The sequence below is a fragment of the Somniosus microcephalus genome, unplaced genomic scaffold (assembly GCF_052327205.1).
Source record: "Somniosus microcephalus isolate GS21.2 unplaced genomic scaffold, FLI_Smic_1.0 unresolved_chr2, whole genome shotgun sequence".
In the NCBI taxonomy this organism is placed as follows: Eukaryota; Metazoa; Chordata; class Chondrichthyes; order Squaliformes; family Somniosidae; genus Somniosus; species Somniosus microcephalus.
The window spans coordinates 44117050-44341817 of record NW_028225180.1 but is presented as its reverse complement, the minus strand read 5'-3'; the positions used below and the strand labels follow the sequence as shown (position 1 = coordinate 44341817).

The 224768-nt window shown below is 45.9% G+C and overlaps 1 protein-coding gene across 4 annotated transcripts; it reads left to right on the top strand.

Moving 5' to 3' along the window:
* The first annotated feature begins 53241 nt into the window (after nt 1-53241).
* Nucleotides 53242-217495, top strand: LOC147092586 (NACHT, LRR and PYD domains-containing protein 3-like). 4 transcript variants are annotated; one of them, XM_085975953.1, is made up of 11 exons: nt 178102-178165; nt 185379-185545; nt 193757-193928; nt 194040-194105; nt 203408-205181; nt 206868-206954; nt 207306-207476; nt 207620-207730; nt 208047-208106; nt 217068-217235; nt 217408-217495. In XM_085975953.1, exons 1-11 carry the CDS (start codon nt 178102-178104, stop codon nt 217493-217495), a joined length of 2928 nt encoding a protein of 975 aa, XP_085832079.1. The 4 variants fall into 4 exon arrangements, 3 of the variants coding, with proteins under 3 accessions (XP_085832079.1, XP_085832081.1, XP_085832082.1); XM_085975955.1 differs by lacking the exons at nt 207620-207730; nt 208047-208106; XM_085975956.1 differs by lacking the exons at nt 207306-207476; nt 207620-207730; nt 208047-208106.
* The last annotated feature ends 7273 nt before the right edge of the window (nt 217496-224768 follow it).

Below are 224768 nucleotides of genomic sequence, written 5' to 3'. Positions count from 1 at the left end.
TTGAATGAGTTAAGCGATGAAATAGGAAAGGATTGATGCCGGTAGTACAGTTGATATTCTGTATGTGGTATTCAGAAGGCATTTGATAAAGTACCTCATAATAGACTGGTTACCAAAATTAAAGCCAATGATATTAAAGGAGCAGTGGCAGCGTGGATACTAAATTGGCGAATGGACAGAAAACAGACAGTAGTTGTGAACTGATATTTTTCACACTGGAGGGAAATATACAGTGGTGACTCCAGGGCTCGGTATTAGGAGCACTGCTCTTTTTCATATATATTATTGACCTGGACTTGTGTATACAGGGCATAATTTAAAATTCTGTCGATGACATGAATCTTGGAACAGTCGTAAACCATGAGGAGGGTAGCAGAATATTTCAGGAGGAAATAGACCGTCTGGTGAAATAGAGAGACACATGGCAGGTGAAATATAATAGAGAATTGTGAAGAGCTGCATTTTGGAAGGAAGAATGAGGCGATGAAATATAAACTAACTGGTACAATTTAAAGGGGTTGCAGGAATAGAAAAACTTGGGGGTATACATACAGAAATCTTTGAAAGTGGCAGGACAGGACGATAAGGCTTTTAGAAAAGAATAAGGGAGCATTGGCTTTATAGAGGCATAGGAACAGGAGTAGGCCATTCATTCGTTCGAGCTTGTTCCTCCCTTCAATTTGATCATGGCTGAGATGAATCTTAACTCCATCTCCCCGCCTTGGTTCCATAACCCTAAATATCATCGCCTAACAAAAGTCTATCAGTCACAATTTTGTAATTTTAAATCGACCGAGCCTCAACTGCTTTTTGAGAGTGAATGTTCCAGATTTCCACTACACTGTGTCTGAAGAAATGCTTTCTAACATCAGCCCTGAATGGCCCAGCTCTGCGGTTAAGGTTATGCCGCCTTTTTCTGGACTCGTCCACCAAAGGAAATAGTTTAAACCTTTATATCCTGGAAAATCGTTCGATCATCTTAAACACCTCAGTTAGATCACCCCTTAATCTTGTATAATCAAGGGAATAAAAGCTTCGACTATGCAATCGATCCTCAAAATTTAACATTTTAGCCCCAGTATCGTTCTGGTGAATCTGAGCTGCACCACCTCCAAAGCCGAGATATTGTTCCCGAGGTGCGGTGCCCAGAACTAAACACAGTTCTCTAAATGGGTCTAACCAGAGCTCTGAACAGCTGGAACAGAACTTCTACCCCTTTGTATTCCAGCCCTCGAGATAATGGCCAACATTCCATTAGAATTTTACTTATTTTTGGTACCCATCAACTAGCTTCTAGTGATTTCTGTACTTGGACCCCTAGTTCTCTCTGCTCATGCATGGCTCCTAACTTCTAACCATTTAGGAAATTCTCTGATCTATCCTTTTTAGGTCGAACGCGAATGAACTCATTTTTTCCTGAAGTGAGGGGAGTGCGGTAAACTCGCTCAATTCATTTCAGGAGCAATGAATCTCCAGCGTTCTGAATGTTATTTAACATTGGTGTCGCGAGTCTAACACCCTCGAACGTATATGTGGATACATTGTCAAGATGTAATTAGAGTGGGAGGCGATTCCCCTGGAGTATAAGCACAGCATAGACCACTTGGGCCGAATGGACTGTTTCTCTACTGCAGTTTCTATGCAACTCTAATATGCCCTGAACAGTCACAAACTACAACTGCTGTGACTGTGACCATGGTGTCTAACCATTCCTTGTCCATCATTACCTTCCCACTTCATTAGATATGGTCTCATCAAGCATCCTATTCCATGTCATGGCCTCCATTACCCATCCCATAAAACTTTTTTTTTTTAATTTGCTTATGGGATCTGGGCATCGCTGGCAAGGCCAGCATTTATTGCCTATTCCTAACTGCCCTTGAGAAGGTGGCTGTGAGTCGCCTTCTTGAACAGCTGCAGTCCGTGTGGTGAAGTTACACCCACAATGCTGTTAGGGAGGGAGTTCCAGGATTTTGACCCAGCGACGATGAAGGATTGGCGATATACTTCTAAGTCAGGATGGTGTGTGACTTGGAGGGGAATTGGAGCTGGTGGTTTTCCTATGCGACTGCTGCCTTTGTCCTTTGAGGTGGAAGAGATCGCAGGTTTGGGAGGTGCTGCCAAAGAAGTCTTGGCGAGTTGCTGCAGTGCATCTTGTAGATGGTACACACTGCAGCCACGGTCTACAGGAAGTGGTTGGCAGTGAATGTTTAAGGTGGTGGATGGGGTGCTAATCAAACAGGCTGCTTTGTCCTAGATTGTGTCGAGCTTCTTAAGTGTTGTTGGAAATGCACTTTCCCTGGCAAGTGGAGAGTATTCCATCACACTCCTTACTTGTGCCTTGTAGATGGTGGAATGGCTTTGGGGAGTCAGGAGGCGAGACACTCGCCACAGAATACCTAGCCTCTGTTGCCACAGTATTTATCTGGCTGGTCCAGTTAAGTTTCTGGTTAATGGTAACCCCCAGGATGTTGATGGTGGGGGATTTGGCGATGAAAATGCCGTTGAATGTAAAGGGGAAGCGGTTAGACTCTCGCTTGTTGAAGATAGCCATTGCCTAGCAATTCTGTGGCGTGAATGTTACCTGCCACTTATCAGCCCAAGCCTGAACGTCGTCCAGGTCTTGTTGCATGCGGGCTTGGACTGCTTCATTATCTGAGGAGTTGTGAATGGCACTGAACACTGCAGTCATCAGCGAATATCCCCATTTCTGACCATATGTTGGAGGCAAGATCATTGATGAAGCACCTGAAGATGGTTGGGTCTAGGACACTGCCCTGAGGATCTCCTGCAGCGATGTCCTGGGGCTGTGATGATTAACATTCAATCATCACAACCATCATCCTTTGTGCTAGGTATGACTCCAGCCAGTGGAGGTTTTCCCCCTGATTCCCATAGACTTCAGTTTTACCAGGGCTCCTTGATGCCACACTCAGTCAAATGCTGCCTTGAGGTCAAGGGCAGTCACTCTCACATCACCTCTGGAATTCAGCTCCTTTGTCCATGTTTGGACCAAGGCTGTAATGAGTTCGGGAGCCAAGTGGTCTTGGCGGAACCCAAACTTTGCATCAGTGAACAGGTTATTGGTGAGTAAGTGTCGCTTGATAGCACTGTCGATGACACCTTCCATCACTTTGCTGCTGATTGAGAGTAGACTGCTGGGGTGGTAATTGGCCAGATTGGATTTGTCCTGCTTTTTGTGGACAGGATATACCTGGGCAGTTTTTCAAATTGTCCGATAGATGCCAGTGTTGTAGCTGCACTGGAACAGATTGGCTAGGGGTGCAGCTAGTACTGGAGCACAAGTCTTCAGCACGATAGCTGGGACGTTGTCGGGGCCCATAGCCTTTGCCGTTTCCAGTGTGTTCAGCCATTTCTTGATATCACTTGGAGTGAATCGAATTGGCTGAAGACTGGCTTTTGTGATGGTGGGGACCTCAGGAGTAGGCCGATTCTCAGACTCAGTTTTGTAATTTTCAATTGACCTTTCCTCAACAGCTTTTTGAAGGCGAATGTTAGATTTCCAGTACACTGTGTTAAGTGCTTTCTAACATCACTACTGAATGGTGACTTTAAAGTTATGCCTCCTTGTTCCAGACTCGTCCACCAGAAGAAAGAGTTTATCTCTTGTAACCTTATCAATTCCTTAGATCACCTTAAATACCTCAGTTAGATCACCCCCTAATGGTTCATATTCAAGGCAATACAAGCTTTATCTATGCAATCAGTCCTTGTAATGTACCACCACAAAAGCCAAGATATCCTTCCTGAGGTGCAGTGCCCAGAACTTAGCACAATACTCTAAACTTGTTCTAACCAGAGCTCTGGACAGCTGTACCATAACTTTTGTATTCCAGCCCTCCTGAGATAAAGCCTAACATTCCATTAGCCGTTTTACTTATTTTTGTAGCTGTCCATTGGCTTCTAGTAATTTCTATACTTGGACCACCAATTCTCGCTGCTCATCCACAGTGCCTAGCTTCTCACTATTTAGAAAATACTCTCTCTTTTTTAAGGTTCAAAGTGAATTACCTCATACTTTCCCACATTGAACTCCATCTGCTACAGTTTTACCCAGACTACAAACGCAACAAAATTATGCTCAAACCTTATCACACACTGGCTAGGCCTCAGCCAGAGCATTGTGTCCAATACTGGGCACCACTCCTTGGGAAGGCTTCCAAGGCCTTGGAGAGGGTGGAGAGGAGATTTACTAGAATGGTAACAGAGATGACGGTCTTCAGCTTCATGGAGACACTAGAGAATCTTGTTCTCCTTAGAACAGAAAAGGTTAATGGGAGATTTAATAGAATTGTTCAAAATCATGAAGGTGTTTCAATAGAGTAAATAAGGAGCAACTGTATCCAGTGCCAGAAGGGTCAGTAAACAGAGGACACAGATTTATTTTAATTCACAAAAGAGCCAGAGGTGAGATGAGGAGATTGTTTTTAGGCATCATTTTATTATGATCTGGAATGCACTGTCTGAAAGATTGGTGGGAGCAGAGGCAATAGTAACTTTTAAAACTGAATTAGTTAAATAAACGAAGGGGGAACATTAGCAGTGCTCTGGGGAGAGAGCAGGGGAGTGGGACACATTGGATTGCTCTTTCAGAGAGCTGGTACAGGCAGGCTGTGCTGAATGACCTTCTTTGCTGTATGATTCCAAGTTTCTATGATATTGACCTCTGACTATTCCTAAGCGTGTAATAAGTGTTAAGTGGACTTCAATACTATTTACAGAAGCAGATCTTTAGCGTGTGAAATTGCATTTGGAAGCTTTATTTTGAATACCAGCAAAGGAAGACCAAAAATTGATAAAAAGGGAGAAGTTAGAATGTGAGAGTGTACGAGCAAGAAACATACAAATTGCAAGAGCTTCTAAAAGGAAGTAAAAAGGAAGAGTGTAGCAAAAGTAAGCATTGGTCCTATGGAGGCTGAGACAGCAGAAATTATAATGGGAAATAAGGAAATGGCAGATACTTTAAACACATATTTTGCATCTGTCTTCACAGTAGAAGACAAATAACATACCAAAAATAGCAGGGAACCAAGGGCCCGATGAGAGTGAGGAACTTAAAGTAATTATCAGTAGAGAAAAAAAGCACTTGAGAAACTAATGGGACTAAAAGCCGACAAATCCCCTGGACCTGATGGCCTACATCCTAGGGTTCTAAAAGAGGTGGCTGCAGAGATAGTGGATGCATTGGTTGTGATCTTGCAAAATTCTTCAGACTCTGGAACATTGGAAGGTAGAAAATGTAACCTCACTATTCAAGAAAGGGGAAAGAGAGAAAGCAGGGAACTACAGGCCAGTTAGCCTAACATCGGGAAATGGCTGGAATCGAGGTGGCAGGGCAAGTAGAAAATCATAATATGATCAGGCAGAGTCAACATGGTTTTATGAAAGAGAAATCATGCTTGACAAATTTACTAGTTTTTTTTGAGCATGCAACTAGCAGGGTAGATAAAGGGGAAACAGTGGATGTAATATATTTGGGATTCCAAAAGGCATTTGATAAGGTGCCACATAAAAGGTTGCTATGCAAGATAAGGGGTCATGGGGTTGGGGGTAATATATTAGCATAGATAGAGGGTTGGTTAATGCCCAGAAAACAGAGAGTAGGGATAAACAGGTCATTTTCAGATTGGTAGGCTTTAACTAGTGGGGTGCCATATGGATCAGTGTTTGGGCCTCAGCTATTTACAATCTATATTAATGATTTAGATGAAGGGACCGAGTGCAATGTATCCATGTTTGCTGACGATACAAAGCTAGGTGGGACATTAAGCTGTGAGGAGGAGACAAAGAGACTGCAAGGGGATATGGGCAGGTTAAGTGAGTGGGCAATAAGGTTAGAGATGGAACATAACGTGGGGAAATGTGAGGTTATTCACTCTGGTAGGAAGAATGGAAAAACAGAATCTTTTTTAAATCGTGAAAAATTATTACATGTTGGTGTTCAGGGGGATTTAGCTGCTCTCATACAGGAAGCAGAGTTAGCATGCAGGTACAGCAAGCAATTAGGAAGGCAAATGGCATGTTGGATTTTATTGCAAGCGGGTTGGAGTACAACAGTAAGGAAGTCTTGCTACAATTGCACTGGGCTCTGGTGAGCCCACACCCGGAGTACAGTGCACAGTTTTGGTCTCCTTTTCAATAAAGGATGTGATAAAGACAGTAGAGAGAAAGGATCTTGGCTCCGAAAATTAAGAAGTAAAATCAATTTGGGTGGAGCTAAGAAACAGCAAGGGGAAGAAAACATTTGTTGGAACTGTTTATATGCACCAAACAGCAGCTGTAATGTAGTGCAGAGTATAAATCAGGAAACTAGAGGTGCATGTAGCAAGGGCAATACAGTAATCATGGGGGACTTTAATCCACATATAGACTGGGTAAATCAATTTGCAGTAATAGTGTGGAGGACATTATCCGAGTCAATAGGACTCTCACTGACCTTTCTCCCCAGTCCATCGCCAGGACCGGTGTGTATCTGAGTCAATGGGGCTCTCTCGAACATTATACCCAGGCCATCTCCAAGACCACTGTGTACCCGAGTCTGAATTTTATATTGAACTTGAAGGTGACTTAGTTAAATCCGAAACTGGGGTAATAAATCCAAACAAAGCAAACTACGTAGGTATGAGGGGCGACTTGGCAAAGGTAAATTGGGAAACTACCTCCCAAACCCGCAACCTCTTCCACCTTGAAGGAAAAGGGCAGCAGGTGCATGGGAACACCAGCACCTCCAAGTTCCCCTCCAAGTCACACACCATCCTGACATAGAAGTATATCACCGATCCTTCATCGTTGCTGGGTTAAAATCCTGGAAATCCCTACCCAACAGAACTGTGGGAGTACCTTCACCACACGGACTACAGCGGTTAAAGAAGGAAGCTCACCATCACCTTCTCAAGGGCAATTAGGGATGGGTATTAAATGCTGGCCTTGCCAGCGACACCCACATCCCATAAAAATTAATAAACAAAAGGTATGATGGTAGACAAGTAATGTCTAGCATTTAAAGAATTAATACATAATTTACAACAAATATATATTCATTTAAAGCACAAAACCCCACAGAAAAGGTGATCCCACCATGGCTAACAAGAGAAGTTAAAGATTGTATTATATCAAAGGAAGAGGCTTAAAATGTTGCCAAAAAGAATAGTAAGCCAGAGGATTGGGAGAATTTTTAGAATTCAGCAAAGGAGGACCAATAAATTGATAAAGAAAGGGAAACAGAATATGAGACTGAACTAGCGAGAGACATAAAACAGACTGTAAAAGCTCCTATAGGTATGTAAAAAGACTCAGATTAGCAAAAGTAAATGTGAGACCCTTACAGGCTGAGACAGGAGAAATTATAATGGGGAATTAAGGAAAAGGCAGAGAAATTAAACAAATACTTTGTTTCTGTCATCACAGAAGGAGATGCAAATAACTTCCTGGAAATAGTGGAGAACCAAGGGTCTTGTGAGAATGAGGAACTAAAATTATTAGTACTGGAGAAATTAAAAGGGACTAAAAGCCAATAAATCCCCTGGACCTGATGGCCTACATCCTAGAGTTTTGAAAGAGGTGGCTATAGAGATAGTGAATGCACTGGTTGTCATTTTCCAAAATAGCATAGATTCCAGAACGGTTCCTGCGAATTGGAAGGTAGCAAATGTAACCGCACGATTTAAGGGAGGGAAGAGAGAAAATGGGGAATTACAGACCACTTAGCCTGACATCAGTAGTAGGGAAAATGCGAGAATCTATTATTTAGGACGTGGTAACAGGGCACTTAGAAAATAATAATAGGATTGGGCAGAGTCAGCATGGATTTATGAAAGTGAAACCGTGTTTGACAAATCCGTTAGAGGTTTTTGAGGTTGTAACTAGCAGAATAGATAAGGGGGAAACCAATGGATGTGGTGTATTTGGATTTTCAGAAGGCATTCGATAAGGTGCCACACAAGAGGTTATTAAACAAAATTAAGGCTCGAAACCGAGGATGACTTGCTTCCACATTAAAAATGAGTTCGCAGGTGACTGATGAGTCCAATGCGGGAGCTACAGTCTCTGTCACAGGTGGGGCAGAAGGTGGTTGAAGGGGCAGATGGGTGGGGTGCTTGGGTTGACATGCGCTCCTTCTGCAGTTTACGCTTGGCTTCTGCTTGCTCCCGGCGAAGAGACTCGAGGTGTTCGGTGCCTTCCCGGATGCTTCTCCTTCACTTTGTGCAGTCTTGGGCCAGGGATTCCCAGGTGTCGATGGGGATGCTACACTTTTTCCAAGGAGGCTTTGAGGGTTTGCTTGAAGCGTTTCCTCGGCCCACCTGGGGCTCTCGCCGTGCCAGAGCACCGAGTAGAGCGCATGTTTAGGGAGTCTCGTATCGGGCATGTGGACAATGTGACACGTCCATCGGCGCTGATTGATCATGGTCAAAGCTTCGATGCTGGGGATGTTGGCCTGAGCAAGAACCCGGACGTTGGTGCGCCTATCCTGCCAATGGATTTGCGGAGGCAGCGTTGGTGGTACATCTCCAGTGCTTTGAGGTGCCTGCTGTACATGGTCCATGTCTCTGAGGCATACAGCAGGGCGGGTAACACTGCTGCTCTGTAGACCATGAGCTTAGTGCCGGGTTTGAGGTCCTTCAAACACTCTCTTCCTCAGGCGACCGAAGGCTGCACTGGCACACTGAAGGCGGTGTTGGACTTCGTCGTCGACGTCTGCCCTTGTTGACAGTAAGTTCCCGAGGTATGGAAAGTGGCCCACGTTGTCAAAGGCCTTGTCGTGGATTTTGATAATCGGGGCCAGTACTGTGTGGTGGGGGCACGTTGGTAGAGGACCTTTGTCTTACGGATGTTTAGTGTAAGACCATGCTCTCGTATGCTTCAGTGAAGGTGTTGATGATGGTTTGGAGTTCGACCTCCGAGTGAGCACAGACACAAGCGTCGTCTGCATACTGTAATTCGACGACAGAGAATGGGATGACCTTGGATCTGGACTGGAGGCGACGGAAGTTGAACAGTTTCCCGTTTGTTCTGTAAATTAGCTCCACTCCAGTGTCTCATGGGATTGGGGTTAATATATTAGCATGGATTGAGGATTGGCTAACAGACAGAAAACAGAGTGAATGAACGGGTCATTTTCTGGTTCTCAGGTTGTAACTAATGGGGTACCACAAGGATCAGTGCTTAGGTCTCAGCTATTCACAATCTATATCAATGATTTGGATGAGGGGGCCTAATGTAACATATACAAGTTTGCTGATACAAAGCTCGGTGGGAATGTACGTTGTGAGGAGGATGCCAGGAGGCTTCAAGGGGATATAGACAGGCTAAGTGAGTGGGCAAGAACATGGCAAATGGAATAAAATAGAGAAATGTGAAGTTATCCACTTTGGTAGGAAAAATAGGAAAGCAGAGTATTTTTAAATGGTGAGAGATTGGAAAATGTTGGCGTTCAGAGGGACCTGGGTGTCTTTGTACATGAACCATTGAAAGTTAACATTCAGGTACAGCAATCAAATAGGAAAGCAAATGGAATGATGGCCTTTATTACAAGAGGATTTGAGTACATGAGTAAAGATGTCTTACTGCAAATAGGTTGGGCCCTGGTGAGACCACAACTCGCGCATTGTGTACAGTTTTGGTCTCGTTACGTAAGGAAGGGAGGTTATACTTGCCATAGAGCAAATGCAATGGAGGTTCACCAGACAGGTTCCTTGGATGGGGAGATTGTCCTATGAGCAGAGGTTGAGTCAACTAGGCATAAAGGCCTAGAAATTCAGTGGGCTGCGCCACCAGTTTGCGCCGAAAGAGGGCACTCAGTGGCTTTAGCGCCACACCTACCGCGATATTTAGCGGGGCGCTAATGGCGGCGTTAGCCTGTAGCGCTGCGCCGCCACCGATGACGTAATCGGTGTGCGCAGCGCCCCGCCCCGATGACCATATTTGGTCACGCCCGCCTCTTTAGCGCCGGTCGCAAATAGAGGCCGGTTCACAGGGGCCTACCTGTGGCGGTAGTGGCGCTAGTTAAGGTGGAGGTGCGGGTGGCCGCTTTTTCGGCGGCGGCCTGCCAGCACCTCTGTCCCCGGCCTCCGAAACCCCCCCCCCCCGCGGCATTGCCGGCTGTTTCCCCGAGAGCCAGGAACTTCTCCTTGGTGCCGGGCTCATTTGCCGGCACTCGCGAGCGGGGCTCGCGCTGTTGCAGGCACCTCCCCCTTAACAGTGGGAGGAAGGCCTGCAGTACCGCAGCGTGCCGTGCCGCAGCGTGTGGCGCTGCGGCCCTTAGCCCGCCGATATTCAGGGTGAGCGCCCCAAGCGGGGCGCGGGAAGCCTCGAGTAGCGGCCCGCTTCCATTTGGGGCGCAGAAACTGAATATCCGGATGGCGCAAGCGGCTCTGCTCGCAGCGGTAATTCCGGCGCCCAGGCGAGCTTGGTGCCCCAAACGGCGCCCAACTGAATTTTTAGCCCATATTCTCTAGCATGTCGAAGAATGAGAGGAGATCTCATTGAAGCATACAAAATTCTTAGAGGGCTTGATATGGTAGATGCAGGGAGGATATTTCACCTGACTGGAGAGTCTACAACCAGGATCACACTCTCAGAAGAATGGGTTGGCCATTTAGGACAGAGATGAAGAGACATTTCTTCACTCAGAGAGTGGTGAAACTTTGGAATTCTCTACCCCAGAGGGTTGTGGAGGATCAGTCGTTGAGTATATTCAAAACAGAGATCAATAGATTTTGAATATTAAGGGAATCAAGGGAGATGGGAACAGTGCTGGAAAGTGGAGATGAGATAGATCAGCCATGATCATATTGAATGGCGGCGCAGGCTCGAAGGGCCAAATGGCCTACACCTGCTCCTATTTCTTATGTTCTTAAAGAAGTGGGTTTTAGGCGGGTCTGACAGAGGGAGGCAGAGGGGTTTAGGTGCGGAATTGCAGAGCCGGGACAGCTGAAGGTACGGCCGCCACTTTTGGGATTAGAAGAGGGTGAAATGCACAAAAGACCAGAATCGGAGGAACAGAGGAATTTTGGAGGTGGGGGATTGTATAGCTGGAGGACGTTAGAGAGAGGGAGGGACATGACCATGAAGGGATTTAAACGAAGATGAGAGTTTTAATTTGGAGGTGATATGGGACCGGGAGCCAATGTAGCTTCGCAAGAACAAGGGGTGACCGCTGAGCAGGGATTTTGATGCATTAAATTTACGGAGGGAAAAATGATCAAAGTCTACCCGGAGAGCACTGGAAACTTCAAGACTCCAGGTGATAAAGGTATGGATGAGGGTTTTAGCAGCTGATGGGATGAAGCAGGGAAGAAGATGGATGATATTACAGAAGTGGACGGTCTTTGAGCTGGAGAGAATATCTGGTCAGAAGCTCAGCTTGGCATCAAATAGAACGCAGCAATTAAAATTTTTTTTTTTATGGGATTTGGGCGTCGCTGGCAAGGTCAGCATTTATTGCCCATCCCCAATTGCCCTCGAGAAGGTGTTGGTCAGCCATCTTCTTGAACCGCTGCAGTCCATTTGGTGAAAGTACTCCCAAAGTGCTGTTAGGGAGCAAGTTCAAAGATTGTGAGCCAGTGACTGTGAATGATCGGTGTTCCCATGCGCCTGCTGCCCTTCTCCTTCTAGGTGGAAGAGGTCACAGGTTTGGGAAGTGCTGCCGAAGAAGCCTTGGTGAGTTGCTGCAATGCATCTTGTAGATGGTACACACTGCAGCCACGGTACGCCGGTGGTGGAGGGAGTGAATGTTTAAGGTGGTTGATGGGGTACCAATCAAGCGGGCTGCTTTGTCCTGGATGGTGTCGAGCTTCTTGAGTGTATTGTTGGATCTGCACTCATCCAGGCAAGTGGAGAATATTCCATCATACTCCTTACTTGTGCCTTGTAGATGGTGGAAACGATTTGGGGAGTCAGGAGGTGAGACACTCGCCACAGAATACCTAGCCTCTGACCTGCTCTTGTTGCCACAGTATTTATGTGGCTGGTCCAGTTAACTTTCTGGTCAATAGTGACACCCAGGATGTTGATGGTAATGCCGTTGACTGTCAAGGGGAGATGGTTAGACTCTTGCGAGTTGGAGGTAGTCATTGCCTGGCATTTGCTTGGTGCAAATGTTACCTGCCACTTATCAGCGAAAAGCGTGAAAATCGTCTAGGTCTTGTTGCATGCGGGCATGGACTGCTTCATTATCTGAGGAGTTGTGAATGGCACTGAACACTGTGCAGTCATCAGCTAACATCCCCATTTCTGACCTTATGTTGGAGGGAAGGTCATTGATGAAACAGCTGAAGATGGTTGGGCCTAGGACACTGCCCTGAGGAACTCCTGCCACGATATACTGGGGCAGTGATGATTGACCTACAACCACCACAACCATCTTCCTTTGTGCTCGGTATGACTCCAGCCAGTGGAGTGTTTTCACCTCAATTCCCACTGACTTCAGTTTTACTATGGCTCCTTGATGCCACATCCGGTCAAATGCTGCCTTGATGTCAAAGGCAATCTCTCTCACCTCACCTCTGGAATTCAGCTCCTTTGTCACCAAGACTGCAATGAGTTCGGGAGCCGAGTGGTCTTGGCGGAACCCAATCTGTGCATCAGTGAGCAGGTTATTGGTGAGTAAGTGCTGCTTGATAGCACCTTCGATGACACCTTCCATCATTTGCTGATGATTGAGTGTAGACTGATGGGGTGTTTTTGGCCTGGTTGGATTTGTCCTGCTTTTTGTGGACAGGATATACCTGGGCAGTTTTTCACATTGTCGGATTGATGCCAGTGTTGTAGCTGTACAGGAACAGCTTGGCTAGAGGTGCGGCCAGTTCTCGAGCACAAGTCTTCAGCACGATAGGCGGGATGTTGTTGGGGCCCATAGCCTTTGCTGTATCCAGAGCAGTTAGCCATTTCTGGATATCATGTGCGAACAGTATGTTTAAATCTGAGACACCAATTGGGATGGGGAGGGAACAGAATTCCTGGCAGGGGTCGAAGACCATATGGGGGAGAAATTCAGTTGTTAGCACCACCTGTTAGCGCCTTAAGAGGTGCTAACCAACTAGCGCCCGGGCGCAGCGAGACCTGCGCCTCTCGCGAAATTGAGCAGACATTTTGCGGCGGCGCTAAACAATACCGCCACAATCTCCTGCACCGGCAGATCGTGACATCAGTCGAGTGCACAACGCCCTATTAGTGCCCCGGACCAGAAATTGAGTGTCGCCCCCTGCCTTACCGCCTTCCGCTAGCAACGACATGTTGAGGGGACCGTTATGCTGTCGGAAAGGGACTAGGGGAGTGCTATTTAAAGGCGACCACTTCCTGCCTTCTTTTGTCGGTGACATTTTTGCACCACACATTCTGAGAGAGAGAGAGAGAGAGACTGACTTCTGGAAAGATTCAATGCTGTGTGAAGGAGTTTTGCAGGTTGCTTTTGATTTGCCCTTCCTTGTATCGATTTAGAAGAGACTATGGGGTCTGCACTCTGAGCTCTTTCCGGGTTCGCTCCATTGTTCTTTCCAGCAGATTTGATGTACAGGACTCTCCAGGTTGAGATTCAGGCCGAGATTCAAGGCTGCAATGAGCAGGATGTGGATGGAGAGCAAGGCAAGATCAACCCTCCCCTTTAAGATAAAAACAGAAAATGCAGGAGAATCTCAGCAGGTCAAGCAGCATCTGTGAAGAGAGAAACAGAGTTAACGTTTCAGGTCGATGACCATTCGTCAGAACTCCCCTTTAAGAATTGGACGGTGGCAGTGTGTCTGTGTTCCATTGCTGAATGACATCACATCAGCTTCACCAGCGCTGTGAGGTAGCGCCCCGCTCCTGCGGCTTAATGCCTCGAGGAGGTGTGTAGCGGCAGATTTAGCTCTCCAATCACCTCCAGGGGCGATAGAGACAAATTTTACAGTAGGCGGCGATAATTTGCGCCAAGCGCTAATCTTTGCGCCTGGCCGATAATAGCACCTCAAAATGGGCGTTGCCGAATTTCTCCCCCCATGTCTTTGGTCTTCCCAAGTTTAATTGGAGAAATGTGTAGCTCAACACAGATGGATGTTGGATAGGCAGCATGAGAAAGCAGAGGCAGTGGAGGGTGCGAGAGAGGTGGTCGAGAGGTAGAGCAGAGTTATAGAGTGGTACAGCAATACAGCACAGAAAGGGGCCCTTCGGCCATCAAGCCCTGTCCATTCTAATCCCATTTTCCAGGACTTTATCCGTACCCTTGTAAGGTATGGCGTTTCAAGTGCTCATCTAAATGGTGTCAGGTTACATGTGCAAGCTGACCACTTGTCTTTGGATGTCTCCAAGGGGCAGCACAAATATAAGAAACAGGAGGGGGCGAGGGGAGATCCATGCTGGACTCCACAGGGAACATAGAAGATAGGAGAAGGAGCAGGCCATTCAGCCCATCGAGCCTGCTCCGCCATTTAATGAGATCATGGCTGATCATCCAAATTCAGTATCCCGTCCCTGCTTTCGGCCCATATCCCTTTTTCCTTAAGAAATATATCTGTAATGAAATCTGTTTGTCTTGATCCTGTATTCGCTTTGCACTCATGTATATTACCCTCCCCCACTGTGTATAGCTTAACTTCCTCTTTCCCGACTAACCTGGGAGGTTCCAGGTCTTGGCTCTTGGCTCCGCCCCTGACTTCTCTTACATAAAGATCCCAGGATCTGTATGACTCATTCCTGTGAACCAGTCGGCATGTTGAGATGCTGCTCTGATCTTAGTGATTAAAAGCCAACTTGTTTAAGTCTATAACTTCTAGTTTTGTGGTTATTGAAGGCCCATCAATATCTAACTCCTTCTTGAATATATTTAATTAGTTGGCCTCAACTGCCTTCTGTGGTAGAGAATTCCACAGGTTCGCCACTCTCTGGGTGAAGAAATTCCTCCTCATCTCTCTCCTAAATGGCCTACCCTTTATCCTTCGACTGTGACCCCTGGTTCTGGACTCCCCCGCCATTGGCAACATCCTTCCTGCATCGAATCTGTCTAGTCCTGTTAGAATTTAATAAGTTTCAATGAAATCCCCTCTCATTCGTCTAAACTCCAGCGAATATCAGCCCAAACGACCCAATCTCTCCTCATACATCATTCCTGCCATCCCAGGTATCAGTCTGGTGAATCTTCACGGCACTTCCTCCATGGCAAGAACATTCATTTTCAGATAAGGTGACCAAAACTGCACACAATATTCAAAGCTGTGGTCTCACCAAGGCCCTGTACAACTGCAGCAAGACATCCTTGCTCCTGTACTCGAATCCTCTCGCTATGAAGGCCAACATACCATTTGCCTTCTTAACTGCCTGCTGCACCTGCATGCTTACCTTCAGCGGCTGGTGCACAAGGACACTCAGGTCTCATTGCACTTCCCCTTCTCCCAATCTATTGCCTTTCAGATAATAGTCTGTCTTCCCGTTTTTACCACCAAAGTGGATAACCTTGCATTTATTCACATTATACTGCATCTGCCATGCATCTGCCCAATCACAAAACCTGTCCAATTCATACTGGAGTTTCTCGGCATCCTCCTCACCGCGCACATGCCCATCCAGCTTTGTGTCGTCTGCAAATTGGAGATAATACATCTAGTTCCCTCGCCTAGATCACTAATATATATTGTGAATAGCTGGGGTCCTAGCACCAAACCCTGCAGTACACCTCTAGTCACTGCTTGCCACTCTAAGACCCGTTTATTCCAACTCTTGGCTTCCCGTCTGCAAAACCAGTTCTCTATCCAAGTCAGTACCTTGCCCCCAATCCCATGTGCATTAACTTTACTCGCTAATCTCTAATGCGGGACCTTATCGAAAGCCTTCTCAAAGTCCAAATACACCACATCCACTAGTTGTCCCTTATCTATTCTACCAGTTACATCCTCAAAAATTCCAGTAGATTAGTCAAGCACAATTTACCTTTTGTAAATCCATGTTGATTTTGTCCGATCCGGTCACTGTTTTCCAAGTGCTCTGTTATTACATCTTTTATAATGTCAGGTTTACCGGTCTATAATTCCCCGTTTTCTCTACCACCTTTTTTGAATAGTGGGGTCACATTAGATGCGCTCCAATTCATGGGAACTGTTCCACATTCTATAGAATTTTGGAAGATGACCAGCAATGCATCTACTATTTCTAGGGCCACTTCCTTAAATACCCTAGGATGTAGATTATCAGGCCCTGGGGATTTATCGGCCTTCAATCCCGTCAATTTCCCTAATACCATTTCCCTCCAAATACTGATTTCATTCAGTTCCTCCCTCTCATTAGACCCTATTTTCCCCGACATCTCTGGGAGTTTGTGTCCTCCTTTGTGAAGACAGAACCAAAGTATGTATTTAATTGGTGTGCCATTTCATTGTTCCCATTATAAATTCCCCTGATTCTGACTGCAAGGGACCTACGCTTGACTTCACCAATCTTTTTCTCTTCACATATCTATAGAAGCTTTTACAGTCAGTTTTTATGTTCACAGCAAGCTTACTCTCATACTTTATTTCCCCCCTCTTAATTAATCCCTTTGGCCTCCTTTGCCGAATTCCAAACTGCTCCCAATCCTCAGGTTTGTTGCTTTTTCTGACCAATTTATATGTCTTCTACTTGGATCTTATGCAATCCCTAATTTCCCTTGTCAGCCACGGTTGAGTAACCTTTTTTGTTTTATTTTTATGCCAAACAGGGATGAACAAATTCTGTCGTTCATCCATGCGGTTTTTGAATGTTTGCCATTGCCTATCCACCGTCAGCCCTTTGAGTGACATTCCCCAATCCATCTTAGCCAACTCGCACCTCAGACCATCGTAGTTTCCTTTATTTAAATTCAGGACCCTAGTCTCTGAGTCAAATACTTCACTCTCCATGTTAATGAAGAATTCTATCATATCGATGGCCCAGAAATTCGGGTCTCCACAGGCGAGTACGCACGGGGTACTCACCTGTAGGCCAAATGGAAGGGCCGGTTTCATGCACATGCACGGGAAACCAGCACTTCCATTCCCCTGAAAGAAGGGGTTGAGAGGCGCAACGCGTGCTCCGGAGAGGCAGCGCGTGCACATCAAGCTTACCTTTTTTTTTTCCAGGTTTCTCCGGGAGGGTATGTCTCCAGCAGTTACACTTTTAAAAAGCAGGCGCAAGACCTGCTTTAAACAAGGTAAGTGGTGAATTAATTAAAATTAAAACATTTTTCCCACAGGTTTATTATTTTTAAATACTAAAGAAAGGAAAGTTTATTCTTAGCCCCGTTAGAAAATGTAATTAATTTTCTCAAAAATTTTAATTAGTGTTTAAAATAGTTATTTCATGTAATTTATAGTTATTTTAAAAATTTGATTTTTTAAAAATGTATTTGAAGTTTGAGATGTTTTGGGGCTTATAGTATTTTATAGATTTGACAGCTCTTCCTGTCAAACTTATGAATGATGCATTCCTTGCTACCATTGGCTCTCCCTGGCCCACGTGATCACAGGGGACGCATCGAACTAACTGCGCCCCTGGGATACGTAAGCACTGCGCGCCGGCAGTTGAAGGAGGCCCAGGATCGGAATCCATTGCAGGCCCACAGCTCAACGGCCGGCCCGCAAGGCGGGGCATGCACCCGCAGGAAGCCCCCGACCCGAATTTCTAGGCCATTATGATCGCTCCACCCCAAGGGGCCTCGCACAACAAGATTGCTAATTATATCCTCTCATTACATAATACCCAGTCTAAGATGACCCGGTCTCTAGTTGGTTCCTCGACATATTGGTGCAGGAAACCATCCCGTATACACTCCAGGAGTTCCTCCTTCACAGTATTGTTACTAATTTGGTTAGCCTAATCTATATGTAGATTAATGTCACCCATGATAACTGCTGTGCTCTTATTGCACACGTCTCTAATTTCACATTTAATGCCATCCCCAAACTCAGCATTACTGTTTGGGGGTCTGTAAACAACTCCCTCTAATGTTTTCTGCCCCTTGGTATTTCTCAGCTCTACCCATACAGATTCCACAGCATCAGAGCTAATATCCTTCCTTACTATTGCGTTAATCTCCTCTTTAACCAGCAATGCTACACCACCTCCTTTTCCTTTTTGCCTGTCTTTCCTCAATATTGAATACCCCTGGATATTGAATTCCCAGCCTTGGTCACCTTGGAGCCATGTCTCTGTACTCCCAATTATATCATATCCATTTACATCTATTTGCGCAGCTAACTCATCCACCTTATTACGAATGCTCCTCGCATTAAGACACAAAGCCTTCAGGCTTATTTATTTTTTTTAAAACATGCTTAGACCTCTCAGAATGATTATTTACTGTGGCCTTGTTTGACTTACACCCTTGACATCTCTGCCTGCCACTTTTGCTTTTCTCATTCCTGTCTTTGGCTTCTATCCTTGCCTCCCTGCACAGGTTCCCAACCCCCTGCCATTTTAGTTTAAACCCTCCACAACAGCACTAGCAAACACTCCCCCTAGGACATCGGTCCCAGTCCTGACCAGATGCAAACAATGCAGTTTGTACTGGTCCCACCTCCCCCAGAACCGGTTCCAATGTCCCAGGAATTTGAATCCCTCCCCCTTGCACCATTCCTCTAGCCACGTATTCATCTGAAATATCCTTCTATTTCTACTCTGACTAGCACGTGGCACTGGTAGCTATCCTGAGATTACTACCTTTGAGGGCCTATTATTTTAATTTACCTCCTAACTCCCTATATTCAGCTTTTAGGACCTCATCTCAGTTTTTACCTATAGCGTTGGTACCTCTATGCACCACGACAACTGGATGTTAACCCTCCCCCTTCAGAATGCCCTGCAGCTGCTCCAAGACATCCTTGACCCCTGCACCAGGGAAGCAACATATCACCCTGGAGTCTCGTTTGCGGCTGCAGAAAACCTATCTATTCCCCTTACAATAGAATCCACTATCACTATAGCTCTCCCACTTTTTCCTCCCGTCCTGTACAGCAGATCCACCCATGGTGCCAGGAAGTTGGCTGCTGCTGCCTTCCCCCAATAAGCCATCTCCCTCAACAATATCCAAATTGGTATATCTGTTTGAGAGGGGGATGGCCACAGGGGACCCCTGCACTACCTGCCTGCGCCTATTACTCTGCCTGGCGGTCACCCATTCCCTTCCTGCCTGTGCAACCTTTACCTGCGGTGTGACCAACTGATTAAACGCGATATCCACAATGTCCTCAGCATCACGAATGCTCCAGTATGTATCCATTCGCAGCTCCAGTGCCGCAATGTGGTCTGCCAGTAGCGACATCTGGATACACTTCCCGCACACATGGTCGGCAGGGACACAGGAAGTGTCCCTGATTTCCCACATCGTGCAGGAGGTGCATGCCACAGCGCTGAGCTGTGTTGTCATGACTTATCCTTCAATTAAATCAAAATCAATACCACCAATTACACTACAATTAAATGATGTCCTCTAGGGCCCTTGGTTACTAGCACTCCTCGATACACAGCAGAGACCTTAGAAACTATAACCACAAAAATTAAGATCATCTAAACTTTATAAGCTAGTAACCTTAACTGTCAAACTATAGAGTAGTATATAAATAATCACCTGACCGTACTCAACCAATCAGCTGCTTCCTCTTGCTCGCGTCACTTTTTGAGTCCTGGCGTAGCTCTGGAACACTGCCACCGGTCTGCGAGATTGACCGGCCTTTGAGAAATAGCCCGCGAAAGTGAGTTTAAATAGTCATTACTCTCCTGCTGCTCCAGACACTGGCTTCTTCCTACAGGGTGAAAAGTTAGGAAAAACAAAGGCGAAGCAAGGGAGCTCCTCCTTCCACTCCTCACCTAACTCCGACTCACCCAACTCCCAGCACTCTGTTGAAACTACACTCAGTGCAAAATCGCACTTCAAAGCCTGTTTTAAAGGCCCTGAGCAAGGGAGACTTGTTTAGACTTGCCGAGCCCAGCTACAGGAGAACTAATTTAATCAAGTTTCCCGAATTAACTGCCTTCAGCTGCTCTGAATTGTAGGCCTTGCATATCCCTTTATAACCCTGCTTAAAGCTGGGAAATTTAGATTTTAAACAGTAGACAGTAACAGTAAATGTGAAACAAACAAAAGTTTTATTTTAACAACCAGTTAAGCCTCCCTGACTCACCCAACTCGCAGCACTCTGTTGAAACTGCACTCGGTGCTGGAGCAGGAAGAGAAGCCATTGATGGAGATTCTCTGGCTACGACTGGATGGGTAAAAGTGGAGCCAAGCGAAGGCAGTCCCGCTGAGCTGGGCAATGCAGCAGAGGCTTTGGATGATGTTGTGCTCGACCGTGTCAAGACTGCAGAGGTTGAGAAGAATGAGGAGTGATAGTTTACCATGGTCACAGTCTTAGACTGTGTTGATTGGGACTTTGGTTATTGCCATTGCAGTACTGTGGCAGGTGCAGAAACCCGATTTAAGAGAGTCAAACATGAGGCTGTGACAAAGATGGGCAGAAATTCAGGAGCCAAAAAAACATTGAGGAAAGCGAGGCTGGAGATGCAACTGTCTAGCTCTTCACCCACGGGTCAAACGGGACAAGTCTCTTATCAAATCCTCTCCTCTGAAATACACAAGTCTCATTGAATGTTACAGGAACAGTTAAACGCATTTCACTTTTGCAGAATATGCCACGCGCTCTGGCTGGGCGACTGGAATCTCCCAGTTTCACCGGAGGAGTTTGCTTGTTGCAGGCTACAGAATTAGAGCAAACCTTCTGATATTCTCTTTACACCAAACTGTCTCAGAAAATGCGGCATCGTCACTTCCTTTTTTTTTACATAGAATTAACAGCAGAGAAACAGGCTATTCAGCCCAAGTGGTCTGTGCCGGTGTTTGCGGTCCACACGAGCCTGCTACCACCGCTCTTCATCAACCCAATCAGCATAGCCTTATATTTCATTCTCCCTCATGCATTTATCAAACATCCCATTCAATGCATATTTTATTTGCAGTGAGGCTCAGCAACATGGAACTTGCCTTCTGACCGGCCCTGTACAATTCAAGTGATGTTGTTCCTCCATCCCCACACTGGCCCAGCCCCCTGCATCATCATTGGCCCAGCCACCCGCCACCTCCACTGGCCCAGGCCCCCGGCGCCCCCGCTGTCCCAGCTTTCCACACCTCCCGCCCCCCCACCCTGGCCCAGCCCGAAAACCCCACCCACCACTCGCCCAACCCCCGTCACAAGGAGCCTTTATGCAACCAAATGTTTGGTCAAAGAAGTAGGTTTTAAAGAGCGTGTTAAAGGAGCAGAGAGAGGTAGAGACGTTTAAAGAAATCGGAGATGCGCCACAGGCCAGAATTGGCGAAGTGCAGGGATTTCGGTGGGATGTAGGACTGGAAAAGGTTACAGAGATAGGGAGGAGCAAGGCCATGGAGGGATTGGAAATCAAGGATGGGAATTATAAAGTCAATGTAATGCCAGACCCGGAGCCAATACAGGTCAGTGAGCACAGGGATGATGGGTGAATAGGACTTGTTGCGAGTTAGAATACACGGAGCAGATTTTTGGAGGAGTTCAAGTTTATGGAGAGTGGAAGGAGGAGGCCGGCCAGGAGAGCCTTGGAACAGTCACGTCTAGAGGTAACAAAGGAGTGGATGAGGGTATCAACAACAGATGAGCTGAGGCAGGGTCAGAGACCAGCTCTGAGGTGTATGTGCCTTTAAGAGCAATTATGGTGTATGTGCCGTTAAGAGCCTCAGGTGTGCGTAATGCCGGTAATTGTCACTTGGGCTATATCAGCCTGTGTATTGTGTATATCCTTTAGAAACCCCCCCCAGACTTGCTTAGTAAATACCTATGAACCAACTCCTGTCTTCAGTGTCTTTATCTACACACGGACACTACAGTGGCGACGAAGTGGAAACGGACTTACCTGCAATTCAGCAGCACCTCAGGGACATCGATTCCTCCAGCGTCCAGAAGACTCAAGGAAGTAAGAGAAACTGTGGTTTCACCAGCTGCCCAAGCTGGTGACAGGTACCGCGCTAATCCTTCCTGGGCGTCAGGCTGGAGCTCCAGCGGCGGGCTCTACAGCTGAGACAGGCAGCGAAATCGGAGGCAAGCAATAACGGACTGGGAGGGTGCACTCGAAAGACGGCCGGCGCGGCAAGCAGGTCAGCGTTTAGACCTCCGTCGGGAACGAGTCTCCAACAGTGAATAAACGGAAACCACAGTAAAACAGCGTTGTTATCGGTAGCAGCGGCGGGAAAGCGCGGGAAGCGCCATATCGTTGATACAGAGAGAGAAAAAAAAAGCGCGGGAAGCGCCATATCTTTTCTGAAATGCCTAAATCTGGTAATATTGAGGCTTTTGATGGCGAAATAGAAGATTGGACCACATACTTGGAAAGAGTAGAGGTTTATTGCACTGCAAATGGAATAGCAGATGAAAAAAAAGCTTCAGTACTTCTGAACTTAATGGGCGCGAAGACATACAGGCTGTTACGAAATTTAATCACTCCAGCCAAACCAAAGGACAAGACTTTTGAAGAAATTGTTGATACCCTGCAGGAGCATTTAAACCCAACACCGCTGCTGATAGCGGAACGATTCAAGTTCTTCAAGAGAAATCAACACAAGAATGAAAGTAACGCTGATTACCTAACCGAATTAAGAAAGCTATCAAAGTACTGCCAATTCGGAGCAGAACTATCGGATTATCTTCGAGACAAATTTGTTTGCGGTCACTTAAGTGAAGGAACACAAAAAAGACTGCTTTCTGAAAAAGATTTAACATTGGACAAAGCTTTCAGTATGGCTGTATCATACGAAGCAGCAGCAAAAGGAGCTGCAGAGATACAACAAGAGACACAGGACTTTGGCACCCATGAAATGACACAGGAGTTCGGAAGATGTTATCGCTGCGGCAGATCCACCCATAACCAGAGGGGCTGCTGGTTCAAGGGCAAAGCATGCAGGCAATGTGGTAAGATTGGACACATTGCACGGGTATGCCAATCTGGACAAAATAAATCCACTGACAGAAAACAAAAAAATCAATAAAGAAAAGTGCAGGAAGGTACAAATGATGACGGACAATAGCTCCGAAGACCAGAATAGTGATAGCGGCTCCGGAAACAAGAGACTAAGCTGTCTCAAATTACATAATGTACTTGCCAAAGAGAATTACCAAACCATTTGGGTTACCCTCAATAGCAGGGTCCCCAGTTAAAATGGAGCTAGATACAGGATCAGCTCTAACCGTAATAAATCGACGAGATTACGAGAGGCTATTTTCGCATATACCTCTAAAAGACACATCCATTATCTTAAAAACATATACGGGGCAGAAAGTCTACCCCAAAGGAAAAATAAGGGTGCCTGTGGAATACAACGGCAAAGAAATACAAAAGTTGTATTTATATATTCTACAAGATGGTGGTCCACCGTTGTTGGGACGTGAATGGATAAGGAAGATACGTTTAGACTGGCACTCCATTCAGGCACTGACGGTGACCAGTAAGGAAAAAGTAATGATGACATCATACCTGAACGATTAAAAGACATCTTGGCCAACGCCAATGAAGTGTTTCAAGAGAAACTAGGAACCTTGAAAGGTGGAAGATACAGCAATTCCAAAATGTTTTAAGGCAAGACCGGTGCCATACGCAATACGTCCGGCAGTCGAGGCATAGCTGAAGAATTTGGAAAAGGCAGGCGTATTATCCAAAATAGATTGGAGCGAATGGGCAACACCCATCGTTCCAGTCATGAAAAAAAACATTGAAAAATAACTCTGAGGAACAGAAAAAAATTCGCATCTGTGGGGACTTTAAGGTGACTGTAAACCCGGTCCTTCACACGGTACAGTATCCTCTTCCGAGGATAGAAGATATTTTCGCCTCACTATCCGGAGGGAAACGTTTCACAAAAATTGACTTGGCACAGGCATATCTACAGATGGAGGTTGAGGAGACCTCTTAAAAGTATCTCACAATAAACACACACAAAGGACTGTACCAGTACAATCGACTGGTTTTTGGAATAGCATCAGCTCCAGCTATCTGGCAAAGAGCTATGGAGCAAGTCCTGCAAGGGATTCCGGGGACTCAAAGCTACCAAGACGACATCCTTATAACAGGAGAAAACGACAACGAGCACCTTGCCAATTTGGAGCAGGTGCTCACTAGGCTAAAAGAACGGGGCCTACGAGCAAATCGCCCCAAGTGCGAATTTTTCCAAAATCAGATATCATATTGTGGCCACATATTTAATAAGGAAGGGTTGCATAAGTCACCTGAAAAAATTGAAGCAGTTATAAAAGCCCCAGCACCTGAAAATGTTTCACAATTAAGGTCATTCCTGGGATTAATAAATTACTATCATAAATTTATACCGAACTTATCAACTATTCTACACCCTCTTAATGATCTTCTACAGACAGGAGTGATTTGGAAATGGAACGAAGAATGTAAACGTGCCTTCCATAAATGTAAAGACTTAATAACATCCGAGAAAATTTTGGCTCATTACAACCCATCACTACCAATCAGACTGGCGTGCGATGCATCCCCTTACGGCATAGGAGCGGTATTGTCCCATAGATTCCCTGATGGCTCGGAACGGCCGATAGCTTTTGCGTCACGCTCAGTGAACTCAGCTGAGCGTAACTATGCCCAGATAGACAGGGAAGCACTCAGCCTGGTATGGGGAGTGAAGAAATTCAACCATTACCTACATGGACAAAAATTTACCTTGCTGACTGACCATCAACCCCTCATCTCCATATTCAACCCTAAAAAAGGTGTCCCCATTATGACGGCACAAAGACTACAGAGGTGGTCCCTTTTTCTAGGGGCACACCAATACAACATTGAATACAAAGGGTCAAATCAGCATGGGAATGCTGACTGTTTATCACCCCTACCGTTGCCAACGATAGAAGAGGCACCTACAGTAGACCCAGTAGAGATATTCCACTCTACCATAGTGGAATGTCTACCGGTGACAAATTCTGCCATTGAAAGGGAGACAAGAAATGACCCTACTCTCTCACGGGTCTACGATTTAACAGTGAAGGGATGGCGAGCACATGGCGAACCACTGTTGCCAGCATTCTCGCAAAGACGAGAATAGCTGTCAGTGTGCTGAGGAACCTTGATGTGTGGATCCAGAGTGGTGATTCCACCCAAACTCCAGGATAAAGTGCTAAAGGAGCTTCACGAGGGGCATCTGGGTGGAGTGAAAATGAAGAACCAAGCTAGGGCGTTTGTATGGTGGCCATGTATCGATGGAGACATCGAAGACATGACCAAGAGCTGCCTAGGATGCCAGAAGGTCCAAAATGCTCTGCCACAGGCCCCTCTACATCCATGGGAGTGGCCCTCATCTCCCTAGCAAAGGGTGCACATCGACTTTGCTGGTCCATTTATGGACTCAATGTTCTTAATCACAGTTGATGCACACTCCAAGTGGCCGGAGGTAATAAAGATGTCCTCCACCACCACGGAACAAACCATCACAGTATTAAGGACCATATTTGCCAGGAATGGGCTGCTGGAGCAGATATGTTCTGATAATGGACCGCAATTTGTGTCCGAAGAATTCAGGAAGTTCTTAAAGAACAATGGGGTAAAGCACTACACGTCCACCCCATACCATCCCGCCAACAATGGATTGGCTGAAAGGTTTGTCCAGACCTTCAAGAAGGCCATCAAGGCCATGGGTAATGAAGACATAAAACTTCAGCACAAGGTGGATAACTTCTTATTTGCATATAGGAATGCAACGCATATGGTTACTAAGCAAACTCCCACCATGATGTTCTACAATAGAAACCTAAGATGCCGGCTGGATTTGGTGAAGCCCAACATCCGAAGGGACGTGGAGAACCGGCAGTTTCAGGGCATGAATGAAAGGCCAACCGGTTTTGGCCCGGGACTACCGTACCGAGAAATGGCAGCCTGGAACTATCTGCACACGATTAGGACCACTGATGTATACCGTGGACATCGGAGACAGCATAATAAGGCGCCATGCTGACCAAATCATCAAGTCATCCGAAAAGGGACAACCTACACCACCACTCTATACATCTAATCTACCTCCGATCTGTTGATACTGGAGCCCGATGAACCCGACACTGGCCTTCAAGCCGAATCAGCCTTGCCAGAAGAACCTACTAGACCACCAGAAACTACTACACCCCCGAGGCGTTAAATGGACCGAGTCAGGAAGCCTCCTAAGAGACTAACTTATAATTAATTAATACAGCAATGTATATTATTTTGCATTAAACATGTAATTAATAATTACTTAAAATATGATGTACTAGTTAGCTAGGAGGGGAGCAATTATGGTGTATGTGCCTTTAAGAGCCCCAGGTGTGCGTAATGCCGGTAATTGCCACTTGGGCTATATAAGCCTGTGTATTGTGTATATCCTTTAGAAACCCCCCCCAGACTTGCTTAGTAAATACCTATGAACCAACTCCTGTCTTCAGTGTCTTTATCTACACACGGACACTACAAGCGCTGTTACAGAGTTGGAAGTAGACGGTGTTGGTCATGGAGTGGATATGTGGTCAGAAGCTCATCATACGGTCAAATACGACAGCAAGGTTGCGGATGCTCTGATTCAGCCTCAGACAGTGGGCAGGGAGAGGGATGGAGTCGATGCCTCGGGAACACAGCTCGTGGTCGGGACCAAAGACAATGGCTAATGTTACCTTTCTACCTGCCCCACAGGTGCTGCTCAACCAGGAGAATCCCTCCCACTGACAGAACTGGTTGATGCTTTTCATGCATCTCCACATCAGCAGGGTGCACGGTCTAGGAGACACTTACAATGGAAAGACTGGTCACAAACACAGGCCGACGGGTTGGGCGTCCAGCGGGCACAAGGGTTCGGTCAGTCCGGTGGGGGTAGAGGCAGAGGAAAGAGAGAGGGAGGCAGGGGGCAGGAATTTATTGTACTCTGGACAGCCTTACCCTGAATATAACAGACATTGTACAAGGGAGGAAACATACATCTCTTCTAATATCAAAAGCAACTTCTAATATTATTACTAACAGTAAAATACTGGAGATGCTGGAAATCTGTCATAAAAGCTGAAAATGCTGGAAACACTCAGCGGGTCAGGCAGTGTCTGTGGGGAGGGAACGGTGGGGTTAACGGTTCAGGTCAATGACCTTTCCTGAGAACAGTGTGTCAATGGGATTTAGTCTTACCTTTCTCCCCAATCTCTGGAAGCTCTTTGAATCAGAAGGGTTCTCTCTGGTTGGTGCTCTCAATCCTGTACTGGTTCACCTGCTGTTGTTCCTCAGTCTAAAAATTCCTGTTTATTTCCTGGTGTGGACCATCCTCGATCATTCCGTCATTCGCCGGGAGATCTAATTATGGCAGAATATAAAATGAGAATAATATTGAAAGTGTGAAATAATGTAATGTAGACTTTATTCTGCTTACTAAAAATTAAATTTCAAGGCCGAGTGTTTTTGTTTGATTTTGTCTCTTTCCTCAGATCCCCAGCCCGGTTTCCTAAATATCCGCAGAGTTTTGAGTGCAAATGTGCAATTTACTCTCTGTGCTTTAGATAAACTGTTGCAGTGTGATCTCACTGGGCCCATCCTCCCCGGGTTACACACTGTCTGATCTCACTGGGTCCATCCTCCCCGCGATAAACACTGTCTCAACTCACTGGGTCCATCCTCCCCGGGTTACACACTGTCTGATCTCACTGGGCCCATCCTCCCCAGGTTACACACTGTCTGATCTCACTAGGCCCATCCTCCCCAGGTTACATACTGTCTGATCTCACTGGGGCCCAGCACACAGCAAACCCTGCCCACTGCACATGCCCAGATCAGTAAGGGAGCGGCACTGCGCCTGCACGGGAGGGCAAATGAGCGAGACTGCATCACCACAGCGTCCCCAGTGGAAGGAGTACTACTCCGGAACATAGCAACAGGAGGAGGTCATTCTGCCTCTCCAAATTGTTCCAGCATTCAATTTAATCATGGCTAATCTGTCTAAACTCCATGGCCCTGCCTTGGTTTCATAACTATTAATGCCCAACAAACATCTATTAATGCTTTCCACCATCCAAACAGAACTAGACCAGTACCTGAAAAAAATAATGCTCGGTTATGGGGAAAGGGCGGGGGATTGCGCTGAAGCGCTCTTGGAGAGCCAGCATGGGTTCGACAGGCCGAATGGCCTCCTACTGTCCCGTAATGATGATTCTATGATTCTAGCACCCCTTAACGGCCAAACTCTAATTTGAAGTTTATGCCTCATTGTTCTGGACTCCCCCACCAGAGGAAAAATAGTTTTTCTCTATCTTATCAAATGCTTTAATCGTCTTGAACACCTCAATTAGATGACCGCTTGATCATTTATATTCAAGTGAATACAAGCCTGGTCTTTGCAACCTATGAGACCCAAAGGACCAGACCTTGGTGGAGCAGAGAGAGAGCGGAGTAGTCCCGAGAGGCAGGAGCCCAGGGCCGGAAGGAGCAGGACTGGTGGGAACACAGCGAGAGAGGAGCAGCTAAAAGGAGCAGTCCCGAGAGGCAGAAGCCCAGGACCAGAAGGATCAGGAGTGGTGGGAGCGCAACGAGAGAGGAGCAGCTAAAAGGAGCAGTCATCAGCGGCAGGAGCCCAGGACCAGACATTGGGAGAGCACAGAGAGAGTGGAGCACAGAGAGAGCGGAGCAGTCCCGAGAGGCAGGAGCCCAGGACCGGAAGGAGCAGGACTGGTGGGAGGCCTCGGAATGCATCGCGCTCTTCAACCAGTATTCTGTTCTGACTACTGGTGAGGGCGATGGTTCCTCTGGGGAGAGCAGCCAGAGTCAAGTCCATGGCACCACGGGTGGCTCAGCTGCACAGGGGAGGAGGAAAAAGAGTGGAGTCGAAATAGTCAGTGGATTCGATAGTTAGGTGAGCAGACATGTGTTTCTGCGTCTGTAGACATGACTCCAGGACGCTATGCCAGAATCAAGGATGTCACAGAGCGGCTGCAGGACACTGAGGGGGGAGGGTGAACAGCCAGAGGTCGTTGTCCATATCGGTACCAACATAGGCACAAAGAGGCATGAGGCCCTGCAGGCAGAGTTTAGGGAGCTGGAAGAGAGGTTAAGAAGCAGGACCTCAAAAGGCAGTAATCGCCACATGCTAATGAGTACAGGAATAGAAGTACAGATGAATGCGTAGCTGGAGAGATGGTGCAGGAGGGAGGGCTTTAGATTCCTGAGGCATTGGGACCGTTGCTGGGGAAGGTGGGACCTGTACCAGCCAGATGGTTTACACCTCAACAGAGCTGGGACCAATGCTCTCGCGGGGAGGTTTGTTAGTGCTGTTGGGGAGGACAACCTAGCTTGGCAGGGGGATGGGCACTAGCTTATAGGAGTAGAAAAGAGGAATAAGGTGCATAAAATAGTGATTTGTTGGATAGTACTATCGACGATAGTACTAGAGGCAGTAGTAGTACCATATTAGATAGGACCAATCTAAGAAAGATTACGAAAAATTCAAAAATGGGTTTAGAATGCATGTACGTTAGCACAAAGTGTGGTGAATAAGGTTGGTGAGCTAGAAGCACAATTAACTGTGTGGCAATATGATGTGGCGATAACGGAAATGTGGCTTAAAAACAGTGAGGACTGGGCACTTAATATTCAAGGATACAAGGTGTTCAGAAAAGACAGGGAAGGAAAAAAGGGAGGTGGGGTGGCAGTGCTGATTAAGTAAGACATTGTAGTGTTGGAAAGGGAGGAATTCTAGAGTGGAAAAGGGCAAAATCCATTTGGTTAGAGTTGAGGAGCGACAAAGGGAATGATCACGCTATTGGGGGTATTCTATAGGCCCCCAAATAGTGAGAGGGAAGTAGAGGAGTAAATCTGCAGTGAAGTCACAGAGATATGCAAGAGCTACAGTGTGTTGATATTGGGGGACTTTAAATAGCCAAATATCGATTGGGATAATGCTAGGGTAAAAGGAAAGGAGCGGGAGGAATTTCTGAAGTTTGTTTAGGAGAATTTCTTTGTCCAATATGTTCTTGGCCCAACTAGGAAGGAGGCGTTGCTGGATTTAGTGCTGGGGAATGAGATGGGCCAGGGCGACCAACTGTCTGTACGAGTGATCATTGTATCATATGTTTTAGATTAGCAATGGAGAGGAGCATAACAATCTAGTGTGGAACTTCTAAACTGGAATAGAGCTAACTTCATTGGGATGCAAAAGGATCTAGCCAGGATAAAATGGAACCAAAGACTGACAGGAAATCTGTAACAGAACAATGGGTGATCTTTCAGGAGCTGTTCCAAGTACAGGCTAGGTACATTCCAACAAGAGGGAAGGGTAAGGGAACCAAAGCAGGCTCCCTGGATGACGAGGGAGATAGAGAAGATGATGAAAAAAAAAGGGGATGTATGATGCATGTCAGGTGAATTCTTCAAGGGGGAATCAGATCAAATACAGTAAGTTGAGAGTGGATCTGAAGATGAAAATAAGATTGGCAAAGAGAGAATGATAGTAGAATGGTGGTTAACATAAAAGGGAACCCAAACATTTTACTGGCATGTAAACAGTAAGCGGGTAGTAAGAGGTGGGGTGGGGCTTATTAGAGACAAAAGGTGCTATATGCTTAGAGGCGTAGGGAAAGGCTAGAATACTGAGTACTTTTTAAATCTGTGTTTACTAAGGAGGTGGATGCTGTCAAAATATCGGTAGAAGCAATGGAAGGGGTGAAAATTGATAGATACGACGTACTAGAAAGGCTGGGTATGCTTAGAGTGGACAATCGCCTGACACAGATGGCTTGCATCCCAGGTTGCTAAGGGAATTGGGAGAGGAGATGGCGGAAGGGCTTACCATAATTTTCCAATCTTCCCTAGATGCAGGGGAGGTGCCGGAGGTTTGGAAAGTACCACATAGAAGGCTGGTTAACGAAATTGAGGCTCATGGAATAGGTGGGTCAGTGACAGCTTGGATAAGGAATTGGCATAAGGACAGAAAACAGAGAGTTGTGGTAAATGGCTGTTTTTCAGACTGGAGGATGGTAGACAGTGGTGTTACCCAAGGGTCAGTGCTGGGGCCACTGCTTTCTGATATAAATAAATGACCTGGATATTGGAATAGAGAGTAGAATTTCAAAATTTGCCAATGACACCAAATTTAGTGGTGTGGCAAACAGTGATGATGATAACAATCAACTGCAACAGGACATAGAAAGGCTAGCAGAATGGGTAGACAAGTGGCAGATGGAATTTAATACAGAGAAGTGTGAGGTGATGCATTTTGGCAGATGGAACAGGGAGAGGCAATATACACTTACTGGCACAGTTTTAAAGCGTGTGTAGGGACAGAGGGACCTGGGAGTTAATGTGCATAGGTTCCTGAAGGTGACAGGACCTATTGAGAGAGTGGTTAACAAAGGATATGGGATCTTGTGCTTCATAAATAAAGGTATTGACTATACAAGTAGAGAAGAAATGCTGAACCTTTATAAAGCACTGGTTAGGCAACAATTGCAGTACTGCGTCCAGTTCTGTTCACCACAATTTAGGAAGGATGTGAAGGCCCTTGATAGGGTGCAGAGGAGATTTCCCAGAATCTTTCCGGAGAAGGGGGATCTTAGCTACGAGGACAGGTTGGAGAAGCCGGATTTGTTTTCATTAGAGCAAAGGAGGTTGAGGGGTGATTTGATAGAGGTGTGATGGGTTTGGATAGGCTAGACGGGGAAAGGCTGTTCCCACTAGTTGATGGTACAAGGACTAGGGGACACAGATTTAAGGTTTTGGGCAAGAGATACAGGGGGAACGTGAGGACAAACTTTTTTACGCAGCGAGTGGTGATGACCTGGAATTCGCAGCTGACAGAAGAAATGGTGGAAGCGGTGACACTCAATGTCACCTTGATAGGCCCTTGAGGGAAATAAACTTGCAGGGCTACAGGGATAGAGTGGGGGAATGGGACTGACTGGATTGCTCTACAGAGAGCTGGCACAGACTTGACGGGCCGAATGACCTCCTTCTGTGCCGTTATGATTATGTTAGAAATAGACCGTGTCACCTCTGAAAACCTGATTGTCTTAAACCATCTAAATCTGTTACTGTTAACAAATTATATGTATTTATAAGCCTGGTTCATGTGACCAAATAGAAACTTCATTCTGATAGCACAAAATAATTAATTGGAAGTAATTTTACTAATATTTAGTAAAATATGAGATTTACGTATCATTTTATCTGTTTATAATCATTTAATTCAACTGCCATTGCGAAATTCAGAAATAGATTTACCGATAGAAAATAACTAAGTAAACCCCAGTGTCCAGTTCAGAATAGTGAGATTATTTATTGAGAGTTGGATATAAAACATATTGGAGTGTCTGGTACTATCTTAACATGCAGTGTAATATCGCTATTATGGGGAACATAAAGGTCAGTTCTTTTCAAGTTGCTGCTGGGGGTGGGGAAGACAGTTAATATCTGCTGGGCTCTTGGATCAAACCACTTCCAATCTTACAACACAGGAGGCCATTCGGCCCACAGTGCTTGTGCTGGCTCTTTGAAAAGATGTACAAACTAGTCCGACACCCCAGCTTTCCCAAAGGTCCCAATTCCGGCCCCTGGATGACCCAATGCATCCTTCTCTCCATGTCAGAAAAACATCCGTTCACCACTGCTCTCTGCCTCCTATCACTCAGACAATTACAAACCCAATTTACCACCGTCCCTTTAATAGCATATCCATCTCCAGGACCAGTGTGTATTGAGTCAATGGGAATCTCTTTGTCCTTTCTCCCCAGTCCATCTCCAGAACCATAGGCAATGGCTAACATTTAAGGAATGAATGCCTGAATTGCAACAGTTATACATTCCTTTCTGGCACAAAAACACAAAAGGAAACGTGGCCCAACGGTAGTTAAAAAAATAAATTAAGGATAGTATTATATTCCAAAAAGGCGTCATATAAAAGTTGCCAGAAAAAGTAGCAAGTCTGAGGATAGGAAGCAGTTTAGAGTTCAGCAAAAAAGGACCAAGAGCTGGATTAAGAGGGGAAAAATAGAGTAAACTGGCAAGGAACATAAAAGCAGATGGCGAAAGCTTCTACAAGTATGTACTGTAAACAGAAAAAGATTAGTGAAGACAAAAGGAGGTCCCTTACAGTCAGAGACAGGAGAAATTATAATAGGGAAAAGGAAATGGCAGAGCAATTAAAGTAGTACTTTGGTTCTGTCTTCATGGAAGAGGACACAAATAACTTCCCAGAAGTGCTAGGGGATGAAGGGTCTAGAGAGGAGGAGGAATTAAAGGCAGTTAGTAATAGTAAAAAAAGTGCTGCATAAATTAATGGGACTGAATGCCAATAAATCCCCAGGGCCTGATAATCTGCATCCCAGAGTACTAAAAGAGGTAGCCACTGAAATAGTGGATGCATTGGTTGTCATCTTCCAAAATTCTATAGATTATGGAGCAGTTCCTGCAGATTGGAGGGTTGCAAATGTAACCCCACTATTTAAAAAAGGAGAGAAAACAGGGAACTACAGACTGGATAGCCTAACAACAGTAGTAAGGAAAATGCTAGAGTCTGTTATAAAGAACACTTAGAAAATATCAACGGCATTAGACAAAGTCAACATGGATTTATAAAAGGGAAATCGTGTTTGACAAAACATATAAGAGTTTTTTTGAGGATGTAACTGTTAGAATAGATATGGGAGAACCAGTGGATATGGTGTATTTGGATTTTCAGAAGGCCTTTGATAAAGTCCCACATAAGAGGATAGTGTGGAAAATTAAAGCACATGGGATTGGGGGTAATATACTGGCATGCATTGTTTCCTGTCTGTTAACCAATTTTCAGAGAGCAAGAATAAATGGGTCTTTTTCAGGGTGGCAGGTGATGACTAGTGGGGTACCGCAGGGATCAGTGCTTGGGCCCCAGCTATTCAGAATATACATCAATGATTTGGATGAGGGAACCAAATGTAATATATCCAAGTTTGCCGACGACACGAAACTAGGTGGGATTGAGAGTGGTGAGGAGGATGCAAAGAGACTTCAAGGCGATTTAGACAAGTTGAGTCAGTGGGCAAATACATGGCAGATGCAGTATAACGTGGATAAATGTGAAGTTATCCACTTCGGTAGGAAAAACAGAAAGGCAGAGTATTATTTAAATGGTGATAGATTGGAAAATGTTGATGTACAAAGGGACCTTGTTCACCAGTCACTGAAAGCAAACATGCAGGTGCAGCAAGCAATTAGGAAGGCAAATGGTATGTTGGCCTTCATGGCAAGAGGATTTGAGTACAGGAGCAAGGATGTCTTACTACAGTTCTACAGGGCCTTGGTCAGACCACACCTGGAGCACTGTGTGCAGTTTTGGTCTCCTTACCTAAGAAAGGATATACTTGCCATAGAGGGAGTGCAGCGAAGGTTCACAAGACTGATTCCTGGGATTGCAGGACTGTCGTATGAGTAGAGATTGGGTCGACTAGGCCTGTATTCACTCGAGTTTAGAAGAATGAGAGGGGATCTCATTGAAACGTATAGAATTCTGACAGGTCTAGATAGGCTGGATGCAGGGAGGATGTTTCCCCTACCTGGAGGGTCTAGCACGAGCGGTCATAGTCTCAGGATACCGGGTAGTACATTTAGGACTGAGATGAGGAGAACTTTCTTCACTCAGAGGGTGGTGAACCTATGGCATTCCCTAACACAGAAGGCTGTGGAGGCCAAGTCACTGAATATATTTAAGGAGGTGGTAGATAGATTTCTAGACACAAAAGGCATCAAGGGGTATGGGGAGAGTGCGGGAATATGGTATTGAGATACAGGATCAGCCATGATCATACTGAATGGCGGAGCAGGCTTGAAGGGCCAAATGGCCAATTCCTGCTTCTATTTTTCTATGTTTCTATGTATCTGAATCAATGGGACTCTCTGACTTTTCTCCCCAGTCAATCTCCAGCACCAGTGTGTATCTGAGTCAATGGAACTACCTATGAAATGTCACCCCAGTCCATCTCCAGGACCAGTGTGTATCTGAGTCAATGGGACTCTCTCCCTCTCCCTGCCTCTCTCTCCCTGACTGAGAGGTGGGCTGTGTCTGCAGTTCGCTGCAAACTGTAAAGTTTGGCTGTGTGGGGCGGGGCAGGAAGGTTTCTAGCTACAAGTGAGGCATCTTAATCAGAATATTCAACAATCACAACTGGCATAAACTGTGGCTCAGTGCTGGAACTCAGAGGGAACTGTTCCTCTGTTGGAAGGCAAGAGACAACAAGAGGATTACACACATAGGATATACAGGCTCAGAAAAAGGCCAATCCGCCCAACCAATCCATGCTCCACTCGAGCCTCCTCCCGCCTTTCCTCATCGAAATCTATCAGCATAATCATCTATTCCCTTCTCCCTCATATTCTTGTCTAGCCTCCCCTTAAATGCATCTATACTATTCGCTTCAACCACTCCCTCTGGTAGTGAGTTCCACATTCTCACCACACTTTGGGTAAAGTTTCTTCTGAATTCCCTGTTAGATTGCTTGGTGAACATCTTTGATTGATGGCCTCTAGTTATACTCCTCCCAACAGAGTGGATACAGAGAGAATGTTTCCAATTATCAAAAGCTTTCATAATTTAAAAAACCTCTATCGGGTCAGCCCTTTTTTCAAGGGAAAAGAGACCCTGTTCATCCTTTCCTGATATGTATAGACTTACATTTCTGGTAGCATCCTTGGTGCCCACCTTCTGCCACTGTGAATAGCTACTTTTTACTTCTACTCTCTGCTTTCTGTCCTGAAGCCAGCCAGCAATCCATTCTGCTACTTGTCCCCTCACTCTGCATTCGCTGACCTGGTTCATCAGTCTATTATGGGTACATTATCGAAGGCCTTTTGAAAATCCAGATAAATTACAGCTACTGCATTACCATTATCTACTCTCAGTTACCTCTTCAAAAAATTCAATAAGGTTGGTCAAGCAAGATTTTCGCTTTTGAAATCCATGTTGAATATTCATTATTATTATTTTTGGTTTCTAGATGTTCTTGTATATTCTCCATTAGTAGGGATTCGATTATTTTTCCTACCTCTGATGTTAAGCTGACTGGTCTATAATTCCCTGGACATGTTCTATCCTCCTCCTTAAATATCGGTATTATGTCAGCTATCCGCCAGTCCTCTGGCTCTGTACCCTTTTCTAATGAATTATTAAATGTGTAATAATGCCTCTGCTATCTCTTCCCTAGATTCTTTTAAAATGCGTGGATGCAATCCATCCAGACCATGGATTTTATCCTCTTTGAGTTTGATTAATTTATTTAATATACAACCTTTATTATTTTTAATGCACTTATGTCATTACTAATCTTATCATCCAATGTCATGTCCACCTGTTCTATCTCCTTGGTAAATACTGAAGCAAAATAATTATTTAATATCTCTGCCATCTCTCTATCGTTACCTGTGGTTTTGTCCTGACTATCCCTTAATGGCCGTATTCCCATCTCAACCTTCCATTTTTTATTGCTCTGTCTATAAAATATTTTACTGTTTTGTTTTATGGTCCCTGATAATTTAATTTCATAGTTCCTATTTGCTTCCCAAATTGTTTTTTTGACTCCTCTCCTAATCTTTTCGTAATCTCTCTTATCATGCACTCCCCTGCTGTCTATGTATTTAATGAATGCCTCTTTCCTTACCCTCAAGTGTGCCCTTATGGCTTTATTCATCCACAGAGTCTCATTATTGTTTCGTTTGTTCTTTCCTTTTAGCTGAATATATTTTTCCTGCACTCTGTTGAAAACCATTTCAAATGTTTCACATTAATGTTCCCAATTGCTATTCCGCATCATTGCTTGCAAATATTGTTGCCCATTTTTGTTTCCCAAGTTATATTCTCAGCCCCTCAAAATCAGCTTTTCCCCAATCTATTAACCTGGTTTTCATCATACTTGTGTCCGTCTCAATTATCATCTTAAAGCGTATTATATTATGTTCACTATTGCCTACATGTTCCCCTACCTTTACTTCTCTTATCTGCTCCGGTTCATTCCCCATTACTAGATGCAATATCGAATCCTCCCTTGTTGGGCTTTTTACATATTGAGTTAGAAAAGAGTCCTGTAGACATTGTAGGAACTCTATTCCCTTATCCCCTTTACTTACCTCTTCTGTCCAATTAATACCACGGCAGTTGAAATCCCCCATGATTATTATTTTATGTTTTTTACTCATTTCCCTAATTTGTCAGCATATTTCTTCCTCCACCTCCCTTCCACTATTAGGTGGTCTGTAGACTATGCCTATTAGTGTGATTGGTCCTTTATTATGTTATCTCTATCCATATGTATTCTATTTTGTCTTGCTGATATCTGCGTCACCTTTTTACACTGCCATTATGTTATCACTAAGAAGTACAGATACTCCACACCCCTTTATCCCTCTCTATCTTTTCTAAACATGTTATACCGTGCAATGATTAATTCCTAGTCCTGATTTTTCTGCAACCATGTCTCAGTAATCACTACGTCTGGTTCCTCACAATGTATGATTGCCTCCAGCTCCCCTATTTTCTTACGGACACTGTGTGCATTGCTGGACAGTTTAACTCATTTTAAATAGGATTTCCTCTCACTTTATGTTTAACCATTTTACTAAAGTAAACCGAATCTCTCGTCATAGCTCAGTCCCTTCATCTCAGCTCTCACCTAGAGCAATTCCAGCTGGACTCCCTCCAGAGCCACTCTGTCCTTCCTGGGACAGGCGTCCCAAACTCAACACACCGAGTTCCAGCTCACTGAACAACTGCAGTGACCTCGAGTATTGTTTAGAGCTGGAATCCAAGGTTTAGTGATTTCTGTATCTAGAGTGAACTCCGTGTGACCTTCTCCCAGTCATTCCCTATTCACGCTGTATTCCAGTCTGTAACTCTTCAATCCAGAGTGTATTGTCCCAAATTGTGTTACATTAAACTACTTCCACAATCCCACCGCTGTCTGCCTGACCAGCTTAGGATTGGCGGACACTGTGGAGTCCGTGTTCCTGGTTACTCTCGCTTGACCCCTCTTAAAAATGAGAGGGATATTGGGGAACGAGAGCAGGTTGCTCCGAGGGTCCCAGTGTTGAACAGACTGTCCTCGGTCACTGTCCGAGCGGACACAGAGAGAATGGCGATAGCCGCCCGGGAATGTATTGGCCACAGCGGCCCGTGGAACAGAATCTCCCCGGGAGAGCCCGGCTTTAAACGGGAAGAGTAAAGAATCAATGCAGAGTGAGACAGAATACAGGTTCAGAGCTCCATTCACATTACCTTGGTCCCCGGGATTCTCTGTCTCTCTGCAAACTCCGTCTGTGGAAATGCACTGCAGCCAACGGCTGCTTTTCATGGAGCGAGTCACAGTTTGATCATTTGAGCTGATCCTTGTTGTTGAGATTTGTGCCCGAGTTTCACCCTCTGGTGAAAAGGTGGATTCTGCTCGGGGATTGTTTCGCATCTGAAGAATTTCTATGTTTAGAAAGAGGAGCGGAGTTTCTGGTAAAAACCAATCGAGCCGGGTTGACAAGTCCTCACCCCGTTCAACTGTGGATAAAGTGAGTTAGAAACATTTCTTTATCACTTCCTGTTCAGTCAGTGCAGCAAAACAGACCCAGCGTTAGACACCAATTAATCCATTAACACCTGGGGCATTGTGGAAAGTCCCACCGATCGCCAGATGTTTGGAGATTGAGCAAAACACCCGAGAGCACTTTCATGTGCTGAGGACCGAGTGAGGGGATGGGCGCAGCTCCACTGTGTGGGTGGCGAGCGTCAGAGTTCCTCAACCTGGTCCCCTTCAACTTCAAAACTGAGTGCGTCCACAAAAGAGGCAGTGTGTGAACACAGTGTGTGTGGTGGTGAAGATCCTCAGAGAGGAAGAGGGGTCCAGGGCCCACCGCAGTCTCAGCTGCCGAGGATGGGGTAACACTCTGATTCATCTCACTCCATCCCTCTGAAGATTGAGAAGGGCGGTGCAGAACAGGAGCTGGCTGGTCCCCGGGACCCTCGCTGTTAAACAGAGCCTCTGCCCTGGGTCACTGTCCGAGCTCACACTGAGAGAATGGCTGGAGCCGCGGGGAGAGGGCCCGTGGAACATCACCTCACCGGCAGACACCGCCTTTAAACAGGGAGATTAAAGTTAGACACAGGCTGCAAACTAAATGAACCTTACCTGGACCCGCAGATTCTCCCTTTCCGTATGCAGCCTGCCAGTTCTGTCTTTGTAAACACATTGCCACCAATCAGGAGGCTGTACCTGGTTTTCTTCCTGCCAATCACAGTTTGGTAATTGGAGCTGATCCTTGGTATTTGAGATTTGAGCCAATCTCCGCCCTCTGACTGGAAGCTGCTGTTTCAAAATACCAATCGAACCGGTTTCACAACTCGTTTAATTATAAACAAAGTTAGTTAGAAACAATTCTCCGTGAATTATTATCTCAATAAAAGACACACAGTTCTGGGAATGAATTGTAACGCCTCTATCTGAGACTTTATGAACTGTTCCACGGATTCCCTCATGTTTGAACTTTCAGACCAACACCTCAGAGCTAGTCCGATAGCAAAACACTGCAGATGCAGGAAACCTGAAATAACAGAAAATGCTGGAAAAACTCAGCAGGCCAGGCAACATCCGTGGAGAGAAATTAGAGTTGACTTTCGGGTCGAAAGCCTTTTTCAAAACTGGAAAGGAAATAAAATAGATCGAAGTCAGGGCTGCGATAGAACAAAAGAAGTAAAAGAGACATTAAGAGGTATTCAAAACCAGACGAGATGCTAATAGAACAGTGGAGACAAAAGACGGCTCAGATTAGGTGTGAAGTGTACTGGCAGGATCAGAGACAGCTGCCATGTGGGAGAGTGAAAAAAAAGGAAAAGGGGGGGGTGGAAAAAATAGAAGTAAAAATGTAATAGGGGCCGAGGATTTATTAGATCAGAAATTGTTGAACTCGATATTGAGTCCGGAAGGCTGCAAAGTGTCTAATTGGAAGATGAGGTGCTGTTCCTCGAGTTTACGTTGAGCTTCCGTGGAACAATACAAGAGGCCAAGGACGGCGAGGTCAGAGTGGGAATGGAGCGGGGTCACCTTTACGGACTGAACGGAGGTGTTCCGCAAAGCGGTCACCCAATCTGCCTTTGGTCTCCCCAACGTAGAGGAGACCACATCGTGAGCAGCGAATACAGTATACTAGATTGCAAGAAGTACAAGTAAATCGCTGTTTCACCTGGAAGGGGTGTTTGGGGCCCTGGACAGTGGGAAGGGGGGAGGTATAGGGGCAGGTGTTACATCTCCTGCGCTTGCACGGGAAGGTGCCAGGCGAAGGGGAAGGGCTGTTGGGGGTGATAAGAGGAGTGGACTATGGTGTCTCGGAGGGAGCGGTCCCTGCGGAATGCTGAAAGGGGAGGGGAAGATGCGTTTGTTGGTGGGATCACTTTGGAGGTAGCGGAAATGGCGGAGGATGATCCGTTGAATGTTGAGGCTGGTGGGGTGAAAGGTGAGGACAAGGGGAACCCTATCGTGGTTCCAGGAGGGAGGGGCAGGGGTGAGGGCAGAAGTGCAGGAGATAGAACGGACACGGTCAAGGGCCGTCTCAACCACGGTAGAGGGGAATCCTCGGTTGCGGAAAAAGGAAGACATGTCGGAAGCACTGGTGTGGAAGGTGGCGCCATCTGAGCAGATACGGCGGAGACAGAGAAACTGGGAGAATGGAATAGAGTCCTTACAGGAGGCGGGGTGGGAGGAAGTGTAGTCCAGGTAGCTGTGGGAGTCAGTAGCCTTGTAGTAAATATTGGTCGATAACCTATCCCCAGAGATGGAGATGGAGACGGAGAAGTCGAGGAAGGGAAGGGAAGAGTCAGAGATGGACCATGTGAAGGTGAGGGAAGAGTGGGAATTGGAGGCAAAGTGAATGAAATTGTCTAGTTTGGGGCGAGAGTAGGAAATGGCACTGATACAGTCATCAATGTATCAGAAAAAGAGGTGAGGGAGGGGACCTGAGTAGGACTGGAACAAAGAGTGTTCCACATATACCACAAAAAGGCAGGCATAGCTAGGACCCATGCGGGTACCCATAGCAACACCTTTGATTTGGAGGAAATGAGTGGAGTTAAAGGAGAAGTTGTTCAATTTGAGAACAAGTTCAGCCAGGCGGAGGAAGGTGGTGGTGGATGGGGACTGGACGGGCCTCTGTTCAAAGAAGAAGCGGAGCGCCCTCAGGCCATCCTGGTGGGGGATGGAGGTGTAGAGGGATTGTACGTCCATGGTGAAAAGGAAGCGGTTGGGGCCAGGAAACTGTTAAAAGTGGTGGAGGGCGTCCGAAGGGTCGCGGATGTAGGTGGGAAGAGACTGGACAAGGGGAGAAAAGATAGAGTCGAGATAGGAAGAGATAAGTTCTGTGGGGCAAGAACAGGCTGAAACGATGGGTCTACCAGGGCAGTCCTGTTTGTGGATCTTGGGAAGGAGGTAGAAGCGGGCTGTGCGGGGTTGTGGAACTATGAGGTTGGTGGCCGCGCGGGGAAGATCTCCAGAGGAGATGAGTTCAGTGACAGTCTTGGAAACGGTGGTTTGATGTTCGGTAGTGGGGTCATGGTCCAGGTGGAGGTAGGAGGAGGTGTCGGAGAGTTGGTGCTCAGCTTCCGCTAGGTAGAGGTCAGTTCGCCAAACAACAACAGCGCCACCCTTGTCAGCGGGTTTAATGACAATGTCAGGTTTGGATCTAAGGGAATGGAGTGCTGCAAGTTCAGAGGGAGGTAGGTTGGAGTGAGTGAGGTTGGAGTGAGTGAGGGGAGCAGAGAAATGGAGACGGCCGATGTCACGGCGGCAGTTAGCCTGCCCCTATACCTCCCCCCTTCCCACTGTCCAGGGCCCAAACACCCCTTCCAGGTGAAACAGCGATTTACTTGTACTTCTTGCAATCTAGTACACTGTATTCGCTGCTCACGATGCGGTCTCCTCTACATTGGGGAGACCAAATGCAGATTGGGTAACCGCTTTGCGGAACACCTCCATTCAGTCCAGAAGGGTGACCGCGAGCTTCCGATCGCCTGTCATTTTAATTCACCACTCCATTCCCACTCGGACCTCACCGTCCTTGGCCTCTTGCATTGTTCCATGGAAGCTCAACGTAAACTCGAGGAACAGCACCTCGTCTTCCGATTAGGCACTTTGCAGCCTTCCGGACTCAATATCGAGTTCAACAATTTCAGATCATAACCTCGGCCCCCATTACATTTTTACTTATATTTTTTTCCACCCCTTTGTTTTGGGTCTTCCCTCCCCTCCCCCGCCTTTCCTTTTTTTTTCTCCCTTCACTCTCCCACATGGCAGCTGTCTCTTATCCTGACAGTACATTTCACACCTAATCTGTGCCGTCTTTTGTCTCCACTGTCCTATTAGCATCTCGTCTGGTTTTGAATACCTCTTAATGTCTCTTTTACTTCTTTTGTTCTATCGCAGCCCTGACTTCGATCTATTTTATTTCCTTTCCAGTTTTGAAAAAGGGTTTTGATCCGAAACGTCAACTCTAATTTCTCTCCAGGGATGTTGCCTGGCCTGCTGAGTTTTTCCAGCATTTTCTGTTGTTACCTCAGAGCCAGTGTCTGGTGTTTCAGTGCTGGGAGGGCCAACAGATTAACCATTTAACTGCTGAATGAAGGTGTCCTTGAGTGGGGAGGAAATGATGTCTCCATGTTCACTTCTCTCATGTGACTGGATGGTATTCAGTGTCGCTCCCTGTTCACCCATCACCCCTGTGCTCACTGACCTACATTGACTCCCGGTCCAGCAACACCTCGATTTTAAAGTTCTCATCCATGGTCTCGCTCCTCCCTATCTCTGTAATCTCCTCCAGCCCTACACCCTCCGAGACCTCTGCACTCCTGCAATTCGGTCCTCCTGTACATTGATTTCCCTCATCCCTCCATTGGCCATCAGCTGCCGAGGTCATAAGCTCAGGAATACCCTGTCTCTCCTCCTCTAAGACGCTCTTTAAAACCGACATCTGCGACCAAGCTTTATGTCACCTGTCCGAATATCTCCTTAGGTGACTCGGTGTCTTAAGTCTTTTCAGATTACACACCTGTAAAGGCGCTTGGGACATTTTACTTTGATAAAGGAGCTGCAAAAATGTGTATTGTTGTTCAGAGTCAGTGAAGAGAGTGGGGGGGGGTTCAGTCGGAGAGAGGAGGGGGGATTCCGTCCGAGAGAGGGGGGGTTCCGTCCGAGAGAGGGGGGGGTTCCGTCCGAGAGAAGGGGGGGTTCTGTCCGAGAGATGGGGGTTCCGCCTGAGAGAGGGGGGAGTCCGTCCGAGAGGGGGGTGGTTCCGTCCGAGAGAGGGGGGGTTTCCGTCCGAGAGAGGGGGGGGTTCCGTCCGAGAGGCGGGGGGGGTTCCGTCTGAGAGAGGGGGGGTTCCGTCTGAGAGAGGGGGAGGGGTTCCGTCCGAGAGAGGGGGGAGTTCTGTCCGAGAGAGGGGGGTGGTGCCGTCCGAGAGAGGGGGGGTGCCGTCCAAGAGAGGGGGGGTGGGATTTCGTCCGAGAGAGGGGGGGTCTTCCGTCCGTAAGGGGGGGGTTCCGTCCGCGAGAGGAGGGGGGTTCCGTCCGAGAGAGGGTGGGTTCTGTCCGAGAGAGGGGGGTTGGGGTTCCGTCCGAGAGAGGGGGGGGGGCTCCGTCCGAGAAAGGGGGGGGTACCTTCCGAGAGGGGGGGGCTCCGTCCGAGACGGGGCGGTGTTCGGTCCGAGAGGGGGGGGGTTCCGTCCGAGAGGGGGGGGTTCCGTCCGAGAGGGGGGGTTCCGTCCGAGAGAGGGGGGGCTTCCCTCCGAGAGAGGGTGGGTTCCGTCCGAGAGAGGGGATTGGGGATCCGTCCGAGAGTTGGGGGGGGGTTCCTTCCGCGAGAGGAGGGGGTTGGCTCCGTCCGAGAGGGGGGGGGGTTTCCGTCCGAGAGAGGGGGGTTCCCTCCGACGGTGGTGGGTGGTGGGTGGTGGGTGGTTCCCACCGAGAGGGGGGGGGTTCCGTCCGAGAAAGTGGGGGTTCCCTCCGAGGGTGGGGGGGTTCCATCCGCGAGAGGGTGGGGGGGTTCCCTCCGAGGGAGGGGGTGTGGGTTTCCGTCCGAGAGAGTGGGGGGGGGGTCCTTCCGCGAGAGGAGGCGGGTGGGTTCCGTCCGAGAGAGGGGGGATTCCCTCCGAGAGAGGGGGTTCCCTCCGAGGGTGGGGGGGTTCCGTCCGAGAGAGGGGGGGTTCCCTCCGAGCGGGTGGTTCCCTCCGAGGGTGGGGGGGGAGGTTCCGTCTGAGAAAGGGGGGGTTCCCTCCGAGAGAGGGGGGGGGTTCCGTCCGAGGGGGGTTGTTTCCGTCCGAGAGAGGGGGGGTTCCCTCCAAGAGAGGGGTGTGGGTGATTCTGTCCGAGAGAGAGGGGGGGGCGTTCCGTCCGAGAGAGGGGGGTTTATTCCTACACTTGTTTAAAAACCTGTTCCATCTCCAACTTTTTCCAATTCTGACGAAGGGTCATCGAGCTGAAATTCTCACTCACAATCATTCTCATTCTCATTCTCTCTCTCTCTCTCTCACACACACACACACACACACACACTCTCTCGTGTGTGTATCACTCTCACCGCCCCCCCCCGGTGCTGTCTGACCTGCTGACTATTTCCAGCATGTCACAATCGATGTGGGCGGGGCTCTAACGTCACACTGAACCGCTGCCCAGCTCGCTAGGTGGTGTTTTAACTTCTCGTCGGTTCAAATCACAGTGGGCGGAGCTCTATGGTGCTTCGGACTCCTGTTGGTCGGCAGACATGTCAGTCTAGTGTGTGCAGCCAATAGAAGGGGCGTGCTCATGTGAGTCATTAATTTATGCAGCGAATGCACGCTCTAGCCGCAGTGCGCATGCTAGGTTCCGCCCCCAGCCCCAGAGCCCGGATGATGCGCATGAACCTGTAACATTCCATGGAAGAGAAAATGAAATGGCCGAGTGATGGATGGGAGTTGGAACTGGGTTGTGGAGATCAGCGGGATTTACTGGATTTCACTGGGCAGCTGCCTGTGTCACACCTGATGTGGAGAGTTGATCGTAACACTCGGGAAATGCTCGATTCCGGAGCTAACAGATGGTCTACTGATGGGGAGGAGGGACTTGATATCATGTTAAACATGGCAACGTTCTACTTCGCATTTTAATATTTCTGTCGAACCCTCCTATTAATATTATATTTATTACAGAGCATCAGAATCTGGGAACACCAGTCCCCACCAGGAATGAAGGTCCAACCAGGGGAGAAGATCCAATATCTTCAACAGGAATGAGAATGGACACAGGTAGGTTCACAGAATACTTTAAAATATAATTTCTGTTCTGACAAAGGTTCCAGATCTCGTGCAAGAACCTGCAGCTCTCTCAGGTCGAGGGGACAGGACAGGGGCTGATTAGAAAGAGGGGAGTGAGTGACCATTTAGAGGGGCATCAGTCACAGGTGGAGGGAGCTCCTGAGTACTGGAACTGTCCAATAGATGGAGACTGTTGAAAGGTGGATAGAGACAGTGACTCAGAGGAGGGTTTTCCTGAGCAACAGTTTGACTCCAGGGAGCCACCACGAGTGTGGTGGGGTGAGAGCAGGTGGGGCACAGGAATAGGAGACCGATAGTGGTGGTGGATTCTATAGTCAGTGTAATGGACAGAGTCGTCTGCAGCCCTGCGCAGGTCCTGAATGGTAAGAGGCATCCCTGGTGCCAGAGAGAACATCCAGGAACAGGTGGCATCATCTATGGGAAGGACAGGAGAGCAGAAAATCGCCATGGTCTGTACCAGCAACAGCGATTGAAACACGGAATATTACGACAAAGGCTCTAGACCAAAAAAACAAGGCCTCAATGTGGTGATCCCTGGATTGTTTTGCACTGAGCCACTTATGGAGGGAATTATGAGGCAGGTCAATGTGCGGCTGCAGGGCTGGAGCAGCAGGGAACGGTTCACGTACTTGGGTCAGTAGGTTTGAGTTCAGGGAGAAGGGAAGGGATGGCCGCGATCTGTACCGGCCAACAACAATGATTTTACATAAAAGGTGAATGGAGCAGTGGACGTGTATCAGTGGATATGAAAGGAGGGTGAGAAATATCAGGATCTGAGATGAGCGAGCATAATTAAAAACATTTATGAATTAGTGAAACGTTATTAGCAGAAAAAAAGAAAGCGATATTGCAGTAATGAGAGATGGTCACTTGGTTTAAGTGAACCATTTTGTTTTTCTATGTTCCAAAAAATTGGAGTTGGCATCGAGTGTTATTTAAGTAGCACAATTACCAGAGGCAGCATGAGGAAACATGTAATCTGGAATGCACTGCCTGAAAGAGTGGTGGAAGCAGATTCGATAATAACATTCAAAAGGTAATTGGGTAAATACTTAATGGAAAGAAATACAGGGCTATGGGGGAAGAGCAGGGGAGTGGGATTAATTATAGGGTTCTATGACAATGCTAGAAAAACAATAAACTTGCATTTATATCGTGCCTTTAACGTAGTAAAAAATCCCAGAGGGCCGTTCTCAAACAAAATTTGACACAAAGGCGATGTTAAGGCAGGTGACGAAAAGCTTGGTCATCGAGGTAGGTTTTAAGGCGTGTCTTAAAGGAGGAGAGAGGCAGAGAGGTTTAGAACACAATGATGTTACAGGGAGCTATGTTAAGATAGAATCCATTTGTACACACTTCAGCAATACGAAGGGTGAAGAAAGAGTTTCCAGTCTCTGGGCCTGCGGCAAGGCCGTAATAATCGGGGCCCAGTGTGACACTCTTTCAATGTCTTCAGTCTGAGTTAATAAAACAGCTGACGACGTTATCACCATTTTCCTCGTACATCAGACTCGGAGCGTTATAATCGTGGCTATGTGCTTCTCTGACTGAAAGATAGGCCTAGTCTGGGCACTCATGTCCTTTGAGATACCGTTGGCTACTTGTGAAAGTGTTGGGGAGGAGGAAAGAGGGGGGCTGGCTTTGTCACTAAAGGATTAATGGCGATGATGTCGGGTGGGTAAAGTCGCTCAGGGCCCTGTTTATTTCTCCATTTCTCTCGTGCCATCCGCCTCTGCCCTAATGCTGCTGTTAATTCAAGTCGCTGACTTTCATCGCCGTGTTGAAGTTTTCCCTCACTTAAGAATCATCCCTTACCTGCCATTTAAGTTTAGATTCGCGGCTGTGTTTATTTCTCTTTAAATCGAAGTGTGACAGCAGGAAATAAGTGTGAGAAACAAGTGTATCATATTGTCAATCAGGAATCTGATGTCATGTTGGACACTGAAGGACAGAGAAAACAAATTTCATTAAAACTACTGCAGATTGTCAGTGATTCCTCGCTCTCCCAGACAATATTTCTGATTTTCTATTTTAGTTTCATGTCATTTATTTGCCGTTAATGAGTGAATCAAGATGTTTACCGAATATTCAGCGCCTGTTCAGAATGGATCGTTACCCGGCCCAGTGATTGCTTTCTGTGCTCAAAACAACTGGGAAATCCCATCACTGAGCAGATCCTTTCCTTCTCATTCTCAGTGCTTGTCTTTCACTCCGCTCCTCAATATATTCATTATTGTTCTTGTCAGAAGGTCTCTGAGCTCGCGGAGAAGAGAAACTGGGCGGACATTTCCAAACTTCTCATAAATCTGGTGATGGAGAAAGGCTCTCGGGCCTGAAGGGTGATGTGGGAATCCTTTGTGAAAATGCGCCATGGGATACCAAAGCTGGACAAAATACTGAAAGAAATGCAGGAAGTTGGTACGGCAAAATCACACCGAATTCAAATTCAGATTTTATTATAATATTACACAGACCTGATTTCATGAAAGCTCATTAATTTAAACAGGTTCTGATCCATTTGATTATATGAACATCGCTCGAGGTTTATCCAAAATAGCCAGGCACCTGAAAGGTAAGGGATGACATGGAGATTTCAAACCGTTTATTTCACACTGAGAATCAGAATGTTTGACTGTAGCCGTTTGTTTAGAGATTGTCAGAATCTGGGAATCATAATTTCAAAGGCTGAGGGGACAGAATAAAAGCTTATTTGGATATGTCAATCTTCAAATGTTCTGCATAAATTGCAGTTACAATTTGCTCAGATTTCTGAATTATTTGTAAAGTTGCAGACTTTTGTTACTTCAGTTAATCCAGGTGCAGATCGCTATCAGTGCTGAAACCCCATACACACCTGGCAGGATCCCGATACACTGTGAAACCCCATACACACCTGGCAGGATCCCGATACATTGTGAAACCCCATACACACCTGGCAGGATCCTGATACACTGTGAAACCCCATACACACCTGGCAGGATCCCGATACACTGTGAAACCCCATACACACCAGGCAGGATCCTGATACACTGTGCAACCCCATACACACCTGGCAGGGTCCTGATACACGGTGAAATCCTATACACACTTGGCAGGGTCCTGATACACTGTAAAATCCCATACACACTTGGCAGGATCCCGATACACTGAAACCCCATATAGACCTGGCAGGATCCTGATGCACTGTGAAATCCCATACACACCTGGCACGATCCTGAAACACTGTAAAACCCCATATACACTTGGCAGGGTCCTGATACACTGTGAAACCCCATACACATACCTGGCAGGATTCTGACACACTGTGAAACCCCATACACACCTGGCAGGAACCTGATACATTGTGAAACCCCCATACACACCTGGCAGGATTCTGATACACTGTGAAACCCCATACACACATGATAGGATCCTGATACACTGCAAAATCCCGTACACACCGGGCAGGATCGCGAAACCGCATCAAAGGAACGTTGACGACTGCCCACAAAGATTGAACCGTCTTTTGAGCACAGACTGCAGCCATCGGGCGTCTTCCCCCAGCGCAGCGAGGCTATTCAACCAGTCACGTGGAAGGATCCTCAGACGCGCAGCTTCCAAACCTGGAATTATAAATATTCTCGGGATTCAGGAAGAGCGAGAAAGGAAATGGAGAGATTGATCAGCAGTAATTATCACTTATGCCATTTAAAACTCACTTAATCCTGAATGCACTAGCCCATACTCTTCAGCCATCTTTACCCCAAGTTTACGCCATTGCAGTGATTTGAATGCCGACTCTATCGGCGAGGACTGCAACAGCGCATCTTGTGGCAAAGCAGGGCATCTCTGACAGCAACTTCAGGATTTCCACCTTTAACTGTGCATGTACAGACACAAGAACCGCTGTCAATTTTACCCAGTAATAACAGCGCGCGCTGATGGTCTCCCCATTATTATTACAGCAAAATCCGGCCAATGTTCAGGCTGACTAGGAGGTTATTGTCCAGCTTCACAATTGCAGTGAAAGAGTGAACATTATTCTACATAAAAAATAGTCCTTTAATTCACAAGTCTTTTTAGACCCAATGTAATGACTAACGGAAACATATGTTGATTCCCAAACCTGCAGTATAGGAAAATAAAACTAAAGTTAAGCAATAGAGTATAATTAATGGTACAACATTTCAGATGCACTGTAAATGTTTTCTGCTCTAACATTGCACTGAGTGAAGCGGGCTTTAGATCTATTTCTGTTTCTAATCGGCGATATGAAAGAGCATTGTTATGAAACATATTCAATGGACCTATGTGTAAAACTGCTGAAAAATTGTTCGCAATTTTTGAAACACAATGGCCCTGAATTTCCAATCGGAGTCTTCCTGCGTGCGGATCTGATCGGTTAAAAATCTACGAACCTCCCTGCTGGTTTCATAGATCCTGAGACTTGCGATGCTTGGCCTCTCCGAGTCCGCGCGGGCAGGGGCCCACGTATCCCAGGGCGCATGCAGTTCGCAAGCACCCCTGGGATCACGTGGACCAGGCGAACCAATGAAAGAAGGGATTTTCCCTTCATACTTTTGACAGTTCTGTACGCACAGAACTGTCAAAAGTTTTAAGGGGGATCACATTTAAAAACGCACTAAAACATTAAATACAATTAAAAAAATCTTTACATAATTTAAATTAATTAAAATTACATTTAGTGAAAAAAGCGCAACTCTCCACCCGCAGAGGCACTTTTCCCGGGCAGGAGGATCTTGACAGATCGCAAGTGCCTGTTTTCAGCGCATTCGCTTCTATTGCCTGAAACCGGTACTTGCGAGGCGCCTACGGGTGCGTACACACCTCGTACGCGCGCCTGTGGGGGTCAGAAAATCCAGCCCATTATAACAGGAGAATGATTAGGTACAGAAAATGGGTATTTGGCCCAAAATAAGCATGTCCCTGTTATAGAGATGACCCACTTACCCCTCCTCTCTGTGTATCTACACAAACATGTTCAATTCTCCCTACTCCGTCTAACGCGGCCCCATTACCGTCCTACCCTGGTAACTGGTCCACCCGCACAAAAATACCCTGACTTACCTTCTTACTTCTGACTTTCAATTCACTCCATTATTAATTATATTGCTAATTGTGAGCCTGTGTCCTGCATTAAGTTTGTGAATTCGATTAAAACATTTCAATACTGAAGTCTCGTGACCAAACAATACTCATCAAACTCAGAAACCCTGCTCACAGCCTAAACTCTGAATACCTTAAATCATCTTTCTCAGTGTGCACAATACACCGGATAACCTGCACAAGTCATGAAACGATAGCAATTTACCTCCTGTCTATTCACAGTCGGTCCCTCTCTCAGTGCACATAATACCCCTGATAACATGCCCAAACCCTGAGACATTTGCAGTGAAACTTCTGTTAAGGGTGGGAAAGGTTTTGAGCTCAGCATCCTGGCAGCTGAAGCACGGCCGCCAATGATGGAGCGAAGTAAATCCAGTATGCGAAGGGGGCATGAATTGGAGGAGTGCAGTTATCTCGGAGGATTGTGTTGCTGGAGGAGGTTACAGAGATAACGAGGGGGCGAGGACATGGAGCGAGTTCGAAAATAAGAATGAGAATCTATAAATCGAGACGTTGCCTGACCGGGAGCCAATGTAGCACATGGGTAATGGGTAACCAGGACTGATGCGAATTTGGATATGGGCAGCAGAGTTTTAAATGAGCTTGTTTATGGAGGGTGTAAGGTTGGAGGCCAGCCAGGAGACCATTGGAATAGTCGAGTCCGGATGTAATGAGAAGCACGGATGAGAGTTGCAGCAGCAGATGAGCTGAGGCAAGCGTGGAGACGGATGATATGGCAGGGGTGGAAACAGGCAGACTTCGTGATGGAGAGGATATGTGGTCGGAAGATCAGTTAATGGTTAAATAGAACACCGAGTGGAACATCCGTCCATTCACAGACTGTCCCACTCGCAATTCACACAATGCCCCAGATAACCAGTCCACGGTCTGATACAGTAACAGTGGGACACCTGACTATTCACAGTCTGTCCATATCCCACTGATATCCTATGCCCTATTTCACAGTAAATATTGGAATCAAGTGAGAATTTGAAACAGTTCTCAGCCACTAACTGAGTTTGAATTTCGACACGCATCTCTATCGAAACTGCCAAATAAATCTTGCGTTATTTTACTGAATAGGGAAATGGTATTAAGAAATTGTTTTTATGTCAATACATCTAATATTGAGAACCACTTTCTGTCTGTTCTAATTGAAGATCTTCAACAGAAACACAAGGAAACACTCCGGGTACAAACTGAAACACTGAGAGTGAACACTATCCTAATAAAGGAGAAGGTTAAGATTTTCCAGCTGGTTGATCGATACGCTGAGCTAACGGTCATTTCTACTCTTCGAGATCGGACACTTGTAGAACATGAACTGCTGGCAAGAGGCCGAGACCATGAAGAGTGGAGAGAGAACAATCTCCGGAGAGAGCTGGAAAAAATCCAAACTGATCAATTGTTCAGCAACAGTTTTTCACCAGAGATAATCCAAATCTGGGAGTTCAGCAGCAGTGAGCAGAGTCCTGGGGATTGGATAAACAACAATGGTACAAAAGATTGTTCATGACTGGGCAACTGGGAAAATATACCCACATTTTCAATTTGTTTTCAGTTTTAAGTTCCGGTATTTGAACGCTATTAATTGTAGAATAAACCTGAGGAATCTGATACTGGATCTGTATCCTTACTTTGGGAATATTCTTATGGAGCTCTGGAAGAAGCCAGAGGGATTGCTGTTTATATTCGATGGTTTGGATGAATTCACGGACAGGATCGATTTTGCTGACAATCGGAGAAATACAGAACCTCAGCACATGTGCACAGATCCCGAAGACTGGTGTGAAGTGTCTGACATTGTGTACAGTTTAATACAGCACAAGCTGCTCCCAGGATGTTCAGTGCTAGTGACCAGTCGCCCCACTGCATTCCATTTATTGGAAAAGGCTGAGATCAGTGTCTGGGCTGAAATCCTGGGATTTGTTGGTGAGGAACGGATGGAATATTTTACCTAATGTTTTGAAGATCAGACAGTGGCAGCAGCTGTTTTCAAACACGTGGAGGAGAACGAGATCCTGTACACGATGTGCTACAACCCTTCCTACTGCTGGATCCTCGGTCTGGCACTGGGTCCCTTCTTTACACAAAGAGACAGTAAACAGCAGCGAGTTCCCAAGACCATCACCCAACTATATTCCGACTATATCTACAATATTCTGAAAAACCATGGCCGGGAGATTGAAAGCCCCCGTGATGTATTACTGAAGCTTGGTGAGATGGCCTTCACAGGAGTCTCCGAGAAGAAGATTGTGTTTAGAAATGGAGATTTGATCAAGTACAATCTGCAACCTTCCCAGTTCCTGTCTGGATTCATGATGGAACTTTTGGAGAGAGATGATTCTGCCCAGAGCGTGGTATACACATTCCCACACCTCACCATCCAAGAGTTTGCAGCCGCACTCGCACAATTCCTGACTCGAGATCCTGGGGACATCCAGAAACTCCTCAGAGAATCCCACCGCAAGGAAGATGGGTGTTTTGAGACATTTCTCCGTTTTGTTGCTGGTTTCTCCTCCCCACAGTCAGCTCGGCCCCTGGAGGAGTTTCTGGGTCCATTTCTTCATCAAACCACCTGCCGAGTGATTGATTGGGTGGGTGAAGGAGAAGATTAAAGGACAGATTGGGAGCACAGGGAGTGAAACTGATAAAAGGAACCTCCTGAACATATTCCATTACCTGTTTGAGTCTCAGAATAAAGCACTGGCTCGGAAAGCAGTGGGGTCTGTGGAAAAACTTACATTTAGTCGATTGACATTGACCCCGATTGACTGTGCGGTCCTGTCTCATGTCATTGGACTCTGATACAATAAAATAACTCAATCTAGGAGGCTGCTCCATTCAGTGTGAAGGACTCCAGCGGCTGAGACCCGTACTGCACAAATGCCGGGTGTTGAGGTAATTGTTAATTTATCTCTGACTGTAGAACAGTCACGGATTGTTGTTGCTCCGTAATGAAGGGAAACAGACAGTTCAGTTAAACCAGAGAAGCAGATTCAACACAAATATGACCAATAATAAGAGGCTCGGTCAGTAATTCCCAAAGGACTGGAGAATCTAAAATGGATCCTTGTGAACAAGTAGGGATTTTACATTCTTTATCAGATCAGCAAATACAGGTCACTGAGAGTCTGATAATTGAATTACAATAAATCGTATTTAATAAGGCTGGACAGCAGAATTTAAACATAAAATATAATCCGGCAATGAAGATAAAATTAATTTAAAATATTTTCCACATCCACCATTTCAATTAAACAGGAGAGAAACCCGAGTTTAAATCACTAACAGTTCGATATTTAATCCAATACCGTGCAGGGTGTGTCTTGTCCAGGGGGTAGTTTCCTGGTTTGGGAATATTGGGGAATCTGGAATTCGTTCAGCTGTAAATGTTTACAACTATACACAGTCCTGGACATTGAGCGAAGATTGATATTCAGGATAATAAATCTGACAGTAATAAGTTTACAATCAAACGTGTTGTGGGTTATGAACCCCGGAGTACAGACACACACCCCCAGCGGTGGGGCCTCACACACAGCGGACGGCTCCTGGGTAAACCGGGGGTAGTGAACCCGGGAATTCCCCATAATCCACCCCCTGTGTGTGTGAGGCCCCGCTTGGGGAGGGAACTTCCCCAAAAACTGCCAGGCCAGTTACACCTGAAATAAATGTAGAGCCAGTTTAATGGGAATAAAGTGAGAGACTCCCCTCCCCTATAAACTGGGAGTACAGAGACATTTAAAACTTTTTAATGTGACAGAACAAACTCTATTTGTGCTATTGACAAACATCCATTAAACATCCTCTGATTCCCAGAGCAATCTGGAATACATTTCCTCCCACCTCGCTTCCTGTAAGGATGCTGGTCCATTCTCCCAGTTTTTCCATCTCTGCCGCATCTGTTCTCACGAAGCCACGTTCCATATTAATGCTTCCAATATGTCTTCCTTTATCCTCAACCGAGGATTCCTCTCTATCGTGGTTGACACGGCTCTCGACTGTGTCCATTCTATTTCCCGCACTGCTGCTCTCACCTCTTCCCCTCCCTCCCGGAACCAGGATAGGGTTCCTCTTGTCTTCACCTTTCACCCCGCCAGCCTCCACATTCAACAGATCATCCTCCGCCACGTCTAGCGTGATCGCACCACCAAACACATCTTCTTCTCGCCTCCCCTTTCAGCATTCTGAAGGAATCGCTCCATTCACGACATCCTGGTCCACTCCCCAATCACCCCCAATACCCCTTCCCCATCCCACAGCACCTTCCCATGCAAGCACAGGAGATGCAACACTTGCCCTTTTACCTCTTCCGTTCCCAGTGTACAGGGCCTCAAACATTCCTTCCAGGTAAAGCAGCGATTTACTTGTTGTACTTGCAATTTAGTATAATGTATTCACTGCTCGCGATGCGGTCTCCTCTACATTGGGGAGACAAAACGCAGATTGGGTGACCGCTGTGTGGAACACCTCCGTCCAGTCCGTAAGGGTGACCCCGAGCTTCTGGTCACCTATCACTTTAATTCTCTGCTCCACTCTCACCCTGACCTCTCCATCCTTGGCCTCTTACACTCTTCCAACAAAGTACAACATAAGATCGAGGAACAGCACCTCATCTATCGATTAGGTACTTTACAGCCTTCTGGACTCAACATCGAGTTCAACAATTTCAGGTTATGAACTCGGCGCCTATTATTTTTTTCATTATTATTTTTCATTTTCCCTTTTTTTTTCCCCTCGCATGACAGTTGTTGATGATTCTGCCATTGCCATTCACGCCTCATCTCGATTCATCTTTAGTTTCTTAACTTGTCTCTTTACCATCTCCTTTTGCTTGCACCATCAACCCAATGGGCTAGATTTTCGTGGAGCCGTCAGGCGGGGTTTCAGGCATGTGGGGGGGGGAGATCCCGAATTTGGGGGTCCCGACACCATCCCACCCAAAACCCCGCCCCACGTAAGTTTAAGGGGCGGTGGTACCCGCTCCGCACTGGGACCTGCCGAAACCAGGCGGGAAGTGATTAGTGCCAATTAACTGCCTGTTAACAGGCAGTTTTTAGCCTAATCCCTATTTTGAGGGGTGTCGGCTCCAAACCACGCCAGGTTAGAGCAGGCGGGCCATCGGGTTGAAGGAGTTGGAATGGTCACGATGTTAGTGATCAGGTGAGTGATGGGTGCATGAGTGTAAAGGTAAGTGTGTTTGGTGTGTCTAAAGTGTGTAAAGAACTTTTACTTACTTGTACTTACCTTCACAGCCTTTCTTCCTGTAGCTGTCGGGAGCCCATCACTCAGCCGGAACTAAAAGCTGAATGGCTGCGATCTGTGAAAAGTGACAGCCTTCAGCTTTGAGTGCCGGTGAGAGTTCTAACTGAGTCTGTGCAGAATGACTCATGGCAGAACTCAGACTGTCAGTGTTTGACAGCTTCAAACAGCTGTGAAACCCTGAAATTTCAGTCTGTGACGTCACCTGTTGCCGGGTGGCCCTTAATTGGCCTGCTGAGCCCGCTGGGCGGGCTCAACAAGGTCAATCAAGGGAAAATCGGGTGGATTGGCCGGACGTCGAAGTAGGCGGGTCAATAACCCGAAAGGGGAAGTCCCGTCTTCTTCCCGACAGGTTCAGGAAAATCTACCCCAATGTCTTTTAATCTCTCCTGTCTTTCACCCTATTACAGACCTTCCCTTTTGTTCTTTCCTCCACTCTTTCCCCCCACCCCCCGCACCACCTTTCCCTGCCCCTACACTTGCTTAAAAAACTGTTACATCTGTAACTTTTTCCAGTTCTGACGAAGGGTCCTCGACCTGAAACATTAACTCTGTTTCTCTCTCTCTGTAGATGCTGCCTGACCTGCTGGGTATTTCCAGCATTTTCTGTTTTTGTGTCAGAACAAATTTTCCTTGTTATGTAAAATACTGGGGGACGGATTTTACAGCAGCAGTTAGCGTTTCACAATATAACTCACCTGAGATATTATACAGATTAATATAACACACAGAGTATAAAGTACAGCGAATCATCGCTTTATCATTTAATTCCGGGAAAATCATCCCATTCCCATAAAATCCGGGATTAAAGGAGCAGCAGAAATGAGACAAGTTTCTCCAAACATGACGGGGCCGGTCACTGAGCTCCAGGAGTGTAATTCTGATCATCAGGGCATGAGACCGGACTGAGGAACATTTAAAGATTTCACACAGACAGCACTTTATTTAATAAATACATTTACTGACAGTCCCTGAATGTATGGGCAGTTGGACAGAATGAGATTCATTCCCAGTGAGGGGGGGAGTTTCGCGGAGTTCAGTGGGCGCGATCATTGGCGGGTCGAGAGGGAAACTGGATTTTTCCCCAGTGGATCAGGACCCCGCTGTTAACCCGCCGCCTCGCACCTTTCCCAAATGTCAGGTCTGTCAGCGCTGAGCAGACCTGACACGCAGCAGCGGGGGAGGCAATTCTGGTCCTTATGACCCTGTTAAGAAAGGAATAACAACTATTTTCAGCTCACCTTCAGAGTTTACCAGGTCGCCCAGGCAGTCCACGCTGCTCAGGGATCACGTCCGGTAAACCGGGCGGGAGATGAATGGCCATGGAATCAACTCATTACTTGACAGCTGGAAATGTGCTATAAGCGCTCCCATCTCACAGCTGTTCACTTTCCAAGCTCAGAAGCTGTTGCTTACTGCATTTGGAAGTCAGATTGAGCTTTATGCAGGTTACAAGTGTTTGGAGCAAACTCTCTATCCAGTGTCCCCTCAATGGAACAACCTCTCTCACCACTGACAGATCGCTTCTGTCGTCTCAAGTTCACCTGCCATCTATTACATCAGCATGGGTACGGTTTGTACTGTCTCACCTTGAGCCTCAGAGTCCCACCACCATCAGCCCCAACACCTGCAGCACCAACAACAGCACCAACCTGTTCCGCAACTCCTGATGCTGCACAGCACAGAGGGCATCAACACCCGTCCACATTGCTGACCGGGACGCTAGGGATGGCCTGACCATGGGCAGATTTTCTTCACTTGACGCTGCACACCCTGGATGCCATATGATGCACCAGGTTGGCACCACCCCACACCAACAACATAAAGCATCCCTACAATGCCCAAGCCAATCCTGTCACACTCATCAACATTGCGGGGGGTTCCGTTATGTCTCACCATTCACTGCAACTCACTAAGCCACATTCAACGGTGCACACAAATCTGTCGAAGAACAGAAAGTGGTGAAAATAAAGATTTCAATGTTTGACACCAGATTAACAGAAACTTCACATGAACATTGGCTAAAACACACAATTGCCTACCCTTGTGTGTTGTTAGTTGGTATGATTGGACTAGAATGAGGGTGAGTGTGATTGGTGGTTAGTGAGATGGGGATGTGATAATATAGATAGGGATAGGTGGAGGTGCAAGGTAAGTTGGTGTGAGTAAGAATGTGCAGGAGTAGAGTAGGGAAGGGTGAAGGGGATGTGATGAGTGGCACAGCAGGATGAGGTTGAGGGTGGCTTTACAGGAACGTTTTGTGATCTACTGTGATCACTGAAAGAATGAGCCACTGCAGCCTGATCCTCCTGACGACATTCCTGCTTGAGCCCCACTGTGCAATGTGCAACCAGGCTGTGTTGGTCTCTTCCGCCCAATGGAAGTGAAGACAGCCTCCCTGTGTGCTGTGGCTCCCACCATAAGCATATGGAGGGAGTTGTGGGAGAGCCTGGGTGCAGCCGTGCTCCTCTGTGCAGAGGTTGTCAGTGTTTGCAGCACCTCAATACTGTAAAACACTGACATCACAATGCTCAAACTCAATGTGCGCATCATCAAATGACGTCATCAAGCCCGCTTCCTCGAACTCTGCAGAGCGAGGCCGCGACCCGCCACTGACCCCGGCCGCACCTGACCCACCACTGACCCCAGCCGCACCCGACCTGCCACCAACCCGACTTTCAGTGATTGCTGTAATATCCGAAAGAGAAAAATATATCAGATCCGGGGTTTGATTCAGTTTGTTTCTCACTCTCTGTGTTTAGACTGAGTAATAATAAATTGGGAGATTCAGGAGTGAAACTATTGTCTGCAGCTCTGAGGAACCCGGACTGTAAAATACAGAAACTGCAGTAAGTACCAGATTGTGTTAATAATAACTAGATGTCCAACACTGGGGATTTACTCTGATTCCTGATATTTCTCTCTCTGATCCCCAGGCTATGGATTGTTGATTTCACAGATTCTTGTGCCGAGGATCTCGCCTCCGCTCTCAGTACAAACCGATCACTTGCGGATCTGGACCTGAGTAATAATAAACTGGGAGATTCAGGAGTGAAACTACTGTCTGAAGCTCTGAGGAGCCCGGACTGTAAAATACAGAAACTGGAGTAAGTACCAGACTCTGAGATTGTGTTTATAATAACTGGATGTCCAACACTACATTGGCCCAGAAATTCGGGTTCCAACGCATGAGTAAGGACGGAGTACTCACGCGTGGACCTGATGGAAGTGCCGGTTTCTTGCATGCACTACGCGTGCGCGGGAAACCGGCATTTCCAAACCTCTGAACCAAGGGGTTCAGAGGTCGAACGCGTGCGCGTTGAACTTCCTTTTTTTTTTACAGGTTTTTCCGTGCGTGAAGGCCTCTACATTTTACACATTTAAAAACCAGGCGTAAGGACTTCATTTTAAAAGGTAAGTGGTCAATTAATTAAAATTAGAAATTATTTTCCACAGGTTTATTATTTTTAAATACTTCAAAGTAAGGTAAGTGTATTTTTAGCCCTGTTTTTTTATAAAATTATTGTTTAAAATAGTTATTTTAATTATTTATAGTTTATTTAAAAAGTGTGATTTTTAAAAAATATTTATTTGAAGGGTAAGTACTGTTTTGGGGCCCGGAGTTTTCATTAGTTTGACAGTTCTTTCTGTCAATCTCATGAATGGGCTTTTCCCTCCTCCGATTGGTTGCCCATGGCTCACATGATCCCAGCGGATGCATCGCACTAACTACGCCGCTGGATCACGCAAGCACAGTGCGCCGGGAGCTGGACCGGGCCACACAGTGGAAATCCATGCAGGCCCAGGCCTCAACTGCCGGCGCGCTAGGTAAGTGTAGGCCGGGGGTTTGCACCCGCGGGAAGCCCCCGACACGAATTTCTGGGCCATTATTATTAGTATCAGTAATAGTGTTATTAATAAACTCTGGGGATTTACTCTGATTCCTGTTATTTCTCTCTCTGATCCCCAGGCTGGATGGTATCGGTCTCATAGATTTTTGTGCCGAGAATCTCGCCTCCACTCTCAGTATAAACTGCTCACTGACGGGTCTGTCCCTGGAATCAAACCCCTTCACAGACCGATCTGTCCCCGCTCTCCACCACCTCATACGGACCTGCAGCAGTCTGGAGCTGATGGAGTGAGTGTTTGTGTTAATGTTTAATGTAATAAATAAAATATACATGGGATTCAGTCACTTTTATGGGTAATATTTGTCTGTAATTATTATTGAAATATTAACCCCAGTCTGTAATTTACACTGTTGTTCAATCTGTTTATTTCCTCTTTAATCTGTTTCAGGCTGAGGAGGAATCAGTTCAGTTCAACTGGAGAGAAACTCTTGAGGTCGCTGCAGGGAACAAGACCTGGACTGAGAGTGAATGTGTGAACAGTTCAATTGATGATGTCCCAGCTCTCATTATGTGACCATTTTTGGCCACTGATTTGATTTTAATTTAATTTAAGGGTTTCCAGCAGAAGCTGAGCGCACTTCATCTCCTATTGTGCGGTCAGAGGCCCAGCCACAGGGTTACGAATCTCAGCCGCCCGGCCCCACAGCGCTGCTTCTGCAGAATATCCGGGTATGAATTTTCCCCAATGAGGCACTGGGGAAATGCACAGACAGGAAGGGTCCAAGGTGGGGCTAAGTCTGGGCTGCAGTGGGACACTGACAATTGCACGCATTATTCCTGGGTGTCTCTCTCAGTGAGGAGTCGGTCTCTGTAACAAGTGCCCGTGTACAATGTGTTTCTCTCCCAGTGAGGAGTCTGACTCTGTAACAAGTGTCCCTGTGTACAGTGTGTGTCTCCCCCAGTGAGGAGCCGGACTCTGCAACAGTTGTCCCTGTGTATAGTGTGTGTCATAGAAACATAGAAGATAGGAACAGCGTAGGCCATTCAGCCCCTTGAACCTGCACTGCCATTTAATGAGATCATGGCTGATCATCCAAAATCAGTACCCTGTCCCTGCTTTCTCCCCATTTCCCTTGAGCCCTTTAGCCTTAGGAAATATATCTAAGTCCTTCTTGAATATATTTAATGAATTGGCCTCAACTGCCTTCTGTGGTAGAGAATTCCACAGATTCACCACTCTCTGGGTGAAGAAATTCCTCCTCATCTCTGTCCTAAATGGCTTACCCCTTATCTTTAGACTGTGACCCCTGGTCCTGGACTCCCCTGCCATCGGGAACATCCTGCCTGCATCTAGTCTGTGTAGTCCTGTTGGAATTTTATAAGTTTCAATGAGATTCCCCTCTCATTCTTCTAAACTCCAGCGAATATAAGCCCAATCGACCCAATCTCTCCTCATACGTCATTCCTGCCATCCCAGGTATCAGTCTGGTGAATCTTCGCTGCACTCGCTCCATGGCAAGAACATCCTTCCTCAGATAAGGCGACCAAAACTGCGCACAATACTCAAGGTGTGGTCTCACCAAAGCCCTGTAAAACTGCAGCAAGACATATTTGCTCCTGTACTCGAATCCTCTCGCTATGAAGGCCAACATACCATTTGCCGCCTTAACCGCCTGCTGCACCTGCATGCTTACCTTCAGCGACTGGTGCACAAGGACACCCAGGTCTCGTTTCACTTCCCCTTCTCCTAATCTATTGCCGTTTAGATAATAAACTGCCTTCCTGTTTTTGCCACCAAAGTGGATAACCTCGCATTTATCCACATTATACTGCATCTGCCCAATCACCCAACCTGTCCAAATCATACTGGAGTTTCTCGGCATCCTCACCGCACACAGGCCTACCCAGCTTTGTGTCGTCTGCAAACTTGGAGATATTACATCTAGTTCCCTCGTCTAGATCATTAATATATATTGTGAATAGCTGGGTCTTAGCACCGATCCCTGTGGTACCCCACTAGTTACTGCCTGCCACTTGGAACAATACCCGTTTATTCCAACTCTTTGCTTCCTGTCTGCCAACCAGTTCTCTATGCAAGTCAGTACCTTACCCTCAATCCCATGTGCTTTAACTTTACACGCTAAGCTCTTGTCCGGGACCTTATCGAAAGCCTTCTGAAAGTCCAAATTCACCACATCCACTGGTTCTCCCTTATCTATTCTACCAGTTACATCCTCAAAAAATTCCAATAGATTATTCAAGGACGATTTACCTTTTGTAAATCCATGTTGACTTTGTCTGATCCTGTCACTGTTTTCCAAGTGCTCTGCTGTTACATCTTTTATAATGGACTCTAGCATTTTCCCCCCTACTGATGTCAGGCATACCGGTCTATAATTCCCCATTTTCTCTCTACCACCTTTTTTGAATAGTGCGGTTACCTTAGCTACCCTCCAATCCATGGGAACTGTTCCAGAGTCTATAGAATTTTGGAAGATGACCAGCAATGCATCTATTATTTCTAGGGCCACTTCCTTAAGTACCCTAGGTTGTAGATTATCAGGCCCTGGGGATTTATCTGCCTTCAATCCAGTGAATTTCCCTAACATTTCCCAACAAATACTGATTTCATTCAATTCCTCCCTCTCATTAGACCCTATGTTCCCTGACATCTCTGGGAGGTTATTTGTGTCTCTTCCAGTGAGGAGTTGGATTATGTATCATGTTTCCATATGTACAGTGTGTGTCTGTCCCAGTGAGGATCAGACTCTGTAACAAGTGTCCCTACAACCCTCCGAGATCTCTCCACTCCTCTGACCTGTTGCACATCCTCGATTTTCGTTGCTCCACATTGGCGCCATGACTTCAGCTGCCAAGGCCTTAAGTCTGGTATTCCCTCCCTAAAACCCTTCGCAGCTCTACCTCTCCTCCTCCTTTAAACGTTGTTTAAAACCTACAAGCTTCACCGAGCTTTGGGCCATCTGTGCTAAAATCTCTTTATCTGGCTCAGTGTCAAATTTTGTCTGCTAATTGCCTGCTGTCGTTTCATTACATTAAAGTTGCAAAATAAATGCAAGTTATTGCTGTTGTCGCTGTGTTGTGTTAATAAACTCCACCACTTACTTCAGCTCACGCCTGTTCTCTACATTTTCAATAACTGGCTTCATTGTTTTAATATATTCAATACAGGTTCTTCTAAAGTACATCCCTCTGGCGGAGGACTCAGTCAGTCCCCTCTGGAGGAGGCCTCGGTCAGCCACCTCTGGACGAGTCCTCGGTTGGTCCCCACTGGAGGAGTTCTGACAGTAAAAGCTGCTGTGGGATCCTTGCATTTTTCTAATTCACCTCCACTCAAATCAAGACAAGACAGGCTGGCAGGCAGTGAGAGAGACACATGAAATCGAAGACAACATGCAGAATAGAAATAAAGACAGAAAATGCTGGAAGTACTCAGCAGGTTAGGCAGCATCAGCGGAGATACAGAGAAACTCTGTTTCTCTCTCTCCACAGATGCTGCCTGACCTGCTGAGTATTTCCAGCATTTTCTGTTTCTATTTCAGATTTCCCACATCCACAGCATTTGCTTTTGATGCAGAAAATAAAGCCTGTTTTTGTAGGTTGCAAAATGAAAAGATAAAATGCTGAAAACTGTCTGTTTGCTTTTAAACGGCCGAGCACAGCTTAGGAATAATAGAAATCAACTTTCTTTCATTGCTGACACTGTTTTGTGGCAATTTTGCAGTCTGGCCTGTGTGTGTGTGTGTGAGAGAGAGACAGACAGACAGCAAAAGCTGATGTGTATGCAGGGCTTGTCTGTTCAAGTTACCTGCCATGTGCATTGGTACTGCATCTCATGTCTGAAAAAAACCAGAAAGTATACACCATTAGAACATACTGATTTATTCCAGACTGCGCTTCTTTGGGATCTAGCTTTGCATTTCGTTCAAGAATTTTGTAAAAACAAAGCTACATACATACATCAAGCCATTTGATATTTTTCTGGACTAGACTTTATAGGGGAATGTTTGTGGAGTGTTTCATGGCATATCCTGCTATGGGATCTTACTCTCCCCTTCAGCCCAACCCAAACATGACAAGACTTTTGTAAAAAAAAGTATATTGTGGCAGAACCACTGAATGACTCTGGCGAACTGTATATAATTCCCTTTAACGATGTTCTAACACCAGCCTAAACCTGTACCATTGTGTTAGGCATTACTGTGTTTTGTATATAGAGTTTGCATGTACGGGGCGTGGCCCCTTTAAGAATGCGGGCAAACGCGATGACGTCATGTCGCAAACCACGGGGCTGCCCAGGCAGTCCTCATGGCATCTCCGTTGAGTAAAGACCTGTTTAATTGTTCTCCTGTGTTGATCTCAGTTATTCGTAGGAATTCGTCAATTCCTACTTTGGTGACCCCGTTTTTGTGAACGTTTTCACAAAAGAAGAGCACAGCATGGAAGCAAACGCCGTTTCACTAAAGCTACTGCAGTTCTGGGAGCAGCAAGCGCCTTCATAGTTTATTCAGGTCGAGGCCCAGTTCGCCCTGAGGAACATCGATGCGGATCAGACCAAATACCTTTATGTGGTCTCCACACTCGACACCTCTACCGCCTCTCTGATCGTCAGTCTCCTCGAAAACCCCCCCACGGAGCGCAAGTCTGAAACCCTCAAAGCGCGGTTACTGCAGGTTTTCGGTCTCACAATATCGGAGCGCGCCCGTCGATTACTCGCTATGCCCGGGATCGGGGACTCCAAGCCTTCAGAGTTGAAGAGCCAAATGCTCACACTCCTGGGCTCAGAACGGGAATGTTTCCTATTCCGCGAGATTTTCCTCAGCCAACTGCCTGAACAGGTACAAGCTGCCCTGGCCAGCTCTGAAATTGAAGAATGCGCAACACTCGCTGCGGAGGCTGACAAAATTTTCGCTGTAACTCGGCAGTACTGTGCCGCCACGAGGCACCCATCCCCCGCAGACGCCGTCCCAGCTCGTCAACCTGCTGGGCTGTGTTTCTACCACGTGCAGTTCGGCGCAAAGGCGAAGCATTGCCGCCCTCCCTGCAGTTTTCCCCCCAAAAAAAACAAACAACTTACACTGCGACCACCGAGGAACGGGTCTAACGGGCAGCCCGCGGCCGCGATGGTGATCGGCAACGCGGGAAAATTGCTGTTCATCACTGATAATCTCTCTGGTCGTCATTTTCTGTGCGACAGCGGAGCGCAGTGCAGCATTTTACCCGCGTCCGGCCTCGATGTGCAGACAGGGAACCATGGCCCCACCCTGGAAGCGGCCAATGGCGGAACAATTCGGACCTTCGGCACGCGGCGAGTGGAGGTGTGCCTCGGGCCAATGTTTTCACTGGGACTTTGTTACGGTCAAAGTTTCCCAGCTCTCCTCGGCGCGGATTTCCTGTGCGCCAGCAGCCTCCTGGTCGATGTTAGGAACCGGCGGCTGATCAACGCAGCGACTTTTAATTCTCTTCCGTGTTACCGCAGTAACACTACGTCTCGCACCGTCTCCTGTGCGTTCCCAACTCCTGATGAGTTTGCGCGCCTGTTCGGCTAATTCCCCGACCTGACAAGACCCACGTTCTCCTCCACAGCCACGAAACATGGTGCGGAACACCACATCACCACCAACGGCCCCCCGGCCTATGTGCGGGCCCGGCGCCTGGAACCTGGTAAGCTGGCGGTCGCTAAGGCATAGTTCGCAACCATGGAACGGTTAGGGATTATTCGCTGGTCGAATAGTCCCTGGTCTTCACCCCTACATATCGTCCCAAAGCCTGGTGGTGGATGGTGGCCATGCGGCGACAATCGACGCCTCAATGATGCCACCACTCCTGATCGGTACCCGATCCCCCACATTCAAGATTTCTCTGCCCATTTGGCAGGGAACACCGTGTTCTCAAAAGTCGACCTCGTCCGGGGCTACCACCAGGTCCCAGTTCATCCACAAGACATCCAGAAGACCGCAGTCATCACCCCATTCGGCCTCTTCAAGTTTTTACGAATGCCGTTTGGGTTAAAGCACGCCGCCCAGGCTTTCCAACGCCTGATGGACTCTGTGCTGCGGGACGTCAAGTTCCTCTTCGTCTACCTGGATGATATTTTAATTGCCAGTCCTACTAAGGAAGAACATACGTGTCACCTATGCACCCTTTTTCGACGCCCCAGTCAACACGGCCTGATTATCAACCTGGCCAAGTGTCAGTTTGGCCTGCACCAAATTGACTTCCTGGGGCATTGCATCACCTCAGGGGGAGCGGTTCGTTTACCTTCGAAAGTAGAGGCGGTGACATACTTTCCATGCCCGCAGAACATAAAGGCCCTGCAGGAATTCCTAGACATGGTAAACTTTTACCACCGTTTCGTGCCTAAGGCGCCACTACTCATGCAGCCCCTGTACGAGGCCCTCAAGGGCAAGACTGGCAAGAACCCGGTAGACTGGACGGATGACATGGCCCGAGCGTTCGCCAACACCAAAAGCGCCTCAGCCAACGCGACTATGCTAGCGAACCCGCTGCCAGGAGCCACTACCGCCCTCACCACCGACGCGTCGGACTACGCAGTCGGTGCAGTACAACAGCAGTGGGTGAACGGGACTTGACAGCCGTTGGCATTCTTCAGCCCTCAACTACGGCAGAACGAGAGAGCATACAGCATGTGCGACCGGGAGTTGCTCGGCCTTTTTCTGGCCATCCGCCATTTCCGCTTCCTGCTGGAAGGACGTCCTTTCACCGCCTTTGTAGACCATAAGCCGCTAACCTTTGCAATGGCCAAGACCGTCGAACCGTGGTCAGCCCGACAGCAGCGTCAACTGACCTACATACCCGAATTCACCACGGATATACGGCACGTGGCCGGTAAGGACAACCTGGTGGCAGATTGCCTCTCCCGCGCGATCGTCAATATGGTTCATTTGGGCATTGACTTTGCCCTCATGGCAGCGGACCAAGCTTACAGAACGGCCATCACTGGCCCCCAGCTGGACGATGCCAAGTTCCATTCGGCAGGTACCATGCTGTTGTGTGACGTCTCCGTACAGGATCCTCGCCCTGTCGTGCCGGTCGTCTGCCGCCGCAAAGTGTTCGACGCCATACATGGGTTGTCACACCCAGGAATGAAGGCCTCTCAGAAACTGATGTCAGCGAAATTTGTATGGCATGGCATGGCATGCATAAAGATGTCTGCGACTAGGCCAACACCTGCGTAGCCTGCCAAAAGGCCAAGGTACAGCGTCACATCAAAGCTCCGTTGGCCACATTCACAGTTCCGGAGCGATGTTTTGACCATGTCAACGTGGACCTGGTAGGAGCACTCCCACCCTCCCATGGTTTTTCACACATCCTGACCACGGTTGACCGCATCACCAGATGGCCGGAGGCGGTCCCCCTGTCATCCACTACCTCGGCGGACGTGGCCAGGGCGTTCTTTTGCTCCTGGATCGCCCGTTTCGGAGTGCCCGCAGATGTTTCGTCAGACAGGAGACTGCAGTTCTCCTCTGAACTCTGGAACGCAGTGGCCCAAGGACTCGGTGTCAAATTACGCTGCACCCCAGCCTACCACCCACAGGCGAATGGCCTCTGCGAACGTTTGCACCGGTCAATGAAAGCCACCCTGAGCGCCAGCCTCCAGGACGCTGGATGGGCAGACAAGCTACCGTGGGTCCTGTTGGGCCTTCGCACGGCCCCTAAAGAAGACCTTCACTCTTCATCAGCGAAGCTTGTGTATGGTCAGCCGCTGCGAGTCCCAGGGGCCTTCCTACCAACATCGACGGAGCCATGGTCCGTGTCTCCCCAGCTTGCTATTCACCAAGAGGCGGCCACATGTTTCGCACCGGTGCCCACTTCGCACCACGGGCCGCCGAGGTCTTAAATTCCCACGGAGCTTCACAAGGCTGAATATGTTTTTATTCGCCATGACGCACATAGGGATCCACTCAAGGCCCCATACACTGGTCCCTCCGCGTTTTGGAAGCAGGAGACAAAACCTTCACGGTAGACGTCGGTGGTAAGTCAGACCACATTTTGGTCGACCGCTTAAAGCTAGCGCATTTAGACCTCGACCACCCTGTCGACACAGCACAACTGCCGAGACGGGGTCGGCCACCCATCATCATTACAGCAGACCAAGTGCGACCGCCTGCCAGGCTGCCAGCCGCCCAGCAGCCTCCGCCTCGAGAGTACAGTAGTCGTTCTGACAGGCTCGTCAGACCCCCTCACCGTTTGACTTTGTCGGTTAAAGCGAATTCTGGGGTGGCGCATGTGGCAGAACCACTGAATGACTCTGGTGAACTGTATATAATTCCCTTTAACGATGTTCTAACACCAGCCTAAACCTGTACCATTGTGTTAGGCATTAAAGTGTTTTGTATATAGAGTTTGCATGTACAGGGCGTGGCCACTTTAAGAGCGCGGGAAAACGCGGGCAAACGTGATGACGTCACGTCGCAAACCACAGGGCTTCCCAGGCAGTCCTCTTGGCATCTCCGTTGAGTAAAGACTTGTTTAATTGTTCTCATGTGTCGATCTCAGTTACTCGTAGGAATTCGTCAATTCCTACAAGATATTATATTTTTAAAATTATTTTCAGAATAATCCATTTGATTTTTTTCTGGACTGGGCTTTATTGGGGAATGTGCTTGGGATATTTTCAGAGCAAAAGCTGCTGTGGGATCTTTCCATTCATTTTATTACACTCCAGGCGAACCACAGACAGGCAGACATGTAATTAATAAATGTGGAGCATATATATTATTATTTATTCCAGATTGTAATTACTACTTTTCACCCTCCCGGCTTTCATTTCCTCTCGGGGACCCGGATTTCTGGGGCCTCGGCTTCACTTCTTCCTGTTTGGTTGTCCTCATTAAACATGGCCGCACAGACAGGAAGGGACATCATCAAAAATTGACATTCCCAGGCTGCACCCCTTTCATAATAAATGTGTGAGTTCCTGCAAATTGCAGAGTCTGTGTGAGTTTGTCTGTATGTGAGTAGGTGTCTGTGTTTCTGCAAATTGCAGCGTCTGTTTGAGTGTGTGTGTCATGCTACTGTAACTTTTAGTTCACTATGGGTGCGAGGGAGACTGTGAGTGAGACAGATGGGCAGTCAATGAGAGACAGAGAGAGAGAGACATGAAATCAAAAGCCAAATTGCAGAATAGAAAGTCTTTTTTTCTGCCACAAAGTGGAAAGATAAGGTATTGAAAAGTGTCTTTTTGGTTTAAATCTTCCAACACCGCAGTCACCCCTCTGCAGCCTGGCCAGGGTGTGAGTGTGTGTGTGAGAGAGAGAGGGCAAAAGCAGGTGTTTGTGTGAGATGTGGTCTGGTGCCTTATTACCTGCTGTTTTATTAAACCCTATTGATTTCATTCTGGCCTGGTCCACATGTAATGCTGCTGTGTATCATTTTATTGCACTTTATTTCACTTCACTTCAAGACACAGTCAGTCAGTGAGATACTGAAAAATGTCTTTTTGGACTGTCTGACAGTAAAGGCTGTGGGATTTTTGCGTTCTTTTTTTATTCCACTCCACTCAAATCAAAACAAGACAGACAGGCAGTGAGAGAGAGAGATGAAATAAAGACAACATGCAGAATAGAAATAAAAGCAGAAAATGCTGGAAATACTCAGTAGGTCAGGCAGCTTCTGTGGAGAGAGGAAAAAGTGTTAATGTTTCACCTCGATGATCTTACGTCAGATTCTGGCAAGGTTCTGACGAAAGCTCATCGACCTGAAACGATAACTCTGTTTCTCTCTCCACAGTTGCTGCCTGACCTGCTGAGTATTTCCAGTATTTTCTGTTTTTATTTCAGATTTCCCACATTCACAGCATTTGCTTTTAATGCAGAACAGAAAGCCTGTTGCCGTAGGCCGCAAAATGATAAGATAACAGCCTAAAAAGGGTCTGTTTGCTTTTAAACGGCCGAGCACAGCAGAGGAATGATAGAAATCAACTTTCCTTCATTGGTGACAGATTTTTGGGCAAATTTGCAGGAAGGCCCGTGTGTGTGAGAGAGAGAGAGACAGAGAGCGAGAGGGGGACAGCAAAAGCTGGTGTGTATGCAGGGCTTGACTGAGTTCAAGTTACCTGCCGTGTGCTTTGGTACTGCATCTCTTGTCTGAAAAAACAGGAAGTATACACCATTCAATCATACTGATTTCATTCCAGACTGCACTGCGGTGGGATCTTACTTCGCCTTTCTTTCAAGAATTTCGTGAAATACAACGCTGCATATATACATCACGCCATTTGATATTTTTCTGGACAGGACTTTGTAGGGACATGTTTGTGGAGTGTTTCATGGCATGTCCTGTAGTGGGATCTTACTCTCACCTTCAGCCCAACCCAAACAAGACAAGACCTTTGTAAAAAAAAACAATGTATATACAGGAAACTCTTTGGTATCCGGCACCGACGGGACCGGGATGTTGCCAATTGATTAAAAATTCTGGATGATGGAGAGGGTTATCTAACGAGGCTATTTTTAACAAACAAAAATAAAAAAATCAAGAAATGTGCAGCATACAGTAACTGGGTGCTCACCTACGGAATGTTGTGTTAAATGGATGCTGGAAGATGCTCGATTAAGTACAGTACTGCCAGTTGAGGCTGATCCATAACGCTTTAATTACTTAACAGTAAAACAGAACTTATACAGTAAATGACTGAATACAGCGCGGGAGAGTCAGATTCCTGTTATTGAGGTGTTCGGACTTCTGACAGCGCCAAGAAGCCGAGTAGTGGCAGTTTGGAGAACTACCCCCACTGACAAACTCAGCCATCGCGGGAGACTCAGACTTGGACTCGGCAACATTTCCGGTTATTGAGGTGTTGTTTTCGGAGTATGAATTTTGCCGGTTAATTGATAATTTGCAGTTTAAACGAGTTTACTGTACATTACATTTTTAAAAATTATTTTCAGAATAGTCCACTTGATGTCTTATGGACTGGGCTTTGTTGGGGAATGTGCTTGGTGTGTTTTCAGAGCAAAAGTTGCTGTGGGATCTTTCCATTCATTTTATTCCACTCCACGCAAATCACAGCCAGACAGACATTTAGTTAACAAAAGAAATAAAAACAGAAAATGCTGGAAATACTCAGTAGGTCAGGCAGCTTCTGTGGAGAGAGAGAGAGAAACAGAGTTGATGTTTCAGCTCGATGATCTTACGTCAGATTCTGGCAAGGTTCTGACGAAAGCTCATCGACCTGAAACGATAACTCTCTTTCTCTCTCCACAGTTGCTGCCTGACCTGCTGAGTATTTCCAGCATTTTCTGTTTTTGTTTCAGATTTCCCACATCCACAGCATTTGCTTTTAATGCAGAATAGAAAGCCTGTTTCCGTAGGCCGCAAAATGAAAAGATAACATCCTGAAAAGGGTCTGTTTGCTTTTAAACTGCCGAACACAGCAGAGGAATGATAGAAATCAACTTTCCTTCATTGTTGACAGTGTTTTGGGGCAAATTTGCAGGAAGGCCCGTGTGTGTGTGTGTGAGAGACAGAGAGCAAGAGGGGGACAGCAAAAGCTGGTGTATATGCAGGGCTTGACTGAGTTCAAGTTATCTGCCGTGTGCTTTGGTACTGCATCTTTTGTCTGAAAAAACAGGAAGTATACACCATTAGATCATACTGATTTCATTCCAGACTCTGCTGCTGTGGGATATTACTTTGCCTTTCTTTCAAGAAGTTTGTGAAATACAAGGCTACATATATACATCACGCCATTTGATATTTTTCTGGACAGGACTTTATAGGGGAATGTTTGTGGAGTGTTTCATGGCATTTCCTCTAGCGGGATCTTACTCTCCCCTTCAGCCTAACCCAAACAAGAAATGTAAAAAATAAATGTATATACATTACATTTTTAAAAATTATTTTCAGAATAGTCCACTTGATGTCTTATGGACTGGGCTTCATTGGGGAATGTGCTTGGGGTGTTTTCAGAGCAAAAGTTGCTGTGGGATCTTTACATTCATTTTATTCCACTCCAAGCAAATCACAGACAGACAGACATTCAGTTAACAAAAGTAAAGTATATATATATTGATTCCTGATTGTATTTACTTCTTTTCACTCTCCTGGGCTTTCATTTCTTCGTGTGGACCCGGATTTCTGCGGCCTCGGCTTCACTTCTTCCTGTTGGATTGTCCTCATCAAACATGGCCGCACAGCCATGAAGGGACAGCATCAAAAATTGACACTCCCAGGCTGCACCCCTTTCAAAATAGATGTGTGTGTGTGAGTTTCTGCAAATTGCAGAGTCTGTGTGAGTGTGTCTGTATGTGCGGGGCTGTCTGTGTCTGTAAATTGCATGGTCTGTGTGAATGTGTCTCTGTGCGTGGGTGTCTGTGTTTCTGCAAATTGCAGGGTATGTGTGAGTGTTTGTGTCATGTCACTTAAGTTTTATTTCAATGTATGTGGGATGGAGACTGTGAGATAGACAGGCAGTCAGTGACAGAGAGACATGAAATCAAAAGGCAAGATGCAGAATAGAAGATCTGTTTCTGTAGGCCACAAAGTGAAACAATAAGGTACTAAAAAGTGTCTTTTTGGTTTTAATTTTCCAACACTGCAGTCATCCCTCTGCAGGCTGGCCAGGGTGTGTGTGTGTTTCAGAGAGAGAGACACAGAGAGAGCAAAAGCAGGTGCTTGTTTGAGATGTGGTCTGGTGTCTTATTACATGCTGGTGTATTAAACCCTATTGATTTCATTGTGACCTGGTCCACATGTAATGCTGCTGTGTATCACTTTATTGCACTTTATTTCCCTTCACTTCACTTCAAGACAGACAGTCAGTAAGTGAGATACAAAAAATTGAATTTTGGAATGTCTGACAGTAAAAGCTGCTCTGGGATCTTTGCATTCTTTTAATTCCACTCCACTCAAATCAAGACACGGCAGGCAGGCAGGGAGAGAGTCGCATGAAGTCAAGACAACATGCACAATAGAAATAAAATGCTGTAAATACTCGAAATACTCAGCAGGTCAGGCAGTGACTGTGGAGAGAGAGAAACAGAGTTAATGTTTCAGGTCGATGACCATTTGTCACAACCTTGCCAGAATCTGACGAAAGGTCATCGAGCTGAAACGTTAACTCTGTTTCTCTCTCCATAGAAGCTGCCTGACCTGCTGAATATTTCGAACATTTTCTGTTTTGATTTCAGATTTCCAGCATCCTCAGTATTTTGGTTTTGCTGCAGAATAGAAAGTCTGTTTCTGTCGGCATCAAAATGAACAGATAAGACACGAAAATGTGTCTGTTTTGCTTTTAATCAGCTAAACACAGCAGGGCCATAAGAGAAATCAAATTTCTTTCATTGCTGACAGTGTTGTGTGGCAATTTTGCAGGCTGGCCTGCGTGTGTCAGAGAGAGAGACAGACAGCAAAAGCTGATGTGTATGCAGGGCTTGTCTGTGTTCAAGTTACCTGCCGTGTGCATTGTTACTGCATCTCATACCTGAAAAAAACTGAAAATATACAACATTAGATCATAGTAATTTCATTCCAGACCGCAATGAGTGGGATCTTACTTCTACTTTATCATAAATCATAGAAAGCAACAGCACAGAAGGAGGCCATTTCGACCCATCGTGTCCACGCCAGCCAACAAAAAGCTATCTGGCCTAATCCCACTTCCCAGCTCTTGGTCCATAGCCCTGCAGGTTAGAACATCCCAAGTGAACATCCCAGTACTTTTTAATGTGGTTAGTGTTCCTGCCTCTACCACCCTTTCAGGCAGTGAGTTCCAGACCCCCACAACCCTCTGGGTGAAGAAATTTCCCCTCAAATCCTCTCTAAACCTTCCACCAATTACATTGGCCCAGAAATTCGGGCTGGGGGCTTCCCGCGAGTGTAAGCCCCCAGCCTGCACTTACCTTGCGTGCCGGCCATTGAGCTGTGGGCCCCCGTGGAATTCCGATCCGGGGCCTGCTCCAACTGCCGGCACGCAGTGCTTGTGTATCCCAGGGGCGCAGTTAGTTTGATGTGTCCCCTGGGATCACTTGGGCCATGGGGAGCCAATCGGAGCAGGGAATGCTTCATTCATATGTTTGACAGGAAGTGCTGTCAAACTTATAAATACTATAAGCCCAAAATCATCACTAAATCTTCAAATAAAATTTTAAAAAACATCATATTTTTTAAATAAACTATAAATTAAATGAAATAACTATTTTAAACAATAATTTAAATTTTTGAAAAAAGTATTTTTATTTTCTATCGGGGCTAAAAATAAACTTACCTTTCTTTAAAGTATTTAAAAATAAACCTGTGCAAAAAATGTTTTAATTTTAATTAATTCACCACTTACCTTGTAAAAAGGACGCCTTGCGACTGCTTTTCAAATGTCTAACTTCTGGAGACTTAACTTCCCGGGAAAACCTGCAAAAAAAACGTAAGTTCGGTGGGCAAGCGCTGCCTCTCCTGCGCACGTGTTCGACCTCTGAACCTTTTCTTTCAGGGGAATGGAAGTGCCGGTTTCCCGCGCATACGCAGTGCATACAGGAAACCGGCACGTCCATTGGGCTTAGAGGTGAGCACCCCATGCGTACTCACCCGTGGAGACTCGAATTTCTGGGCCATTAAATCTGTGCCACCTGGTTTTTGATCCCTCTGCTAAGGGAAATAGATCCTTTCTATCCACTTTATCTATGCCCTTCATAATTTTTTACACCTCAATAAGTTCTCCCCTCAGCCTCTTCTGTTCCAAGTGAAACAGTCCCAGCCTGTCCAGTCTTCCCTCATAGCTAACATTCTCTACTCCCGTCAACATCCTTGTAAACCTCCTCTGTACCCTCGCTAGTGCAATCACATCTTTCCTGTAATGTGGTGACCAGAAATGCATGCAGTACTCTAGCTGAGGCCTAACTAGTGTTTCATACAGTTGAAGCATAACCCCCTTGCTCTTGTATTCTATGCCACGGCTAATAAAGTCAAGCATTCCGTATGCCTTATTAACCACCTTATCTACTTGGCCTGCTAACTTCAGGGATCTGTGGACATGCACTCCAAGTTCCCTTTGTTCCTCTACACTACTTAGTGTCCTACCATTTAATGTGTGTTCCCTTTCCTTGTTAGCTCTTCCCAAATGCATTACCTCACATTTCAGCAGATTGAATTCCATTTGCCACTGTTCTGCCCACCTGACCAATTTATTGATATCTTCCTGCGGTCTACAGCTTCCTTCAACAGTATCAACCACACAGCCAATTTTAGTATCATCTGCAAACTTCTTAACCATCTCCCCTATATTCAAGTCAAGGTCGTTGGTATATACAACACAAAGCAAGGGACCTAGTACTGAACCATGCGGAACCCCACTGGAAACAACGTTCCAGTCACAAAAACACCCATCAACCATTACCCTCTGCTTCCTGTCTCTGAGCCAGTTTTGAATCCAACTTGACACTTTGCCCTGGATCCCATGGGCTTTTAACTTCATGACCAGTCTGCCATGTGGAACCTTATCAAAAGCCTTGTTAAATTCCATATACACTACAACAAAATCCTCTACCCTCATCTATCCTCCTTGTTATCTCCTCAAAAACTTCAATCAAATTTGTCAGACACGACCATCCCTTAAGAAATCCGTGCTGACTATCCTTGATTAATCCGTGTCTTTCTAAATGAGGATTTATCCTGTCCTTCAGAATTCTTTCCGATAATTTTCCCACCTCCGAGGATAGGCTGACTGGCCTGTAATTACCCGGTCTATGCATTTCTTCCTTTTTAAACAAGTGTACCACATTAGCAGTCCTTCAGTCCTTCGGCAACACACCTGAAGACAGAGAGGATTGAAAAATGATTGTCAGGGCCTTTGCTATTTCCTCTTTTGCTTTGCTTAACAGCCTGGGATACATTTCATCTGGGCCTTGGGATTTATCCACTTTTCAAGCTGCTAAACCACTTAATACTGCTTCTCTCACTATGTTCATTTCATCTAATATTTCACACTACTCCTCCCTGATAGCAATGTCTGCTTCGCCCCTCTCCTTTGTGAAAACAGACGCAAACTATTCATTAAGAAACGTACTGATGTCTCCTGCCTCCAAACACAGATTACCCTCATGATCTCTAATAGGCCCTACCCTTTCTTTAGTTATCCTCTTAGTCATAATATATTTATAAAACATCTTTTGGTTTTCCTTGATTTCACTTGCCAAGAATTGTTGATGCTCTCTCTTTGCTTTCCTGATATAATTTTTAATTGCACCCCTGCACTTTCTGTACTCCTCTAAAGATTCTGGCAGATTTAGCCCTCGGTATCTGTCATACGCCACCCTTTTTTTCTTTATCCAACCCTGTATGTCCCTAGACATCCAGGGGGCTCTAGATTTGTTAGTTCCACCTTTTTTCTTTAAGGGCACATGTTTGATCTGAACGCTCCAGATCTCCTCCTTGAATGCCTCCCACTGCTCTGACACTGATTTATCTTCAAGTAGCTGTTTCCAGTCCACTATGGCTAAATCCCCTCTGAGCTTAGCAAAATTTGCTTTTCCCCAATTTAAAATTATTATTCCTGATCTGTCCTTGTCCTTTTCCATAACTACCTTAAGTGTAATAGAATTATGGTCAATTGCACCGAAGTGATCCCCCACTGATACACCTTGTACCTGCCCAGCCTCATTCCCTAAAACGTAGTTCAGAACCACCCTCTCCCTTGTTGGGCTTGTTACATACTGGCAAAAAAAGTTCTCCTGGATGCATTTTAGGTATTCCGCACCTTCAATAACCTTCACACTAATTTTATCCCAGTTACTGTTGGGTAGTTGAAATCCCCTACTATTACTGCCCTATAGTTTTTGCACTTCACAGAAATGTGTCGACATATTTGTTCTTCTCTCGCCCTCTCACGGTTTGGGGGTCTGTAGTACACTCCCAGCAGTGTGATCGCCCCTTTTTTGTTTTTCAATTCGAATCATATGGCATCGTTTGTTTATCCCTCCAACATATCATCCCTCCTCACAGCTTTAATAGTTTCTTCAATCAATACCACGAGCCCTTCCCTTTAAACCTCCCTCTCTATACCGTCTGAAAATCCTGTAGCCAGGAATGTTGAGCTGACATAGCTGCCCCGCTTTCAGCCACGTCTCTGTATAATAGCTATAATATCATCGTCCCTAGTATCTACCTGTGCCCTCAGCTCATCTTCCTTATTGGCTGCACTCCTTGCATTGTAGTATATACCATTTAGTACAGGCCAACCTCCTTGTTGAGTAATATCTGGACCTTGATTCCTCTTTTCTTCCAATTTACTTTCTATGTTTTTGTTTTCCAATTCCAGTTGTTCTTCACTCCCTATTGACTCTATACTTTGTTTCCCATCTCCCTGCTAAGCTAGTTTAAGCCCTCACTAAAAGAACTAGCAAACCCTCCTGTGAGGATATTTGTCCCGTTCCCGCTGAGGTGCAACCCATCTGGCTTGAAGTGGTCCCACCTCCCCCAGAAGCGGTTCCAATTCCTCAGGAATCTAATGCCCTCCCTCCTACAGCATCTCTCCAGCCGCGAATTCATCTGCTCCATCTTCCTGTTTCTGAACTCACTAGCACGTGGCACTGGTAGTAATCCGGAGATTACCACCTTTGAGGTCCTGCTTCTAAACCTCTTTCCTAACTCCCTAAACTCTGCCTGCAGGACCTCATCCCTATTCTCATCGAGGTACCTGGCGACACATCCAGCACATGTGGTCGACAAGGCCACGGGAGGAGTCCAGGACTTCACACATGGCACAGGATGTGCATTCCACGGGTGTGAGCTGCCCTGCCATACCTCTAATTAACCTTTAATTTACTAACCTAGATGGTATATGTAATGTATATACCTTTAAGGGGGGAACTATGTTTTACAGCTCATGTATACTGCAGTACTGGCAGTGACCACACCTGTGTATAGGACTGAGTAGTAATCTGTACAGATCAGTTGCAGTGTGAGCCACGTTGAGTAAACACCTGTTGTACCGTTCTCCGCAGTCTGTGTCTTATTATACACGGACGCAACATTGGTGAAAAGGCAGGTTCGAACCTACCTGCAACTCTGCATCACCTCCCGGGGATTCATTCCTGGAGATCAGTGGATTGGAGGTCAAGGCCAGAGACTCTGTTTAAAAAGGCATATGGGATACTTGCCTTCATTAGCCGAGGCATAGAATATAAGAGCAGGGAGGTTATGATGGAGCTGTACAAAACGCTGGTGAGGCCACAGCTGGAGTACTGTGTGCAGGTCTTGTCGCCTCACTATAGGAAGGATGTGATTGCTTTGGAGAGGGTGCAGAGAAGATTCACCAGGATGTTACCTGGGATGGAGCGCCTCAGCTATGAAGAGAGGCTGGACAGGCTGGGGTTGTTTTCCTTGGAGCAAAGAAGGCTGAGGGGGGACCTGATTGAGGTGTACACAATGATGAGGGGCATAGATAGGGTAGATAAAGAGGAACTTTTCCCCTTAGTAGGGGGGTCAATAACAAGGGGGCATAGATTCAGGGTAAGGGGCAGGAGATTTAGAGGGGATTTGAGGAGGAACTTTTTCACCCAGAGGCTGGTTGGAATGTGGAACTCAATGCCTGAAAGGATGGTAGAGGCAGGAACCCTCACAACATTCAAGAAGCATTTGGATGAGCACATGAAATGCCATTGCATACAAGGCTATGGACCAAATGCTGGAAAATGGGATTAGACTGGACAGGGATGGATGGGCAGCACAGACACGATGGGCCGAAGGGCCTCTTTCTGTGCTGTAAAACTCTATGACTCAGGCATCGACCACGGGCAACCGCCCAGTCATCCAGCAGAGACTCGAGAATTGTGGGGGAGGCTGTCGAGAGCCAGGCTTGGCTTTCCAGTTGAGGTGGTCCAGCAAAATTGGCTGGCAACAGGTAGTGCACAGACCCTTCCCGGACAGCGGCGGGCTAGAGCCCGACCGAGCGGCAGAGCAAAAGGGCCGAGCAGCGTCGACGGGGGAGAGAGAGAGAGGGCAGAGCGCACAGGGCACAGCCGGTGTTCAGGGGCCGAGCAGCATCGGAGAGAGGGAGAGAGAGACACGCAGAAACCCGCGAGGCGCCGCCATTGCCACGAGAACCGCCGGGACCGGCGTTGGCAGCAGCGGGGGAGGAAGGAAAGCACGGGAGACGCCATTTTAAGCCATTGGGAGACGCCATTTTAAACCACACCCAAAATGCCGAAGATTGGCTGTTTCACCGCATTGGACAATGAAGTCGAAGACTGGACTACATATGTCGAACGAATAGAGGTGTACTGCAAGGCAAATGAGGTGTCAGATGACAACAAAGCGTCGGTATTTTTAAATTTAATGGGTGCAAAGACGTATGGTTTATTACGAAATCTAGTAACCCCAACAAAGCCAATGGAAAAGAGTTTTGAAGACATAGTAACGATACTAAAGGAACACTTAAACCCCACACCGCTGCTGAAAGCAGAAAGATTCAAGTTTCACAAACAGAACCAGCATAAGGATGAAAGCAATGCTGATTATTTAAAAGAACTGCGCAAACTATCAAAACACTGCCAGTTTGGGGCGGGACTGGCAGATACCTTAAGGGAGAAATTTGTGTGTGGGCTTCAAAGTGAAGGAACCCAGAAACAGCTTTTATCTGAAAAGGACCTTACGCTGGAATAGGCTTTCAGCATTGCGGTATCATATGAAGCAGCAGCACGGGGCACTGCAGAGATACAACAGAGACCGCAAGAATATGGCACAAACGAAATGTCATATGGAACAGAGAAGTGCTAGCGCTGCGGCAGAACAACACACGACCAGAATGCTGGTTCAAAGACAAAGTGTGCAGACAGTGTGGAAAAGTAGAACACATAGCACGAATCTGCAGGTCGGGAAAGAAAACCAGCAATAAGAAACCTACCAAAGGAAAGTACAAGAAGGTACATAAGATGACAGAGAAGAGCTCAGACGAACAAAAGAGTGATAACGACTCCGAAAGCAGGGAACTGAGTTGTCTGAAACTACGTAATGTGATCACAACGGAGGATCACCGAACCATTTGGGTCACTCTCAAGTTAGCAGGAGTCCAGGTAAAGATGGAATTGGACACAGGATCAGCCCTAACAGTCATAAACCTACGGGACTATGAGCGGCTATTCTCACACATACCCTTGAGAGACACAAAAATTATTTTGAAGACGTACACGGGGCAAAAAGTCTACCCCAAAGGAAAAATAAGGGTGACCGTTATATATAACGGTAAGGAAACACCAAAACTAGACCTGTATGTATTGCAAGATGGAGGACCACCATTACTGGGACGTGAATGGATCCAGAAAATACAACTGGATTGGCATTCCATACAGGCACTGACTGTGGCTGACAAAAAGGATGACGACGTCACACCTGGGCGACTGTCAAAGATCCTAACTGACACGAAAGAAGTGTTCCAGCAAGGACTCAGAACACTAAAAGGCATGACAGCGATGATTAAAATTGAAGAAAACAAAAGCCCAACATTTTTTAAGGCCAGACCGGTACCTTATGCGATCGGCACAGCCGCCGAAGCAGAGCTGGCGAGTCTGGAATGTTCACGTGTACTGTCCAAGGTAGACTGGAGCGAGTGAGCTACATGCATCGTCCCTGTGATGAAAAAGTCATTGAGCAGCACGTCTGGGGAACCAAGGAAGGTTCGCATCGGTGGGGACTTTAAAGTAACAGTGAACCCGACCCTTCACACCGTACAATATCCACTTCTGCAGATTGAAGATATTTTCGCCTCGCTATCTGGAGGGAAACGCTTCACTAAGATTGATCTGGTCCAGGCGTATCTGCAAATGGAGGTAGAAGAAGCATCAAAAAAATACCTCACAATCAACACCCATAAAGGGCTCTACCAATACAACTGGCTGGTATTCGGGGTAGCATCAGCTCCGGCTATTTGGCAGAGGGCAATGGAACAAGTCCTGCAAGGGATCTCAGGGACCCAGTGTTATTTGGACGACATCCTGGTCACGGGCGAAAATGACAGTAATCAGCTTGCCAACCTGGAGCAGGTGCTCACTAGATTGCAGGAATATGGGCTCCGAGCTAACTGCCCCAAATGCGAGTTTTTTAGAAAACAGATCTCGTATTGTGGCCATGTTATCGATAAAGAGTGGAGAAGATTGAGGCAGTAGTCAAGGCTCCAGCACCGGAAAATTTGTCACAAGTGAGGTCGTTCCTCGGGCTGGTAAACTACTACCATAAGTTCTTGTCAAATTTGTCTACAATACTACACCCATTGAACAATCTACTGCAAACTGGGGTGCCATGGAAGTGGAGTGACGAATGTAGACAAGCTTTCCAGAAGAGCAAAACACTAATCACATCGAAAGAGGTATTGGCCCATTACAACCCGGCATTACCAATTCGGTAGCATGTGATGTGTCACCCTACGGCATTGGAGCGGTGCTGTCGCACAAATTCTCGGTGCGCCACGATCACTAATCTCAGCTGAGCGTAACTGCGCCCAGATAGACAGGGAGGCCCACAGCCTAGTATGGGGAGTGAAAAAGTTCAATCACTATCTGCATGGGCAGAAATTTACCTTGCTGTCTGATCACCAGCCTCTTGTCTCCATTTTTAATCCGAAGAAGGGCGTTCCGGTGATGACTGCTCAACGACTACAAAGATGGTCATTTTTTCTAGGGGCGCACCACTATGAGATTGAATATAACGGCACAAAACAGCATGGAAATGCTGATGGGCTATCACGCCTGCCACTGCCTACTGTGGAGGAAGCACCAGCAGTGGATCCTGTCGAAATATTCCATTCCACTGTAGTTGAATACCTACCGGTAACTAACGCTTGTATCGAAAAGGAAACCCGAAATGACCTGACACTTTCTCAGGTATATGATTTGACGGTGAAGGGATGGCCAGCACATGGTGACTCTCTGTTGCCAGCATTCTTCACAAGGAGAGAACAGCTGTCAGTGTGTCGGGGGACCTTGATGTGTGGATCCCGAGTGGTAATTCCACCCAAGTTAAGGGATAGAGTGCTCAATGAGCTTCATGAGGGTCATCTGGGAGGGGTAAAAATGAAAAGCCTAGCCAGGGCTTATGTGTGGTGGCCGGGAATCGATAAACAAATCGAGGACCTGACCAAGAGCTGCTCAGGATGCCAGGAAGTCCAAAATTTCTACACCCATGAGAGTGGCCCTCATCTCCATGGCAACAGGTGCATACTGATTTTGCTGGTCCATTCATGGACTCAATGTTTTTAATAGCCATGGATGCGCACTCGAAATGGCCTGAGGTCATCAAAATGTCCTCCACCACCACGGAGAAAACTATTGCAGTCCTACAGACCATTCTTGTCAGGAATGGCTTGCCAGAACAGATTTGCTCCGACAACGGACCACAGTTTGTGTCCGAAGAGTTCCGGAGGTTCTTGAAAAAGAATGGGGTAAGGCATTACACATCCGCCCCGTATCATCCAGCCACAAATGGATTAGCTGAGAGGTTCGTACAAACCTTTAAGAAGGCAATAAAGGCTATGTACATTGACAACATTCTGCTGCAGCACAAGGTGGACAATTTCCTGTTCACCTGCCGGATTGCGACACATGCAGTCACCAACCAGGCCCCAGCCATGATGTTCTTTAACCGAAGGTTAAGATCTCGCCTGGATTTGCTCAGACCAAACGTACGAAGAGATGTTGAGAGTAAGCAATTCCAGCACATCCATGAGAAGCCAACAAGGAGCTTCAATGTAGCGCAACGAGTCTTGGCCCGCGACTATCGAACAGAAAAATGGCAGCCAGGAACGATATGCACACAGCAGGGCCCACTAATGTACACAGTGGTTGTTGGGGAGAGCATCGTGAGATGCCATGGTGACCAGATCCTAGAGTCACAGGAACAAGTCAACCCATTGCCTCGCCCATACGTACCTGGTGATGAACCCGACATACAGGTCGCATCTACCCCAGAAACAGTAGCATTGGAAGCTGATGAACCAACTGATGACAGGGGGCCAGAATGGCCTCCGCACCAAGAGCAAGACACTTGGGAAAGGCGCTATCCAGAAAGGATCAGGAAGCCTCCCCAAAGACTGAATATATAAAAAGACTATTTTCAGCTAATGTTGCATGTTAAAAGTGTTAATTGTAATTAGTTTGATATTTAATTGTTAAATGAGTGTTATGGTACTGTTCATGAGGTCCTAAAAGTGGAATATAGGGAGTAAGGAGATAAATGAAAAAAATCAAATCAAATCAAATCAAATCAACTTTTATTGTCATTGTTAGTGCACAAGTGCAGTACAACGAAATGTCGGTTTGCGGCTCCCGAGAGTGTACAATTTGGATTCGGACACTTAAACATTTCAACATACATTTGTACATATATATTAGCATAAATATGACGATAATAAAGTGCATAAACAGGACCTCAAAGGTAGTAATCTCAGGATTGCTACCATTGCCACGTGCTAGTCAGAGTAGAAATAGAAGGATACTTCAGATGAATACGTGGCTAAAGGAATGGTGCCAGGGGGAGGGACTCAAGTTCCTGGGACATTAGAACCAGTTCTGGGGGAGGTGGTACCAGTTCAAACCGGACGGTTTGCACCTGGGCAGGGCTGGGACCGATGTCCTAGGGGAAGTGTTTGCTAGTGCTGAACTAAAATGGCAGGGGGTTGGGAATCTGAGCAGGGAGACAGAGGAAAGGGAAACAAGGATAAAAGCAAAAGATAGGAAGGAGAAAAACAAAAGTGGCAGCCAGAGAAATCAACGGTTTAAATCAAACATGGCCACAGTAAATAATAATTCTAATAGATCTAAGTGCGTTAAAAAAACAAGCCTGAAGGCTTTGTGTCTTAATGCGAGGAGCATTTGTAATAAGGTGGATGAATTCGCTGTGCAAATAGAAGTAAACAAATACGATTTGGTTGGGATTATGGAAACGTGGCTCAAGGAAGGCCAGGACTGGGAAATCAACATCATGGGGTATTCGATATTCAGGAAAGATAGGTAAAAAGGAAAGGGAGGTGGGGTAGCATTACTGGTTAAAGAAGGGATTAAAACAATTGTACCTCTGATGAGGTGGAATCTGTATGGGTAGAATTGAGAAATACTAAGGGGAAAAAAACGTTAGTGGGAGTGGTTTACAGACCTCCAAACAGTAAGGCGGAGGTTGGGGACGGCATTAAAAGGGAAATTAAAGAAGCATGCAATAAGGGCACAGCAGTCATCATGGGTGACTTTAATCTACATATTGATTGGGCCAACCAAATTAGTAACAATACTGTGGAGGAGGAATTCCTGGAGTGTTTACAGGATGGTTTCCTGGACCAATAAGTCGAGGAACCAACCAGAGATCAGGCCATCTTAGACTGGGTATTATGTAACGCTAAAGGATTCATTAACAATCTTGTTTAACGAGGCCCCTTGGGTCGGAGCGATCATAATATGATCAAATTCTTCATTAAGATGGAGAATGAAGTAGTTGACTCGGAGACTAGGGTCCTCAATTTAAATAAAGGAAACTACGATGGTCTGAGGAGCGAGTTGGGTAGGATTGATTGGGGAATGGCACTCAAAGGGTTGACGTTGGATAGGCAATGGCAAACATTCAAAGACCGAATGGATGAACTACAACATTTTTTCATCCCAATTTGGCATAAAAATAAGACAAAAATGTGACCCAACCGTGGTTAGCAAGGGACATTAGGGATAGCATAAGCTCCAAGGAAAGGGCATATAAATTGGCCAGAAAAAGCAATAATCCTGAGGATTGGGAGCAGTTTAGGATTCAACAAAGGAGGACAAAGGGATTAATTAAGAAAGGGAAAATAGAATATGAGAGTAAGCTTTCAGGGAACATAAGAACTGACTGTAAAAGCTTTTATAGATCTGTGAAGAGAAAAAGATTGGTGATGTCAAGCATAGGTCCCTTGCAGTCAGAATCGGGGGAATTTATAATGGGTAACAAAGAAATGGCAGACCAACTAAATACATATTTTGGTTCTGTCTTCACAAAGGAGGACACAAATAACCTCCCAGAGATGCCAGGGAACATAGGGTCTGATGAAAGGGTGGAACTGAAAGAAATCAGTATTTGTAGGGAAATGGTGTTAGGAAAATTGATGAGACTGAAGGCCGATAAATCCCCAGGGCCTGATAATGTACATTCCAGGATACTTAAGGAGGTGGCCCTGGAAATAGTAGATGCATTGCTGGTCATCTTCCAGAACTCGATAGACTTGGAACGGTACCGATGGATTGGCGGGTAGCTAATGTTACCCCGCTATTCAAAAAAGGTGGTAGAGAAAAGGCGGAGAATTATAGACCGGTAAGCTTGACATCGGTAGTGGGGAAAATGCTAGAGTCCATTATAAATGATGTAATAGCAGAGCACTTGGAAAGCAGTGACTGGATCGGACAAAGTCAACATGTATTTACAAAAGGTAAATCATGCTTGACTAATCTACTGGAATTTTTTGAGGATGTAACTGGTAAAATAGATAAGGGAGAACCAGTGGATGTGGTGTATTTGGACTTTCAGAAGGCTTATGATAAGGTCCCGCAGAAGAGATTAGCGTGCAAAATTAAGGCACATGGGATTGGGGGAAAGGTATTGACTTGGATAGAGAACTCGTTGGCTGACAGAAAGCAAAGAGTTGAATTAAATGGGTCATTTTCCGAGTGGCAGGCAGTGACTAGTGGGGTACCGCAAAGATCGGTCCTAGGACCCCAGCTGTTCACAATATATATTAATGATCTGGACGAGGGAATTGGATGTAATATCTCCAAATTTGCAGACGACACAAAGCTGGGTGGGAGGATATGCTGTGAGGAGGATGTTGTGAAACTCCAGTATGATTTGGACAGGTTGGGTGATTGGGCAGAAACATGACAAATGCACTATGATGTGGATAAATATGAAGTTATCCATTTTGGTGGCCAAAACAGGAAGGCAGATTATTATTTGAATGGCAATAGATTGCGAGAAGGGGAAGTGCAAAGAGACCTGGGTGCGCTTGTGCACCAGTCGCTGAAGGTAAGCATGCAGGTGCAGCAGGCGGTAAAGAAGGCAAATGGTATGTTGGCCTTCGTAGCAAGAGGGTTCGAGTACAAGAACAAGGATGCCTTGCTGCAGTTGTACAGGGCCTTGGTGAGACCACACCTTGAGTATTGTGTGCAGTTTTGGTCGCCTTACCTGAGGAAGGACGTACTTGCCATGGAAGGAGTGCAGCGAAGATTCACCAGGCTGATACCTGGGATAGCAGGAATGACGTATGAGGAGAGATTGTGTCGATTGGGCTTATACTCACTGGAGTTTAGAAGATTGAGAGGAGATCTCATCGAAACCTATAAAATTCTGTCAGGCCTGGACAGACTAGATGCAGGAAGGATGTTTCTGATGGCCGGGGAGTCCAGAACCAGGGGCCATAGTCTAAGGATAAGGGGTAAGCCATTTAGGACTGAAATGAGGAGGAATTTCTTCACCCAGAGACTGGTGAACCTGTGGAATTCTCTGCCACAGAGGGCGGTGGAGGCCAGTTCATTAAGTATATTCAAGAAAGAGTTGGATATATTTCTTAAGGCTAAAGGGATCAAGGGATATGGGGAGAAAGCAGGGACAGGGTACTGAATTTAGATGATCAGCCGTAATCTCATTGAATGGTGGAGCAGGCTCGAAGGGCAGAATGGCCTACTCCTGCTCCTGTCTTCTATGTTTCTATGTTTCTATGTAATCTAAAAGGGGAGGAATTGTAATGTACCTTTAAGGGGGGAACTATGTTTTACAGCTCATGTATACTGCAGTACTGGCAGTGACCACACCTGTATATAGCACTGAGTAGTAATCTGTACAGATCTGTTGCAGTGTGAGCCATGTTGAGTAAACACCTGTTGTACCATTCTCCGCAGTCTGTGTCTTATTATACACGGATGCAACAGAATAAACTTAAGAAAGCCAAGTAAATACACTTACCAGATACTCACCAATCAGCTCGCTCCCCTTGTACCGACATCACTTTTTACTTCTGACGTCACTCTTTGAAAACTCAGCCAGTGCTGAGTTGGTGCCACCGCCTTCGCCTCGCCGCTCCTCCCAGGTCCGCACTGCCACCACTGCTGCTGCTGTGCTGCCTTTCTTTCAAAACTTTTGTAAATATCGAATCAACATATTTACATCAAGCCATTTGATTTTATACTGGACTGGACTTTATCGGGGAATGCTTGTGGTGCATATCAGAGCATATCCTGCTATGGGATCTTACTCTCCCTTTAATTCACAACCCAGCAAGACAAGTCAAGACGTTTGTAAAAACAAAGTGATGTAAAAAGACTACTAAGCACTTGGTTTGAGTATAAAACAAGGGCTAGATTTTCAGTTTAGGCAGTTTTGGGGCGCTAGCTTTAGCGCCCGCCCGAAGTTAGCGCCCGCCCCAAAGTAGCGCCCCGTTGCCGGGAATTCAGTGGCTTCGCCCTAAGAGGTTGGTGGAGCGCTAAAAGAGGCGTTCCACTACTCTCTTTAGGCGCTAAGCCGGCGGTCCAGAGGGATAGCGCCCAGGCGGGGCGCAGCACGGGTGCGGTCATTTTTGCACTGACAGCAGACCCCGTGGTGCCGACCAGCTCTTAAAGGGGGAAGGGACGAATTGGTCTGCTGCCACGCCCTGCACACTGCAGCCTTGCAAAGAGGCCTCAACACTACTGCTCAGCCCCAGGGAGTCATGGCAACGCCAGAGAAGGCCCGTCAGCGTGCCCTGCGCTTCTCAGAGGGTGATCTGGACATCATGCTCACAGCTCTGGAGGTGAGGCGCAAGATCTTGTTTCCAGACAGTGGGAGGAATCCAACCCACCACGACTACACCAAAGCCTGGAAGCAGATCCCCCAGAGGGTGACGTTCACCGGCGAGGCCCCCAGGACCCACACACAATGCCGTAAGAAGTACAACGATCTGACCAGGATTGTGAGGGTGAGTAGCCTTTCCAGTCTCCTCCTCATTCTTGCATGTACACCTGACATGATGGGCAAAGGGACCTGAAAGTCCTTTTGGCCAGCCCTCAGCCAGCAGCATTGGGACAGTCATGAGCATCAAATGGCCATTCGGCACTCTACACTTTGGCCAAGCTATTCCACCATGGGAGGCAGTGCACACTACATCAGGGCTTCACTCTGTCCAAGCTATTCCACCATGGGAGGCAGTGCACACTACATCAGGGCTTCACTCTGTCCAAGCTATTCCACCATGGGAGGCAGTGCACACTACATCAGGGCTTCACTCTGTCCAAGCTATTCCACCATGGGAGGCAGTGCACACTACATCAGGGCTTCACTCTGTCCAAGCTATTCCACCATGGGAGGCAGTGCACACTACATCAGGGCTTCACTCTGTCCAAGCTATTCCACCATGGGAGGCAGTGCACACTACATCAGGGCTTCACTCTGTCCAAGCTATTCCACCATGGGAGGCAGTGCACACTACATCAGGGCTTCACTGCGCACTTACAGCCCGTCCTTTCTCTTGCAGGCTAAAGTAGCGTTTAATCGCCAGGCCCGTGCCAGGGGTGGCCGCGCCAAGCTGCAGAAGCTCACTCGGCTGGAGGAGCGCGTGTGTGTGCTCATGAGAGCACGTGTGATTGTCCCCACAGCGTGCGGTGTATCCGACCCTCCACTGCCCGGCAATGGTAAGGACCTCGCCTTTTGGCCCTCTCGCGTCGCACTGGCCCATCCGAGCTACCTCCTTTGCCACTGTCCCACCAATGCGCTGAATCCCACCAGTCCTAACTCCCTCGCTGACGCTGTCTCCTCACTCTGAAGCTACTCTTGTGCATTCCTGCTTTCAGCTGGTGACGACCAGGACCCTGAGGCTGCCAGTGACAGCACCTCCAACCAGGAGGAGGAGGAGGAGCAAGCTGGACCTTCGGGGGAACAGTCACGTCCCGCAGGAGAGGAGGAAATGCTCGACACCTCCTCACTGGACGAGTGCCTGGAGGAACTGTCGCAGGGCAATGCAGCTTCTGGGACCAGTGGCGTCCAGCCACCCAGCAGCCGTGCGCGTGGCCCGCGGCCTTCCCCCCAAAGGGGGGAAGGATCAGAGGGGAGTGCTGCTGCTCGGCACACTCGCCGTCACCAACGCGGCAAGGGTCCCCTAGTTCGGCCCCCTCCTCCCCAGCGGGAGAGTCGCGACTCCAGTCCGGACACCTTCACTTCGGAGGAGGTGCGGAAGCTCGATCAGATGGCCGACGACTCGGACCGGCGCCACACGGAGCTCATGAGCGTGGTGGGGCGCATGCCTGAGGCCATCGAGTCGCTGGCGACCAGTGTGCGCGAGTTCGGGGCAGCAACTGCCGCGACTGGCCGCATGCTAACTGATGCCGTCAAGACCCTGGCGGATGTGATGCGCGCGCACACCAGGACCACAGGGCCACTCACTGCTGCCACACGCGCTGTCTCAGGCAGGCATCGCCAAGGCAGGCGCCGCGCTGGACCATCCCAGCAAGCCGGCCGTCGGCTGATTGCTGCGGATCCTGCAGTGCGGGCCCGGCCGAGTGCCACCGCGCCACAGCACCAGCCAGCGCATCCCAGACGCCAGCTGGCCCACATTGCACCATCCGTCGCCGCCATTCCCCCTCTGGGGCGTCAAGGGCAAGCGGCTGCAGCTGATGGTGGCCAGGCTCAGGCGCGCCACTCAGGAGACGGCCCCTCGAGGCCCAAACGCCGTGTAGGCCGCCCCCCAGCGGCATCTGGCGGAAGGGCATCTGAGCCTCAGGCGCCTTCCCCCAGCCTCGCAGCAGCCACTGGGCAGAGCTTGCGAAGGAGCAGCAGGCAGGGCAGGGGAGGCAAAATGCTGGCCAAGGTCTCGCCCTCGCGGGCCACTCAGTAGAGGGTGTGGCCAGCTTTCCTTTAATATGGCGGTGGCCATCTTTATTTTGCCCATGGTTGTGCTTTTGGAGGGCTTTTTTTTTGCGTTAGGCCGACGTTGAGGCCCGGTTTCAATAAAGGTGGAGTGGCTCCTCCCCAGTTTGTGGGAGTGAGTCGTTTGTTGGGCTTTTTGTGGGGCCCGTTTATTGTTTTTGGGGATTCATGTGGGAAGGGCTTTCCATTTTTGTTTAATAAAAAATTATCTTTATTCATGCAGTCTCCATGGTTGTTCTTCTTAGTGTTTGTTGGCTTCGCCGGCTGAGGGCTTGCGGAGCGGCTGCATTCATCTTCCCTCATGGCCCCTGGCCATTCCCTGACAGGGGGCTTAGAAGTACCGTGTAATAAGGTGGCGTCGTGCGGCCCTTGGCCCTGGTCGCTCCCTCCTGGGAATGTACTCCTGCTCCTCCTCCTCCTCCTCCTCCTCCTCCTCATGCTCCTCCTGCTCCTCCTCCTGAGGTGCTGGTCCAACGTCAGGTGGCAGTGCCTGAGTCCTGCGGATAGCCAGGTTGTGTAGCATGCAGCAAACCACCACAAATTGGGAGACCCGGTCCGGCGAATACTGGAGAGCTCCTCCGGAGCGATCAAGGCAGCGGAACCGCTGCTTGAGGACCCCAATAGTTAGCTCGATGATGTTGCGGGTGGTTTGATGGCTCTCGTTGTAGGCCTCTTCAGCAGCGGTCCTGGGCGCGCGGAGCGGGGTCATGAGCCAGGTGCACAAAGGATAGCCTTTGTCCCCGAGTAGCCATCCTCTTGGGGGAGGCTGTGCCTGGAACATGTCATGCACAGTACTCTGCCGCAGGATAAAGGCATCGTGGCTGCTGCCTGGGAAGCTGGCATTGACTGCCATGATGCGCTGCTTGTGGTCACAGACCAGCTGCACATTCAGAGAATGGTAGCCCTTCCTGTTGCGATACTGCTCGCCATGCTCCAGAGGGGCCCGCAAAGCCACATGCGTACAGTCAATGGCGCCCTGCACCAAGGGGAATTCCCCGAGTCTGGAAAATCCCAATGCGCGCTGATGCTGGCTCTCCAGGTCCATGGGGAAGGAGATGAATTGGCTTCTCCTTCTGAACAGTGCTTCTGTCACCTGGCGGATGCAGCGATGCGCGCCGTACTGGGAGATGTTTGCTATGTCCCCAGCAGCGTATTGGAAGGAGCCGGTGGCATAGAAGTTCAATGCCACTGTCACCTTCACTTCCACCGACAGAGACGTCCTGCACCTGAGCTTTGGCCGCAGATCTCGGCGAAGCAGGTGGCAGACCTCTGCAATCACCGAGGTCGAACCAGTGTTTTATACAGGTTCATCATAACTTCCTTGCTTTTGTACTCTATGCCTCTATTTATGAAGCGCAGGATCCCGTTTGCTTTTTTAATCACTTTCTCAACCTGCCGTGCCACCTTCCATGATTTGTGCACATATACCCCCATGTCTCTCTGTTCCTGCACCCCCTTTAGAATTGTACCCTGCAGTTAATATTGCCGCTCCTCATGCTTCCTACCAAAATGTAACACTTCGCAATTTTCTGCGTTAAATTTCATCTGCCACGTGTCCGCCCATTTCACCAGCCTGCATATGCCGTTCTGAAGTCTAATACTATCCTCATCACTGTTCACTATACTTTTAAGTTTTGTGTCATCTGCAAATATTGAAAATGTGCCCTGCACACCCAAGTCCAAGTCTTTAATATATGTCAAGTAAATCAATGATCCTGTTACTGACCCCTGTGGAACATCACTGTATGTCTTCCTCCAGTCCATAAAACAACCGTTCGCCACTACTCTCTGTGTCCTGTCACTTAGCCAATTTCGTGTCCATGCTACCACTGTCCCTGTTATTCCGTGGGCATTAACATTGCTGGCAATCCTATTTTGTGGCACATTATCAAATGCCTTTTTGAAGTCCATGCACACCACCTAAACTGCATTGCCCTCATCAACACACTGTTACCTCAGCAGAAACTCAAGCAAGTTATCTAAACACCATTTGCTCTTAACAAATCCGTGCTGGCTTTCCTTAATTAACTCGCACTTGTCCAAGTCATTGATAATTTTATCCTGGATTATCATTTCTAAAAGCTGCCCCTCTACTGACGTTGATCTGACTGGCCTGTCATTGCTGGGCTTAACCATACACCCTTTTCTGAACAAGGGTTTAACAATTGCAATTCTCCCGTCCTCTGGCACCACAGAGGATTGGAAGATTATGGCCAGTTTCTCCTCAATTTCCACCTTTACGTCCCTCAGAATCCTAGGATGCATCCCATCCGGTCCTGGTTAATTATCTACTTTAAGTACAACCAGTCTTTCTAGTACCTCCTCTTTATAAATTGTTAGCCCATCCTGCATCTCCTTTTTCACTATGACTTTGGCAGCATCTTCTTCCTTGGTAAAGGCTGATGCAAAGTATTCATTTAGTAACTCAGACATGCCCTCTGCCTCCATGCTTAGGTCACCTTTTTGGTCCCTCATTGGCCGCACCCCTCCTCTTACTACCCGTTTATTATTCATATGCCTATAGAAGATTTTTGGATTCCATTTTATGTTAGCTGCCAGTGTATCGTCATACTCTCTCTTTGCCCATCTTTCCTTTTTCACTTCTCCTATGAACTTTTTATATTCAAGCTGGTTCTCTAGTATACTCAACTGGACATCTGTCATACGCCCCCTTTTTCTGCTTCGTGCTCCTTTCTATCTCTTTCGTCATCCAGGGAACTCTGTCTTTTTTTGCCCTACCTTTTCCTCTCGTGGGATTGTACCTCGACTGTACCCAAACCATCTCTTCTTTAAAGGCAGCCCATTGTTCGATTATAGTTTTGCTTGCAAATCTTTGATTCGAATTCACCCAGGCCAGATCCGTCCTCAAACCGCTGAAAGTGGCCTTCCACCAATTAATTATTTCACTCTAGATTGCTCCTTGTCCTTTTCCATAGCTAATCTAAACCTTATGATTCTATGATCATTGTTCCCTAAATGTTCCCCTACTTGCTCCACTTGACCCAACTCATTCCTTAGAACCAGATCCAACCATGTCTCCTTCCTTGTTGGGCCAGAAACATATTAATCAAGAAAGTTCTCTTGAGCACACTTAAGAAATTCTTCCCCCTCTCTGCCCTTTAAACTATTATTATCCCAGTCTATATAAGGATATTTGAAGACCCGTATTTCTGCCTCCTATTTCTAATTTAATAACTACATTTTTCTCCTTTCTTCCCCTGTTCTGTGTTTCCAATTAAACAGTCACTGTTTTCTGCTTAATTTACTGGTCCGGTATTTCTACTTAAACAGTTGTTGTGTTCCCCTAAATCATCCTGTCCGCTATATCTAAGTAAACAGTTACCGTGTTCCCCATGCTTCACCGGTTCTATGTTTCTAATTGAACAATTATCGTGTTCCCCTTACTTCCCCTGTTCTCTGTTTCTAATTACACATTTACTGTGTTCCACTTACTTCCCCTGTTCTCTATTTCTATTTAAACAGGCACTGTATTCCCCTAAATTTCCCCATCTTCTATTTTTATTTAAGCAGTTGCTGTTTCAATTAAATTCCTCTGTACTATATTTCTAATTGAACAATTACTGTACTCTCCTCAATTTCCCATGTTGCACTCTATCCAGTAATGCCATCTCCGAGCTCATCTTGTCAATGAGACCCTGCTCCAACTCTCTTCCCACTGAATTGCTGAACATCCACTTCCCTCCCTAGCCCCCATTCTGGCTGATATTCTGAACGGTTCCCTCTGCTCCAGTACTGATCCACTCCCTTCGAAATCTGCCATCATCTACCCCTCCTAACAAATGCACGTTGACCCCTCTATCTCCGCAAACTACTGCCCCATCTCCAACCTCCTATTCCTCTCCAAAGTCCTTGAACATATTGCCCTCACCCAAATCCGTGCCCATCTTTCCCGCAACTCCATGTTTGAACCTCTCAAATCTGGTTCCCGCCTCTGCCACAGCACTGAAATGGCCCTGATCAAAGTCACAAATGATATCCATCTGTGTAAATGTGGTTCGATATCCCTCCTCATTCTTCCCCTTTTGATACGGTTGACCACACCATACTCCTCCAATCCATTCCTCCATTATTGAGCTCTGTGGGTTTGCTCTCGCTTGTTTCCAGCTTTATGTATGCAGTCGGAACCAGAGATTATGCTGCAATGCCTTCTCTTCCCGACCATGCATGTTACCTTTGGAGTCCCCCAGGGGACTATCATCGGCCCCCATGGCCCAGAAATTCGGGTCAGCGGCTTCCCACGGGTGTAAGCCTCCGATCTGCACTTACCTTGCACGCCGGCCGTTGTGCTGTGGGCCCGCGTGGGATTCCGATCCTGGGCCTCCTCCAACTGCCAGCATGCAGTGCTTGCATATGCCAGGGGCGCAGTTAGTTCGATGCGTCCCCTGGGATCACATGGGCCATGGAGAGCCAATCGGAGCAGGGAATGCTCCATTTATAAGTTTGACAGGAAGAGCTGTCAAAACTTATAAATACTACCGGCCCCAAAACATCACTAAAACTTCAAATACATTTTAAAAAATCACATATTTTAAATAATCTATAAATTACATGAAATAACTATTTTAAACAATAATTTAAATTTTTGAAAAAAATAATTTAATTTCTAACGGGGCTAAAAAATAAACTTACTTGCTTTAAAGTATTTAAAAATAATAAACCTGTGGAAAAAATGTTTAAATTTTAAATAATTCACCACTTACATTGTAAAAAGCAGGCCTTATGCCTGCTTTTTACGTATCTAACTTCTGGAGACTTACCCTCCCGGGAAAACCTGCAAAAAAAATGTAAGTTCGATGCACACGTGCAGCCTCTCTGGCGCACGCGTTCGACCACTGAACACCTTCTTTCAGAGGAACAGAAGTGCCGGTTTCCCACGCACGCACAGTGCATGCAGGAAACCGGCACTTCCATTGGGCTTACGGGTGAGTACCCCATGCGTACTCACCCATGGAGACCCGAATTTCTGGGCCAAAATTTGTCTATGGTCCCTGCACAAACTCCATTCACTAGCCACTGATTCCATTCACCACCCTGGCCAGTATCTCAGTTTGAAATGGACTATTTACCAGCTCACTGCCCTGCTGAAACCTGAGCTGAGCTTCTGACAACAGATCCTGACCTTCACAAAGGCTGTGTCACATCAATCAGCTCTGCAACATCTGGCACAAATTCCTCATCCATATTTTTGTCACCTCCAGACTTGTCTTAGCCAATGCTCTCCTGAACTGCCTCACGTCTTCCACTCTCCGTATATATGAACTCAGTCAAAATTCTGCTGCCTGTAACCTAACTCGCACTAACTCCGAATCACAAATCAACCCTCTGCTCGCTGATCTACACTGGCTCCCAGTCCAGAAAAATCTCGATTTGAAAATTCTCCAGCATTGACTCGCTTCTCCCTATCACTGTAAACTCCCCAAGCTCTAAAAGTCCTATAATGTGCACTTACCTACTTACAAGAGTAGAGATGGCGAGGTTTGCTTTTTACTGTTTCCAAAGAATCTGCCTTCCTCCAACTCCAACCTCTTGTACATCGTCCACATTTTTCAGCCCTCCTTTGGTGGCCGTGTCTTCAGCTTTCCAGTCCTTAAACTCTGGCAATACCTCCCTAAGGTTCTCCACATCTCGCCTCCTTTAAAATGCTCCTTAAAACCTATAGATCTGACCAGGGATTTGCTCATCTGCCCTAAATTGTGGCCTGGATTTTGCAGTCAGCAGCGAACTAATGGTGCATGCCGTTCATTACACTTCCTCTCGCCCACAGATATTCTCTGCGCATTTGCACTGGAACTTGCGGTGATTAGAAATTAAAAACAGCGCGGCACCCTCTAAAGGGGATATGGGACAAGGGTGAACAGGCAAAGCAACAGTGCATCTCCTCAACCAATCAGGGGAAAGAATCCTTACTGAGGCGCTCAGCGTCTGAACCAGGAAGTGTAAATTAGAATAGTTAATTAAGTGACAAATCATAGCCAGAGTGAGAAATAAAGAGAGAAAATAAAGGCAAAAAGGAAAAGGAGGTGCAGTAGCATTGCTGGTTAAAGAGGAGGTAAACACAATAGTAAGGAAGGATTTTAGCTCTGATGACGTAGAATCTGTATGGGTAGAGCTGAAAAATACCAAGGGGCAGAAAACGTTAGTGGGAGTTGTATACAGACCCCCAAACAGTAATGTTGAGGTTGGGGATGGCATTAAATGGGAAATTAGAGACACGTACAATAAGGGCACAGCAGCGGCCACTTGGGTCGGAGCGATCATAATATGATAGAATTCTTAATTAAGATGGAGAGTGAAGTAGTTGACTCAGAGACTAGGGTCCTGAATTTAAGTAAAGGAAGCTACGATGGTATGAGGCGCAAGTTGGGTAGGATTGTTTGGGGAATGTTGCTCAAAGGGTTGACGATGGATAGGCAATGGCAAACATTCAAGGATCGCATGGATGAACTATAGAATTTGTTCATCCCTGTATGGCATAAAAATAAAACAAAAAGGTGACTCAACCGTGGCTAACAGTGGAAATTAGGGATAGCATATGATCCAAGGAGAGGACATATAAATTGGCAAGAAATAGCAGTAAACCTAAGGATTGGGAGCAGTTTAGGATTCAGCAAAGGAGGAGAAAGGGATTAATTATGAGGGGGAAAATTGAGTATGAGAGTAAGCTTGCGAGGAACTTAAAAAATGACTGTCAAAACTTTTATAGATATGTGATGAGAAAAAAAATGGTGAAGTCAAGCGCAGGTCCCTTGCAGTCAGAATCAAGGGAATTTATAATGGGGAACAAATAATTAGTGTGATAAAAATAATAACTTCCGGGAAGTTATGTCATCACTTCCTGTGAACTGTGAACTGTGAACTATGAACTGTGTACATACCTCACTTCCTGTCATATGTCACTTCCTGTTGGACTGGTATAAATACTGGTCTGTTCAGTATTGTAAGAGGCTTCTACCAGAGGCATGGTAAAGACCTCTCTTGTATATAGTGTGTTCATAAGTTACTTAAAGCTTACTTTAAAGTTACTTGATGGTAAGTCTCCTTTTTCTTACATCAATTTAAGTAACTTAGTATTTACACTGACAAATACTAGACCTTCAGACAAACTCGGAAGTTAAGGATCCAGCGAACCACCCATCATGGAGAAAATCCTTAGACCTATTCGTCTGGACTTGGACCCGAATACACCAGCAGCTGGCAGGGTATGGAAGCATTGGTATCGTACTTTTGAGAATTTTCTGGATGAATGTAAAGCGGATGCTCCTGCTAAATTGAAGATACTTGTCAATAATGTGACCCCAAAAGTGTTCGAATATGTTGATGAACGGGATAATTACAAAGAGGTGATTCGGGCACTTAAGAAACTGTATGCGAAGACCCCAAATGAGCTCTATGCTAGACATCTACTGGCCACAGCCCGACAAGGGCCAGGGGAATCAATTGACGAATTCCTGCAAGAACTTCGCAGGCTCAGCGTAGATTGTAACTTTCAGGCAGCCTCAGCTGAGCTGTACCGCCAAGAAATGATTCGTGATGCTTTCATCTGCGGGATTGCCTCTCCATTTATACGCCAGCGTCTACTAGAAAGTAAAACACTTGAGCTACAAAAGGCTTTTGACCTAGCTTGTTCACTGGATTTGGCAAAGAGAAATGCAGACCTCTATCAGCTGCCCAGATCTCGATCTGCTGCTGTAGCTGCAACCAGACAATTCAAGCTGTCTCAGGTGAACCCTATCATGGGGGAATCTAATTCTGATAATTCTGATGAAGAAGAGGAGGACGACCCCACTTTAGCAGCCTCTTGGCAATCTAGGAAGGAATGCTTCTTTTGTGGAGATGCTTTTCACCCTAGGAAAACCTGCCCTGCTCGCAGTGCAATCTGCAGTTATTGCGGGAAAAAAGGACACTTTGCTAAAGTTTGCCTATCAAGGGCCTCTACGAGGGCCAATCCAGCTAAGGCCTACCGAACTGCCCCAATTAGGGCCTATCAAGATGCTCCAGCTAGGACCTATCAAGCTTCCTCTCGAGCTCTCTCCCGAAGAAGCACACCGAGAGTTTTAGCCACTCTCTGTGCAACGACACCAATTACAGCTGCTTGCCCACAGAACCTGTCTCATGCAGCCACAAAAATTTCAATTAAAGGGCATACCTTAGATGCCTTAATTGACTCAGGAAGTACTGATAGTTTCATTAAGGAACAGATTGTTGCGAAATTGAAACTACATGTCTTCCCATCGGACCAGGCAATTGCGATGGCCCAGTCATCACTTAATACCAGAATCTCCGGCTTTTGTGTTGTTGATATGACACTTCATGGTCGTATGTATCCCTCCACCCGACTTTCGGTGCTCAAGGACTTATGTAGTGATCTCCTCTTAGGGCTGGACTTCCAAAAACAGCATAAGAAACTCACCATTGAGTTTGGTGGATCCAAACCCGGACTTACTATTTCTAATATACCGTCTAAATTACCATTTTGTGCATTATCAGCAGCTTCACTTGATGAACCCTCATTATGTGCCAGTATTCCGCCTCAATGCAAACCGATAATAACGAAATCGCGGCGCTTTAATCAGGAAGACCAATCTTTTATTGCGGCTGAAATCTCTCGACTTCTAGCAGAGGATATCATTGAACCATGTTCGTCGCCCTGGCGGGCTCAAGTCGTCATTGTCAAGAACCCTCTAAAACCTCACAAACAGCGACTATGCATCGATTATTCGCAAACCATCAATCAATATACCGACTTGGACGCCTACTCATTGCCACGCATTGATGATATGGTTAATAAACTGGCCGAATACAAAGTGTTCTCAACTTACGATTTAAAAAGTGCCTATCATCAGTTACCCTTGAAGGTCTCAGATAAGCAGTACACAGCCTTTGAGGCTAATGGACGGCTGTACCAATTTCGTCGCCTCCCATTCGGGGTTACTAATGGAGTGGCTGTCTTTCAACGGGCAATGGATGGCCTGGTTAAGCAGGAAAACCTAAGGGACACTTTTTCCTATCTTGATAACATTACCATTGCAGGTCACGATCAACAGGAACACGACTCCAACCTCCAAAAATTTCGGGATGCCCTCCATCGCCGTAATTTGACCCTGAATGAATCCAAATCTGTTGAGTCGCAACCGACCATCAACATCCTTGGCTACTGCGTAGGCAATGGTATCATTAAGCCAGACCCAGAAAGACTTTGCACGCTCCAAGAGCTCCCGTCACCTAAGAATCCGGCTTCTTTACGTCGGGCTCTCGGTCTGTTTGCATACTACGCTAAACGGATTCCTCATTTTTCGGACAAAATCCAACCCTTGCTGCATGCTAGATCATTTCCACTGGGAACAGCGGCTGTTGCAGCCTTTAAACTTCTCAAAAAACAGTTGGAGAAAGCGGCTCTTCACTCCATTGATGAGAATCTCCCTTTCGTGGTTGAATGTGATGCCTCGGAGGTGGCGATCTCGGCTACTCTGAATCAGGAAGGCCGTCCTGTAGCATTTATGTCCAGGACCTTGCAAGGTGCCGAGCTGCATTATCCTCCCGTTGAGAAAGAAGCCACAGCCATCATAGAGGCAGTACGGAAGTGGAACCATTTTCTAGCTCGCCAGCACTTTACATTGATCACGGACCAACGATCAGTCGCCTTCATGCTCGATAATCGAAAACGAACCAAAATTAAGAATAATAAAATACAACTTTGGAGGATGGAACTGACCTCTTTTGGTTATACCATTCTCTATCGGCCTGGCAAGGAGAATGTGGCCCCGGACACCCTCACACGGGCATTCTGCTCCACTATGTCATCCTCCACTCTCATGGATGTCCACAATGGTTTGTGTCATTCTGGCGTTACGCGCATGCTACATTTCGTACGATCACGGAATCTCCCTTTTTCCACTGGAGATGTAAAGAAAATATGCTCAGAATGCCGGCTTTGTGCGGAATTAAAACCTCAGTTCTTCCGCCCCTCAGATGGTATACTCATACATGCAACCCAACCGATGCAATGACTTAGCATCGATTTTAAGGGCCCAGTGCCCTCTTCAACTCGGAACACATATTTGCTCACCATGATCGACGAATATTCACGTTTTCCGTTTGCCTTCCCATGCTCCAATATGCTGGCGTCCACAGTAATCTGCTGCCTTGAGCAGGTGTTTTCTCTCTGTGGCATGCCGGCTTATATTCACTCAGATCGGGGTCCATCCTTTATGTCAAGGGAACTCAAGGACTACCTCTCAGAACGGGGAATTGCGACAAGCAAAACAACACCATACCATCCCATCGGAAATGGGCAGGTAGAGAGGTATAATGGTATCATCTGGAATTCCGTACGTCTCGCTTTAAGATCGCGGGGCCTACCAGACCAGCAATGGGAAACAGTGCTTCTGGATGCATTGCACTCTATACGGTCCCTGCTTTCTACAGCCACAAATACTACACCTCATGAGCGGTTCTTTGGATTCCAGCTTCGCTCATCTCATGGGACATCACTCCCGTCATGGCTAACTACTCCTGGACCTGTATTACTCCGAAGATACGTTCGGACGTCTAAAAATGACCCTCTTGTAGACGAGATCGAACTAACCAATGCCAACCCCACCTATGCAAACATACGATATTCCGACGGCCGAGAATCTACCGTATCATTACGGGATCTGGCTCCCTGCCCACCAGGGCCTATTGGGACATCGGGTGATGGCATTTCTCCAGGAACTCTTGGGACCTATCGGGTACCCCTCTCCAGGATCCTGATCGGACACCAACTAGCTTGGTGCCGGTAGAACCCCATGCTCAAGGTTGCGAACCTCCCAGTACCGCGCATGAAAGTACTGATCCGCCACAGACCAGCTCTGCACCTCCCTCTGAACAGAGGCAGTCCGACTTTGAACTTATTGGGGCTCGTACTCGAAGCCATGATCTCCCCGACCCTTCACAGGGCAATCCAGGCCACACAGACTCTGACCAATGGCCAACCGCATGTAAGCGGACCAGCGACCCTCTACGACGGGAATCCAAACGGGTGCGATTCTTCCTTGTTCGGCGGCTCCGGACCAAAAGGTAGACCACAGCCTCCTAATCCTGCAGGAGGGAAGAATGTGATAAAAATAATAACTTCCGGGTAGTTATGTCATCACTTCCTGTGAACTGTGAACTATGAACTCTGTACATACCTCACTTCCTGTCATATGTCACTTCCTGTTGGACTGGTATAAATACTGGTCTGTTCAGTATTGTAAGAGGCTTCTACCAGAGGCATGGTAAAGACCTCTCTTGTATATAGTGTGTTTATAAGTTACTTAAAGCTTACTTTAAAGTTACTTGATGGTAAGTCTCCTTTTTCTTACATCAATTAGCAGACCAATTAAATACATACTTTGGTTCTGTCTTCACAAGGGAGGACACAAATAACCTGCCAGAGATGTCAGGGCACATAGGGTCTAATGAGAGGGAGGAACTGAAATAAATCAGTATTTGTAGGGAAATGGTGTTAGGGAAATTGACGGGATTGAAGGCCAATAAATCTCCAGGGCCTGATAATCTACATCCTAGGGTATTTTAGGAAGTGGCCCTAGAAATTGTAGATGCATTGCTGGTCATCTTCCAAAATTCGATAGACTCTGGGACTGTTCCCATGGATTGGGGGGTAGCAAATGTTACCCCACTATTCAAAAAAGGAGGTAGAGAGAAAACGGGGAAATATAGACCGGTAAGCCTGACATCAGCAGTGGGGAAAATGCTAGAGTCCATTATAAAAGAATTAATAGCAGAGCAGTTGGAAAACAGTGACAGGATCGGACAAAGTCCACATGGATTTACAATAGGTAAATCGTGCTTGACTAATCCACTGGAAGTTTTTGAGGATGTAACTGGTAGAATAGATAAGGGAGAACCAGTTGATGTGGTGTATTTGGCCTTTCAGAAGGCTTTCGATAAGGTCCCGCATAAGAGATTAGCGTGTTAATTTAAGGCACATGGGATTGTGGGCAAGGTACTGACTTGGATAGAGAACTGGTTGGCAGACAAGAAGCAAAGAGTTGGAATAAATGGGTCTTTTTCTGAGTGGCAGGAAGTGACTAGTGGGTACCGCAGGGATCGGTCCTAGGACCCCAGCAATTCCCAATATATATAAATGATCTAGATGAGGGAACTAGATGTAATATCTCCAAGTTTGCGGACGACACAAAGCTGTGTGGGCTTGTGCACTGCGAGGAGGATGCCGAGATACTCCAGTATGAATTGGACAGGTTGGGTGATTGGGCAGAAGCATGGCAGATGCAGTAACATGTGGATAAATGTGAGGTTATCCACTGTGGTGGCATAAACAGGAAGGCAGATTATTTTCTGAATGGCAATAGATTGGGAGAAGGGGAAGTGTAACGAGACCTGGGTGTCCTTGTGCACCAGTCGCTGAAGGTAAGCATGCAGGTGCAGCACGCAGTTTAAAAAGGCAAATGGTATGTTGGCCTTCATAGCAAGAGGGCTCGAGTACAGGAACAAGGATGTCGTGCTTCAGTTGTATAGTGCCTTGGTGAGAACACATCTTGAGTATCATGCAGTTTTGGTCGCCTTATCTGAGAAAGGATGTTCTTGCCATGGAGGGAGTGCAGCGAGGATTCACCAGACTTATACCTGGGATGGCAGGAATGAGGTATGAGGAGAGATTTGGTCGATTGGGCTTATACTCGCTGGAGTTTAGAAGCATGAGAGGCGCTCTCATCGAAACTTATAAAATTCTAACAGGCATAGACAGACTAGATGCAGGAAGGATGTTCCCGATGCCTGGGGAGTCCAGAACCATGGGTCACAGTCTAATGATAAGGGTTAAGCCACTTAGGACAGAGATCAGAAGGGATTACTTCACCAGAGAGTGGTGAACCTATGGAATTCTCTACCACAGAAGGCAGTTGAGGCCAAATCATTAAATATATTCAAGATGGAGTTAGATATATTTCTTAAGGCTAAAGGGATCAAGGGATATGGGGAGAAGGTGGGGAGAGGGTACTGAATTTGGATGATCAGCCATGATCTCATTGAATGGCGGAGCAGGCTCGAGGGGCCGAATGGCCTATTCCTGCTCCTATCTTATATGTTTCTATTTTATCATGGGTGACTTCAACCTACATATAAATATGGCTAACCAAGTTAGTAACACTACTGTGGAGGAGGAATTCCTAGGCTGTATACGGGGTGGATTCCTGGAGCAACATGTCGAGGAACCAACGAGAGTTCTAGCCATCTTAGACTTGGTATAATGTAAAGAGAAAGGATTAATTAGCAATCTTGTTTTGTGAGGCCCCTTGGGGAGGAGCGATCATAATATGATAGAATTCTTCATTAAGATGGAGAGTGAAGTAGTTGACTCAGAGACTAGGGTCCTGAATTTAAATAAAGGAAACTACGATGGAATGAGGTGCGAGTTGGCTTGGATGGATTGGGGAGCATTATTTAAAGGGTTTATGTTGGATAGGCAATTGCAAACATTTAAAGATTGCACGGGTGACCGACAGAATTTGTTCATCACTGTTTGGCATAAATATAAAACAAAAAAGGTGATTTAGACATGGCTAACAAGGGATAGCATAAGATCCAAGGAGAGGACATATAAATTGGCCAGTAAAAGCAGCAAACCTGACGATTGGGTGCAGCTTAGGATTCAGCAAATGAGGACAAAGGGATTAATTAAGAGGGGGATATAGAATACGAGAGTAAGTTTTCAGGGAACATAAAAACTGATGGTAAAAGCTTCTATAGATATGTGAAGAGAAAAAGATTGGTGAAGTCAGCATAGGTCCCTTGCAGTGAGAATCAGGGGAATTTATAATGGGGAACAAAGAAATGGCAGACCAATTAAATACATACTTTGGTTCAGTCTTCACAAAGGAGGACACAAATAACCTCCCAGAAATGTTGGGGACATAGGGTCTAATGAGAGGGAGGAATTGAATGAAATCAGTATTTGTAGGGAAATGGTATTAGGGAAATTGACAGGATTGAAGGCCGATAAATCCCCAGGGACTGATTATCTACATCCTAGGGTACTTAAGGAAGTGGCCCTCGAAATAGTAGATGCATTGCTGCTCATCTTCCAAAATTCTATAAATTCTGGTGCAGTTTCCATGGATTGGAGTGTAGCTAATGTAACCCCACTATTTAAAAAAGGTGGTAGAGAGATAACGGGGAATTATAGACCGGTAAGCCTGACATCGATAGTTTGGAAAATGCTAGCGTCCATTATAAAAGATGTAATAGCAGAGCACTTGGAAAACAGTGACAGGATCGGACAAAGTCAACATGGATTTTCAAAAGGTAAATCTTGCTTGACTAATCGACTGGAATTTTTTGAGGATGTATCTGGTAGAATAGATAAGGGAGACCCATTGGATGTGGTGTATTTGGACTTGCAGAATGCTTTTGGTAAGGCCCCGTTTAATAAATTGGCGTGCAAAGTTAAAACATATGGGATTGGATGTAATGTACTGACTTGGTTAGAGAACTTGCTGGCAGCAGGAAGCAAAGAGTTGGAATAAATGGGCCATTTTGCGAGTGGCAGGCAGTGACTACCGGGGCACCGCAGGAATCAGTGCTAGTACCCCAGCTATTCACAATATATATTGGCACAGAAATTCGGGTCCCCACGCGAGAGTACACACTGTGTACTCACATGTAGGCACAACAAAAGTGCCGGTTTCGTGCATGCACTGCGCATGCGTGGGAAACCAGAACTTCAGTTCCCTTGAAAGAAGGGATTGACAGGTGGAATGCGTGCGCTGGAGAGGCAGCGCTTGTGCATCAAACTTACATTTTCCTTGCAGGTTTCTCCGGGAGGGTAAGTCTCCAACAGTTACACTTTTAAAAAGCAGGCACAAGGCCTGTTTTTAACAAGGTAAGTGGTGAATTAATTAAAATTAAAACATTTTTATTGCACAGGTTTATTATTTTTAAATAATTAAAGAAATGAAAGTTTAGTTTTAGCCCCGTTAGAAAATGTAATTAACTTTTTTTGAATTTAAATTATTGTTTAAAATATTTATTTCATGTAATTTATAGTTATTTTTAAAATGTGATATTAAAATAAAATTATTTGAAGTTTTTAAGTTATGTTTTGGGGCTTATAGTATTTATAGGTTTGACAGCTCTTCCTGTCAAATTTATGACTGAAGCATTCCCTGCTACCATTGGCTCTCCATGGCCCACGTGATCCCAGTGGATGCTTCGAACTAACTGCGCCCCTGGGATATGCAAGCACCGGCAGTTGGAGAAGGCCCAGGATCAGAATCGCACGTGGGCCCACAGCTCAATGGCCGTCGCGTAAGGTAAACGCGTGAAGCCCCCGACCGAATTACTGGGCCATTAATGATCTACACGAGGGAACTAGATGTAATATTTCCAAGTTTGCAAACAAAAAAAAGCTGGCTGGGCTTGTGTGCTGTGAGGAGGATGCAGAGAAACTCCAGTATAATTTGGACAGGTTGGGTGATTGGGCAGCAGAATGGCAGATGCAGTATAATGAGGATAAAAGCGAGGTAATCCACTTTGGTGGCAAAAACAGGAATACAGATTATTATCTGAACAGCAATAGATTGGGAAAAGGGGAAGTGCAACGAGACCTGGGTCTCCTTGTGCACCAGTCGCTGAAGATAAGCATGCAGGTGCAGCAGGCGGTTAAGAGGGCAAATGTTATGTTGGCATTCATAGCGAGAGGATTCGAGTACAGGAGCAAGGATGTCTTGCTGCATTTGTACAGGGCCTTGGTGAGAAAACACCTTGAGTATTCTGTGTAGTTTTGGTCGCCTTATCTGAGGAAGGATGTTCTTGCAATGGAGGGAGTGCAGCGAAGAATCACCAGACTGATACCTGGGATGGCAGGAATGACGTATGAAGAGAGATTGGGCCGATTAGGCTTATATTCGCTAGAATTTAGCAGAACGAGAGGGGATCTCATTGAAACTTATAAAATTCAAACAGGACTAGACAGACTATATGCAGGCAGGATCTTCCCGATGGCGGGGGAGTCCAGAACCAGAGGTCACAGTTTACGGATTATGGTTAAGCCATTTTGGACTGAGATGAGGGGGAATTTCTTCACCCAGACAGTAGTGAACCTATGGAATTCTCTACCACAGGAGATAGTTGAGGCCAATTCGTTAAATGTATTCAAGAAGGAGTTAGATATATTTCTTAAGGCTAAAGGGATCAAGGGATATGGGGAGAAAGCAGGGACAGGGTACTGAATTTGGATGATCAGCCATGATCTCATTAAATGGCGGAACAGGCTCGAGGGGCCGAATGGCCTATTCCTGCTCCTATCTTCTATGTTTCTATGTAAGATGTGATTCGGAGAGTGAGAGATACAAGTGACAAAAGAAAAAGTTAAAAAGTAAATTATTATTTATTTTATCTTCACCAATATTTCTTCTTTTCTTCATTCTTGTGGTGTTGGCGTTGCTGGCAAGGCCAGCATTTAATTCCTTTTCCGAATGCCCCTTCAGAACGTGGTGGTTGCCACCTTCTTGAACCACTGCAGTCTGTGTGGTGAAGGTACTCCAGGCACCAACGTCCTGTAAAGTTGCATCGAAACTTATTTACTTTTATACTCCATGGCCCAGAAATTAGGTTTGCCTCCGCCACGGCTTTTGCGCCCGAAATTTTGTGCCCGCGATAATTGCCGCTGCGCCCGCCAAAAATTCAGCTGCCCCGCGCCCAGACGGCTGTGGGCGCTAATGGAGGGTTTCAGCGCCTCGCTATGGGTGCTGAATGCAGGTTTGCGGCGCTAATCCCCCGCTGCGGCACCTGATGCGGTGCGGCAGGCTGGGGTACTGCAGGCCTCCTCCTTCTGTTAAGGAGGAGCTGCCTGCAGCCGACCGCTGCCCGGTCGATTCGCCCGACAAATGAGCCCGGCATATCAGAGAAGTGCCGGGCTCGCGGGCCACACACATCAGTGCTGCGGGGGGGTGGTGGAGGAGTCCGGGGAGGGAGGTGCGGGCAGGCGGCCGCCGGGAAAGCGGCCGGCCGCCGCTCCACCTTAATGCGCCGGCGCTACGTGCTGCAACATCCTGTTGAACAATCGTTGGTTGCGGCTGCCACGGGCGAGGCGGCCGCAACTGAATTTGGGCGCCCGGCAGCGTTACCACGACAACCGGGACGCTGCGCACACCGATGACGTCATCGGTGCCGGCGCAGCGCTACCGGCTAACGCCGATGGTAGGGCCCAACGCAATTTCGATCGCGGCTATAATTCCGGCGCAAGGCCCTCTAATGCTTCTAATTGCGCGCTAACCCCACCGAATTTCTAGGCCCATATCTCTTGCAATAAAGGCCAACATTGCATTAGCGTTCCTAATTACTTGCTGTACCTGCATGCTAGCATTTTGTGTTTCATGTACTAGGACCCCCAGATCCCTTTGTGCTGCAGCATTTTGTAGTCTCACTCCATTTAAATAATAATTTGTTTTTTCATTCTTCCTTCCAATGTCGATAACCTTACATTTTCCCACATTATTCTCCATGTGCCAAATGTTTGCCCTCTCACTTAACCTATGTAAATTGCTTTGCAGACACATTGGCCTAGAAATTCGGTTTTGGCGCAGCGAGGGCTTTAGCGCCGGAAGTTAGTGCCGGCGCTAAGTCCCCCTGTGCGCGCCAAAAATTCAGCAGCGCCGTGCCCAAACGGATGCCGGCGCTACTGAGGGGTCTCAGCGCCTCAAAACTGGCGCCACGCGCCGCATTGCGGCGCTAGTCCGGCGCTGCAGCACCCGCTGCGGTGCGGCAGGCTCGGGAAGTGCAGGCCTCCTCCTTCCGTTAAGGAGGAGCTGCCTGCACCCGGCCGCGGCCCGCAATAATCTTTTTAAAAAAGAGCCCGGCACCTCGGACAAGTGCCGGGCTTGCTTCTGTTCTGGGGTGGGGGGAAGTCCGGGGAGGGAGCTGCGGCCAGGCGGCCGGCGGGAAAGCGGCCGCCCGCCGCGGGGCCTTTAATGCGCCGGCGCAAAGTTCTGTAAGGCACCTCTGCCAGAACGTTGCTTGCGGCTGCCACGGGCAAGGCGGCCGCAACTCAATTTCCGAGTTCGGGCGGGTTACCATGGCAACCGGGACGCTGCGCACACCGATGACGTCATCGGTGCCGGCGCAGCGCTACCGGCCTAACGCCGATTTAGGGCCCCTGTCAATTTCTAAACTGGCCATAACTTCGGCGTTGGCCCTCTAGCGCCTCAAAAGCGGCGCTAAGGCCAGTGAATTTCTAGGCCATTGTGTCCTCACAACTTGCAAACCAACCTATCTTTGTGTCATCTGCAAATTTGGCTGCAGTACACTTGGTCCCTTCATCCAAGTTATTAATATAGATTGTAAACAGCTGAGGCCCCAGCACTGATCCCTGTGGCACCCCAATAGTTACTGATTGCCAACCGGAAAAAGACCCATTAATCCCGACTCTGTTTTCTGTTAGTTAGCCAATCCCCTATCCATGCCAATATATTACCCCCAACCCAGTGCACTCTTATCTTGTGCAGTAACCTTTTATGTGGCACCTTATCAAATGCCTTCGTGAAATCCAAATACTCTACATCTACTGGTTCCCCTTTATCCAACCTGATTGTTACATCCTCAAAGAACTCTAGCAAATTAGTCAAACATAATTTCCCTTTCATAAAACCATGTTGACTCTGTTTGATTGTCTCATGATTTTCTAAATTTCCTGCTATTACCTCCTTATTAATGGAACCCTGTATTTACCCAATGACAGATGTTAGGCTAACTGGCCTATAGTTTCCTGCTTTTGGTCTCCCTTCTTTCTTGAATAGTGGCGTTAATTTTGCGGTTTCCAATCCGCTCGGAACTCTGTAGAAGCCAGGGAATTTTGGTAGATTACAAACAACACATCCACTATCTCTGCAGCCACTTCTTTTAAGACCCTACGATGCAGGCTATCACGTCCAGTGGACTTGTTGGCCTTTAGACCCATTAGTTTGCCTAATACTTTTTATCTAGTGATAGAGATTGTTTTAATTTCCATGCTCCCTATAGCCCCTTGATTATCTATTATTATTGGGATGTGTTTAGTGTCTTCTAACGTGAAGACCGCTTCAAAATAGTTGTTTACGTTCTCACCAGAGTAAAGCTCCCTCTACACTCTCCCATCAAACTCTCCCTGGGCAGGTACAGCACGGTTTAGATACAGAGTTAAACTCCTTCTACAATCTCCCATCAAACACTCCTAGGGCAGGTACAGGACGAGCCAGATACAGAGTAAAGCGCCATCTACACTGTCCTATCAAACACTCTCAGGGCAGGTACAGGACGAGCTAGATACAGGGTAATGCTCCCTCTACACTGCCCATCATATACTCTCAGAACAGGTGCAGCACGGGCTAGATATTGTATTAAGCTTCCTTTCTACTGTCCCGTCAAATACTACCAGGGCAGGTATGGCAGGGATAAAATACAGTGTAAATCTCGCTATATTTTTGTTGCACAAGAACTTTCAACTCAGATGCAGCATGTGGTCAATGCAGCATAAAGCTCCTCTGACACTATCCCATGAAGCAAACTAACGCAGCTACAGCACGGTACGGTTACAGGGTAACATTCCACGTGTATGCAATGTTCAAGCTCTCCCAGGTGAGTTATGGGCAAGATTCACACACGAGTGAATCCCCAGTCACATTACCACACCAGAGGCCGAGCCTTATGGCAAATCTTCACCCGCTGCCGATTCTGGGTTCGACTGTCACCTCGGTAAAATTCTGAACTGATTGGATTCTCAGGAAATATCCACATCCTTCCTGTCATTTCTGAAGCGTCCTGTTTTATCCTGTCTTTGAAACTGAGTGTCCTGGTACCCAATGACATTTCTCCGGTCCCAGTTAATGTGGTGATGATTCGACTTTTCTCTCTCTCCACCTTCCTGAGATACTGCTGACTCCATGAAACTGTTAATATAAAAATGATTTATATTAATTTCATAAACCATAGCGAATTGTTTGTGTTACGTGTTCACGTACAAACCGTTCACTAGCGGATGCTGAGTTGGTCTCTTGTCCCACTGACGCTCTCCCTCAATGGTCAGAAGCTGAGCTGGTGAATCACGTGGCAGTTGAACAGTTGGCTGATGCTTTTTTTAAAAACTATTTTATTGGCTGAAGAGATGGTGCAGGAGGGAGGGCTTTAGATTCCTGAAGCATTGTATCATTTCTGGGCGAGTTGGAACCTGTACAAGCCGGACGGGTTGCACCTCAACAGAGCCAGGACCAATATCCTCCTGGGAGGGGGAGGGGGTTGCTAATGCTGTTGGGAGGCTTTAAACTAGCTTGGCATGGGAATGGGAACCTGTTATGTTCATTAATAACTAGTCGTTTTTATTAAGAACAGCTAGCTTTTGCTAGACACTTTATTGAGCACATGTGGACTAGTTACAGTATCTGTAGAGGCATCCATCTTGATTGCTGCCTTGTGGGAAGCCTTGTGCCACGTGGGTAGCCCACTCTTATATACATACAGCACCACCTAGTGTACCATTCCAGAATGGCAGGTTACTGATCATTACTTCCCCCTTTCTTTGAGGTTAAACAAAATCAGTATCAATCAATATCAATCAATAACAGCATAAACATCTTCAACAGTCAATACATTTTCAATGAAGTTTTCTTTGTACTCAAAGATTAAGTCTATCAGGCTTTTTTACTTCACGTGTGGATCTTCTCAGCACAGGTAAGTCTGGTGTGTTTTCATGAGAGCCTGTATGTGTATTTGTGTTAGATTGTTCTGGTGGTGAGTGACAAGATTCAGTTGCGGCATTGTCATCGATTTGCTCTTCGATAGTCTCTTGTGTTTTTAGGAGGGAACGGCGTATCCTCCTGAGAATCTGTCCTTCCTCAGTTCTAACAGTGTATGACCGGCTACTGATCATTACAGAACCTGAAAGCATTTTCAGAAGGGAGAGAAGCAAAGCTGGAAATGGAAGGCAGTAAATTGGTAAGCGAGTTTGGAAGGCAGAGGAACAAGTGGTAGGAAATAGACAAATGCAGTTTGGCAATGCTAAATGCGGTATACTTTAATGCAAGGAGTCTGGGAAATAAGGGAGATGAACTAAGGGCACAGAGAAATACGTGGGAGTATAATATTTTGGTTATTACTGAGACATGGCTGAAAGAAGGTCAGGACTGGCAGTTCAATATTCCTGGTTACAGGGTCTTCAGGTGAGATAGAGAGGGGGTTAATAAAGAAGGGTGGATCGCAGTATTGTTTAAAGAAACAATTACAGCTGTGAGGAGGGATGACATGTTCGAAGAATCATCAAAAGAGGACATATTGTTTGAACTAATGAACAAAAAAGGGGCACTGACACTGCAGGGAGTGTACTATAGAACCCCAAGCAGACCGATGGAGATAGAAGAGCAAATTTGTAGGTACATTTCTGACAAGTGCAACAACAATAGGGCAGTAACAGTGGGGGGTTTCAATTACCCCAAAATTAACTTGGATACTACCAGTGTAAAATTTATAGAGGGCACAGAATTCATAAAAAAAGCATTCTGGAGAACATTCTTTTCACCATACGTCGCAAGCCCAACAATAGGGTGGGGGGAGAGAGCAGTTCAAGATTTAGTTTTAGGGAATGAAGCTGGGCAGGTGGAAGGAGCATCAGTGCGAGAACATTTTTGTGGCTGTGATCATAATTTAGATAGTTTTAGCATAATTATGGAAAAGGACAAATAAAAAACATGAGTATGGTTTCTAAATTGGGGGAGGACCAATTTTACTAGGTTGAGAAGTGATATGGTAAACGTGGACTGGAAACAGTTACTTGAAGGTAAACCAGTGTCAGAGCAGTGCAGGCATTCAAGAGAGAGATACATGTAGTTCCGGGTAAATACGATCCCACAAAGAAAAAGGGTAGAACTGTCAAACTTAGAGCCGCCTGGATGACAAGGTGCATACAGTGTAAGATAAGGCAAAAAAGGGAAGACTATACCAGATATTGTGAACACAATACTGCAGAAAGCCTAGAAGAGTATATAAAGTGCAGGGGTGAAATTGGGAAGGATATCAGGAAAGCAAAAATAGGGCATTAAATGTTGGCATGTAGATTCAAAGAAAACACAAAGGCATTTTATAATTATATAAATAGCAAGTGGATAAGTAAGGAAAAAATAGGGCCTGTCATGGAGCAAATATGTGTAGAGGTGGAGGGTGTGAGTAAGGTATTAATGAATACTTTGCAGCTGCGTTGACAAAAGAGGAGGACGATGCCAATGTTGAAGTTAAGGAGGAAATAGTAAACTATTGGACGGGATAAACACAGTAAGAGAAGAAGTATTATGGGGTTTGCATCATTGAAAGTAGATAAATCGCCAGGGCTGGATGAAAGATATCCGAGGCTATTAAAAGAAGCAAGGGAGGCTGTGACAATCATTTTCCAATCCACCCTGGCTACAGGAGTGGTGCCAGTGGATTGGATAACTGCTTACGTTGTAACATTGTTTAAAAATGAAGGAAGGGATAAACCGAGCAATTACTGACCAGTCAGTTTAATCTCGGTGGTGGGCAAATTACTGCAATCAATTCTGAGTGACAGTATAAACCTTCATTTACAAAGACACAGAATAATCAAGGACAGCCAGTATGGTTTTGTTAAGGAGAGTTCTTGTCGACTATTTTATTGAAATCTTTGAGCAGGTAAGAAGAAGGTTCGATGAGGACAGTTCGTTTTTGCAGTCTACATGGATTTTAGCAAGGCTTTTGACAAGTTCCCACATAGCAGGCTGATTAAAAATGTAAAAGCCCATGTGATCCAAGGGAGAGTGGCAAATTGAATCCAACATTGGCTCAGTGGCAGGTCGCAAAGCGTAATGTTTCAGGCGAGTTTTTGCGACTGGAAGGATGTTTCCAGTGGGATTCCATAGGGCTCAGTTCTCGGTCCCTTACTATTTGTAGTATATATTAATGATTTAGATTTTAATGAGGGGGCATGATAAAGAAATTTGCAGATGACACAAAAATTGGCGGTGTGGTTGACAGTGAGGATGAAAGCTTTAGACTGCAGGAAGATATCGATGAACTGAGCAGTTGGGCAGAAAAGTGGCAAATGGAATTCAATTCGGAAAAGTGTGAGGTAATGCATTTGGGGAGGGGCAACATGGCAAGGGAATGGACAATTAATGGGAGGATACTAAGATGCAACAAAGCTTCAGTAGATTGATTCCTGGGATCAGATGGTTGATCTATGAGGAGAGATTGAATAGAATGGGCTTACACTCTCTGGAATTTAGAGGTATGAGAGGTGATCCAATTGAAACATATGATGTTGAGATCCTTGAAAGGGTAGGTGCTGAGAGGCTGTTTTCCCTGGCTGGAGCATCTATGACTATGTGCCAGAGAAGTAAGATAATGGGTTGGCAATTTTAGACAGAGATGAGGAGCATTCTCTTCACTGAGGGTTGTGAATCTTTGGAATTCTCTACCCCGGATGGCTGTGGATGCTCAGTTTATTAAGTATATTCAAAGATGAGATAGATAGATTTTGGACTCTAAGGGAATCAAGGGATACGGGGATTGAGTGCGAATGTGGAGATGAGGCCGAAGATCATGCAAGATCTTATTCAATAATGGAGCAGTCTCAAGGGGCCGTATGGCCTACTTCTGCTCCTAATCCTTATGTTCTTATAATCAGAATAAAATGGACCCATTTTTGGTTTTATTTTTTATATCTAATTTGAATAAAGTTTCACTTAATTATATTTGGTTGAATTACTTACTTTAATATTACTTTTTTCTTTTATTTCCTTGCCCCTCACTCACAATATTTGCTGCCAACTCATGCCTGGCCCAAGGCACATAATAGCTTGTTAGACTCTCCCCTGGAAAAAATCCTGTACTGATGGGCTTCTCAGTGGAGCTCCTTGTCTTTATAAACTTTGCTGAAGCTTCTTGTTTTATCTCTTACAGCATGTGGTTAATACAACGTACAGCTCCTCTGACACTACCCAATGAAACATGCTATCTCACGTACAGCGTGGTATTGATACATTTTCAGGGAAATCGTCCTGTAAGCATCACACATGCCCTGGTGATATATGGGCTAGCTTTACATACCAGTAATTCCACAATCAAATAGCCACCTCAAATGCTGAGCCTTTTACCGGAAATTAAAAGGCACCTAATAGCTTGTTACAATCTAACCTTGAAGAAACCCGGTACTGATGTGTGCCAAAATTGGGAGAGCTGTCCCATAGAATAGTTAATCAACTGCCTGACATAGTGAAACTGACAGTGTCGTGCCTTTCAGCCAATGTCCCAGATTCCTCCATCACAATCACCTGGGTATGTCCTATCCCACCGGCAGAACAGACCCTCCAGATGTGCTATACAGTCGTAAGGGCATGCACCTGTGAGATCCCAACTGACTCCGGACCCCATGAATTTGGACACCACTTGGAAGAAACATTGAGTTTTGCAATGTCACAGAATGTGGGGAATTTTAATGTCAATCACCAAGAGTGGCTCGGTAGCACTACTGCTGAGCGAGCCGGCCGAGTCTAGAAGGATGTAGCTGAATGACTAGGACTGCAACAATTGGTGAGATAACAGCATGCAAGATACATTTACTTGAACTCATCCTCACCAACCTACCTGTCGCAGATGCATCTGTCCATGACAGCTTTGACCACAGTCCTTGTGGTGATGAAACCTGGTCTTCACACTGAGGAGACCGTCCATTATGTTGTGTGGCACTACCAGCGTGCTAAATGGAATAGATTGAGATCAGTGTCAACAGCTCAAAACTGGGCATCCATTAGGCACTGTGGCCTAGAAAATCAGTATAGCCACTTTTGGGGCGGTAAAGTCGGGCGGGCGCTAAAGTTAGCGCCCGTCGGAAAGTGGAGGCCACTTTGCCGAAATTCAGTAGCTTTGGCCAAGGAGTTTGGGCGAGCGCTGAAACTGGCGTTGCACTCCTATCTTTAGGCGCTAAGCTGGCGGTGCGGACTGATAACGCCGAGGCCGGATGCAGCGCAGGTGCAGTCATGTTTTGATTGACAGCAGACACCCTGACGCCGGCCAGCTCTTAAAGGGGGAAGGGTCGACTTTGTCTGCAGCCACGCCCTGGATAGTGGAGCCCTGCAGCTAGACCTGAACACTGCTGGTGGACCCAAATAGCGCCTGAAGCCATGCAGAAGGCCCGTGAACGAGCGCAGCGCTTCTCAGAGCATGCTTTGAGGGTGCTGCTTAGGGGTTGGAAAAGAACAGAGAGATCTTGTGTCTGGAGAGTGGCAAGAAGGCTCCCAGGAGGCAGTACAGGAGAGCCTGGAGGGAAATCGCCCTGAGGGTGTCAGCCAACAGCGATGTCCCCAGGACTGCTGACCAATGCCGCAAGAAATACAACGACCTCAATCGGTTGGTCAGGGTGAGTACCCTTTCCAGTGTCCTCCTCATCCTTGCATGTGCACCTCACATTATGGGCAAAGGGACCTCAAAGGCCTAATGGCCAGCCCTCCTCCCGCAGCTATGGCACTGGCATGATCATCAATAGCACTCTCTGCACTTAACACACTGGCCAAGCTATTCGACCATTGGAGGCAGTGCACACAACAACAGGGCACCACACTGGCCAAGCTATTCCACCATGGGAGGCAGTGCACACAACAACAGGGCACCACACTGGCCAAGCTATTCGACCATGGGAGGCAGTGCACACAACAACAGGGCACCACACTGGCCAAGCTATTCCACCATGGGAGGCTGTGCACACAACAACAGGGCACCACACTGTACTTAGAGGCCGTCCTTTCTCTTGCAGGCCAAGCTGGCGTGGAATTTGAAGAGCCAGACTGTCACTGGGGGAGGCCGTCCCCAGTTCCAGCAGCTCAGTCAGCTGGAGGAGAGCGAGGCTCGAATCATGCGTGGCCGGGTGACTGGCCCCGTTGCTATTGGAGATGCCGACCCTGTGCTGGGACCCAATGTTAAGGACATGACCGTTTGAACCTCTCTGGTTCCCCTTGTGCTTCAGATCTACATCCTTTGCCACTGTCCCACCAATGCGCATAATGGCACCACTCATGCCTCCCTCGCTGATGCCCTGTCCTCACTCTAAAGCTACTCTTGTGCCTTCCTGCTTTCAGCTGGTGAGGAGGAGGTCCCTGAAGCTGAGAGTGCCAGTCCCTCGGAAGAGGAGGACGACGAGGACAAAGAGGAAGGCGGCACATCGGGGGAACCCTCATCCGCGCCAGGGGATGGCAATGGAGGGGACACATCTTGCCTGGAGGAGAGCCAGGGGGAAGTGTTGCAGGGGGGTGTAGCTCCTGGGCACAGTGGCGTCCAGGCACGCGGGAAGGGTCGGGCAGCACGGCTGCCTTCACCCCAGAGGGGGGAAGTGTTGCAGGGGAGGGCAGTTCCTGGGCCCAGTGGCGTCCAGGCACGCGGGAAGGGTCGGGCAGCACGGCTGCCTTCTCCCCAGAGGGGGGAACTGTTGCAGGGGAGGTCAGTTGTTGGGCCCAGTGGCGTCCAGGCACGCGGGAAGGGTCGGGCAGCTCGGCGGCCTTCTCCCCAGAGGGAGAGTCCGCCCTCCAGTCCGGAGACGGTCCTCGCCCAGGAGGTGCGCCTCCTTGATGAAATGTCCGCGTCCTCGGAGCGGCGCCACAACGAGTTCATGGGGGTTGTGGGACAGTTGCCTCAGGCCATTGAGTCCCTGGCTCATAGTGTTGCCAATTTCGGGGACTCACAGGCTAGGGGTGTCGAGCAACTCGCGGCAGCACAGGCCAGGGGTGTCGACCAACTCGCGGCAGCACAGGACGCGAGTCACGAGTTCGTGAGTGGTGCTGTCCAGACACTGGCTGATCTGATGCGGGCACAGACCAGGGCAGTTTGCGCACTCACTTCTGCCACTCTCGCTGTGTCATGGAAGCATCGCCAAGGCACCCGCCACCCTGCTGCAGCACAGCGGTCTGGCCTTCACCAGATTGCTGCGCTTGCTGCAGTGCCAGACCGGCCGAGTGCCAGTGTCTCTGGCGACCAGCGAGCGCCTGGCATCAGCCAGCTTGCCCCCATTGCTGCAGCTGCCACTGCCACGCCCCCAGCAAAGGTGCGATGAGCTGCTGGAGAGCCTGATGCTGGCCAGCCGCAGCTGCAGCAGTCACCAGCCGGCCACTCCAGGGCCGGACCTCGTCTAGGCCGACCCCCAAGGGCATCTGCTGTCACGCATTGTGCCCCTCAGGAGCCTTCCCCCAGCCTTGCAACACCCACAGGGCCCAGGTTGAGGTGGAGCAACAGGTCAGGCAGGGGCCGGAGAAGCCTGCACAAGGACTCGCCCTCTCGGCACACCAAGTAGAGTGCGTTGCCAACTGTTTTTTTTATATGGGGGTGTTTGTGTTCTGGAGGGGGGGGGGCTTTTATTGGTAAGGCCGAGGATGAAGGCCAATTGGAAGGACAATTTTTGTTATTCCTCCCCAGGTTGTGGGAGTGAGATATGTTTTTGACTGTTTTTTGGGGGTGTTGTCTGTTTTTCTGTTTCATGTGGGAAGGGCCCTGAGTTTGTTAAATAAAGCTTTTTATTTATTCAGCTTGTCCAGGTGTCATGTTTCAAGTGGTTGTTGCGTTAACCGGCTGAGGGCTTGCGGAGTGGCTGCATTCAGGTGCGTTCATTGCCACATGCCATTCCCTGACAGTGGGCCTAGAAGTGTCATTCAATAAGCCGCCGGCGGACGGCCCTTGGACCTTGTGGCTCCCTCCTGGGCTGGTACTCCTCCTCCTCTTCCTCCTCCTCATGGTCCTCCTGCTCGTCCTCCTGAGGTGGTGGTCCAACGCGAGGTGGCAGTGCCTGAGTCCTGCGGATAGCCAGGTTGTGCAGCATGCAGCAAACGACGACGAACTGGGAGACTCTATCTGGCGAATACTGTAGAGATCCGCCGGAATGATCCAGGCAGTGGAACCGTTGCTTGAGGACGCCAATCGTTTGCTCTATGATGTTCCTTGTGGCTTGATGGCTTTCGTTGTATGCCTCTTCCGCAGGGGTCCTGGACGCGTGGAGCGGGGTCATGAGCCATGTACACAAAGGGTAGCCCTTGTCCCCAATAAGCCATCCCCTTGGTGGAGGCTGTGCCTCGAACATGTCAGCCACAGTAGTCTGGCGCAGGATAAATGCATCGTGGCTGCTTCCTGGAAAGCGGGCATTGACAGCTAGGATGCGCTGCCTGTGGTCACACACCAGCTGTACATTGAGGGAATGGTAGCCCTTCCGGTTGCGGTAATCCTCGGCATTGTCGATAGGTGCCCGCATAGCCACATGCGTGCAGTCAATGGCGCCCTGCACCATGGGGAAGTCGGCGATCTTGCAAATCCGACTGCACGCTGCTCCTGCCTCTCTAGGGTCATGGGGAAGGAGATGAATTGTTGTCTCCTTGCGAAAAGGGCATCGGTGACCTGCCAGATGCAGTGATGCACGGCGAACTGGGAGATGTTCGCTATGTCCCCAGCAGCGGCTTGGAAGGAGCCGCTTGCATAAAAGTTCAGAGCCACCGCGACCTTCACTTCCACCGACAGAGACGTCCTGCACATCAGCTGTGGACGCAGATCTCTGTGAAGCAGCTGGCAGATCTCTGCAACCGCCTCCCTTCTGAAGCGCAGCCTCTTCACACAATGCGCGGCAGTCATGGTGAGATAGGACACCTGCTGCCGGTATTCCCTGAGTGGGTAAGGCCTACGTTGCTGACGCCTGATGGCCCCTCTGCGTCTAGGCATGGCTGGCCCTCTCACACAGCGTCTGTGAGCCCTTCGCACATAATGCTGGAACTGAGGGTTGGAACCCCATGCAGCCCCCATAATAAACTTGCAAACAGTGAAATCACAATGAGTCTAATTTCCAAGCTCTGGCCAGAAGCCAAAAATACCTCTCCTATGTTGTCCCAAATCAGTAAGGTCTGTTCCTTGGTCTCTGTCCAGAAATCCAAAGCACTAAAGTCATTGCAGCAAAATGGCTGGCCTTTATAGTTCAGTCTAAGTGCCCTTTAATTAGCGCTCCCCGAGGCCCGCAGGGCCTCTGCTGCGTTCCAGTTCACAGTTCTTAACAGCACAACGCCCACATTGGGCGGGCGCCACTGAATTTCCGGTTTGGGGGGCACAAACAGCGTTGCACGACGAAATGACGTCATAAGCTGCGCGTGCAGCTGAGCGGGTGCAAACACTTTGCGCCGGCGCCAAGTGTCAACTGAAGTTGGGCGTAGGCGCAGATCGGACTGCGCCCAGGCGCTAAGTGCCTAGCACTGGAAATCTACCCCTCTTATGGCGTTAATGGCTGGCGAACGCTACTGAATTTCTAGGCCTGTAGGCCATCAGCAGCAGCAGAATTGCATTCCATCACAATCTCTAAACTCATGGCCCAGCATATCCCTACATACATGCTAAACAGCGCAAGCAGCATGCTATAGACAGAGCTAAGAGATCCAACAATTAAAGGCTCAGATCAAAGCTCTGCCATCTTAGTCGTGAATGGTGTGGACAATTAAACAACTAACGGGGGGAGGAGGCTGCATGAATATCCCCAACCTCAATGATGTTGGAGCCCAGCATACGAGTGCAAAAGACAAGGCTGGAGCGTTTGCAACAATCTTCAGCCAGATGTGCCAAGTGGATGATTCATATCGGCCTCCTGCTGAGGTCCCCACAATCACAGAAGCCTGTTTTCAGCCAATTCGATTCACTCCACGTGATATCCAGAAACGACTGAGCATACTGAACACAGCAAAGGCTATAAAGCCCGATAACATCCCAGCTGTTGTGCTGAAATATTGTGCTCCTGAACTGGCCGTCCCTCTTGACAACCTGCTCCAGTACAGCTACAACACTGGCATCTACCGACAATTTGGAAAACTGCCCAGGTATGTCCTGCCAGAAAAAGCAGGACAAATCCAATCCGACCAATTACCGCCCCACTAGTCTATTCTCATTCATTTGCAAAGTGATGGAAGGTTTCGTCGAAAGTGCTATCAAGCAACACTTACTCACCAATAACCTGCTAACCGATGCACAGTTTGGGTTCCGCCAGGACCACCCGGATCCATACCTCAATAGAACTTGGGCCAATCATGGGCAGGAGTGTGAAGGAATAATCTCCAATTGGCTGGAAGAGAGCAGCTCCAACAACATTCAAGAAGGTCTACATCATCCAGGACAAAGCAGCCGGCTTTTTTGGCACCTCATCCACCACCTTAAACATACACTCCATCCACTACCAGCACACCATTGCTGCAGTGTATACCATCTACAAGTTGCACTGCAGCAACTCGCCAAGTCTTCTTCGGCAGCACTTATCAACCCACGACCTCTACCACCTAGAAGGACAAGGGCAGCAGGCGCATGGGAACACCATTACCTGCAAGTTCCCTCCAAGTTACACACCATCCTAACTTGGAAATATATGGCCATTCCTTCATCGTTGCCGGGTCAACATGCTGGAACTCCCTCCCTAATAGCACTGTGTGAGTACCTTCAGCACACGGAATGCAGTGGTTCAACAGGGTGGCTCACTGCCACCTTCTGAAAAGCAATTAGGGATGGGCAATAAATGCTGGCCTTGCCAGCGACACCAACATCCCAGGAATGAATATTAAAAACATTACAATTAATGACATTTGGTTGAATTACTCAATTTATTATTAAATTGTTCGTTTCTTTTTCCCCCCTATTTATAGGGGCTATAGTCACTCACAATATTTGTATGCCAATTCCAGCTCCGCCCACAGTAACTCACTCCAGACGATGCATAACAAGTGGCAGAAACTGTCAACATGTGACATCTCAACGGAGTCAGGAGCCAGGAGCCAGTCACACAGCAGCCAGTAACAATGTCACAAAGCGGCCGGAGCTCCACCCAGTCGAAGTGTCTCTGCCCCTGGTGTGCAGTCTCACTGGGGATGAACACTTGTTGAACATTCAGTCCTGTTTCCAAACCTTTATACATGTACTCAGATACCAGGCAGGGAGCAGATCCGCGCATAATTGTGCCTTACGCATTCTCCTCCCATCCTTCAAATATGAATACCCACTATTCACTGGCTCTTGTGATCGTCATTTGACTTATGCATCCCAAAGACTCCCTCGCATAAATCTGGCAGTGTTTCTCGCTCCTGCCTTGGTAGTGAAATGCAGTTTGAAGCATTGGCGCTTGAATGAAAATATAACAGGCACCTCTGTGTTCTAAAACCAGTCTATTCCCCGTAACTGGATGAGGTATCAGATTCCCATTGTAGGGATCATTAGGGCTATGAGTGTGTGGGGCCATTGTAGCAATAATTGAAGGGGAAATCATGGGCGATAATAGATAAAGCTCCATCTACACTGCCTCATCAAACACTCGCAATTCAGATACAGCATGAGATAGATGCAGAGTAAAACTACATATACACTGTCCCATCAACCACTCCCAAATCATGTACGGCATGGGTTAGATACATTGTAGAGCACACTTTAAAATGTCCCATCAAACACTCCCATGTCAGGTCCAGTACGATCTAGATACTGAGTAAATCTCCCTCTACACTGCCCCACCAAACCCGCACAGGTCAGCGACAACACTGATTAGATACAGAGTAAATCTCTCTCTAAACTGTCCCATCAAATACATCAAGGTTTGGTACAGTATATATTAAATAGCGAGTAGGGGTAATTTTACAAATTCCCATAAAACACTCCCATATCAGGAAAAGCACGGGTCAGATACAGAATAATGCTCCCTCGACGCTGTTCCAAAAAACTCTCTCATGAAAGGTACAGCACGGATTAGATAAAAAGTAAAGCTCCCTGGACACTGTCCCATCAACACGCAGGTACAGCTTGGGTTAGTTACGGAGAACAGCTCCCTCTACACTGCCCATTACAAAGTCGAATTGCAAGTAGAGAGGTTTAGATACAATATAATTCTCACTGTATCGTCGTTCGCAAGTACAGACAACTCAGGTGCAGCTTGTGGCCAATGCAATGTACAGCTCACCTGACACGACCAATGAAGCACACCTTCTCACATGCAGCATAGTCGGTGATTTCAAACATTCACAGGTCAGGTATAGTACAGGTTAGGTAGAGACAAAATTTCAGTCAGCACTGTCCCATCAAACACACCCACGCTAGGCATATTCTGGGTTAAATACAGAGTAAAGGTCACACAAAAAAGCCCCATCATACACTCCCATGACAGTTGCACACGGGCTAGATACAGAATAATGCTCCCTTGACACTGTCCCAGAAATCACTCACAGGTGAGGAACAGCACCGCTCCTATGCAGAGTAAAGGAACTTCGACACTTTTCAATCAAACCCTCTGAGGTGAGATAAACAGGGGTTTAGATACTGTGTAAATCTCGCTATATATTCAGTCACCATGCAGAGTGATGCACACCATATCACGTACAGCATGGTGTGAATACAAGACCGAAATCCCTGTATATATAAGCATCATGCACTCCCAGGTAAGGTATGGACTAGCATTGTATACCAGTCAAATTGCCACATCAAATGTCAAGCCTTCTGCCAGAAATTAAGCGGCACCCAATAGCTACTTAGACTCTCACCTTGAACAACTCCTGTACTGATGGGATTCTCAGTGGATCACCTCGCCTTTCCAAGAGTTCCAAAAATCTATCGATCTCTGTCTTGAGTACAGTCAATGACTGAGCATCGACTGCCCTCTGGGGTAGAGAATTGCAAAGATTCACAACACTTTGAGTGAAGAAACGTCCCCTCATCTCAGTCCTATATGGCCGACCCCTTATTCTGAAACTGCGATCCCTAGTTTCAGACTCCACAGCTAGGGGAAAAATCCTCCCAGCATCTACCCTGTCAAGACCATTAAGAATTTTAAACGTTTCAGTGAAAAGATCTCTTATTCTTCTAAGCTGTCGTGAATATAGGCCTTTTCTACTCAATTTTGCCTCATAAGACAATCGCCACATCCCAGGAACCAGTCTAGTGAGCCTTCGTGACACTCCCTCTAAGGCAAGTATATCCTCCCTTACGTAGGGAGATCAAAACTATACACAGAACTCGAGGTGTGGTCTCACCAAGGCCCTATATAATTGCAGTAAGACGTCTTTACTCTTATACTCTAATTTATTTGCAATTAAGGCTAACATAACATTTCCTTTCCCAATCTATTGCTGTACCTGCATGTTAACTTTCTATGATTCGTGTAGAACTCACCTCGGAACACCAACTTTTCCCAATCTCTCACCATTTAAACAATATTCTGCTTTTCTATGTTTCCTTCCAAAGTGGATACATTTACAATTCTCCACGTTATATCCCATCAGCCATGTTCTTGCTCAGTCACTGAAACTGTCTATGTCTGTTTGCAGCCTCTTTGTGTCTTAACGACTTACTTTTCCACCTAGCTTTCAATCTTCAACAAGCTTGGATCCATTCCAATAGGTCCCTTCATTTAAGTCATTAATATAGATTGTAAGTAGCTGTGGCGCAAGCACTGATCCTTGCGGTAGCCCACTAGTTACAGCCTGCTAACCCACAATTACCTGTTTATTCATACTCACTGTTTTCTGTCCATTCACCAATCCTCAGCCGATGATAATATGTTACCACCAATCCAATGAGCCAGAATTTTGTGTAATAACCTTCATTGTGGCACCTTATCGAATGCTTTTTGAAAATCGGAATCTACTCTATTCATTGGTGATTATGTGGCTGAAAGGCAGCAAGATAGATGAGAAATTTGAGGGGACAAAGAACAAAGAAACATAGGAAATGCTAGTGGAAAAATGACCACAGTTCATTCACCTTCTACCATCCTGCTAGTCGCATGTTACATTAATATAGTTGTTTACTAATCATCGCAATTGATTTCCATCAACTAGTCTACAACAGGCCCAGTAAAGACAAGAGTAAAACCCCAGTGACGCAGCGCTGTGTGGACCACTGGTTCAAAGTCAACAGTTCATCCGAAGCTTGCACACTTAGGTCATGTCTCAAATTATTCATCTACCGTTTCCCAAGATGTTACTTTCTGAAAGCAATCTCTCTAATTTTCATTTGAGTTAGTTATTTCTAACTGCTTCCAGTGTCTTTCCAGGGAACCTGTTACAAAGATTGTTTATGATATTGTTTATATGGATTTATATAGAAAGTACATCACAGGAACAGACCATACGGCCCAACTGGTCCATGTCGGTGTTTATGCTCCACATGAGATTCCTCCCACATCACTCACCTGAACCTATCAGCTTCTCCCTCTATTCCTTTCTTTCTTATGTGCTTACCGAGCTTCCCCTTCAATGTATCGATGTCACTCGCCACAACTAATCCTTGTAGTAACGAATTCCACATTTTAACCAGTCTCTTGTTGAATAGGATTCTCCTGGACTCCCTGTTGGATGTATTAGTGCCTATCTTATACTCATGGCCGTTTCATTCTCCTCACAAGTGGGAATGTCTTAGCTTCGTTTACCCTGTCAAACCCATTCATAAATGTAAAGTCTTCTATCAGGTCACCCGTCAGCACTCTCGTGTCTAGAGAAAAGTGCCGCAGATTGTTGAATCTTTCCTGACAGGTATAATCTCTCACTTCTGGTATAAAACCTTTAAATATCTTCTTCACCTATTTAATTGCCTCTATTTCCTTTTTATAAGATGAAAATTAGAGTGTAGCCTCTGAACCAGAGTGTAAGTGGAGTGGTACTTCATAGAATCATAGAATCATAGAAAGCTACAGCACGGAAGAAGGTCATTGCGGCCCATCGTCTCTGCGCTGGCCAACAAAGAGCTATCCAGCATAATTCCACTTCCCACCTCTTAGTTCATAGCCCTGCAGGTTAGAGCATGCCAAGTGCACATCCAAGTACATTTTTAATAGCCCAGAAATTCGGGTCTCCATGGGTGAGTACGCATGGGGTACTCACCCGTAAGACCAAAGTAAGTGCCGGTTTCCAGCATGCACTGCGCATGCACGGGAAACAGGCACTTCTGTTCCCCTGAACGAAGGGGTTCAGAGTTGAAATGCGTGCGCAGGAGAGGCTGCGCGTGCGCATCGAACTTACGTTTTTTTTGCAGGTTTTCCCGGGTGGGTAAGTCTGCAGAAGTTACACATTTAAAAAGCAGGCATAAGGTCTGCATTTTACAAGGTAATTAGTGAATTAATTAAAATTAAATCATTTTTTCCACAGGTTTATTATTTTGAAATACTTTAAAGCAAGGTAAGTTTATTTTTAGCACCGTTAGAAAATAAAATTATTTATTTCAAAAGTTTAAATTAATGTTTAATATAGTTATTTCATGTAAATTATAGCTTATTTAAAAATGTGATGTTTTTCTTAAATTATTTGAAGATTTAGTGATGTTTTAGGGCCGTAGTATTTATGCATTTTGACAGCTCTTCCTGTCAATCTTATGAATGGAGCATTCCCTGCCCTGATTGGCTCTCCATGGCCCACGTGATCCCAGGGGAACGCATCGAACTAACTGCGCCGCTGGGATATGCAAGCACTGCATGCCGGCAGCTGGAGCAGGCCGAGGATCGCAATTCCATGGGGGCCAGAGCTCAACGGCCGGTGCGCTAGGTAAGTGCAGATCGGGGCCCTGCACCCGCGGGAAGCCCCCGACCTGAATTTCTGGGCCATTGTGGTTAGTGTTCCTGCCTCTACCACCCTTTCAAGCACTGAGTTTCAGACGCCCAAAACTTTCTGGGTGAAGACATATCCCCTCAAATGTCCTCTAAAGCTTCCACCAATTACATTAAATCTGTGTCCCCTGGTTTCTGACTCCTCTGATAAGGGAAATAGGTCCTTTCCTCCACTTTATCTATGCCCCTCATAATTTTGTACACCTCAATAATATCTCCCCTCAGCCTCCTCTGTTCCAAAGAAAACAGACCCAGCTGGTACTTCTACTTCCAGAGGAGGATATTTAACTCTAGTGTAAGTATAGGTTGCCACTAATATTTAGGAGAACGGTCAGGTCTATTGTAAGTGTAGGATACCAATAGTACCGGAGAAGCACTGACACTGCTAGCTTAACTGTAAAAGTACCACTAGTGGAGGAGGAGCATGGTCCACTCTTCTGTCTGATTAGCGACCCTCTAGTATGAAAGGAGTATGCTCACCTCTGGAGTAAATATAGGGTGTCACGAGTAACAGAGGAGCACAGTCATCTCTACTGTAGGTGTAGGATGTAAATAGTAAAAGAGGAGCACGGTCAACTCTAGAGTAAGTGTAGGTTATCACTAGTAGTGGCAGAGCCTGGTATCGTCTAATGTAAGTGTAAGAACTGACAGAGTGCTGACTCATAAATCTGAGTAGTATAAACAAGGGAGATTGTTGTGCAGTTTGTCATGGGGTACAGCTTGACACAAAGTGAACAATTTGGGAGTTTGGTAAGTGTGGGAGTTCGGTGAAGTGTGGGAAGAAGGTACTGCTTTGCCTTGCTTTTCCTAACTGCTCCTGCAGAGTGGCAGCAGACCTGAGTGCGAGTGGACCGAGGCCCGAGAGCGGGGATAAAAGCTCCAGCAGACCTGCAACAACAAGAGAAAAATGCAGTGTGATGTCACAGGTAAGGCAGGTAAGTGATTGTTAGTGACTGTGCTATTTTTAAGTTAACACATAGCATATTAGTAAATTTTAAAAACTAAATTTAATTGAATTAATGTAATAAACTAAACGAGGTAAAGACCTTGATTACCACTAAACTTATTAATTAATGCATCAATAAAATAATGGGAGAACATTAGATACGTTGCTGCTGCAATATGTGGGAGCTTGTGGATATTTTTGTCCAGGTCGACTACATCTGCATTATGTTTCTGCGGCTTGAGCAACTTCGGCTCCGAGTTGAGGAGTTGGAGTCCGTGCTGCAGATATTGCGAGACATCAGGGAGGGAGAAAGTTACCTGGACCTTTTGCTCCAGGAGGCAGCCACACCCCTTAAGCTAAAAACTTTAGAATTGATACGCGGTCAGGGACAGGAGGGTGTGACTGCGAGTGAGGCAAGTACGGGGATCCAGGAGGTAGTTTTGCAGGAGCCTCCGTCTCTACACTTCTCCAATAGGTTTGAGGTTCTTGCAACCCTTGTGGACGAGTGCGGGGACTGTGGAGAGGATGTGAAAACTGACCACAACTCCATGGTATAGGAAGCCATTCAAGTGGCTGAGTAAAAGGAAGTTGGTTGTTGTAGTCGACAGTATAGTTAGGGGGATAGACACTGTTCTCTGCAGCCAGGAGCGTGAGTCCCGAAGGCTATGTTGCCTACCTGGTGCCAGGGTGAAGGACACCTCCTCCGGGATGCAGAAGGACTTGGAGTGGGAGGGGGAGGATCCCGTTGATGTGGTCCATGTATGTACCAATGACATAGCTAGGACGAAAAATAAATTTGTGCTTAGAGAGTTTGAACAGCTAAGTATAAATTAAAAAGCAGAGCCACAAAATTAATAATCTCTGGATTATTACCTGGGCCACGAGCAAATTGGCATAGGGTCAATAGGGTCAGGGAGATGAATGTGTGGCTCAAAGAATGTGGCCTTGTGCATTGAGTGGTGCTGGAGTTTTGCTAAGTGGGAGAAAAATCATTTAAGTGTATTTTGTGAATTTTAGTGTGTTAAGAAGTCAATTATTTGAAGTAAGTTTAATTTTTTAAGGGTTTTTTTAACTCTTGGGCAGTTTAAACCGGAAGAAGAATCTGGGTATAAAAGGGGAGGGGCTAGTGCAGTGCACGGAGTGCCTTGTGCATTGACTGGTGCTGGAGTTTTGCTAAGTGGGAGAGTTCGGATAAGTGGGAGGTGAGGGTGTGTTTTTTGCTCTGTTCTGTTCCCCACTCCCAGGCTTGGACAACACTGCGGAGGTGGACCAGCGAGACGAGTCAACCAAACAGGCCCCACAGACAGTATTCAAGGAGGAGGTTGGTGATCAGCTGGTTGGTTGGTTTTCTTCCTTCTCTTCTCTTTTATACCTTTAAGTTGGTAAGTCCTTTGAATAGTGGTGTGACATTATCATCTATATCCGGGCAGTGTCTTCATAACTAATAAGAAATTTAATTATTTTTTTATAGAATGGAGCAGGTGATGTGTTACTGTTGCGAGATGTGGGAGCCGGTGGTCCCCATTGAGGCTCATGGTGATTACATCTGCGACAAGTGTTTGCTGCTAGAGGAACTCAAGTTCCATGTTATGGAGCTTGAGACTGAGCTTCAGACACTGCGACACATCAGGGAGGTGGAGAAGTTCCTGGACTCTATGTTTCAGGTGATGGTCACAACTATGAAGTTAATTACTGCAGATGTAGTCCGTGGTCAGGGACAGGACGGTGTGACTACGAGTGAGGAAGGTACAGGGATCCAGGATGGAGTGTTGAAGGAGACGCAGCCCTTGTTCTTGTCCAGCAGGATCGAGGTTCTTACTCCCTGTGAGGGCGGGAGCGGGGACTGCAGGGAGGATGAGGAACCTGGCCACAGCACCGTGGTACAGGGGGCCATTAAAGTGGAGGGAGTAAAAAGAAGTGTTGTAGTGGTAGGGGATAGTCTCATTAGGGTGATAGATAGGGTTCTCTGCAGTCACGAGCAGGAGTCCCAAAGGCTGTGTTGCCTGCCCGGTGCGAGGGTTAAGGACATCTCTTCTGGGCTGGAAAGAAACTTGGAGTGGGAGGGGGAGGATCCAGTTGTCTTGGTCCATGTTGGTACAAACGACGTAGATAGGACAAGGAAGATGGTTCTGTTAAAGGAGTATGAGCAGCTAGGGGTCAAATTAAAAAACAGAATTACAAGGGTAATAATCTCTGGGTTATCACCTGAGCCACGAGCGAATATGGCTAGGATAAATAAAACTAAAGAGTTAAATGCGTGGCTCAAAGACTGGTGTGGGAGAAATGGGTTTTGCTTCTTGGGACACTGGCACCAATACTGGGACAGGAGGGAGCTGTTCCGCTGGGTCGGACTCCACTTGGCCAGTGCTGGGACTAGAGTCCTGGCGAATCATATAACTAGGGATGCAGAGAGGGCTTTAAACTAATTAGTGGGGGGGAGGTTTCTAGAGAGCAAATAATAGAAATGACAACAGATAAGTTCATAGACTTAGGTAGCAGTGGGGGAATTATAATACAGAATATGTCAGGAAGGGACAGAAGGTATGGAGCAAAAAGTAAAGTACTAAAAAGGGAAAAAACAGGAACTAAGTGTTACAAAACATATTTGAAAGTTCTTTATCTGAATGCACATAGCATTCATAACAAAATGAATGATTTAACGGCACAAATAATGACATATGGGTATGGTCTTGTGGCCATTACAGAAACATGGCTGCAGGGCGACCATGACTGGGAATTAAACATACCAGGTTATTTAACAATCAGGAAGGACAGGCAGGAAGGGAGAGGAGGTGGGGTGGCTATGTTAATAAAGGAAGGAATCACTATAATACAGAGAAATGATATTGGGTCAAAGGAGCGGGATAGTGAAACAGTTTGGATGGAGATAAGGAATAATAAGGGGAAAAAAACACGAGTGGGTGTAGTCTATAGGCCTCTGAACAGTTACAACACTGTTGGACGGAGTATTAATCAGGAAATAGTTGAGGCTTGTAATAAGGGAACATCTATAATTATGGGGGATTTTAACTTTCATATTAACTGGACAAATCAAATTGGGCAGAGCAGCCTTGAGGATGAGTTCATTGAGTGTATTAGGGATGGGTTTCTTGAGCAGTATGTAACTGAACCGACCAGGGGGCAAGCAACCTCAGATTTGGTCCTGTTTAATGAGACAGGATTAATTAAAAATGTCCTTGTAAAGGATCCCCTTGGAATGCGTGACCATAACATGGTTGAGTTCCATATTCAATTAGAGGGTGAGAAGGTTGGATCTCAAACAAGCGTACTGAGCTTGAATAAAGGAGACTATGAAGGTATGATAGAGGAATTGATTAGAGTGGACTGGAAAAATAGATTAAAGGTAAGACGGTACATGATCAGTGGTGTACATTTAAGGAGTTATTTTACAACTTGCAAAAAAAATATATTCCACTGAGGAAAAGAGGGTGTAAAAGAAAATATAGCCATCCGTGGCTAATTAAAGTAATTAAGGATAGTATCCGACTAAAAACAAGGGCATATAAGGTAGCCAAATCTAGTGGGAGGAGGAAGATTGGGAAGTCTTTAAAAGACAGCAAAAAATAACGAAAAGATTGATTAAGAAAGGGAAGATAGATTATGAAAGTAAATTATCAAAAAATATAAAAACAGACAGTAAAAGTTTCTATAGTTATATAAAAAGAAAAAGGGTGGCTAAAGTAAATGTTGGTCCCTTAGAGGAGGAGACCGGGAAATTAATGGTGGGAAACATGGAGATGGCAAAAACACTGAACAATTATTTTGTATCAGTCTTTACAGTAGAGGACACTAAGAATATCCCAACACTGGACAAACAGGGGGCTCTAGGGGGGGAGGAACTAAATACGATTAAAATCACTAAGGAAGTGGTACTTGGTAAAATAATGGGACTCAAGGCAGATAAATCACCTGGACCTGATGGCTTGCAACCTAGGGTCTTGAGGGAAGTAGCGGTAGGGATTGTGGATGCATTGGTAATACATTTCCAAAACTCACTGGACTCAGCAAAGGTCCCAGCAGATTGGAAAACTGCTAATGTAACACCCTTATTTAAAAAGGGTAGTAGGCAGAAGGCTGGAAACTATAGACCTGTTAGCCTAACATCTGTGGTTGGTAAAATGTTAGAGTCCATTATTAAGGAGACAGTAACGGGACATTTGGATAAACATAATTTAATAGGATAAACTCAGCATGGTTTCATGAAGGGGAAGTCATGTTTGACAAATTTGCTGGAGTTTTTTGAGGAAGTAACATACAGGGTGGATAAAGGGGAACCAGTGGACGTAGTGTATTTAGACTTCCAAAAGGCATTTGACAAGGTGCCACACAAAAGATTATTGCTCAAGATAAACAATCACGGGATTGGGGGTAATATTCTGGCATGGGTGGAGGATTGGCTTTCTAACAGAAAGCAGAGAGTTGGGATAAATGGTTCGTTCTCAGATTGGAAACCTGTAACTAGTGGTGTTCCGCAGGGGTCAGTGCTGGGTCCCCAACTCTTTACAATCTACATTAACGATTTGGAGGAGGGGACCGAGTGTAACATATCAAAGTTTGCAGATGATACAAAGATGGGACGGAAAGTAGTGAGTGAGGAGGACATAAAAAACCTGCAAAGGGACATAGACAGGCTAAGTAAGTGGGCAGAGATTTGGCAGATGGAATACAATACTGGAAAGTGTGAGGTTATGCACTTTGGCAGGAAAAATCATAGAGCAAGTTATTATCATAATGGCAAGAAACTGGAAAGTACTGTAGTACAAAGGGATCTGGGGGTCCTGGTGCACGAAACTCACAAGGTTAGTATGCAGGTGCAGCAAGTGATCAAGAAGGCCAATGGAATGTTGGCTTTTATTGCTAGGGGGATGGAATATAAAAACAGGGAGGTATTGCTGCAGTTCTACAAGGTATTGATGAGACCGCACCTGGAATACTGCATACAGTTTTGGTGTCCATACTTAAGAAAGGACATACTTGCTCTCGAGTCAGTACAAAGAAGGTTCACTCGGTTAATCCCGGGGATGAGGGGGTGGTCATATGAGGAGAGGTTGAGTAGATTGGGACTCTAATCATTGGAGTTCAGAAGAATGAGAGGCGATCTTATTGAAACATATAAGATTGTGAAGGGGCTTGATCGGGTGGATGCGGTGAGGATGTTCCCAATGATGGGTGAAACTAGAACTAGGGGGCATAATCTTAAAATAAGGGGCTGCTGTTTCAAAACTGAGATGAGGAGAAACTTCTTCACTCAGAGGGTGGTAGGTTTGTGGAATTTGCTGCCCCAGAAAACTGTGGAAGCTACATCATTAAATAAATTTAAAACAGAAATAGATAGTTTCCTAGAAGTAAAGGGAATTAAGGGTTACGGGGAGCGGGCAGGAAATTGGACATGAGTCTAGGTTCAGAATGTTCATGGCCCTGTGGGTAGTGGAGTGGGCCCAGGGGCCGTGTAGCCTGGCTCTGCTCCTACTGTGTTCTAATTCTGTGTTAGATTTCAGGAGATGGTTTTATTCCTGTTCCTGGCTGGGGTGGAGATCGCCTTTACAGAAGGTAAGTACTGTCGTAAATAAAGGGACAGTGTGATCTCCTGGAAGAATTTCGATCGCCTAGATGGGTCGGAGAGGAATTTCCCAGATTTTTTTCTCCCAAATTGGCCATTGGGTCTTTATCTGGTTTTTTGCCTCTCCCGGGAGATCACATGGGTTCGGGTGGATGCACAGTGATAGAAGATTTGAGGTTAGGATCAGATCAGCCATTATCTTATTGAATGGTGGAGCAGGCTCGAGGGGCCGATTGGCCTACTCCTGCTCCTATTTCTTATGCTCTTATGTTAGATAGGTGTGGAAGAAGTGGGTTTCGATTCGAGGGGCACTGGCACCCGTACTGGGGAAAGAGACAGCTGTTCCATTTGGACAGACAACACCTGAAACTTGCTGCGACAAGATCTCTAGCGAAATGAATAATTAGGGAGGTGGTTAGGGCTTAAAACTAAATAAAGGAAGAAGGGGACACGGTGGAGAGAAATCTAAAATGTTAAAGAGAAAGGACAAGGAAACAGTGCAGGAAATGGATTCGGGTAAGGATAACCAAATTGTATCAGGAAGGGACAGAGCTTACAAACAAAAGAGTGCACTGGAAAATAGGATACGTGTAAGAAAAAAATGGTAATACACATAGTGCCATAGTACAAAAAAAGTGAAGAAGTCAAAAAATGTTAAAAGACAAATCTAAAGGCACTGTATCTGAATGCACAAAACATTCACAATAAGTTGGACGAAAAAACAGCACAAATAGATGAAAATGGATATGATATAGTTGCAATTATGGAGAAATGCCTGCAGGGTGACCAAGGCTGCGAGCTGAATATTGAAGAATATTCCATATTTAGGAAGGACAGGCAAAAACGAAAAGGAGGTGGGGTGTCATTGCTCGTAAAGGATGAAATCATAGCAATAGTGCGAAAGGACAATGGCTCAGAAACTCAAGATGTAGAGTCAGTCTGGGTGGAGCTAAGAAGCACCAAGGGGCAGAACATATTGGTGGGAGTTCCATATAGGCATCCAAACAGTAGTGGTAATGTAGGGGACAGCATCAAACAGGAAATTAGATATGCATGTAACAAGGGTACTACAGTAATCATGGGTGTGTTTATGCTATATATAGACTGGCCACACCAAATTAGCAATAATACTGTGGAGGATGAATTCCTGGAGTGTGTAGGAGATGGCTTTTTAGACCAGTACATTGAGGAACCAACTAGGGAAGAGACTACCAAAGATTGTGCATTCTGCAATGAGAAGTGGTTAATTAACAATCTTGTTTTGCGGGGTCCTTTAGGGAAGAGTGACCATAACATGATAGAATTCTTCATTAAGATGGAAAGTGAAGTAGTCCAATCCGAAATTGGGTCCGTAATCAAAACAAAGGAAACCACGAAGGTAAGTGGAGGGAGTTAGCTATGATAGATTGGGGAGCTTCATTAAAAGGCATGACGGTTGATTGAAAATGGCTAATATTTAAGGACCGAATGTTTGAATTGCAGCAGTTATACATTCCTTTCTGGTGCAAAAACACTAAAGGAATAGCGACCCAGCCATTGCTAAGAAAAAAAGTTAAGGATAGTATTAGATCCAAAGAGGAGTCATATAAAGTTGCCAAAAAAGTAGTAAGCCTGAGGATTGGGAGCAGTATAGAGTTCAGCAAATACAGGCCATGAGATTGATTAAGAGGGGAAAAATAGAGTATGATAGTAAACTGGCAAGGCACATAAAAGCGGAATGTAAAAGCTTCTGCAAGTATGTCAAATGAAAAATATTAGTAAAGACAAATGTAGGTCTCTTACAGTCAGAAATGGAAGAATTGATAATGGGTAACAAAGAAATGTCTGAGCAATTAAACAAATACTTTGGCTCAGTCTTCACGGTAGAGGGCACAAATAACTTGCCAGAAATGCTAAGGAACCAAGGGGCTAGTGAGAAAGAGGAATTAAAGGAAATTAGTATTAGTAAAAATAGTGCTGGAGAAATTAATGGGACAGAAAGCTGATAAATTTCCCGGGCCTGATAACCTGCATCACAGAGTACTAAAAGACATAGCCATGGGAACAGTGGATGCATTGGTTGTCATCTTCCAAAATTCTATAGATTATGGAACCGTTCCTGTAGATTGGAGAGTGACAAATGCAACGCCACTATTTAAAAAAGGAGGGAGAGAGAAAACAGGGAGGTACAGACTGGTTAACTTAACGTCAGCAGTAGGGAAATTGCTAGAGTCTATTGTAAAGAATGTGATAACAGGACACTTAGAAATTTTCAACGGGAGCTGACAAATTCAGCATGGATTTATGAAAAGGGAAATGGTGTTTGACAAACCAACTGGAGTTTTCTGAGTATGTAACTGGTAGAATAGTTAAGGGAGAACCAGTGGGTGTGGTGTATTTGGATTTTCAGAAGGCCTTTGAAAAAGTCCAGCGTAGGAGGTTAGTATGCAAAATTAAAGCACATGGGATTGGGGGCAATATATTGGCATGGATTGCAAATTGGTTAACAGACAGGAAATAGAGAGTAGGAATAAATGGGTCTTTTTTGGGGTGGCAGGTGGTGACTAGTGTGGTACCGCACTGATCAGTGAGTGGCAAATACTTGACAGATGCAGTATAAAGTGGATAAATGTGAAGTTATCCACTTCGGTAGGAAAAAACAGAAAGGCAGGGTATTATTTCAATGTTGATAGATTGGCAAATGTTGATATACAAAGGGACATGGTTGTCCTTGTACACCAGTCATTGAAAGCAAACATGCAGGTTCAGCAAACACTTAGGAAGGCAAATGGTATGTTGGCCTTCATTCAAGAGGATTTGAGACAGGAGCAAAGATTTTTTACTACAGTTATACAGGGCGTTGGCGTGACCACACCTGGAGTACTGCATGCAGTTTTGTTCTCCTTACGTAAGAGAGGATATACTTGCCATAGATGGAGTGCAGCGAACGTTCAGCAGATTGATTCCTCTGATAGACTGTCGTATGAGGAGAGATTGGATCGTCTAGGCATGTATTCACTAGAGTTTAGAATAATGAGAGGGGGATCGCATTGAAACATATAAAATTCTGACAGCACTAGACAAACTGGATGCAAGGTGGATGTTTCCTCTGGCTGGGAAGTTTAGAACGAGGGTTCATAGACTCAGGATATGGGGTAAGACAGCTAGGACTGAGATGAGGAGAAATTATTTCTGTCAGAGGGTGGTGAATCTGTGGAATTATCTATCACAGATGGCTGTGGAGGCCAAGTCACTGAATATATTTAAGAAGGAGATAGATAGATTTCTAGAAACAAAATGCATCAAGGGGTATGGGGAGAGAGCGGGCATATGGTATTGAGATAGAGGATCAGCCATGATCATATTGAATGGCGGAGCAGGCTCGAAGTGACGAATGGCCTTCTCCTGCTTCTATTTTTCTATGTTTCTATGTTGGTTATCACTAGTCGTGGAGGACCAGGGTCACGTCAAGTGTAAGTTTTATGAGCTATTATTACCAGAAGAACATGGTCATCTCTAATACTGCAGAGCTGTTTCATATATTGCATGATTTGTTTCAGCGCCTGTTCTGGAGGAGTTGGAGCACTTGGAGTCAATGAAGCGCAGGGCCAGGGCGATGGCTGCCAGTGTAGCTGCTTCCACCAGTCCTGCTGGAATAGGGTCAGCTCCAGTATTGGGTGATTCCAGTTTCCATTCGTAAAGAATGTTTGTATTGTGCGTGTTTTTGAAACTGTACAATAAAAATTTCACATTTTTCTATTAATCTGACGTGTCAGTCAAAAAAAACCCGTCTATTTGTTAAATGACTGTAACTAATGCCAATTATGAGTTAATTAGATTAAGTCCCTGGCGGATTGATGTGAGCATAAATATAGGTTCCACTCTATTGTCTGACCCGTGCGCCAGTCAGAGACTTCCATCTCCGACAGAAGTTATCCAATCTCACTGGAAATGGGGCGACCAGCTTTTCTGCTGTTAAAAGATATTTACTACCCGATTCTTGCAGCTTTCGGTATCCCCGGTGAGCCATTGTAACCTCTTTGTTGTTAATCGGTGTTAATCGTCTCATTGTTCATGTCGCATGTTGGATATGGTAAATTTTTTACAGATGTCAGCATGACACAGTGAACCGCGTGTCCGCACTTTCCCAGTTGCTCTTAATATCATAACATTACTAATGTTACAATCTTCTTTGTAGCTCCAACACAAGAATTTTAGCGGGTTTGCGGACCGTTTCTCGCCCGTCCGGGGTGAGTGCTGCATCAGGTCATTAAAATATGTGGGTGGGTTTCCCAGGTAATGATTCCAGTACTTATCCTGTTCTCACACTGCTCCGTGTTGATAATCACACTGAATGGAGTAAAATGCTCTCCACAGGTATCTCCATATATTTCAATCAGACACTGGAACATTATTTCTCTCCTCTCTCTTTCGTACAGCGAACTTGGTGACAATCGTGATTCTCTCCCGAGGAAACTGCGGCCTTTCCAAGTGTATCTCTGTCTACATGGTGGCCATGGCAACAGCAGATCTACTGGTCATGATTTTCAATGTAATGGCGTATCATATCTTCAGTTATCACTTTCTACTTTCGTTCCTGTCCCACACACCCGTGTGTGAGTTCAATCTATACATGAATGCTGTCACCTTCGATTTGTCTGTTTGGTTCACTGTCTCCTTCACATTTGACAGATGTGTTGTTATCTGCTGCCAGAAGTTTAAAGTAAATTATTGCACCGAGAGAACTGCGGTCGCGGTTATAACAGTGTTCACGTTCCTGAACTTTTTAAAGGGCATCCCCGTATTGTTTGCATTTGAATCTCAGCAAATAATTAGCAACGTGCAGTGGGGCTGTAGGCCAAGTGTAGCTTTGCTTTCCTCGCCTCCAGGTGTAGCCTATCTCTGGTTTCACATCATATGGCTCGTTTGGCTTCCTTTTACGTTAATGGCCTTGTTTAATTGTTTGACAGTCAGACGTATTTTAGTGGCAAGCAGAGCCCGCAGAGGACTCCGGTGTCAGAGCAGTGAGAATCAGAGCGATCCAGAGATGGAGATCCGAAGAAAATCCATCATTTTGCTCTTCGCTATATCGGGCAGTTTTATACTGCTGTGGCTGACAGCTGCCTTGAGTTTTTTAATTACCAGAATGACAAACATCAATTATTACGGAGGCGACCGCACAACCCCAACCTATATCGCCACTGAAACCGGAGCCATGCTGAGACATTTGAGTTCCTGTCCGAACACGTGTATTTATGCAGCGACCCAGAGGAGATTCAGAGAAGAGCTGAAGAAGGTGCTGAAATCTCCATGGACACTGATTCTGAGATTGGTTAAACAGGAAAGAAAGGTGAACTAGAGCTTCGGTTGGGACATTAGAATTCCATTCTAGCTCGTGTTCCAACTTAGACTGTGGTTCCCTCTGCTAACCGCCACATAAGGATTGTTCTTGTAAAATCTCACAGGGACGCGACTATATTTGGTGTCCTTTTAGCATTTAATGCCAACAAGGACTGTGGGTTTCCGCAGTTCTTTAGCCGAGTGTCTCCTCCCAAACAACGTCATTCCCCCTTAAGCATGAAATATGTCAGTGGTGAAGTGAAATTTAACAGTGGAATAAAATAGTTGATGAATGAGTTTAATATCTGATCCTGCGAGGACTGTAATAAATTCTATCATATATTGACCGGATCAGACACCAGTTTTAGGGAAAGATTTTGTCGTTTACAACTCCCGGTCCTTTACCTTTTCTAGCAGGTTTGCTGAAAATGTTGCTTGGACTGACTGCAGCTGCAAGGGCCGCTTCACCCCTTCTTCTGGGATGAAGCAGCGGTGCCGCTGTTCCCTTCTCAGTGTTGCGATGTTTTACTATTTCTTGAATGTTATCTGGCGTTGCCTCGTTTTACCTGTTGTTTTGCTGACTTCTCGAATAATGAGAATTATTTCAAGGCTGCCCTTCAACATTAAATAAAGTTTTAGTTGCTGTTACTAAATGTATTGTGGGAAATCTGAATGTTATTAATCTGAAACCGCGATCCTGTGACCTGGCAAAAACAGTGTAAGAAATAAGAATGTTTAATCGGGGCCTTTCAGTCATGGATCAGTAATCAGGACTCTAAGATATTTATATGGAATCATCCACAGTTTCTGTTGCTGCACAGAGAGTGCCGTGTAATACACCGTCCCCTTTTACCAACTGTTGTTGACTGGGTATCTCCAGTGCAAGGCGATGTATTCTGAACTCCGTCCGGCACCACTGGCGACCTGATTTTGAGAGTGCTGATCGGTGCAAAGGCTTCAAGTGAGGATTTGCACCAATTAACTGGAATTTCGTTCGCCCGCTAATCTCTGTGCCTCGGTAGAAGCGGCTTAGCAATTCATCCTGCAGTATATGGGTTGCAGATTGGAAGATAGATATATAGAAACTTAGAAAAATAGGAGTGGGAGTAGGTTATTCAGACCTTCAGTCTGCTCCGCCACTCAATATGAACATGGCTGATCCTCTATCTCAATACTATATTCCCGCTCTCTCCCCATAGCCCTTGATGCTTTTTTGTCTAGAAATCGATCTACCTCCTTCTTAAATATATTCAGTGACTTGGCCTCCACAGCCTTCTGTGGTAGAGAATTCCATACGTTCACCACCCACTGAGTGCAGATGTTTCTCCTCATCTCAGTCCTAAATGTCCTACCCCGCATCCTGAGACTGTGACCCCTCGTTCTAAACCCGCCAGCCAGGGGAAACATCCTCCCTGCATCCAGTCTGTCTAGCCCTTCCTGAATTTTGTACGTTTCAGTGAGATCACCTCTCATTCTTCTAAACTCTAGTGAATACAGGCCTAGCCCACGCAATCTCTCCTCATACGACAGTCCACCCCAGAATCAGTCTGGTGAACCTTCGCTGCACTCCCTCTATGGCAAGTATATCCTTTCGTAGGTAAGGAGACCAAAACTGCACACAGTACTCCAGGTATGGTTTCAAAAAGGGCCTGTATAACTATAGTAATACGTGCTTCTCCCTGTACTCAATTTCTCTTGCAATGAAGGCTACCATACCATTTGCCTTCCTAACTGCTTGCTGCACCTGCATGCTCGCTTTCAGTGACTGGTGTACATGGACACTCAGGTCCCTTTGTATATCAACATTTCCCAACCTATCAACATTTCAATAATATGCTGCCTTTCTGTTTTTCCTACCGAAGTGGATAACTTCACATTTATGCACGTTATACTGCATCTGCCATATACTTGTCTAAATCGCCTTGAAGCCTCTTTGAAACCTCCTCACAACTCCCAATCTCACCTAGCTTCCTGTCGTCAGCAAACTTGGAAAAACTACATTTGGTTCCCTCATCCACATCATTGATATATATTGTGAATAGCTGGGAACAAGCTCTGATCCCTGCAGCACCCCACTAGTCACCACATGCCACCCTGAAAAAGACCCATTTATTTCTACTCTCTGTTTCCTGTCTGTTAACCAATTTTCAATCAATGCCAGTATATTACCACCAATCCCATGTGCTTTAATTTTGCACACTAACCTCTTATTTGGGACTTTATCAAAGGCCGTCTGAAAATCTAAATACACCACCTCCACTGTTTCTCCCTTATCTATTCTACCAGTTACATCCTCAAAAAACTCCAGTAGGTTTGACAAACAGGATTTTTCTTTCATAAATCCATGTTGACTTTGTCTAATCCCGTTGATATTTTCTACGTGCCCTGTTATTACATCCTTTATAATAGACTCTAGCATTTTCCCTATGACTGATGTTAGGCTAACCGGTCTGTAGTTCCCTGTGTTTTCTCTCCCTCCTTTTTTAACTAGTGGAGTTACATTTGCCACCCTCCAATCTGCTGGAACTGTTCCATAATCTGTGCTATTTTGGAAGATGGCAACCAATGCATTCACTATTTCCATGGCTACCTCTTTTTGTAATCTGGGATGCAGATTTTCAGGCCCTAGTGATTTATCGGCTTTCAGTCCCATTAATTTCTCCAGCACGATTTTTTTCCAATACTAATTTCCTTTACTTCCTCCTTCTCCCTAGACCCTTTGGTTCCCTAGCATTTCTGGAAAGTTATTTGTGTCCTCTTCTGTGAAGACAGAACCAAAATATTTGTTTAATTTCTCTGCCATTTCCTTGTTTCCCTTTTATAATTTCTCCCGTTGCTGGCTGTAAGACACGTCCATTTCTTTTCACTAATCATTTTCTATTTACATACTTGTAGAACTTTTACAGTCCCCTTTTATGTCCCTTGCAAATTTAGTCTCATAATCTTTTCTCCATTCTTAATCAATCTCTTGGTAACTTTTTTGCTGAATTCGAATATGCTCCCAATCCTCAGGCTTGCTACTTTTTCTGGCAACTTTATATGACACATCTTTGGATCAAAATTTCTTTTGTTAGCCATGGTTGGGCCGTTTTTCCTTTACTGTTTTTGCGCCAGAAAGGAATGTATAACTTGCAATTCATGCATACATTCCTTAAATGTTAGCCATTACCTATCCACCGTCATGCCGTTTAATGAAGCTCCCCAATCTATCATAGCCAACTCACTCCTTACACCTTCGTGGTTTCCTTTGTTTAGACATAGGACCCTAGTTTCGGATTGGACTATTTCACTTTCCAACTTAATGAAGAATTTTACCATGTTTTGGTCACTTTTGCATAAAGGAACCCACCAACAACATTATAAATTAACCCCTTCTCATTACACAATACTCAATCTAGGATAGCCTGCTCCCTAGTTGGCTTCTCAACGTACTGCTCTAAAAAAAACATCTCGTACACACACCAGGAATTCATTTTCCACAGTACTATTGCTAGATGTTGTGGAGAGGCTGACCCTTCAACTGGTTAAATCCACTGTTCACACAGCAGGATGTGAAAGAATGTCAGAGGACTGTTTTAGTATTTGTCCTAGTGTCCTGGTCAGTATTTATCAATCAATGAGCAGAAATACAAGAAGATTGGGAGTTTACAAAAAATTATTGGGGTGAAATTTGACATGGGCGGGAATGCAAAACCTGCAGAATCTCATTTTCCGGCCGCCATGCCACTTTTCCAATATTCGCTTCTATTGAAGTTAGTGGAACTGAATATCGGGTGAGGCGTGTAACAGGCGACCACTGTAAGAGCACCAATTTTACCACACCCACCCCATGCCCAATTTCACTCTATCTGGTCATTTACCTCATTGTTGTGTGTGGGACCTTGCTGTGCACAAACTGACTTTTGCATTGCCTAAATTTACAAAATTGACGACAAGCCAAAAGCACTTGGTTGAAACGCACTATATAAATACGAAAGGCTGGAGAATCGTCTGGGAATTAGTGGAAAATCATATCGCCTCCTGTCAAAGGTACCACCCAATACTGCACTCAATGGAACTGAATATCTGGCCGAGTGTGTAACAGGTGACCGAAGCCACGCCGCCTGTTTAGCCGACCCGCACATGGACAATTTCACCTCAAATTCATTATTTCCAGTCAAATTTCCAGAACCAGTTGTAAAGAGCAATTCAGTTTCCCCAATTAAGCGGTTATATACATAAGTTGAAACGTTGGATTTAAGTCCATTTGGGTTCAGTGGAATCTGAACATTCTGAAACGATGATCATTTTCAATTTCAGCCTGTGCAGAAACCTGGCTGAAGCGGACTGTCCGCCAGTCACCACGCCAAATTTATCTCTTCAGTGACAATAATGAAAAGGAAATTGGAGCGGGTGTGAAATATGCAACTGTCAATCGGCAGAATTCACTAAAGCGGAGGAAAGTTTAGTCAAATCACCGAATCATTGACCTGTTTCCTATTTTCCGAATACTAATTGATAAAATACCGAAACTATTGAAGCAGCCGCCTATTGTTTCAAGACTCTGTACTATCAGAGTCAGTTGGGCAGTGGCACTACTTGGATTGTGGGTCAGCTTTTAGTTCTTTTAGATGAAAACTAGTCACTCATAAATTCATAGAGGCAGTAACAGATTTAAATGTTCAATAAAAATCTATTGCATAACCGTGTCGAAATAAAGACTGGAATATTTGGCGTGCAACTCATGCGATGCTCTCCATTGTGTACCTATAAGTCGGAACACGATGATCGTGTTCGGTGTGCTTGTATAACAGTGCAGATAATTATATGGTTGTAGACTGTTAGTGGAGGAGTACAGAGCTCTCTCCTGAGTCTTTCGGACGCCGTTAACATCGGAATCTGCCTCTTGTACCACTCAATGCTAGAAGAATGTAAAAGGATCTTTATCTCAGCTGGAATTTAATATATTTTGCTTTATAATAAAGGGAATTAAGTCAATGCCCAGCGCTCATGTCCACAAGTCTAAGCATCACAAAACATTAGGCATATATATTAGCGATTTATTTGTTATACTTGAACTACGAAAGTAAAGTAAAACTGCTGAAAAAACAAACTGCAAGCAGTGAAAGTTGCAGGAGCTCCTGTACTTAATTGGTGATACGTCACAGAATCGGCTGGGCGCTGCACCCATTGGATGTTAGTGTCAGAAGTGTGACGAATCAGATTTACCTTTGAAACGCACCCTCGTCAGTAGGAACACGGTACGACAGACGATGGCGCTCTTCATGATGGGCCGCAGGTAGTGAGATCACAGTCTGATTGTCTGAGAACAGGAAATGTTGCTGCCAATCATTGTCTTTGTCAGAATGTTTCGTCTTCCTCAGTGACCAGATGTCATTGTCCCCAGTCCTGGAATTCCTCCGGACCACCAAATTAGGGGAGTAAAACCAAACACCAAGCGGGTCAGCCCCACGATATCAGTTCATTGTACAAATTCACAAGCAAACAACACTAGAATTGGAACAAATGCCACTGGACAGGGCAAATCGGACAGTCATTCTGTTCCTGTCAACAACCATGTACAGTAATGCCTAACGTGCCACATAACACGCTAGATTTAATTTAAAAGTAATGTATGTAATTTAATTGAATTTCATTTATTTCAATTTAATTTAGTTTAATGTATTCCATTAAATTTAATGTTATTTTATTTTGAAACTCTCTTTAAGCTTCCATCGTGATTTCTGTCGCTATGGAACTAAAATGCTGCAAATTACATTGATAACAACAGTGGATATTCCTGTGACATGTTGGAACTCCGGGGCGCTTCACCTGGCCATGATATTCACGTGTCCATGAAGTGGCTCCATTTTCTCGAAATTAAGTTTGGAATTTCTGAGCATGAGGAGCGGCTGGAGTCACTGCAGGGCTGATAATTTGCTCCACCACATAGTCCAGGAGATGGACACCCCGCATCCACAGTGAGTTCAGGAGGATAGTAAGTTGGTGGCCATGGGCATGGTGCGAAGAGGCAGGGTGCAAGGATCCTCCGGGACTGGCACTCTCAAGGATGGGGCCGATTACAGACCAGAAAGGAGATTTTCTTGTGCAGGCAGGGGGCATGGTTTAGATATTAAATGAATATTTTGCATGTGTCTTCACTAAAGAAAAGGATGCTGTCAATGTCATGGTAAAGCAGGTGACAGTAGAGAAATTGGATGGAAAAACATAAATAAAGAGGAGGTACTTAAAAGTTTGGAAGTGTTGAAAGTAGAAATATCACCGGCCCAAATGGGCCGTATCCTAGGAAGCTGACGGAAGTAAGGGCTGAAATTGCAGAGACTCTGAGGCCGAAAAATCTTCCAAACATCCTTAAATACGGGAGAGCAGCCACAGTAGTGGTGGACTGGAAATATTACACCTCGTTCAAGAAAGGGGAGAGGGATTAACCTGGCAACTACAGGCCAGTCAGCCTAATGACGTGTGGAAACATTTAGAGACAATAAACCGACAGACATTTAATTGGCACTTGGAAAATGTGGGTTAATCAATTAAAGCCAGCACTGATTTTTCATTGCGGCATCATGTTTTACTAAGTTGATCGAGTCCTTTTATAAAGTAACTGAGCGGGTTGATGAGGGTAGTGCAGTTGATGCTGAGTATACGGACTTTCCAAAGGGATTCGACAAAGTACTACGTGATAGACCTGTTAGCAAAATTGAAGCCAACATTTTATTCATAATTGAAAACAGAAAAAAAGGAACTTTAAGATAAATGTTAAGTAAATAATTGAGTGGAACACCAAATTGAATACGAATTAGCAATGATTTTGATGAAGGAAATTCGACGAAATTGTTTCCAGGGGCAGGCAGCTCGGTAACTGGAGGACACAGACTTAATGTAATTGGCACAAAAAGCAGCGTGGACATGAGGATAAATAAATGTAAATACTATAAATAGCAGAGGAGTGGGACAAATTGATTATCTCTTTCAAAGAGTCGGAACAGACGCAATGGGCCAAGTGGCCTTCTTCTGTACTGTATAATTCTAGGACGACACAAAGCTGGGTGGGAGGGTAAGCTGTGAGGAAGATGTCGTGAAACTCCAGTACGATTTGGACAGGTTGGGTGATTGGGCAGAAAAATGGCAAATGCACTTTAATGTGGATAAATGTGAGGTTATCCACTTTGGTGGCAAAAACAGGAAGGCAGATTATTATTTGAATGGCAATAGATTGGGAGAAGGGGAAGTGCAAAGAGACCTGGGTGTTCTTGTTCACCAGTCGCTGAAGGTAAGCATGCAGGTGCAGCAGGCGGTTAAGAAGGCAAATGGTATGTTGGCCTTCGTAGCAAGAGGGTTCGAGTACAGGAACAAGGATGTCTTGCTACAGTTGCAAAGGGCCTTGGTGAGACGGCACCCTGAGTACTGTGTGCAGTTTTGGTTACCTTACCTGAGGAAGGACGTTCTTGCCATGGAAGGAGTGCAGCGAAGATTCACCAGGCTGATACCTGGGATGGCAGGAATGACGTCAGAGGAGAGATTGTGTCGATTGGGCTTATACTCACTGGAGTTTAGAAGATTGAGAGGGGATCTATAAAATTCTGTCAGGCCTGGCAGACTAGTTGCAGGAAGGATGTTTCTGATGGCCGGGGAGTCCAAAACCAGGGGTCATAGTCTAAAGATAAGGGGTAAGCCATTTAGGACCGAAATGAGCAGGAATTTCTTTACCCTGAGAGTGGTGAACCTGTGGAATTCTCTGCCACAGAGGGCGGTGGAGGCCAGTTCATGAAATATATTCAAGAAAGTGTTGGATATATTTCTTAAGGCTAAAGAGATCAAGGGATATGGGGAGAAGGCAGGGACAGGGTACTGAACTTCGATGATCAGCCATGATCTCATTGAATGGCGGAGCAGGCTTGAAGGGCCGAATGGCCTACTCCTGCTCCTATCTTCTATATTTCTATTTTTCTATGATTGTGACCTTCCGTGCCATTGTCCATAGTCAGACGCAGTGTAGGGTGTAAATTTAACAAATGCTGCACTAAGAGAGCGGAGATCCCGATTCTTGGGAGAAGATATGTAATTCTGAACTAACTTTGGGAGATGCGGTCTCAAAGTGGAGAACTCCGACTGCAGAGAAATACACAAATTCACGTGAACCCTCTGCGAGCCCTTTCTCACCAATTAGCACTAACAATTAAGTAAGGGTCATTTCCTTTAAAATAAATTTGAATCAATCAGAAAAGTATAGCAATTTTTACATTATTGCTAGTGGTTCAATTGAAGTGCACCGCTCACTATATCCAATCATTATAATACCTTATTAAAGGCATTAAATTCATAATTCATTTAAAATTGCAATTGAAACTAAACATTGGGAGTTTATCTCCAATTATCTGTGAGAAATGTCTCTTTTCATTTCACCCCAACCGTGCATCTCTTTCAGGAGCTGGGAATTTATGTTTTGCTAAATTTTCAAAATTAAGAAGCTCAGCCCAGAACCAGTCTTCAATAATGCACCAGTCCAGTTTGAATCTCTGTCACGGGTGGATGACAACTCTCAGAATCCAGCAGAGTCGCAGTGCACGTCAGTTGGTTTAACTCTCAATTCAGCAATGCAGTATAACCCCACTCCTCCTCCTCTTTAGTCCAATTCCTTAGTGATGAGTTAAAGGAGTGAATTAAAGATTCATCATCTTCCTCAGCATCTATCTTTCAGTATAATAAAATCCTGCTTTTCAACAATGGGATCTCCATGACTTGGGAACATATTTGGATTCGCAACACCGTAGATTCCGTGTATTTCTTGTTATGGGCCTCTTCAACAAAACAGAACCGAATCCCTCTGTTTGTACTTCAATGGATTGCATATAACTGGGTTGCCAGCTTTTGATTTGTTAAAGTAGGGACAGACACCACAGACTATCCCATTAATAACTGAGAGAATGATTAGGATAAATCAACAACTTAACAAAATAATGTTATGTAGTAGAGTTCCTAGTATTGCCTCCTAAACTGCAGTATATGTAGTGGCAGGGGTATGCCACTTAAAGTTGTACTTTTTAGTAATCTTTCCTTCTTTCAAGATAATTTTCTTGCTTTCTCCAGTGTGTATCTTGACTGTTAAACTCCTCAGACTGTGGTTCATCAGTTTACATTTGCCTGTTTTACGCAGCACATGGATATTGCAGTTTGTTTACAGAAGGTTATGTTTGGCATGGGATAAACTTTCGATAACATAGTTGTCAATTTAAAAGCTAAATAAATATTTTTGTGCCGAATGACCCTCCTGGTAATTCATTAAATAGCATAGAGAATACAGTTACACAGTCCTAGTAAAGGATCCCCTTGGAATCAGTGACTATAATATGGTTGAATTCCAAATTCAGTTTGAGAGTGAGAGAGTTGGATCTCAAACCAGCGTACTGAGCTTAAATAAAGGAGACTATGAAGGTATGAGAGTAGAATTGAATAAGGTGGGCTGGGAAAACAGATTAAAGTGTAAGACGGTACAAGAGCAGTGGTCTACATTCAAGGAGATATTTCACATCTTTCAAGAAAAATATATTCCACTGAGGAAAAAGGGGAGCAAAAGAAAAGACAGCCATCCGTGGCTTAGTAAAGTAATAAAGGATAGTATCCGACTGAAAACAAGGGCATATAAAATAGCCAAACCTAGTGGGAGGATAGAAGATTGGGAAGCATTTAAAAGCCAGCAAAGAATAACTAACAGGTTAATTAAGAAAGGGAAGATAGATTATGAAAGTAAACTAGCAAAGAATATAAAAACAGATAGCAAGAGTTTCTACAGCTATATAAAAAGAAAAAGGATGGCTAAAGTGAACGTTGGTCCCTTAGAGGATGAGACCGGGAAACTACTGGTGGGGAACATGGAGATGGCAAAGACGCTGAACAAATATTTTGTATCAGTCTTTGCAGTAGAGGAAACTAAAAATATCACAGCACTGGACAAACAGGGGGCAATGGGGGGGGGAGGAGCTAAAAACGATTAAAATCACTAAGGAGGTGGTACTCAGTAAATAATGGGACTTAAGGTGGATAAATCCCCCGGACCTGATGGCCTACATTCTTCGGTCTTGAGAGAAGTAGCGGTAGGGATTGTGGATGCATTGGTGATTATTTTCCAAAACTCCCTGGATTCAGGAAAGGTCCTGGCAGCTTGGAAAACTGCTAATGTAACACCCTTATTTAAGAAGGGAAGTAGAGAAGAAGCTGGAAACTATAGACCAGTTAGCCTAACATCTGTGGTTGGTAAAATGTTGGAGTCCATTATTAAGGAAACAGTGACAGAGCATTTGGATAAACATAATTTAATAGGACAGAGTCAGCATGGTTTTATGAAGGGGAAGTCATGTTTGACAAATTTGCTCGAATTCTTTGAGGACGTAGCATACAGGGTGGATAAAGCGGAACCAGTGGATGTAGTGTATTTGGACTTCCAAAAGGCATTTGACATGGTGCCACACAAAAGATTACTGATCAAGATAAAAATTCATGGGATTGGGGGCAATATACTGGCATGGGTGGAAGATTGGCTATCTAACAGAAAACAAAGAGTTGGGATAAATGGTTCGTTCTCGGGCTGGCAATCAGTAACTACTGGTTCTGCAGGGGTCAGTGCTGGGACCCCAACTCTTTACAATCTATATTAATGATTTGGAGGAAGGGACCGAGTGCAACATATCCAAGTTTGCCGATGATACAAAGATGGGAGGGAAAGCAGTGAGTGAGGAGGAAATAAAAAACCAGCAAAAGGACATAGACAGGCTAAGTGAGTGGGAAGAGATTTGGCAGATGGAATATAATATTGAAAAGTGTGAGGTTATGCACTTTGGCAGAAAAAATCAAAGAGCAAGTTATTATCTAAATGGAGAGAAACTGCAAAGTGCTACAGTACAAAGGGATTTGGGGGTCCTGGTGCAAGAAACACAACAAGTTAGTATGCAGGTGCAGCAGGTGATCAGAAAGGTCAATGGAATCTTGGCTTTTATTGCAAGGGGGATGGAGTATAAAAACAGGGAAGTCTTGCTGCAGTTATACAGGGTATTGGTGAGGCCACACCTGGAATACTGCGTGCAGTTTTGGTTTCCATATTTAAGAAAAGATATACTTGCTCTCGAGGCGGTTCAGAGAAGGTTCACGTGGTTGATTCCGCAGATGAGGGGGTTGATGTATGAGGAAAGGTTGAGTAGTTTGGACCTCTACTCATTGGAGTTCAGAAGAATGAGATGCAATCTTATCGAAACATATAAGATTGTGAGGGGGATTGGTCGGTTGGATGCTGTGAGGATGTTTCCACTGATGGGTGAGACTAGAACTAGGGTGCATAATCTTAGAATAAGGGGCTGCCCTTTCAAAACTGAGTTAAGGAGAAACTTCTTTACTCAGAGGGTAGTAAATCTATGGAATTTGCTACCCCAGAGAGCTGTGGAAGCTGCAACATTAAATAGATTTAAAACCGAGATAGACAGTTTTCCTAGCAGATAAGGGAATTAGGTGTTACGGGGAGAAGGCAGGGCATTGGACGTGATTCTAGGTTCGGATCAGCCATGATCCTATTGAATGGCGGAGCAGGCCCGAGGGGCCGTATGGCCTACTCCTCCTACTTATGTTCTTATGTTCTTTTGTCAGCTGAAATGGTCCGCCCAGCTTCCCGTCTAACACTTAATTTCACATTTTGTACTTGTAGATCTTTATGATTGAACACCTTGATGCAGTGAAGAATTTGAGAAATTTGTGCATTCTCCTCGTAACAAAATAACTGACTTTAGATCACCTGGCGGTTTCCACTTTTCTAAAGATAGAAAGCAGGATTTTCTATAATTACTTGAAAAATGGAATTTCTGATACTGCCCTGTGTGACCTATAAAGTGCAGAAATATCCTTTTTATGATTAGGTTGCCAGAATTGTCCACACAGTCCAAATTAGGTAAACCCAACTATCCTTGTGCCAACAATAATTGATTTCATTTGCACACTATCCGTCTGATATTCGAGGGTCATTCTTGAACAAAGGGGACATCGTGAAATGGCAGCGTGGAACCTGTGAGACTGGTAACTGGCAGAGTGAGGGAATCCTTGAGACTGGGAACCAGCAGAGTGCAGGAACCCTTGGGACTGAAATCTGGCAGAGTGAGGGGACCAGTGATACTGGGAACTGGCAGAGTGTGGGAACCCATGGGACTGGAATCTGGCAGAGTGCGGGATCCGACAGAAAGATGTGGAACCAGGAGAGCAGGGCTATGATGTGAAGGAGAGCGGGAAGAGTCGAAAAAATAGACGGAGAAGTCTCCAATTGAATTATTAAATTATCAATTGTAATTTGTTTTCAATTTTAAATACGGATCGGTGAAATGATATTAACAGCGATTCGATAAAATCGTTAACGGAAGAGATTGGATACTTTCAAAAAGGGCAATTTGTTAACGTACTTAAAATGTATTTTGCTGCTATTTAATGTTTAATTATATGAAAGAAAATTAAACAATAATCTAAACTGAGCAAGAAATAGATGAAGGTACGGCTGGTGTGCTCGGGATGTGAGGTTTCAGGCGGGCCCTTGTATACAGCAAATGAAAGACCTGGGTTCTGTAAAGAATATTCTTTGATAATCCTCTGCATCCCTGGGTAAAGGGCCTCCGCGGGCCGAGAGTAGCAGTATTTGCCCATCATCAGCCCACTGAAAGCCCATGAAATTCTTACACCTGGTATAAGCAGGCATTATGCTTTCTATACCTCCCGGGCCTCCAGGTAAATTCGGAGGCATCTGCCATAATGCTTTTACCAGCATAAGAGTTTTAAAATATAGAAACATTTTTTTTACTCATTTATATATTAAAAGCCATGTCTGATAAGGTAAGATTATTTTGAGCCCCGTTAATATTTTTCAAAAAATTGATTTTTGTTTAAAATATTTGATTACATGGTAATTCAATTATTTTTAAATATATAATTTATTTTTATTTTTTTCATGTTTTCGTGTATTTATTAAGTGATCCACATTCATGCTTATGGGGACTCTGTTTCGAACTCCCATTAGTATGTATGGGGATTCCGTTCATTTATTGGTTGGTGTGGCCCACGAGATCTAGTGGGTGAGCAGCTGGGAGAGGATCAATATAAAAGGAATTTATATTGGTTTGAGGGACGATGTTACATCTTTAACTAACCTGCTGGAGTTTCTGAAACACATCACTGGCCTGTAGGGCAGGGGAAATGCAGTTTGATTGACCCAGTCAGATTTTAACGAAGCAGCGGCCAAGGTCCCACATCCACAAACGGTGGGGAATGATGGGATGGGGTGGGAGATCTGGATTGCACAGAGAACTAATTACAAAATGAAAGAAGGTTATCGACAAATGGGAACCTGTAAGGGGCGGGTGATGATTGAACATCTGGAATCTTCCTTGTTACCAGTTAATTTATAATGTTTTGTTTAACAGAATCATAATGGGGATGAGGGTATCTTAGAAACCAAAAAAAATGAAAATCATACCAACGTACGCAACACTATAAAACCATAAAAATGTATTGGGTGGGAGTAGGTCATTTGACCCATTCTATTGATACTGGGTTCTTTGACACAGCAATCATAAACTATCTGCACTGTCCACCTTTCTCTCCAAGATATTTATTTTCTCTGCTTCAAATATTCATCTAATTTCACTTAAATATTATCTGACACAATACATACCATGCTCCAGCAACCCTTTAAATAAAAAAGTTACCGCTAAACTCTCTGCTCATTCCCTTTGTGGCCATTTTAAGTCGATCCACCTTTATTGCTCGCTCTTCAACTAGTTGGAATGATCTCTCCTCTTGACTGTGCCAAAACTGTTCATAATTTTTAAAACCTGCATTAAATCTCCTCTTTGCTTTCGCTACTCCAGTGCAAACAGTCTCAATATCTTGCCCCTCATCAGCAGTATAGTTGTGAACCAGGGCACCATCCTGCTGTATCTACACTGCCCGCTCTCAGTGGATTTAATCGCCTTTCCACAAAGAGGGGCCGAAGCTGTACCTGATGTTCTAATGGTGGCCTTTCAATGTTTTATAAAGATTCATCATCACTTGTTTTCTCTTGTGATCTATGCCTACGTCTATAAAACTCCAATTTCTTTTGGATTCTCATGGACTTATCCACATGAAAACACACTTTCTATGAATTGAGTATGTGGATCCCCATCGCTCGCTGTTCACCTGCACCCTTCATCTGCTTCCCATTGAGAATTTGCTCCCATTCTTTGGCATTTCTTTTACACTGTGGCGAGATAACCGGTGAACAATTTGTAACTGATTCAAACTGGCTGGTATTTTTCAATTATTATTTGGAACAATACGCAAACGCATAATAAAACGGTAAGCAGAGAGTAGCAACAGGAAACAGAAAGTAGGAATAACTGGGTCGTTTTTGGGGTGGCAGGTGGTGACTGGCGTGGTACTGCAGGGATCAGTGCTTGAGACCCAGCTATTCACAATATATATCAATGATTTGGATGAGGAACCAAATGTAATATTTCCAAGTTTGCTGATGACACAAAACTAGGTGGGATTGTGAGCAGTGAGGAGGATGCAAAAAGGCTTCCAGGCGATTGAGACAAGTTGAGTGAGTGGGCATATACATGGCAGATGCAGGATAATTGTGAAGTTATCTACTTCGTTTGGAAAAACAGAGAGACAGAGTATTATTTAACTGGTGATAGATTGGGAAATATTGATGTACAAAGGGATCTGGGTGTCCTTGTACACCAGTCACTGAAAGGAAACATGCAGGTGCAGCAAGCAGTTAGGAAGGCAAATGGCATGATGATGGTTCATTGCAAGAGGATTTGAGTGCTGGAGCAAGGATGTCTTAATACAGTTATGCAGGGCCTTGGTGAGACCACACCTGGAGTACTGTGTGCAGTTTTGGTCTCCTTAACTAAGAAATGATGCACTTGCCATAGAGGGAGTGCAGCGAAGATTCACCAGACTGATTCCTGGGATTGCAGGGCTGTCATATGAGGAGAGATTGGGTCGACTAGTCCTTTATTCACTAGAGTTTAGAAGAATGAGAGAGGATCTCGTGGAAACGTATTAAATTCTGACATGGCTAGTCAGAATGGATGCAGGCAGGATGTTTCCCTGGCTGGGCGGTCTACAACGAGAGGTCACAGGCTACCGATACGGGATAGGTCCTTTAGGACTGCGTTGAGGAGAAATTTCTTCACTCAGAGGGAGGTGAACCTGTGGAATGGTCGACCACAGACAGCTATGAATGCCAAGTCACTGAATATATTTAAGAAGGAGATAGACAGATTTCTAGACACAAAAGGCATCGAGAGGTATGGGGAGAAGGGGGAATATGTTATTGAGATAGATATTCAGCCATGATCATATTGAATGGCAGAGCAGGCTCGAAGGGCCGAATGGCCTTCTCCTGCTCCTATTTCTCAATGCTCTATGTTTCTATAATTACCAAAGATTCTTTCTGAACATCTGCAAATCTTCAGCCAACCACAGCATACTTAATATCTGTTTTGTTTTAACTGAATTTCTGGCAGTGCTTTTTAAAAGATAACTTGCAGCAAATGTAATAATTAATAACTTTATGAATAACCATTCTTTTTACATTTCTTTACTATTTAGTTTGGGAGACTAATTGAGACCGAATGCCAATAATATTACTCAGGAAACTTTTATCGACAGCACAAAACTAGTCCTTCTTTGTGCGTAGTGAGAGACACCAGTCAGTGCACAATCGAGATTTTAAGTCAGTATCTGGGACAAAAGGGATGAAAGGTCACATCGATGAGCCGAGTTCCGCCTGTTTCCTCCATGCGAACAACTGAGCACATGACAAGTGCCTGCTCTACTTTTCAATGGGGAATGGAATCCGATAGAGAGACCCGCGCCTGCAATATTCACACCAAACTTCCAGGAAAGTTACCAATATCGGCGATCGCAAGACCTTTGATAGTTTCAGCACCAAATGAAATGTTATTGATTAGAAAGTGGCGCACCTGATCCCAGTACCTGCAGTATAAGGTGGATTCCTCTGTTGTCCACATGTCCGAATGCACTGCTGGAGCTCATCATTGTTATCTTTGATCGCTGAACGTGAAATGTGCTAAATTTGCAGGAATAGGTTATGATAACCCAGCAAATAAAACATAGGAACATATGAACAAGAGTAGGCCATTTAGCCCCTCATGCCTGTTCCGACATTCAATAGATCGTGGTTGATCTACGATCTATCTCCATATAACCACTTTTACCCTATATCCATTAATATCTTTGGTTAAGAAAATCTATCAATCTCAGCTTTAAAGTTAGCTTTTGATCCAGCATCAACTCGTGCTTGCGGAAGAGAGTTCCAAACTTCTACTACCCAGAGGTGTGTCCTAAGTTAGCTCCTGAAAGGCCTGGCTCTAATTTTTTACAGTTGACCTATAATCGAGAGGCCTGGACTGATAATCCAGAGATGGGAGTACAAGTCCCACCATGGCAGCTGGGGAATTAAAATCAGTTAATTCAATAAATCTGGATTAAAAAGCTAGTGTCAGTAATTCTGACCATGGAACTGCCGCATTGTCCTAAAATCCATCTGGTTCACTAATGCCATTTAGGGAAGGAAATCTGCCGTCCTTACTTGGTCTGGCCTATATGAGATTCCCGAACCACAGCAATGTGGTTGACTCGTAACTGCCCTCTGAAATACTCTAGCAAGCAACTCAGTTGTAAAACAACCCGCTACAAGACACAATAATAAGAATAACAACAGATGGACCAGACGGCAACGACCTCGGCAAAGACTTCAGACACAACAACGGCATTCCCAGCTCAGTGGTCTAACCACGGCTTTGTCTAGTTGCAGCATAATTTCTACCCCCTTTTATGAAGTCCTCTAGATATAAGGGCCAGCATTCCGTTAGCCGTTGTGATTATTTTCTGTGCCTGTCCATGACATTTTAATGATCTATGCACCTAGACTCCCAAGTATCTTTGGACCCCACTGATTGTAGCTTTGCTCCAATTAGAACTGACTCTGTCCTATCCTTTTGAGGTCCAAAATGGAAGACCTCAATTTTGCTTACACTGAAATCCATTTGCCGCAGTTTTGCCCATTTGCTAAATCTATTAATATTCCTTGTAATTTTATGTTTGCATCTACACCACTTGCAATGCCGGCTAACTTTGTAACATCGGCAATCTTGATATTTTGCTTTCTATCCCATTATATAAGGCATTAATAAATATGCTGAATATTTGAGGCCCTAACACAGATCCTTGCACGATACCAATATTCACATCCTGACAGTCAAAATATCTGTCCATTTCCCTACGGCCTGTCTCCTGCTGCTCAGCCAATCTTCTAACCATATCGATAATTTGCCATCAATGCCCCTCATCCTGTCACATTTTGCTGTTTTTTGTACCTTTCCCAGTTGCCAGGATCCGCACTAGTTTATGCATTTTATACGTGTTTGCTTTTATCTAGGTTGTCCCTTATCTTTTTAGTCCCCCAAGATTCTTTGGTATAAAGAGGTATAAACTGGCCTGCATCACATTAAATTATTTTTTGAACATCTGCCACTGATCTTCTGTCATCTTAACCATTAACAGACTTGCGCAGTTTACTGAGGACAGTCTCTGCCTCAGAGCATTGAAGTCGGGCTTACCTAAATCCAGCATCTTAGCTGTTTTGCGATCATGTTACGATTGCTATTGGATAAATGTTCACGCACCGTTAGGCTGTTAAATAATCTGGCTCATTACTCATCATTCATTCTAATTTGGAATGCCCTCTTGTTGGTTATAGAACATATTGCTTCAGAAAATTATCCTGAACACTCTCAAGAAATTCACTAACTTTCTGACATGAGCGTGAAAACTAAAGCAATGCCAAAATCAAATGTATGCTACAAAATGGAAGAAATGTTTACACAAGAATTCTCCCAATTTTCACATTAACAGAACAAAAGGACGTTAAACAATAGGTAATGAGTTGAAATTGAGCTTCTGTTACGAAGAAGCTTTCGTTTGACTTGATTCTTTTCATCTGCATTTTCTAACTATTCTGAGAATCAGTGTCCAGGGAGATTTCACGACATTCTTCAGCTCTTCCCTGAATTTCCTCTGGGTCGCTGCATAAATACACGAGTTTTGAAAGCAACTCAAAATCTTCAGCAGAGCTCTGGTTTCAGTGGTGATACATCCATGATTTGTGCGGTCGCTTCGGTAATTAGTAGGGTTTGTCAGTCTGGTTGTTACAAAACTCACGGCAGCTGTCAGCCACAACAATATAAAACTGGCCGAAAAAGTGAAGAGTAAAATACAGCATTTCCTTCGGTTCTCCTTCTCTGCGTCGCACTGATTCTCACTACTGTGTTCTCGGAGTCTCCTGTGGGCTCGATTGTCCAGTAAAATACGTCGGATGGTTAAAAAATTAAACAAGACAATTAACGTAAAAGGAAACCAATCGACCCATGCGCTGTGAAGCCAGATGAAGGCTACACCTGGAGGTGAGGAAAAAAATGTCACACTTGACCCGCAGCCCCACTGCACATTGTTAATTATTTGCTGAGATTTATATGCAAATAAAAAAGGAATATCCTTGTAACAACTCAAAATAGAGAACGTTGTTAACACAACGGCCGCAGATCGCACAGTCCAATACCTTGATTTTAACTTCTGGTATCAGAGAGCTACAAATCGGTAAAATGTGAAGGAGACAGTGAACGAAACCGACAAATCGAAGGTGATAGTAGCCATGTATAGAATCATCCTACACACGGGAGTGTTTTCAGGAATGAAAGTGGAAAGCGATAACTGAAAACATGATAAACTATTACATTGATGATCATGACCAGTAGATCTGCTGATGCCATGGCCACCATGTCGACAGAGATACACTTGGAAAGGCCGCATTTTCCTCGGGAGAAAATGACCATTGTCACCACGTTCGCTGGAAGAAAGAGAGAGGAGAGAAATAATGTTCCAGTATCTGATTGAAATATATATGGAGATACATGGGGAGAGCATTTTACTACATTCAGTATGATCATCAACACGGAGCAGTGTGAGAACAGGATTAGTATTGGAGCCACTACCTGGGAAACCCACCCACACATTTTAATGAGCTGCTGCAGCGCTCACTCTGCACGGGGTGACAAGACGGTCCGGAAATCCGCTAAAATCCTTGTATTGCAGCTTCAAAGAGCATTGTAACATCATTGACATGATCAAATTTTGGGGAACACGGAAGTGCGGACAGGCTGTTCACTGAATGTGTAATGCTGACATCGGAGATCGCGTTACTTTAACCAACAGCTAGTAAGAGGAAGGACACAGATAAAGCCGATTAACAATAAATAGGTTACAATGGCTCACTGGGAATACCGATTGGGGCGAGAGTAGGGTGGTAAAAATCTTTGATCAGCAGAATAGTTGGTCGCCCCATTTTCTGTGAGAATTGATGAATTCTATCAAAGCTAAAGACTGACTGGCGCATGGCTGATACAATGGAAGGGAACCTATATTTATCCACATATCAATCCTACAGGGATTGAATCAGGTTAAGAAATAATTAGCATTTGTTACAGTCATTTAACAAATAGACGAAGGCAAGTTGTTTTTTTTGTTTGATACATCAGATTAAGAGAAATGTTTGAAATTGTTATTGGAAAATTTCAAATAACATTTTTTGCAAGTAAAAAGTGTAATCTCGCAGTTCTGGTGCTGACCCTCTTCACACTGGAGAAGTGAAGGCAGCTCCTCTTGCAATTCACACCCTGACCCAGCGCTTGACTCAATCCTAGTGCTCCAACTCATCCAGAACAGGCGGTGAACCGAATCTTGCAATGTTGGTGATGACCCCAATCCTGCAGAATTAAAAGTAACGGTGTTCCTCCTGTAGTTGTAGTGCACCTACGCGTAGATTAGAGTTGACCGTGCTACTCCTGTACTAGGGGAACCAATGCACTTACACTAGTGGAGAAAGTGCACCTTCAGTGCAGGTGGCAATCTACATTTACAAGAGAGGTGACCGTCCAACACTTAAACTAATGGTGAACGTGGTCGTCCGGTACTGGTGGTTCCATAAACTTACACCAGTGGTGATCTTGCACCTAATATACTAGTGGTACCCCTCCACATAACGAGATGTGACGCTGCTCCTCTGGTAATATGGTGCCTACGGTTATGCCAATGCTCTTCCACTGCTTTAGCTAATTTTATGCCTGTTCGAGGCCCCATTCTTGTTGCACTGACGGTGACCCAACTACTGCACTTATGGCGATGACTCTACTTTTACAGCATTGGTGGAACACCTACTGCTGGGACACAAGTACTGACCAGTTTTGCAGCAATGGTGGTAAAGGTACTGCTTGGACACAATTAATGATCAGTTTTGCAGTACTGGTGGTACATGCACTGGGAGACACAATTAAGAACATAAGCAATAGTAGCAGATGTAGGCCCATCGGCCCTTGGAGCCTGCTCCGCCATTCAGTAAGGTCATGACTGATCTTCTACCTCAGCTCCAGCTTCCCGCCTGATCCCCATATACCTTGATTCAATAGTATCCAAAAATCTAATGATTGCTGTCTTGAATACGCTCAACTACTGAACATCCACAGTCCTCTGGGGTGAAAAATTGCAAAGATTCACCACACTTTGAGTGAAGAAATGTTTCCTGCTCTCATTCCTATATGGGCGATCACTCATTCTGAGACAGTGACGCCTAATTCTAGAATTCCCAGACAGGGGACACATCCTCCCAGCATCTACCCTGTCAAGCACTTTAAGAATTAGATACGTTTCAATGAGATCACCTCTCATTCTTCTAAACTCTAGGGAATATAGGTCTTGGTCCACTCAATATCTCCTCATAGAACATCCCTGGATTCAGTCTATCTCTCGCACTTCTGCCCTCACCCCTGCCCCTCCCTCCCAGAACCACGATAGGGTTCCACTTGTCCTCACATTTCACCCCACCAGCCTTCACATTCAACGGATCATCGTCCGCCATTTCCCCCACCTCCAAAGTGATCCCATCACCAAACACATCTTCCCCTCCCCTCCCATTTCAGCATTCTGTAGGGGCCACTCCCTCTGAGACACCCTAGCCCACCCCCAGCACCCCTTCGCCTTCGCCCGGCACCTTCCCGTGCAAGCACAGGAGATGCAACACCTGCCCTTATACCTCCACCCTTCCCACTGTCCAGGGCCCCAAATACCCCTTCCAGGTGAAACAGCAATTTACTTGTACTTCTTGCAATCTAGTATACTGTATTCGCTGCTCACGATGTGGTCTCCTCTACACTGGGGAGATCAAACACAGATTGAATGAGTGCTTTGTGGATCACCTCCGTTCAGTCCATAAGGGTGACCCTCAGCTTCCGGTTGCCTGTCATTTTTATTCTCTGCCGCATTCCCATTCAGACCTCACTGTACTTGGGCTCTTGCATTGTTCCACGAAAGCTCAGCATAAACTCGAGGAACAGCACCTCATCTTCCGATTAGGCACTTTACAGCCTTCCGGACTCAATATCACATTCAACAATTTCAGCTCATAGCCTCGGCCCCCGTTACATTTTTACTTATTTTTTATCCCCACCTTTGTTTTGGCCCTTCCCCCCCTTTTTCTTCCCTCTCCCACATGGCAGCTGTCTCTCATTGTGCCAGCACATTTCACACCTAATCCAGAGCCGCCTTTTGTCTCCACTAATCCGATCACCATCTCGTCTCGTTTTGAATACCTCTTAATGTTTCTTCACTTCTCTTTTATTCTCTCCCAGCCTGGCCTCTCAATCTATTTCATTTCCTGTTCCTTTCCAATCTTGACAAAATGTTTGACTCGAAACGTTGACTCTATTTTCTCTCCACGGATGTTGCCTGGCCTGCTGATTTTTCCAGCATTATCTGTTGTCATTTCAGTCTATTAAACCTTAGTTGCACTCCCTCTACGTTAAGTATATAATTCTTTAGATAAGGAGACCAAAACTGTGCACAGTTCTCCAGGTGTGGTCTCACCAGGGCCCTAAATAATTGCAGTGAAACTTCTCTAATCTAATACTCCAAACCGTTTGTAATAAAGGCTAATATACCATTTGCTGGCATAATTGCTTGCTGTAACTGCATTTAAACTTTCAGTGATTTGTGTACAAGGACACTCGAATTTCTCTGAACACCAACATTTCCCAATCTCTTGCCATTTAAAAATATTCTGCTTCTCCATTTTTCCCACCAAATTGGTTAACTTCATATTTCTCCACGTTAAACTTCATCTGCCATGGTCTTGCCCACATGTCTATATCCCTTTGCAGCCTCTGTGCCTCATCCTCACAACTTACTTTCCAGCCTAACGTTGTAACGTCAGCAAACATGGATACATTACATTCTATCCCCTCATCTAAGTCCTTAATATAGATTGTAAAAATCTGAGGCCCAAAAACTGATCCTTGCGGTACCACACCAGTTACAGCCAGCCATCCCGAAAATGAACCATTTAAATTCATAATCTCTGCTTGCTGTCCTTTTACAAATCCTCAATACATGCTAACATATTACCCCCAACCCACAAGAACAAATCTTTTGTAATAACCTCTTGTGTGGCATCTTATCGAATGGTTTCTTAAAAGCCAAATAAAATGCAACCATTGGTTCCCCTTTATCTACCCTGTTAGGTACAACCTCAAAAAAACTCTACTAGATTTGTCAAACACGTTTTTCCCTTCAAATTAATCCATGTTGAGTCTGCCTAATCATATTATGATTTTATATGTTGCCACGCCCCTAATAATAGATTCTAGCATTTTCACAACGATTGATGTCAAGCTAACTGGCCTATAGTTTACTGTTTTCTCTCTGCACGCTTTCTTGAATGGCTGGGTTACTTGTGATACCTTCCAATCTGCGGGGTCCATTTTAGAATTAAGAGAATTTTGGACGATCACAACCAATGCATCCACTATATCTGCAGACACCACTTTGAACACCCTAGGACGCAGTCCTGCAGGTCCAGGGGCTTTTACGACTTTTATCCCATCAATATCTCAATTAATATTTAATTACGAACATTAATTTCTTTGAAATCCTCATGCTCATGAGACCCCTGGTTTCCCATTATTTCCAGAATGTCATATTGTCTTCTTCCATGAAGACAGATAGAAAATATTTGTTTAATGTCTCTGCCATATCCTTATTTCCCATGATAATTTCTCTTGTATCTGCCTGTCAGGAACGCACATTTACATTCACTAATCTCTGCCATTTACATACCTATATAATGTTAACAATCCGATTCATGTTTTTACCAGTTTAATTCGAGCAAGTGGGGAGTGAGGGGATGTTTTTGTCTTTGTTTTTAAAACCTTTTGAAGTTGATAAGTTCTTTTAAATAAAGGTGTGATCTTCACCTAAAATAGGGGCAGAGGGTCTTCTTAAATAATATTAATAAATTTAATTAATTACATAGAATGGAAGAGCAGGTGATGTGTTTCTACTGCGAAATGTATACGTCTTCAAGACAATGGATGTCTCTTTCAAGGGTATGTGTGAGAATAGCCGCTCGTAGTCTCATCGATTCATGATGGTCAGGGCTGATCATGTATCCAATTCCATTTTGACTTGGGACCCTGCTATCGTGAGGGTGACCCAAATGGTTTGGTGATTCTCTTTTGCGATTACGTTGTGAAGTTTGAGACAGCTTAGTCTCTTGTTCCCGGATTCACTATCGCTCATGTGGTCTTCGGAACTACTGTCCGTCATCTTTTGTAAGCGGGCCTTTCAGAAGAGTAAAGACCTAATCACTTCAAGAGAAGTATTGGCTCACTACAACCCATCACAACCGATAAGACATGCGTGTGATGCGTCTCCCTATGGCATTGGAGCGGTACTGTCACATAAAATGCTTGATAGTTCAGAGAGGCCAATAGCTTTTGCATCACGCTCGTTAACTTCAGCCGAGCGTAACTATGCCCAGATTGACAGAGAGGCCCTCAGCCTGGTGTGGGGGGTGAAGAAGTTCAATCACTACCTGCACGGTCAGAAATTTACTCTGCTAACTGATCATCAACCTCTTGCCTCCATTTTCAACCCTCAGAAGGGCGTCCCGATAATGACAGCACAACGGCTGCAGAGGTGGTCCCTTTTCCTCGGGGCACACCAATATGACATCGAGTACAAAGGAACTAAACAGCATGGCAATGCTGATGGATTGTCGCGCCTACCGTTGCCGACGGTGGAAAAAGCACCTGCAGTGGATCCAGTGGAGATATTCCACTTGACCATAGTCGAATGTCTACCTGTGACGAATGCAAACATAGAAAAGGAAACACGAAATGACCCAACACTCTCCTGGGTCTATGATTTAATGGTGAAGGGATGGCCAGCACATGGTGAGCCACTGTTGCCAGCATTCTCGCCGAGAAGAGAACAGCTGTCAGTGTGCAGAGGATCCTTGATGTGTGGATCCAGAGTAGTAATTCCACCCAAATTGAAGGATAGAGTGCTCAATGAGCTTCATGAGGGTCATCTGGGAGGGGTAAAAATGAAAAACTTAGCCAGAGCGTTTGTGTGGTGGCCGGGAATCGACAGAGAAATCAGAGAGATGACCAAGAGCTGTACAGGATGCCAGAAGTTCCAAAACGCTCCACCACAAATCCCTCTACATCCATGAGAGTGGCCCTCATCTCCATGGCAAAGGGTGCACATTGATTTTGCTGGTCCATTTATGGACTCGATGTTATTAATTGCTGTGGATGCACATTCAAAGTGGCCAGAGGTAATAAAAATGTCCTCAACCACCACAGAAAAAACTATCACAGTCTTACGAACCATATTCGCCAGGAATGGGCTGGCTGAACAGATTTGCTCCGACAATGGACCACAGTTTGTGTCTGAATTGTTCCAGAGGTTCTTATAAAACAATGGTGTTAAGCATTACACATCCGCCGCATATCATCCAGCCACCAATGGATTGGCTGAGAGTTTCGTTCAAACATTCAAGAAGGCTATCAAGGCAATGTGTAATGAAGGCATACCCCTACAACACAAGGTGGATAAATTCTTGTTTGCCTACATGCGACACATGCGGTTACCAACCAAACTCCAGCCATAATGTTCTTCAATCGAAGACTACGATGCCGCTTGGATTTGGTTAAGCCAAACATCAGAAGAGATGTGGAGAACAGGCAGTTTCAGAATATGAATGAAAGGCTGACCAGGAGTTTTAAGATAGGTCCACCAGTTTTGGCCCGGGACTACCGCACAGAGAAATGGCAGCCAGGAACGATCTGTACACGGCAAGGACCTCTAATGTATACCGTGGGCGTTGGAGAGACCATTGTAAGATGCCATGCTGACCAGATTCTAAAGTCACTGGAAAACGTCAATTCCACACCACGATCCGATACACCTGGTGATGAAACCGAAGTACCAATTGCATCTACCTCATATTCGGGAATATTGGAAGCAGACGAACCCAACAACGACGTTGATTCTGAATCAACTCTACCAGAAGAACCTGATACCCCAAAGAGGCGTTATCCAGACAGAATCAGGAAGCCTCCTCAAAGGCTGAACTTATAATTGCTTAACTTCAGCTAATGTATATGACAACTGTAATTGTAAATATGTTACTTAATTATTAATCGAATGTTATGTACTGTTTAGCTAAAAGGGGAGGAATTGTAGTGTATGTACTTTGCAGAAGGAACTACATTCTGCAGCCCCTGTATACTGCAGCACCAGTAGTGACCACCCCTGTATATAAGCCTGTGAAGTAACTTTGTATAGTAGTTCCAGTTTTGTCTCCATTCAGTAAAGACCTGTTATAACCAACTCCTGCAGTCCGTGTCTCAATTACACACGGACATAATACCTCCCTCTTAATAAATCCCTTTGTCCTCCTTTGTTGAATCCTGAACAGCTCCCAATCCTCAGGTTTGCTGCTTTTTCTGGCAAATTTATATGTCCTCTCCTTGGATCTTATGCTATCCCTAATTTCCCTGGTTAACCACGGTTGTGTCACCTTTTTTGTTTTATTTTTATGCCAAACAGGAATGAACAAATTCTGTAGTTCATCCGTGCAATCTTTAAATGTTTGCCATTGCTTATCCACCATCAACCCTTTGAGTGACGTTCCCCAATCCATCCTAGCCAACTCGTGCCTCATACCATCATAGTTTCCTTTATTAAACACAGGACCCTCCATATTATGATCACTCCTCCCCAAGGGGCCTCGCAAAACAACATTGCTAATTATTCCTTTGTCATTACATAATACCCACTCTAAGCTTGTCTGATCTCCAATTGGTTCCTCGACATATTGGTCCAGGGAATTATCCCGTATACACTCTAGGATTTCCTCCTCCACACTATTGTTACTAATTTGGCTAGCCCAACCTATATGTAGATTGAAGTCACCCATGATAACTGTTGTGCCCTTAGTGCACGCATCTCTAATTTTCCATTTAATGATGTCCCCAACCTCAGCATTACTGTTTGGGAGGCTGTATACAGATCCCACTAACGTTTACTGCCCTTTGGTATTTCTCAGCTCTACCCATACAGATTCCATATCATCAGAGCTAATATCCTTCCTTACTATTGTTTTAATCTCCTCTTTAACCAGCAATGCTACCTGACCTTGTTTTCATTTTTGCCTGTCCTTACTGAATATTCAATACTCCTGGATGTTAAATTCCCAGCCTTGGTCACCCTGATGCCATGCCTCCGTAATACCAATTAAATCATATCCGTTTACATCTATTTGCACAGCTAATTCATCCACCTTATTACGAATGCTCCTTGCATTAAGACACAAAGCTGTCAGGCTTGTTTTTTAGCACTCTTCGTCATTTCAGAATTATTATTTACTGTAGCCCTGTTTGATTAACACTCTTGATTTCTCTGCCTTCCACTTTTGCTTTTCTCCTTCCTGTCTTTTGTTTGTATCCTTGCTTCCCTTTCCTCTGTCTCCCTGCACAGGTTCCCAACACCCGGCCATTTTAGTTTAAACCCTCCCCAACAGTACTAGCAAACACTCCCCCTAGCATATCTGTCCTGGTCCCGCCCAGGAGCAAACCATCCAGTTTGTACTGGTCGCAAATCCCCCAGAACTTGTTCCAATGTCCCAGGAATTTGAATCCCTTCCCCTTGCACCATTCTTCTAGCCACGTATTCACCTGAAACATCCTTCTATTTCTACTCTGACTAGCACGTGGCACTGGTAGCAATCCTGAGGTTACTACCTTTGAGGTCCTATTTTTAAATTTACCTCCAAACCCCCTATATTCAGCTTTTAGGATCTCATCCCTTTTTTACCTTTATCGTTGGTACCTATATGCACCACGATAACTGGTTGTTCACCCTCCCCCTACAGAATGCCCTGCAGCCGCCCCAAGGCATCCTTGACGCTTGCAGCAGGGAGGCAGCATACCATCCTGGAGTCTCATTTGCGGCTGCAGAAACGCCTATCTATTCCCCTTGCAATAGAATCCCCTATCACTGTAGCTCTCCCACTCTTTTTCCTCCCGTCCGGTGCAGCAGAGCCACCCATGGTGCCAGGAAGTTGGTTGCTGCTGCTTTCCCCCGACAAGCCATCTCCATCAACAATATCCAAAGTGGTATATCTGTTTGAGAGCGGTGTGGCCACAGGAGATCCCTGCACTACATGGCTGTGCCTGCTACTCTGCCTGGTGGTCACCCATTCCCTTCCTGCCTGTGCAGCCTTTACCTGCGGTGTGGCCAACTCCAGTCTGTATCCATTCGCAGCTCCAGCGCCGCAATGCGGTCTTCCAGCAGCTGCAGCTGGATACACTTCCCGCACACATGTTCGTCAGGGACACAGGAAGCGTCTCTGATTTCCCACATAGCGCAGGAGGTGCATACCATGGGGCCGAGCTTTAATTATTTTCAATTAAATTAAATCAAATCAATACCACTAATTACACTACAATTAAATGATATACTCAAGGGCCTTTCGTTACGAGCACTCCCCGATACACAACAGAGACCGTAGAAACTATAACCACAAAAATGTAATACCTTCTAAATTTTATAAACGATTAATCTTAACTGTCAAACTATAGAGTAGTATACATACTCACCTGGCCCTACTCACCCAATCAGCTGCTTCCTCTATCATCATATCATAAGATTTAGATTAGTAATGGAGAGGAGCAAGGAACAATCTAAGTGGAACTTCTAAACTGGAATAAGGCTAACTTCAATGGGATGCAAAAGAATCTTGGCAGGTACAATTTAACCAAAGACTGACAGGAAAATACTTTAACGGAACAATGGTTGATCTTTAAGGAGGAGATGTTCCAAGTACAGCCTAGGTACATTCCAACAAGAGGGAAGGATAATGTAACCAAAGCAAGGGCTCCTTGGATGACGAGGGAGATAGAGAAGATGATGAAACAAAAAAAGAGTGTGTATGATGCATGTCAGGTGAATTATTCAAGGGTGAACCAGACCAAGTACAATAAGTTGAGAGTGGATGTGAAGATGAACATAAGATTGGCAAAGAGAGAATATGAGAGTAGAATGGTGGTTAACATGAAAGGGAACCCGAAAATCTTCTACTAGCATGTAAACAGTAAGTGCGAAGTAAGAGGCAGAGTGAGGCCTATTAGAGATATTGAAGGTGATATATGCTTAGAGGCGCAGGGCAAGGCTGGAATACTCAATGGGTACATTGTATCGGTGTTCACTAAGGAGGTGGATGCTGACTAAATATCGGTCGGAATAGAAAAGGTAGAAGTAATGGAACAGGTGAAAAATTGATAGACAGGATGTACTAGAATGTCTGGGTATGCTTAGAGTGGAAAAGCCGCCTGGTCCAGATGGCTTGCATTCCAGGTTGCTAATGGAATTGGGGGACGAGATAGTGGAAGGGTTTGCCATAAATTTCCAATCTTACATAAATGCAGGGGAAGTGCCTGAGGATTGGATAGTGGCATGTATGACTCCATTGTTCAAGAAAGTGTGTAACGAAAATCCTAGTAACAAAAGACTGGTCAGTTTAACATCAGTGGTGGGTAAATTTTGGAAACAATAATGAAGGAAAAAATAAACGGACACTTGGTGAGGTTTAAGCTAATTAAGGAGAACCAACACGGATTTGTAAAAGGCAGTTTGTGTTTGACAAATCTAATTCAATTTTTTGATGAAGTAAGAGTGAATTGATGAAGGGGATGCAATGGAAGTTGTCTACATGCATTTTCGGAAGGCTTTGACAAGTACCACATAGAAGACAGGTTAAAATTTGAGGTTCATGGAATAGGTTGGTTAGTGCTAGCTTGGATAAGGAATTGGTTTAAGGAGGTAAAACAGCGAGTTGTGGTAAATGGCTATTGTTCAGACTGGAGGATGGTAGACAATGGTGTTCCCCAAGGGTCAGTGCTCGGGCCATTGCTTTATTTGATACATATAAATGACCTGGATATTGGAATACGGAGAAGAATTTGTTATTTGCCGATGACTACAAACGTGGGGGTGTTGCAAACAGTGATGATGATACCAACTGACGGCAGCGGGATAAAGAAGGGCTAGCAGCATGGACAGGGAAGTGGCAGATGGAATTTAATACAGAGAAGTGTGAGGTGATGCATTTTGTCAGAAGGAACAGGGAAAGGCAATATGCACTTAATGACACAGTTTCAAAGAGTTTGCAGGGACAGAGGGACCTGGGAGTTAATGTGCATCGTTCCCTGAAGTTGGCAGGACATATTGAGAGAGTGGTTAGTAAAGCACATGGGATCTCGGGCTTCTTAAACAGAGCTATTGAGTACAAAATTAGAGAAGTTATGCAGAACTTTTACAAAGTGCTGGTTAGGTCACAACTGGAGTATTTCTCCCAGTTCTGGTGGTCACAGTTTCGGAAGAATGTGACGGCCCTTAAGAGGGTGCAGAGGAGATTTTACAGAATGGTTCAGGGGAGGGGGGAGCTTAGGTACAAGGACAGGTTGCAGAAGTTGGATTGTTCTCATTAGAGCAAAGGATGTTGAGTGGTGATTTGATAGAGGTGTACAAGTTTATGACAGGTTTGGACAGGATAGATGGGAAAAGGCTGTTCCCACTAGTTGATGGTACAATGACTAGGGGACACAGATTTAAGCTTTGGCCAAGAGATACAGGGGGGATGTGAGGAAAAACTTTTTTGTGCAGCGAGAGGTGATGACCTGGGATTCGCTGCTGATGGAAGTGGTGGAAGCGGAGACACTCAATGTTTTCAAGGGGAGACTGGATATACACTTGAGGGAAATAAAGTTACAGAGCTACGTGGATAGAGGGGGCATGGGACTGATTGCATTACTCTACGGAAAGCCGCCGCCGACTCTATGGGCCGAATGGCCTCCTACATTGCCATTATGAAACTATTAATCTATGACTATATGTCTCTATGTCACCACCCACAGTGATCCGAGGTAACATTCCCAACTATATATTGTGTTTGTGGATAGATATAATATTCATAAAATTCCGTAATTTAATGTTAACATTTAACTAAACAAAATTAAGAAACACAAATCTGTCAATAAAAAAATTTATAACGCTGCTGCACTGCAAAATCGAGAACAGAACCATTACATTCATCAATAATCACTGCCACTGCAAGATTCCCTGCAAAATATACTCTAACTCAGGAATAATGCTGGATTTGTCCTGCACTGTGTGAGGAAATTGGTGGTATTGACCCACACGCACCTGGCAGGATCCCAAAACAAAGTGAAAACCCCATACACACCTGGCAGGATCCTGATACACTGTGAAACACCAAACACACCTGACAGAATCCTTATGCTCTGTAAAATCCCATACACACCTGCCAGGATTCTGATACACTGAGGAACATCATACACTCCTGACAGGATCCTGATACACTGTGAAACCCCATAAACACCTGGCAGGATACTGATACACTGTGAATCCCATACACACCTGGCAGGATCCTGATTCACTGTGAAACCCCATACACACCTGGCAGAATCCTTATACTCTCTAAAAACCCATAGACACCTGGAAGGATCCTGATACACTGTGAAATCCCATACACACCTGGCAGCATCAAGATAAGCTGTGAAAACCTATAAACATCTGGCAGGATCCAGATACACTGTGAAATTACATACAAACCAGGCAGGATCCTGATACACTGTGAAAACCCTTACACACCAGGCAGGATCCTGATACACTGCGATACCCCATACACAGCAGGCAGGATAATGATACTCTGTGAAATCTCACACACAACTGTCAGGACCACGATACACTGGGAAAACCTATACGCACCTGGCAGGATCCTGATACACTGTGAAACCTCATACACAGCTGGCAGGATCCTGATACACTGAGAAACCCCATACACACCTGACAGAATCCGTATGCTCTGTAAAAACCCATACACACCTGGAAAGATTCTGAAACACTGAGAAACGTCATACACACCTGGCAGGATACTGATACACTGTGAAATCCCATACACACCTGGCAGGATCCTGATATTCTGTGAAAGCCCATACACACCAGGAAGGACGCTGATACACTGTGAAACCCCATACACACCAGGCATGATACTGATACACTGAGAAACCATATACACACCAGGCAGGGTACTGATACACTTGAAATCTCATACACACCTGGCAGGACCCTGATACACCGTGAAACCCCATACACACCAGGCAGAATATTGATACACTGTGAAATCTCATACACATCTGTCAGGATCATGATACACTGTGAAGTCCCATACACACGAGGCAGGATCCTGATACTCTGTGAAAGCCCATAAACACCAGGCAGGATCCTGATACACTGTGAAACCCCATACACACCAGGCAGGATACTGATACACTGTGAAATCTCATACACAACTGTCAGGATCATGATACACTGTGAAAACCTATACACACCTGGCAGGATCCAGATAAACTGTGAAACCTCATACACACCTGGCAGGATCTTGATACACTGTGAAACCCGATATACACCTGGCAGGTTCCTGATAAACTGTGAAACCCCATAGACAATTGGCAGGCTCCAGATACACTGTGAAAACCCATACACACCTGGAAGGATCCTGATGCATTGTGAAACCCCATAGACACCTGGCAGGATCCTGAAACACTGCGAAACCTCATACAAACCTGGCAGGATCCTGACACACTGAGAAACCTGATACACTCCTGGCAGGATACTGATACATTGTGAAATCCCATACACAACTGGCAGGATCGTGATACACTGTGAATCTGGAATCTCCCACCAGGGGCAATCACTCTCCGTACCTGCACTATCGGCCCTCCTATCATTTGAAATGCCGCAATTAACCGCACTGTTCATTTAAAAGTGAATTTACTGAGATGGACTTGTTCATATGAATGTTTCGTTATAATATAAAGCTTCCAGCTTAAACTACCGATAGAAATTAATAAGCAATTAAGGGAAAATGTGTGGTGGGTTTATTCACAGAAAGACAAATATTGGGGGATGTTTGGGGCCGCCTCTTCAGGCTGTGCATCTGGCCGGAGTGAATCCTTAATCCTGGCTAAAAACAGGAGAAATTAGAAAGATTAATATATCGCAATCCTCTCCATGGAATTATGACCAGAATGCGTCCTCAAACAGTTTCTCTCTTCAGTAACTTCCATCCCGGGGTGGGGACATCTTTTACTGTCTGAAAACCACCCTGAAAATGAGGAGAATCCAACCGTGATATCGACTGCAGCACAGGAATGGTCCTTTCTGTGTCTAACAATGTCACAGGTGTATCGGCTGCAGATTCACAATGATAAATGTAAATGTGGGAAGTCAGTGCTCATTCCCCCAGTAGCTGGGGAAATTGATGCTCAGGGATAGTTTAATTCGGCGGTTAAATGGTTAATGTGCTCACGTACAGAAACAGCCTCCTCTCAGCTCACTGACAAGACACTGGCTCTGGGACCCGAAGATCAAATCCGAAACATCAGGAAATCGATGGGAATTTTAGCAAACGATATCCCAGATGGAAATGTAACAATTTATTTCTAAACATGTATCGATTTTATTGAACTCCCCAGGAACAAGAAGAAATGCAATTTTATGACTAACTTTGTTCACGAAGTGGCAGCGAATTGTCAAAGGGCTTCGATTTGATTTGATTATACTGGCCGCTCCCTGTTCTGAAGCGAATGAGGAATGTTTGAGTTGAAATCCAACCTCATGGCGGGCAGCAGTTTTCACACAGAGGGCGGGGCTCTGAATCTCAGAACAAGGATCAGATCAAATTCACAATTTGTGACTTGCTCAAATCAATCAAGGAATTTCTACCTGATTGGTTGTAATGAAGTAACAAGGGTATAACTCGCAAAATCTGCACGGAAATAGAGACAAATAATTCTTGCGGGATCAAGGTAAGGTTAATGTAGCTTCTAAGCTTCATTTTTGTGTTTTATTCTTCGATTTCTCCCTTTACCTTCCTCTCTATAGCTTAGTTCACGCGGTCTGATATGTCCCCCAGCTCCGGGGTTGCAGCTATTCTGTGAGTGTGGCTCAGACTGTGACTGAGGGCAGTCCATTTTACATCAAGGATTTCAGGGTTAATCCCACTCCTGGTCTCCACCAGTCTCCCCACAGACACATTTTAAAGCAGTTGGGGGACAGAAAGCAGGAACACGAACTCTGGGGTTTTAATCCAGCCAAGTGCAGCGGCGCCTCCTTCCCATTAAAATTTGCAGTTCCGTATACAGGGCTGCGAACCTGGTCCTTGGAAGTCAGTGTGGACTTTTACTCACTGAACCGTTTGGTATCCTGCACAGTTTTATCTAACTGATCAAAGGCGGGACCAGCCTTTCAGACCCAACACGCAGTTCAGCTCAGTAAAGGGTTAACACATTCGCACTGGCCGATTATCGCTCACTGCGGAGCACCTGGAAAATCAGCCTCTGATTACCTGAGGCCGGACTGAAAACGATCCCGTCATTCGATCGGAACAGTTTCGGAGATAAAACTACTCCCCGATTAACTGTAATAATGAAATGCTGTTTTACCGAGAAATCATTGTTTAACTCAGTCAGCAACGCATGTGAATTAGGTGAGAGAATGGAGCAGGGACTTGTCTTTTTGCTGAAATAAGTTCATGTTAATGAGGCGGTCATTGTCAAACTGGAGGAAATATCAGACAGACTAATCCCTTTAGAGAGAAACAAACTTCGGGAATGTTTTAGATGCAAATCGGTTTCAGGCTGAAACCACCTTTCACAAAGACAGGAGGAAACCAATTTATGATCTTCATATTAAAATAATTACTCCAATTACCATAAGGTGGGAAGGCCCCGGGACTTTTAGCAAATCTTTGTTTTACTGAACTTCCCTGGAAGAAGATATGAAGTAAATTTTATAACCAACATTGTTCACAGGTGAGGTGGCAGAGAATTGTCAAACCGGTTGGATTTGATTTGACCAGAAAGGCCGCTCCCTGTTCCGAAGCGAATCAGGAATGTTTGAGTTGAAATCCACCCTGAGGGCTGGCAGCAGCTTTCACACAGAGGGCGGTACTCTGAATCTCACAGAACAAGGAGCAGATCAAATTCACAATTTGTGACTTGCTCAAATCAAACAAGGAACATTAACCTGATTGGTTGTAGAGAAATGACAAGATTAAAACTCGCAAAATCTACACGGAAATAGAGAGAAAGAAAATCATTGCGGGATCAAGGTAAGGTTAATGTAGCTTCTGAACTTCATTTGTGTTTTATTCTTCCATTTCTCCCTTTACTCTTCATCTCTAAAGCCTATTTCCAGCGGTATATGCTGAAACCCCTTAGAGACCTGGCAGGATTCTGATACACCGTGAAACTCCATACACACCTGGCAGGATCGCGATACACTGTGAAACCGCATACACACCTGGCAGGATCCTGATACACTGTGAAACCCCATACATACCTAGAAGGATCCTGATACACAGTGATATCCCATAAACACCTGGCAGGATCCTGGTACAGTGTGTAACCCCATACACACCTGGCAGTATCCTGATCAGTGGGGTGTGTGGCAGGGTAACTGGGTTGTGGGGCTGTGTCAGTGGGGTGCTGTGCTGGCTCAGTCGGGTGTGGGGCAGGGTAAGTAGGGTGTTGGGCTGTGTCAGTGGGGTGCGGGGCTGGCTAGGTGGGGTGGGGGGCTGGGTCAGTGGGTTGTTAGGCTGTATCAGTGGATTGTGTGGCTGGAACAGTGGTGTGTGTGGCTGTCAAAGTTGTGTGTGGGTCTGGGTCAGTGGGGTGCATGACTTGGTCAGTCGGGTGCGGGGCTGGGTCAGTGGGGAGCAGGGCTTTTTCAGTTGGGGTGGGGCTGTGTCTGTGGGTTGTGGGGCTTGATCAGTTGGGGTCGGGCTGGGTCTGTGGGTTGTGGGGCTTGGTCAGTGTAGTGTGAGGCTGGGTCAATGCGGTGTGGGGCTGGGCCAGTGGGGTGTGGGGCTGGGCCAGTACGGTGTGAGGCTGGGTCAGATAGGTGTGGGGTTGATCAGTGGGTTGCGTGACTGGGACAGTAGTGTGCCGGGCTGTGTCAGTGGGATTTGGGACTGTCAGTGGGGTGTGGGCCTGGGTCAGTGGAGTGTGTGGCTGGTTCAGTGGAGTGTGGAGTTGGGTCAGTTGTGAGTGAGGCTGTGACAGTGGGGTTTGGTATTGGGTCAGTGGGGTGTGGGGCTGGGTCAGTGTAGTGTGGAGATGGGTCAGTGGGTTGTGGGGCTGAGTCAGTGGGGTGCGGGCTTATTCAGTGGGGTGTGGTGCTGTGTCAGTGGTGTGTGGGGCTGTGTCAGTGGTGTGTGAGGCTTGATTAGTAGGATGGGGGACTGGGTCAGTGGAGTGTTGTGCTGGGTCAGTTGGGTGTGGGGCTGGATCAGTGGCATATGGGGCCTAGTCAGAGGGGTGTTGGACTGGGCTAGTGGGGTGTGGGTCTGGGTCAGTGAGGTGTGATACTGTGTCAGTGGTGTGTGGGGCTGAGTCAGTGGAGTGTGGGGCTGGGTCAGTACGATGTGAGTCTGGGTCAGTGGAGTGAGGAGCTGTGTCAGTGGGGTGTGTTGCTGGGTCAGTGCGGTGTGAGTCTGGGTCAGTGGGGTGTGGGGCTGGGTCAGTATGATTTGTGGCTTGGTCAGTGTGGTGTGGGGCTGTGTCAGTGGTGTGCAGTGCTGGGTCAGTGGGGTGTGGGGTGGGTCAGTTGGGAGTGGGAATGGGTCAGTGATTTGTGGGGCTCGGTCAGTGGGTTGTTGGGCTGGGTCAGTGGGGAGTGGTGCTGGGTCAGTGGGGTGCGGTTGTGGGGCTGGGTCAGTGGGGTGCGGTTGTGGGTCTGGGTCAGTGGGGTGCGGTTGTGGGACTCGGTCAGTGGTTTGCTGGGCTGGGTGAGTGGGTTGTGGGGCTGGGTCAGTGGGGTGTGTGGCTCGGTCAGTTGGGAGTGGGGATGGGTCAGTGGGTTTTGGGGCTGGATCAGTGGGGTGTGGGTCTGGTTCAGAGGGGTGCAGAACTGGGCTAGTCGGGTGTGGGTCTGGGTCAGTGGGGTGTGGGGCTGGCTAGTTGGGGTATGGGGCTGGGTCAGTTGGTGTGGGGCTGGTCAGTCTGGTGTCAGTGTCAGTCTGGGTCAGGGAGGTGTCGGAGTATGGCTGGATCAGTGGGGTTTCTGTGAGGGGTTGGTGCAAAGGTGTGTGACGCTTGGTCAGTGGGCAGGGGGTTGTGTCAGTAGGTTTGGGGCTGAGTCATTAGAGTTTGGGACTGGGTGAGTGGAGTGCAGGTGTGGTGCTGGTTAAGTCTGGAATCGGTGTGTGGCTGTTTCAGTGGGGTGTTGATGTGGGGCACGGTTAGAGGGGTCTGGGGCTGGGTCATTGGGCTGTGGAGCTGGCTCAATGGTGCATGAATTTGGGGCTGAATGAGTGGGGTGTGTGGTAGGGTCTGTGAGTTGTCAGTGCTGGGCTGGGTCAGTGGTGTGTGGGACAGGTAAGTGGGATCCGAGTGTACTGTTGGATGAGTGGGATCTTGGTCTGAGTCAGTGTCGTGTAAATGTGCGGCTGGGTCAGTTAGGTGTTGGGGCTTTTCAGTAGATTGTGGCGCTTGGTCAGTGGTGTTTGGGGATGGGTGAGTGGAATCTGGGGCTGGGATAGTGGGGTATGGGCCTTGGTCAATGGAGTGTGGGGCTGTGTCAGTGGGGTGCGGCTGTGGGGCTGGGGTATTTGGGTGTGGGGCTAGGTCAGTGGGTGTGGGTCTTTGTCATTTGTGTAAGGGAGTAGGTCTGAGATAGTGAGGTGTGGTGGTGGGTCAGTGGGGTGTGGGGCTGGGTCCGTGGGGTGTGGGGCTGGGTCCGTGGGGTGCGTGTCTGTGCCAGTGGGTTGGCAGGCTCGGTGATTGGAGTGCAAGGCTGCCTCCGTGGAGTGTCAAAGTGCATCAAAGTCCTGCTCAGCGATCATCCCTGTCCTTATATATGTAAATTGAATCCCGGTCCCCCAGCATATACAATTTATTATTGCTATCGTTGTTTAAATCCCTTCATGGTCATGTCCCTTCCTGTCTCTGCAAGCTCCTCCAAACCTACAATCCCCACCACCAAAATCTCTCTATTCCAGTGACTCTGGCCTCTTGTGGCATTTCACCCTCTCCTCCCCCCATCTATAGGTTGTGCTTTCTGCTGTCCCGGCTCAATGCTCATCAATTCCCCACCTAAACCTCCCCAGCTCGCTCCTCCTTTAGAACCCTCTGAAACTCACTGCTGTGACCAACATTCTGACCACGCCTCCTTCTACCCCCTTTAGCCTGAGCCCATCGCTTGTCGTATGTGGCTTCTGTGAAGCACCTTGCGATGTATTTCGATGGAAATGCAAGTTGTTGTTGCTGTGTATTTATTAAACCAGTGTCAGCGTGTGTGACACAGCAGATAACTGAAACTTACAAGATCTCAAACTTGGTTATAATTTAATGCCGGAGAATAACTTTAACTATAGTTTGTAGAAATTACTGATCCGAGACTGGATCACCTTTACATTTCCACAGTGGGGAAAGGAAAGGACGCTGACTGAGAGTTTCAGTGGATGGACGTGTGTGGACACACACACAGCAAGAAACGTGTAGAGTGGAGAATATTCACTGTAGAACAGCAGGCGAATCTACCACTTATATAATCATGGTCATTTCTGAGATTGAAAAGACCTGAGAAAATACTTCACACATTACCTTACTGAATAAAGTTACATAGAAACATAGAAGATAGGAGCAGGAGTAGGCCATTCTGCTCCTCGAACCTGCTCTGCCTTTCAATGAGATCATGGCTGATCATCCAATTTCAGTACCCTGTCCCGGCCATCGCCCCATATCCCTTGATCCCTTTGGCCTTAAGAAATATATCCAACTCCTTGAATATATTTAATGAATTGGCCTCCACTGCCTTCTGTGGTAGAGAATTCCACAGGTTCACCACTCTCTGGGTGAACAAATTCCTCCTCATCTCTGTCCTAAATGGCTTCCCCCTTATCTTTAGACTGTGATCCCTGGTTCGGGACTCCCCGGCCATCGGGAAAATCCTTCCTGCATTCAGTCTGTTCAGTCCTGTTAGAATTTTATATGTTTCAATGAGATCCCCTCTCATTCATCTAAACTCCAGCGAGTATAAGCCCAATCGACCCAATCTCTCCTCATACGTCATTCCTGCCATCCCAGGTATCAGCCTGGTACAGCTTCACTGCATGGCAAGAACATCCTTCCTCAGATAAGGCGACCAATACTGCACACAACACTCAAGGTGTGGTCTCACCAAGGCCCTGTACAACTGTAGCAAGACATCCTTGCTCCTCCACTCGAATCCTCTCGCTATGAAGGCCAACATACCATTTGCCGTCTTAACCGCCTGCTGCACCTGCATGCTTACCTTCAGCTACTGGTGCACAAGGACACCCAGGTCTCGTTGCACTTCCCCTTCTCCCAGTCTATTACCATTCAGATAACAATCTGCCTTCCTGTTTTTGCCACCAAAGTAGATAACCTCGCATTTATCCACATTATACTGCATCTGCCATGCTTCTGCCCAATCGCCCAACCTGTCTAAATCATACTGGAGATTCTCGGCATCCTCCTCACAGCACACACGCCCACCCAGCTTTGTGTCATCTGCAAACTTGGAGATATTACATCCACTTGCCTCGTCTAGATCATTTATACATATTGTGAATAGCTGGGATCCTAGGACCGATCACTGCGATACCCCACTAGTCACTGCCTGCCACTCAGAAAAAGAGCCGTTTATTACAACTCTTTGCTTCCTGTCTGCCAACCAGTGCTTTATCCAAGTCAGTATCTTGCCCCCAATCCCATGTGCCTTAAATTTACACGTTGATCTCTTATGCGGGACCTTAACGAAAGCCTTCTGAAAGTACAAATACACCATATCAACTGGTTCTCCCTTATCTATTCAACCAGTTACATCCTCAAAAAATTCCAGTAGATTAGTCAAGCACGATTTACCTTTTGTAAATCCATGTTGACTTTATCCAATCCTGTCACTGTTTTCCAAGTGCTCTGCTATTACATCTTTTATAATGGACTCTAGCATTTTCCCCACTACCGATGTCAGGCTTACCAGTCTATAATTCCCCTTTTCTCTCGACCACATTTTTTGAATAGTGGAGTAACATTAGCTACCCTCCAATCCATGCGAACTGTTCCAGAACCTATCGAAATTTGGAAGATGACTAGCAGTGAATCTACTGTTTCTGGGGCCACTTCCTTAAGTACCCTAGGATGTAGATTATCAGACCCTGGGGATTTATCGATCTTCAATCACGTCAATTTCCCTAACACCATTTCCCTACAAATACTGATTTATTTCAGTTCCTCCCTCTCATTAGACCCTACATGATTAACAACATTACACATTAGTGTTAATATTAGTGGAACAGCAGTAAATGTCCTCAGCTCCTACGGTGCTCATTAGTCAGGTGCTGCTACCATGAGAGATATGGGCCCAGAAATATGTAAGTGCCAAGTTCCTGCATGCACTGCGCATGCGCGGGAAATCGGCACTTCCGTTCCTCTGAACGAAGAGGTTCAGAGGTCGAATGCGTGCACGTAAGGCCTGCTTTTTAAAAGGTAAGTGGTGAATTAATTAAAATTACAACATTTTTTCCACAGGTTTATTATTTTTAAGTACTTTAAAGCAAGGTAAGTTTATTTTTAGCACCGTTAGATTATAAAATTATTTTTTTCAAAAATTTAAATCATTGTTTAAAATAGTTATTTCATGTTATTTATAGTTTAGTTAAAAATATGATATTTTTAAAAATTAATTTGAAAGTTTAATGCTATCTTGGGGCCGTAGTATTTATTAATTTTGGCAGCTCTTGCTGTCAGACTTATGAATGGAGCATCCCCTGCTACCATTGGCTCTCCATCGCCCACGTGATCCCAGGAGACACTTCGAACTAACTGCGCCCCTGGGCTACGCAAGCACTGCTTGCCGGCAGCTGGACCAGGCCCCGTTCAGAATTCCACGGGGCCCACAACTCAACACCCGGCATGCATGGTAAGTGCAGGTTGGGGGCTTGCACCCACGGGAAGCCCCCATCCCGAATTTCTGAGCCTGTGGAAATATTCAAATAGAAGCACCAACCTGGACACATCTCCATGAACACACGGAAAATGTCACTGCACGTAAAGACCAGTGGAAGCACACCTATTTCTATATTGTGTATGTGAATAGATCTCATATTGATAAAGTAGCAGCATTTAATATCAAAACTCAAATAAAAATTAATAAATCAAATATGCAAATAAAAAATAGAATACCAGCAGACTGTGTAAAACTGAGTGAAGGGTCATTTAATTCATCAATGAGCACCCCGCTCCATATTTCCCTGCAGAATATTCTCCACCTCAGGAATTAGGCTGGTTTGGCCTGCACTGTGTGAGTAAATCTCACCAATGGGCGCTCCAAGGGCAGAGTCTCGGCCGACGGGAGCCCGTCTGGAACTCGGTTCTGGAGATCACTGGATTTCACTGGCCAGCTGTTTGTGTCACACCTGATGTGGAGAGTTGATCATAACACTCGGGAAAAGCTCGGTCCCAGAGCTAACAGCTGTTATACTGATGGGGGAGGGGGCTTTTGGAATCATGTTTAAAAAGGCAACACTCTCCTTCTGTTTAATATTTCCAACAAACACTCCTATTAATAATATATTTATACAGATAATCATAATCTAGGAACGCCTGCCCCCACCATGGCTGACGGTCCAAACAGGGGAGAAGATCCTATAACTTCAACAAGAATGAAAATTGACACAGGTGAGAACACACTATATTATTTACAATATAATTTCTGACCTGACAAACGGTCCAGATCTCATGCAAAATCCTACAGTTCATACAAGAAGAGGGAACAGGGCAGCGACTGAGTAGAAAGAGGGAAGTTAGTGATCTTCTAGAGTGGAATCACAGTCAGAGGTGGAGGGAGCCTCTGAGTACTGGAATTGTCCAATAGATGGTCGGTATTGTGGGCTGTAAGGTGGATAGAGACAGTGACTCAGAGGTGGGTCTTCCTGAGCAGCAGTGTGACTCCAGCAGCAGGAGGCCACCTCGAGTGGGGCGAGGGTCAGCGGGAACGATAGAGATATCTGTTTCCAGATGGAAGAACATCTTTGAAAGGCTGGGAACGTTTCTGTGAAGGCAAGAAGAGCAGAAAATTGTCACGGTCAAAACCAAAAACACAACGAGAATATATTTTTTTGAAAATACTTTTTGGGATGTGTGTGTCGCTGGCAAGGCCACCATGTATTGCCCACACCAAGTTGCCATTCAATAGGTGATAGTGGGCCACCTTCTTGAATCGATGCAGTCCGTGTGGTGAAGGTGCTCCCACAGTGCTGTTAGGTAGGGAGTTCTTAGGTTTTGATCCAGCGACAATGAAGGAGCGGCGATATATGTCCAAATTAGGATTGTATGTGACTTTAAGGAGAACTTGGAGGCGAAAATGTTCCCACACACCTGGTGCCCTTGTCCTTCTAGTTGGTGGATGTCATGGGTATGGGAGGTGCTATCAAAGATGCCTTGCCGACTTACTGGAGGGCATCCTGTAGACAGCAATCTGCAACCACAGTAAGCCAATGGTGGAGGGAGTCAATGTTTAACCCAATGGATGGGGTGCTGATCAATCATAATGATTTGTCATCGATGGTATTGAGCATGGGGGAGAATTTGGGGAGTCACGAGTTGGGCCACTCGCCAAAGAATATCCAACCCCTGACTTGCTCTAGTAGACAAGGGGGATTGAATAGGTTGGTTCCAGTTCTATTTTGGTTGATGTGGGGGACTTCGTGTTGGCAATATAATTCACTCTCATGCCATATGGCAATGCTATATTTTGTTGGAGATGGCCATTGCCTGACACATGTTTGGCGTGAATATTATTTGCCACATATCAGGCCAAAACTGGATAATATCCACGTACTGCTGCATGCAGTCATGTAACACTTCATCATTGGAGGAATTGTGAATGGAGCCGAACAAACAGCAATCATCCGCGAGCAGCCCCACTTCTAACCTTATGATGGAGTGAAGGTCACTGATGAAGCAGATGGAAATAGTTGAGTCTAGGATGCTGGCCTGGTTTGAAGACTATTTTGAGGGAATTTGAAGCCAGGCAATGGAATGTAAAACATAGCATCAAGGTGGTGATCTCTGGCTGTAGGGTGGGGGCGGGTGGTTAAAAGGGAATTGAGTTCAAGGCCAGCGGATAATATAAAAAGTCAGGGTTTTTGAAAAGTAAAGCAATAAGTCAAGGTTCTATCACTGGAGATGAAGGGGCAATCTAGGTGTGGAGGATTTTGGTCTGAGGAGGTATCAAACATTTCCAATAGTTTCTAAAAAATTATGGTGTTAGTGTGAGAAGGTGGACTAGAGGAGGATGTGGGATCCTAGTTAGAGTTAAATGTAGAGACGTATTTGGAGCTGAAAAAATAGTCAAGGTGGGTAAGTGGCTGGGCCCAGAGATAACACACTACAGGATGTTAAATCAAATCACAAAAGAGGGAAGACAGATTCTCCACAATTGTTCAATCTGTTTTAGATAAAAACAATACACTGGAGCACTGAAGGAGCCCAAGTAACGTCTCCGTTCAACAGTGGAGGAGAGAGGATAAATCGGGTAACTAGAACAGTTAGTCTACGGCAGTTATGGGCAGAATGCTCGAGTCCGGCATTTTCGGTTGCATTAGTGAATGCTGAGATACAGGGTATGATCACAGGAGGCGGGAATGGGATAAGTGTAAGCAAGATGTATTTGACAAATTTGCACGCTAATATAAAGAATGGACTCTATCAATCGATGAGATGCAGCACCTGCAGTGTATATGGGTTTTCAGAAGTTGTTTCACGGAGATTTCAGCTGTTTGGTATAAGAGGCAATGTAGCAGCTTGGAAAAAAAGTGGATATTGGGCCAGTAATTCCGGTCGCAATGTGTGAGTACGGACGGTGTACTCATGCGTGGGCCCATTGGCAGTGCAAGATTTCAGCATGCACAGCGCATGCGCGGGAAAGCGACATTTCCTCCAAGGCGTTCAGAGGTCCAATGCGTGCGTGCAGGACTCTGCGCGCACGCGTTGAACTTCCTTCTTTTTGACAGGTTTGCACGTGTGCGAGGGTCTTTTTTAGACATATAAAAAGGAGGCGTAAGGACTTGATTCTTTAAGGTAAGTGGCCTATTATTTAAAATTAGAACATTTTTCCACAGCTTTATTGTTTTTAAGGACTTTACAGTAAGGTAAGTTTATATTCAGACCCGATTTCTTAAAAAATTATTTTTTTCAAAAATTTGATTAATTGATTAAAATAGTTTTTTAAAGTTATTTATAGTTTATTTAATTATTGGGATGTTTTTTTAAATTTTATTTGAAGTTAAACTAGTCTTTTGTGTGCCCGTACTTTTCATGAGTTTGACAGTTCTTACTATCAAACTCATGAATGAAGTTTCCCCTCCCCTGATTGGCTGCACAGTGCTCACCTGATCCCCGCCAGCACATCGCACTAACTACGCCGCTGGATCAGGCAAGCACAGCGAGCTGACACCTGAACCGGGCCAGTGACAGGAATTCCAAGCAGGCCCAGGCTTCAGATGTTGGCGCGCCAGGTGAGTGCACATGGGGGCTTGCACACGCGGCAAGCCCCCGATCCTAATTTCTGGGCCAATGTGTTTAGTTTTCACCATTTGTGTTCACAGACACGAACTCGACAATCATTGAGTTCTTGACAGAGTGCAACGATTATCAGCTGTTCCAGTTGACGCAATTCTACCAGGACAGACTGGAACAGGCGATTGAAGGAGGGGTGGACGGTGTCAGCTCGTTGTTAACATACAAGAGGCTTTTCAGTGGACAAGAGCATCGGGTGAGTGGGAGGGACACATAATGAGTTTGGATTATTTAAAAATCACAGAACAGAGAGGAAATCAGATTTTGAATCATAGAATGATTACAGAAGAAAAACAGAACAGGAAAGAAAGGGTTAAAGCTGTTCATGCTTTAAATCTGAAAAAAAACACAAATGTGAAAATACCCATCAGATCCATCTGTCTCTGAACAAAGGAGAGGGAAACGGGTACGATATAATGCTTTGTGTGCCGAAGTCAAAGGGAACCACGAATTTTAGCAGGTTCTGTCGAAGATAGAGAAGAGGCAACTAGCCGAAGTTTTTGGGAAGATAATGATTTCAGTGTCGTACAAACTATTTAAAGTAAATTTAGGAACTGTGAGATGATTTTTTTAAATCATCTGTGTGGTAAAGGTATGATATTTTTATAAAAAGCTAAACCAGTGAACAAGTATTGGACCCAAACAGCCGCAAAAAACCGTTGGGGAGTGTTGATTCAAACGAATAGAATAATCCCAATTATATTGATTGAGATACCAGAGATAAATCAAATTGTTGGTTCCATGAAGCTATAGTTAGTAGATTCACAGAAACTTACAGCGCAGGAGGAGGCCACGTCCTGCCTGTGCTGGCTCTTTGACAGAGCAGCCGAGCTCAGTCCCACATCCCCACGATTTGTCCGTAATCCTGCAAGTTCCTCATCCACAAGTGCCTGTCTAACTCCCTTTAAAACTATTTATGGCATCAGCTTACATCACCTTTTCAGGTCGAGCGTTCCAGATCCCGACATCAGTCTGAGTGAAAACAATTCTCCTCAACCTCCCTCTACATTTTTCGCCAATGATTTTAAATCTATGACCTCTGGTTATTGACCCACTCGCCAGACGGAATAGTTTTTCTCTATCTATATCAAAACTTCTTATCTTCTTGAAAACCTCTATTAGGTCACCTGTTAGCCTTCTCTGTTCCAAAGAAAACCGTCCTAACTTTGCCGATCTAGTAATAGTACATCTTTCAAGTCTGTGAATACTAACCAATCCAGGTATGTTCTTAGCATGGAATACCAAAGAAATACTGAAAGTCATCCTATTTATAGACCTTGATCAGCGGTGTCAAACAGACTGTCCGCAGAGCAGTTCAATCAGCCGATGTAACTAAAGTCCCTCATCCCTGGTAGTATTTTAGTGAATCTCCTCTGCACCCAGTTCAAGGCCTTGACAGTGTATAACGTGTGGTGCCCAGAATTAGACACAATACTCCAGCTGAGGACTAACCAGTGATTTATAAATGTTTAGCATAACATCCTCGATTTTGTACTCTATGTCTCTATTTATAAAAAGAAGAATCCCATCTGCTTTTGAACAGCCTTCTCAACTGATCCTGCCAACTTCAAATAATTATCTACATAAACCCTGAGGTCTCTGTTCCTTCACCCCCTTTAAAATTAAACATGCTTAGTTTGTATTGCCTCTCCTCATTCTTCCTTCCAACCAATATCATTTCACAATTCTCTGCGATACATTTCAACTGCCATGTGTCTGCTCATTTCACCAGTCTCTCTTTGCCCTCCTGAAGTCTGCTATTATCCTTCTCACTATTTATTACCTTTCTGAGTTTCGTGCAATTTGCAACTGAAAATTATGCTCTGTATACCCAAGTGCAGGTCATTAATATACATCAAAAAGAGCAATACTGTATCCTGTGGGACACCACTGCATTCCTTCCTCCAGTCTGATAAACTGTTCACTACTGCTCTGTTTCCTTTCCCTTAGACAATGTTCTATCAACGCTGCCACTGCCCATTTAATCCCATGGGATTCTAATTTGCTAACATGTCTATAACGTGGTTCATGGTCAAACGCCTTCTTAAAGTCCATATACACAACATCAACCGCACTACCCTTGTCAACCATTAATTCAATCAATTTAATCAACCACGATATGCCTTTAAATCCATGCTGGCTGTAATTTGTTAACCCATGTTTTTCCAAGTGAATATTTTGTCCTGGGTTATTGTCTAAAAGTTTCTCCACTGTCAACGTTAGGCTGACTGGCCTGTAGTTGCTGGGTTCATTCCACTCCCCTTTTTTGGACAGAGGTGTAACATTTGCAACCCTCCACTCTGCTGGCACCACTCAAGTCCAAGGAGTATTGGAAGAATTTGGCTCGAGCCGCCTCAGATTAGCTGTAATTCCTGAGAAGCAATAAAATACTTGTCTGCGAACATTAATGTCTGGTTCCGCAAATATTCTGCTGACCAGCATCATTCATCAGGAGGGAAGATATCTGAAATAGAACAGCGCACTGTTGTGCCAGACACAGTTGTAGGAGTGGGAGAATTGAGAGAGTGCACGGAACCGAAAGCAGACAGGCTCTGTTACCAGCGCGAAACTAACACCGCCTTGTTTTCCATTTCCTGATGCACCCAGGCTGTCCTCTCGCCCACGTGCTGTAAGAGGACAACTTGCCCCAGTTCCTTCTCACTGCAGGCCCTTCACTCCGCTCATCAATATATTCATTATTATTCTCTACAGAAAGTCACTGCGCTCACGGAGCAGGGAAACCGGGCGGACAGTTCCAAACTTCTCCTAATCTGGTGATGGAGAAAAGCTCTCGGGCCCGAAGGGAGATGTAGGAATCCTTTGTGAAAATGCGCCATGAGGTACCAAAGTTGGAAAAAATACTGAAAGAAATACAGGAACTTGGTACGGTAAAAACACACACTGAATTAAATTTCACATCTAAAATTACATACTTTACTTAAGTAGTGCACAGATTTGCTGTCATGAAAACTAATTTATTCAAACAGGTTCCCATCCATTTGATAACTTGAAAACCACAGAATGCTTATCCAAAGTCCCCAGTCAGCTGAATGGTAGGTGATGGTGTGAAGATTTCAACAGATTATCTCGGTTCTGATTATCAGAGTCTTTAGCTTTGACCATTGGTTTAGAGACTTCTAGAATCTGGGAATGAAAAGTTGAAGCGCTGGGCCAACATAATTCAACTTCATTTTCACTTCTTACTGATACTGAAATGTGTCTTTGAAATGTGTGGGATGATGTTTCAATTCACACCAGGCTTGGGTTTATCCGTAAATATGCAGATGTTGCCATTACCCCAGTAGTTTATCCAGCTCTTCATGCTGCCTTTGCTGTCAGTGAACTTCACAGACCGGGATAAAAGATCAAACACCCAGTGGAAAGACAGCTTAATGCATCGATTAATCAGCAGACAAAATGAATATATTGGGGCTTCCCTGGAGGAATCAATGGATGGTGTAGCAGTGAGTGTAGTGCTTAGTGATAGGTCCAGATATTCGGTCATGCATTGCCCATTTTTCTGCCGCTAATCGGCATCCTGTGTCTAATATGGCGGGCAGGAAGTGTACATACATTTCCAGCCAGAAGTGCGCTGGCCGTGATATTGGCGCTGGCTTCGCTGTGGTGCTGGGTGCGCATGCCAGTATAAGTTAAAAGTGAATAAGTTATTTAAATTACGGCCCTTCACTTCCTGCTGGACCCTTTCCGTTTTTGGTATGCCGGAAAATCTCATGCCATGTGCTGCGCTTGCCCACCAACTCCTGGCACAAACCAGCAGGAAGGAGCACTCACCAGCATTATTGAAGGGAATCGTGCAGAACTTACAATTTAGGAACTGACTGTGGTCACAGGCAGCTGGTTAACTTCTATGCATTTCTTGCTGTGTTTTATCACTCTACAAAGCTTGCTTTGTCTAAAGAGAGCACTAAAGGAGCCCAAGGAATGTCGCTGTTCAAGAATGGAAGAGAGAGGTTAAATCGGGCAGCTAGAACAATTCATCTACCTCAGTTATGTGCAGACTCCTCGAATCCGTAATTTAAGGTTGGATTAATGAACGTTGAGATATAGGGGATGATCAGGGGAGGTTGGAACGAATTAACTGCAGGCAAACCATGTTTGACAAATTTGCAAATTTTTGTCATAATTGACTCAATAGATCTATGGGATGCAGCACACGCAGTTTATATGGGTTTTCACAAGATGTTTGATAATGTGGCTCACAGGAGGTTTCAGCCGTTTGGTATAAGTGGAAATGTTGCAGCCCGGATAGAAAGTGGATAATGTGTTTATTTTTCTCCGTTTTTGTTTACAGATATGAACACTAGAATCACTGAGTTCTTGACAAAGAGTGACGATTACCAGCTGTTCCAGTTGACAAAATTCTACCGGGACAGAATAGAAGAGGCAGTTGAAGGAGCGGTGGATGGAGTCAGCTCGTTGTTAACATACGAGAGGCATTTCAGTGGAAAAGAACATCGGGTAAATGAGAGGGACGCAGAATGAATTTGGATTATTCAAACATCACAGAACTGACAGGATAACAGATCTCAGAACTATAGAATGTTACCGAAAAAAACAGGCCAACCAGAGAAGAAAGGGTTAAAACTGTTGATGTTGTGAATCTGAAATAACAACACAAATGTGAAGAGGCCCAGCAGACCTGTCAGTCTCTGTACAAAGAAAGGACAGTGGAACGGGTATGATATAACCTTTGATGGGCTGAAGTCAATGGGAAACAAGAAGTGTAATAGCACTGGGATAAAAGAAAGATGAGAAACAACAGACAGAGGTTGGAGGGAATTTCATGAGTTGAGTGTCCGATAAGCTATTGGAAGTAACTCGAGGAACTGTGAGAGGATAAATATTTGCGAGGTAAATGAAAGATTTTTTTATAAAATGCTAAACCAGTGAACGAGTATTGGAACCAAATAGTATTTTGCTATCGTACTAATGTGTGGGAAGTGTTGAATCAAACAAATAGATTGATCAAAGTTATATTAATTAAGACACCAGAGAATGGTTTTATGAATATTCTCACGATGTTCAAGCAAATTATGCTTCTATTTTTAGTAGAATCATGGAAACTAAGAGTACAGAAAGAGGCAATTTGTGCTGTCGTGTCTCAGCAGACACTTTGCAAGATCAGTGTGCTTAGTCCCACATCCCTGCTTATTGCCCGTAACCCTGTAAGTTCCTCATCCTCAATCCTTCTAAAATGATTCATGGGATCCGTTTCCACAATAACAACAACTTGTATTTATATAGCACCTTTAATACATCCCAAGGCACGTCACAGGAATATTATTTTCTAATTCGTTCAAGGGATGTGGGGCTAGTCGGCCATACCAGCTTTTATTGCCCATTCCTAATTATCCTTGAGAAGGTGGTGCTGAGCCGCCTTCTTGAACCACTGCAGTCCATGTGGTGAATGCAATCCCACAGTGCTGTTACTGAGAGAGTTCCAGGATTTTGACCAAGCGATGATGATGGTTCGGTGATATACTTCCAAGTCAGAATTCTTTATGACTTGGAGTTGGTGGTGTTCCCATGTGCCTGCTGCACTTGTCCTTCTAGGTGGAAGAGGTCGAGGGTTTGGGAAGTGCTGCCAAAGAAGCATTGGTGAGTTGCTGCAGTGCATGTTGTAGATGGTACAAACAGCAGCCACGGTACTTCGACTGTGGAAGCAGTGAATGTTTAAGTTGGTGGACGGGGTGCCAATCAAGTGGGCAGCTTTTTCCTGGATGGTGTCGAGCTTCTTGAGTGTTGTTGGAGCTGCACTCATCCAGGCAAGTGGAGAGTATTCTATCACACTGCTTACTTGTGCCTTGTAGATGGTGGAAAGGTTTTGGGGAATCAGAAGTAAGGCACTCACAACAGAATACCCAGTCTCTGACCTGCTCTTGTTGTCACAGTATTTATGTGGCTGGTCCAGTTAAGTTTCTGGTCAATGCTGACCCCCAGGATATTGATGGTGTGGGATTCAGCGATGGTAACGCAGTTAAATGTCAAGGTGCTATTATTTGATGCACGCTTGTTGGAGATAGTCATTGCCTGGCACTTGTGCGACACGAATGTTACCTTCAACTTATCAGCCCAAGCCTGAATGTCGTCCAGGTTTTGCTGCATGTGGGCATGGACTGTTTCATTATCTAAAGGAGTTGCGAATGGCACTGAACACTGTGCTGTCATCAATGAACATTCACACTTCTGACCTTATGATGGAGGGAAATTCAAATTCAAATTCAAAACTTGTTTGAGGGTGAGAAACGTGGGTCTGAAACTAGTGTCCTAAACTTAAATAAAGGCAATCACAAAGGTATGAGGGCAGAGTTGGATAAAGTGGACTGGGAAAATAGATTAATGGGTAAGATGGTAGATCAGCAGTGGCAGCTATTTCAGGAGATAATCCATAAATCTCAGAAAAGCTATATTCCAGTGAGAAAGAAAGGCTCTACGAGAAGGATGCACCATCCATGGTTAGGTAAAGAAGGTAAGGATGGTATCAAATTGAAAGAAAAGGCATACAGTGTTGCGAAGTTTAGTGGTAGGCCAGAGGATAGGGAAACTTTTAGAAACCAGCAAAGGATGACTAAAAAAAATTATAAAGAGGGAGAAGATAGACTATGAGAGTAAACTAGCAAATAATATATAAACAGACAATAAGATCTTGTAAGGTATATAAAAAGGAAGAGAGTAGCTAAAGTAAACGTTGGTCACTTAGAGGATGAGACTGGGGCAATAATAATGGGAAATAGAGAAATGGCAGAAATTCTATACAATTATTTGGGATTTTCACGGTAGAAGGCACTCTAAAGACATCTCAATAATAATAGATAATCAAGGGGCTATAAGGACGGAGTTACTTAAAACAATCTCTATCACTAGGGAAAAAGTACTAGGCAAACTAATGGGCCTTAAGGCCGACTAGTCCCCTGGACCTGATGGCCTGCAGCCTACGGTCTTAAAAGAAGTGGCTGCAGACATAGTTGTTGCGTTGGTTGTAATCTACCAAAATTGCCTGGATTCTGGAGAGGCCCCAGCGGATTGGAAAACCGCAAAAGTAACGCCACTATTCAAGAAAGGAGGGACACAGAAAGCAGGAAATTATAGGCCCGTTAGCCTAACATCTGTCGTCGGGGAAAATGTTGAAATCCATTATTAAGGAGATAATAGCAGGACATTTAGAAAAACATAAGACAATCAAGCAGAGTCAACACGGTTTTTTGAAAGGGAAAACGTGTTTGACAAATTTGCTGGAGTTCTTTGAGGATGTAACAAAGAGGGTGGATACAGGGGAAGCAGTAGATATAGTGTGCTTGGATTTCCAGAAGGCATTCGATTAGGCCCCACTTAAATTGTTACTGCACAAGATAAGAGCGCACGGGGTTGGGGGTAATATATTGGCATGGATAGGGGAGTGGCTAACTAACAGAAAACAGATAATCGAGATAAATGGGTCATTTTCCAGTTTGCAACCAGTAACTAGTGGGGTGCCACAGGGATCAGTGCTGGGGCCTCAATTATTTACAATCTATATTAATGACTTGGATGAAGGTACTGAATGTACAGTAGCCAAATTTGCTGATGGTACAAAGATAGGCGGGTTAGCAAGTTGTGAGGAGGGCACCAAGATTTCACAAAGTGATGTAGATTCGTTAAGTGAGTGGGCAACCATTTGGCAGATGGAGTATAATGTGGGCAAATATGGAAGGAAGAATGAAAAAGCAAATTATTATTTAAATGGAGTGAGCCAACAAAATGCTGCTGGACAAAGGGATCTGTGCGTCCTAGCACATGAAACACAAAAAGTTGGCATGCAGTTACAGCAAATAATTAGGAAGGCTAATGGAATGTAGGCCTTTCTTGCAAGGTGTATGGAGTATTAAAGTAGGGAAGTTTTGAGGCAAATTTACAGGGCGCTGGCGAGACTGCTCCTGGAGTACTGCATACAGTTTTGGTCTCCCTATTTAAGGAGGGATATTCTTACATTGGAGGCAGTGCAGAGAAGGTTCAATAGGTTGATTGCTGGAATGAAGGCGTTGACCTATGACGAAAGTTATAGCAGGTTGGGCCTACACTCATTGGAATTTAGAAGAATGAGAGGTGAACTTATTAAAACATATAAGATTCTTAGGGTGACTGACAATGTCGATGCTGAGAGGATGTTTCCCCTGGAGGGGGAATTTAGAACTAGGGGGCATATTTTCAGAATAAGGGGTCGCCGATTTAAGATGGAGATGAGGAGAAATGTCTTCTCTGAGGGTCATGAATCTTTGGAATTCTCTACCGCAGAGAGCCGTGGAGGCAGAATCATTGAATATATTCAAGGCGGAGATTGACAGAGATTTTAACTACAAGGGAGTCAAGGGGTATGGGGAAGAGAGCGGCAAAGTGATGTTGAGGCCAATATTGGTCAGCCATGATCATATTGAATGGCGGAGCAGTCTCGAGGGGCCGATTGGCCTAATCCTGCTCCTGTTTTTTATGTGCTAATGTTAATATAGAAGGCCATTGATGAAGCAGCTGAAGATGGTTTGGCCTGGGACACTGCCTTGAGGAACTCCTGCAGCGATGTCCTGGGGCTGAGATGATTGAGCTGAAACCACCCCAGCCATCCTCCTTTGTGCTAGATATGACTCCAGCCAGTAGAGCGTTTTAACCCCGATTCCCATTGCCTTCAGTTTTACTAGGGCTCCTTGATGCCAGACTTGATTAAATGCTGCCTTGATGTCAAGGGCAGTCACACTCACCTCACCCCTGGAATTCAACTCTTTTGTCCATGTTTGGACCAATGCTGTAATGAGGACTGGAGCCGAGTGTTCCTGGCTAATTCCAAACTGGGCAGGATTGAGCAGGTTATTGGTGAGTAAGTGCTGCTTGAAAGCACTGTCAACTACACCTTCCATCAGTTTGCATTTGATTGGGTGAAGACTAATGGGCGTTAATTGACCAGATTGGATTTGTCACGCTTTTTGTGGACAGGACATACCTGGGCAGTTTTCCACATTGTCGGATAGATGCCAGTCTTATAGCTATAGTGGAATAGCCTGGCTAGAGACGTAGCTAGTTCTGGAGTGCAAGTCTTCAGCACGACAGCATGGATTTTGTCGGGACCATCAGCCTTTGCTGTATCCAGTGCGATCAGCCGTTTCTTGATATCATATGGACTGAATCGAATTGGCTGAAGACTGGCTTCTGTGGTGGTGGCGACCTCGGGAGGAAGCCGATATGGATCATCCACTCGGCACTTCTGGCTGAAGATCATTGCAAACGCTTCATCCTTGACTTTTGAACTCAGGCACTGGGCTCCATCATCATTGAGGATGGCAATATTCATGGAGCCTTCTCCTCCCGTTAGTTGTTTAATGATCCACTATCATTCAGGGTTGGATGTGGCTGGATTGCAGAGCTTTGATCTGATCTGTTGATTGTGTGATCGCTTCCGCTTTTCCGGATGGATGTAGCCCTCTGTTGCAGCTTCCCCAGTTTGGCACCGCATGTTTAGTTGGACCTGGTGCTGCTCCTGGTACGATCTTCTACACTCCTTATTGAACGAGTGTTGGTCCCCTGGCATGATGGTACGAGAAGAGTGAATGATATCCTAGGCCATGAGGTTACTGAATGTGGTGGAATACATTTCTGCTGCTGATGGCCACACAACGCCTCATGGATGCCCAATTTTGAGCAGCTAGCTCTGTTCTGAATCTATCCTATTTAGCACGGCGGTAGTGCCAAACAACATGACTGAGTGTGTCCTCAGTGTGAATATGGGTCTTCGTCTCCACAATGAGTGTGCGGTGGTCACTGCTACTGCTACCAATGCTGTCATGGAGAAATGCATCTGCAATAGATAGATTGGTGAGGACGAGGTCAAATACGTTTTCCCATCATTCTCTCACCACCTGTCGCAGGCCCAGTCTCGAGGACTCGACCAGCTCGATCAGTAGTGGTGCTAGCGAGCCACTCTTGGTGATGGACAATTAAATCCTCCACCCAGCATACATTCTGTGCCGTTGCTACTCTCAGTGCTTCTTCCAAGTGTTGTGCAACATGGTGGAGTACTCATTCATCAGCTGAGGGAGGGCAGTAGTTGGTAATCAGCAGGAAGTTTCCTTGCCCATGCTTTACTGGAAGCCATGAGACTTCAATGGGGTCTGGAGTCAATGTTGAGTACTCCCAGGGCCACTCCTTCAAGATTGTATACCTCTGTGCCGCCACCCCTGGTGGGTCTATCTTGCCGGTGGGACAGGGCATACCCAGGGATGTTGATGGAGGAGTTTGGGACATTGTCTGAAAAGTATTACGACTGTATCAGGATGTTGCTTAACCAGGCTGTGGGAGAGCTCTACCCAATTTTCGCAGGGACGACTGGGCCGGGTGTGCTGCTGTCGTTTCCATAGCGTGTGCCGGGTGGTCTGTCCAGTTTTATTCTTACTGGTTTTCATTGCGGTTGTTTACAACTGAGTGGCTTGCTTGGACATTTCAGAGAACAGTTAAGAGTCAAGCACTATGCTGGAGTCACATATAGCTCAGACCAAGCAAGGATGGCAGATTTCTTTTTCTAAATGTCATTAGTGAAACAGATTTTTTTATGACAATCCGATAGTTTCATACTAGCTTTTTAATCCAGATTTACTTAATTAACTGAATTTAATTTTCCCTTGTTGGGATTGTGTATTCATGCCTCTGGATCGTTAGTCCAGGCCTCTTGATTACTAGCCCCATAACATAACCATTAAGCTATCATTCCCATAAGAAAAAAAATTGACACCGAGCCACATAAGGAGAAATGAGGGCAGGTGACTAAAAGCTTGTTGAAAGAGGTAGGTTTTAAGAAATGTCTACTGGAAGGAAAGAGAGGTAGAGATTGGGAGAGGGAATGCCAGAGCTGAGGGCCTAGGAAGCTGAAGGCACAGCCAAGAATGGTGGAGCGATTATAATCAGGGAGGCTCAAGAGGGCATACTTAGAGGAGCACTTTTATCTCAGAGGGTGGGTTGTGGGCCTGGAGCAGATTACAGAGACAGGGAGGGGCGAGACCATGGAGGGACTTGAAAACAAAGACGAGAATTTTCAAAACAAGGCGCTGCTTAACCGGGAACCAATGCAGGTCAGCGAGCACAGTGGTGATAGGCGAAAGGTCTTGGTGTGAGTTCGGACATGGACAGCCGAGTTTTGGATGACCTCAAATTTATGTAGGCGAGAATGTGGGATGCCATCCAGGAGTGCGTTGGAACAGTGATGCCTAGAGGTAACAAAGGCATGGATGAGGGTTTCAGTAGTGGATGAGCTGAGGCAGGGGTGGAGACGGGCAATGTTATGGAGTTGGAAGTGGATGGTTTTAGTTATTCCGTGGATATGTGTTCAGAAGCTCATTTCAATGTCAAATATGACACCAAGTTTGCAGACAGTGTGGTTCAGGCTCAGATATGCTAGGGAGAGGGATGGTGTCAGTGCTTTCGGAATGGAACTGGGGCAGTGAATGATTACAATGGTTTTGGTCTTCCCAATATTTAATTGGAGAAAAATTCTTCTCCTTCAGCACTGGATGATGGACAAGCCGTCAGAAAAGTTATAGACCGTGGAGGTTCAGTTCCAGGTGCTGACTGCTCTCTGTGGGGAAAACATCTCCTCATCTGCCCTATAGTTCTTTTGCAAATGATTTTAAATCTATGACCTCTGGTTATTGACCCACACGCCAGATGGAATATTTTTTCAGTCTGTTCGCCCTCCTGCCATCTGGGAGACGCTACAGATGCATTCGCACCCGAACGACCAGATTTAGGAACAGCTTCTTTCCCAGGTCTGTCATCCTACTGAACTCCACAAATAAACTCTAAAGCCTGCACATCTGCCAATGCACTTTATTATGGTTATGTTTATGTTAATGTATTACAAGCCAAATGAATGTTGAATGTTTAAATGTCTTAATCTAAATGTACACTCTCGGGAGCCCTAAGCCTACATTTCGTTGTACTACACTTGTACACTAACAATGACAATAAAGTTGATTATTATTATTATTAAACATCTTATCTTGCAAACCTCTATTAGGTAAACTTTTCTGTTCCGAGTAATAGTACATCCTTCAAGTCTGTGAATACTAAACAATCCAGGCATTTTTCAGCACGGGATACCAATGACTTGCTGAAATTCTCCCTAATTATAGACCGAGAGGGAGGCGTCAACCAGACTGTCCGCTGAACATTTCCATCAGTCCATGTAACTGAAGTCCGATACCCCTGTTACTATTCTAGTAAATCTCCTCTGCACCCTGTCCAAGGCCTTGACAGCCTATAGCGTGTGGTGCCCAGAAATAGACACCATACTCCAGCTGAGGACTAACCATTGATTAATAAAGGATTAGTGTTGAAATTGATGAGGATGCTCGGTGATTCTCCACATTCTTCCGAGTTAAATTATAGATATTTGAAAAAAAACAACGCACAGTTGAACCAGAGGAAGATGTGTGTGGGGGCGGGGGGTGGGGGTGGGAGGAATTGTGAGAGTGCATGGGACAGAAAGCAGGCAGGCTGTGTTACCAGCAGGAAACCAACACCTTGTTTTCCTCTTCCTGCTCCACCCAGGCAGTCCTCTCGGCCAAGCACAATAAGAGGAAAATCTCTCCCAGTTCTTTTTCACTGCAGGCTCTTCGCTCCTCTCATCAATATATTCATTATTACTCTTTACAGAAAGTCACTGAGATGGTGGAGCATGGAAACTGGGCGGAGAGTTCCAAACTTCTCCTAAACCTGGTGGTAGAGAAAGGTTTTTGGGCCCGAAGGGCAATGTGGGAGTCCTTTGTGAAAATGCGCCATGTGGTACCAAAGTTGGACAAAATACTGAAAGAAATTCAGCAGCACGGTATCTTAAAATTGAACACACACACATTGCAGACAGTTCCAGATTTTAAATTACATTTTTACTAAAATAATGCGGAGAACTGATTATATCAAAATTTATTGCTTTACACAGGCGCTGATCCATTTGATTACATGAACGCTATAGAAGGTTTATCCGAAGTTCCCAGTCAACTGAAAGGTAGGTGATGGGGTGAAGCTTTTAAACAAATTATTTCGGTTTTGATTATCAGAGACTTTAACTTTGACAATTAGTTTAGAGATTTTAGAATCTGGGGAATGAAAATTTCAGGAGTGGGCAAACAGAATTCAACTTCATTTTCACTAGTCATTGATCCTGAAATGTGTCATTCAAATGTGTGGGATGAAGATACATGTTGCACCAAGTTTGGGATTATCTTTAAATTTGCAGATGTTTTCGGTACTTCAGTAGTTACATAGAAACATAGAAACATAGAAGATAGGAGCAGGAGTAGGCCATTCGGTCCCTGGAGCCTGCTCCGCCATCCAATGAGATCATGGTTGATCATCCAAATTCAATACCCTGTCCCTGCTTTCTCCCCATACCCCTTGATCCCTTTAGTCTTAAGAAATATATCCAACTCCTTCTTGAATATATTTAATGAACTGGCCTCCAGCGCCCTCTGTGGCAGAGAATTCCACAGGTTCACCACTCTCTGGGTGAAGAAATTCCTCCTCATCTCAGTCCTAAATGGCTTACCCCTTATCCTTAGACTATGAGCCCTGGTTCTGGACTCACCTGCCATCGGAAACATCCTTCATGCATCTAGTCTGTCCAGGCATGACAGAATTTTATAGGTTTCGAGGAGATCCCTCCACAATCTTCTAAACTCCAGTGAGTATAAGCCCAATCGACACAATCTCTCCTCATACGTCAATCGGGCCATCCCAGGTATCAGCCTGGTGAATCTTTGCTGCACTCCTTCCATGGCAAGAACGTCCTTCCTCAGGTAAGGCGACCAAAACTGCACGCAATACTCAACGTACGGTCTCACCAAGGCCCTGTACAACTGCAGCAAGTCATCCTTGTTCCTGTACTCGAACCCTCTTGCTACGAAGGCCAACATACCATTTGCCTTCTTAAACGCCAGCTGCACCTGTATGCTTACCTTCAGCGACTTGTGCACATGAACACCCAGGTGTCTTTTCACTTCCCCTTCTCCCAATCTATTGCCATTCAAATAATAATCTACCGTCCTGTTTTTGCCACCAAAGTGGATAACCTCACATTTATCCACATTATAGTGCATTTGCCATGTTTCTGCCCAATCACCCAGCCTGTCCAAATCGTACTGGATTTTCACGACATCTCCTCACAGCATACCCTCCCACCCAGCTTTGTGTCGTCTGCAAATTTGGAGATATTACATCCAATTCCCTCCTCCAGATCATTAATGTATATTGTGAACAGCTGGTGTCCTAGGACCAATCCTTGCGCTACTCCACTAGTCACTGTCTGCCACCCGGAAAATGGCCCGTTTATTCCAACACTTTGCTTTCTGTCTGCCAACCAGTTCTCTATCCAAGTCAATATCTTGCCTCCAATCCCATGTGCCTTAATTTTTCACGCTAAGCTCTTATGCGGGACCTTATTGAAAGCCTTCTGAAAGTCCAAATACAGCAGATCTACTGGTTCTCCCTTATCTATTTTACCAGTTACATCCTCAAAAAATTCCAGTACATTAGTCAAGCACGATTTACCTTTTGTAAATCCATGTTGACTTTCTCTGATCCTGTCACTGCTTTCCAAGTGCTCTGCTATTACATCTTTTATAATGGACTCTAGAATTTTCCCCACTACCGATGTCATGCTTACCGGTCTATAATTCCCCGCTTTTTCTCTACCACCATTTTTGAATAATGGGGTAACATTAGCTACCCTCCAATCCATGGGTACTGTTCCAGAGTCTATCGAGTTCTGGAAGATGACCAGTTGTTCATGTGAAATGCCTTTGCTGCCAGTGTATGTCACAGACTGGATAAAACATCAAATCCTGAATGGTCAGTCGTTCTAATACAGCGATTAATCAGCAGTGAAGATTAAATTATGGTGTTTTCCCTGGATGATTCAAATGGATGATGTACCAGTGGGTGTATTCCTTGGCCACAGGCCTAGATATTGGATCACAGACCGCCGGCTTTTCAGCTGCTTATCGGCCTACTGAGTAAAAATGGCGGGCAAGAGATGCACGCACATTTCCAGACTGAAGTGCAGCACCCGCTATATTGGTTCAGGCTTTGCTGAGATGACGGGGTGAATGGCATACAATTTAAGAGGCAATGATACTTAAATGAGGGCACTGCCCTTCCTGTTGGCCCCTTTTCCTCTTTTGTTACATCGCAACGTCTCTCAAAGGTGCTGAATCCGCCCAGCAGCACCTGGCGCAAACCGGGAGGAAGGAGTCCTCACCAGCATTATTGAAAGGAATCATGGGGAAATTACACTTTAGTAACTGAATTATGGTCACAGGCAGCAGGTTAATTTCTATGCGTTTCTTGTTGTGTTTTAATCATTCTGTAAAGGTCATGTTTTCTAAAGAGAGCAAAATGTTGCTGATGCTGCGCTGTACTTGGCTGCCTCATAGATAGTTTGACTGTGGCCATGCGTGCTCTCACAGGACTGCCTTTGGGACTGAAGGAGGAGAGGGACCAGTGAGGAGTTCAGCAGAAAACAGGAGCAGCTGCCACGAGGGGGAGCAGGAGAGGGCATGACCGAGAAGGCTCTACCCAGAGTGGGTATTCGGGGAGCATTTCTCCCATATTCGCCCAGAAAGTTGGGTCTGAGGCTTCCCGCTGGTTCAAGCCTCCGACCTCCACTTACCTAGTGCGCCGGCTGTTGAGCTGTAGGCCCGCGTGGGATTCTGATCCGGGTACTGCTCCAACTGCCACCGCACAGTGCTTGCGTATCCCAGGGGCGCAGTTCGTTTGAAGCGTCCCCTGGGATCACGTGGGCTATGGAGAGCCAATGGTAGCAGGGAATCTCTATTCATAGATTTGGCAGGAAGAGCTGTCAAATCTATGAATGCAATCCAGCCCCAAAACATCACTAAGCCTTCAAATAAATTTTTAAAAAATTACATGTTTAAAATAACTATAAATTACAAAAAAATAACTATTGTAAACAATAATTTAAATTTTTGAAAAAAATAGTTACAGTTTCTAACTGGGCTAAAAATAAACTTAACTTTCTTTAAATATTAAAAAAAAATAAACCTGTGGATAAAATGCTTTACTTTAACTTAATTCACCACTTACGTTGTTAAAAGCAAGCCTTGCGGCTGCTTTTTACAAGCATAGCTCCTAGAGACTTACCCTTCCGGAGAAAGCTGCAAAAAAAATGGAAGTTCCAGGCGTACTCACTGCCTCTCCAGAGCACGCCTTCGACCTGTGAACCCCTTCCTTTAAGGGAACGGAAGTTTTGGATTCCCACGCATAAGCACTGCATGCACAAAACCGGCAATTTCGTTGGGCCCACGCGTGAGTGATGGTCGGGGATTCCAGAACCGGGGTGATAGTCTAAGGATAAGGGGTAGGACAGTTTGGACTGAAATGAGGAGGAATTTCTTCACCCAGAGTGGTGAACCTGTGGAATTCTCTGCCACAGAGGGCGGTGGAGGCCAGTTCATTAAATATATTCAAGAAAGAGTTGGATATATTTCTTAAGGTTAAAGGGATCAAGGGATATGGGGAGAAGGCAGGGACAGGGTACTGAATTTGAATGATCAGCCATGATCTCATTGAATGGCAGAGCAGGCTCGAAAGGCCGAAGGACCTACTCCTGCTCCTATCTTCTATGTTTCTATGATTCTATGTTACCCAGCGCGTATTCACCCGTGGGGACCCGAATTTCTGCCCCATTAAGTGGAAGCTAGATGTGTAAATGAGCGAAAAGGGAAAAGAAGGATATGCTGATAGGTTGAGATGGGAGCACAGCCCTTTTCTCCTGAATTGACTGTTTGTGCTTTTTGTTGCTGTATAAAATTCTATGTAACTTCACTGAGGAGCAATATCTGAGCCACCTTAACTTCAAATGGGCTGTCACCTATTGCAGCCACAGCATCAGCCTCGCACCAGGGCATGCGCAGCACCGCCTGTGGCTATTCAGGTCACCATGGCCCTGCAATGTTTGCCATGGGTTCCTTCTATGCTATGGCAGGTGACATCAGCGAAATATCAAAGTTGCAGCCCACTGCTGCATTGGGAGTTCACTGATGCTCTCAACAGCAGGATTTTTTAATTCGATTATGGGATGTGGTCGTGTCCGTCGAGGCCAGCATTTATTACCCATCCCTAGTTGCCCTTGAAAAGGTGGGGGTGAGCCACCTTCTTGAACTGCTGCAGACTGTGTGGTGAAGTTGCTCCCACAGTGCTGTTAGGGAGGGAGTTCCAGGAATTTGATCCAGAGATGATGAAGAAACAGCGATCTATTTCTAAGTCAGGATGGTGTGTAACTTGGAGGGGAAATTGGAGAAAATGGTGTTCCCATGCATCTGCTGCCCTTGTCGTTCTAGGTGGTAGATGCCGCGGATTTGGGAGGTGTTGCCGAAGAAGCCTTGGCGAGTTGCTGCAGTACATCTTGTAGATCGTACACACTACAGCCACGGTACGCCAGTGGTGGAGGGAGTGAATCTTTAAGGTGGTAGATGGGGTGCTACTCAAGTGGGCTGCTTTGTCCTGGATGGTGTTGAACTTCTTGAGTGTTGTTGGAGCTGGACTCATCCAAGCAAGTGGAGTGTATTCCATCACACTTCTTACTTGGGCTTTGTAGATGGTGGAACGGCTTTGGGGAGTCAGGAGGTGAGACACTCGCCACAAAATATTCAGCCTCTGACCTGCTCTTATTGGCACAGTATTTATGTGGCACGTCCAGTTAAGTTTCAGGTCAATGGTGACCCCCAGGATGTTGAGGGTGGGAGATTCGGTGATGGTAATGCTGTTGAATGTCAAGTGGCAGTGGTTAGACTCTCGCTTGTTGGAGATAGTCATTGCCTGGCATTTCTGTGGTGTGAATGTTTCCTGCCACTTATCAACCTATGTGAACTTATAAACTTTCGTAGGACAATCGAAAGGCAGAGTGTTTTTAAATGGTCTGATATTGGGAAATATTTTTGAATTCAGAGGGACCTGGGTGTCCTTTTACACGAATCACTAAGTTAACATGCAGGTTTCATCAATAAATTTAATGAAGCAAATGGTATGTTAGGCTTTATTATAAACGGTTTCGAGTATAAGAGTAAAGAAGTATTACTGCCATTTTTTAGGTCCTTTGTGAGACCGCATCTGGAGTATTGTGCACAGTTTTGCTCACCTTACCTAAGGAAGGATGTACTTGCCATAGAGGGTGTGAAACGAAGGTTCACCAGACTGATTCCTGGGATGGGGTGATTGTCCTATGATGAGAGATTAAGGAGACCAGGCCTTTAATTACTAGATGTTAGAAGAATAAGAGGTGATCATCTTGAAATATATAAAATTCTTACAGGACTTGACAAGTTAGATGCAGTGGGTGTGTTTCCCCTGGCTGTTAAGTCTAGAACTAGGGGTGACAGTCTCAGAATTTGGGATCCACCATTTAGGACTGAGATGAGGAGAAATGTCTTCTCCCAGAGAGTGCTGAGCATGTGGAATTCTCTGCCACGCAGGGCAGTTGAGGCCAATTCATTAAATATATTCAAGAAGGAGTTGAATATATTTCTTGTGGCGAAAGGGATCAAGGGATATGTGGAGAAAGCAGGGACAGGGTACTGAATTTTGGTGATAAGACATGATCTCATTAAATGGTGGAGCAGGCTCGAGGGGCTGAATGGCCTACTCCTGCTCCTATCTTCTATGTTCAGCATTAGATGGGCTGAGGCGAGGACGCAGACAGGCGATGTTATGGAAGTGGAAGTAGGTATCTTGTTGATGGAGAGGATATGGGAGTGGAACGTCAGCCCAGGACCTGATCCTATGCATTGGTTACATATAGTCCCTTTCAGACTCATACAGTTGCTGTGGAGAGGGATGAAGCCCTTGGCTAAGGAACGGAGTTTGTGGCTGTAACTGATGATAATGTTCTTCCAAATATTTAATTTGAGGCCAATTTTGTTCATCCAATAATGGATGTCGGACAAGCAGGCTGACGAATCATAGACTGTGAAGGGCCCGAGAGAGATGGTGGTGAGTTACAGCTGGGTCTCGTCAGTGGAGCCTGACTTTGTGTATTCCGATGATGTCGCCACGGGGCAGCATGTACATGCAAAATAGGAGGGGTCCAAGTATAGATCCTTGGGGGACACCAAGTTTAACAGTGTGGGAGCAGAAAGTGAAGTCAATGCAGGAAATTCTCTTGCTACAATTGGATAATTAGGAAAGGAATTGAATTAAGAATTATTATTAATGTCACTAGGAATTTAAGATAAAAGTCTAAGAACATAAGAATTAAGAGCAGGAGTAGGCCCTTCAGTCTTTCGAGACTGCTGCATCATTCAATAAAAGCATGGCTGATCATTTACATCAACTCCACCCCACCCCCGCACTCTACACATATCCCTTGATTCCCTTAATAACAAACATCCATCGATCTCTGTCTTGAATATACTCAGCGACTGAGCAACCCTCTGTGGTAGAGCATTTCATAGAAACATAGAAGATAGGAGCAGGAGTAGGCCATTCGGCCCCTCGAGCCTGCTCCACCATTCAATGAGATCATGGCTGATCATCCAAATTCAGTACCCTGTTCCTGCCTTCTCTCCATATCCCTTGATCCCTTTAGCCTAAAGAAATATATCCAACTCCTTCTTGAATATATTTAATGAATTGGCCTCTACTTCCTTCTTTGGTAGAGAATTCCACAGTTTCATGACCTTTGCCTTAACCCTTATCCTTAGACTGTGACCGCTGGTTCTGGATCCCCCGCCATCGGGAACATCCTTCCTGCATCTAGTGTGTCTAGTCCCGGTGGAATTTTATAAGTTTCAATGAGATGCCCTCTCATTCTTCTAAACTCTAGCGAATAAAAGCTTATTCGACCCAATCTCTCCTCATGTGCCATTCCTGCCATCCCAGGCATCAGTCTGGTGAAACTTCGCTGCACTCTCTCCATGGCAAGAACATCCCTCCTCAGATAAGACGACCAAAACTGCACACAATACTCAAGGTATGGTCTCACCAAGGCCCTGTACAACTGCAGGAAGACATCCTTGCTCCTGTACTCGAATACTTCGCTATGAAGGCCAATATGCCATTTGCCTTCTTAACCGAGTGCTGCACCTGCATGCTTACCTTCAGCGACTGGTGCACAAGGACACCCAGGTCTCGTTGCACTTCCCCTTTTCACAATCTATTGCCATTCAGATAATAATCTGTCTTCCTGTTTTTGCTACCGAAGTGGATAACCTCGCACTTATCCACATTTGGCAGATGCATGGCAAATACAGTTTAATCATGCAACCTGTCCAAATCATACTGAATTTGCTCTGCATCCTCCTCACAGCACACACGCCCACTCAGCTTTGTGCAATCAATAGCTTTGTTATCTCCAGCCTCAATTATTCCAACACTCTAATGCTTTCCAACCACCCGTCTTTCATCCTCTGTAACATTGAGCTTCTCCTAATCTCTGATGCTCCTATCAGAACTCGCACCAAGTTGCATTCACCAATCCCCATTTGCTCCCTGATATACTTTGGATTCCATACGGCAAAACTTTGATTTAAAAAATATTATCCTTTTGTTCAAACTCCTACTTGGCCTCAACCATCCTTATCTCTAACATCCTCCAGCCTCAGAAATCTCTACACATCTCAGTTTTGTCCTCTTGCTCATCTCTAAATTTCACCCCTCCACCAAAGGGGGCATTATCCTCAGCTGCATGGGTCTGGAAATCCCTCTCTAAACCTATCCGCCTCTACTTACCGCCTTTTCACCCCTAAAATTCTACCTCTTTCACCACGCGTTTGGTCACCCAGTCTAATATCTCTTTGTTTTGCTCAGTGTTTCAATTATTTCTGCTTACGCTCCTGGAAAGGATCTTGGGACGTCTTACTAAATTAAAGGGGCTATGTCAATTCAACTTGTTGTTGTTACTCCCCATTTTACCAGAACTATGACATTAACTGTTCCCAGTGACATGCTCACTTGAACTGTAAAGAATTCCCCGAGAGCCCGCCCAAGACCTGATCAAATAATTGGGGAACATCAGTACATTGTGAGCCTGCCCCTCTCTCAGTGCTGCCCAATCAGTACAAAGTGAGCCTGTCCCTCTCTCTGTGCTGCCCAATAAGTACATTGTGTGCCTGCCCCTCTCTCAGTGCTGCCCAATCAGTACATTCTGAGCCTGTCCCTCTTTCCTTGCGCCCAATCAGTACATTGTGTGCCTGTCCCTCTCTCAGTGCTACCCAATCAATACATTGTGAGCCTGTCCCTCTCTCAGTGCTACCCAATCAATACATTGTGAGCCTGTCCCTCTCTCAGTGCTACCCAATCAGTACATTGTGAGCCTGTCCCTCTCTCAGTGCTTCCCAATCAGTACATTGTGAGCCTGTCCCTCTCTCAGTATTACTCAATCAGTACATTGTGAGCCTGCCCCTCTCTCAGTGCTGCCCAATCAGTACATTGTCAGCCTGTCCCTCTCTCAGTTCTGCCCAATCAGTACATTCTGAGACTGTCCCTCTCTCAGTGCTGACCAATCAGTACATTGTGAGTCTGTCCCTCTCTCAGTGCTGCCCAATCAGTACATTGTGAGTCTGTCCCGCTCTCAGTGCTGCCCAATCAGTACATTTTGAACCTGTCCCCCTCTCAGTGCTGCCCAATCAGTACATTGTGAGTCTGTCCCTCTCTCAGTGCTGCCCAATCAGTACATTGTGAACCTGTCCCCCTCTCAGTGCTTTCCAATCAGTACATTGTGAGCCTGTCCCTCTCTCAGTGCTGCCCAGTCAGTACATTGTGAACCAGTCCCTCTCTCATTGCTGACCAATCAGTACATAGTGAGCCTGTCCCTCTCTCAGTGCTGACCAATCAGTACATTGCGAGCCTGAGCCCCTCTCAGTGCTGTCCAGTTTCCTGTTTGCTATTTGTAGAAAAGCTTAGTACTGCTATGTGGGGGGTGGGGCGGGGGGATGGCGGGTGTTGGGGTCAATTATTTGTCCATTATAACCAGAATCACCTATGGATTTGTACTGAGATGTCAGCAGTACATTGTGCGACAGATAGTATTCACCATCAGAGGGAACATTTTATCTTCACCCACCTCGCCCTGTTAAGCAAATATTAGAATTCCCCCATAGATTTAAAACTGCTCTCAGAAATCTTCTCTTTCAAGCATAGTTCTCATTAACTCTTTCTTTCGGGATTCTAAAAGACCTCGGTTACGCTGGTGAAATACATCGTATTAAACTTTAATGAAAAGCAGAGCAATTGATCCGTGCTTCCTTTGACAATACAACTAAAATTGAAACCACTTTATGTCTGTTCTAATTGAAGATCTTCAACAGAAACACAAGGAAACACTCCGGGAACAAACTGAAACACTGAGAGTGAACACTATCCTAATAAAGGAGAAGGTTAAGATTTTCCAGCTGGTTGATCGATACGCTGAGTTAACGGTCATTTCTACTGTTCGAGATCGGACACTTGTAGAACATGAACTGCTGGCAAGAGGCCGAGATCATGAAGAGTGGAGAGAGAAACATTTCCGGAGAGAACTGGAAAAAATCCGAACTGATCAATTGTTCCAGAGCTGTTTTTCTCGGAGAGGCAGTTTGCTCCATAAAATGAAGGGGTCCTTCCGGCGATCCAATTCTGGGAGTTCAGCAGCATTGAGCGGAGACCCGGGGATTGGAAAAACAACAATGGTACAGAAGATTGTTCAAGACTGGGCCACTGGGATAATATACCCAGATTTTCAATTTGATTTCAGCTTCAAATTCCGCGATTTGAAAGCTATTAACTGTAGAATAAACCTGAGGAATCTGATACTGGATCTGTATCCTTACTTTGGGAATGTTCTGGGAGAGCTCTGGAAGAACCCAGAGGGATTGCTGTTTATATTCGATGGGTTGGATGAATTCAAGGACAGGATCGATTTTGCTGACAATTGGAGAAATACAGAACCTCAGCACATGTGCACAGATCCCGAAGACTGGTGTGAAGTGTCTGACATTGTGTACAGTTTAATACAGCACAAGCTGCTCCCAGGATGTTCAGTGCTGGTGACCAGCCGCCCCACTGCATTACATTTATTGGAAATGGCTGAGATCAGTGTTTGGGCTGAAATCCTGGGATTTGTTGGTAAAGAACAGAAGGATTATTTCAAGAAGTTTTTTGAAGATCAGACTGTGGCAGCAGCTGTTTTCAAACACGTGGAGGAGAACGAGATCCTGTACACGATGTGCTACAACCCTTCCTACTGCTGGATCCTCGGTCTGTCACTGGGTCCCTTCTTTACACAAGGAGACAGGAATCAGCAGCAAGTTCCAAAGACCATCACCCAACAATATTCCTACTATATTTATAACATACTGAAAAACCATGGCCGAGAGACTGAAAGCCCTCGTGATGTGTTACTGAAGCTTGGTGAGCTGGCCTTCACAGGAGTCTCCGAGAAGAAGATTGTGTTTAGAAATGGAGATTTGATCAAGTACAATCTGCAACCTTCCCAGTTACTGCCTGGGTTCATGATGGAACTTTTGGAGAGAGATGATTCTGCACAGAGCGTGGTGTACACATTCCCGCACCTCACCATCCAAGTGTTTGTAGCCGCACTTGCACAATACCTGACTCCAGATTCCGGGGACTTCCGGAAACACCTCAGTGAAGCCCACAGCAAGGAAGATGGTCGATTTGAGATATTCCTTCGTTTTGCTGCTGGTCTCTCCTCCCGACAGGCAGCTCGGCCCCTGGAGGAGTTTCTGGGTCCATTTCTTCATCAAACAGCCTGCCGAGTGATTGACTGGGTGAAGGAGAAGGTTGAAGGACAGATTGGAAACTTAGAGAGTGAAACTGGTAAAAGGGATCTCCTGAAAACATTCCACTACCTGTTTGATTCGCAGAATAAAGCACTGGCTCGGGCCACAGTGGAGTCTGTGAAAACACTTACATTTGTCGGATTGCATCTGACCCCGATTGACTGTGTGGTCCTGTCTCATGTCATTGGACTCTGTGATACAATAAAACACCTCAATCTACAGGACTGCTCCATTCAGTGTGAAGGACTCCAGCGGCTGGGACCCGTACTGCACAAATGCCGGGCATTGAGGTAACTGTTTATTTGTCTCTAACTGTTGGGCGAATTGTAGAACAGTCATGGATTGAGTTGCTGTTCCGTAATGAAGGGAAACAAACTGTTCAATTAAACCAGAGAGAAGCAGAAACAACACAAATATGAGCAATAATGGGGGGATCGGTTAGTAATTCCCTAGGGACTGGAGAATCTGGAATGGATCCTTATGGACAAGTGATTTTACAGTCTTTATCCGATCAGCAAGTGCTGGTCACTGAGAGTCAGATAATTTAATTGCAATAAATCATATATATTGCTATTTTCTCAATGCCTAAGATATACCCATTGAAAAGGCTCCTTCTCACTGTTACTTATGTATCAGCGCATCCCACCCTCTTCCTGAGGTGTAGGAGCAAGCGACACTCACCGGACTGTGTGCAGGAGAGGGAAGCAGAAACGCCAAAAATTCAGTAACAAAGAGTGAAACACAGTGTTCGGGCAGCGAACCGTCAGTAGCGAGCAGACCTTTCCCCGCAGGAGGTCGGTATGTTATCTCTTCAATGACACAGACCTGCAGACTCTCCAGCACATCCACCATCTCCTTGCCCAGCTGGCAGCACTTCTGCCTCTGAGTCAGAAGGTGGTGGATTCAGGCCCCATGCTGGTAATTGAGCCTGACAGTTCAGTAACATTTGGGAGCTAGATTTTTGTGTCGGGCGGTGGCGCCAAATGCGCATTAGTGGATTGGCCGCCCATTACACACAGCGCTGATATTAATTTCCATTGACTGCAACTGAACAGTATATCAGGCGCTGCCCTTAAAGGGTGGCCAATCCGATACTGCGCATTTTACACCAGTGCCCAGGATGAATTTGTAGCCCAACAGTTGCCGCTAAAAAGATTCCAATCTAACATGTTTTGGGTTATTAGCCCAGGAGTACAGACACACACCGGCCAGCGGTGGGGCCTCGCACACAGCGGGCGGACCTTGGGTAAACCGGGGGCAGCTAACCCAGGAATTCCCCATAATCAGACCCCTGTGTCTAAGGCCCCGCACAGGGAGGGAACTTCCGAAAATTCCCCAAAAACTGTCCGGCCAGTTGCACCTGAAATGAATGTAGAGCCAGTTTAATGGGGAATAAAGTGAGAGAGTCCTCTCCCCTATAACCTAGGAGCACAAGGACATTTAAAACTTGTAACGGGACAGAATAACCTCTCCTTGTTACACAAAATCATGGGGGGCGGATTTTACAGCAGCAGTTAGCGTCGTTACAAAATATAACTCACCCCATGATGTTATACAGATGAATATAATGCACAGAATATAAAGTACAGGGAATCACCGCTTTATCATTTAATTTTGGAAAAATCGCCCCTTTCCCATAAACACTCAAGGAGCAGCAGAAATGAGGGAAGTTTCCCCAAACATGAAGGGCCGGTCACTGAGCTCCAGTAGGGTAACGCTGATCATCAGGGAATGAGTCTGGACTGAGGGACAATTACAGGCTTCACACAGGCAGTACATTATTTAATAAATACATTTACTGACAGTCCCTAAATATATGGGGAGCTGGATAGAGTGAGATTCATTCCCAGTGACAGGAAAACCAAGTTATTAATTTCCTGAATTTTTTTCTTGTGTTACCTGTAATATGCGAGAGAAAAAATGTATCAGATCCAGGGTTTGATTCAGTTTGTTTGTCACTCTCTGTTTGTGTTTAGACTGGGGAACAATAAACTGGGAGATTCAAGAGTCAAACTATTATCTGCGGCTCTGAGGAACCTGGACTGTAAAATACAGGAACTGGAGTAAGTACCAGACTGTGTGAAATTGTGTTTATAATAACTGGATGTCTGACACTGTAATATTATTGTCAGTAATAGTGTTAATAAATATTTTACAGCATTTTTTATTATCAGTGTCACTGCTTTCAATAAAGATTGTACATTATTATTAGTACCAGTAATAGTGTTATTAATAAACACTGTACATTATTAATAGTATCAGTAATAGTTTTACTATTAATAACGTAGAGTGCTTATTAATATCTGTAATAGAGTTAATAATCACTCTACATTATTAATAGTATCATTAACAATATTGTTAATAAACACTGGGGATTTACTCTGATTCCTGTTATTTCTCTCTGTGATCACCAGGCTGGATGATGTCGGTCTCACACATTCTTGTGCCGAGGATCTCGCCTCCGCTCTTAGTATGAACCGATCACTGAGACTTCTGGACCTGGGTTATAATAAACTGAGAGATTCAGGACTGAAACTACTGTCTGCAGCTGTGAGGAACCCAGCCTGTAAAATACAGGAATTGGAGTAAGTGCCAGACTGTGCGAGATTGAGTTTATAATAACTGGATGTCTGACACTGAACATTATTAATAGTATCAGTAAAAATGTTAACAGTAATCACTGTAAAATTATCCTGATTCCTGATATTTTTCTGTCCCTGATCCCCAGGCTGGATAATACCGCTCTCACAGCTTCTTGTGCCAGGGATTTTGCCTCCACTCTCAGGACAAACCGATCACTGACGGATCTGAACCTGAGTAAAAATAAACTGGGAGATTCAGGAGTGAAACTGTTGTCTGCAGCTCTAAGGAACCCGGAAAGTAAAATACAATAATTTACAGTAAGTACCAGACAATGTGAGCGTGTGCTTATAATAACTGGAAGTATAACATTCAATATTATTGTTATTAGAATCAGTAATAGTGTTATTAATAAATATTGGGGATTTATTCTGATTTATGTTATTTCTCTCTCTGAACCCCAGGTTGGCTGGTGTCGGTCTTTCAGATTCTTCTGCCGCGAATCTCGCCTCCACTCTCAGTACAAACCAGTCACTGACAATTCTGGACTTCGTTTACAATAATCTGGGAGATTGAGGTGTGAAACTATTGTCTGCGGCTCTGAGGAACCCGGACTGTAAAATAAAGAAACTGTGGTAAGTACCAGACTGTGTGAGATTGTGTTTATAATAACAGGAGTTGTAACACAGTACATTATTGTGGTAAACCACTGTTTGTATTCCTGTTTGTCCTGTTTGTATTCCACTGTGTACATGCCTGGACATGCCTCGGCTGACTCCTCCCACAGGTCCTAGTATAAAGGTGACTGCTCCCCAGCCCTTAGTATCATGGACCGGTCGACCACGCGAGGCAGACCTCCATTCTGTTGTTAATAAAAGCCTTTAGTTACTCTTCTAACTCTCAGTCTTTTATGAGTAATTGATGCGCATCAATTTTATTAACAACATTTTTATAATGGAGAAGATCCTCACACCAGCATGCCTGGACTTAGATCATCGGGAGGCGGGCTCATCCACCAAGTTTACTCACTGGCTTAAGTGATTCGAAAAATTTCTGACCGCCTCCGAAGCAATCAAATCGGACGAGGACAAACTGGATGTCCTGACCTCCACAGTGAACCACCGAGTGTACTCGCTCATCCAAGACGCGACCTCGTACGCGGACGCTATCAAGCTCCTCAAGGACCAGTACACGCGCCCAGTGAACGAAGTGTACGCCAGGCACCTCCTGGGGAGTCGTAAACAACAACCTGGGGAATCGATCGTGGAATACCTTCAGGCACTGTCTGTGCTTGGCCGGGCCTGTGGTTGTAAGGATGTAAAGGCCGCCGTGTACACAGAGGAACTTATCCGGGACGCTTTTGTAGCGGGCCACAGATCCAATTACACCCGACAGCGACTGTTGGAGCAGAGTAACCTCGACCTCAACAAGGCCTCTGAACTCGCACTATCGTTGGATGCAGCCTACCAGGGCATGGATGCCTACTCCTCTGCACCGTGGACGCCGCGGGGAATGACAGCCTGGGACACGGTAGGACCGCCTCATAGCGCCGTGCCACCCCAGCCACACCCCAACAACGGCCCAACTACCGCAGCAGTGTCCCAAGGCCAGACAGCAGTGCCCCAAGGCCAGAAATGCTACTTCTGTGGCCAGGCAAAACACCCCAGAGCGCGCTGCCCGGCGAAAAACGTGATCTGCTCGGGCTGCGGGAAGAAGGGACACTACGCTAGCGTCTGCAGGGCCAAAGCCAACCCGAACCCCAGCAGCGCCGCGTGTGGGCCATGCGGGCCGCCATCTTGGACCTCCCCGGCCATGTGCGAATCGCCGGTACAGCAGCCATTTTGGACGCCACCAGCCACATGGGGATCATGGACGACGCCATCTTGGATGACAGCCGGGACGCAGCAGGCCCCCGACACCACCTCATCTGATTCCCGCAGCGACACACCGACCCCTACGCTGGCATCCGTTACACTGGACCAAGCGAGACCGCACCAACTGGCCAGTTCCACAATGGACATTAAGGTAAATGGTCACGATACAATCTGCCTTTTTGACTCTGGGAGCACGGAGAGCTTCATCCACCCCGACACGGTGCGGCGTTGCTCTCTCCCAGTCCTGCCTGCGCAACAGCGAATTTCTATGGCCTCCGAGTCCCAGTCGGCGGACATCGGCGGCTACTGCGTGGTGACACTCGTAGTAGATGGGACCGTGTACGATCATTTTAAACTTCTGGTCCTGCCTGACCTCTGCGCTGCCGTCCTGCTGGGGTTAGATTTTCAGTGCCACCTTTAAAGTGTTACGATGGCGTACAGTGGACCCCTATCCCCACTCACAGTCCGCAGCCAGCAGCTTCCAAACTGCCCGCCGCGCACCAGGTACAACCTCTCCACACTCAGAGTCACCCCCCCGCAACCGTTTGCTAACCTCACCCCCGACTGTAAGCCCATCGCCACAAAGAGCAGGCGATACAGTGCCGGGGACAGGGTTTTCATTAAAACCGAAGTGGAGCGGCTCCTGAAAGAAGGGATTATTGAGGGCAGCACCAGCCCCTGGCGAGCCCAGGTTGTGGTCGTTAAGACCGGCGAGAAGCAGCGCCTGGTCATCGACTACAGCCAGACAATAAATCGCTACACCCTGCTGGACGCCTACCCACTCCCCCGTATAGCTGATATGGTCAAGCAGATCGCGCAGTACCGCTTCTTCTCGACCATTGATCTGAAATCAGCGTACCACCAGCTCCCCATCCGCCCTGAGGACCGCCAGTACACTGCCTTTGAGGCAAACGGCCGCCTCTATCACTTCCTTAGGGTTCCCTTTGGCGTCACCAACGGGGTCTCCGTCTTCCAAAGGGAGATGGACCGGATGGTAGATCAAAATGCGTTGCAGGCCACTTTCCCATATCTGGACAATGTGACCATCTGCGTCCGTGACTTGCAGGACCATGACGCAAACCTCGAAAAATTCCTCCGCACCGCCCAACTCCTAAACCTGACATATAACAAGGAGAAGTGCATATTCCGCACAAACCGCCTCGCCATCCTTGGCTGTGTTGTGGAACACGGAGTCATCGGCCCCGACCCCGACCGGATGCGTCCCCTTATGGAACTTCCACTGCCCCACTGCCTCAAGGCCCTGAAGAGGTGCCTAGGGTTTTTCTCCTATTACGCCCAGTGGGTCCCCTACTATGCGGACAAGGCCCATCCGCTGATCAAGTCCACCTCTTTTCCCTTGACGGCAGAGGCCCGCTTAGCCTTCCACCGTATCAAGGAGGACATTGCCAAAGCCACCATGCACGCAGTGGACGAATCCATCCCCTTCCAGGTGGAAAGCGACGCGTCTGACTTTGCCCTGGCCGCTAGCCTCAATCAGGCGGGGAGACCCGTGGCCCTCTTTTCACGAACCCTCCAAGGCCCGGAGACCAGACACTCCGCTGTTGAGAAGGAGGCCCAGGCGATTGTGGAGGCTGTGCGTCATTGGAGGCACTACCTGGCCGGAAAACGATTTACCCTGCTCACTGACCAGCGTTCAGTTGCTTTCATGTTTAACAACAAGCAGAGGGGCAAAATCAAAAATGTCAAGATCTTGAGGTGGAGAATCGAACTTTCCACCTACAACTACGAGATCTTGTACCGGCCCGGGAAGCTAAATGAACCCCCGGATGCGCTATCGCATGGCACCTGCGCCAGCGCGCAGATCGATAGACTGCGGGCCCTCCACAATGACCTCTGCCACCCGGGGGTCACCAGGTTCTTCCACTTCATCAAGGCCCGCAACCTGCCTTACTCTATTGAGGAGGTCAGGACCATGACCAGGAACTGCCAAGTCTGCGCTGAGTGCAAACCGCACTTTTATAGACCAGACAGGGCCCACCTGATAAAAGCCACTCGCCCCTTCGAGCGCCTGAGCGTCGATTTTAAAGGGCCTCTCCCCTCCTCCGACCGCAATGTGTACTTCCTCAATATTATTAATGAGTACTCCCGTTTCCCGTTCGCCTTCCCCTGCCCGGACATGACCAGTGCCACGGTCATTAAATGTCTGAACAGCCTCTTCACCCTGTTCGGCTTCCCCAGCTATATCCATAGCGACCGGGGCTCATCGTTTATGAGCGACGAACTCCGTCAGTACCTGCTAACTAGGGGTATTGCCACAAGCAGGACCACCAGTTACAACCCCCGGGGGAACGGACAGGTGGAAAGAGAAAATGCGACAGTTTGGAAGGCCGTCCTGCTAGCCTTAAAGTCTAGGGGCCTTCCAACCTCCCGCTGGCAGGATGTGCTCCCCGATGCGCTCCACTCTATTCGGTCGCTGCTCTGCACTGCCACTAACGCCACCCCTCATGAGAAAATGTTTGTCTTCGCAAGGAAGTCCACATCGGGGACATCGCTACCGCCATGGCTGACGTCCCCAGGGCCGGTCCTACTGAGAAGACACGTGAGGACCCATAAAACGGACCCCCTGGTCGAGAGGGTCGACCTCCTCCACGCCAACCCCCAGTATGCTTACATCGCATATCCGGACGGGCGGGAGGACACAGTCTCCATAAGAGACCTTGCACCCTCGGGGGCCGCAGTAACCCACTACCCACTACCACCCCCCCCACGATCCGATATCCAGCCCCAGCAGACGGCAGGCCTGGGCCCCGCGACCCGCTCGACATCTACGAGGACGACACGCCTGTGCCACAGCCTATGCTGGACTCGACGCCGGAAACTTCACTACCCCTGCCGTCGCCACGCAGATCACAGCGGCAGACAAGACCACCGGAGAGACTCCAATACACTAACTTTTAATACACTTCACCCCGCCGGACTCAATTTTAAACAAGGGGTGAATGTGGTAAACCACTGTTTGTATTCCTGTTTGTCCTGTTTGTATTCCACTGTGTACATGCCTGGACATGCCTCGGCTGACTCCTCCCACAGGTCCTAGTATAAAGGTGACTGCTCCCCAGCCCTTAGTATCATGGACCGGTCGACCACGCGAGGCAGACCTCCATTCTGTTGTTAATAAAAGCCTTCAGTTACTCTTCTAACTCTCAGTCTTTTATGAGTAATTGATAGCGCATCAATTATCAATAGTACCAGTAATAGTGTTACTAATAAACACATGGGCCTAGAAATTCAGTTGGGCGCGGCAGCCGTTAGCGCCTTAGGAGGAGTAGATTTCGAGCGCTAGGCGCTTAGCGGCCGGGCGCAGTGCGATTTGCGCCTCGCCCCAACTTCAGTACACATTTAGCGCTGGCGCAAAGTCTTAGCGCACATCATGACGTCATTTGCTAGTGCAACGCCTTTTGTGCACCCCGAACCGGAACTTCACTCGCGCCGGCCCATTGTGCGCCGGGCGGCCCGAGCGACTGTGAAGTGGAACGGTACACAGCCCAGCTGGGCCGCGGGAAGCGCAAATTAAAGGGCACTTACCCTGCAATATAAAGGCCAGCCATTTTGCAGCATTCACTCTTGTGCAACGGTTTTTTGGACAGAGACCAAGGAGGAAAGTATACTGGTTTGGACCAACACTTGGACAGGTATTTTTGGCTCAGGCCAGAGCTTACCAATTATCTTTGCCTTCATTCAGAGCTCAGTGTTTGCCAGCATATAATGGGGGCTGCATTGGGTGGCAACGCTGAATTTCAGCCTTATGACAGAAGGGCTTACAGACACCGTGAGAGAGTGGCAGCCCTGGCTTGACGCAGAGGGGGCAACAGGCGTCGCCAACTGAGGCCTTACCCACGCAGGGTATACCGCCAGCAGACCTCCTATCTGACCATGTCTGCCGCGATGTGTGTTAGGAGGCTGCGATTCTGAAGGGAGGTGGTTGCAGACATCTGCCGGCTGCTTCAGAGAGATCTGCAGCCACAGCTGATGCGCAGGACGTCTCTGTCGGTGGCAGTGAATGTGATGGTGTTTCTCAACTTCTATGCCACCGGCTCCTTCCAATCCACTACTGGGGACATCGCTAACATCTCCCAGTTCGCCGTGCATTGCTGCATCTGCCAGGTGACCGAAGCCCTTATCAGAAGGAGACATCAATTCATCTCCTTCCCCATGACCCTGGACAAGCAGCAGCAGCGTGCAGTGGGGTTTGCAAGAAAAGCGGGCTTCCCCATGGTGCAGGGCGCCATTGACTGCACGCATGTGGCTTTGCGGGCACCTCTTGAGCATGCCGAGGATTACCGCAACCGGAAGGTCTACCATTCCCTCAATGTACAGCTGGTGTGTGACCACAGGCAGCGCATCCTAGCTGTCAATGCCCGCTTTCCAGGCAGCAGCCACGATGCCTTTATTCTGCGACAGACAACTGTGGCTGACATGTTCCAGGCACAGCCTCCCCCAAGAGGATGGCTTCTCGGGGACAAAGGCTATCCTTTGTGTACCTGGCTCATGACCCTGTTCTGCGCACCCACGACCCCTGCTGAAGAGGCATACAACGAGAGCCATCAAGCGATGAGGAACCTCATAGAACAAACAATCGGCGTGCTCAAGCAACGGTTCCGCTTTCTCGATCGCTCCGGGGGAGCCCTCCAGTATTGGCAGGATCGAGTCTCCCAATTCGTCGTCGTTTGCTGCATGCTGCACAACCTGGCTATCCGCAGGACTCAGGCACTGCCACCTCATGTTGGACCACCACCTCAGGAGGAGGAGCAGGAGGAGCAGGAGGATGACGTGGACGAGGAGTACCAGCCCAGGAGGGAGGCACAAGGTCCAAGGGCCGCCCGTCGGTGGCTTATTGAACGTCACTTCTAGGCCCCCTCTCAGGGAATGGCTTGTGCCAATGATAGAACATGATTGCAGCCGCTCCGCAAGCTCTCAGCCGGTTAAGGCAACAAACACTTCAAAGATCAAACATGGACAATGTGAATAAATAAAATGGTTTATTGTACAAACTCTGGGCCCTTCCCACTTGTAAACCAAAAACAGACGAAACCCCCAAAAAACACTCAAACACATTACTCGCTCCCACAACCTGGAGAGGATTAACAAAATAGGGCAACTAAAATGGCCGTCATTCTCGGCCTTCGTCAAAAACAAACATCACATCATCGGCCTTCAAAAAACAAACATCCAATTCTCGGCCTCAAGAAACAAACACAAATGGCCACACATTCGACTATTTGGCCCGCTAGGGTGATGCCTTGGCCATCTTTGGCTGTCCCCTGCCCGCCCTGCTGCTCCACCTCAAATTAAGTCCATTGGCTGCTGCAAGGCTGGGGGCAGGCTCCTGAGGGGCACATGTCGTGACGGCAGATGCCCTTGGGGGTTGGCCTAGTCGAGGTCTGGCCGTTGAGCGGGCGGCTGTTGATTGCTGCAGCTGTGGCTGGCCAGCATCAGTCGCTGCAGCAGCTCCTGGCAGCTCCACTGGGGGACTGGCAGTGGCGGCTGGAGGAATGGCGGCAAGCTGGCGGTGGCAGGGGCTCGCTGGTCGCCTGAGACACTGGCACTCGCCCGGGCCAGCACTGCAGCATGTGCACCAATCTGCCGAGGGACAGACCGCTCTGCTGCTGCAGCGCGCCGGGTGCCCTGGCGATGCCTGGCTGACAGAGCGAGTGTGGCAGCAGTGAGTGCCCGTGTTGACCTGTTCACTGACTGCATCAGAGCAGCCAGTGACTGGACGGCACCACTGATCACCTGGCCAGTCGCTGAGAGAGCTGCCCCGAATTCCGCCCGACTCGCTGCCTGATCTGCCCGGAATTCCACCCTACTGGTGGCCTGTGAGGGACCGAAATCGGCCACACTCCGAGAGAGGGAATCGATGGACTCAGGCAACCGTGCCACTGCCGCCATGAGCTCCGTGTGCCGGCGCTCCGAGTCCACGGACAAGTCTTCGAGGCGTTCCATCTCCTCGGCGAAGAGCATCTCCTGACTGGAGGCCGGACTCTCCCTCTGGGGAGAAGGCCGCCGAGCTGGCCGACACTTCCTGCATTGCTGGAGGCTGCTGGGCCCAGCAATTGGACTCCCCTCTGATGCTTCCCCTCTCCCGCCTTTCTGCAGCCCACAGGTCCCAGGAGCTCCCCTCCCCTTCGACACATCCGCCACGCTGCCCTCCAGGGAAGACATGTCCCCTACATTGGCCTGGGTGGCCGCGGCTGAGGGTTCCCCTGATGGGCCGCCTTCCTCTTGCTCCTCCTCCTGCTCCTCTTCGGAGGGTCTGTCACTGGCAAGTTCAGGGACCTCCTCTTCACCATCTGAAAGCAGGAAGGCACAAGAGTAGCTTTAGAGTGGGGAGAGGGCGTCAGTGCGGGATGCATGAGTGGTGGCATTCAGCGCATTCGTCGGACAGTGGCAAAGGATGTAGATCTGATGCGCAAGTGGGACGAGAGAGGTGCAAAAGGTGATGTCCTTACCATTGCTGCCCAGAACAGGGTCGGCATCTCCACATGCAACGGGCCCAATCACCCGGCCACCCATGAGGCACTCCACGTGATGTTGCAGGTCGGTGAGTGGCTGGATATGGGGTCGGCCTCCCCCGGTCGCAGTCCGGCTCTTGCGATTATTCGCCAGCTTGGCCTGCAAGAGAAAGGACGGCCTCTAAGTACAGTGTGTCGCCGTGATCTTGTGTGCACTGCCTCCCATGGTGGAATAGCTTGGCCAGTGTGTCACCATGATCTGGTGTGCCCTGCGTCCCATGGTGGAATAGCCTGGGAGTTTGTCTCCATGATCTGGTGTGCACTGACTCCCATGGTGGAATAGCCTGGCCAGTGTGTCGCCATCATCTGGTGTGCACTGCCTCCCATGGTGGAATAGCCTGGCCAGTGTGTCGCCATGATCTGGTGTGCAATGCCTCCCATGGTGGAATAGCTTGGCCAGTGTGTTAAGTGCAGAATGTGCAATTGTTGCTCATGCCTGTCCCATAGCTGCTGGATGAAGGCTGGCCATTAGAGCTTTCAGGTCCCTTTGCCCATAATGTGAGGCGCACATGCAAGGATGAGGAGGTCACTGGAAAGGGTACTCACTCTGACAATGCGTGTGAGGTCATTTAACTTTTTGCGGCATTGGGCACCGCTCCTGGGGACGTCGCTGTTGGCTGACAGCTTGGTGGCGACATGCCTCCAGGCTCTCCTGTAGACGCAGACCGTCGCCTTCTTGCCATTGTCCGGGTACAAAACATGGTGCCTCTTCTCCACAGCAGCTATCAGCACACTCAGATCACGCTCTGAGAAGCGCTGTGCACATTCACGGGCCTTCTCCATGTCTTCAGGCGCTATTTGAGTCCAGCAGCAGTGTTCAGGCCTAGCTGGAGGGCTCCACTATCCAGGGCGTGGCAACCAACACAGTCGACCCTTCCCCCTTAAGAGCTGGCTGGCGCCAGGGTGTCTGCTGTCAATCATGAGATGGCCGCACCTGCGCTGCGCCCGGCCTCGGCGCTATCGATCACCACCTCCGGCTTAGCGCCCAAAGAGAGGCGTCCAGCAGCAGTTTTAGCGCTCGCCCGAACTCCTAGGGCGAAGCTAATGAATATCGGAAAAGTGGCATCGATTTGGTGGCGGCCGCAAACTTTAGCGGACGCCCCACTTTAGCGCCCCAAAAGTGGCGTCAATGAATTTCTAGGCCATGGGATTTACCCAGATTTCTGTCATTCCTCTCTCTGATCCCCAGGCTGGATGTTGTCGGTCTCACAGTTTCGTGTGCCGAGCATCTCGTCTCCGCTCTCAGTACAAACCAGTCACTGACACACCTGAACTTGGGATTAAACTCCTTTACAGAACGATCTGTCCCTGCTCTCCGCCGCCTCATACTGACCTGCAGGAGTCTGGAGTGGATTCGGTGAGTGCTTGTGTTAATGTTTAATGTAAGAAATAACATATAAATTGGATTCAGTAATATTTATGGGTAATATTTGTCTGTAATTAATATTTGAATATTAACCTCCGTCTACCCGTTAATTACACTGTTGTTTAATCTGTTTATTTCCTGTTTAAACTTAAACCTCTTTCAGGTTGAAGGGGACTCAATTCAATTCAACCAGAAAGAATCAGTTGAAGTCTCTGCAGGATACAAGAAGTGGACTGAGTGTGGGAGTGTGAAGAATTCGAATCATAAACGTTACTGATCTCATTATAGGATCATTTTCGGCCGATTTTGTGTCCCTCCCCTTTAAACTTTTCTGCCTCTCACCTTTTAGTCAGGCTTGGGCTGATAAGTGGCAGGTAACATTCACGTCACAGAAGTGGCAGGCAATGACTATTTCCAATAGGAGACAGTCTAGCCACCGCCCCTTAACTTTCAATGGGATTACCATCGCTGAATCTCCCAATCTCAACATTCTGGCAGTTACCATTGACCAGAAACTTAATTAGACCAGCCACATCAATACTGTGGCTACAGGAGCAGGTCAGATGCAATAATGGAGTGTATTGAACACAAGGATGAGAATTTTCAAATCGAGACCTTTCTGGACTGGGAGCCAGTGTAGATCTGCAAGCACAGGATGATGTGTGATTCGGAGATAGTGCGAGTTAGGTTACAGGCTGCAGAGTTTTGGATGAGCTCATTTTTATGGAGAGTGGAATTTGTGAGGCATTTCGGGAGAGTGGAAGATGTGAGGCAGTTCAGGAGAGCGGAAGTTGTCAGGCAGTGCAGGAGAGCGGAAGTTGTCAGGCTGTTCAAGAGAGCCAAAGTTGTCAGGCAGTTCAAGAGTGCGGAGGTTGTCAGGGAGTTCAAGAGAGCGGAAGTTGTCAGGCAGTTCAAGAGAGCGGAGGTTGTCAGGCAGTTCAAGAGAGCGGAGATTGTCAGGCAGTTCAAAAGAGCGGAAGTTGTCAGGCAGTTCAAGAGAGCGGAGGTTGTCAGGCAGTTCAAGAGAGCTGAAGTTGTCAGGCAGTTCAAGAGAGCGAAGGTTGTCAGGCAGTTCAAGAGAGCGGAAGTTGTCAGGCAGTTCAAGAGAGCGGAGGTTGTCAGGCAGTTCAAGAGAGCGGAAGTTGTCAGGCAGTTCAAGAGAGCGGAGGTTGTCAGGCAGTTCAAGAGAGCAGAAGTTGTCAGGCAGTTCAAGAGAGCGGAAGTTGTCAGGCAGTTCAAGAGAGTGGAGGTTGTCAGGCAGTTCAGGAGACTTTTGGCTAAGACAATCCTTGAGGTGACAAAGACACGGATGAGGATGTTGTGCCAGATGGAGCGGATCTGATCGTTGTGACACAGTTTTGTGATGGACAAAATCTGGTGTCAGAAGCTCACCTCCGGGTCAAACAGGACAGTGGGGTGGACAGCAGGCCGGTTCAACGTGAGACACTGGCCAGGGAGGAGCATGGAGTTTGTGTGGGGACAAAAGACAATATCTTCAGTCTGCCCAATGTTTAATTGGAGGAATTTTTCACTCATCCAAAACTGGATACCAAACAAGCGGTTTGACAACACAGAGGCAATGGACTGGTTGAGAGAGGTCGTGGTGAGGTATAACTGTTTAGCATCAGCTTGTTTGTGGAATCTGATGTAGTTTTTTTGGATGATGTCGCCGAAAGCATGAAAAATAGGAGGGGCTGAGGATAGCTCCTTGGGAGTCCAGAGATAACTGTGTGGGATCGGGAAGAGAAGGCATTGCAGCATATTTTCTGGTTCTGACTGCTGATGTAAAAATGGAAACAGGCCAGGACAGTCACACAGAGCTCAATAATGGAGGAATGGATTGGAGGAAGATGGTGTGGTCAACCGTGTCAAAAGGGGAAGAATGAGGAGGGATAGTGACCCACGGTCACACATAGGATGTCATTTGTGACTTTGATAAGGGCAATTTTAGTGCTGTGGCAGATGCAGGAACCAAGTTGGAGAGGTTCAAACATGGCGTTGTGGGAAAAATGTGCAATGATTTGGGCGAGGGCAACATGTTCAAGGACTTTGGAGAGGACAGGAGGTTGGAGATGGGCAGTAGTTTGCAACGATAGAGGGGTCAGTGTGGATGTGTTAGGAGGGGTTGAGAACGACAGATTTGGTAGGGTGTGGAACAGTACCCAAGCAGAGGGAACTGTTCAAAATATCGGCTAGCATGGGGGCGAGGGAAGGGAGTGGATGTTCAGCATTATAGTGGGAAGATGGTCGAGAGAGTCGGAGCTGGGTCTCATTGACAAGATGAGCTCGGAGATGGCATTACTGGAAATAGTGGAACATGGGAAATTGAGGAGAATACAGTAACTGTCCAATTAGAAAAAAAGGGGGAATTTAGGGGAATGCTGCAACTGTTTCATTACATATAGAGACGTGGGGTGGCGCATAAACCATTTATTTAGAATTAGTGGACATGGGAAGTTATTAACATTTGATAACAAATAGAGGAAACAAGAATGCCAGGGTTACACATTAACTTTTTTCAGAAATACAGAAAAGAAAGGGAACACAACAACAGCTTAATTAGAAACTGGGGTGGGGAATATAAGGGGGAGGAATTTCACATGTAAATGTAATGGTAAACTTTGCTTTCTGTTTTACCTGTATATGTTCGATTACACCTCGGCTTCTCACGATTGTAACTGGGTGAGTATGCGTCACTGACTTACTGAATTAAAACCTCTGGTTGCTACCAACTCGCGACGTGAATATTTTTGGACGTATACATCCAGTTAAATGAGGAAGTGCCTATTGCACAGAGCTGCCCGCATCTCTCTAGCACCACAGCCAGGAGCTGGGTGCCAGCCAGACTGGCAGAGCCTGTGACCCACGGGGACCTACAAGCATGTAAAGTTTGGCTTTTGGAGAAGCTGCGGATCAACGGGAACATTAAAGAGTGATGGGCAAAGTTGGGACTTAATAACATTTAATAACTTAAGCCAATTCACATTTAATGTACTAAGGCTATATTTGGTGCAAAGTATTCATTAAGGTTCTTAAACATTAAATTGAGTTGTCTTAGATTTATTAAACATGCAGCACATGGAATAGACTTTAAACATATAGTTAAAAGGCACCGATTACTGCCACACCTGATGATGGTTGCTTAAGAGTTCAAAAGTGTTACACTTCAGAGCTTAATCTCTTAAACTTTTAAAATGTCGAAAACTCATTACAAGAAGCTCATTTCTATACATTGGTCCCACTTACTCTAGGTGAACATTCACATAATTCTGTATTACATAATTATATAATAGTTTGAATTCAACTCAATATAAGGAGAATTAATTTACTTATCCTTCATCAATCACAATAGTTTTCCTTACCGAACAAGCTTTTTTTCCCATTGAGCTAACACGTATTAGCTCGTTATCTTATCGATAGTTTCACTCTTGATCCATACAATTGCAATTCTTCCAAGTGAAACCTTGATTGATAAGTCTTGCTTTGTTTCTCTCTCATTGTTTTCAATTAAAAATGCTGATGATTTCCTTTGCAGAAATAAACCATCCCACACTTTCTCAAAAGAATAAAGCTCTCTGAGATGTATGTATTCAATGGCATGCCTTTAATTAAATCCCTGATTACATCATCCTGCAGTGTCAGCCCTGACCCATCAGCCCAGTGGTACTTTAGAGTGATTTAGACTTCCCAACTTAACAGGTAAAGGCTAAAGTTTGACGTTACTACAATAAAAGAGAAACCAATACAGTGCAACATTAGCTGACATCAGGACAGTCTGATTAGCCCTTTCCTCATACTTCCCCCTCTGTTGACGTTAGAATATTTAAGGCCATCTCATCATTATCGTATATCTATCTCGACATTTAGGCAGATCACTACCGTTTATTTTACACATGTTCTCACTCTCTTGAGCCACAGTAACCACGTGAAGTAGTGATGTTGTCAGCGTCACTGTCCATGTTTTGGACCCGTTCCTCTGGGCATTTACTTCAGGCATATCACATATCACATGCTGGTTGATTTACTGACCACACATCACTTCTGCACACACATCGATATCTGAAGAACAACCCGCATAAGATATCCGGTACAAGACATTCCTGCCCTTTCTGGTGATCTATCAATGGAACAGGGGTCTGGAGGTATTTGATTATAATCTCACGCTGAATCTTCTGATATTTTGGGTAGTGGCCAAGCTATCAAATCCATTCTTCTCACTGTTCAATAGAAGCAAGGACACAACCATCTCCAACAGAAAGCTAACAATAAGTCACTTTAGCTACACTTTCCTGACTTTTAATAGATTGTGCATTGATACCAACTTGATCTCATTTGGCTCGTAATACGCAGCTGATTTGCGTTAAAAAGGGGCAATTATTATTTTGCTTCAGTATTTACTAGGGAGATAGAACAGGTGGACATGACATTAGATGACGAGATTAATAATGAAATAAGTGCATCCAAAGTGAAATGGGAATATGTTAAATAAACTAATCAAACTCAAAGAGGATTAAACCGCTGGTCCAGATGGAATGCATTTTATAGCATTTTAAAGGAATCTAGGGAGGAGATAGCAGATACATTATTATGCATATTTAATAATTCGTTAGAACAAGGTATAGTGCCAGAGGACTAAAGATAGCTAACATAATACCTATAATTAAGAACGGGGATAGAACATGTCCAGGAAAGTATAGACCAGTCAGCTTATCAGCAGTGATAGGAAAAAATAATTGAAACCCTACTGAAGGAGAAAATAGAATAACATCTAGAGACCAAACACATAGTAATGATTAGTCAGCATGGAGCTCAAAAGGGAAAGTCTTGCTTCACCAACCTCGTTGAATAGTTTGAAGAGGTAACAGAGAGAGTAGACAACGGAAATGTAGTCGATGTACTTTATCTAGATTTTCAAAAGGACATTAATAAGTTATCCCATAATAGTCTTCTGAATAAGGTCAGCGAATGCAGAGTCAGAGGACAAGTAGCAGAATGTATTGCTGGCTGGCTTCAAGACCGAAAGCCAACAGTAGGGGTAAGAGGTAGCTATTCACAGTGGCAGAAGGTGGATAATGGTGTTCCACAAGGATCAGTGCTGGGACCATTGTTGTTCACAATTTATATTAATGGTTTAGACTTTGGAATCAAAAACACAATTTCTAAATTTGCGGATGACACCAAGTTGGGGGGGATAGTCAATACAGAGGATGACTGCAACAAATTGCAGAAGGACATTAATTATCTTGCATAATGGGCATATAATTGGCAAATGAAGTTCAACACAGATAAATGTGAGTATTACATTTTGGTAGGAAGTATAGGGAGGGTATTATTACTTGGGTGGGAGTCTAAGTGGGGTAGAGGAAAAAAGGGATCTCGAAGTAAAAATACAAAAATCACTAAAAGTTGCGTCACAGGTTGGCAAGGCCATAAAAAAGCAAACCAAGCACTATGGCTTATTTCTAGAGGAATAGAATGTAAAAGTAGGGAAGTTATGTTAAACCTGTATCTGTATACTGCGTACTGCATACAGGTCAGCATGCCATATTATTAAAAGGATATAGAGGCACTGGACAGGGTGCAGAGAAGAGTTACAAGAATAGTGAGGGTATAAATATCTCGAAAGGGTGAACAGGCTGGATCTCTTTTCTCTTGAAAAAAGGCTGAGGGCTGAAATAATATAAGTCTTTACAATTACAAAAGGTTTGATAGAGTGGATACAGAAATAATGTGTGCACTTGTGGGGAAGAGCATAACTAGGGGCCATCAGTATAAGATACTCACCAAGAAATCCAACAGGGATTTCAGAAGAAATGTCTTTACCCAAAGAGTGGTGAGAATATGAAACTCGCTGCCATAGGGAGTGGTTGAAGTGAATAGTATAGATGCATTCAAGGGGAGGCTAGACAAGTATCTGAGGGAGAAGTGAATCGAGGGTTATGCTGATAGATTTAGATGAGGAAAGACGGGAGGAGGCTCGAGTGAAGCATAAACACCGGCATGGACTAATTGGGCCGAATGGCCTGTTTCAGTGCCCTATATCCTATGTAATTTGTAAATCTTGTTATTGTTGATAATGGAGCTGTTGACTAGTCATAGCAATCAATTTATTATCAATTAGTCTAAAAAAACCTACAACATGCCTTTATATGAATAATCTTTGATTTTTGAGCGGGAAGGACGCTGTTTTACGGGAATCGATTATATTCACCTTGAGAAAGCAGCAGACAACAAACACACGGCACCAAGGGGAACATATGTTTTTGATACCTTTTCTTTTTCACAACCAAAAAACATTTCCGTCCTAACAGGAAGATAGCCATTCTAAAATGGAACACCGGCTGTAATTTAACTCTAGTTTGGACTGGAAGCTTTGCTTTGATTCTTTAGTTTTTAAACACTATCAGAATCAATGTCCAAGGGGATTTCACCACCTTCATCAGCTCTTCCCTGAATTTAGTTTGAGTAGCTGCATAAACACTCGTGTTTGTACAGGAGCTCAAATAAATGCGCAGATAGTCGGTTTCTATGGTGATGTAGGCAGGAGGTGTATAATCACCATGGTAAAGCGCGGGCTTTGTTAGTCTGGAAGTTAAAAACCCAAACGACATTTGCCAGCCACAACAGTATAAAACTGCCCGATACACTGAACAGTAAAATGATGGATTTCCATCGGTTCTCCATCTCTGGTTCGCTCTGATTCTCACTGCTGTCACCCCGGAGTCCCCTGCGGGCTAAACTGGCAACTAAAATACGTCTGACAGTCAAACAATTAAACAGTAATATCAAAGCAAAGGAGATCCACATCGTTAAAATTCTTTGTAACCAGGAGAACACGACACCTGCAGGCGATGGAAAATAGTCCCGTCCGGGGTAACAACTCCAATGAATATTGTTAATTATTCATTCAGGTTTATAGACAATCAAATCTGGAATGCTTTGTAAATAGATCAGGACAGAGGTTGTTATGATCACAGCCGCAGTTCTCACTCTCCAATAATTTGTTTTATAATCGGTCAAATGTGAACAAGATTGTAAACCAGACTAACATATCCAGGCTGGTAGGCTGGATGCAAATAATTATCTTACAAACGGCAGTGTAGGACAGGAAGGAATGTGGAAACTGATTTGTACAAATATCATACACTATTACATTGAGGATCGTGATCAGTGGATCTGCGGTTGCCATGGCCACCATGTAGACAGAGATACACTTGGAAAGGCCGCAGTTTCCTCTGGAGAGAATCACCACTGTCAGTAGGTTCGCTGTATGAAAGAGAGCCAAGAGGTCAGTGACAGGGACACTCAGATAAATCTCACAGCTTATTGTGGGGAAATGTTGAGAGGTGTTCCTATTATTTGTAATATAGGCGAGCGTTGTCGACATTTTGTTCAAAAGAAATGCATGATTCTACACTCGCTAGAGAGGGACTGAGAATTAGCATCCTTCCAGCATACTTCAGTCAGATGTTGTCAAGGCGGAGCGGAGAGGAGGGTCGCTCGGATTCAGTATCGAGAATGGAC

Bases quoted from the DNA above. Each gene is read 5' to 3' on its own strand.
- LOC147092586 (XM_085975953.1), top strand. From the start codon at position 178,102: ATGGCTGACGGTCCAAACAGGGGAGAAGATCCTATAACTTCAACAAGA. The intron at 178,166-185,378 runs GTGAGAACACAC...TTTTGTTTACAG, and splicing joins AAGAATGAAAATTGACACAG to ATATGAACACTAGAATCACT. The intron at 207,477-207,619 runs GTAAGTGCCAGA...CCTGATCCCCAG, and splicing joins TGTAAAATACAGGAATTGGA to GCTGGATAATACCGCTCTCA.